This window comes from Ictalurus furcatus, chromosome 22 (genome assembly GCF_023375685.1).
Source record: "Ictalurus furcatus strain D&B chromosome 22, Billie_1.0, whole genome shotgun sequence".
NCBI classification, from domain to species: Eukaryota; Metazoa; Chordata; class Actinopteri; order Siluriformes; family Ictaluridae; genus Ictalurus; species Ictalurus furcatus.
Genome location: NC_071276.1, coordinates 16376728 through 16616906, shown reverse-complemented (window position 1 = coordinate 16616906; position 240179 = coordinate 16376728). Strand labels below are relative to the sequence as shown.

The 240179-nt window shown below is 38.2% G+C and overlaps 14 protein-coding genes across 20 annotated transcripts; 9 read left to right on the top strand and 5 right to left on the bottom strand.

The window, feature by feature from the left end:
• Positions 1-36047: 36047 nt before the first annotated feature.
• On the bottom strand, positions 36048-39913 carry sdf2l1 (stromal cell-derived factor 2-like 1). Its single transcript, XM_053653670.1, has 3 exons — positions 39653-39913; positions 37870-38066; positions 36048-36816 (listed from the first exon to the last, which is right to left on the bottom strand). The coding sequence occupies exons 1-3, from the start codon at positions 39828-39830 to the stop codon at positions 36538-36540; spliced, it is 654 nt and encodes a 217-aa protein (XP_053509645.1). The 5' UTR covers positions 39831-39913; the 3' UTR covers positions 36048-36537.
• Positions 39914-45398: 5485 nt separating this feature from the next.
• Positions 45399-50983, top strand: ydjc (YdjC chitooligosaccharide deacetylase homolog). Its single transcript, XM_053653668.1, has 6 exons — positions 45399-45528; positions 46015-46193; positions 47439-47595; positions 48459-48558; positions 48649-48826; positions 50070-50983. Exons 2-6 carry the CDS (start codon positions 46030-46032, stop codon positions 50404-50406), a joined length of 936 nt encoding a protein of 311 aa, XP_053509643.1. The 5' UTR covers positions 45399-45528; positions 46015-46029; the 3' UTR covers positions 50407-50983.
• Positions 50984-53925: 2942 nt separating this feature from the next.
• ube2l3b (ubiquitin-conjugating enzyme E2L 3b) lies at positions 53926-59603 on the bottom strand. 2 transcript variants are annotated; one of them, XM_053653675.1, is made up of 5 exons: positions 59543-59603; positions 57723-57818; positions 57355-57541; positions 54826-54993; positions 53926-54724 (listed from the first exon to the last, which is right to left on the bottom strand). In XM_053653675.1, exons 1-4 carry the CDS (start codon positions 59567-59569, stop codon positions 54839-54841), a joined length of 465 nt encoding a protein of 154 aa, XP_053509650.1. In that variant the 5' UTR covers positions 59570-59603; the 3' UTR covers positions 53926-54724; positions 54826-54838. The 2 variants fall into 2 exon arrangements, with proteins under 2 accessions (XP_053509650.1, XP_053509649.1); XM_053653674.1 differs by having other exon boundaries at positions 53926-54993.
• An 11619-nt stretch (positions 59604-71222) lies between these two features.
• Positions 71223-72618, top strand: ccl19a.2 (chemokine (C-C motif) ligand 19a, tandem duplicate 2). Its single transcript, XM_053610281.1, has 4 exons — positions 71223-71385; positions 71821-71941; positions 72051-72163; positions 72266-72618. Exons 1-4 carry the CDS (start codon positions 71292-71294, stop codon positions 72274-72276), a joined length of 339 nt encoding a protein of 112 aa, XP_053466256.1. The 5' UTR covers positions 71223-71291; the 3' UTR covers positions 72277-72618.
• Positions 72619-75290: 2672 nt separating this feature from the next.
• On the top strand, positions 75291-77427 carry ccl19a.1 (chemokine (C-C motif) ligand 19a, tandem duplicate 1). Its single transcript, XM_053610282.1, has 4 exons — positions 75291-75515; positions 75704-75827; positions 76225-76327; positions 76690-77427. Exons 1-4 carry the CDS (start codon positions 75440-75442, stop codon positions 76717-76719), a joined length of 333 nt encoding a protein of 110 aa, XP_053466257.1. The 5' UTR covers positions 75291-75439; the 3' UTR covers positions 76720-77427.
• A 1120-nt stretch (positions 77428-78547) lies between these two features.
• tctn2 (tectonic family member 2) lies at positions 78548-91561 on the top strand. 2 transcript variants are annotated; one of them, XM_053610280.1, is made up of 18 exons: positions 78548-79721; positions 81763-81876; positions 83513-83586; positions 83944-84139; positions 84230-84330; positions 84545-84744; positions 84847-84967; positions 85055-85193; positions 85567-85641; positions 85741-85863; positions 86557-86631; positions 86714-86803; positions 87550-87667; positions 88148-88251; positions 88574-88721; positions 88816-88959; positions 90767-90855; positions 91038-91561. In XM_053610280.1, the coding sequence occupies exons 1-18, from the start codon at positions 79625-79627 to the stop codon at positions 91157-91159; spliced, it is 2130 nt and encodes a 709-aa protein (XP_053466255.1). In that variant the 5' UTR covers positions 78548-79624; the 3' UTR covers positions 91160-91561. The 2 variants fall into 2 exon arrangements, with proteins under 2 accessions (XP_053466255.1, XP_053466254.1); XM_053610279.1 differs by having other exon boundaries at positions 78549-79721; positions 85738-85863.
• Positions 91562-93921: 2360 nt separating this feature from the next.
• Positions 93922-115597, top strand: sec14l8 (SEC14-like lipid binding 8). The gene is made up of 12 exons (XM_053610340.1): positions 93922-94057; positions 95383-95458; positions 99365-99408; positions 102312-102374; positions 102524-102712; positions 103624-103719; positions 103905-103965; positions 104522-104605; positions 104770-104876; positions 112373-112512; positions 113047-113216; positions 114145-115597. The coding sequence occupies exons 1-12, from the start codon at positions 94004-94006 to the stop codon at positions 114288-114290; spliced, it is 1230 nt and encodes a 409-aa protein (XP_053466315.1). The 5' UTR covers positions 93922-94003; the 3' UTR covers positions 114291-115597.
• Positions 115598-118166: 2569 nt separating this feature from the next.
• On the top strand, positions 118167-152360 carry LOC128625664 (metal transporter CNNM4). Of its 2 annotated transcripts, XM_053654227.1 has the most exons (8): positions 118167-119558; positions 133777-133920; positions 134159-134293; positions 135754-135923; positions 142853-142946; positions 143446-143508; positions 146601-146776; positions 150125-152360. In XM_053654227.1, the coding sequence occupies exons 1-8, from the start codon at positions 118184-118186 to the stop codon at positions 150356-150358; spliced, it is 2391 nt and encodes a 796-aa protein (XP_053510202.1). In that variant the 5' UTR covers positions 118167-118183; the 3' UTR covers positions 150359-152360. The 2 variants fall into 2 exon arrangements, with proteins under 2 accessions (XP_053510202.1, XP_053510201.1); XM_053654226.1 differs by lacking the exon at positions 143446-143508.
• A 3182-nt stretch (positions 152361-155542) lies between these two features.
• ckap2l (cytoskeleton associated protein 2-like) lies at positions 155543-170103 on the top strand. The gene is made up of 9 exons (XM_053610579.1): positions 155543-155982; positions 157970-158036; positions 158136-158199; positions 160995-162034; positions 162932-163130; positions 165423-165578; positions 168107-168164; positions 168313-168463; positions 168919-170103. Exons 1-9 carry the CDS (start codon positions 155940-155942, stop codon positions 169214-169216), a joined length of 2076 nt encoding a protein of 691 aa, XP_053466554.1. The 5' UTR covers positions 155543-155939; the 3' UTR covers positions 169217-170103.
• A 2364-nt stretch (positions 170104-172467) lies between these two features.
• Positions 172468-175448, top strand: LOC128598981 (uncharacterized). Of its 2 annotated transcripts, XM_053610246.1 has the most exons (4): positions 172468-172747; positions 173983-174116; positions 174279-174403; positions 174496-175448. In XM_053610246.1, exons 2-4 carry the CDS (start codon positions 173987-173989, stop codon positions 174856-174858), a joined length of 618 nt encoding a protein of 205 aa, XP_053466221.1. In that variant the 5' UTR covers positions 172468-172747; positions 173983-173986; the 3' UTR covers positions 174859-175448. The 2 variants fall into 2 exon arrangements, with proteins under 2 accessions (XP_053466221.1, XP_053466220.1); XM_053610245.1 differs by lacking the exon at positions 172468-172747 and having other exon boundaries at positions 172976-174116.
• An 11602-nt stretch (positions 175449-187050) lies between these two features.
• LOC128599243 (uncharacterized) lies at positions 187051-191070 on the bottom strand. Of its 3 annotated transcripts, XM_053610746.1 has the most exons (5): positions 190886-191070; positions 188846-189001; positions 188556-188680; positions 188051-188100; positions 187051-187933 (listed from the first exon to the last, which is right to left on the bottom strand). In XM_053610746.1, exons 2-5 carry the CDS (start codon positions 188988-188990, stop codon positions 187759-187761), a joined length of 495 nt encoding a protein of 164 aa, XP_053466721.1. In that variant the 5' UTR covers positions 188991-189001; positions 190886-191070; the 3' UTR covers positions 187051-187758. The 3 variants fall into 3 exon arrangements, with proteins under 3 accessions (XP_053466721.1, XP_053466719.1, XP_053466720.1); XM_053610744.1 differs by having other exon boundaries at positions 187051-188100; positions 190886-191064; XM_053610745.1 differs by lacking the exon at positions 190886-191070 and adding an exon at positions 190644-190873 and having other exon boundaries at positions 187051-188100.
• Positions 191071-199229: 8159 nt separating this feature from the next.
• Positions 199230-202055, bottom strand: purba (purine-rich element binding protein Ba). Its single transcript, XM_053610685.1, has one exon. It carries the CDS (start codon positions 201946-201948, stop codon positions 201031-201033), a length of 918 nt encoding a protein of 305 aa, XP_053466660.1. The 5' UTR covers positions 201949-202055; the 3' UTR covers positions 199230-201030.
• Positions 202056-202910: 855 nt separating this feature from the next.
• On the top strand, positions 202911-207517 carry LOC128598928 (histone H2A.V). Its single transcript, XM_053610156.1, has 5 exons — positions 202911-203060; positions 205043-205120; positions 205786-205899; positions 206801-206930; positions 207103-207517. Exons 1-5 carry the CDS (start codon positions 203058-203060, stop codon positions 207162-207164), a joined length of 387 nt encoding a protein of 128 aa, XP_053466131.1. The 5' UTR covers positions 202911-203057; the 3' UTR covers positions 207165-207517.
• Positions 207518-208618: 1101 nt separating this feature from the next.
• On the bottom strand, positions 208619-236802 carry hs3st1l2 (heparan sulfate (glucosamine) 3-O-sulfotransferase 1-like 2). Its single transcript, XM_053610155.1, has 2 exons — positions 235613-236802; positions 208619-210368 (listed from the first exon to the last, which is right to left on the bottom strand). The coding sequence occupies exon 2, from the start codon at positions 210216-210218 to the stop codon at positions 209307-209309; it is 912 nt and encodes a 303-aa protein (XP_053466130.1). The 5' UTR covers positions 210219-210368; positions 235613-236802; the 3' UTR covers positions 208619-209306.
• Positions 236803-240179: the final 3377 nt, after the last annotated feature.

The window sequence follows — 240179 nt, the reverse complement described above, 5'->3', positions numbered from 1 at the left end:
ACACACACACACACACACACACACTTACCTAAATCCATATTTTTGGTCAGTGTGAGGAAACCTGAGAACCCTGAGGAAACTCACACAGACACTTGGAGAATTGCAAACATCTGCACAGATAGTAAGGATCAAACCAAGGAACCTGGGAGACAGCAGCGCCACCCACTTCACCACCCAGGGTAGTACTGACTTCTGAATTACAGCATTCTGTCAAGAGAGAGAGAGAGAGAAAAAGAGAGAGAAATATGTCACATATGGTCCCCTCTGAAAGTATTGGAACAGCAAGGCCAATTCTATTGTTTTCATTATACATTGAAGACATCTGAGATCAAAAGATGAATATGAGATGCCAGATCAGAATTTCAGCTTTCATTTCCTTATATTTATACTTAATACATGGCACCTTTTGTTCAAACCCACACATTTTTTTCTTCTTCAAGTGATCAAAAATATTGGAACAGGTGTTTCTTCCTGCCCGGCTGTACCCTGCTAAATTGATTGTTTAAAGAATTAATAGCTCTGAATGTCTACTCTTGGTCTGAGCCCTAGGTTTCACCTGTGAAGACTGCATTTGTTCTTTTAAAAAAGAAAGAAAGGTAAAACAGCATGAAGATCAGAGAGCTGTCTGGCCAAGTCAATCACCAGACCTTAACCCTATTAAACAGCATTTCACTTCCTGAAGAGGAGACTGAAGGGAGAAACCCTGAAACAAACAACAACCGAAAGAAGCTGTAGTACAAGCCTGGAAAAGCATCACAAAAGAAAAACGCAACAGGTTTTTTTTGTTTTGTTTTGTTCCCGGATAAAACCATTTCAGTCTCACTTGGGAAGACGTCGTTTTCATGATCTGCTTTTTTCAGTGCTGTGAAACAGCGCCCTCTAACGATGATTATTTATTAACTCTCCACGATATTTCTACTTGATTGAGAAATTCTGCTCGAATCTTCACTTTCATGCAACTTTCCTAAAATCAGCAAATGAATCAATGTTTTTGACAACCTAAAGTTTTATTATTAATTCCTTTAAGTGGAAGATTTAACTGTTATTTCAATAAAACCAGGAAAAGTGCTGTTATTTTGATTTCTTTGAAAATTCACATTTTCCAGTGTCACTGGTGTGGAGTCTGTGTGTGTAAAAAATCTCACAACTAAAAGTTCTAATGAGTCCATTATTGAAATTTGCTAATTTTTAAATACTGAATTAAATTAATAAAATCGTTCTGTGCTGTGATTTAAAAAAAAGGAGCGTCCTGGAAATGGTATCCTCCTTACCTACAGGTAGACAAAGCTACAACGTCACACATTTATTAATTATTATTAAATAATATTTTAAATGATGTCAAAACGCAAGTATTTTAGGTCTTTTTTTTTTTTTTTAAATCTGGTACATTTTGTTAAGATGTATTGTCTAAAACTACAATCTGCCCTGAATTGTGGAGGGAAAAAACTTGTTTTAATTCAAATACTTATTTCTGGTCATTTTGTTTAAAACTCTTTCAGGACTTCTTTCACTGTCGACTTTTTGTAATAGCTCTTGGATTATTTGGATTGGATTCCGTCTCAAATGTAAAAGTAGAGTTACACTACATGACCGCCAGGTGGCAGCAAATCACAACAAATTAAGAACGGCGCTCCAAAGCAAACCTTAACCGTTCAAACAACAGCTTGAAACCAAATATGGGGCGGGGTAAGCGGCTTAGAAATACAACGAGTTCCTTAGTCAGTACAACTCACCTTCAACTGCTACACTGGCTTTTAATTTTTTTGTAGTCTGATACCTTGCTGTAAGTAAAACTAAAATGGATAGAATATTGATCTGAGATTATTTGGTCAATTAACATGCGCTTTTCTAGCACCCAGAAGAAGAGAAGAGAAGAAAAGAAAAGAAAAAAGAAAAGAAAGGGAAAATCGAGAAGAGAAAAGAAGGGGTGAGAAGAGAAGGGGAGAAGAGAAGACAAGAGAATAAGAGAAAAGAAGAGAAGAGAACAAAAGAAAAGCATAGCAAAGAAAAAATGAGTATATAAGGGGATAAGAGTAGAGAAGAGAAGACAAAAATGAGAAGAGAAGAGAAAAGAAAAGAAGACAAAAATGTGAAGAGAAAAGAGAAGAGAAGAAAAGAGAAGAGAAGAGAAAACCCAGAATATAAAACAAAACGTCTCTTATGAAACACCCTGTTAAAAATAAAAGAGCAATGTTCTATAGAGCAATGGCATGAAAGAACCATTTTGCGTCACTAAAACCTTTCGTTGAAAGCTTATTAATTATTTCTGTGAGTGTCACCATGAACAGTGTTATAACTGTCACCTTTAGAGGACAGTTTACAGGTTAACTCAATTATCTGTTAGTGTCAAGTGAGTTCTCTGGTCCTGGGGTGTGTCCCAAATTTCTGGCAATTTCCTTTTTCAAACTCAGTCTCCATGTGTCCCATTTGCATCCCTTCAAAATACTTTTACTAATACTTAGTTTTTAAAATGAAGTGTCAGTGAAGGTTCTTTAAAGCAATGCCATAGAGGAGCAATGTCTGGCTTTGTAAAATAAATAAATAAATAAAATAAAATAATAATAGAAATGTTGTATTCCTTAAAGAAACTTCCAGTCCACAATTATTTAACCATTTTTATTGACATTACATTGAATGATAATCTTTCCAACACAAAGCTCCTTCCACATAATGATAATATTTATTTTCGCTCTCTGTGTCCACAACAGAATGATTAAAGATCTATCAATTAAAAGTTTATTCAGGAAATTGTTCTTCTGTGGTATCAGTCTAAATAACCTTTTCAGGTGCTTTTGTTTTTAACAGTCTAGATACAGCAGTGATTTCTGTTTCTAGCCTTTTTAGTTACACTTTATTATTAATGAAAGTGCTCAGTTTTTTCCTCACTTCATCATGTGCAACCTTTCTTATAAACATTTACTTCAGATTTATTGTCACATCACAGTTTTCACAGTTTTCAGAGTTTACATGGATAAAACAAAAATATAAAGTATAAAATTCGTAGGTTGTGGTCAAATGAAATGTACTAAATTTTGTTTCTAAGCTTCTGGGATTTCAGAGATGTTCAGTGAAACTGGTTCAACACAGATATCCTTTTTACACTTTTGATATTTCCAGTGTTTTGTCATAAATTCATTATTATCAGACCGCATACTGGGACTTTGTGAAATCCTCAAAATAATGAACAGAAAAAAATGAATAGATTTCATACTCACTGACTAAACATTCAGCATTCTTCGATCTATCTCTATAATAATTGAGATGATTTGTAATTCGTGTTAATGGTGTTAGCACTATTTATGATGCAATTGATCAAATTAGACAAATAATAAATACAAACCACAAAACAGCCACAATGTACTGGACTTTAATGTAATAAAACATAATGTAAAAAAAAAAAATTTCCTTTACTTTTAACCTTTGGTCCTGTTGTGTCCTGTACAAGTCATAAGAGTTATTTACAATTTAAATTCATTTACAGTTTAATTACATCTCATCTAAGCTCTTCATCATGTATCTTCATGAACATGTGTCGAAAAGCTTATTGAACTGTCTCTGAATGCCTGAAACAAGCTATGTAAAATGAAGATAATAATAATTATTATATAACAATTATATCTAATTATAATTATTATAATAGGAAGCAATAGGATTTCGAGCTTTAATACTAAAGCAAGTGAGATGTATTATTTATGTAATCTTTCACATTCTTTTTTACAAGTTGATGTGACTTCTATGAAATCATACTATTTTGATCAATTGTGGAGAGTAACAAAGTATATGGAACTTCTTACTGCACTTACAACTATTCTGCTTTCACTCCATTACTTACTGCAGTATGTCAATTGTTACTTATTACTCTGAAGTACTAGAAAACTGGTTTGGCTAAAATATCTGAATATGAGACAGTTTCAGAGTGAAGCAGACCAATCACAGTGCAGCGCACCTGTTAATTGGCTGGACTTCAACCTAGCTGTAAGATGTCGTGATACAGTCTGATGCTGCATTCGACTTCATTGAGGAGTGGGAAGTCAGATGTCATTTTATACCTCAGTGCATTTGAGCTATGAAGATGGAAAAACACGGATATGGATGCCTCCATGTTCAACTTTTGTTGGCAACAAGCTAGCTACCTGTGAGGAGTGATGTGTATCTTCCTCATCAAAACAGCAAGCTGTATAGCCAGTGTTGCAGATTTAGATAGATAGATAGATAGAGAGAGAGAGAGAAAGAGAGAGAGAGAGAGAGAGAGAGAGAGAGAGAGTACTTTATTGCTCCCCAAGGGGAAATTTGGTGCCACAACAGCCACAACACAGGAGCAAAAGGGAAGACTAAGACTTAACATAACAGTTCACAATAAACTCACAATACACCACATATTAAAGGGAATAAAAATATACAACCCCAATTCGAAAAAAGTTGGGATACTGTGTAAAATGTAAATAAAAACAGAATGCAATGATTTGCAAATCTAATTAACCAATTATCCTACAGCTGTTTCTTTTTAGTAAGACTTACTTCTCCAGCCATTTGTTGCCCCTGTCCCAACTTTTTTGAGACGTGTTGTGGCCATCAAATTCTAAAACATATCAACATTTGATATGTTTTCTGTGTTCTATTGTGAATAACATATGGGTTCATGAGATTTGCAAATCATCGCATTCTGTTTTTATTTACATTTATTTATATTTTACACAGTGTCCCAATGTTTTTGGAACTGGGGTTGTGCATATCAATAGGTCTCCAATATATTTACAGATTAAGATTCCTGTACAGATTAACTGTATGAAATATGTTACAGGTTAGCAGGCTTAAAACTGTACGTTAGACATGTGTGATGAGCGGTAGTGGTAGTGTGTGGACAAAAATGTACATTCTAAAGCAAACATTACATAATATATACAGTATAACTCATTTAAAGGTAAGAGATGCTACTTTGTTTATTGTTGATGCTGTGAGCAGCCATGTTGATTTGAGTTCAGTCACTTGGTGAATTCGGGGTTGAGAAGACCAATCCCAGGTTTTGGAGTTGAAGAGGTGGTTTGTTTGGTTTTTCCTAGTCAGATGCAGGAGCATAACCCGGCCTGGGCATTAGGGGCTTTAGCCCCGAATAATTCTCCACTTGGAGCGGATTGTCACTACGTAACTGAACGTGAGTAAAAGAAGACAGCAGTGTTGTAATTTTGTATCTACAGTGAATGGACTGTTCTATTTTATCTTCAGTGAACGGACTCAGACAGGAAAATATGTGGAAATATATGCTGAGCAGGAAAACAAGGTGCATAAAGGTCTATTTGAGTTCCAGGTTACGTGAATATGATATGAGCAGAGCATAAGGACAGATAACATACTCTGCATGGCTCTGTAGCAGCTAAACCCATAAATTAGTTGTGCCTCCCCTTGGTTAGCGACACCAAACTAGCCTAGTCTCGTGTTAGATAGCCAAAAGTTTGAGATTTTATTGGTCTGGTAGTCCTACAAACAGTGATAACACCCAAAGCAAGTTTTTTTTTAATGATAAAATCCAACTTTTTGTCCAATTTTCACATTTTTTAAGCAACTAGCCCTCATGCAAGAAAACACTGCATGGAAACAGTCTATTTAGAAGTATGTTTTTAAAATGTTTTTTGATGGAGAAAAATCTGGACTCAGCCACAGATGATTAACAGTCCAGCTAACACCCCTGGTCAGAAGTTGGAGGTACATGGTCCAAGTTACGTGGTTTAGTAGAAAAGCGAGAGGTTCAGAAGGTGGGAAAATGTCTAGCAGCTCGAACGTGGCCTGGGTAGTGCAACACTCTTGGCTTTGAGATATGTGCTGCTGTGTCTCAAATTTGAGGAAATTAATGCTTCTAAATTCATAAGCTCTTAAAAGGTCCCTAGAAACTTACCATCCAAATTATAAAACTGAAATAATTCACTACTTTTATTTTTTATGATTAAGTCCAGTTACAGTCATGTGAAAAAATAAGTACACCCCATGGAACTTGTTGGCTTTTTTGATATTTTTGGCAAATTTTTTGATCATCTTTGAAACAGTGCCTATTAATAAAGTTGATATACTTGAACAAAACCACAAGGAAAATTAGCTTTTCAATCATTTATTGAACGGGAATAGCAACAGATGTGATATTCCTCGGTGGAAAAAGTAATTACACCCTTGGCCTCTGAAGCTAGTATTGCCCCCTTAAGCAAAAATAACTTCTTGTAGGTGTTTTGCGTAATTGTCCACCAGTCTCTGACATCGGCTTGCTGGAATTTCTGACCACTCTTCCAGACAGTATTCTTTCAGTTGCAAGATGTTTGAGGGTTTTCTTGCATGTTCTGCCCGTTTCAAATCCCCTCACAACATTTCAATAGGATTCAAATCCAGGCTTTGACTAGGCCATTCCATAACCCTCCATTTCTTCTTTTTGAGACATTCCTTGGTGGATTTGCTCGTCTGCTTAAGATAATTATCCTGTTGAAAGGTCCACTTTTGGTTCAATTTCAACTTTCGAACAGATGGCCTCTCATTATTTTCAGGCACTCTTTGATATGATGCAGAATTCATAGTTGAATCAATGAATGCAAGCTGTCCAGTCCTTGAGGCAGCGAAGCAACTCCAAACCATAACATTTCCACCACCGTGCTTCACAGTTGGTATGAGGTGCTTCTCCTGAAGAGCTGTCTTTAGTCTGCGCCAAACATGTCTGCTGTTACTGTGGGCAAACAACTCTATCTTTGATTCATCTGTCCAGAGCACATTATTCCAAAAGTCATAGTCTTTGCCTATATGCTCATTGGCAAACTGTGGTCTTGCAAAGGCTTTTTCCTGGCACGCCTCCCATGCAGGTCAAATTTGTCTAATGCAGGTCAAATCTCCCATGCAGGTCAAATCTCTTTCTGATTGTAGAAACATGCACTTTGACACCAACAGGTGCAAGACTTACTCGCAGTTCCTGTGATGAACTTTTGTGGTTCTTGAAGACTTCATTTTGCATCAGATGGTCTGCCCTTTGGCTGAATTTGCTTGGACGTCCAGTCCTGGACAAATTGGCAGTACTTTGAAATTTGAAATTTGTAGATTATTTTCCTTACAGTGGAATGATGTATCTCAAATAACTTGGAGATCTTTTTAAATCTCTTGCCAGACTCATAGGCATCTACAATGTTTTTTCTGAAGGCCTTACAGAACTCTTTAGATCTTGGCATGATGACACCACATACTTCTATAGCAAAGGGAACACCAGACACTAGATATGGAGGGGTATAAATAAGACAGGTTCCACCTGCACTCCCTAATCACCGACATCCAATCTTGAACACCTGGGGGTGTATTACAGAAAGATCCTAACTTTAGACTCCTATCTTATCTGTTTGGTAACCATGGCATTTTCAGTAAAGACCTCATTTAGGACAAAAGCTATTACAGAATAACATTTCCTAAGTGCATTATCTTATCTTAACTACAGATAGGAAAAGCGTATTACAGAAGCATCGTAACATGACAAAAAAAAATCTAAAAAGTGTCTTAACTTTAGGACAATCCCACTGGTGTCAGAAGCCAGCGATAACAATCACATTACTATAGCCATGTCCGAGAATGGCGTTACGTTTATTAATGATATAAGATGAAGAACTGTGATGTTTGATGGTGGGAAGACTTTTGGAGTACCCAAATGATGTTCTGTGCTTTGACAACAAAACACTGTTAATAATGAAAGACTTCCTTGAAATATGATAATGCACTTAGCACAAGAATTGCGACCAACATTACAGAAGCCAAGGAACCGTCACAGATTTTACTATTCAACATACTCCATTTTAATCGAAAGTTTACTTCGCAGTTGTTGGTTGTAGTTGGCTGCTTAGTAACAGACCTGAGAGTTGATTATCAAACTTGATGTAGCAGTTTAAGATTTCTTAACTAGGGATAAGCTAAGATTTTGTAAGACAAGATAAGAATCCTAAATCAAGCTAAGATTTGCTTCTGTAATACAAATTTGTGAAAACTCCTAATTTAACTTATCAGATCTTAACTTAAGACTTAAGCTAGAACGTTTCTTTAATACGTCCCTTGATTCTAATTTTATGGACTTGAAGGTGTGATAAATGTAGGCGTGTACTTACTTTTTCCATGTGACTGATCTGTTCTTTTGTTTAATTATATTGTGAAAATTACTACAAAATGTCCATTTTATGTGTCATTTGATAGAGTGTATCACCTTTACAAATAAGCATGGTTTCAAAGAGGATCAAATGTTTGCTTGTCCAAATATGTCAAAAAAGCCAACAATTTCCATGGGGTGTACTTATTTTTTTTCACATGACTGGAAGTACAGCAGGTAAGCTACTTTATGTCCTGAAGTATTACTCACATCATCGTATAGCAGACGTCGTTATCAGACGAATACTCCAGGATGTTGAGCTCGGTCTCTATTTCCTGTGTCTCTAGTGTATGTGTATACCACTATGGACAACTTTCCCCTGTGAGATGAGAGAAAAGATGTACAGAAAAAAGAGAAAAAAATTGTATAAAAACTCACAAATTGTACAGTGTGTCAAAATTCACATACGCTACACATGCAACAAATAAAACGCATTTGTTTATTTTTTATTTTTTTAAATATCAAACTAAAGGACTAAAGAACGGGAAGTTTAATTTAATTAAGTTAAAATTATTATTCAGTTAAAATAAAAAGTAAAAAAAATATTGAAAGATTTTGTTGTGCTTTCAAAACAATGATGTATAAGAAAATGGAATAAGATGTGAGTGTATATGTAAATACACAGGAAAATTCTGGCATGCTATTTTTTGGAAACATTTATCAGATTATTGAATAAGTTAACATAAGAATGGTCAATTAAATGATCAATTAAATGCCCATTGCGGCATCTGTATTGATGTGTGTGTGTGTGTGTGTGTGTGTGTGTGTGTGTGGTGGTTGTAGGGTAATGTGATGAGTCATGGTTGGTGTAACTGGCTGATCTATAGCCTACAGTTCATCAGTATTCCACGCTGATCCACGCCACATCACACAGCACAGCACGAGAGAAGCGTAATCACAGAGCAGCTCCGCTCCTCACAAAACCACAGATGGAGAGGAAAAGCAGGAGAGATGTGCAGGAACACATACTGTATACATTTCTGCCTTTCTGTATTGAGGTGATGTTAAAGCAGAGTGAGGGATTGTGTGTGGAACAATATCTTTGTTTAAAAAAAAAAAGAAGAGATAAGAAAGAACAGCAAATGAGGGGAACAAATTCTCTCTCTCTCTCTCACTCTCTCTCTCGCTCTTTCTCGCTCTCTCTCAAACACACCCACCCATGCCTTGATTCTCTTCACCACTCCTCTCCTCTTCTCTTCTCCTCTATTCTCATTTGGTCTCTTCTCTTTTTTCCTCTTAATTTCTTCTCTTCTCTTTTTATTTTTGTCTTCTTTTCTTCTCTCCTCTAATGTTTTCTTCTCTTGTCTTGTATTGTCTTCTCTTCCCATCTCATTTTTTCTTTTCTTCTCTTCACTTCTCTTCTCCCTTTTCTCCCTTTCTCTTCTTATTTTGGCTTCTCATATCTTGTCTTGTCTTGTCTTCTCTTCTCTCCTTGTCTTCTCTCCTCATTTTTTATTCTTCTCTTCTCTCCTCATCTTTTTTCTCTACTCATTTTTTCTTTTCTTCTCTTCTCTTCACTTGAAAGTGTGCATGACACAGATGAAGGATAAGTTTGTGGTTAAAGGTAGTGATAGTGTTTGCACTTCAACTCTTCTCTTCTCCTTCCTTTTCTTCTCCCTTTCTCCTCTTCTCTTCTCTTCTCATTTTCTCCTCTCCTCTTCTCTTCTCTCCTCTTCTCTTCTCATTTTCTCCTCTTCTCTTCTCCCCTTGTCTTCTCTTCTCTTCTCATTTTTCTCTTCTCTTCTTTTCTCTTCTCTTAAAAATGTGCATGTCTCAGAGGAAGGATACGGTTGGGGTTAAAGGTAGTGATAGTGTTTGCACTTACAGCTTCATCTGTATGAATCTGACCATTTTTCTTTCATTTGTTATTCATGCACATTCTTTTTAGACGTTTAGGTTAATTCTCTCATTTGTTCTTAGTTTCTTTATCTCTTCTGTCTATTTTCACTCTCTCCCCTCTTTTTCTCCTCCTTTCCTGATTGTTTGATTTACAAGAAAACTAATAAACTACTAAGCTAAAAAAAATATATAAGAAATCACCTTTTTTAATGATATCTTTCAGAACAATCACACATTTTTCGCATGCGATTATTTAATTGATCATGTGAAAAAGATTTATGCTCTGAAACTGCACATGTGGAACATGACTGTTAACATGTGAAGCTTATGTGACTTTTCTACAAGGCTACATTGTACAATACAAATGTCAATACAGAGGCTAAATATGCCTTTTTGTGTTTTCAGGTTAGATCAGAAATGTATGTAGAAAGCATGAGAGGAAAAAAAGTGACCAAAGACATAAATGAGAACAGACAGAAGACATGGTACAGAGAGAGAGATAAGATGTTCTGGTACACTGAGGTAATGGAACGACAACCATATTGACACAGAGGAACTAGATGGACTAGTTTTAGCCTTCCATCCTCTCTTCCCCCACCTCTCTCTTTCTTTCTCTCTCTCTCACTGGGTGGCTGTTTTTTCTGATCTTTCTCTTTTTTTCTCTTTAGTGACATCCTGCACTCCGTTTGACCCTGCATTTCACAGAAGAGTGGAAGAATGTGAAGGAGCCTCTGTCTCTGCCTGAAGGCCACAGCACCTTACAGCTCCATGTGAAGAGACTTGAGCGCACACACACACACACACACACACACACACACACACTCACACACACACACAAATATATGCAAATGTCAGCACATGTGTACCTGCAGACCTATGCACAAACGTGCACATGTTTTCAACTTATAACGACATTCTAGTAAGACAGTATGAAAAAAAAAAGTATGAAATATTTAGTGCATTAAATTTTATTCTTTATATCATCATTCTAAATATGATGACCTATATGTTGAAATATGCTACTTTTCTCAGGTGACACCCTTCTTAAGGTGACTCTTTAAGGGTTCTTAGGTCATACACTTTATGTACTTTTCAAAGATACGCAGAATAAAAACCTTTTTCAATAATTAACCATCGTATCTATATTATACTCTAAGATTACAACTTTTTTGCGATGCTTTTGGGAAACTCATTCATACATACATGTATATACACTACCAGTCAAAAGTTTAGACACACTCATTCTTTATTTACTTATTTTCCCCTCCCCACATTTTAGAATAATAATAAAGTCATCAAAACTCTGGAGTAACACAAATGGAACTATGGGAATTATTTTGTGATTAAAAAAAATCAAAAATAAATCAAAATAATTTTATATTTTTTTCACCCGTCGTTTCCTCACCCGATTTCTTGAGGAATTTCCTTGAGATGCTCTTTAAACAGTATTACAGGAGTTCCCACCTACGCTGGACTCTTATTGGCTGCTTTTCTGAATATTTCGCACCGAGTCATCTGTTTAAAAAAGGATTTTTTTGTAAATAATAAAAACCAATAATTAGATTTTTTTTGTTTTCTAATGAAAGAAACAAATACTTCGGCACGATTACATTTTTGTCTACAACACTGATTTCAAACATTTAATCATACACCATCAGATCAAAAGCTTTTTAAGATCATGAGAAACATTTCAGTCGAGTGTCCACAAACTTTTGACTGGTGTGTATATATATATATATATATATATATATATATATATATATATATATATATATATATATATATATATGTGTGTGTGTGTGTGTGTGTGTGTGTGTGTGTGTGTGTGTATATAAAATAAATTCTTCTCTATTGTTCTTACACATACACTACGGATGTGTGTTGTCGATAGAAATTAGGTTGAAAAAAAGCAGAATATTGCTTTGAGTGAATAATATTCGAGAATAGCAATTTAGTGGAAATTATAGAAAAGGAATAGGACACTTGGATATAACTGCCTCTGAATCTTTTATTATACAACACTGATTTCCAATTTGTTTGCACTTTAAAAGGAAAGACGAAATCAATGGATGAACAGCAGGAGTACGTTTTGTCTCTTTAACCACAGCTGTACTCAAAAGATGAACAAAATGAATGAAATTAAAAATTCTCTACATGGAACAAATCTGATATAAAGAGTATGATTATAATTTTGCCTTTAGAAATGTATCAGTAATCTCACGTAGTCCTACATTTTGTGTAGTTTTATAAGGAAACTGAGAACCTGCTACAGTTCTTCTGGAGACTTTGACTGTCACACTTGCGTCTGTTTCTGGATGTAATCCCTGACAAAACTGATGTTTTTTTGTTTTTAGTCTCTTAATTAATATGTTACTTTCTAAATGCTATGAATCCAATAATGTAGAAGGCATCAAATAAACATCTAAGACAAAATGAGTATTAAAAAAACCATTAGGGTGCCTAAAACGTTTGCACAGTAATGTGTGTGTATATTATTTTAACATTTGAAAACATATACAAGTGAAATACAGAGTATGACTATAAACACTCATTCGACCTGAAACCCTTTTTCATAGAGTTCTACACAGAATCTTTAAGGGTTCATAAAGAGACAATGTTTCTGAATTCTAGGTTACACCTTTTTGTTTAAATTTTCAGGTGCATGACTTACATTTGTACTTCTTTATCTCTGCTTTGCATGCTTTTAGAGAAAGGGTTGAAGATATTTCTGATAAAGGAATCTTTATTATTTCATTCTCTCCCCCTCATGCTTACATCTTCATCATCTAAGCAGCAAAAGAGTCAAAGAACAAGTCTAAAATACTAGCAGTCTAAGAATTTTATTTTTATTCTAAAGTGTGAAGATACTTTGAGAACACACTGATGTTTCGCTTAGCAGATTATCTCTACTTCCTGGTGCTTTCCTTTGATTTGCAATAATACATTAAGGGACTACCTCTCTCTCTCTTTCTCTGTCTCTTTCTCTCTCTCCAAGTTTCTCTCTGTTTATTTCTCCTTTTTTTTTTTGGACAGAATTGATGATGTGCTCCGTCTTCCTGAGATGTTTTTTTTTAATTGGAAACAAAAAAATCCATCCTCCATCTCCAACCCTCTCACCTCACCAGACACACCTCTCCTCTCACTGCCTCTCCTCTTTATCCTTTTCCTCCTCTCCATCTTTCTGACCTGGGAACCTGGAATTTCAGGGTTATTTGAACAGTCCTCTTGTCATGGGTGTTCCTTTTGCTTGAGGCTATTGGCCTTTGACCTTTGATGCATGAGGTATGTACACTGAGACCTCAAAGGCCTGGAATTCGTCTGAAGTCTAACCTGGGGATTAACACACACACACACACACACACACACTCTCTCTCTCTCTCTCTCTCTCACACACACACACACACACACACACACTAGAGGGGCAAGTATATAAACACATGAGTGGTGGTTGGGAAAACAACACACTCATGGTAAAGGAACATCTTTCATGTGCTTGGCACTTCGAAATACTCCCTGTCAAATTACCCAAATGTGGCAAATATAAGCTAAAGAATATTCAGCTCACCTAGTCCAACCTGCTCAATCACAACATCCACACGCCACACACAGAGCACACAGCTCCCCCCTCCCCCCAGTGAAACCCAATCAATCACACCATGATCAATAGGAGAAGTAATCAATCACTTAGGACTCTGCCATCATTTCTTTCATTTTGCTGTCAGAGAGGCTCTTCATCATCCTCATCCTCGCTGCCTGAAGAAGCTAATGTTTGAAGACTACAGAAGAAACCATTCAAATCCATATACTTCAGATTACCACACTTGGGCATGATGTAATAACTTTAACACCAGTAAACTGACTAACACGTATTAGGTCTTAAACCTGACACATTAAAAAAAAACAAAAAAACAAACAAACAAAAAAAAAAAAACGAGTTTTCATGGAGGACAGAAAAAAATGAGAACTATTCTTTAGTCATGAATAAGGTGTTTCCAGATGTCCTGAAGGTGTTGTGTTTTCTCAAATTCCAGGGATGCTGGTGTTACATAGTTTGACAGCACACTGTCATTTTAGTGGTTTTTTTAAATTAAATATTCTACCTAGTGTGAAGTGATATGTAATGAAATGTTTTAAGTCGTTGAAAAGGGGCATAAAGGCAATGAAACATAAACTTCGCAATCATTTGTAAAACATGAGATTTTAGTGCAATTCTCTGTATACATTATAACTTTTCTTTTCTTTTCTATTTTAGAAAATTTGGTGCCAAATATTATAAACAACAACAACAAAAAAGTACTGTGCACACTCTAAAACTGAATTTTCAGTAACATTTCCAAGTTCTCAGTTTAACCACTTTGCAGGACAACAATCAACAATCAATTATTTTCTTATTATTTGCTGTATGTAGTTGTCTGAAAAACATCAAACAGCTGACTGTAAATAAAAATGCCAAGCTGCTTGTGCATTAAATTAGTCAATTATTTCAACAATTTCAGACACAATTTCTCATTCCAAGTATATTAAAACAATTTTGTAAATAATTTAGAAATATTTATGAAACACAAACTTTCTGCTTTCCTCCTCATATGCCTGGTTTTATTAGTCTGCAATAAATGTGTCTTTTCATTTGGACTTACAAGCAATAATTCGTTAAAAACGATCATGCCCTACACATTAAACATTATTATCCGTTTTATGTCGGTGTAATTACTAAATTAATGTACAATTAATTAGTCTGGGTAAATAAATGGATACACATACAGCCCAAAGCGTTTGTACAGGATTGTAACTCGACATATATCTAACCCTGGTTTCATCCAAATGAGGTAGCCTAAATATCCTGGCAGGAATTATGGATTGGGTTCACTTGGATGAACTCACATGAGAAATATTCCTACCGCTCAATTCCTTCCCGTCAGGAATTTTATTTATTTATTTATTACATTTAGAAAGCAACTTCTCGCTTAAAATAAGTACAGAAAACAAGAAAATATCTCCGACAAACGAAATATTAAATGACAACGCGGTGTAGCGTGAAATAATGAGCTAAAATGCAGAATAAACACTCTTGGATAGTATGTGAGTGTGTATGTGTGTGTGTGTGTGTGTGTGGTGGGTTTTTTTTTCCCTCTCAGAGGCAGGAAGTCTGACGCCGAGCGCGGCCACGCCCACTTTGGAATGCTGCTCGCGCACCAACTGTGGCGTTCTACTTGTGAAACTAAAAACGTTTACTTTAATTAAAAACAGCACAAATGTTATTTTAATTAGCGTGTGGGTCATTTCGTGAAAAAGAAGCAAGATCCGTGTGGTTCAAAAGGAACTAGAAAGCAAAAAATAAAATAAATAAATAAATAAACAAACAAACAAACAAAAAAAACAAACAATCTGCAGCATTAACAATGAATCAGTTGCATTTACTTTTAATCACTTAAAAAATGTGTGGGTATGGAAACGAATTCTGAATTTCCCAAACAATTAGCTTTGAAAAATTAAACTCGACAAGACGTTTTAATTTTAACAAACAAAACATCAGACTTTCAGACTGTGTGTCTTGTGCATACCTTGTTTATGAAGATATTTTCAGCTTCACTGGCAGTGGAAAGGCGTTTTCAGACGTGATTAGGGCTCTGTGTGTGTGTGTGTGTGTGTGTGTGTGAGACTGGGGGGCCTGTGTGGTGTGGTGTAGTGTGGTGTGCTTGGTTGGTGGTTGGGGGTGATATGCATGATGCTGACTGGTGGGTGGGGGAGGCTAATTTTAATCAAAAGAGCTTTGGATGCTTAGTTGCTCTGTCACTACAAAGTGCTTCTATAATACAAGATATGTATGTATGTGTGTATATATATATATATATATATATATATATATATATATATATATATATATATGATTATTCTGTTATATGTGCTAATTAAATAAATTAAATAAAACATTCATTTGTTCTTACTAGCCTAATTTTGTCTCTGGGACAACATATTTGCTCTTAGGGAAAATTCACACCACATGTGATTATATGATTAATATGTGATCACATGTGGAAAATAAACATGTAAAGGTTTCAGTATTTCGGAACGTTGCCCTCTGAAATTGCACATGAACTCACGTGGAACAGAACAAAAATCACGTGAGAAAATCACATCTGTCACCACATATGAAACAATTTAATCATGTGGAAAAACAAACGAATCACGTGACTGTAAAATAAACACAAAAGAAAATGTGTGAGACAAAACGTGAATTGGGTGTAGATTGCACGTCATTATTTCACGTGTGTAGCTAATCGTGTGATTATTCACGTGTGATGTTCATGCAGGGTTTTTACACTTTGCATAGGATCTGTAAATTGGAGATTCAGAGCTTGTCAGACACCTAAATAATGGCACGAACACACTATCTGACGTGAAAATTTCCAGAGAATTATTACCCAAACACGTTTTTTTTTTGTTTGTTTTTTTGTTTGTTTTTTTTTACAAGACACTGGTGCAAAACTGATTCATCACTTCCATTGTGGTGACATGACTAAACAGCAAGTATCAGATTTTCCACTTCCGGTCGCGTGTTTGTTTTGAAATAAAGGTAACTTGTATGCTCCTTGTCTTTGTTGTTAGGTTGATACAGTCAAGGGAGCATGCTACCTGGAAACATTTACAAATAATTTAAGGTTAATAATAAAGACCTTAAGGACTACTATTTTCGTTAAAAGCTAATTAAAGGTAGAAATCAGTATAGGTGAAAGGTATATAATAAAGGTACAGAAGAGGTAAAGCAGGCTAAGGACAAGTAGGCCTAGCCTACAGTTTGCTACCTTTGTTTATGAAAGGCTAATTGAAATCGTCTTCATCTTGTCCTTATGTCTTTATGTTTTCTGTGAATATTCAAAGTTTTTGAGGTGGGATTTCAAATGTCTAAACCCATACAGGTGATTTCCAAGTGAATACATGGGTGACTAAAATGGCGAGCTTTTGAGCGTAATGGCAGCTCAGGGACTGGAGTGATAGTGACAGGAGACTGAGAGGTCTGGATACGGAGTGGGTGGCAGGTAGGGGCCAAGCTTGGTGTGTGTGTGTGTGTGTGTGTGTGTGGTGTAGAAGCGTCCTGGCGCCACACAGCCCCGCACGTAACGTGAGCCTCTGAACGGCTTCTCTGAACTCTGACATCTGGGAATTCTGTGGATGCTGACCTCACCGGGTCAGAGGTCAGCAGGAGGTCCCGTAGTTTCCTCTTTCGAGGGGGGCGGGGGGGCGAGGGATAGGGGAGAGAGAACCATAATGAGAAAGAAAAAAAAAAAAACGTCGATGACATCCCAACCCACATCTGGCAACGATGGCGAATTTCTATTATTTACATTTCCATTCATGGAAGCATTTCCTGTGCCGAGGTTAAAAGAGATTCAAGGTATACCCGGTGTGTGTGTGTGTGTGTGTGTGTGTGTGTGTGTGAGGCAGAGAGGGAGAGAGAGAGAGAGAGAAAGGGAGTGAAAATCAAAGCGGTTGGTAGGGGGAGGTAGGAGAAGGAAAGGCCCCTATGGAAATGTTTATGTGCTATACTCATTATGAATAGGCTAGCTTAAAGTCCCATGCTAATCTCAGCTATGCGAGGCTCTGAGGAGGAGAACAGAGCTGTTTATAAGGCTCTGTCCCCCTTTTCACACTCGGGCTGATCTCTTTGCTCATTATTAAACATTAAATTGTTTAATAAGGTCCCCAATTTATGATTTATGGCCATCGAACGCCTCTGGCATTAAGAAAATCAGAACTGTGATCAGTTTTGCGTCGATACACACCTTTTTTTCCTTTTAGGTTGTGAGTGTATCTTTTATTTTGTGGGAGGATGATTAAACTGATAATGATTGGCTAAAAATGATCTCAAAAATGAAGGACGATTTAAACTTAATTGTGATTATTTTAGAGAAATCCCAGCAACACTAAATTTAATCATTGTGTAATTTGAGTATAATAGGCTAATTAATGATAAATGATTAAATTATTATTTTTTTTTATGATCGTGGAAATCATTCATTTTAGTTCTATACAGTCATCAAACTGATCAATTGTGTTAAATAGTTTATTGAAAAACAAACTATTCCAGAGATTTAATCATTCATACAAGAAATTTGGTTGTAAAGGTTCTTTAAATATAATTGACACCTAAAAGAACCCAATTTATATTTTAAAAACCCGACAATGTTTGTGTGTGTGTGTGTGTGTGTGTGTGTGTGTGTGTGTGTGTGGTATATTATCCGTATTCTTATGCGTGTGCATACACATCTGATGTTTATGTCTGTAATTGCGCGCGCGCTTGAGTGTGTGTGTGTGTTTGTGTGTGTGTGTGTGTGTGTGTGCACGCGCACTTGTGCGTGAAATAGACAGTATCAATAGCCTAGTTGTGGTTTTTAAGTGTGAATCTGCGCATCTCCACCACTATCGAGCGCCACTGTTTTAGCACTAAGGCTTTTTGCAGTGGGAGGCTTCATGCCACCCACCCAGCTGGAATGTCATGCATGCAATTAGGGGCGATTGCAGCAGGGGGCTGGGTTAGGGCCTGGGGGTGGGGGGTTAGGGGTAGGGAAAACAGGGGGCTGCCGCCTGCTTAAAGAGTCAGGGGAGGTGGGGGGCACTTCGCTATGGGGTGGGGAATGAAAGAAGAGGTAGAGGGTAAAGGATGAATGGGTTTCATCTTAAGGTAAAGAGAGAGAGAGAGAGAGAGAGAGAGAGAGAGAACCAAACACACATACTGCCTCAAGCCTCCCACCTCTTAACGAATTTCCTTACCATCTCAGCCAGTCATCAATACCCATCAATAGCAACTGGCCCGCTGTCAGGCACCCCCCCCCCCCTTCTGAGTGAGAAAAGAGAGCGAGAAAGAGAGAAAAGGGAGAGGGGGTAAAAGGGAAGCCACATGCACCATCTGGGAGCGGAAGGAAACCCATGCATGAGTCAGAAGAGGGAAAAGGCTCATCAAGTAGCTCGAAAGAACCGAAACGATACAGACATCAAGGGCAATGTTTTCACCTGTCACGATTATTTAGGAATGCTAAGTCCACTGAGTAAAGATAACATCTCATGAAACAAATGTGCAACATGAAAAATCATATTCATTATCCCTGGCTATCTTATAGAGTTGTTTGATTAACTTTATGTCCTTTTCAGTCGAAGAATCTGTTAGTGTCACAGATGAAAACACAACAGTACATACAACAACAACCACAACAGCAACAACAACAACACTAATAATAATAATAATAATAATAATAAGCAGAAGAAGAAGAAGAAAAAGAAATGCACCAAAACTTCTAAATAAGATGCATTGCAATCATAGCATGCCATTTTTACCAAATTGGTAAAAAGAAATGTGATTAGTGTAATGCATTAAGTTTGTTTTTCCTTGAGGTTATTTAGATTTGTAGATGGTCATGCGTGCTTAAACTCATTAATATTTAGTGAGTCATTAATACACTAATAAATTAACTGGAACAATTTAATCCCATCCTCATAAATGTAAGATTTGATTATTACCGAAACACACACGTGTTATTGCAAAACAGAAAATCTTTTTACTTAAAAAACAAATCCCATATGAATAATACATACAACACAATCTGCAGAAAAGAATATCGTTAGAGCTCTTTATTAAACATATGATGAATATGTTACTATCTAATAAACACTTTTTATTTCTGTGAAATAAATAATTACTCCCTAAAAACAAATATGTTTCTACATATTTACTGACCATTTTTAATTGTCTAAGGAATTGATCTTTAATGACAATTATTGTTTGTTTTTGTTTTTTTGTAAATAGTTTGGAAGAATTTTACGAATGTGACCATGCATTAAATAGAATATTTGGTCTTTTTTTTTTAACAGTATATAAAAATAGTAACCCAGAAATATGCAAATTTTTATTACACCATATTTTTAGACAAACACCAGTAAAAACACATTTTCGTAGGCAATTTAATACGAAAAAAAAAACAAAAAAACAAAACACCAACAACGCGTCCAAATAGCCAATGAATTATACGCTATAATGACTGAAACTGCTTTAATTAAATTATTCTTCAAATCAGTTGTGATATGGAAGATGGTGTAGCGAAATGATTTCAAAATAATTTTATCCAAATATGTTTTGACACAAATCGCGTAAACCACACAGTTTGAGTGCCAGAGAAAATTCTGATCCTTGTATGTGAGCGGTGGAAAACATGTCCAGCTGGAGTCGTCTGAATGAAAAAGAGCTGCACAAGTTTTTCATGCTGAGACACTAGTTGTGCTACCAGCTGGGGGCGTGGCTAGAAGCAGCGCTCGGGTCACGTGCGTGGAAAGGGGCGGGGACTGAGAGGAGAACATAAGTGCGGATTCTCTTCCTCTTCTGTGTCGTGGTTGGAGGTCGATGAATGATTGAATGTATGGGCCAAGGTAGACTCAATGTACAATGTACACACAATGTGTGTGTGCCTATAAGTAATAATGTATTGGCATCACGTGCCACATTTTGTAATTTTCAACATATTAAAAACACAATTGTTCAACCTTTGCTGTTTAAAGGATATACATTTGTTGGAACTTGTAAATGCAACGATTGATTAAAGGACAATTTTGGGGTAATCAGTAGATAATATGCCTGCAATATGTGTAAGATAATAAATACCTTTCTACACTATCAGGAAAAATGGTACTAAACTAAATTGCCTGAAGCTGAGGTGGTGCGCTTAATAGGTGGTGACCTATTGCACGTTTAATATAGGCTATATATTGGTGCACCTTTAACGTTTTGCTCTACAATTATGTACAATAAACTTTTTTTGTTTTAATCTTGATGATTACAGCTTACAGATCATGGAAATCAAAAATCCAGTATCTCAAAATATTAGAATAAATAATTTATAATACAGAAATGCCGACCTTCTGAAAAGTATGTTAATTTATGCAATCAATTCTTGGTTGGGACTTTAATCCTTTTGCACGAATTACTGCATTAGTGCGGCGTGGCATGGAGGCAATCCGCCTTTGGAACTGCTGAGGTGTTATGGAAGCCCAGGTTGCTTTGATAGTGGCCTTCTGCTTGTCTGTATTGCTGGGTCTGGTGTCTCTCATTTTCCTCTTGACAATCATGTCAATGCAACAGTCAGGCAAGTTGGCTGTAGTAATACCATGGTCAGCAAACCAGTTACTAGTAGCTTTGGCACTGTGTGCAGGTGCGAAGTCCTGCTGGAAAAGGAAATTAGCATCTCCATAAAGCTTGTCAACAGATGGAAGCATGAAGTGCGTAAAATCTCCTGGTAGACGCTGCGTCGACTCTGGACATGAGAAAACACAGTGTACCAACACCAGCAGATGACATGGCACCTCAAATCATCACTGACTGTGGAAACTTCACACTGGATGTCAAGCAGCTTGGATTCTGTTCCTCTTCACTCTTCCTCCAGACTCTGGGACCTTGATTTCCAAATCAAATGCAAAATTTACACAATCGTCCCCATGATTGTGGTTGTGTGTACTGAACCAGACTGAGAGATTAAAGGCTCACAAAACCTTTGCAGGTGTTTTGAGTTAATTAGCTGATTAGAGCTCTTCTCAGGTCGACATTTCTGTATTATAAATTCTTTATTTTAATATTTTGAGATACTGGATTTTTGATTTCCATGAGTTGTAAGCCGTAATCATCAAGATTAAAGCAAAAAAAAAAAGGCTTGAAATATTTCACGTTATGTGTAATGAATCTAGAATATATGAAAGTTCCACTTTTTGAATTAAATTACGGAAAAAAAGAAGTTTTCCACGATATTCTATTTTTTAAATGCTCCTGTATTTACATATTAAACATACACCCCTATTGACATGGAAAGGTCCAGTTAAGTACCCTTTATTACGGTGTACTTTGTGTATAAATGAATACGTCAAGACAAGTGACAAATGAAAAACCAAGGTAGTTGGTGTTGGGCCAGGAAGAGCCGCCAGAAAAGCTGTAATTGGAGTTGTTCTAATAACTTTGTACTGACTTGCTGTGACACTTCAGTGTAAAGGGACCAATCCAGCAAAATGCCTAACAGCATAAACAGAGCCTCCGCTTTGCCACACGTGTGCATACGGTACACATAGGGCCTATTTAGTATAAAATGTAAGCCTGCAGCTTGTTTCACTCGTGTCACGCGTGCATGCAAACGACAACACGTGAATTTCCAAAGCATGAGCTACATGTTGCACAATAACTTAAATATTAACTCATGCGCCAAACACCAGAGGTTACAGTGTTGTTGCGTGTCGAGTTGAAGTACGAAATGTTTGACTTTACTGAACGTAGTATGTTCAATGTGTCATAAATAAATAAATAAATAAAATAAAGCAACCTTTTTAAGTGGAGTCGTTAATGTAAAATATTTATATGGCTGTTTTTTTCATACATACTTACATACATACCTCTGCTGGTGATTTACACTCTGCAGCCCCTCCCTCCCACACACACACACACACACACACACACACACACACACACATTCTTCACATATTCTGCAGTAAACTGAGAGGATATCAATAGCTATTTGTTGGGCAAAAAATGTGCCTGTGTGTGTGTGTGTGTGTGTGTGTGTGCGCGCACGCGCGCGCGCGCGCGGACACGCTCTTTGGAAAGACAGAGAACAGAATGAGAGTGTGCATGAGAGAGAGAATGAGAGCATTTCGGATTGAGAGTTGTCCCCTCTCCATGTGTCCGCAGCACTTACTGAATTCATGCTCTGCTTTAGATCAAACGCTCAGTACCGATTAGGCCGCAGTAAACGGGGGAGAGCGAGGCGGCGAGAGGCGGGCCCTTTTCCGCCGGACAATGCCATTATTTCGGCTCCATTGGTCAGGAATGCCGGATTTTACAGGCCGCTGCCCTCCTCCAGGCGTCAACCAAAGAGCCTCCGGACCCCCCTGCTTCCCTCCTTTCCTCAAACCATGCAGCATATCTATCCCAGCCACCAAGACTGACAAGTTTGCCAGATTGGCCAGTTTCCTGTCGTGTCTATTTTTAATCACCGAGCTGAGAAAATGGCGTTGTGCTGGTAGTACTTAAAGTTGTCCTGGATCTACAGCGATCAGGTTTTAAACTATGACTAAGAGGTGGAAACCCAATCTGCATATATCCAGTCTGGCAAGCCGGACACTATGCTTTCCACCATTTCACCATCTCCTGGATCATTTGAAAGGATCTACAAACTCACTTGGTTTCAATATGTCGTCCGAGACTAGTCTTTACTCTCATAGTGCCACGAGGCAAAGTACTGACAGCAACTGTAGCCAACACCCTTAAAAAAAAGAAGGTCAAACCAAGAACCTTAACATTCCTTATTAGAAATGTCCAAATTAGGATCTTTATAAGAAGACAATAACCCCAGAACCCAACGAAGAATCCCTTTTCTAAAAGTATAGCCTATGTGAGTTAGAAGTGTTTTTGTTGTTGTTGCAATTTTTTCAATAGCAGGATATTTTTATTTATTTTTTTATTGAGAATGACTTGATAGCTTGTAAAAGGCTAGGTCTATATTTTACATAGTCCTACTGTTAAATGCCGGTTTATTGTTTCACTTAGATGCATGTCAAATCAAATTCAGTTTTAAACTGTTGTTTTCTTTAAACATTAAACATAATTTATGAATCGGGTTTATTTACGTGTATTTATTTACAGCTACTTGCATGACTATCATAAAATTAAATCACCAAATTCTCATGTTGCGCGCTAGATATAATGAGAAATTTGTGAATGGAGAATGGAATGTGAGCGTTCATTGTTAAACTAAAACTATATGATGACGTTTCGCGGGAAGCGACCAATCACGACAGTGATGGGACAGTTAAATGCCTCAGAATTCGACCAATGGCTCATCGAGCGGCAAAGACTAGCGCAGAAACGGACCAATCGGAAACGCGCATGCAAATTAAGGAATTCGCTTCAGCAAGAGCTGAATGTCAACTAGTCAAAGATGGAGTCTTGGAGCTGAGAGGCCGACAGGCTGGCCACGGATAAATTACAATTTACATTACCAAGACAATGCGAAGAACGAATGCGCACGGATGACAAGATGGCGTTGGTTAAACTGGATCAATGCGAAGGAGCTGGTTGGAGATTATTGATGCCCCCCTATATTTTTTTGCCTTGCAATCATTTGGTCCAACTTTTCTCTCTCTTTTTTTGTCGTTTCCTCTTCTGCTTTCAAGGATTGTCCCACCTTTTGGCCAGGTACCATTCATGAAATTCGGGAGGGGGGTCCCTGTTTCTGTTTGTGAGTAGCATCATCCGGGTGATTTCTCGGAAATGGCGGGAGCTGAAGGCAAAATCGACAATATCGTGTCGCTTTGGGTGGGTGAAACTGCAAACAGCGGTGGCTGGTCTAGTCTAGTCTAGTTTGAAGCCCCTAAACATGGCTGTAGTTGGAGATGTTGAAGATCACACTAGTTGTAGACCGCATGGAGGGCATTGCGTTGCCTTACACTGGATTTGCTGGTTTCTGCTTGGTTTCGTTCTTACAATAATATTTTTTATTTTTTTAATCTTTTTTTATCTACCATGGGGTCAAGCTTTCATCACTTGGATCACCGTGGACAGATTAGAAATTAGACTTCTGGAGCTACCTGAAATGTTGGTCCAATTCGTCCAGTGTAAACTATTAAACTAGGCCATGGGTTAACCTGCAATCAGCATGCCGATATTAATACATAATTCTTTTTTAAATGACTTATTATTTCCAAAAACATTTAATTGACTTAACGGTTTTTTTCGGGCCCTATTTGAGGCCTGTTGGAGTTTAGATTTACACCAGACGGTGGTTGTATTTTAGAAGAAACTGTTATGTTTCTTTTAACGTGGCTTCACACTGAAGTCCCACATGATTGCATCTGATTTATTTGAATATTATAATTGTAAAATTAAATTCCGTTCATCGTTTATTTGTCTAAGAGAATGAAGTTTTTTTCCCCGAGTTAATTTATTTGTTTATTTATTTCTAAATACAGTAGCAATTATTGAGCAAATTATTGTATAGACTGCTGTGAGAAAAACAATATAATAACAATCATAAATATCATGTATTTAAATGTATAATAGTACTATTATTATTATTGTTATTATTATTATTATTATGTGTGTGTGTGTGTGTGTGTGTGTGTGTGTGTGTGTTTCATAAACATTAGCCTATGCAATTTTCAGTAGATGCATTAATCTTAATACGAAATTAATTTCATTAAATTAAAAAGCAAGCAGACTAACAGGCTTGGGACATATTAATGTCATTTGGCTTTGCATGTGGTCAGAATCTCACAGTAGTGGAGAGTGAAAATGCCAGGCTCGGTTCAGCAGCTCCCGCCCCCTCACTTCACCCCCCGTACAGGAGGAGAGGAGTGGAGGACAGGAGGGGGGTTTCAAATTGCCACTTTGGCAAAAGGGATAAGAATAGTACATATTAAATGAAGGATTCAGGTATTGTATCGCGGAATGTGCTCTTTGCCCCATTTCCCCCCTCTTCCTTCGTTTCCTATTCGAAGGCATCGAGTTAATGTTTTTTTTTCTCTCTCTCTTTCCAATCGCTGTGCTGGTGAAATGTTTATTTTCACACTCATTTCACAAAAGATATTGATCATGTCCCCCCCCCCCTTTTTTTCTTATGGGAAGCAGTGTTATTTGTGTGGCAAAGTGAGTTCAATACTTCATAAAGTTAATTTGCTATTTTTCATGACTTCTTGTAGGAATTCTTATAAGCTATTTTGGAGATGACTAAAATATTTCAGCCAGTCTTACTTTTTATTTCTTGATAGATTATTATTTTTTTTATGGATCATTAGAGAAATTCGAAATTATCCTACACTATGATTTAAAGTCTGCGATTGAACTCTTCTTGGTGGTTTATTTAGCCTACATATTTGAAATAGTCTCTTATACTACTAGTTGTTGTTGTTGTTGTTCTTTTCCCCCTACGATGAAATCCTAATTTCGCCTTCTCTATTTAATGTAAAGCAAAGCCGACATATGGACGATTGCATAGTAATTAACAGCAGTAAGCTGAGCCTGTCAGTTTCTACTTTGCTCCTCGCATATTGTTAACCAGGGCCCTTTTTCTGTTGTACTACTGTGAATCAGATAAGCAGTGCAATATTAAAAGGGCATTGGATGACAAGAAACACTGCAACCTTACCATTCCAGTTAAACGTGTCCAAACCTCTTCTTAGAGATCAATCTCATTCTCAGAAGTAGATTTGGTTACACAGTCTCATTATTGGTTTTCTTTAGATTGTTTTCTTTATTAGAATAAAAAAATAAAGTAGGCTTTATTTGTAACATTTACTCGCTTATTTAAAATCTGTTTTTATCATAATCCTCATTGTTTTATAGGTGCATTATATAATAGTTTACACACAATATTTGTGTTATGCTGGCACCAATTATTTAATTTTAGTAGGCCTACACGTTATTACATACGCATTAATGTATATAAAATGCAGTTATAAACTAAGTGTAAATCACGTGTATTACTATGATCACATGCATTAAGTCATAGCCTAGAAGTTAGGTTTATTTTGATCATGAGTTTTCACTTTATAGTCTGAAAATTTTACAATAAGCTATTTTTGGGCGGAAATAACGTAAAGGTCCTGGAGCACTCTGACTGTAGTCTGAACTAGTCACTAGAAAGTGCTAAAGTCTTTTGCTTTGACGATGTTGCACTACTGAACCATCTAATCAAGCAGTGCAATAGTATTGTCATTGCATTCGGCTTTCGCCAACTCGTATGGCGTTATATACGGACATAAGAACTTGCTTTAGCACCAAGGCAGCAGTAGGCCATGTGCTGTTTAATATGGACACGCTCAGTCAGACCCTTAAGGGGATTTTTTTTTGTAACACGAGAGGGCCATAACAGTAGTCTTTACACTGACTCCAGACCTTCATAGTATAACTCTAGTGTAATAAATATGACCCAGACCGTGCTAAGTGTACTACAGATACACAGTGGCTGACTGGAGCCAATGTAAAGTCCATCTGTATTACTATAAAGGTAAACGTATACTGCGGGTCTGGAGTACGTGAAAAGTCTATTCACGTGTCCCTCACACTAGTGGTGGGCGACTTCATTACCACGATAAATTAGCCCACGTCACGATACGATTTTCTGATCATTACCACCATAAGTTAGCCTGCATCACTATACACTTTTCTGATAACTGGCACGATAAAGTAGCCTACGTCACAATACATTTCTCTGATAATTGCCTAGCTAAATTGGCTTATGTCACGATATGATTTTCTGATCATTACCACAATAAATTAGCCTTACATCACAATACATTTCTCTGATCATTTCCTATGTCACGATACGATTTTCTGATAATTGGCACGATAAATTAGCCTACATCACAATACATTTCTCTGATAAATTGCTAGCTAAATTAGCCTACGTCACAGTATAATTTTTTGATCACAATATATTAGCCTGTATCATGACACACCCACACATATAGTATATATGTATGTATGTATGTATGTGTGTGTGTGTGAGTGTGTGTGTGTGTGTGTGTGTATATATATATATATATATATATATATATATATATATATATATATATATATATATGTATATGTGTATATATATATATATATATATATGTATATATATATATATATATATATGTGTGTGTGTGTGTATATATATATATATATATATATATATATATATATATATATATATATCATATTGTTGATGTAGTTATTAGACTTCTATCGAACTGACCTCTGATAAATCTCTTATTAGTTATCAGTTATTTTTTGTATAACCTCTGACGTCTCATTGTCATCATAAAATACACATATTACCCTTTGTGTTCTATTACTTGGCAAAGTTCTGTCCCATTGCCCAGGCCACAAATTCCGGGACATAAATAGGATTTGGACACAATTATTGATCACGTTTATTAAAGAAACTGAGACTAGCACGTAACATTTATTTTTGCTGTTGCTGCAATTTTAGTTTAAAAACAAAACAACGAGGGGGGAAAAAAAACAAACAAAAAACATGGCTGAATTTTGATCTTAACCGTTAAGCAAAAGCTCACTGTATATAGGGCGTTGTTTACGATTTTGCCATTTTGATTTTTCCGTGTTAAATAGTTTATTTTGGAATCAGTGGTGTTGTTTTTTGTATGCGTATGTGTTTTTTTTTTTTTTTTTTTTTTTTTTTTTTTTTTTTTTTTTGCGCCTGGTGCATTCTGTCCTTTTGGTAAACCTTAATGAAAACCTAATTTATAATTGTCATGTACATTGTGTATTCATGTGTCTCTGTAACACCACACAACTTGGAAGTATTTATCTATTTTAAGTCATACTGCCCACACTGACACCACTTTATGGAGGTCTGGAGTTAGGCTAAAGTCCCATATTCCTGACCGTGTGTGTGTGTATGTGTGTGTGTGTGTGCTATAGGCCATCCATATAGTAGCAATGCTCTTTCCCCTCGTGGTTTAAAAAAGGCCTCGATACCACGCCCCCAGAGAAAGAACATTCTGTTCAGAAGAGCTTCAGAGGTCGTCTTCGTTTGCAACACTTAAACTTACATAGTCTATAAGATTAAATAACGTTAAAATATTATTACATTCACTTTCTTAGATAAGGCGTTTTAAGTCTGTTAAATGCCTCGTCAGTTTTAAGGCTATTTCTTCTTCATCTTGAATATTTTTAAACCCCGAAAGTCTTCTCAATTCACTTTTAAAAGCAGTCCTATCATACCACGTGCAATATTAGGCTATATTTTCTAATTAATCTCATGCCATATTTTTTTTTATTACCTTCTCGCAGTCGGAACAGAATATGAAGCACTTTGGAGAATCATTATTTTTTATTTCATCCCAGTGGGATTTTTTAATCACGCGCTGATAGTGTAAACAGTAAATAAAAAAATAATAAAATTAATCAAAATGAAGAAAAAGCACGCACAACCTGTGCTTTAGGTTAAGTGCAATGGCTATTTCTTATTATTTTTTAATAATCCGTAAAATAAAATAAAGCTCAGACAGCAGTGTCACGCGATAAAGTGAGACGTTATGACAGGATTTTGTACCACGCTTCCTAACAGCCGTGTCTGATAAATATCAAAATTAGAGATTAAGCCATTTAGGCCTATTATAGCACAAGTACGCATGTTTCTGCTTTGTTTTTTTCTTCCCCTAAACATATAGCTAGCTATAAGAGATCAATTAGATGTCAGGAATATGGACTTGTATATCTAATTACTTTGTATGAATAATGGATTGCTGTTATTGTGTGCTTCTGGCAATATATGTGGACACACAGGACTTAAACAAAAGCTGTACATTTTGCAGGGGTATATGGTGAGACTGTGGAACAGAGGAGGAGGAGGAGGAGAAGGAGGGATGAATTTCCTATTTGAGGCAGGTCGGTTGGGGGATGGGACTATTTGTAAGGAATGCGGGAGGGGGGCAGGTCTCGTTCAGTGAGGAAAGGAAGGGAAAGAAGGAGGGAAGGAGGGTACATCCCACCCAGAGTGACATTTTTACTCCTTGGCCGGTGTCTGCAAGGTTATAGGCAAGTTGAACTTTTACTTTCATCTCATCACTTAACAGACTGAGTGAGAAGTTTGGCAAAACGGAATGTTGCATGCATAACGTGCCTTGCAGACGACAGAGTTAGAGGTAGTATAGGCTACAATTGTAACATTTTTTTGGTTTGAATTAAAGTACTCGACGATGGTTTAAATTACAGACTTCATACTTCCCACATAACATCATGCATAGGCGATGTGCACGTTGGCTTCGTTTAGCTACCCATCAAGTGCATGTTTACCCATATCGTCAAAAAATATTATTTATTTCAACTTTGATCTTCACACAGCATGGAACGTTATATGAACATTTCCAATAAACAACCCCCCTGACAAAATAGAGCATGCGTTCTACTATTTCACTGATAACGCGAAAGATTTTTTTTTTATGTCTTTTATGTATCCTGGCAACAGCCACCCCCCCAATCCAACAACCCACTCTTCCTCCTCCTCCCCCATCCGCTTCCTTCCTCACGCGCGGTGGTCTCGGGGTCTCCCATGGCAGCATGTTAGCGCGTGCACATCACAAAAACATAAACCAAAATATAAATAAACAACCTCTCTCGCACCATTCGTCAAGCTAGACAATGTTGATGTGTAGCCTAATTATGGAATATCACCCCTGATGACGTGATCAATTAGGCCCCCTGTCTTTTTCTCAAAATGGTTTTGTAGACTACAGCAATTGAGTTTTTTTAATTTTTATTTTTATCTTTATACACCATAAAAGCTTTTAACTGTGTTTTTTAATCAACATTGCGGTTACTTTCCTGGTAACAATGGTGGCGGATTTTCTGACCATTTTACTTGACGTCACATGAAACCGTAAACGCCTAGAATTAATGAAATTCATGGAAAAATGTTCCTGCGTGGCTCAACGCGCATGCGCAGCACTCTCACATAGGAAACACGGGGCCTTTGCGACACCTTTTCCTGCTCTTCATGATCCAAGGCTCGACTTTCAGGCCAAATGCATTGTTTTCATTGGTGGTAAGTGCAAATGAACATTCTTCCTGTGACTATTGTAATTTATTTTTAAATAATTGCCCCACAAACGAAAACAAGCTTTCTAATTTGGTAACACATTAGGGCCCGACTAGTGTTATTTTCTGGCGGGTTTGTTTAGCAACTGTCGCATTAAAAGATTCACATGATGCTTTTGTCATTATTGTTATTATGAATCATAATATTAATGTCATTATTGCCATTTATTACATGTCTTCAGTGTGAAAGAAACGCTCTCTTAAAAAAAAAAAAAAAAAGTCAGCCATATTGGCATGGGACATGTACGATCATGTATGTCAGTTCAACGTGAAATCCCCAAACTACAGTATTCTGTTGGAGCATGTCATTTGCTCGCAGGCAAAAGCTGGTATGTGAGGAATTAAGAGTTTACCGACGAGAGAGTGAGGCATATGAGATTTAGTTATTTGGCCTGCGTTGTTGCTATGTGTCAAGAAGGTGAATCAGGATCCAGGCATATAGGCATATTGGATTGAGTGCTTGCTGATCTCAAATGCTTTGCATCATTTTTCACCTACACTGAAATGTGTAAATGAGTGGATGTCATAAGTCATATGGGCTAATTGTATTTAAGGGCTGTTTCAGCAAACGTTTTGACATGCCTCTATCACTGCATAGGCAATAAGAAAAATGTTGTATTGTTATTTTTGCCACGTGATTATTTTTTGCTTGTACGTTTCATATAAATGGAAAGGAGTTTATGTATGTTTAGCAGGATAATTTTTTTTTGTTATAGATTTGTTGTTTGTTCTCCACTGAGGCAATTCCTGACTGGGGCCAACACCATGGTTTGTCATCTGCGTTTAATTTTGACACATTCTTTTTTTTTTTTTTTTTCTTTTATACAGGCTGAATCAGAAAAATCATCTTTACAAATTTTGAGAAATGTATGATTCTATAAAGTTTATGAAACACGCAGTCTAATGATGCAGGAGTGTAGAAATACAGGTGAATTAGAATGTTTAATGTGTCATTCATATACAAAACAGGCTTGATATAAATGTATTGTAATTTATGGTGATGGTAAAAAAAAATATGACAGGATGGAGTCAGTGCTGTAGAAGGTTTGATGGTAGGTGGCAGGAAAGGGGGGTGTGGTCACAAGTACAGGTTTAAGGCCCACTAGTAATTCCTTTAAAGAAAAAGTAATATTTTCTGTCTCGTTCATGACTAAAATTATAAAAGCACAGCCATATTTACTTATTTATTTAAAATGCTATAATGCATTTACATTATGAAATCCACCTTGCAGGCGAGACCCTATCAATATTGCCTCTGCTTTTTCAACTGTAACTGTAGTAGTGCAATATTGCTTATAGGGTCTTGACTTTAAGGCATATCTACAATAGCAAATGTTCATCATTTGACTGCGTTTATGTGGTATGATAAATGTAAGAATGCAGTGATGGTGTAAGTGATGTAATGATCTGCTGATATGACTGATGTATGTTATGCTGAGGAAGTCTTACAAGTCAGAAATGAAGAAACGTTCACTTCAATTTATTTAAGAATGATTTGAGTTTACAGAAATGCAGTCCTGTGTTTCCTCACATGAGTGGAGAAAAAAAACTATATAACTATATTAAATGCAAGCTGACTGAATTATATAATTCTTTAATTACAGTGAGAAAATCTGGGATTTATTATTTATTTTTGCCTATATTTAAAGCTTTAAAATTGCAACTATTTACCTTCTAATCCAAACAAAACTACAATATTTATGGTTTGACTATCAGATGTATTTTTTCATTTGTGTAAATTATTGAGATTAAACACCAACATTCAGGAATTAGATCTGGCTCTCATTGTAAATAAATCTAGAACGATTGCCTGTTGGGGTTTGTTTGTATATAACAGTATGATTATGCTTCATTGATCCCTAAAGATTATTGCTGAAACAGTAAACATTCAATTAAAAATAAATGCAAGGTTCTGTTCATTTTTGTTTCGCTTTCAAACACATTGAACTCATTACAGAAAGTGTGTTTTCAAAACACATGACCCTGGAGGCATGTTGGTACACTGATTTTAAGTTTTCCCACCATTTAATCAGGACAATCTAGTGATTTGATTATCTAAGTATTTATTTAGACAAATCCAGACACACAATGGATTGAAGTTTATCTTTCAGAGAAGAATGAAATAAAGCACATATGGGTCATATAGCATATCTTTGTGGTTTTAAACTTATCTCTGACCTCATCTTTGAATGGATGCACAATAATACATAAGGAATGACAGTTCCCGTCATGCAGATTAAGTAACGTATGGCTTTATTAATTAGCTGCTTTGGTTAAGTAGCTTTACAAACTAAGCTGATCTTATGCTAGCAGTTAGTATTAAGTAAAACAAAAGATTAATTTCTTTTGTGTTTGTGTGTGTGTGTGTATGTGTGTGTGAGAGAGAGAGAGAGAGAGAGAGAGAGTGAGTGTATGTATGTCTGGAATAGCTCTTGTATGTCTTCCACTGGCTGTTAGTTGTCTGTTGCCTGACACTCTTTCTCTGTTGCACTACTGTGGGAGATGCAGCTAGCAGTGCAATAATGAAAGGGCATCAGTCCACTAGACTAAAACGCACACATACAAACACATACCTATCTATCTTTTCCTCTGCACTGTGTTTTTCACAAATGCTGGCCAGCACACAGAGCTCCCAGTCACTAATTTACCCACAATTAAGCTTGTACGAATGTGTGTGTTTATTATTTGTTTTTATGCTGTAAAAGTCAGATATATAAATAAAAGCTGAAATTATTAATTGTGATTTTTATTACATCCATGTAGCTTACCGTTGAACATATGAACGTCTTTTATAAATGCGATTAACTTTATCTATTGTGAAAGTTAATAACTAGAGATAAGAAGTCTACTTTACAGGTCAGCCAGGATTTTGTTTACTTGTGTGAAGTGAAAGATGTCAGGAAATAATAAGTGTCCAGTTTAATTCCTACACAAGACCATCTAGAAGAACAACATTATTAAAATTTTATTATGTAGTCATTAACCTGTGGGCCAAAATTCAACAAATGAATGATGGTAGGAATAAATAAATGCAGAATGGCTACATTTAGTGTCATCTGGATTATTTTAGTTCACTATATTCACACAGAGCTCAAATCACACTTGATAGACTGTTTACTTTGTATCCAGTTTTGCTTTATGTTGGTAATGTTTAGCTTTAATGTATTAGCAAAGGCTATTTGTGTGCATGTAAGTGAAGCAGCAAGTTGGCTGTCCTTCTTCAATAAAACTGCATAGTATGTGGACATATAGCTCATACACAGGTTATAGTTTCATTATATAAGCAAAGAAGCACAAAAATAATAATTATGTGCTCATAAATATGGTTTAAACCTCAGGTAATCTGGACTAGAAATATGACACTAGCAAGGTATCAGTCCCCAACTGAACTGAGGCAACATGGAGGACAACACAAGTGAATTCCTGCTAAAATTGATATTTGAGATATATATTCAGAAATAATATATGAATATCAGTTGGTCCATGTAAATATTTTGTATAAACATTTTGTTGTTTTCCATATCCACACTCCATACTAACGTTGGCTAGTATGGCGAAATACTATGCCGTTAGCATACTGGTGACATGCTAAGCTGTTTTAACATTAAGTGTGCTATTAGTTTTATTCGTTTAAATAAGTAGGTTTGAATAAAATTCAGATAAAAGCTAAGTGGTGTAAAGTTTCCTTGCTCTACTTTAGAACTTCGGGCGCCATGATGAAAAGTTCTGTTTAGGAAGAATATAGAAACGAATTCACAGGGAGATCATAAATCAATCATGTTCTTTATATTACTGGATAGGTTATATAGGTTATTAGACGGCATATTTTTCTTTTCGACACCCAAGGTATTAAACTTAATGCATTCAATGACGAGGGTCATAGTGAATCACAACATGGAGGATTTCGTTATTGCAGAAACGGCTGGACTGGGTTGTGGTCACTTATTTTTATGTTAGTGCGCCACCTACTGGTACAAATTATATCATCACATCAGCGGCTTGTACTCGGATATCAATCTTTAATGATGTTGGAAAGCACTTACCCGATTTCTGTTGTCACTGAGGCATAACAAGGTAAATCCTTCACATTTAGAGAATGACATTTATTGGGAAAAAGTGGCTAAATCCTTTTTACCTTTTAAATATTTGAATTCGCTGCGCCACGATTTTAATTGTTTAGTTATTTGCTTTTTTTTGTTTTGTTTTGCCTCGCATTATCCCTGCTGAAAAACAAATCCCCAGCAGAAACCATCACAGAAATTGGAACATGGTTTCCACTACAAATACAAATAAGAATCATCAGCGAACCATTACCATTATTGATCCTTAATGGTATCCACTAGACATAACATGCCACCAATAGAAGGCAACGAATTATCAGTAGAGACCAACAGGTATCAGTACAGTTTCCATTAAAAACCAATACAATTCTCATTATAACCGTTAAAACCATTACAAATTATATGAGGGTTTTTTCAGCAGGGTATAGTTTGGTTTATTTCCATTAGACTACACTTTTTTTAAATTAACCGTTTATAGGGTTAAATAATGTACAAAATACAAAATATTCTATTCCAACTGTTATGAGACTAAAACCTAGAATAATTGGTTTTGTGTATATAGGTTATATTTGAGTATGCCTGTCTTGAGATCGATTTATTCACGTTTACAAAGCTATTTTTCTATTATTATTATTATTATTATTATTATCATCATCATAATCAACAACTCTGGGATAGTTTTGTCCTGAATTGTAGCGTCACCACAAAGTTCCTATCTCTCTGATCACCTTTATCCTGTGATGGGCGTGGTCTCTTCGGATGGCCCCGCCCCCATCCACAAGACACGAGGGCTCACAGAATGTCTCTATGAGGATGAAGATGATGTAAATCATATGTTGTGACCGTCACACTCACCACATATTAACACAATTGAACACCTACGGGGAGAATCTGGAGTGACCTGTTAGACAGCGCTCTTTATCATCATCATCATCACAACACCAATTGAGGAACTATCTTTTTAGAAGAACAGTGTTCATCGCTCCAGTATAATTTCAGAGAAGTGCAGAATCTAATAAAGCTACTCTAACGGCTTACTAACACGATTTATATTTATTATTTAGCCTATTTAATAGTAAATGAATATGCTTTCTTTATATTATAATTGACTGTTTTTATTATTTTCTCATTACTCCTTAGAATGGTAAAAAGGGTTTGGTCATGTGCGTCACTTTAACATATTTAATATTAGACAAATTGTAGCATTTTATATAACAAATTATTCATATAGCAAATTCAAAGGTTGTTTCTTATTTGTCAGGAGACTTGTAAACCACAGATGGTGATGGACGTCACTTTAATATTATTATTGGTAGTGGTATAAAATACAGCTGTACCTACAAGCACAAAGTAAAAATGACATTAGATGGACCACATGTAACCAAAGTTTATTCAGCACAGATACCGTCCTCTAATGTTCTTAGAATGGCCAACACCTGATTTTAAGTTTGTAAAAATGAATTTATTGTTACAGTATAATTCCACCCTTTAAACAGCCAATCAACAGACTCTGCAGTACTACTGATAATAAAATATAACCACTGTAAAACATCAAACCCACAGCTAATAGTCATTTTCACCCTCACACACACACACACACACACACACACACACACGCAAATAAAAACGTAATGTCATTCTTTACCAACTGGGAAATTGAATAAAAGTATAATTTTTATTCTATACATTTTATTGAGTTGTGATTTATAATTACAAAACAGACATAAAGGGTAGAAAATAAACCGGAAATAAAAAATAAACTCCAATCAGATCAGACAGGACATGTACAAATTAAACTAAAACACTAAGTGGAAATGGTGGTACAGTCTTTATTGGCTGAGAGTACAGTGCTTTTTGAGTCATCAGAGCTCATCATGATGTGAAGGGTCAGTACTGGGAAGAATAAAAACCCCCTCCATCACCTTCCAGTAGTTGTTCGGATTGGCCGAGGGCATTCCGTGGACCTCACGCTGGCCCCTGATTGGATGGCCATACTGCTCTCCAGTCACGCTGAGGAAGGCGCTGGTGCCGAGATGTTTGATCCGGACTGCGTCTTCGCGCTCCCAGTAGGTTCCACTGCACTGGACAGTCCACACATCTAAATCATCGCCTTCACCGTTCTCTCCAAACGCACTCACCTCCTGCATTCAAAAAAACATTTTTTTTTGCAAACAAAAAGCACAGTTACTACTGTGAAGGTTAGGAAGCATTCATACAAAGTCAGAGAAAATGCTCCGCAGACAATGTTTGTCAAATATAAGGATGGAACGAGATGTGCGAGTTATTTTACTTTTGCATTTTGAACATGCCAAAATGACAGGATTTGTATAATCCAACCTGAATGACTAAGATATTTTGAAAATACTAATTTACTTATTTGACTTCATGCCTCCCAACAAAGACCCACAATATATCCCTGTTTCTCGAAAGTCTGTGGGAATATTGGAATCTGCTATAAATAATAAAACTGAGGAAAAAAAAAAAAGGAAATGAAAATCTCATCGGGGTTAGTATTGAACACATGAACAATGTTACTGCATCAAAAGATATAAGAGCCAATCATATCCCAATATGCAAATGCAGCATGTAACACTGGTTTACCTGGGAAAGGGGATGGGGCATAAAAAGCTATTTTGGTTGGAGATGAATCCTGCAGCGAGGTAGATCTCAAGGAAGACGGTTGGTGACTACTGATCTAATGTATTAATCTACTCTCGGTCAAGATATTTTCTAATGATAATTAGAAAAAGGCAACGATATCTCCTACTGATAAGGTGTTATTAGTAGGAGATATTTCCCGCAATTTCACCCTGTGCTAAATCCAACGAATAGTGCTAAAAAAATTAAATGGATTTCAATTTCATGTGTATAGAAGGTCATCAAAAATAATAAATAAACCCGAGTTACCTATATGCAAACCACTCTCCTTATATAAACCTACTTATGTGTACTACTGGTCTATGCATCATTTGATAAAATAAACAAGCTTTTGAGTAGGTGTAAACATTTATTTCCCTTTTGAAGACATTCATTTCTGTAGGTATTAGATTGCTAGTGCCTATAAATAGCAAGGAGGAATTAAAACCACATCGCTCTGGTTTAGGTCTTGCTTGGTTTGGGGGAAGAAATGAAACACGTTGAATGTATAGGTGAGAACGTGATGAAGTCAGATTCGAAACAAATAAACAAATTACCTGGTTGCTCGATAGAGGAGAGCTGAAATGGTGGCTGTGGAGGTTGCGTCCTGTCTTCATATGAGTAAAACGGATAGCCTGACCACATTTAATGGGCACTCCACGCTGGCATATTTCATTTGGTTTACCACGGATACGCCAGTAACTGTTTGCATCATCCGCTGTATCCACACCTGTTACCGACTGCTGCCCACTACCTACATTACAAAATAAAAGTCATATGCATAAGCTATAATGCATATTAGGATGTTATAGCAGTCTCAGGGTGGCACAATGGTACAGCAGGTACAGCACTGCTGCTTCACAACTACAGGTCTCCAGTTAGATCCTGACCTCTGGTTACCGTCTGTGTAGAGTTTTGCATGGTCTTAATGTATCCGTGTGGTGGTGCGTCTCAATCAGTTCCCTGGTTCAGTAGTCAGGGCACTGATCAGGGAGTCGGCCATTTTAAGATCTGTCTCAAACTCAAAACCTTTCCAGTGCACTGGAACATTCATTCCCTAAAAAAGTCCCACAATGCACCGCTAAAACCAGGGCGCATCGATGCTCACTGTGGTCCCTTACTGCAAATGACATCATATTTTCGGAAGCCTCTCAGCTCAAAAAAAAAAAAAAAAGAAGCCAGACAAACTCTCAACCAACTTCGTCTACAAATTGCAGCAGCTTATTACTGTCGCTGTAGCTCTCAAATGATTACTTATTTTAGCGTTTTTTAACTTTATTTGATATTCTACATACGGTTTGTTTCAGTGTTTGAATGATTTTCATTTAAAAATCCACTATCTGGCCTACGATCCTGCTTGAAGTACCGTGTCAGAAATACGTGCCATTAAGTGAACAAATTTATATGATATAAAATGTCAGAAAGATATCGGTCCTGCCTGTTGTTGATTAATGCAAGTGACATTTAATGCCAGAAATCGAGTCATCAGTGTCCCGATGTGTAGTGAGCCAGGGTCCTTATCAGTCCCTGAACTCGCATACATGATATACTGATTCACGACCTAGGGAGCTGATTGAGACGCACCCTGGGTTTCCAGCTTCCTCTCACCTTTGACCCTTATGATGGTGTGTTTGTACATGATGCCTAGAATCCCATTCAGGATGTATTCCCACCTCACACCTTATGTTCCCGGGATATCCCCCAGATCCACTGCAATCCTGACCAGGATAAAGCAGTTACTTAAGATGAACAGATGAATGAATAAATGAATTGATGAATGATCATGGTGTCTTGAATGCTGTATAAGGAACCTCTATGCCACATTTTAGTCGAATATTCTTTTACATGCGTCTAATCTTTTATTTACCTTTTAAATAGCAGGTTGGTTGGTTTTGGTAATAAAATAAGTAAAAGTGAAAGAAAAAAAAAAGATTAAACTAAGTAGTGAAACATGGAACAAAACCGGAAGTCTTAGAAAAATTAGCTGCTTAGCAACAAGAATGACCAATTCAATATGCAAGGTGACAGTTTATATTAAACCCTTCTTAAGCTTGGTCTGTATACTGTATGAACCCTGTAGTATTTTATCAGCTCTAACAATCAGCTAACAGTGAATTAAATCTGCAGTGGATACAGATTAGCATAATACATGACTATTATTGTTAGGTGGTATTAGCCTCCTCATGGCTAATAAGCTACACGGTTGTATGAGATATAACATGAGCAAGAAGTAACAACTGTTAACCTAGACTGATAACACTCATTCGTGTTCCAGGTGTTTATCTCGGTTACAGCTGTATTTATAGGATATTAAATTCATTTCCTGTATAGGCAGGTTACCTGAGCCGTATTTCACATCATGCGAGTGGAGTCTAACATTATGCCTCGTGTTTAGCAGTTTCACTAAAGATCCGCACGTAACATAATCCGAGTCTGAGTCGCGACCCTGACATCTCGCGAAGATGAAAAACAATAAAAAGAAATCTAAATAAACCCGTATAGCCTTTACGGGATCCATTGCGCAGATGTAGTAAAGTACCTACATAACACCACGAGCTCGAAAAGCTCCATTCAAAACACCGGAGCTGCTGTTGACCAATCACAGCGTGACAAGTCCGAGAACCAGGAAGTAGTGTGAACACCCGGTAATCAGTGATTGGTCAAGGATGTAATGACGTACGATGCATCGCGTCGCGTAGCTGTAGCTACATTGAATCAGCACGCAATGTAGATTTGCATTTGCATGACTGTTTAATAGTGAAAGTCTGTTAGGCCTTAAAGGAAAACTACACACTAGACATTAAATATGTTTACAATGAAATATATGTGATGTGCTTGCTTTGTGATTCTCGTAATAATTTGTTGCTGTATTTCGTTATTATGTGCTCACTTTATTGCTAGAACAGTTACAACGGTGTTGAATAGGAGGAACTAAAGGGATAAAATCACAAGAGCTTCTTTTTTGACTTACCATTTCCCAGCCACTTTAAATGTAATCCATCCATCCATCCATCCATTTTCTGTACCGCTGATCCTATACAGGGTTGTGGGGAGCCTGGAGCCTATCCCAGGGAACTCAGGGCATGAGGCAGGGGACTCCTTGGACAGGATGCCAATCCATCAATCGTGCATACACATGACAATTTGGAAATGCCAATCAGCCTACAGAGCATGTCTTTGAACTGGGGGAGGAAACAAGAGTACCCAGAGGAAACGCCTGAAACACAGGGAAGTACATGCAAGTGCGGCGAACACTTTGAGCCTCAAACCTCAGAGGTGTGAGGCAAATGTGCTAACCACTAAGCCACCATGTCCTCACTTTCAATGTAATATTAATGAGAAATCAAACACAGAAATAACAGACTCGGCTCGGCTAGTTAGCGATCTACGAGATGACGAGCATGATGCATTTGATGGTAGCATTAGCATGAAGCTTGCAATCTGATCTATTTGGGCAGCGTGTACAGATGAGGAAGTAAGAGTGCTGGAAAGAGTAAAGGACTAAAGTGCTGCTGCATCACTCTCTTTAACCCTCTATGGGACATCGTCATTTAAAAATGACGCAAATAAAATTTCATTTAAAAAACACTAATAATATTCAACCAAAAATAATTTTTTAAATAATATCAAATGACATCCCCTTCGGCCAATGAAATTAAATGTTATTTGCCATGTGCTTCACATGTTTGGCAAAAAGGAAGTGAAGGGGACATTAGCACATGTTAGGTTAGGCACCATGGTGAGTTCAGTTTATACTAGAACATACAAATAAATCCCATCTAAAAATTTTTTTATTGTACATCCAAATGTGTTTTCTAAAGATTTCTGTCATTTTTACCCACATTGTAGATAAATAATAACTCAAGAACACACAAACTCTGTGTGTCATGTATAAATGACAAAGTCCTTTTTTGGGATACATATTTCCTGTGTAGCTGCCAATGTTGTTTAGTACTATCAGGCAGTATAAGAGTCTTCATGTCTGTGTTCTAGGTTAATGTTAGTAGGTTTTATGGAAGACAGAGAGGAAAAGCTGTACCAGTTCCAGAAGGTAGTGATGATAGTGACAGCAGTGCCTCAGACAAAGAGGTTATAGTAAGAAATGATCAAATTGAGGATCAGGAGGATAGCAGCAGTGAGAGTGAGGACAGGGAGGAAGAACGTAATCAGGAGCAGCCAGCAACAAGTCGTAGGTTGTTGTGGAAGTCAGGCATTCAGATTCATTATCGGATGCCAGTTTGGAAGATGCGTCTTGCCTCAGCAGAGAAGGTGCATTCTCCAAGTTTCTTCATTCTCCATTCTTCAAGCAAATGTTTTCCTCTAAGTGTCCAAACATATTGTCCAGCAAACAATCCTTTACTCCGTGCAAAAACAGGTTAACTCACCCCTGAACTGCACAGAGAAAGAAATCAAACAGTTCATTTGGACTGTCCATCTATGGAGTTCCTGCAACACGTATGTGCTGGCAGACCCGCACATGCATTGACAAGATAGCTGATGTAATGCCAATGAAAAGATGGGAACAAATCAAGAGCAACCTCCACTTCAGTGACAATACTTTAGACCTTGGCAGTGATGACTCAAATTGAGATCCTCTCTTCAAAATAAGACCTTTCCTCAACTTTTCTGTAGAACGAATGAGAAGAATTCCAATGGATGAACACCTAAGTGTGGATGAACAAATAATTCCAACCAAAGGAAAAAGTCGACTGAAGCAGTACATCCCCAGCAAGCCCCATAAATGGGGGTACAAGGTGTACATGCTTTGTGACTCAAAAGGCATTGCATACAACTTTGAGTTCCACACAGGCAGGATACTACCAGTCAGTGAAATGCCTGACCTGGAAGCCAGTAGCAACATAGTTCTGTGACTGGCATCCATCATACTCCCACATCAGAATTTCAAGCTGTACCATGACAATTGGTTCACAAGCATAGGCCTTGAAGTTCAAATGGCAAAGAGAAGGATCTACTACCTTGGCACAGTTAGAATCAAAAGGTTGAAAGGGTGCATGTTGAAAACTGAAAAGGAAATGAAAAGGGCTGGACGGGGCACTTTTGACGAGAAGGTAGCCATGTGTGAGGATGTGCAAATAATCACAAGCAAATGGCAAGACAACCGCACTGTCACCCTTCTGAGCACATTCACTGGGGCCTACCCAGCTTCCACTGTGCAACACTGGGACAGGAGGACAAATCAGATCATAAATGTGAAATGTCCATCCTCTGTGATGTATAATAAAAAAATGGGAGGTGTTGATCTGATGGACTCTTTGTTTGCATTGTACCCAACCCAACAAAGATTTGGTCATGGAAATGGTACATTTGTATTTTCTTTCATATCCTGGATGTACTGTGTGTTAATGCATGGCTGCTGTACCGAAGGGACAATGATCCCTCTCCTAAACAAAGTGAGGAACTCAGTCTAAGAGAGTTCAAAACAGCAGTTGCAGATGTCCTCTGTAGGCAAGGCACAGACAAAGTGAAACGTGGCCAACCCAGCTCTGGAGAGTCAGTGTCAAAGAAGAAGCAAAGGAGAGAATCCATAACACAACCAGACATCAGGAAAGATGGTATTGCCCGTTGGCCTCACTATGCTGACAAGCAGGGGCGCTGCAAAAATGATGACTGCACAGGTCAAACTCGAGTTATGTGTGGAAAGTGTGGGATACACTTGTGTTTCACACCTAAAAAGAATGGTCTTTTTGATTTTCACATGTGAGTGAAAATGAAATCACATGAAATCAATTACTGTAGCACAACGTAAAACAGAACTAGAATAGAGTGCTGTTTTTAAAACTCTAAAATGTTGTTACACTACTGTTTTTGATTCACTAATAGATTTTTTTTTACATTATTTTCCAGAGAGTGAAATTGCATTTGAATTTGTCTCAAGTTTCAGACAATTTTACATGAGTTCCAAAAGAAATATCATAGCATAAGATGAAATGGAATGTGAACAAGGGTTTTTTTTTTTTTAATGTTTCTGAAACACCAAGACACTGGCTAACTTCTTTCTAGGCAGTGAAAATGCATTTGAATGTGTGACATTTCAGAAAATTTACCAAAAATCATTTACCCAAATGGGACAAAGTCAGTTATAAATGACAGTACCCTAAATCAGGCTACCATGCATGTCTTTGGACTGGGGGAGAAAACCAGAGTACACCCCCACAGCACAGGGAGAACATGCAAACACCCCACACACAGGACCACAGTGGGAATCGAACCCCCCATCCTGGAGGTGTGAGGCAAACATGCTAACCACTATGCCACCATGCGCCCACTCAGATTTTAATTATAAAATAAATTTTTTGCACCATTGAAGATCACATATTGATTATAAAATCATTTAGGGTATGGTTTCCATTTAAATAGCATGTTTAACAGGTTAACCTACTTACTGTGAGTAAATATTTAAGTACTATATAAATATGAATTAATATGGGTTCATGGTGCCTTGAATGGCATTTAAAGATGCACTCAAGAAATTTTATGACCAATATACAAGATTGTTGTTACATTTCTTAAATGACCATTAGGTCATCAGTGAAACAGGCCTAAGACTTCCTGAGAGGTGCAGCAACTGTAACTATTTAACTAGGCTAAGTAAGTGCATAAAGAAAGTGTAATTATATTGATAAATATTTTTAAAAAGTATAATTATATTGATAAATATTGATAGACAACCAACCCATGTCAAAGTAAAAATGCAGAGCTCTGATGAAAAATGAAGCTTGGTAGGAATACCTGTCAAGTGCCAAACAGGCTGCGCTTGTCAAACTGGTAGATCATCTTTGCCAGCTGGTTTTTATTTTTGTTTTGTTTTCCAGCTTCCTTATTACTTGACTATTTTTTTGGCTGTTGGTAGACGAAGCTATGCTAGTGTCGGTAAAAAGGGTGAACACACACGAAGCTTTTCAGGTTGGTAAGACTCCACGAAGCACAACTCAAAGTTGTTTTCTGCTGGACCTGCAAATAAATCTGTGCCCTTTTTCTTCTTCTTTTTTTGTTGGTGTACTTGTGTGTGACAGAACTGGTACTGTACATGTTTTTTTTTTTTTTTTTTTTGTAGTAGTAGTCTACATATGTGTGCCGACAAATACTGTCCAGACTGGCTATATCAGACATGTTAGGTATTGCCTACATAGCATAATATGCTGAGACACTGAGTGGGCCTTTAATTCTACAGTTTGCTTCAAGTAATGTTGCAAATCTTAATTTCACTCAGTGTATCAGTCGAGATGAACTTTGTGAAGGAATAAGTAATGTGTGAATACTGTGTGTAATAAAAAGAAGTTGATTTCATCTCAGATTGCTGTGATCTAACTTGCCCTTCAGTTTCCTGCCTCTGCTGTGATGTGTTTTTATAAATCATTTTTGAAAGATTATTTTTTAGACTTGTTCTACAGTTTCCTGCCTCTGCTGTGGTGTGTTTTTATAAATCATTTTTGAAAGATTATTTTTTAGACTTTGAGAGAGATTTAGGTCATTTCTAATCAGGCAGTTGAAGCCTGTGTTGCAGGGATTTTTAAACATACATGAATGTATTAACATTAATAATATTATTCATAAATATAAATAATGAACAAATATAAAGTCATATAACGAAATATAATGTAAAGAAAAAGCTGTGGAGGTGTTTCATGTAATACTGAGGATTTTGCTATGATGGTACATCAGTTTTAAGTGTAAACTGTAGCTGCAAATGTTTATATATTATATTTAATCTGTTCTTTTTTGTTGTTCTTAATTTACATATTACTGCTACTGGGTAGTAGATTGCCTATACATGATAGGGAGAATGGAAAATGTTTAAACAGATATAATTAAGGAAATTTAAAAAAAAAAAAAAAAAAAAAGAAAAAGAAAAAAAGAAAAGAAAAAAAAGGGAAAGAAACTGAAAGCTCATTAATCATTGCCATATATGTCCAGTAGAGGGAATCAACCCCCCGGAAAAGGAAGCAGATTCTTAAGTCTTAAATCTAAGGCTAAATTCCAAATATCACTATACTCTCTATATTAGTTCACTACATAGGGCATGATGTCATGACTTCTAAAGACTATGTAACGCACTACATAAGGGAGAAAACAGAGATACATTCGGGATCAAACCCAAATATTTACAGAAGGCTTGTTCAGTTGGAGTAGGAGAAGACAGTATGTAGTTATCAGAGAGAACCGGCATAAATGGCACAGCTCTTCTAATAAAATGGGTAAGTCAATATTTAATCTGTTAAGCTATAATAAATATATTTAATAAATACCACAGTGTATATTAAGACTCTTTGGGTTGGCATCTAGCGTTTTTGGGAATGAACATCTATTAACAGATCCAAAGCAATAATGTGTCTTTTGTAAGGAAATGAAAGGTTAGAGAAGCCTAGGGGTGCGTTCAATGTAACAGGCGTGTTAATTAGTTGTTCACTGCCATTGTAGAGGGATTAGGTTCTCTATAGTCTACTAAAACAGCATCCGCGGTTCCACCTAATCCTGACTCATTTACAGGCTGAGAGCCACGTGAAAATACAGCATGACAGTGTTGCTGACGTTTACCGACATTGTGTAGTTTGCCATAGTCGTGACCCGGTGTTTGAGGAAGCTAATTTAACCTTTGTATCCGCTTAAAGGAAATTAGTCATCCTACAGAGATGTTTAGAAGTTCATGGTTGAAAAACCGCAGTTGATTTATGTGCCGTCAGAGCCCGGCATTGAACATGCCTCAGCCCAGAGTCAAGCTGGTGGTGACCGGAGATGATTTTGGGTACTGTGCTCGGAGGAACCGGGGTATCGCCGAGGCTTTCCTGGCTGGTGGCATCTCCAACGCGTCTGTGCTCGTGAATGGAGCTTCTGCGGATCATGCGGCCCAGCTAGCTAAGAGGTAAGGCTCATCATATTATTCATTTAAATCGATTTATGGAAACTGTACAGTGTATGAAAGAGTCAGTGTCTTAAATGGTTCGGCAATGTTGCCAGCTCTTCAGGGGAAAATAGATAGCACGGTCAAAAAAGTCGCCAGATGACATCATATAGCCTACTCATTTGCATATTCATCGAACCATAATGATTATTTGCATAGCAAAACGTGTTACATAAAGAAAACAGCTTCCCCCATGCGCAAGACACCTAAGAATAGACTAGAATTTTATCAGGTAAAAAAACAAAAAAACATTGTAAATGTTTTCTTGTAGAAAGAAGTCATATTTGGTCATTTCCAAAATACTATACTTTCTATCAAGAACGCAAACAAAAAGAATGTGTTTGTGAGTAGGCAGGAAATAATTCACATTTTTTGCTTGTAAATAGCACCAAAAAGAGAGTTTACAAGGAAGAACAAAGAAGTGTGTGGGTGGGACAAAGAGTAGTGATTGATGATTGGTTGTTGTGAACAATGGTGATCGGTGACTGGTTGTTCAGAGCAATGGTGATCAGTAGCTGGTGGTTGTTGTCATTGGGAGCACTTTTTAAATAAAATATAAATTAAAAAATATGCTTTTGCGCTGATCTGCCAAGTGATTAATAGTGATCATCGATTGGTCATTGAGAACCACGGCGATCAGTGTGGGCTTGTACAAGCGCAACTCGGTTATGCTTTACAATAGTGGTCACCAACCCTGTTCCTGGAGATCTCCCTTGCTGAGGTTTTTAGCTCCAACCATAATCATGCCCACCTGACCATCTAATCATTGCCGTAAGAAGTTCTTGATAAAGCAAAACAGGTTTGTTAGATTTTGGTTGGAGATGAAACCTGCAGGAAGGTAGATCTCAAGGAAGAGCGTTGGTGACCACTGCTTTACACACTAGTCAACTGAATCTTCTCTCTTGGTTTGTGTAATCAGCAGCTGTGATGTGAGCTGGAGAGCTGTATTGAGTGCTAGACAATTGCTAATATATGCTCAAAAATGTACTGCTGTTAGGGTGTCAAAGTCACCAGTGATGTCATCAGTACCTACTCATTAAAAGTGAGTTTTGTGGTCTTTTTTCAGTGCAGGGAAATGTCTTCGCTGTGGTAATCACACACATGCCACAGATATGGTAGATAGAGATTAGGCTGAAAAACACTGATATATATATTTTTAACCTGGTGTGTCCTGTTTCTCCTTTTTTTTCTTTCCTCTCACTTTAGACACTGCATTCCCATTGGACTCCATGCGAACTTGTCTGAAGGTGCTCCAGTGTGTCGGGAACTGAGGAGGTCCACACTCCTTAATAATGATGGCTTCTTTCATGGCAAGATGGGTTTCCGTGAAGTTCTGCGGAGTGGAAAAATGAGTATGACTGATGTATGTATATTCACCGCTAGGCATAAACCTAGGTACCACTGTCGGTTACTGTCTTACAAACAGATAGATTATAGAGTAAAAGTAACAGCAAGTTGTTTACAGGGGGTGGTATTATGGTGAGATATTATGACGAACCATTTAGATGGTGGATATACTTACTTCAGCCTTTTTAACATATTGCATGCATATTTTTACATATTACTGAACTTGTATTGCATAAGTTGTTACTATAGAAACAAAAACTTCTGCCTGGAACTATTGTCAGAGCTGCTGTTAGAAAATTAATCACCACCTGCTGACAGATTCTTCAGCGCCTTGGTATGAAATGACACCAATCCAGGTTGCGTAACGTCGTACAGTAGAAAGGTCAACTATGATGCACTTGGTAAACAAAGTTTTCCATCTGGATAGCAAACAAAAGATCTCTGGCAGAGAGCGCACAGGCAAATTTGCCTTTGTTTCCTGTTCAACTCAAATTGAGTCGCTACGGTGTGATATGCCAAAAACAAACGATCTGAAGCAGGGTTTATGTAAGTGTTGAACTCAAATAAATGCTGCTGATGCAAATTAAAGTTTAAATCAATATTGTTTCAGTGCTATTGCCTGGGGCCGCCTTTAATGGCTATTTCCAGCTCACGCTTTGGACAGTGGACAAAGGAATCATATTAGAGATAATATGAGAGAAGATAATTCCACATATGTACTTATAATATCAAAGTCCATGTGAGGATGCAGATTTTTTGAAGCTCAATTTTGTAATCTAGGCCACTTTTTTTTTTTAAGAAATTCTGATAAACTTCCTGCAACCAAACATTGCATTAAATTTTCGATTTCATGGAAGATTTGTTTTCTCTGATTGACAGGTGGAGGTGGAGCTTAGGGCCCAGGTGAAGCATTTTTGCGAGCTCACTGGTCACCTGCCCAATCACATGGATGGCCATCAGCATGTGCACGTGCTGCCCGGTAACAACTCCGGCTCATGGGTTTTCTGAATAACACCTGCCGCATACTGTTTGGAATGCAACTCAGTAGGTTCGGTGTGTGTGTTTGCAGAGGTGCGAGAAGTGTTTGCGCGGGTTCTCTCTGATTTTGGCATCCCTTACACACGGGTCCCAGTGGAGCTTGGTCTGCACTCCTGTCATTTCCTGCCTCCGAGCCTCAGAGAATTCTACCTGCAGGTTGAGAAAGACGCGCTCCAGTCTGTAGAAGTCTTCCATCGCCATGGTATCAGGTGTGTGGGGCTAAAAGGCTTTAATCAAGGATCAAAAAGCTGGAAATGTACAGTGCTTGTAATTAAGTAAAACAGTGTACTAGCACTATTCATGAGTGCTGTGTATACTTATGGGAAGATATAATTACATGAATAATGTGTGACTGGAATTGTGAGCTGTAGGGGTGGAAAGATTCACAGATTCAGGCTAGGGTAAATATTTAAGATATGACTGCACTGACCACAAATTTGCAATACAGCATGCATTTGTCATTTGATTTCGGGTCATTGTGCAAAGGTTCCAGCTAGGGATGTTTACAGAGGAAGGTTCCTACCCTCTAGGGGATAGAGTTTTTAATCCTCCAGACATATAGCAGGAATACATAAGGTACGCAAACGAGTATGTGAACAATTCTGTTCATGGAAATGTATCTTTCATACATTGGACTTTAATTGTGGATCATGCGGTCTCAGAAGGAGGAATACACACCTTAGCTGAAAAAACTGCATTTCAGCCGTCATACGTTTTTGCTAAAGGAGTCGGTTAATACTGTAGAAGTTGGTTTTGGCCTATAAATAGATTAGAAACATACATATTTAGAAATTAAGTCATTTAAATGAGGCTTATTTAAAGTCCCTATGAAATCAAAATTGAAGTTTTGTGGCTTTTAGTACGAATATGTTCATCTTAAGGTTATCTATAAGCTAGTGTGCTCCACAAAAATGACAAAATTCGCATTTAGAAGATATACACATTCAAATTTACAGTCTCTCTACTACCAATACGGATCAACGATTTTGCTGACGTCATCCTGCACTTCAGCTTCTCATCAGATTTTCTGGCCAATCAAATGCTGTCTAGAATCTAAAGTGTCCCGCCTCGTACATGCTAAAAATCCATGGTACTAACTGTTGAGTACGGCTTAGCCTGGGCTGTGAGGTAAGCTAAACGCTATCGGCTATTTAAATCGGGGGAGGAGCCACTCTATGTCCCCTCCTGACTTCCTGTTTCAGTGGAAATGACATCAACGTGTTGAATAATGCTGTGTGTTTCAAGGCACTTCACTGGGACTTTAATATATAATCATCCTGTATAGCAACAAGGGGTGAAAACATTTACAACTACACAGACTAACAATGCAGAACCCATAGTATATAAATATACAGGAGAATTTAAAAAATCCTGTAATTATACAGCTGGACCTGTATAATTCTTACTGTCACCGCTCACTCTCTTAATCATGATTTGGTGTTTCTGTTTCAGATGGCCAGATGTGTACTTGGGCCTCAGCACGATGGGACAGAACATGTCCTTCTCCAACCTCAAAAGAGCCCTGACCTTTGCTCTGGAGGCACGGACATCTATCACCGCCCAAGCTGACGGCCTTTGCGCACCTGAATCATATCGGCCAATCACAGCAGAGCTCATGGTACACCCTGGATACCCGAGTTTTCCTCTGCAGGGCGGGTGTGGTGAAGGACCAGATGACTTCTCTCAGTCGTCTGATCGTCTGCATGAGCTTAAAACACTCAGAGACCCGGTGCTGCTTAGTTACTATCAACAGCAGGGAATCCTGCTCTGTGCTTTTAACGACTTCTAAACATTAAGGGCCGCTTAACCAGGTCCTCAGGTGCTGCACGTCTCAATGGGATTTCTAAAAGACAACACCTGACTTCACTAATGAGCTTTTCTTCCAGTCCTCATAGGATAAAATAATTACCCAGTCAGGCGTCAAGCAGCTGTGAGTTTTTTTCGGATCACAGTTCTCACCAGGTTTTAAACTGATCCAGGATCACCAAACCATACACTGTGCCAGAGGTCGGGTTCATGCTTCCAATAACCGTTATTATAGTGTTTGTTATTTGCCTTATTTGAAGAAGTGCAAAACACTTCAAAGTGTGGGCTGCTTTCTCAAATCTTATATTTAAAATATTGTACGTTGTTTTAACCAAAAGCAGATGTTTCACAATGTCTGAACTGTGCAATAGTGTTGCATATGAAGTTTTTAGTGTCTGACTGAGCATGTGACAGTGATTATATCTTAAGATTATATAGATATATAGATATATATATATATATAATGTATATTTTTCTTACATCCGCTGTAACAAATGTATGGTATTTTTATGGCATTACTTGAATTAAAACCATAACCATTTTATTCCATATGAACATTCTGATGTCTTTTGGTTTTTAACTTTAAAAAAAAAACCCAACTACATTTAGAAAAAGTAATTGAAGTAATATGAATTGAGAGATTAATAGTGGAAGCCATTAACGAAATGTGTGTGTATCTGTAACGAACAGCACTAATGAACTGTAAAAGATGGATGAGGATAAACAATGTGGGGGTATAGGCTTCTCTACACGGACTGTAATGAGTATCGGTATCATTCCACCCAGCAGATCTGCACTGGCATAAACATTGACCATCACTCACTCATTTACAGTAACCACTTGTAATCAACCATTCTGATCATGGTTGCGGTTTGAACCAGGCTTACACTAGAAACACTGGTGGGAATAAACCCTGGATGGGACACCAGTCTTAACATGGGCCCCCATGTTCACGTTCGCACACAGCGACTCGCAGTGCCGAGACCATTCATTTGTTCGTTCGTTCAATGAGAGCTGGCGACTTCCGGCAACATGAGCAACAGCGACCGTTGAGGACTACATGTGGTTGTGTACTGCGACAGGACAATGCTGATAAAAGTTCAACTTTATACAAAGCTACCAAGCTGCTTGAGAGTCTGAATTGTTTCGTGCACCCAAAGAGCATACACTGGTGAATTTTACATACATATGCTGTCCTACCAGAATGTTACATTGTAGAGGCAAGAAAATTACTGTTGTCAAAAGTGGAATGCTGGTTGCTCCACTCAATGATAAATGTTCTATAGTAACCAGAAGTAGGAACGCCTACCCGATGGTAAACGTTCGGTAGCGGCCAGAAGTAGGAACGCCTACCCGATGGTAAACGTTCGGTAGCGGCCAGAAGTAGGAACGCCTACCCGATGGTAAACGTTCGGTAGCGGCCAGAAGTAGAAACGCCTACCCGATGGTAAACGTTCGGTAGCGGCCAGAAGTAGGAACGCCTACCCGATGGTAAACGTTCGGTAGCGGCCAGAAGTAGGAACGCCTACCCGATGGTAAACGTTCGGTAGCGGCCAGAAGTAGGAACGCCTACCCGATGGTAAACGTTCGGTAGCGGCCAGAAGTAGGAACGCCTACCCGATGGTAAACGTTCGGTAGCGGCCAGAAGTAGGAACGCCTACCCGATGGTAAACGTTCGGTAGCGGCCAGAAGTAGGAACGCCTACCCGATGGTAAACGTTCGGTAGCGGCCAGAAGTAGGAACGCCTACCCGATGGTAAACGTTCGGTAGCGGCCAGAAGTAGGAACGCCTACCCGATGGTAAACGTTCGGTAGCGGCCAGAAGTAGGAACGCCTACTTGCAACTTCATAGTACAGCGACTGGCGACTGTGTGTGAATGTACCTTTTGAGTTACCAATCTACATACTGACAGGTTTTTAGGAGGTGAGTGATAACCGGATAACCTAGAGGAAACCCACAAGGAAACGGAGAGAACAAAACCTCACACAGACCGTAACCTGAGTTCAGGATCAAACAGTACTACCCACAGTGCCATTGTGCACTATTCAGTTGTGACATATAAATTATAAAATAGCCTGCTTCCTTTTAAACACTTCTTTAGCGTGTCTACCTTCTCTACTGCTTTTGTCTTTTTTTTCTTTTACATCCCTCCCCTCATTCTTTCTGTAGGTGCTTTATATTTTATTGTCTCTGATCCTCCACCTACACGCATCCAGTATTTCTGCTCTTCTCCTTGGCATTTTCTTTAAGTTATAATATAATAAATGTTATATACATGCCACTGAGGTGTATATAGTTGAGCGGTTGTTTCTGTTTTTACTTCATTGAGGGTCTAAACAATCACACTGGCAGATGTAGATCCCTACCACAGTTTCCTTTTGTTAAGGTTCCATATATAAATCTTTTAGAAAGCCAGGAACTTAAACATCCAACGAACTCTTAAGGAAAGAGTTCATCAGCTGAGAAATAACTATTTAAAAATATGATCTCAGTTTAATAGCTTACATTCCATGGAGCTAATCCATCCATCTATTTTCCATACTGCATGTATATGTGTGTACACACACCTACACATGGTTGCAGGGAGGCTGAGGGCAGATGTGGGATTCAAACCCCCAGTCCTGGAGGTACAAGGCAACAGTGCTAACCACTAATCCATCAAGCACCCCTAATTTGTCCCTCTGGGGGAACCCTTTAAAAACCCCACATATAACTCCAACAGATGATCTTTAGTGGGTGAGAAAATGGCATTTTAGAGTGGATGGAAAGAAAAAAGATGAAGATTTAGAGATCCCAACCTTTCTGTCAATGCTGCCATCTAATGGGTTTCCATGGAAAGCACATGACACACTTAATCGTAGTTTTAAAAAATTACTCATGCTGTGTAATGACAATAGATTTTCCTACGTGTTTATAAATGTTCCATTTAAAAAAAAAAAAAAAAAAAATTAATAATGGTGGACAATTTTGCACTGGAGAATCCCACACGGTCAGTCTTGTTAGTTAGCTGGATTTATTAGGAAACCATTGACCAATCAGACAGTCAGCACACTCAAGAGTGACCAATCAGTCAGCCGCTACATGAGTATATAACGTCATTCCCATGACTGTGCCAGTTTATTCTATTTCCACACACACAAAATATATAGTGGCTGTAAAAGACTGATTGTATGGATATCGTTTAATATAGCTGATGTTACTTACTGTGTGAAAGGGGATAAGTGACTTAAAGGGACAAGAGATTATATTTCCAAACACATCAACCACCAATATTTTTCCTTAAAAGGCCTCTATGAATAAAAAGGTGCCTAAACACACCTCATCAACATCTATGGAGTGTAATATACAGTTTCTTGGCTAGAAATGTGAAAGGAGAGATGAACCACAACAGAATGATAATGCAAATACGATTCTAAAGAGGTGCCGACTAATCTTTATTCGGAATAAACAAAAATAAACGCTCTCAGTTTGGAGGCACCATTTTCCTTTGTTTTTTTATATATATATATATATATAGAGAGAGAGAGAGAGAGAGAGAGATACCCTAATCCCAAATAATGAACAAACCACAAGGTCTCTCTGTGAAACGTTTAAAATAAAGGGTGTTTTTAAAATTAGACGTCACCATAAAACTTCGATTCACAAGAATTGTATTCCTTCCTTTCTTCAAGTGTGGAAAAGTACATGATGATAATATCAGTGTCTAGGTTTTGTTGTTGTCGACTCGTCAGTGCATCTGCAAATCTATGGTGTGTTAGGAGCGGATAGGACGCCGTCCGACAGAACACAGTGCAACTCAATAAGTGAAAATAAGGGAAGGAAAAAAAAAAAAAAAAAAAGATCAGATGAAATATTACCAGCACACTCCTCACTCCAGGGTCAAGATGTGTAACCTCCATCACCTCATTCACTGGTTTAAACATCAAAAACATTCTGGGAGGTTTTTTTTTTGTGTGGAAATCATAGAACATAAATGTGTGTAATGGGTACGACAAAATATTACAGAAGATAAATTACATTGAACTTTTTTTTATAGAATTATTTTCGAATTAACTGTTAAACCTTATTCCAGATTAAAGAAGTACATATTGATGTGAAGATCATTTCACACAGCACTCAATACTGAGATACCACGTTACAATTTCCTGTATTTTCCTTAACAAAAACAAAAAAAAAAGGACCAAAACCAGAGTTTTCCTAACGGCTTCAAGCTAACACCAGGCAGAGAGACTGGTGACGGATCCACACGGAGTCCCGCTTTACGACGGAGGCTGCAGCGGCGGTGCGATTCTCCAGCTCGACTAGAATGATACGTGTATTGAGAAAGACAAGAAGGAAGAAAGTGAGGAAAGAGGAAGGTGTAAAAGGAGGATTTATGTTTGGGAGAAGTGGAGCTACACACTTGTCAGGTGTCATTAGTCCACTGGCCGCTTTTCACCGTGTTTCTTTGTAAACTCTTCTGCGTTTTTAAAGAATTTTTTACGGTCCTTTGAGTATTCTTCTGCTAAGTCGGCCCTCAGGGGATGTTCTGGCTGTGGGTCATTCACCAGCGCGATGAGTGACTGAATAACTGAAAAACAAAACCAAAATTTAGAAAACAAATTTAGGCAGACATGCCACATGAAAAGGCATCAATTATTCAAAAATCCCTAAGCACCTTATTTATTTAGAAATTTATAAATTATTTAAAATAAAATTGTACTAGAGGAAATACAAGAATGTAAATTTGACAAAATAATATTAAATAATATAAACTGGGAAGTAGCTGTATGTTAAAATATCTGACTTTTCATCATTAAATATTTTTTAAAATTACTTTTCTATAAATAGAAATGTAGTTTTGTTAAATTCTGTGGCTGTTAAAGGATAATTTAACAAGTTTTTCTTTTTAATGCAACTGTATTGTATTGTTGTAAAATTGTTCACAAACCCATCTATCGTGACACACATCATGTATTGTAGAAATGCCTTCGAGAATCTTGATACAGTTTGTCTTATTACAAGACATTCATGACACTTGTTAACAATAACGACACGCACGAGTGTGTCTACTGTATTACTACTACGTTACGAGGTCCATGAGGTTGGTCCAAACAAGTCCAGTATCACTGACTGAGCTGTGTTTGGCCAAATACAGGTAACTTTCTCTGGAATTATTATTTTTCTGAAATGACAAAATCGAGCATCTCATCACTAATCCCTCAGGGTTGGAAAAAGAAATTATGCAGCTTTTTTAAAAGTGGGTTAAATATTAACTCCTGAGAAAATAAGGCTATAAAGCTATTAAACTGGCTCTTCGGTTTCTCATGCTGTAATCTCACGTTAATAACAGGATATAAAGCCTGTTTTTTTTGCCATCACTCAGCAGTTAAATTCTACACTACAGAATGGAAGGTTCAAAGTTCAAGGGCCGTTAATTGTATTCTGCTTCGCTTGTAAAACCCTCCCTGCATCCCAAGTGGCATATTTACATTACGTACTAAAAGTATGTACTCTTTTTGTGAAGAAAAAAGTACATAATTTTGAGTGTGTAGTAATCGTATAAAAGTACTGGGACATACCGAAACGTCATGTAAGGGAGGAGAACGTTGTTACCTAGTTACGCACACGGTCACCGTAAACAAACTCCTCATTGCATTTCAGCTTTTCTCCATTCATTATTCCTTATATTATTTATACTACATCATTTAATTTACCATTCTCTTGATTTATCTAAAATGTATCCTTGAATGCGGTGAAGCAAACCGTCACAAAGCTCCTCCTCCTTTGCGCAAGGAGTTGTGGGCAATATCAGCTGAAAAAGTGTCCACGGCTCCATGCAAGGAGCTCGCAAGACTCGGCAAAAAAACGTGAAATGAACAGGAAGCATAAGCAATGGCTGCTCTGGATTTATGATACCTTAAATTTGATCCATAAACTGAAACCAGTTATTTATTTATGTATGTATTGTTCCTTTAATGCCATGCCAGCATCAGTGGCTATTTTCATGGCAAGATCAAGGTAGGTAAAGCAGGGCATTCCAGAAATTGAAACCAGTTAATGCATTGCTCCGTTCTGTTAACAGAAAAAAAAGAAGAAAAAAAATGTGCGGCATTCAAATGACTTATTTGTCAATATATGGGGGAAATGGAGAAAAGGTTTCTTGGTAAATATTACTAAAAAGGCTGGAGCAAACCGTAATATCACATTTTTAAAAAAGCGCTGACTGGCTCACAAACACAGCACCATGTTCATGAGTCGTACAGGATTTCGCTGAGGTTTTTTGTGATTGCTGCTGCCAAAAATGCTTGATATTGCTGCAGCTTCTTTCAAAATTTGCAGTGCAATTTGTGGAGTACATGAATTGGTGAAATTACAATTGCACGGTATTTTACAGCGCTGTTTGTAGGTAAATGTTGGTGTTTGTGTTCGGCTGTGGATCAGGTGGTAGAGCGGGTTGTCCACTAATCGTAGGGTTGGCGGTTCGATTCCCGGACCACATGACTCCACATGCCGAAGTGTTCTTGGCAAGACACTGAACCCCAAGTTGCTCCTGATGGCAAGTTAGCGCCTTGCATGGCAGCTCTGCTACCATTGGTGTGCGAGTGTGAATGAGACATAGTGTAAAGCGCTTTGGATTAATTTAAAAAACAAACATACAAAAAAAAACAACACAACAAAGAAAACCCTATATAAGTGCACACAGCCTATTAAATGAGGCCTTTTAGCTGTACTCATGCTGGACGACTGTGAATTGAAGAGGGCTTTGGCTGAATGTGCGTTGTGATGACGTCGCATGACGCGTCTTGGCCCAAACCTGAGAAAAATCTGTGGTAACTTTGGAAAATTTAATATTGCAGAGTTTTCTTGATTTTGCGTTCGTTTCTGCGATCGCAAAATCCTAGATGGACCGCATCATGCCTGATGCTCGATGTTGTGTAGCTTCACATACCTTGGTCAGTTTTGGTGGCCGGTTTCCAGTTCTCTGCACTAATTACAGGCAGACAGACCTGCCCTTTCTCGTCAATGTTGGGGTGGTAGATCTTTGTCTTGAACGTGATCTTCGGGGGTTTGAAAGGGTATTCTGCAGGGAAAATGATCTCGATCCTGAATGCCCCTTTGTCATATGGAGGGTTATCCTAAAGAAAAAATTTGCATACGTCACCCGAGAAAGACACAAACTGAAAGTGAAACTTTTAGTAAAGATAACGCCTTTATGAGTCTGTACGCATGCATACAGCAGTAGACAACGACTTTTTCGAATAAAAGACAAAATGAAACAATGTATTTCGTTAAAGCAGAGCAGAAGAGGGGACTTACTGGAACAATGAGGCCTTGCCATGTCAGGATATTCGATTCATCGACCTGAATGTTCCGGAAGTTTCTCATTCCAGATTTGCGAATTTCTTCAAGCTCCTACCAAAATGAACAAACACACATGTTTTCAATATGACATGCACCATGCATAAATGGAGCTACACCTGTTGGATTGAGCATTTCAGAAACAGCTGATGTCCTGGGATTTTCACACACTGCAGTCTCTAGACTGCGGCATTTGCAGGTGGAAATGTCTCATTGATGAGAACAGTCAGAGGAGAATGGCCAGACTGGTTAAAGTTGACAGCCAGTCAAATCAACACTCTTTACAACCAAGGTGAGCAGAAAAGCATCTCAGAACACAACACGCTGAGCTGTGAGTTGGATGGATGATTGTAATTTTTAAAAATAATTTACCAGTGAAAATTTTATACTTACAGTATTGAATTAATTGCCATATTATAGTATTGATAGACGTCTGAAAACTGTTTTTCAATAAACAAACTGAGCTTAATGACACACTGATAACATCTCTATTAGAACCACCAGCACATCCCTTAGTCATACATACTATCAGTAAGCCTATAAATACATCCAAGCACGTTTTAGTATGAACAAGCTGCCCATAAATAGTTACGCTCCCACATGGGAAATCTCATGATTAGAGATTTTCCTGTTTGTTAACAAAGATGTAATCGAGCAGCCAGCATGTTTATCTGATGAGGAAGTATCCTCCTTACAAGTACACTTTATAGCACTGCTCACCATGTGTCAATGTGTGAATCATTAAAACCATAAACATTTACACATGCATACTTTGATAGCCATCTAATCTATAAGGAACCCCTTAAAGGAAAGAAAAAAAAACACCACCACACCACTCATTACTGAGATATATAGTAAATATCCAGGCTGGATCACTTTCAGTCACGTGACTAGCTGACATAGGGAAACTGATCTGTGCTCTTGAAGTGAAGTCTACTTACAGTTTCGTTTTTTCTTCAGGGCCTTGCTAACTAGCTTGCTAAAAGCAAAGTATATACACAAATGTCTAACTAATACTGACTGTCAGATAAGGCACACATTTTCTTAACTTAGCCACCACAGCTAGATCATTTACCTAGCTAGCAATCTACACTGTCGTTTTAGGTTAATAACTAGTTACGTTAATGGCTAGTTTAACGTGATTTCTGCTTATTTTGATTGTTAGTCGCCACATCCCTAATATCTTTATGTTAATAAACCGATGTACAGACACCATTTTATAGAACTAAAAATGTTATGGCTAGATTAAGACATCATGACCTGTTTTTTTTCCCCTTCCACAAAATAGCGCACGGCCAACTAGCACAGCATATCCGAGACATAACTTATTTGACCAGATGATTGTATACACTTATTATTAAGCTTTCTCGCAATTTATTAATAAAACACAACAAAAAGAAGACACTTATTTATTTAACAATGGGGCTGTACTGTCTATTTTCACCACCAAACCCGGCTTCTGAAATAAAGCTAACCGAGACTCGCCGGCTACAGCCTAAACCGCATACTACCGTACTAAATAGTATGTTAAAACCTTACACCGCCGTTGGTTGCGTACTACTTTGTACACACTAATTAGTACGGTAGTATGCTGTTTAGGACATAGCTACCGTCTGAGCGATAGTGTAACTTTGAACGAAACTTAATCACAAACGAACGTGAATGAACTGATTTCTCATTCAGGTCAAGTAATAATCGGCTTAATGAAAATTCATCATTCGGCCGTCGACTACGAAAGCGATATAAAAACAAAAAACAGGGAAATAAAGATATTCTACCTTGTGCAGTCTCCTGCTCGCCGCCATCTTGAATCATTCGACTACTCCCAGAATGCACCGCGGCAACAAGACACAGCAGAAACTAATTAAACTCGTTTAAAAGTAACCTAAGAATACAAGTGATTAAAAATAAACGGGCAGAACAATCGGGTTCTCAGTTATTTATTACACAGTTGACATTTCCATGTTTGTTCTACAAAGGAAATATTATAGAAATGTTTAAATATTGGGTGTAGCCAGAGCTTTTACGATGGGGGGGCCAGGTTAAACCCAATGACCGTATTGGGGTGGCAAAATACTCATCCACTTCCATAGAAAATTACACAATTTGGCTACCCCTACCTGTTTATGGCTGATTAGAATCCACATTGACTCCCCAGCAACAATGTTTATCATCTAGCAAGATACAAAACAGTCTTAGCTAACATAACATTAGACTACATCTCATCAAGTACACCATCATAAGATCTTGTTAGCATTAACAGAAGCATTAAACTTAAGAAATCCAGTGTTATGCATCTAAATAATGAATAAACCTCCAAATAATGTTGTCAGTGAACTAATTTGCTCCTGTGTTAGCTAGCTAAAGTTGTTTGTTCCTACACAACATTACAGTTGTTGACTATAATAACATTTCATTCCATCCATCCATTTTCTGTACCGCTTATCCTACATAGGGTTGCAGGGAGCCTGGAGGATATCCCGGTAAGGTGTGGGACACCCTGGATGGGTGCCAACCCATTGCAGGGCACAACACACAATCACACACACATTTGCACACAACAGACAATTTTAGAGATGCCAATCAGCCAAACGCATGTCTTTGGACTGGGGAAGGAAACCCCCGAATTACAGTGAGAACATTCAAGCTCAAAGTGCAGATAGGACAGAACTGTGCTAACCACTAAGCCACCATTTCCCCTAAACCTATCAAATATAATATAATATAATATAATATAATATAATATAATATCTTACTGGGTTGACCATGCTTCATGATATGACAGTGGCCACCCCTGGCCACCCTTTAGCTATGTCCATGAAAAGCACACCAGTGGTCCATAACATCCCATCTACCTTTAATTATGTTTCTCTTGTTATGTTCATTTAACCAAAGATACAAAAGGCATATAATTGGGCACACCACCTCGATCAAATGTATCTTTAAACCCCAGTTTTGTAGGCTACTTTTTCTATAGTGCTAATTTGTTTGGGTCCAGATTCAAGAACTGACCACTGGTAGGCTTTTCTTTGGACAATTCCATTTGGGTTAAAAAAAAAAAAAAAAAAAAACCCACAAAAATAAAAACAGTATATGTAAAACATTATCTTTTCAGGGTTTTATTGCATTATTTATTCATTCCTTTAATCAGTCAAACCCCATGCCCCCTGACCATACATTTGGCCAATTGGTAATAGCTAAATCATCAAACAAAAATCATTGAATAATCTGAAATATAGCTTATGTGTTGTTCTGACTGTGACCCGCAGGATAGCTTAGATGTTGTTGGAGGTGTCACAGCGGTGCTAAAGTGTTAGTGTGTCTAGCATAAATATGCCTTTGTTCTATTTTTAGCCTGCTAGGTTAGCTAATTTTTATAATGACTCTGAAAATGGTGTGTTGATAACTAAGCTCAGTGTGCTTGGAATCTAGCTTGTTAGGTTTGCTAATGTAACAAAGCAAGAACACTTGTGCTTTTAACAATGTGAGCTAAGCTAATGAAGGCCTTGGCACTCAACAAATTATTGGTATATTGTATTTTGAATTTTGCATTCAAGACTCTTTTACGTAGTGTTTTCCTACAATATTTTTCTACAATATCTACAATATTGTGTAGATTTGGCAAGATATTGTGGTATTAATGTCATAGATTTTAGGGGATGGAGTTGTGTACATTTCTATGGATATTAAAGGACAGGGTTATGAAATGACAGCTGGAGTCAAGTAGTTATTTAATAGATGGAGGGTTAGTTAACTACTAATACGGATGAGCTCTGCTGACTAACATAGATTCTAGGAGGTAGTGGTTTTTTTTGTTTGTTTGTTTGTTTTTGTTTTTTTGTTTTTTTGTTTTGACTGTTCATTCATGGTCTGCGTAAGTCAATGTTCTTTCTAAATGAAAATTTAAAAGTCAGGTGTGTGTCAAGGCTTTGTAATGGAAACTCTACAATATTTAAATTTAAATAAATTTGAAATAAGTCCTAGACATACCATGCATTTGCCACTAGAGTGCCTTATAACAACAGTGATTCTATGTAGGCCACATAATACCTTTTCCTAGCATTAATAACTAAAGAATATTTGAGATCTGAGCTCTAAGTGTGTTTAAGTTCTTCGTGTGACCAAAAGATGTCACTCTAATGTCAGAGATCAGCACTCAGCAGCATGCTGCATTGTGGCGTGTTTAACTTGATGCATGTATGTGTTTGCAATAATAAAATGTCCAACACTAAGATATAATCACTGCATTGCTTTAATTATGACACTGAAGGATAAGCAGTATAGAAAATGGATGGATTTGCATCATTTAGCGATGATACCAAGGAAATCACAGCAGTTGATCTGTGTCATAAATATTTTTGCACAGACCAGACTGTATCTAATTGGAGCTTTATGCATCATAGTTACAGAAGCCATGGATTTTAATAATTAATTAATTAATTAATTAATTAACAAATTAATTAATTAATTGTGTGTGTGTGTGTGTGTGTGTGTGTGTGTGTGTGTGTATTCATGACTTTCCCAGTCTGTTTTGATAAACATGCACGTAAGTGTATAACCAAACAACCAACAATTTTATGTTTCCTATAAACCATGTGACTGAATAGACCTGCCTCTTTTGGTAAGCACTGTTAGTTTGCCAAGGTCAAATGTAGTTGTGTAGTTGGGTGGAAATTGCTCTGGGTTCTGACTGGTGTGGCCACTAAAACGTGCACTGCATACCATGTCAATGACCTATGACAAAATTTTCAAGCTGGGAATTTTGGGGACTTTTACACTAGCGTTATGCTCATACTATATCTCTGCTGGAATGCAGCATTTACACTGCACATAAATATGTCCTTTTATTCACGATTACACTTTCCAAGTCTATTTAATTTGTTAAAATCACCATATTGTGTATGCTCCGAAAGAAATAGTGAGTGAGCATCTTCAAATGTATGTTGGATAGTTTGCTTCACTTTCATTGCACCCTTTCTAATAGGGCAACCCACTGTTGTAGGGTACTACATAAAACTTTCAGTGGTGAAAAAAGAAAGTAAGAAAAAGAAATACTGAGATTAGTCTCTAAACCAAAGATTAATTTCTACCAAAATGATGGAAAGCATCTGCTCATGATCCAACACATACACACTCATCGGTCAAGCATGGGGGCAGTAGTGTTGAGGAGACTGAAAGTAGAAACCCCCCAAATAAAAAACCAACTTAAAGCAGCTGTGGTACAAGCTTGGAAAAGCATCACAAAAGAAAAATGCAACAGTCTGGTGATGTTACTGGGTCAACGGATTGATGCAGTTATTGCAAACAAGAGATATGCAACCAAATATTGTGGGGTTTTTTTTTGTTTGTTTTTTTTAACTTTCATTTACTTTAAGGCTATCTGATCCAATACATCTGCTCACCTAAAAATTGGTGGTCTGCCAGCAAATGTGCCATGTCCTAAGTTGTTCAACACATGTACATGTAAATATTGGGAAATGAAAGCTGATTGTCTCATATTCATCTTTTTATCTCAAACCCAAATGACTTCAGTGTATAGCAAAAACAAAAGAACTGGCCTTGTGGTTCCAATACTTTTGGAGGGGACTGTACATACTGTTTCTTGCAGTAGGTAGAAACTACAATATAAACAGGTAGAACAATAATTACAATATGTGCATATTTCACAGAAGCTCTTAGAAAAAAGTTAACTATAAAGCAATTAAGGAATCTGTGGCTTGTCACTTTTCAAATTGTTGTATTGGCTATGCCCAAGGCATGTGCAACAGCTTTCCCTCTTCTCCCATAGACAGCTCTCTGGTCTTCATGGTGGTTTATAACAACAAATACGTCACTGGCGAAAGCCAGGGCTCAAACCAAAAGTAGACCATCAAAGCTATTAATTGTTTAAACAATCAATTTAACAGGGCACACCTGGATAAGAAGAAACACCTGTTCGTCACATGTTCCAATATTTTTGATTGCTTGAAAAATGTGTGGGTTCAAATAAAAGGTGCCATGAGCTAAGTTGTTTAACACATTTAGCTGTAAATATGAGGAAATTAATGCTGAAATTCGGATGTATCGTCTCATATCCATCTTTTGATCTCAAAACCAAATGCCTTCAGTGTATAGAAAAAAAAACGTCTAATAAAAAATTAGCCTTGATTTTCCAATACTTTCAGAGGAGAGAGTATTTAATACCTGCATATATTTCCTTTTCAATATTTTTTTCTTAGTACAGTCTTTTTAAGATTGTGAAAGTGTCAAAGTGAGCAAATGGCAAGTCAGTTTCCTCATAAATGAATCTTAGCTGTACAATGAAACTGATCCCGATTCATAGCTTATTCACAGTCCTTTCTGACTGAAATGGTGTCATTAATACATTCCAGAATTAATTCATCATTATTACCATTACAAAACAGCACAGGTATTTTTCAGTCTTAAGCTGTTCATTTATTTTATTTCAGTTGAGATGTTTTAGGAATACAAACTGTATATAGTGTGCATAGGCTCTCCTCGGTTCTTTGGTCTCAAAGATAAAGAATTAACCAGATGGCTACATTGAGTGGTTGAAAGACAATAATTTGCCTTATATAGGCCTATAATTCATATAAGCAAATAATGGTGTCTTTAGTGTAGCATATGTCAATGATGAATTGAGTTTTCATGGTACAAAAGAAATGCACCATGCCTTTGTTCTTAAGGATCTCACACCCAAAATCTTATTGAGATTTTATGTGTGTGTGGGATGGCAGGCATGTAGACTGTTACAGTTAACATTGTGTGTAGGACGTCTAATTGTTCCTTTGGTTCCAATTCCAATTCGAATTTCCCATAAGTTTCATTTCATGAGTGCCAACTGAGGTTATTATTATTATTTTTAATGTGGGTGTATAAAGCCTGTGGGGAATCACACAAGACTATGCACAACCTGTTCTTTAAAGATGAAACACATATTACCGACTAATGATAATATTTAACTCCAAACACAGGGTACTATTATGCATGCAGAGATCTGCACACATCTAGGGACACTTATAATAAATCCACAGGGGATTATTCCAGTTAGAATTCTTGTAAAAAAAAAAAAAAAAAAAAAGAACAAAATAAAAAAACGTAAATATGTGTCATAATTGTTTTTTACATAATAAATGTAAAGTTTTATTATGTAGCTGCTGCTGCTGAAGCAGCTGAAGCAGCGAAAGTTTTTTTCAAAAGTGTCAGAAACAATAAAATTGATGTTTTGCAGCATAGTGGAAGTAGACGGTAAATTCAGTGTAAGTAAGCTTATCGAGAAATGTTTCTAAATACTGCATGGGGCAAAAGTACCAACTGTGTCATACACCTCTTGTTTAAATGTTGTTTGTTCAAAGTTGTCATATGACTCATATAAAATTGTGTCATATAAGCTAGAATATATACTTTGCATTGGTTTATGGATTATTTAAACCGTACTGTGTCCTAATCCAGCCAAAGAACCCCTTAATGAGGCCATGCATTGACTCCTGGGTGCTAAAAATGAAACTTCTCTTACAACCGTCTGCTGGAAAAAGGATATGTACTGTTTGAGTAAGAAATACAACATCATAGAGAGGATCTGGCAAATGTCTCTCTCCCACAGACAGAAGTATCACACAGAGGTCAAAGCATGAAAGTATAGGGTCTCAGGTACAGGAATTATATACAAATGGGGTCAAATTACAGGCTGACATTACGGATGAAGGGTAATGTCTGAATGTCTGGTGAGACTGAAGGGACTAACAGAATTTTAAGTGCTATTTACTTTAATTTACTTTAAGTCTATCTGATCCTATACTTTTGCTCAACAAAAAATTGTGTGGTCTGCTACCAAAGGTGCCATGTTCTAAGTTGCTCAACACATCTGACTGTAAATATTCAGAAATAAAAGCTGATTCTCACATTCATCTTTTGATCTAAAAACCCAAATGTATTCAGTGTATAGCAAAAAACAAATGTCAAATGTAATACATTTTCAATTCAGGTTCTCTTTTTGTTTACAAGCACCAAAGGGGTGTATAATCCTTCTATGAGTAGATATGGTCAGGAGCCCAGGAGAGTGTAATTAAAGCTGGTATTGTCTGGTGGGATGGAAGCTGTCATTTGATAAGGGTGAACAACCCAGTGGATGGGGAATGGATGACAGTATAATTAAAAGGAAAAAAAAGATTATCATGCCTCTAGCAGCCAGTGCTAGGCCAACCTGTTCTTTGCTTTTACAGGAGGATTTAGAATGAATGTTTATGCTGCACAAAATAAATGACCTGTGTATATCACCTAACTACTTACCATTGTCTTGAGCTGCATGTCAGGCAGAAATACAGATTACAGCATGACTGCACTCTCATGTGAAGGAATTTATTATCCTTTGTCCTGTGCACAGCTTATGGTCACAACAGTTTTATTATAGTTATTATAATTAAATAAATACAAAATCCCTCACAAACTTTAATAATGCTAACAGTAGAAATATTGCCTCCAAGCTAACTGAAAAGAAATAACAAGCCAATTTAAAAAGTATATAAAATATAAGCTCTTTCCAGACATCTTTATGTTTTGCACAACATTTGAGTGACTTGAATTCTAGTAGTTTTGTGGGAAATTGTGCCGTGTTCCAATGATGATACACAATGTATTATGTACAATTATCTGTTTATCTTTAAAGGTTAGATTACAAAACAACTCCTTTTTTTAATCTGCCTCTAGACCAAGATTAACTGTTTTATGGCTACAAAAAAAAAAGCTAATTAAATATATTAAAAAACATTAAAAAACAACAACCCCAACTGACACACAAACACACAAAAAACAGAGACTGAGATGTTCTTAACTATTGGGTATTTACTTGAATTTAAAATGCAATGAATCTTCACGAACTCAATGTAGTTGCAATTCAGAAAAGCTGCTCCAAAGCTATTCTATTCTATTCTCTTCTATGCTATTCTATTTACTTTGCATTGCATTGCTCTATTCTATTCTATTCCATTATATTACTCTATTCTCCTCTATGCAATTCTATTACTTTTACACTGCATTGTTCTATTCTATTTTGTTCTATTCTATTCAGTTTCTCTGCTCTGTACTGTGCTGTTCTGTGCTATTCTATTCCACCACCTTAAATACACTATATGGCCAAATGTATGTAGACACCCCTCCTAATGATTGAGTTCAGGTGTTCCAGCCATGCCCATTGCTATCAGGTGCATAAAATCAAGCACACAGCCATACCATCTCTATAGACAAACATTGGCGGTGGAATGGGTCATACTGAAGAACTCAGTGACATTAAACATGGCACTGTCATGGGATGCCACCTTTGCTACAAGTCAGGCCATGAAGTTTCTGCCCTGCTTGGTCTGCCCTGTCAAGGTTAAGTGCTATTATTGTGAAATGGAAGCATCTAGAATCAACAACAACTCAGCCACGAAGCAGTAGACCATTCAAACTCACAGAGCAGGACTGTTTAGTGCTGAAGCGTATAATGCATAAAAATTGCCTATACTCTGTTGTATCAGTCACTACAGCCTGATATCACTATGTCCAATGCCAAGAGTCTGCTGGACTCTGGAGTAGTGAAAATGTGTGCTCTGCAGTGATGATTGCACTTCCCTATCTGGCAATCTGATGCCAGGAAACCACTCTTTACCAGAATGTAAATTGCCAACAGTACAGTTTGGTGGAGGAGCGATAATGGTCTGGGGCTATTTTTCAGTGTTTGGGCCCCTTGGGTCCAGTGAAGGGTAATGTTAATGTCAGTGCTACAGCATACAAAGAAATTTTACACAATTGTATGCTTCCAACTTTGTGGCAATGGGAGAAGACCCTTTCCTGTTCCAACATGACAATGTAAATTGTGAGTGCATGATATTGCATGACATTCCAGCATGTTTGATGAGTTTGGCATGGAGGAACTCCAGTGCCTTGAACTCAACCCCGCTGAACATCTTTAGGATTAGCCAGAACTCTGATTGCAAACCAGGGCTTCTCAACCAACATCAGCGCCAGACCTCACTAATGCTCTCTTGACTGAATAAGCACAAATGCCCACAGACACACTCCAAAATCCTGTAGGAAGCCTTCCCACAAGAGTGAAAGCTGTTTTAGCCTTAAAGGGGGGCTATGCTCTATATTAATGGCCACAGATTTGGAATAAGATGTTCGATAACCTCATATGGGTGTGATGGACAGGTTTTGGCCATATAGTGTATCTATAATTGCATTTCATTCACACACACACACACACACACACACACACACACTTTGCACAGTAGTACTTGTTGCACTGCCAGTTTTATTGAGCAACATCTACACACTGCACAGAGTTGCACTTCCTGGAATGTTTGTTTACTGCTGAGGAACCAGTACTAAACTTCATTTACTGCTTCTCAGCTTACCCCCATCATTCCTGATTTACCAGTCAAACCAAGAAATGTGTTCTGTAGTGAAAGTCCCTACACTAAGATTACAGTAAGTTGAGGTCCAGTTTCCTGTTAACACAAGAGATGAAGCATTAAATAAGTCATTCTGGATCACTCACTATATAAATCATTAGGATAAGATAAATCACCTGCACACTGAACTGTTATTCACGTGTCGGCACTATTGTGTCACCACTACTGAACTATGTAAAGATCAGATAAAATAAATAAGTAATGTAAGGTGTAATAAGTGCTATAAGGTTCAGCATAAGGTCAGTAAACATTCGGGTGATTACAGTTCGACTCCCGAGGGGATTTTCTTTTTGGGAATTTTTTTTCTGGTAGTCCTATTATAATTCACTTATGTTGTACAAACCTTTCATTTACAATATGTTGTCCACTGTACACTTATTATATCACATTTCTTAAAGCTTTGGTGGCCTATTCTTTGTCCATATCCTTTTGATTGCTCTATTTAGCTTATGGCAAGGTTCGCTTTTTCTTCCACTTCTGTCTGGAGTTCAAACCAACAACAATTCCAGGTAAAAAAAAAAAAAAAAAAAGAACTGTGAATTAGATGTTGAGCCCTGCGGTATTGTTCACTCAGACCACATTTGGATTAGGTTGCATTTCAGCACTCAGTGCTTTGCTTGTTTGCTTAATGTAGTCAGAGTACTACCTGTACTCTTTTGTAACTGAGCCAGTGACCTCAGAATGGGGTTTTTTTTTTTTTATTATTTCACTAGTTTCTCTTCTCATTTTGTCCTCATGTTTTGGGGCATGACATAAAATGTACTTTCAGAACCTCTTGTCCATTCTGATGTATTTCTCTCTCATCAAACCACACTATGCAATAAACAATGTTGTAACCTTAGAACAATTCTGGTCTGCCAAGATAAGCATCGGTAGATTTTAGTATTGTGCAATTGTGCAGTTTAGAGTAAACAATGGCACCTTGTTTACTACATATTATATACATGCAGCTAAAACACAATCAGTGTGTGTAGATGGTGGTATAATGTGTCAAATGTCACACAACACACATAAAACTACTTGGATAGGTGAAAAATTATGTCTCATGTCTCCACTCCATTTATGATTTATGGCTTTTAAACTTGCTTTCTAATTAGCAGGATTCCCTAGCAAGTTCATGTTTTCTCTTCGCACAACAGCCAAATTGGACTAAAATTACACTTCAAAATAGATTTGTTATGTCAAAACAGCAGAACTGCATTTCTTCCAAGAATTCTTTCATAGAAATAATACCAACTGGTGCATTACAGTAGGCGCATTATTTGCACCTTAGAGTAATATATATATATATATATATATATATATATATATATATATATATATATATATATATATATATATATATTTATATAAGCAAAAACAAGCATTGTAATCATTGGTTGTTCTTTGGCTGGTAATGGGATCAGATATTTTACAACCTTAACATTACAAACAGAATGAACTGCACATCTTTATCGTTTACATCTTCATTTATTTATTCATTTTTAAAATAGTATTCTTTACATTTATGTTCATTTGTTCATACTGTACAGTCTTGTGTTGTTGGCACACGTGTGCATGTACACTTTATGTAGAAATGTGCAGGTCTTATTTAGTTCTGTGTCGTCTAACGTAGTTAGTGTGCTGTTTTATGTAGCACCATGGCCCTGGAGGGATGTTGTTTTGTGATTGAAATAAAATAAAAGCCACTTGACTTAACTCATTTATTCATTCATCCATTCATATATTCATTCATTCAGCTTCAGTACCTGCTTTATCCAGTTCTGGATTATGGTACATTTGGAACCTATCCATCCACACCCAGGGGAAATTTAGAGTAGGCAATCCACCTGTTGTTGGAAGGAACCGGAGAACCCGGTTGTGTGTATTGTGTGGACAATACACTCAACAATTATGAACAAAATGTACAAGAAGCAAACATACTAATACTAATTTGCTACTCAAATGTAACTGTACAGGTTGGTCTACTTAGTCTGCTTCATTTGACCATGCTCTACACTAATCATCTCACCTTATGTTCTCTAAACCTATGTTTACACGTGAAAAAAAAAATGCATGCTTTATCAATCTTCAGTTGAGGAATCCATCTGATCATGTGGATGATGCGAATGAACTTTTCATGTCTTCTACAGGGCTAAGATGGGTAGAAGTCATGGGCATTTCTATTCACAGCTTCACCGGTGGCACTGCTCTGAAGTGCCACTGCTCTGTAACAGTGTTTTGGCTCTGTGGCACAATCTTCTTGGAAACACACACCCTTGTCCTGATGCCAGAAGTGACATGATGTCAGGTACTGGATGTGGGGGCTGATCATAGATCAAGATAATGACAAAGATAATCAAGGCTACCTTGCAACCGTTTGGCCAAAGCAGAGGCTTTAAACTGTCTCCAGATGTTGGCTAAATGGTGCAAATTAAACAGAGAGGAAGCTGGAATTTCTAAAGAATGTAAAGAAAAAGAAGAAATTGCTGCTGAGATTAGCATTAAAGTGCTTGTCAGTGCAAAAAGAAAGGGAAGCAGAAACACTTCTTAGGAATGTATTTCCTTTTTCATATTCTTTTCCTGAGAATCTAACTGTACTTGTTCTCACAGCAATAATTGTGTCTTTCATGCAATGGTGGACATACCAACAATTTATCAACAAACAACAGAGAAGTGAAAACTTCCATGGTTAGAAATAATTGCACAATACAGCCTATTTGAACCGTGCTTGGATTTTGCGCAGAGCTGAAACAAACCATGCCTTCTTGTGCTTGGATCTGAATTCATAAAGCATTTGGAAAGCATTACAAAATGATGCCTCCATTCACATGACCAAAAAAAAGAAGCCTTTATTGAGAGCGTGAGACTTGGTCAAACAGTAAAAGAAAGGGTGGGGGAGATGTGACGGGAAGCATTTGGAAAAGCAGTTGGAGAGGCGGAGAGTGACGGTACCTTCTGAATTGATGAGTTTACGAGATAATGAAAGTGAAAGTTGATGCTGCTTGCAGGCAATAGGTTCTGCAGGTGTATAAATATAGCTGTGTTATGGTACCTGTGCACACACCTTCAGGAAGGTACTACACGTTTCCATCTGATGCTCAGAAAGCTGAAGAACACAGACGCAAGCATGTCGAATGCAGCAGTTGCTCTTCTGGTCTTCACTGCACTTCTGTGGAACAATGCACAAGGTAAGACTCATACACAAGGTAAAACCCATGCACATGCACATGCATGCAGATCTATTGCTGTTTCTGTTACTTCAGAACGAAAAGGATATAGGTCATTCATCCATCTTGTATCACTGTGGCGTAGGATCAGGGTCAATGACCGCCGGAACTAAAGTCTTTTAAAACTGCATGCCTATTGTGTGCAGTCTGAACTTTCTACAGTGTGTGAGCTATGAATGCTATCATTCATTTTTCTACTCACAAGGGGTCTTTCCATTTTCTTCCAAATGACCAGATTTCCTGTAAATGAAAAATATATGCAGCAGAAGCATGCAAAGAAATCCTCTCCAGTTCTTCAGTTCATATCATTATATATGCTGAATTACAGATGATCTATTTTTGCATTGGTTATCTATCACTATCATTGTCACAATGAGTTGTCTCTCTTTCTTCTAGCATTCTCCAATAACGCCGCTGACTGCTGCCTGTCCACCAGCGACACTTTCGTTCCACGCCGCATTGTTGAATCCTACATCATCCAAAACACAGACAGTGGTTGCCCCATTCCAGCTACTGTGTAAGTATTTTATAGAAGAATATAATAGTATAGTCAAATATAGTCTCCATCTTTCAGCAACCTCATTAACACCAAACCTTTTAAATACCTTTCTTTCCCTGTCATTTAGGTTCATCACAAAGAAGAACAGGAAGCTGTGCTCTCCACCTGCAAATGACCTGAGATATCCATGGGTGATGAAGCTTGTTGAATATATGGACAACCGTAATGGCAAGAGCAAAGGTAACGAACTATATAAATATCTACGTAATTATCACAGTTATAGAGCTGTATAGAGGTTCATTTTATCCTGTCTTTACTGATTTACTCTTTCTCTTTGTTTAGGAGCTCAGTGAAAGACCAGGTGAATATGTCCAGGCCTGTCGGCTCATCACGCCTGGATTTTCTGTGACAGCTTTTATGATGTTAATAAGCTACTTCGCCTTTGTATCTGTCTTATTTTTCATCTAGTTTGAACATTTCAGAAATCATGCACATGCTCTTGTGTTATGCTTCTCATACAAAAAAAAGTGCCATGGTGCATGTGTGAATCTGTGTGCATGTGTCAATACTGTTTTATACACATTAAATCTACTGGTGAATTGGTTGTTTTTTGTTTTTTTTTTATGAATATGTACGATGTATGCATGGCTATTTTAAGAAGAGTGAATTCAAATAAAACTCATTTTAGTAAATAATACCTGTGTTTGTTGCATTTCTGATCAGTCTAATATCGATACTGATAGATATTGATATAGGATATATGATATAATATATAATATAATATGGGGTATAAGGATTGATATTGTGATAAATTATTCTTTTAAATGATACTTTTCCTGAGATGTCACATGTATTGTCAGTACATTTATAACATATATATATAATATACTGTCTGACTCTATAGTTACTCACAGCTGGTCGTAAAATATTATTGAACCAAACATTATTTTTCCTTCATGGTAAGTATATTGAGCTCATGTTGGTTTTTACAGGTTTGTAAATGTAATACTGCTGTTTTTCTTGACTGGGGGGAATAGTGGCTTAGTGTTTAGCACATTTGCCTCGCACCCCTGGGGTTGGGGGTTTTATTCCCGCTTCCATCATGTGTACACAGAGATTGCATGTTCTCTCCGGGCTTTGGGGATTTTCTCCAGATCCTCTGGTTTCCTCCCCCAGTCCAAAGACATGTGCATGGGCTGTTTGGCATCTCTAAATTGTCTGTAATGGGTGTGTGAGTGTGTGTGGGATTGTTTTCTGCAATGCGTACACACTCTGTCCAGGTTGTCCTTCATTTCAATGCTTTTTTATGTAAGACTAAGAGTAACAGTAAAAGGTAAAGCTGTAACTCTAATTTTTCCTACATGGGACAGAGAGCTTGCCGGTTTCCCTGTAACTTGACAAGCTGCATTTGTTTTTTGTCTTAATAACGTCAAGTGAGAAAAAAGATTAGTTGGTGAGGCAATGACGGTTTATAGCTGTTATAATGTAAGCAATCATGGAAACTAACTTATTTTTTGGATGGCACACAACTTTTTATAAATGTAATGTAAAAAGTATGACGTGTTAGTCAAAATAATAAATAAAAAATGTTACTGTTGGCAAACTGCTGTGGCATAAAAGGAATAAAACACTTCAAGATGTGCCGTTATTGCAAAATAACCAATTTCCTGGTGCTGACAGTAACTCCACTTTGTGTCAGGCCACATCACAGCACTCTGTCATTGATTATTTTCCTATAACATCATGCTCTGTCCTAGTTTATTCCTTTTATATATGTTATTATAGTATTGTAGTGTTTTAAAAACATTGTCAAGTATTGTGATATAATATTTGCTATATCTCCTACTTTGATTGTATATTAATGTGGACCCAGTAGACTTAACAAGCAATATTTTGCATTTATTATTACTCATGTATTGTGCACATGGTTTTAGCAAGTGTGCGACAATTATATTGCACTCACACACCCTCATGCTCAACACAATAGATAAGCACGTTGGCTCATCTGTGAAATCCCCGAAGTTAACAAAGAATAAGATACAAGTAAAGATTGAGGCCGCTGATTTCATTACCATTACAGTGAAACCAAGATAGTGAGTGATATTTACAGATTCTATCATTGTTTTCCTAAATTCGGCTGGAGCCACTCCAGTGGCAATGCTTTCATTTTTTTCATGTAAGGCTGCTGCTTAAGGTCCAAATAGTCCAGACAGTCAGATAGTCTGGACCTTAAGCAGCAGCCTTGTATGAAATGTAAGGCTGTTGCTTAAGGTCCAAATAGTCCAGACAGTCAGATAGTCTGGACTTTAAGCAGCAGCCTTGTATGAAAAAAACAAAAGCATTGCCACTGGAGTGGCTCCAGCTGAATGTGGGAAAACAGTGATCGTACAAATCCAGACAGGACCACCACTGATGTGAGAAAATGTGAAACTGGCACAGAATTTAGAACATTTATTCTGCAAACAAAAAAAACATTTTATTGTAATGTAACACACTATCTTTTCCAAAGCAAGCATGTCCTCAATAAGTCCTCACTGCAGATGATTAATACAGATCTTTATATTTTATATATTAGATGATAGGATAATTGCATAAAATAGACAAAACACACCCTATTTTATAACTATTTTATGTGAGGCATGGACTCTACAACACTTCTGTAGGTGTGCTGTGGTACCTGACACCAAGACGTTACCAACAGATCCTTTAAGTGCTGTACGTTGCGAGGTGGGGCCTCTGTGGATCGGATTTGTTTGTCCAGCATATCCCACAGATGATCAATGAAATTGAAATTTGGGGAATTTGGAGGCCACGTCAACACCTTCAACTCATTGTCATGTTCCTCAAACCGTTCCTGAACCATTTTTGAAACCACCTTCTTCCATTGGTCCATGTTCTGATGGTTATATGCCCATTGTATGTGCTTTTGACGGTGGACAGGGGTCAGCATGGGCTGTGCACTGTGTGATGTGTGATGCACTGTGTGGTCTGACACCTTTCTATCATTACCAGCATTAACTTCTTCACCAATTTGTGCTACAGACGCTCTTCTGTGGGACTGGACCAGACAGACTAGCCTTTGCTCCTCACGTGCATCAATGAGCCATGTACATGCACAGTATATATGTCTGTTTGTATGGGTAGTTATGTATGTGTGTCTGTGTGTGTGTATGTGTGTGTGTATGAGCCAGAGATAGAGAGACGGGAATTATTCAAAGTTTAGTGTTTGCATGTATGCTTTTTAAAAGGTCAAGGACTGACCTTTACTCTAGGAAGGCCTGGGAATCCCCACATTTGACTGAAAGCAGGTTGGGAGGGAGGAACTGGTCCTAAAAACGAAAGTTAAAGCTTTACTATAAAATGGTTGCAGCAGAAATGCAACAGAAGGAGGAAGATAGAGAGAGAGCGAGTGGGAGAGAGAGTGAGAAGGAGGAGATTTAACATCCTTAAAAGCAACAGCGGCATCTGATATTGGCACAGAAACAGGACGTGTGTAACTCTCATCCTCTGACCACAATGGCTCGCTGTGGCTTTATTAGTCTGTGTGTGGGTGTATGGATCACTGCAGTCATCATGAGCATCAGCGTGGATGGTAAGTTAAGATGAATGAAGTATGTGTGTGTGTGTGTGTGTGTGTGTGTGTGTGTTTTGACTGCATGGCAAACCTAGACTGTAATATGCATATTGCAATTGCCAATTTTGCTAGAGCATTCTGGACATTTCTTTCCCTTCATTCAGACAAATCTTCCTAATCTCTGTATGTTCCTCTCTATCATTTAGTGTCTCTTGGAGAGCAAGCACTGGACTGCTGTTTGAAGGTTAGCCATCATCGCATCCCAAAACGCATTGTCGCCTGCTACCACGAGCAGCGCAAAGGTGATGGCTGCCTCATTGATGCCGTTGTGTGAGTATCCCAGGGACATTGACATTTAAAGTTTTGCTCAGTGATTCTAAAATCAGTACATCTTTGCAAATATTCTAAACATTCTCATGAAACTCCATGCTCTGTGGCTTCCATTGTCATGCTATAAATGGGAGAAAAACAAATGAGTGGACAACCAATGTGCAGCAAGTTAGTACAAAGACTCGTCTCGATTCAGAAAGCTCTGCCTCTTGCGTAATCATTTAGGTCTTTAGTCTAAGCACATGTATTGGAGGGAACAATGATGTATGTGTTTGAATTTTGAGTTGACCAAAATCACTGACTGCACCTTTAATGAGAGTGAATCTTAATGAGTGCTTCTGCCATTCCAGTCATGGAAGCAGGAGTAAATTTTGATAATTTGTGTTTGTACTTTCAGCTTCCGAACTCGAAAAGGCCGGGATCTTTGCGCTCCCTCTGAAGCCGACTGGGTCAGAGAGCTGATGAAAAAAGTGGACGAGAGGCCAGTGAAGAAAAACAAGGTATATAAGTTCATTTGAAGTGATATATGTATAAGAGATTGTAGCTTTTGCTTATCATAGTCATGAATATATATATATATTTTTTTATTGTGTGTAGTTATGGTAACGTTTGTATTTGTTTCATTCTAGGGAAATACAAATATGAATTGTTAGTTTTTATAATTCGTGTTAATATAAAAACACACATTATCATCAGCTCAGAGTGGCAATTCATTTGTTGAATGAATTACATCTTGGGTTTAATTTGCGCTGGTGCTAATCTGACTCAACTACTTGCATTGAGAAACCACTACACTTAAAACCACAAACCACAAACAGATTCTCAGCTATTTCTCTTCTCTTTCTCTGTTTTGATTTTGCAGGATGATATCTGTCAAGGCATAAAACCCTAGACTGCTTGGAAGAACACACACACACACACACACACACACACACACACACACACACACACACGTGATCTGGTGAATAAAGCTGGAAGTTTTAGAGATCATGGCAGCTAAACAGCTAAATTTTAATTCTACAATGTTTCCTGTGATAGCATGCAATTTAAATGACCTTTTTCTCTGCATTGTAATGCATCTGCACCTTTATATTACTTCAAGTGCTTTATTTTACTACCTATAAGCTTTTTAAAAATACTTTGACAACGTTCTATTAAACTGTGATGAAATGGAATCTGTTGCTTTAATTATAAGTCAATCAAGAAATGATTATGTGATTAAAAACAAGATTAGGGCATTTCTCAGCTCTGTGACTTTCACATTAACTTGTTACAAACTAAATGAAATAAAATACAAAGCAGAAGGAAATTAATGTCCATTTTATTTTTTGGTTTTGTTTCTGTCCAACAACTGTGTAACTGTATGAAGAAGATAGTTTTCTTGAAAAAGCTTACTTTTAGCCTTATTGTTAATGATGTCCTGTGTATTTTCGGCTAAAAAATTTATTTAAGTTTTAAAGGTTGTTTATGTATCTTTGTCTAATGGTCATTTGTATTTATTTTTATCATTTAATTAACATCCTTGTCGTACTGAAATATCATGGACTGTTATGAAATCACAGATAATCACAAAATAAACGTTATTTTAGTTACAAACGTATTGTTTGCATAACTGTATGCTCATTTTTTTGGATAAATAAATATTATTAAAAGCACTATTCATATATCGTATACTGTATATTAATATCATGAATCTATATATTAAATATATAATGAATTAAGTGAGTAGCGTTGCAGAACTGTAATAGCGTTCATCCTCCAGGACACCAGGTGGCGAAAGTAGAACAGTGGGCAAATGAATGGGGATCAATTTCAAAATCACAAGTTATATGTTTTTCTAAACGTCATAAAACAGTACCACTTAAATGATATGGGCTAGATCTTGAACAGGTCAAGGCTGTGAGATTTTTAGGAGTGCTTTTTGATGAGAAGCTGACCTGGTGTCCGCATATTGATAAAATTAAGAACAAATGTAAAAAGATGAATAATGTCCTGAGATGTCTGTCAGGGCGAGACTGGGGAGCAAGTAGGGCATCGCTCATAAATATCTATCAGGCTCTTATGAGGGCCGCCTTTGATTATGGTTGCCTAGCATATATGTCGTCATCACAATAAAATCTTAAAAAGCTTGATGTGGAACAAGCACAAACACTCCAGATCTGTACTAGAGCATTTAAATCATCACCAGTGACTGCATAACAGGTTGAGACAGGAGAGATGAGATCAGGAGGGTTAAGATCATGATGGCATATTGGATAAATCTACAAGGGCATAGCAGGTTTCACCCCATGAAAGCCAATATTACAAGAATGCTCAGAGTTTTATAGGACTAACTTTAACAGATTCGGATGGTTAGGAAATGCAAAGGCACAAAATGCAGGTCTCAGTCACCTACAAGTAAGCCCCATTGTGGTGATACCAACTGTACCACCCTGGAGATTCATAAAACCATCTGTAGATACAAGATTACAACAAATATTAAAAGAGAAATCTACAATAGCACCACAGGGGATAATAATTAAAAACTATATGGACCAGTATCAGGATAAATTACTCATATACAGATGGGTCAAAACAGCCTGAGACAGGCCGAACTGGCGCAGCTTTTTTCGTTCCTCATTATGAAGTAGCAGTCCAAAAAAAGAGCAACCAATCATTTATCAGTGTACACTGTAAAAAATATTAGGAGTCCTATTGGCACTGGAGTGGTTGGAAAAAAATAATCAGAACCAAAAGGTCGCTATAGCTTCTGACAGTCTATCTACACTATCAAATATACAGTCTGGGAAAACATCATGGAGACAAGACATTGTTTACCAAATACTTTATCTGCTTCTCATACTCCATGGTAGGGGACTGAACCTGTACATGTAGGTGTAGAAGGAAATGAAACTGTGGATGTACTGGCAAAAAGATCGATAAACATGGAACAGTTGATATACAAGTACCATTAAGTAGAGCAGAGATCAAAAGCATTATAAAGAAACACACACATAAAATATGGCAGGAATACTGGGACACAGCTGACACCGGACAACACCTATATATTATACAAAAATAACTAGGCTTGAGTGTGAGGCAGGGCAGGAACCCAAAGGAAGAGATGATAATTACGCATCTTAGAATAGATTATTCTGGCTTAAACCTAGCATTAACAGAATGGGAAAACACCCCACTGGACTCTGCACACACTTCAGTACACATGAGACGGTAAAACACATTCTGTTAGACTGCAAAAGATATGAGAAGGAAAGAACTGAGCTAGAGATGCAAACTGGAAAGCAAAACATGACACTAGAGAACTTGCTGGGGAAAACATCTGGGAAAATGAGCCGCCCCCTAATAAACTATCTAAAAAATACTGGGATAAGTGAGAGACTATTAATCTAGTATGAATATCTAGTATATAGTTATTTATTTCTTTATTTTTGTTTATTTATGCATTATTGTTATTGTTATTGGTATTATTATTATTATTATTATTATTATTATTATTTATTTATTTATTTATCCATCCATCCATCTTCTATAACACTTATCCTTCCTTCAGGGTCACGGGGAACCTGGACAGGGTGCCAATTTAATTAATTAATTTATTTATTTATTGCCAATCTGCTGCCCACAGTCCAGTCCAGTAGGTGGCGGTAATGCACCTTAAGTTGGTTTGCCAACCGCCAATGAAACAAGAAGAAGAAGAAGAAGACACCAGGTGGCGCTGACGCACACCGCTGTTTGTCTCGCTGCTGGTAATAGTTTCAAAGAAGAACATAAATCTCCAAACCCCTTTTTACTAAACAATGCTGAAAACACGACTGAGACTCTGTTTGGATTTTTTGTCTCAGACGTTGATCTTCTTCGCTTTGCTTTTAAAAGAAGATGCTAGATGTGATGTCGGTAAGCTGCGTTTCATGTAGTGTTATTATTATTATTATTACGGTCAGATTAGTTATGTTAGTGAAGTGGGCGACAAATGTGTCTCGTTGCCAAGGAACCTTGAACGCTTTGGGTTGTGTTTCAAATGGCCCTATTCTTTCTATTTAAGTTCACTACACAAGCATGAACTCTAAAGACTATTCAGTGCATCATGTGTCCTATAGGCAGCCATTTGGGATGGAGCCAGCTATAACACTTTGCTTTAAGATCCTCAGCTACTCTTTGTACTAATTGATTGATATATTAATATGCAGTATCACCTGCTAATTAATCATTATATATGTGTATATTTAACATTTCGTCTTATGCTTTACTTTTAGGTAGCTAAAGATAGCTAGGAAGGTGAATATCTGAGCATTAACTCTAAAGACATGGCTCAATCCCAGAAGGCTCCCTACTTACAAGATAAATGCACTATTTTTTATATATATATATATATATATATATATATATATATATATATATATATATATATATATATATAAATATAATATGGAAGTGTATGAAGAAATGCAACTACAAATGATTTTCACAAAAACTCAACAGTAGAAATGATTAGCAAATACAAGTATGCCTGCACTGCTGATCATTTGATTGAACCTAATTTTAGGGAAAGGAGTAAGATGTAGGCTAAAGTTAATGTACAATGGGACAAAAATAAAAAAAATCACATGCTTGTCCAGAACAAGGGGATTTGCATGATAAAATTGTTAAATAATAACATATAGTAATAGCATACTGATAATACTGGTGGCTTGGTGGTTAAGGCTCTGGGTTACTGAGCAGAAGGTTGGGGGTTTAAACCCCAGCATTGACAAGCTGCCACTGTTGGGCCCTTGAGCAAGGCCCTTAACCCTCTCTGCTCCAGGGGCGCTGTATCATGGTTGACCCTGTGCTCTGACGGTATGCGAAGAAAAGAATTTCACTGTGCATATGTATATGTGATCAATAAAGGCTCATTATCATTAAAATAAACATGACGATACCAGACTAGGTTTAACAACAAACATTTAGCAATAACATGATCATATAAAATAACATTATATATATAATCAAGTCAGCTTTATTTTTAGAGCACATGTTAAAGACAATCAGGGTCCCGCCAAAGCACTGTACATCATCTCAGCTAAATATAAGTAAATCAAAAGAGAAGTAAACCATTAAAATTCAAAAACCACAGATCAAAGACTGGACAAAAACAGAAGATCCAATATTACATATGTTAAGGACCTTCAAATGCCTAGGGAAATAGAAATGTTTTTATATTGGATTTAAAACTGTTTACAGTGGGGAATGCCTTAATGAAATAGGGTAAGTTGTTCTGCAATCTCGGAGCTGTGACACAAAAGGCCTGGTTACTTTTGCACTTCTTCCGAATCTGAGGAAAGGTAAAAAGCAAAACAAAAAAGTTCTTAAAACATGCTGATTATACATTGAAGTAACATCTTGTTAGCTAAAAACTAAAGAGGCAGATGCCTCAAGCTAGCGTAGTTACATCATGATAAACAACCTGTCTCAGAATCTAAGCCCAGAGCACTTAAACACAAACATCCAGCTACATATCAACCCTCAGAACTAATCTTACAGAATTTCTCATTCATTTGTTCATTCATTCAGTCATCTTCAGTTAGAGCTTTATCCTGGTCAGGGTCACGGTGGATCCAGAGCCAGAGCACAGGTCGTGATGTGGAGCTAAACCCTGAATGGGTGTTTCTACACAGAAGAGAACTTTCTGGACCATCTCTACGTCACTAACAGAACAATCTGAATAAAACTTACGTCTGAAATGTTTTAAAGTGGCAGTATAACTGAAATAGTTTGAATTGTTCAATTTTTACACATTAAATAAGGAGGAAATGTCAAACTAGCAAAAAAAAAAGCACACAGTTCTTAGTCTCTGCAGAATAGATTAATTCAGTTTGGGCTTTTCTATTTCAGATTGAGATTCATTTGAATGAGGGAAAGCACACATCTAATATTTTTCTTTGCTTGTCATTTTCAGTGTTTCTTCCTTCAGTCCAGGTTGTATCTGGCCCAAGAGCGTCTGCCTTTCTGGTTGGAAACGTGATGAACGTGTCTCTGACCATCAGCAGCGTCAAACCATCCAATGCTACAGGTACAACCCTAATTCTGAAACAGATGGGACAGTATGGAAAATGCAAAAAAAAACAAAAAACAAGTCATTTGGAAATTCATTTCACTCTGTACTATATTGAAAACACATTATTAAAATTATTAATACATTATTCTATGTTTTACTTTGTGAATTTAATTTATTTTTGAACATATACACTCATTTAAAATCTGATGACTGCAACACACCAAAAAAGTTGTGACAGTCAACTGTTTACCCCGGTGTAACATCACCTTTTCTTTTAATAACACTTATTAAGTGTTTGGGCGTTGAGTGAAGACACCAGTTGGTTAAGTTCAGCAAGTGGAATTTCCCCCCATTCATCCATTATGCATTTCATCAGCTGCGCAACTGTACGGGGTCTTTGTTACCTTATTTTGTGCTTCATAATACACCACATATTCTCAATCGGAGACAGGACAGGACTGCAGGCAGGCCGTGCTAGCACCCACACTCTCTGCTTACACAACCATGCGCTTGTAATCCGGGCAGAGTGTGATTTGGCATTGTCGTGCTCTGGATGGCAGCGTATGTTGCTAGAAAATGTGTACATATCTTTGTGCATTAATGATGTCCTCACAGATGTGCAAGTTACCCCTGCCATGGACACTAACACACCCCCATACCATGACAGACGCTGGATTTTGGACCTGACGCTGATAACAGCCTTTTCCTCTTTGGCCCGGAGAACACGACGGCTGTTCTGTCCAAAAATTTGAAATGTCGACTCGTTGGACCACAAAACACGATTCCACTGTGCTACTGTCCATCTCAGATGAGACCGAGCCCAGAGAAGTTGGTGGAGCTTCTGGACAGTGTTGATGTATGTCTTCTGCTTTGTATAGTAAAGCCTTAACTTGTATCTGTGGATGCAGCGGCGAATGGTGTTGACTGACAAAGGTTTACCAAAGTATTCCTGAGCCCATGTCAGGAGATCCATTACAGACCCATGACGGGTTTTAAGACAGTGACGTCTGAGGGATTGGAGATCCACGCACATTCAGAAGTGGTTTTCGGCCTTGCCCTTTACACACCGAGATTTGACCGGATTCCTTGAATCTTTTAATTATATTGTGCTCTGTAGAAGGTGAAATGTCCCAAATCCTACTGATTTGTCTTTGGGGAATGTTGTTCTCAACAGTGTTGGATTATTCGCTGACTCATCAGTTGGCAGATCGGCGAGCCTCAACCCGTCCTTGATCTTAAAGGACTAGGCCTTTTTTTAGAGGCTCCTTATATACTATGATTAGACAATTACCTCACCTTTTTCACATCATCTTACTTCAACTTGTCACATCGCTATTAGTTCTAAATTGCCCACGTCCCAACTTTTTTGGAACGTGTTGCATGCACCAATTTGAATCTTCCAAAAACTATGCAGTTGATTAGGTAAAACATCAAATACATTGTCTTTATACATTTTTTGTTTAAATACAAGTCATAGTACATTTGATCTTTGTTTTTATTAGCATTTTCCATACTGTCCCAACGTTTTCGGAGTTGGGGTTGTCTGATCATGAGTTATGATCCATACACATATTTTATCACAAACTATAAACCAGACTCCAGCCATAGTTCCACTGCTATATATGTATATTTTGCTTTTTCTGTCTGATAGGACGCCTCCCTCCGGCCTCCTGCGAGCCGTCCAGTCTCAGTCAATGGACTGTGTCACAAGAGATGATGGGAAAGGTGCGTATTTGCTGTTTATGAAGCTTCTTAAATGATGTTCCCAGAGCCACATCACCCTGCAGTTCTCACCTGGTTTCCCACTGAAGTTAAGCAGGGTTGAGCCTGGCCAGTACCTGGATGGGAGACCTCCTGGGGAAAATTAGTACATTTTGGATTGCCATGTGATCTACATATAAAGGATGAAACATGTTAAATATTCTCACACTAAGACACATTCAGTCCGTCTTGCTTCTGAAATTTTCCACCCGATTTAGTGCGGTCGATACAAACCTTTCGTCCTTGCAGCTCGTAAACTAATCCCAACCCTGTATGGCGCGGCGTCTCCATTAAACAGCGGTGTGTCTTCTCCTGTAACAGAGCAGCCTGGTGCGTGTGAGTCTGAACCGGAGTCTACAGCTGTGTGCCAGCGCGAATGAGACAGACTGCTGTGTCCAGCCGCTGTGTGTGAGAGAGACCGTCAGGGTGTGTGCATGTCTGGGCAATGTTCCCCAGGCCACTCTCATCGTGCAGGCTCAGATCTACGCCCAGCTGCTTCCCACTGGCCCTGTGTCAGGTCCGTGAACTCTTCTGGACTGTTTCCTTTTCTGCATTGTGTGATTATAACCATATCAGTGGTGTGTATTTACTCCTCCTGTTCTTGTAGAGAATAAAACTGTGATTCCTAATCAAGTGTTCCAGCCTCTTGGTCAGTGTCCGTGTGACCTGACGGCGAAATCGTGTGACGTGCGATGCTGCTGTGACCCGGTAAATAAACATGTCCAAATTTGATTTCTAATACAGTTTGATACAGTAATGCAGAAGCTTTGATTGTCTGGAACTGGAGTTGGGCATCCATATAAAAAATATGAAAACATTTAAATGCACCAAGCATTTCAATCATGTCTGGTGCAGTGTTTGATAACGTGTTGTCACCTGTGAGCATAAGGTGTGCTTGTCCATGCTTATTTCGTTCCTACAGGATTGTGCCCCAGAGCTGTTGTGGCTTTTTGCGGGTCAGTGTCTACCTGGACCATTTGGAGGAATTGTCTCTCCTCTTCCTGATTATGTCTGCTCCGCTCAGTCGGCTGAAAATACTCCTGATTGGTTCCCTTTTCTCTGCGTCACCTCTCCTTCGGAGAACAACCCGTTCCTTGGGCTTTTCTATGATGGCACTACTGTGTAGGTGATTTTTTTTTTTTTAAATCTCTCTTTGTAATTAGATTTACTCTATTTCTGATTTACTGAATGTGTGCTTATGTGTGTATCTGAACGCTCCTCCAGCACTCCGAAGCCCACTCTGTCTTTCCAGACTCAACAGGTGGCAGCGCCTGTACCTCCTACAAATTACCGCCAGGGGGCGCCAATCTTCACCACAGACAACCAGTACTTCACCATCCCACAGGTGATCTAAACAGAATATGGTTCATATTCACATGCTGTCTGATCAACTACTTAACAAGACTCATGTTTGGTGTACCTCTGTGTGCAGGTGTCCTTGCTGGGGCAGTGCATTGAGAAGGCTCCGGTAGCATTCCTGCAGAACTTTGAGGCCGTGTGTGTGAGAACTCTGCAGTCCTGCCCTGCTACACCAGTTGAGCTCAGCGTAGCAGTGAGAGATGAACAAGGAGGTGAGTTTCTCACTGTTCTGAGTCAGGATTGTCAAGTTCAAATTCTGCCCATTCTTTTTTTTTTTTTTTTTTTTTTTTTTTTTTAAACATGTTACTGTTAAAATGATTATCACCGATAAAAAGTAGACAGTTCTAGAAGAAAGAAGACCTCTTCAATTAGGATGGTGGGTGGGAATTAGAGAAAAAATGTGGGGAAAATCCAAAAAGAAAAAAAACCCATTTGAGATGGGCAGAAAAATGTAAGCTTAATCATTGGTTACAAATGTCTTCTTAGTGTTAAAATCATATTTTTATGGAGTGTTTGAAAGTCTTAGAACTTCATTTTGAAGCATCTGAAACATATATTAAGTTTCATGTGTGTTCATATGTGTAGGAGTAGTCACAGTAGCCATCGTGGATGAAGTGATCACAGACCTCAGCCTTTTCTTATCAAGTCCTGCTAATCCCGGTCAGTTATTTAGAATCTCCACTCCATCATGTGCTCTTTGCCTGTATTTGGTCCTCGTCTTTGTATGAACTCTCCTTCTCCTCTGTCTCTTTTTAGCAGCTGAGACACAGTTGTGTGTGAATGTGGTTCTATCTTTAAGTTATACGTTTCAGTGGAAGGGGAACGGCATTACAGCCATCAGTGTGATCCGCCGCATTGGAAACATCACCTTCAGTTCTGGAGGTGAGAGTGTGTTTGCACGTCTAACTATATTTATGCTGAGTAACATGACAGCAGTGAAGCCAAACTGTTTGACACCTTCTACTGGCCGGCTGTTTTCAAAATTTTAACCACAGCCATCAGAGGATATAAACAAGGTTAGAGGTAATTATATATTACAGTTATAAGAGAATGTTTTTCACACTCATAAGCCCAGATACAAATGTTGAACTGAAATTTTGTTGACGTTTTTATTATTATTATTTTTTTTTTCCACTGCAAATTGTTTAAAATAGTCTGCCCATTTCTCTTACTTAGGATAATTAATAAAATACAGTAAATGCCTCATTGCGTTTTACTATAAGTGAAATATAATTGGTTTCTTCATTTTGTCCTAATGTTGTATAAAACATTCCAGCTGTACTACAGTTTCCAACTGTCCTAATGTTGTGCAAACATTCACAACCAACTGTAGTTTTCGTAAACCTCAAGAATTGAAGTATTATAAGATTATAAAATATAATAATGACCGTTTTAGTGTTCTACAGCACAGTGGGAATCAGTTCAGCCATGTTGTACACTTTGATAAATTTATCAATTTAAAATTTAGATCCAAAATGTATATATTTCTGTAAAGCTTCTTTGTGACAATGTCCATTGTAAAAAGCACTATACAAATAAACTGAATTGAATAAACTTGAACCTTCTCATTCTCAGTGATGCTGACGACCCGATACTCTGCAGTGTTTGTGAATGGAAATATCACAGCTCAGCCTAACTCAGGCAACCCAGGTCGAACTACATTTTCAGCTCTTAAATGGTCCAGGAAGGAGTATAAGTAGGTCTGGCTTACTTTTGATTTGTTTTTTTTTAGGTTATCAGGTGGGAAGGCCTGTGATCGGTGGAGTTTCGGATGATGCTACAGGAGCTGTAGGGAGAACACCAATCAGACTCTGGCAAGGAGGTAACATCACAAGTGTTACATAAAACCTTTCCTGAAAACAGCTATAGTATGTACAGGATCTGCTCCAACTCTTTATTACAACACATGGTTATTCATAAAATAATAAGTAAAGAAACTTTACCCTCACAACTTTCAAAAATTTTAGTTGCTTGCCCACCAAGAAGGAGAAACACCAGTGTGCTATTTCGGTTGCCTAAGCTGAAAAGTGATGGCTCGCATAGTGTAATGACATATGGCAAGCTAGTTCGTTCGGTTGTTAAGTGCAGACTAATAGAAACGAAATTGTTGGCCAACGTGTCGATTAGGAGATGTGATGTTTTGTCCTCACGGCCCGAGTCAGGTGCATATTGTGTGCACTGCATGGCATGGCTCTCAGCTTTGTTTTGCTTGGTTTCCTCAGTGTGCACACTAATTCATCTCTGTAGTAAAAAAATGTTCTCCCAACTGTCATGCTGTAGGCAGTTCGTGTTGTGTTTCAGATGGTGATATTTGGAACAAGTAGTGTTAAACTGTTATAGCTAATCTGTTGAGGTGTGTCCCACCACCACAAGGCACGTTAAGTTTAAACGTAGCTACATTTTGCTCAATTCAATAAGGAGTAGTCTTTCCTTTTCTTGTTGTTGAATCTACTTGTTCGCTGGGCAACTATGAATATAAAACTAAAATCCCGGACACAAAATCTGCTTGTCCCACCCAGGTGTCCAGGCTATTCATTTGTCCAACTCTGACTTCTGTCTTACATGCAGTGAGAGATGGCCTGTGCTCCTCTGCTGACCTGAGACCAGTTCTCTATGGAATAAACTCAACGTCTGGGTGTCTGATGCCTGTAAGTTTGCTTAATCTCAACCAGTGCAGCAAGCTCAGGTGAGTGCTATAATCCACATACTGTCCTACAAAGAATAGTCTGGTGATCTAACCCTAACCCTCTGCTGAATGTATTTGATCAGCTAAAGAGTTTTATCGTAGGATTTCACACAGGATTGCTAACACTTGATTTTGGACAGTGTACCGTTTTGTAAACATGATCAAACCTTCAGTGTGTAGCTGACAACGGCACCATTATGGAGGCAGCCATCTTGGACAGCCAGACACCTTCACTTGGTGCTCATTTTACAAAATATCTCCCAAAGTTTGAAGGTGGAAATTGTATTTACTGCAAGAATTTTTGGTGCGATAGACTTCCATTGCACATTAGCCTTATAGCAAAACTAAAGAGAATCCTGGACACCAAACATGTCTTGAATTATTGATTACATTTAATAAAAACTGTACAAATCTCATTTAATCTGCTTTGACATGTTAGTAAGTTACAGCATTGTGTCTCAACCTTGTTTCTTATTTCAGAGAAACTGTCCGCTCCACGTTGGCTGCTTTAGTCCCTGCTACATTGGTTTCCAGAACAGGAAAGCCAGATTTCTCCACAGTGACCAGCTGGACCCGCATCACTAGTGAGTAACTGAAAAACCTGTTGATTGATACAATTTACTGTGAGAAAATGCTCGAATGACTTTGCAAACGATCTGGATTTCTAATGAAATCTTTCCTGTGAGCTATACCATTTAGTATATATTTCAATTGTGAATTAATTGCCATTAAAAAACATATTAATGAGTCAGTGTTTGTTTTATTTGCTATTGCATTTTAAAGTATTAGTTCAATACGGTTTTATAGAGTTTGACTCAAAATCAAGGTATGTATGAACTTGCCAGCAAGATGTTTTACTATTTGAAATAGGTTGTTATGTTGTAAAATGTCTCCCATGTCTTCAAGCTGTAGTACAGAACACTAATCAGACAGCGGGGGGCTCCGGGGGCGTGTGCTCTGGCGTTCCAGCTCACCTACACATTCACATTCGAAGCGTTGTCATGGGAACCATAGGCGGGGTACCACAAAAAACGATCCAGGCTGTGGAGTTAAAGTAGGTCAATGCTTCTTCATCTTTACTGTTCCTGTTCCTACTTCACCGCTATGTTTAAGATGAATCCACTGAATCAGATTTCTTCTTCGTTTAGTTTTAAGGCGTCTACGTGGAGTTTAGAGTGTGATGCAGGTCAGGGAACCATCTGCGTGACCCCAGACCTGACACAGACTTTCCCTGTGACCTCTTCTGTGACCTTTACCGAGGCTCCCATCGGTACACAATCCCCCATGTCCAGGTGAGTCAGAAACATTCACAGGTTAAGAGAATGCACTGAACTCTGCAACTTGAATGCTTGAAAGATTTTTTTCTCCTTTAGCTAACTGAAAATATCAAGTATTGGAATTTATACCGTGGAGAATGATTTAAAGTATAGGAAGACTCCGGATCCATCGTGTCTCTGACCACCTATATATCCCATCTTGGCTTGCTTTGTATATGGACTAGAAGGATAACTTAATTTAGCACTTTTTTATAGTGACAAAATGCGGGATCATGGGTAATTTAGTGAGGTGAGATGTACTGTATGGTGGAAAAGAGTTGCTTTTTATTTTTTTAAACAGATACCTTCATAGTACCTGTTAAAAAAAAGTTCAGTGCCTGATGAGACAGCATTAGGCAACAAGACATCACACTGCAACTCCCATTTGTTTCAAACACACCTTTTAGTCTATTTAGATATCTGTCCACTCAGTGTGTAGGTTTTGAGATGTAATTGATTACCCCAGGGCTGGTTGCTCTTCACTGTCTTTGGATTATCTCTCTGCCTTTGTCCGTCTGAGCCTTTTGGAGTAGCAGCTGTGGAACGTTTCTCGATTACTGTATTGGACTTTGTTTGCTTGGAACTTGATCGCTGTAATTACTTCGGTGCACACTCCTGCACATGGAGCCTCACAGCACTGCTGAGTCAGCTTCCTCTCTTCCTGGAATTTCAGACCTAATCCAGTTCTCCAAAGCTGTCTTACATAATCATACAAATATATATATATATTTTGTTTTAAACCATAGTGCTATTGAATTCCTAATGCTGGTAGGTCAGAAGGTGTCAGTTAGTTTCCTATAATTGTAATGCTGACTGAAAGGCAAATCAGGGGTATATAATCATTAGTATTAATGTATTTGTTCTAATACATTATCGTTTCTATAGTAACAAGTAATTCAGGTTGATGTGTATTGTTCTCTTTGTATGATTAAGATTTATGATCAAGATTTCTGTAAGAAGAATGTTTGTTTAAATCAATGATGGCAAGCCGTCCTGGACCGATTACAGCAAAACAGGCCCAAACCACGGTACTACCACCACCACGTTTCACAGACGGGATAAGGTTCTCATGCTGGAATGCAGTGTTTTCCTTTCTCCAAACATAACGCTTCTCATTTAAACCACAAAGTTCTATTTTGGTCTCATACATCCACAAAACATTTTCCCAATAGCCTCCTGGCTTGCCAGTGTGATCTTTTTGAAGAGCAGTAATAAACTGCTAACCCTAGATGTTCACATACTTTTGCCACTCACAGATATGTAATATTGGATCATTTTCCTCAATAAATAAATGACCAAGTATACTATTTTGTCTCATTTGTTTAATTGGGTTCTCTTTGTCTACTTTTAGGACTGATTATGTTCTAGGTCATATTTATGCACATATATAGAACTACCCGTGCATTCAACGGTTTGAATGCCCACCTTCCAGCCGATCCGAATCAAGTATTCAGACAGACCATGGTGTAATCATATTCCACAGCATTAAATGTGACCTATAAATGTATTTTTTTAAGAGTATGTTTTTTTTTTTCTAACAAGTTTAAATATGAATGTTTGTATGGCATAAGCAGAATAAAGCATTCCACAATGTGCACTTCTAATAAAATAATCACCTCTGGAGTCCTTACGTGACATCTGGAATGGTTTAAGTCATTTTGTGCCTTAGTTCCTCACTTTGTGGATGAGTCTAAGGTAAATGTCAACTATTGAATATTCATTATAATATACAGAGTAAACAAATAATCTGCAGTCATTTTCTTCTGTTATTTCTCCACTTCAGGTTTCGCATTAACTTTACAGAGTTTGACTGTGACAGGAATGATGTGTGCTGGCCTGAGCTTGCCTTCCCCCTCACACCTTATTACACTGGTGAGACCTCATACAGTGGCATACAGAGTCTAATACATGTCATATAATGTTTATTTCATGTGTTTGGTGGTTAAATATTATCAGAAATATATATTTTAAATATTGTTACTAATATTATTATTATTAATAATATTGTGTGTGTGTGTGTGTGTGTGTGCGCGCATGTGTGTTTTTGCTGGCAGGTGAGCCATATTCTCAGGCTCTGGCTAAAGGACTCCTCCTTGTCTTCTTTTTTATCGCCGCATCTGTCTTAGGAACACCTTGGAGACAAATCAGACAGGCATGGAACAATAGCTCACTCTAGAGAGAGAGTGTGAGAGAGAGAGTGTGAGAGAGAGAGTGTGAGAGAGAATGAGAGAGAGAGTGAGTGAGTGATCACTGATAAAGTACGTTTATGGTGGGGGCAAAAGACGATTATTAATCAACTGATTTAGTATGGAGTCATACTGCAGTCATGAGGGTTTTTCTCAGGAATGTAATTTTGCTATTTTTGATTAACTACACCAACATCATTGTTTTGCACATGTTTTTATTTTGCAAGCTTTCTTTTTAAGTCTATTTGAAAAGCCACTGTAAGATAATACATATTTGTTATTAATATTTATTGTGCTATGTTGTACAGATTTTATTGTGGAGTAGATTTGTATAGAATTTTTTTTGTACTTGTCTTTTTTCTAAATAAAATTGACACACTTTTACTTGTTCAGTCTAATTGATTAGCCAATACATGTTTGGTATCTGATGTTTACGTCTTCTGCAATGAACTGGCATCCCATCCAGTGTGTATTCCCGCCTGGTGACCAGTGTTCCCAGGATAGGCCGCTGGATGAGGTAAAGTGGTTAGGAAAGATGAATGAATGAAGGGGGAAAAAGTTTACTCTAATTTTACACTGTAGCTCAACAACTAATATAGCAAACAAGTAATTGAAGTATGCGTACCCATGGTTTCCATGTATTCATATACAAACATTGTAAGAGCTTTGAAATGTCATCTTTTAAATAATTAATGTAAAATATTTACACAGTTAAAGGTCAAAGTGGAACTTTGTTATCGACTGCACCACTTCGTCTAAATACTTCCACCTTCAATCCTTGGGATTGCACTGCGGGGGAACAATGGGTTCTCTTTGTCCAAGATGGCTGCTCTCATAATGTTAGTGTTCAGTTACAGGGTGCAAAGATACATTTGTTGTTTGTTTGTTTGTTACTGTAGCATGTTATTTACAGTGCAATAGTACAAAAGCAAACACTGGACACAATTCATGTAGACTGACTGTATTTGGGGTAAGTGGGAAATCCTGTAAATATAAATTTTAACAAAACATTTGAAGAGCGTGTCCATTTGTGGTCAAAATACTCATTTTTGATATGACTTGTTATTTGGTGTCATGTAAATATAAAAAAAACAGTTATCATCTGCATGCTTTAGTATTCATCAAAGAACCCCATCTTAGAAACACTTAGCTTGGTCTGGATATGACATACATCGGCTCCACGTGATTGAACTGAGTTACATTAACCCAATTTGTTTACGTACATCAAACATGATTTGATCATGTATTTTCAAAACCCTGAATAAAATCTAAGAGTTTTTGTTCAGTGGAGGTTGCTGACATTCTGTAACAGTCCCATCAGGATTTTGCGATTCTGCAAAAATCAAGTAAACTCCGCAATATTTGGAGGAGCTGGCAGTTTTTAAAAATTACTGCAGATTTGGGCCAAGACGCATCGTGACATGTCATCACAATGCGCATTCAGCCAAAGCCCTCTTCGATTCACATGCGTCAGACATAAGTACAGCTAAACACTCTCGTTTACCAAGTCGAGTAGTTTTCCACATAAAAAGCACAAAAACCTCTCCAAGTTGCATCGCAAATTTTTTTAAAAGCCACAGCAAAATCAAGCATTTTTGGCTGCAACAATCACAATAAAAAACCCTGCGAAATGCTGTAAAGTGATGATGCTATTTATTGAAGCAAAAGAAATCATCCCATATCACCTGGGCCTGTGTGAAAATGTATTTGCCCCCATAGTTACTAATTCCCCAACTCTATGCAACTGCATTCATAATGGGGTTCAGCTGGACTAGACGCAACCAGGCCTGATTACTGCAAACCCTGTTCAATAAAATCAACACTTAAATAGAACTTTTTCAACAGCAGTTGGTTAAACGGTGTTACTCAGTAACACACTATGCCAAAGTTGAAAGAAATTCCAGAAATGATGAAGAAGAAGGTGATTGAAATACATCAGTCTGGGAAGGGTTACAAAGCTATTTCAAGGCTCTGGGACTCCAAAGAATCACAGTAAGAGCCGTTATCTACAAATGGAAAAACTCAGCATAGTAGTGAACCTTCCCCAAAGTGGCCGACCTTCCAAAATTCCTCCATGAGCACAGCGACGACTCATCCAGGAAGTCACAAAAGAGAAAAGGACAACATCAAAGGAACTACAGACCTCTCTTGCATGAATAAAGGTCACGGTTCATGACCCCACTATCAGAAAGACACTGGGGAAAATGGAAGAGTGGCAAAGTGAAAACCACTGCTGAGGAGCGTGTGACCGCATCATTCTGCGCTCTCACTGCCTGTGTGTGAGTCTGCAGCAAGTGTGTGAGTGAGCAGCCAAACTGCATAATAAATAAAAACAGCTTAAAATGTTTAAACAGTAAACTGTGTGGATCACTCCCCCAAGTCCTAGTGCCCACCCATGAACAGGTTTAAGATGCGATGGAATCGAACTGTTGATTTAAAAAAAGAGAAGTCAAAAAGAAAATATATTGGTTGATATAGGCCTATTGATTTGTTTGGGGGCGGGGTGTAATAAATATTTTTTTTTGGGGGGGTGGGGGTGAAAAATAGACATGGCGATGTCCCTGCTGAGTACATATTCCATTTTTTTCAGTGCACCTATTATTAAGCCTTGATGATCGATGTGATATCGATATAATACCGCGCAGTAATATCGCCATTAACTCACGGTATACCGTGCGGCCGCTGCTCAGCTCTGCTGCTGCTGGGAGGGAAGAGGAAACTGAATCTGACTGCGCGCGCATGTGTGTGTGTGTGTGTGTGTGTGTGTGTGTGTGTGTGAAACCGTCTCGCAGTGCCGTTCATTTCGGCTTATTCAGTCCGTGTATTAAGGAGAGATGAGCGGCAGGGTTGGAGATCTGAGCGTGAAACAGGCCGAGGCTCTGGCGCAGGTGAGTATTTTACTCCTGCTTCATGACTTTGGATTTCCATCAGGTTTTTTTTTCTTCCCGGAAACGTGGTGCGCTTCTTCCTTACCATAGCGAAGCTGGCTGAGAGATACATGTCGCACCGAGAGCCTATTATTCTGCCATCAAATCCATTTCACTGTTGCTCCAGAGATCTTTAGATCCATACATGGACACAGTCATAGCACGCCGCAGCTCTACAGATGATTTTGCACACAAAAAAAGGCGTGTATGTTGTAGATCATCATAGCATTTATTTAGCTGAATCATCTCTAGATCTTCACGGCAGCTGTGGATATTCTCAGATATTGATCGCATGATGTATTTCCTCTTTGTTTTCTCCGGGATGTCAGTACCAATTTACACAAGAGATCACACCACCAGGGTTGCCAGATTGAACCCTCCTTCCAATGACAGTGAAACAAAAACAACATTGCACTGTTTTCGAAGGTTCTTCTGTTTGTTCCTCTTGAAGAACCCTTACAGGCTCTGAAGAACCCTACAGCAGGTTAATCCACTTTCAGAAAGTGTAGAACTGCTTTAGAAGGGGAAGGGGAAGGGGAGTGGGGGTGGGGGGTGGGGGGTGGGGGGTGGTTTGGTCACATTAGTGTTACATTAAAAATTCAATTCAAGGATACTTTTATTTAATGACTATAAAATTTAAGGATTTAACACTGAAGGGGGGGGTGTGATCTGTAAGTATTTTACAATTTGAAAACATCAGATCAGCTGTATACTAACAGAATTAGTCATATATATTTAAAAAAAACATAATAAAAAGATACACATGATATTTCTGGAAAGTATATCATGTATAAGTATAATAAATATAACATCATTTATCATGATATTTAATATTTACTTAAACGTGCAATTATTTGTTTTCAACATATTGATATTGAGCTTAATATACTGGTTGCAGGTATTGTACTTTTGTTAATAATGTTCACACAGAAGTAACTCCATGTTTTAAACCTGCCATGTACTTCTTCTTGTTCTTCTTGTTCTTCCGCTTCTTCTTCTTCTTATTAGTATGTTGTAGACTCTGCGAGAGAGAAAATGAACATATCTAGAACACGTTATTGCCCGATGGATCGCTCTGTGATCCCCCTACTACAGAAGGTTTTCCTTTCACGCAGGGTTCCGAGTAGACTAAGGACCGATAACTACTTCGAATGAATATCATTTAAATAGAAATGTAATTCAATTTAAATTAGCATAATTGAGCAGATAACTGCACAGACAGTCTGGCAACACTGTAATTCCACACAATTAACTTATTGTTTGTTTCCCCTTTCTAATTATGACAGTTTCGGGAAAGGGTCCAAGATGTCTTGCCACAGTGTCCGTCTCAGAGCGACCATTTCTTACTGCGCTGGCTTCGAGGTGAGAACAGATCTCAACAAGTCTGTCGATAAATGGCCCAGCGCCATTAGATGAGAGATTCTTTTATTAAGCTGCTGCAACAGTGATATTGCAAAACAGAGTTTCAGTTTTATTATATAACTAAATCCTCTTTTTCACACATTTGCTCATACAGTTAGAGCTAGAGGCAAGTGAAAGGGATCTATTGTTTGGTCCTGACTCAGCAGCGTGCACAATGAGCTAGATTAATCTCAGCTATAATCTGATTAGAGCTCTAAAACAAAATGCAGCATGTCTGTGCAGTCAGCTTTGGTCAACCAGCTATCCTATATGGCTATTTGAACAGTACTACCTGCACACTAACAGTTTGGCAATAACAGAAACAGGCGTTTGAGGGTCAGTAGACATTCTTCAGTAGTAGAAGAAAAAGCCTTTATTTGTCACATGTACATTACAGCGAAATTATTTTCTTTGCATACCCCAGCTTATTAGGAAGTTGGGGTCAGAGATGATACAGTGTCCCTGGAGTAGAGAGGGTTAAGGGCCTTGCTCAAGGGCCCATCAGTAGCAGCTTATCAGTGGGGCTTGAACCCCTGACCCTCTGATTAGTAACCTAGAGCCTTAACCGTTGAGCCACTGATTTGAACAGGGTCAGGGAACTTTTTAAAGCAGTGTTTACTGAAGCTTAGCTGAAGCATGGACTTAGCTTTGTGATAAAGAATGTCGGTTTTTAGAGACACTGGCCCTGATATCACCAGCAAGTGATATGTTAACATTATCACTGCTCATTTACTGTTATTATACACAGTAAACCATTTACACTGGGTGTGTGCTGTTACATTTATCAGATAATGTTGGTGTTAAAATGTTAAGGTTGTTTTTTACGCCGGTCGAAGAGTGGACCAGCACTGGGGCAGTTTTCTCTTCATATTGAGCATGTTAAAATATGGCCTATGTTTAAGAGGTATTATACCACAGCGCTCGAATCTGATTGATCAGAAGGTCTTAATTAATTAATTACATTTCTATAACAGCAGCGCTGACTGTAGTGCCGACTCTAATCCAAACCACAGGTTTATACTATATTAATGCGCTCATTCTTATTCTAATACGTTATTGTTTCTATAGTAACAGCTCATTCACACAGACTTGAACGGTGGACGCTTCATATAATCAAAGCCTAATGATAAACACAGTTTTTGAAAATGTTTTTTCTTTTGTTTTGTTTTTTTTACAAATAAAAGTGTACAATTTATTAACATGATGAAATTTTCGATAAGGGGCTGTATATTTAGCATTTTTAGAAGGAGTCTCTAGTGTCAGTGCTTTGTAACAAGCTGTAGCTTTAGAATGGAGGAGTCTGCGCATTCTTGGTAACAACACGCTCCATTTTTTTTTCTCTTATTAACTTCAAGAAAGAGGAAAAAATAGAAGCTAGAGAGAGAACAACGGTTTATAAGTGTTATAGCCTGTAGAACTGTTATATTAAGTGATAACTTGTTTTGTGAATATTCTATAACATTAAATGTAACTATAAGCAGAGGAAAAGTATGACTTGTCGTAAATAAAAAAGTTGTGATTTGTCAAAAAGTTGACAAACTACTGCATTATAAGAATGTTAAACCACTTTGGGACATGCTGCTATAGGAAAATAATCAACTTTGGGGTGATAACAGTAACTCCGCTTTGTGTTGGGTCACACTGCATCACCCCTTCATTGATTATTTTCCTCTAACAGCATGACTCTTCATGGTTTATTCTTAGCTTCTTGCATTCTAAATGTACTCGACGTAGCCCATCAGGCTTGTAAATAATTTTTCTTCAGTAATATAATATCATGCAGAAGAGATTATATAAGGCATAAAACATTTTCAGCAGTGGTTACAAAATCGTTGATAAGCCCGTGTGGCTCCACTGCTTTGAATATATCTGTTTAATGGTTCTGAATTGTAAATTTATCAGATAATATTTGAATATGGAAATTTTCAGCTACTGTCTCTTATGGTTGAAAAGCAAGTTTTACCTGTATGGTCCTGTCATATTTTAAGAGACATGTTTTTTTTCTTCTTCTCCTTGTTGTGAATGCCCGATGTTAACACCTCCACACGTGACTGACAGTGCCAGTGGTGTTTCTCAAGGGTTGCCTCATCGCTTTAGGGAAGATAAGATAAAACCAGTGTATATGAACAGAGTTGAGATCCAGGAGTATGCTAAAGTTTGAGAGCGAGTATTGCTTTGGGCATTTTTAACAGTCAAGGTTATGATATCATCCTTTTTCACTTCTACTCTAATAGTTTGTTGTCTTGTATAATAAAGTAAAAATCAAGACATGCATTAACAGCAAAAGAACACATCATTATCGCTCAAAAAAATGGACGTTCACACTCCCACCCAATGGAGTGACATGTTTGAGATGATCTGTGTGGCAGGTGTCAGATCCGCTGCTGTCAGCTGTAATGTACGTTATAATCCCCTTTATGAGCATTAAATACTTTAGTGTCTATGTGACCGGAAGACAGTCAGGTGCAGGCGAGTGTCACAAAATGACATTAATCTGCTGGAAAGAACACTCCGATCTAATAAAAAAGTCTTTTTAAAGACTTTTAGAGCTTTTACTAGGGTCAAAATATATTACTATGGTATTACATTTACTATTACATTTTATGGACCAGTGACATATATCAGGAATAAAACACGAGGGGACAGGCTGTTATAGGAAATTAATCAATAACAGGGTGGTGTGATGTGGGTCGACACGAAGTAGAGTAACCATCCAAAACAGGAGTTTGCCAATGCTAAGAATACATTTTTGTTTATAAACAAAATGCCATACGTTTTGTGGAATGTCCATGGAAACAAGTTAGTTCCTTTTATTACTTAGAAACAGAACAAAACAACAACAACAACAAAAAAACACAGCTTGTCATGTTGCTCAGAAACCAACCCTTGGTCCTGAAGACTTTCTTGTGGTAGAAAACTTACTGAAGACTTCTTTCATAAATTTTAATTAAACATCTCTTTCACCATATCAACGATATATCTTTGTTACATAACTTTTTATTTATTTATTTATTTATGTTATTTAATAATTTTTAGCCTTTGATTATTGTGGAGCATCTTCTGTGCAATTCCCTTTGAATGAGCTGTTACTATAGAAACGATAACGTATTAGAAAAAAAGCTTTTAATGTAAACCTGTGAATAAATAATATACGGTATAAAGGATTTTTAAAAAGACATGTTTTCAGTTATTCGTCACAGTTTTCTGATCCGAACTGAATTAAATGAGGCGTCATACATCATGATGGGCGTCTTGATTTAAAGTATTTATACCATATATGTAAAACTGTTATATTCAGAATAAGATTTTGGTTAGAGTACCACAGATTACCAGAGTTATGTTGTACAAGGCCACCATGCTTACTCTTTCATGTCTATTCAAGCACATAATTAATGTGTTACCAAAAGTAAATGGCCAGTTTTCCATATAGGTCATGGGGTTTGCAAACCTTTCAGGCTAGGGACAATATAGTGTAAAAACAATCATAATATATAAGTTACAATAATGTATAATATATATTACAATCATAATATATAATAATTATTACTACGTAACTATTAGACACATTAGGTAAATACAACCCCAATTCCAAAAAAGTTTAAGATTAAAAAATATGCCAAAAGTCATCCAGCGTTTTTAAGCTAGTATTGGCTTGATACAAATATTATCGAATTTGTTCATCTCTATATTAAATTTAAATGATACAGTTACAGTTATGTCTGAAATAATCTACAATTTTGTCACATTTTACTTTTGTTACATTTTAATGTTAATTTTAACAGCTTTGTCCTTTGGGTTTCACATTGTGACCTCTGCTCGTCATTTCACTCTGCTCACTCCTGTTCTTTTTTGTTGTCTATTTTTCAGCCAGAAATTTCAACCTGCAAAAAGCTGAAGCAATGCTTCGTAAGGTATCACATTTTGTCTCTTTGTTTCAATTTCAATCAACTATGCTTAAAGTATGGCCTAAACTTTCAAGGCATTGTTCTATTAGAGATATATTAAAATGGTTAAACTGGTCCTCGCAATGTCAAAAAGGAAGCTCATAACATTTTACTCCCAATCATTAAAACCATGCTTTATATTTTTATAGCAGTGTAAAACGATGATTATTTGGAGTGGTGTAGTAGGCTGTTCTGAAGCATGAGCTTAAGCATGTACATCCATTGCAACCTCTGCTGAAGAATCCTACAATATCTATGCTGGTTAAGGTGGTAGATGTAAACGGTTTATAAATCACCACTGCGACGGCAATATTTATAGTTTTCAAGAAAATTAAACAATTACCAAAGAAGTCCATTAGAAATTCTCAAATGTTAATTAATACACTTTAGTCAAATAATTAGGATGCAGGCAGAATCAGTAGACCTAGTGTATGTGTCCAGTTATTCAAGTGAGTATAATCACGCCATGCTTGTCCAGTTCTACTTGTGTTTAGTATTTAGTGATCAAGCTGGATTATTCAGCAGAGGTGGATATTCCAGCAGTGTAGTGTTACTGGGGAAACGGATTACTGATTTTTTGGCACACACTTTTTCCTGAGACAAAAGATTTCTACCAGTTTCTTAAAACTCAATCTTTGTCTTTGTCTGCTTTGCCATAGTAGAGTCATGTTCTGTCATGTCACGTTCCCTTTGTGAACACATAGATAAATGCTTTATGAAGAACATGTACTTATTCCCCATGATTGCTGGGGCAGGTTTCTTAGCCTAACCTAGGCACAATTTCTGCAAATATGGACATTGCTACCACTAATGGATTTATATTCTGAGTATATTTAATCCAAGTTGTTTTTTTCTTCCATTATTAATCTACGCAATATATGCAACTTAGAGTAGAGTCATTTTGTAGTGTCGTAGTACAGTGTAACGTTTTATATTTCAATAAAAATCCATTAAGGGGTGTAACTAGCTCCTGTCAGACACCCACTTTGACATTCGTCCCTACTGTTTCAGTATGGTAACTAAATTTTGTGTCATTTTAATTTGAACAGGTTTCAAGATTAGGAAATCGATTATTTAGCAAAAAGAGGTTTAAAAAAAACAGTATACACAAATCTTTCTCTTTTAACCCCCTAAAGTCTCAGGTTAGTATTCAGTTATTCGTGTTAAAGTGTATTATTCAGTAACCACAGTAAAAACAAATATGTAACTAAGAAGAGTGAGGAATGTAAGTCTAAACCAGGAGCTGGATCCTCATAGTTGTAGTTGATATCTTCAACGATGATAATCAGACGTGCTGCTTTCTGCTTTGGTACAATCTCAGAAAATGTCAGACATTACTAAGGTAAAAAGCAAATTTGTGGTTAAAGGCCAGGCGAGAATCAGATTCTGACTTGTTAGATGATTCACTCATCTGTGTCTGAATTATGGGATTCAGTATTGGGGTGTGGTGAGAATTAAAATTAATACAACAATACAGTTGATCCAAGCAGTCACTCAGTCTGATGAGTCACAATTTTAGCAGCTCTTGTTACTTTGTAATAAATTTGTAACATGGATTGCATAATCACAGCTTTCTCTTCCCCATTCTTACAGCGCTACTGGCAAAGGTCACTCACCCTAAAATATTCTCACGAGTTTATTAAAGTTCTTCGAATTAAAACTGTAGGATTGTATAGGCAGACGTTACAAGATTGACTATCTTCCATATATTATTAACGGAAAAATAGAACAACTTGGATTAAATTGTCTTGGAATATAAAGTGTATGGTTCGGTGTATATGCACAAATCATGCCTAGATGAGGCACAGAAACCTGCCCTAGCAATCACAAGGTATACAGACAGTATCCATAAAGCTACTTCCCATGCGTTCAAAGGGATGGTAATTACATCTTGATGTGAAGCACCCCAGGAGATCAGGTGTGTCAGATTTTCCACTGCTCTTCACACAGAGATTATTAAAATGTCCCCCACTGAATTTGGATACAGGGCTTTGTGTTTCCAGTAATAAAAATGAGAACTTCAGTTTGTAGGGAAATTATGCTCTGGGGATGCTTTTAGGTCACTACTGAAAGGAATACTTCAAAGAAAAATCACATTGACGCTGTTTCCCTCAAATGTAACCAGGGAGACAAAAGATGTTTTGTGTTATAAGACTAAAAAGTCAGCAAGGAATGCTGTTTAGTTTATCTAACCCAACAACCTTTCTGTAAAATGTGTGCCTAAATCTTCATATACTTGCTTTAAACAATATCAGTAACCTAAATTGTAAATTAAGAATTTTGTAAAATGGCATGCATGGTCTATAGATACAAATTTAAGTCAAAAGTAGAAATTTGTACATTATGATCTGCACATCATAACAAGTGTAACTGTGAACACCAAACACCCTGTTGTCATCTTACAGATGCACTTGGAGGGTAAACACATAAAGCCTACAGATAAAAGACTGATAGACAGCACTAACAGAATTAACTGCATAACAGATATAAATATCTGTTATGCTTAATTAGAGTGATAAAGATTTTGGCCTTTTCTAATTTAGATTAATAAACAAAGTCATTTCCATCATTTCTTAATTCACTGAACATGTAATGCGTTCTCAATTCAGTGTTCCTTGGTCACATTTTCAAAGATCGTTTAAACACAAACTGCTAAAATATAGGGTGTTCAGAAGTTAATGACTGGCAATGTGTTTAGCTTTAGAGCAAAATTGGACACCAAACACGTGTTGGCTGATCATTAGGATCATTAGTAACTGGAAACTTATTTTAAACAAATTCGTTTTTCTCCAAATGATTCATTAACCCTTTACTGCCATGGTGTTTTGTGGGCTTTAACTTTGACGCGTTATACATCTTTCACTTTTTAGCATTTGGAGTTCCGAAAACAGATGAAGGCCGACACGATCACTACTGACTGGAAGCCTCCAGAGGTATGATCTACACACAGTTATGAGAGCAGAACGCAATTCTTCAGAGACGCGTTCAGAGTAACATTTCCAATCAAAACACTGTTGTTCTTGTTGAATTCCATTGGAGCTTATGCCATACCTTCTGTTCTCATATTGCCACTAATTATTAGGTTTTAGAGAAGTTTTTCTCAGGAGGAATGTGTGGCTACGACCGAGAGGGCAGCCCTGTGTGGTACGACGTTATCGGGCCGGTGGATCCCAAAGGTCTCCTTCTCTCTGCCTCTAAGCAGGACTTCATGAAGACAAAAGTACGAGATTGTGAGATGCTGCAGAAGGAATGCAGCTTACAGAGCGAAAGGGTAAGTGGGTGAACGATATTGTGCAATTTAAACGGGCAGTTTATAACTTTTTTTTTTTTTTTTGCAATGAAAACATTAACAAAACAAAGGGAATCTGGAGGTATGTTCTGGGCTGGAAAAATGCCAACAGAAGTCTGAAAGGAAAAAGGCAGATCTATTGCAAGATATTATTGCGAATCTTAGTTATTTTTAACATAGCTTTAAAATGATATGATTATTACGGGTCTATAAACACATTTAAACTTCAGGTTTAAGTAATAATCGCTCCTTTATATTTTATTAATGCTTGGTATCACAAAGAAAATTTTTAAAAATAATAATAATACAAAGCAGGGTTTATATTACAATTTAAGCATGGACTAGTTGACTTAGCTAGAAAAATATAGAACAGAAGTTTATCAGTCCGTACAGGATTTCGTAGAGTTTTTTGTGATTATTGCGGCCAAAAATGCTTGATTTTGTCACAGGGTTTTTTTTTTTCAAAATTCATTTTTCATGCTTTTTTCTGAGGAAAACTACTTGAATTGGCATAATTGCAATTTCTTGAAATTGTTTTGCACAGTCTTTCACAGTGATGTTTGTTGGTTTACCTGTACTCATGTTTGACGCACGTGAATTGACGAGAGCTTCGACCGAATGCCCGTTGCGATGACGTTACATAACGCGTCTTGGCCCAAATCTGCGGAAAATATGCGGTCATTTTGAAAACTTGCACGCTCCTCCGAATATTGCAGCGTTTGCTTGATTTTGCGTTAATTTCTGCGGTCGCAAAAGTCCGACATCCTGTAGGTACTGATTTATATGCATTGATTTGTTTGGTGGAAAGAAACAGCTCCCAGAACTTAATTACTGCTTCCCCCTCCTCTCCACCTCCATCTCTGTGTCTGTCTCTCTCTTTTTATTTATATCAGTTGGGTAAAAATGTGGAGTCCATCACTATGATCTATGATTGTGAAGGTTTGGGCCTGAAGCATCTATGGAAGCCTGCTATAGAAACATATGGAGAGGTAGGATCTCATTTAGTTTTCTGTGTATGGTGTGTACAACCATGCTTTATCACTGTCCGCAGTTCACTCCTCAAATGTGTAAATATTTATATGCCTTGACCCCTTGTTGAACATGGCTTATTAAAAAAAGGCTTTTAGGAACCAGATGTTTCTTGAGTAATCAGCAGGCTTTTTTTCTTTTGTAGGTTTTGACCATGTTTGAAGACAACTATCCTGAAGGACTCAAGAGATTATTAATTATAAAAGGTAAGTTGCGAAGTAGTATACAAATGAATATTATCAGCATGTATGGGTACTTATAATCATTTATACGGCACTGTTGAATCGTCAAATCTGATTGGTAAAAAAAGGTGTTGAATATTTTCTATAACAGCAGCTCTGAGAGTAGTGCCGACTGCAAGGCAAAACACTATAATAATCGTTTGTGTTGACAAATTGAGGTATAAGTTGAAGAGAACATTTTGGGATGTGCTATTATAAGGAAATAAATTCGTGGAGCAGTGGTGGCACACTGGTTAAAGGCTCTGGGTTACTTGTCAGAAGGTCAGGAGTTCAAGCCCCAGAATTTCCAAGCTATCACTGTTGGGCCCTTGAGCAAGGCCCTTAACCTTCAACTGCTCAGATGTATAAATGAGATAAATGTAAGTCGCTCTGGATAAGGGCGTCTGCCAAAATGCCGTAAATGTAATCATGGTGGTAACAGGCCTCCCGTCACTTCGGTTTTGATTGTTTTTCTATAACAGAACGACCCCTGGTGTTTTATTCCTTACTTAAAGATTTGCTAACTAACTTTTTTTTGCAGCACCCAAACTGTTTCCTGTGGCGTATAATCTGGTGAAGCACTTTCTGAGTGAAGACACTCGCCACAAGATCATGGTTCTGGGGTGTAAGTTAATCTCACTTATTAGACCTCCTCAAAATCTTAGACCTTCTCAAAATCTCTTTCCTGTTGCATTCATAGACTTGACTAAGAATCACCCAAATGTACTCATAACACACTGACACAGTTAATGTTTGTGATGTAAATTTTGTCCTTTTTTGTTTACCCAGCCAACTGGCAGGAGGTGCTAAAGAAACTCATTGACCCTGAGGAGCTCCCAGCCATCTATGGGGGAAAACTGATGGATCCTGATGGTGACCCGCGCTGCAGGACCAGGGTGAGTAAAGGTCAAAAGTCACACAGGGTCACAGCTCTACCTAGGTGGCATATGCTTGATAGTAAGCTAGTGCATAGTATTGTCAGACTGCTAAATAGTTCAAGCTACTCAAAATGGAAAAGGTGTTATGGAGGTTTCAATTGCACTTTCATTTTCTATATTATAACAATATTAAACCCAGTACTGACCAAGCCACTGGTACAGGTAATGACGTAGTGATTGTGAAACGGTAATGGCATTGGAAGGAAACCGTTATCAAGAGTTGTGGTTAGATGGTGTCAAATCAGTCAACTTCTCTCATTTCCTTTATAAACTAAGTCTGGGCCAGTGATGTGCAGTGACATTTTCACAAAATTTTGCAAAATAATATATGATTAGAGTTTGTGGCTGTTTATTGTAGCACATACAATTTATATCAGCTAATTCATTGTATCTGTGATAGCAAGACATTTAGCATCTTTCATATTTATTTAGTTTTGTTGTGCATAATAACATCAGCTCTCTGAATCACATTCAGTAGCTAACTCTGAATCATTTCTTCTTATTTATTACGGATTAAACAATAACGTGTGAACAGTCAGTTCTGTGTAGTTCGTAGTTGTGTGAAATAGCTCGTTTATATTGAAGTAGGCCACAGGAAGCAATTTTGCAACAAAACCTTGACAAAACATAAATAGTGGCCAAAAGTATGCGGACACCTGACCATCACACTCCTCATAGGTGCTTTTTGAACATCCCATTCCAGATTTGTTGTTATAATAACCTCCAGTATTCTGCGAAAGCTTTCCACTATATTTTGGAGCGTGGCTGTGGTGATTTGTGTTCATTCAGATACAAGAGCATTAGTAAGGTCAGGAACTGATGTTGTGTGAGGAGCCCTGGGGTGCATTCGGTGTTCCAGTTCATCCCAAAGGTGTTCAGTGGGGTTGAGGTCAGGGCTCCATGCAGGTCATTCAAGTTATTCCACTTGACAAACCATGTCTTCATGGAGTTCGCTGTGTGCACAGGAGCACTGTCATGCTGGAACAGGTTTGGGCCTCTTAGCTCCAGTGAAGGGAAATTATAAAGCTATAGCATACAAAGACATTCTATACAATTGTGTGTTTCCAACTTTGTAGAAACAATTTGGGGAAGGGCCACATATGGCTGTGATGGTCAGGTGTCCATAAACTTTTGGCCATATAGTGTACATTCACAAAAACAGGTTGGGAACAGTCTTTTAAGTTTTTGCCTAAAGTCAGGAAAATATCACATTAGTGTCTGAGCTAAGGACTTTGAAAGGTATACAGTTAGTGGAAAATGGGTTGGAAAATACCACAGCACCATCATATCTTGATTGTCACATGTAGGTCAGCGCAGGTTTATGTCTGTCATGAAAAAAAGCAACTGGGCAAAAAAAGTGGAAACTGTTTTATTCCAGGCAGTGTGTCTTGTGTTAATTTGCATGACCTGGGTCATGTCAGATCAGTGTCACACATGCTTATAGTAGAAATCAAATCAGTGGATCGGGTCAGAAAATAAGTCAAATCCAATCCTGTAGCAATCCAGTGTCTGGGGTCAATATCAGCTCAAATACTGATATAAGTATCTGATAATCACAGGTTGAAGGAATGTTTTCTTAGTGTTCTAAATTGGTTGTTTTAGTAATAAAAAAAGACCTCCAACTGTCCTCTATTCAGGTAATACAATATTTTCTGTTTACCCAGTACAAGAAAATTCTGCAGTGTCAAGCCTTTACTGTAACGTTAGTCATCACTGGCTTTAGCTTTAGTCTTTAGGCTTGGAAACTCAATGTCAGAGAGCAGCATTGTTTGGAAAGTGAAAATGTATACATTCTCTGAAATGGCATGACATCAATGGCAATGACATAAGCAGCTGTCATCTCCTTTCATTGGAGTTTGCCAGATTTTAAGTCTGAATCATTGGAGTACAATTAAATTATTGCATAAGGTTTTATATCTTCAGACATAAACATTTATATAAAGACAGTGCTATTTAAGGCATTGTAATGCTGTATGGAGCAGAGATGAAATTGCTTTGTTGCACATTTTGGCTTGCGTTACATTGATTCAGCATTTTGTCAGTTATCAGTTTATCAGTTTATAAATTTTATCAGGCAGAGTGAAAGCTGGAGCATATGCGGTGTACCTGTCGTTCCCCTGCACTCTGTGACACCACTGTGTACTATCAGACTGGTGTTAGAAGATGAAAACGTAGTTCATGAGTATGATTTTAAAATCTCTCAGAAATCCTGTCAGTTAGCCTCTATTAGCTAGCTGGCCAGTATGAATGTAATATTATAAACATTTGACTTATAAATATGCCTTGAAAATCTCTCAGAAATCCTGTAAGGTTAGCTCATGTTAGTTAGCTGCGAAGATGACGAATATGACATGAACTCAGAAATCCTGTCAGTTTACCTCATGTTAGCTAGCTGACTAGCTTTATCAGTGAAGATTATACACATTTTATGAATATGTCTTATGAATCCCCAGAGAAATCCTGTCAGGTTAGCTTATGCTATTTAGCTGCCTGGTATATCAGTGACGGTTATGAACATTTGTAAGTATAACTTTAAAACCCTTTTAGAAATCCTGTCAGGATCACTCACATTAGCTAGCTGGCTAACGTTTGCAGTGAAGATTATGAACATTGATGAATCTGCTTCTCAAAAAGTTGCAAAAAATTAGCTTATGTTAGCTTGCTGGCTAACAGAATTTCTATATAGTGTATATATAGTGACTTCTTGCCTTCTACTTGAAGACCTCCATATATGGACTCAAAGACACAGCCATATTCCAATCTATAGCCTTAAAGGAAAAGGCAACCCTGTAACAACTCTGTTTATATTGAAATATTTGTGATCTGCTTATCGATTCTGGTGCTAATCTATTGGTAGGTGCTGCATTTTTTATTCTTGTTAGAAATTATTGTACCACTGTGTCGTCACAGGGGGATACTGCTTGGACAGATACAATGATATTTAATAGAAGGGTTTTTAATAATCTCATACATGAGTGATAACAGCCAGGTTTTGCTGTTAACTTTTAAAGACAAAAATTAAATTTTAGTGACGTTCGACATCTAACAAGAATATACAGCTATACAATGCAGTGGTGTTGAATTAGCGTGTATAGTCAGCAACAAACAAGACAAACAAAGAGCCCATTTTGTTTCAGCAGCGTGTACAGAGGAGGTGCTGAAAGATGAAGCAAGGGCTAATTCCCACTGGTGCCACTATCACTACTAAATGCATTGTGGGTAATGTTGGAAACATGTTGATGAAGGAAGTTCAAACCAAAAAGTCAGCTAAGAAGCTAATTATAAAATCTTGAATGCCATTATAATATTGAAGTCTTTCAGGGTGGATTTTTTTCTACAGTGCCACTCTCATTTCCATATATGTGGTCTGTCTCTGTTTTCTGGACGCATTAAATATTTGTCTATATAACAGCAAAATAAATATACACTATTTAGAAATTGAGTTCTTTTAAGGTTTTAGGATTCTTGGGATTCTTGTCTAATCTCTCCACTCACTATATGTATAAATACATTGCTCATAGACACTGAGCGTCTTAAACGTGTTGCTTATTTGTCTCATGGAGACACATGAAGCTTTCGTATAATCCAGCCTAAAGGCTTATTCAGCGTTTGTGAATTAAATCACCCATGTTGTCTTTGTGCTTGGTGCTGACTCAGCAAGATCTCACAATTGCTGATGCATTCATAGGTATGTGCCAAAGCAAATATGAAAAATTGCATAGATTACAGATATGAGCAGGGTTAATTTGAGTACTTATTATGGTTTCACTTGTATGAAGTTCAATGAAATCATTCTTGATTAGTATAATCCCTACAAATTAGTTGTGAGATCTTGTCGTCCGTGTTTAGTGAGTTTCCAGACTGTGTGATTTTTAAAGCTTTTCTGCTGTAGGCAAGTAGTGCAGCTTATTAGACATCCCGCATCTCCCTTAGGAAAGATACCATCATGCCTATACTGGGACGGCTATTGTCTGATCTTTCCTGACATGTTGTCTGCCCATAGATGCATAGGTAAAGGTGCTGCCCTCTGCAGGACTGGAGGAGTGGTCCTTATGAAGCCCAACTGGATTCCGGTTTATTGTTATTATTATTTTTTGGAATTACACATTTACATGGGCCTGCGATCTCTCAGATGTGATCCAGTTTTTTTATTTTCATGTTCTTCTTTTTTTCTTTCTTTCCTTTTTTTTTTATTTATTTATTTATTTATTTTTTTTTTATTTTTTTTTTTTTAGAAATACAGCTCTTTTTTTCATTGGTGTCCCACATAGTATAGGATAGTATGACTCTAAATAGACCCTGTTTTGTGTAGCTGTTGTTGTTTGTACAAAATCCAAAATGTTTCTTTGGCTGCCAGCAGTTAATCCATGTCTGACACATGATAAGAGCGTGCTATGGTTTGTCTTTGTGACTAAAGACGGCTGGGCCTTGTAGATAACATGTTGAAACTTTATATTGACTAAGTAAAAAAAATCTGTGTGCATAGGTTTTGTGGATTTTGTGTATTTGTTTTTCCTAGAATTGAAAAACGAATTGAAGAATTGAACATTTATTTTGGTCAAATCATCAGACTAGTCAGTGTTTTGTATTTCGCATGTTAAAAACTCACTAACCAACCAGAAGGAGCTGTTTTAGGCATCTGTAAATGTATATATGTGACTTCAGTATTGACTGATTGACCTCATCTTTTATCAGCAACATTCTAAATACCTTTTTTTCATTCACTTTACCTACACTACTTTCTAATGTTTTTTCCCCTAATTTCATTTTATATTGTTAAAGTCAGCTGTACACTTTAGAAAAAAAGTGTTTAGAAATTCCATTCAGGGAATTTAATTTCAGTGCGTTGACTGGTAAGAGTGTGAAAATGGTCATTGCAGCGGTTTTAAGAAACAGAGAGCTGAAGGTTTTGCCTGAAAATCTGAGCTAGTATAGAACATGACATACTGGTGTTATTTTGTCATAAATTATAAGAGCCTATAAGGTAACAGTATGCAAATGAAGCCCCTGCCACATATATTTACAAGGAAAAGGGGGTGGGTGCATGTGGGGTTGGGGGAGGTTCTCGTTTGCATATTCATAAAATTGTGATGAGGGTGTAAAAGTGTAAGCACTTTTACGACTTGTTCTGTTGGCATTTTCTAAGTGAAACTGTCAACACAATCAATTTATTAATTAATAGAGAAAAAAAATCAAGTATTTAAAGTAGGCTTTATATTGTTTAGGCTGACTATCTTTTCACCAGATAAAATTAATGAAAGTTCAGACTGCTAATTTCACATTTTCTAGGGATGTGAGGATGTATATGTTACACAATCACCGAATAACAGGGATTTATTATATTACTTTATCTGGTGGCAATTATTTTATCTACTCTTTTGTCTGCTCACAATTAATCATTACATACCACAGTCATTTACTTCTACATGTCAGTAGTTAGTCAACAAACACAAGATTCCATTTTGGTATGTAGCATAGTAATTAGTTTATTTTCTTTATTATTTATATTAGGTTTTATATATTTAAGTTAATAGGAGTAATAAATATTGTCGCTTTTCTATTTTTACAGTTTAAAAAGCAGACAGAAGTATGAAGTATTGTTTAGTGTCATATTCAGTGTTCATAAATTGCTGTGTGTGCCATGTATACTGGCATTACATAATTAAAAAATAATTGTTTATCAGAGTTGGGTATAACGCGTTACAAAATAATGCGCTACTGTATTCTAATTACTTTTCTGATGACGCAGTAATGTAATGCATTACGTTTTAAATGTATGTAATTTATTTACAGTTACTGATGTCAATAAAATTACGTTACTTGTGTTAGAAATTTATTGTTAAGAAAACAATATTAAGTAAAATTAATTTTTAAAATAAAACACGTTTTCGCTGCTGCCAGGGGTGTAACCCGGCCTGGGCATTCGGGGCTGTAACGCCAAAGATTTTTTCTTCAGCCCTGAATAATTCTCCACTTGGAGCAGTTTGTCACTATGTAACTGAACGTCAGTAAAAGACGATGGCGGTGTTGTAATTTTATATCTTCAGTGAACGGAGGCGAAATCAATCAGACAGGGTTTACAGGAAAATACGTGGAAATATTTGTGTCTTATTGGCTGACAGTCTCTCGATTTTGCCAAACGCTAGCTCACAGTCAGTGTGAGTAAAAATGGATATACGGCGATTTTTATTTTAAAACCAGTAAAGGGTTGAAAAATTAACATCCTCTGATGCTGAGCAAGATAACAAGGTGTGTAAATGTCTGAGTTCCAGTTTACGTGAATATGATATGAGCAGAGCATAAGGAAAGATAATGTACTTTGCATGGCACTGTAGCAGCTAAACCCATACAATGATAGCTTAGTTTTGCCTCCACTTGGCTAACGACACCAAACTAGCCTAGTTAGAAAAGTTTTATATTATATTGGTCTGGTAGTCCTACTAACAGTGACAACACCCGAGGCAAGTTTTATGATCAATCCAACTTTTTCTGATCAAGTCCTACATTGATGCGTGCTAAAATTACTGAAAGAACTATGAGTTTCACTTTGTAGTGTATTTTTGTAGGTTTGATAGGTTTTGAAAGTAACTTGAAAGTAAAGTAATTACAACCCCAATTCCGAAAAAGTTGGGACAGTATGGAAAATGCAAAAAGAAAAAAAAAACAAGAGTCATTTGAAAATTTTATTCACCCTGTACTATATTGAAAACACATTATTAACACATTATTCGATGTTTTACTTTGTGAATTTAATTTATTTTTGAAAATTTACACTCATGTCAAATCTGATGACTCCAACACACTCCAAAAATGTTGGGACAGTCGACTGTTTACCACTGTGTAACATCACCTTTTCTTTTAATAACACTTGTTAAGTGTTTGGGCGCTGAAGACACCAGTTGGTTAAATTTAGCAAGTGGAATTTTTCTGAAATGTTCTTATCTCTTCCAAACATCCAACCCTATTGAAATGTAAACATATTTAAACATATTAATATAAAGTCAAAGGTCAGCAAAAGAATAACAGTAAAGGATTTATTTGAAACATCTCAGAGTAAAATACCTCCACACTGGTGGTACTGTGAGACTCTAGGAGACATCAGAGGACAACATTATAAAAAAAAAAAAAACTTTTATCACCATATTTCTTTACCTTTTATAGCTGAATTACTAGTCAAAGTTTAAATTGTAAAAGTGTAATGCCTATGTTTAAATTTAGCAGGTATCTATATTCTGCTGCTTAAAAACAGAATCTCCTAATAAAAATATAATTTTATTAAATGTCTATGTATTTGTGCCCATACTTCTGTAAACATCATATTAACAACACCAGCCAGTTTTAACACTAACCATCCTGTCATCTGTGTAAGTTTCATCCTTCTATCCTTCATGTCATCCTATTATTAAATTAATGTTTTGCCTGAGCTGAGCCATGACTAGTTTGTCTCTTCACAGATTAAGCAGGGTGGCCTGGTGCCCCAGTCCTACTACGCACGGGATTTTATTAAGATGGAGTACGACCAGTGTGTGTCTATCAGCCGCGGCTCCTCCCATCAGCTCGAGTACGAGGTCCTCGCTCCAGGCTGTGTGCTTAGGTAACATGCAGCACTTTCTATGGTCTAGGAAAAATCATTATTCCCTGATGAAATGTCTAATTTTTTAAGTCATATCAGAGAAAGCAGTGTTTCCATGTTGCTTTAATATACAACCAAATGTTTACTGTATTCTAGCAGTTTCCCTAACCCAATAATTTTGAAAGATCTGAACAGTTGAAAATTGGAAAAAGACCACACAATATTGTTGTATACAGTATTAGCGAGTCTGTGCCTAGAATCCTGGGTAAATCTTGGCTAAACATGACTGGAACCTGATGTGGTGTTATGCTTCTGCCTTTGTAGACCATCTGCCCCAAGTTTGCGTGTTCTAAGATGCTTTTCTGATCATCACGGTTGTAAAGAGTGCTTATTTCTTATCATGTCCTGTTTCTGCATGATTGCGCTGCTGTCACATGATTGGCTGATTGGAAATGAATGAGCAGGGGTACAGTTGTTCCTATTGAAATGTGGTTGTCAACTCATTTGTTTTGTTTTTTTTATATCCCCCCGTCTCTGCTCTGTCTCTGTCCTCAGGTGGCAGTTCTGCTGTGATGGTGGGGATGTAGGTTTTGGGGTCTTTATGAAGAAGAAACTGGGGGAATGGATGAAGGCAGGCCAGATGCAGGAGGTCTTGACCAGTCAGCGCTACAACGCACACCTCGTACCTGAGGACGGATCTCTCACCTGCACTGAGCCTGGAGTGTGTAAGTGCACAATAAGAGAGGATAACAAAAGCTTTTTCACTGCGCAATATTATGTTAAATTTTACCTCAGACTAACCTTGTAGAAATAAGTGGATATTGAAATATTCTCTTCTCATATTTGTGCTCGGAAGATGTAGGTTGTTACTATATTACAGTTTTAACCTTTATTTAAAATCAAGTTATAGCAGTGTGTCCAGCCTGGGATTGTCAGCAGTAACAAGACACACGTAATTTTATATACTGATTATTTCTCGCTCACCTTTCATCTTTATAGTAGCAAGTGGAAAGGGTATGTTGAAATGAGGGATGCTGGGTTTTTGTCATTGAAACATCATAAACAACCACAAACAACCACACTTTTTATTTATTTATTATTTAATACAGTTGTAAAGTAATCTGAGACATGAGCTTAACACTCAAATAATAATAAGCGCTAGTAAACAAGAATGAGAGAACTGTGCTATCAACACAAGGGAGAAGTGACACAAAGAAATGTGTTTTGTCCCTATTGTATACATTCATAGAAAGGATGAAAACTCTGGTATAAGTGTGAAGTCCAGTTTTGGAGTCAGTTGTTTAATTAATATTACAATTAATATTAATTACAATTGATATTAATATTAATTTTTTTTATTTCTAATTAATATTACAACTGTACTTTATAACAATGTTAACAATGATAACAATTTTTTAAAAATCTTCAGATATAAATACTTTTGTAATGACATTTGTGTAACTTTTTTCTTTCATTTTAGGCTGCTCAGATTTATAGCTGTGTTTCTGCAGAATGGTTTTTTTTTAAGGTTAAGGGGGAAAAACGAATGTTTAGCAGATGATACAATCAATCTAGAATTTAAACAGTTCATTCTGTTGCTAATGTAATTGAATTAAACATGTATTTATCAATTTTAATATATTTTCTTTACAGACGTGCTACGATTTGACAACACCTACAGCATCTTCCAGTCCAAAAAAGTCAGCTTCTCTGTGGAAGTCCTCTTACTCAGCAACGACAGCCAATCACAGCCTGAGACGAGCAGGACGCCCGGACGGGATGTCCCGAATGATCAGTGAGGTGTGATTCTCTACCTGCCTGTTTAGAGACTGTCCGGCAGAGCAACCAGTACTTGAAATGGCCTGTCTCATGCACAGTATTTTCCAGAAAAAAAGGTTTTGGAACTGTAATTATTTGTTCTGTAAAAATGCTGCTCGTGGGAAGAGAACAATGAGGTCTTTGCTGAAGACTTGACGTCAATTCGTTGGAACCTAGTTTAAGGGAATAGCTGCACAACCCATAGTATTAATACATAGTATTAAGTTTCCTTCAACATTTACCTTTTCCAACAGAATCTAGCTCATGTCAGTTTGGTGTTTGGTGTCTAAATGCTTTGCTTTGGTACTTTACCAAGAGCCAGTTAACTTAAGACTTACACGAATATATGTAAGGAAGCGCAAGCACTTAGTGTTATTACTTATGGATGATACAGTATTGTGCAAAAGCTAATTTCCTTATAAAACTGCACAAATTGTACCTGAGACTACCAGTATTTTTTTTAAAGCAAAGAGTTATCATGCCAAATATTGACTTAGTTTATTACTGTGTACTGTGCTTTATAGTATTTTTTTAATGTAGTAATGTTTAGTTTCATTATTTTTAAAGGCATATTTGCTATAGAGCATTTCTTTGCAGACTTTTGCACAGTACTTTATATGTAGCTATCTATTTTGATAGAGATGATAATCATATACTTCCATTGTATTTTTGTTAATAATAAATAATAATCATATATATCCTGTTAAAAAGAAAAAATCATTCATCTTCAGTAAGTGCTTTACCCAGGTCAGGGTTGCGGTGTATTCAGAGCCTGTCATGGGAATCTTGGGCGAAGTACACACACATGCTCATACTAGGAGCAGTTTAGTGTTTAACCAATGCAAATACTGGCATGTTTTTGGGAGGTGGGTGGAAACCCGTAGAACCTGGCGAAAAATACCTTAGGTGGACACGGGAAGAACATGGGAAACTCTACACAGATAGCAACCTGAGCTACAGTAAGGATCGAGCTAAGAGCCTAGAGCCGTGAGGCGATAACACTACCCGCTGAACTACCATGCCGCCCAAGCTTGAAAATGTTTATTTAAAAAGACGCTGAAATAATAAAAATAAGAAAATAATTAAATAAAATAAAAAGAAGAGTCTAAATAACATGGATTCAGAGAAAACTTTATACTTATTGTCAATCACTAGATTTAGATTTTAATTAATTTTTTTTATTTTGGTCTGATTATTTATAATTTTACAGCTTTAGACGATTCGTTCCTTAACAGTGTGCAGCTTTAATTGTTTTGTTTCTAACCTCTCCAAAAAGAATCTTAATTAATGCTGTTGAAAACATTTTATTGTAAATTTGTTTGTATAAACTAATTTAATAATACTTTACTGAAGATTTATTATATCATAATCACCTATACAAAGTATATAGTTGAGTGCAAAAGTTTGCATATTCTTACGACAAAATGAAGACAATTGAATGCTGATTATAACTGCAAGGCATTTAGCCAGTTAGGTTTTAGAGATTCCTTCATCATTCCAGGTAACAAAAATTGTAAACTAGTGCATGTGAATAGGAAAATAAAAAAAGATGTCAGTTTAAAGGTCTGCATCCTATTAAAAATAAAATAAAATTATATATATATATATATATATATATATATATATATATATATATATATATATATATATAAATACATACATATACACACACATCCACATATATCCCCCAATAGTTTGTAATTTGTATGTATTTTCATTTAAAAATTTGTTACAATTTTTCCTTTTGTTTTATATGTTGCCATTGTTTTAGGACAGAGACATTTTATTTAGTTTTGGAGTTGGGTTTTTTTTGGGAGAAAAAACACAAAAGAGTGGTCCGTATTCCTTTTTTATCTAGAAACCATGGATGATGCAAACTTTTGCACTCAGCTGTCGTTTAAGAAAAATTAATTTATTGCATGTTTAATTAATTAATGAATGTTCTCTGTATATGGCTGTTCTAATTTGTAATTAAATTATTTGTAGAAGTGATGTTTTGTTTGATCTCAGGTGTCAGTTATTGTCATTACCTGCATATAATGAGAATGCTTATTTGTAAACGAGTTTTTGTTAATAGACTTTAACTGGATGAATTGCTTGAGTAATGGGACCAGTAAACTTAGATCAGTGCCTTTTCGTCTGTTTCATTGTTGTTCACTCATAAACTGCCTTAATTATGTTTGAGTAATTAGCTGATTAAAGTGATAGATCAGTTATGGCAATGTGAGTCTCTGTGTTTCCCTTTTGAATCACAAAAAAGGTTATAGTCACAATATAAAGTAGCTGAGCTGACTGACTGTTTGGATGGGAATTTGTAAAAGGATGACTAGACATAGACCCATAATTGATGATGATGATGAGAAGAGGAGGAAGAAAAGTGATCCCAAAAATATTTTTGTACCAACTTGCTTGTGACAATACATAATTTGTATACACATATAACAATGATTTACTTAAAATATATAGATAGGAAGAAGAAGAATAAGAAGGAGGAGATGTTAAGATAAAAACAGATATAATAGTATAAAATAAAATAATTTTTAAAAAACGATTACAAAAACTTTATTGTTCCGAAAGGAATATTTTTGCACCAACTTTCTCAAAACAATACAAATAACAGTGAGTAGATAGATAGATAGATAGATAGCAGTACAAAGTACTTTATAGTGTGGCGCAGGGATGACGTCATTCGTACCGGAACCCGGAAGTTAGCATAACACTGGTTCCTTCGACAAAAACCCAATAGGATTTTCCCATAGGCTTTTGAGTTATCGTATAAAATAAAGGCCTGTGACTAACAAAAGTTTACAATACTAACATGTTTTGTCCATTAAAATAATTTTTGATTACGGGGCGATGGAACTGAAAGGGATAAAAGCTGCTTCTTCTTCTTTTTGTTTTAATGGCGGTTGGCAAACCAACTTAAGGCGCATTACCGCCACCTACTGGACTGGAGTGTGGGCAGCGGATTGGCAGTATTTTCAAAAAAAAATTAATAATAATAAAAAAAAATAATAATACCAACAATAATACATAAATAAACAAAAATAAATAACTATGTAGTCATACTAAATTACTAAAGTCTCTCACTTATCCAGGTATTTTTTTTTAGATACTTTATTAGAGACGGTGCATTTTCCCAAATATTTTTCCCAGCAAGTTCTTTGGTGTCATGTTTTGCTTTCCAATTTGCATCTCTAGCTCAGTTCTTTCCTTCTCATATCTTTTGCAGTCTAACAGAATGTGTTTTACCATCTCTTGTGTATTGCAGCTGGTGCAGAGTCCAGGAAGGGCTAAAATGCTACCTCGTCTCCGGTTTTGGCACTTCGAAATGACGTCATCCCTGCGCCATTCTATAGTGTAACGGTTACACTAGGTTACACTGTAACCTAAAGCACAAGATGATGAGCAGATGAATGAATAAGCAGCTGGCGCCCTCTGGCGAATATTCATTGCAACTACATGAAGATTTTCTTTATGCAGAGTTCCCCGTTGCCAAACACAAGAGGGAGCCAATATTATGATAAAAGAGAACATTCAAGCAAATTCATACATCATGTGTTAAATAAAGGACTGAAAACATCCAAACATGTAGTAAATGCATTATGTCAAAAAAAAGTAAACATTTAAGGTATTTTAAAATGACTTGCAAACTGAACCGATTAATCTAAATTAAATATAATCTTCAAGTCTACCTTAAAAGCAGAGCAACCATCCAGTCCACCTTAAAAAAACAAGCCGAAGAGAGGCTCGTCCTGTTCTACGGGGTGACGTAGCAAACGCTGATTGGTGTTATGATAATTACGGGGCGGGGAGTGGCGAAATGAGTAGGTGACGTCAAAGCGTGAGCTCCCAGAGAGAGCGCATAACAAACATGGCGACAGGATGGTACGGAGGAAAGGGGATTACGCTGAGTTTTATTCTGTTGCTGTGGCCCGGAGTGAGCGAGACCGAGAACGAGAGCAGTATCTTCGGCATGCGCTTGGAGAGAAGCGACAAGCCCGCGGCGACCACCGATGACGGCATCGTCCAGGTGACGGAGAACAGCAGAATCCTGCTCAGGTTGTACGGGCTGCACATCACCAATGACACCTGGTCGCAGGTGAGGTTCGTGGAGGTCGGGGACGACAGCGATGATTCTCAGAGCAGTGAGAGGTTTAACAGGACTTGCGTTGATTTCACCAAAGACATCATTATTGAAAGCGGCGTGACTGTGAACAGTCAGGGGACCTCGGGGGTATTGAAGATGAAGACCAAGCTGTTGAGGAAAAGTGAGGTGCAGAAGGATTACGCGCTGTGCATCAGGAACGACCACGACGCCAAGTGGTATCTGCTGGGAGAGAATGATGGTAGGATCCGTGTGGTGGAGGAGAAGAAGTCCCTGCTTCCTCTGTGGCTTCAGGTGATCGTGATCTGCTGCCTTCTGGTGCTGTCTGGCATGTTCAGCGGTCTCAATCTGGGTCTGATGGCTCTGGATCCCATGGAGTTGCGCATCGTCCAGAGCTGTGGCACGGACAAGGAGAAGAAGTATGCACGTAAGATCGAGCCTATTCGAAGGAAAGGTAACTACCTGTTGTGCTCGCTCCTTCTTGGGAACGTGTTGGTCAACACGACTCTCACCATCCTTCTGGACGATCTCATAGGTTCAGGCATCGGAGCTGTAATCGCTTCCACCGTCGGCATTGTCATATTCGGTGAGATCGTTCCTCAAGCGCTGTGTTCTCGCCATGGCCTGGCGGTCGGTGCCAACACCATCCTGGTCACCAAATTCTTCATGCTGATCACCTTCCCGCTCTCCTATCCCATCAGCAAGCTCCTGGACTTCGTTTTAGGTCAGGAGATCGGCACCGTGTACAACCGGGAGAAGTTTTTAGGGATGTTGAAGGTCACTGAGCCGTATAACGACCTGGTCAAAGAGGAGCTGAATATGATCCAGGGTGCACTGGAGCTCAGGACCAAAACGGTCGAGGATGTCATGACGCCGCTTTCGAACTGTTTCATGATTCACAGCGATGCCGTGTTGGACTTCAACACCATGTTGGAGATCATGGAGAGCGGGTACACGCGCATCCCGGTGTACGAGGAAGAGCGCACTAATATCGTGGACGTCCTGTATGTGAAGGACTTGGCCTTTGTGGATCCAGACGACTGCACGACTCTGAAGACTATCACCAAGTTTTATAACCACCCCGTCCACTTTGTGTTCCACGACACCAAGTTGGATTCCATGCTGGAGGAGTTTAAGAAAGGTGTGTTCGCATTGCCGGGTTTGCGTTAGCTCCTTTTGTGCTTTGTTTACACTCTGTCATGCTTTTCAGGGTATGCTTGGGAAAATTACAGGTAGGTGACCTTTCATGTTCCCCTTTTCCCCTCATAGCACTCTTCTCTAAGTGCCTATCACAAACCCTAAAACATATTCAATAGTACCTTCCAGGAGTACGACTTTTATTCTGCGAAAGTTTGCAGTGAACTAGAAGCCTTCAGATGTTGAAACAATTTTTACCATTCTTGTTTATCGCTTCTTCAAAAAGGGCGGTTGGTAGAGCGGGTTGTCCACTAATTGCAGGGTTGGTGGTTCGATTCCCGGCCCACATGACTCCACATGCCGAAGTATCCTTGGGGAAGACACTGAACCCCAAGTTGCTCCCAATGGCAGGCTAGTCATTGGTGTGTGTGTGAATGGGTGAATGAGACCATTAACCATTTACCATCTCCATGCTTCTGAAACACACACACACACACACACACACACACGCTCACCCAACCTACTGTCTCACTTAATAGTTACTGTAAGTATTATTACCCTCACCTCTCTCTAATTATAATCCATGTTCCACAACATCTCCCAAACTCTGTATATCATATAGCGCTATAAATAAACTGTTTTCCTTTTGTTTTGTTTTTTTCTTCTTGCCCAGTCATGTGTGGCTCAGTAAAGAAGGACATCGCCTACATTTAACCAACGCCTCAGGTTTACAGTCTGTAACCCTTTCCTTTGTACGTAACACATACACTTACATTATTAGGAACACCTGTACACCTGCTTGTTCATGCAGTCGTCCAATCAGCCAATTATATGGACTGCTGAATATTGGAAAAGCATTGCCGGGTCTCTTTTCCAGTTTGGGTAAGCCTGTACCCCCTGTAGCCTCAGATTCTTGTTTTTGAGTGACGGGAATGGAACCCGATACGGTGTTCACATTTTACATTTACGGCACGTTTGTAAAGAGTGGTTATTCGAGCTACCATAGCCTTCCTGTCAGCTCAAACCATGTAAGCGTGGCCTCCTCTGACCTCTCTCATCAACAGGGGGGTTTCTGTACACAAAACCACTGCTCACTGGGTGTTTTGTTTTTTTGTTTTCGTACCATTCAGTGTAAACTCTAGAGACTGTTACGTGTGAAAATCTCAGGAGATCGGCCGTTCTGAAATACTCAAACCAGACCACCTGATACCAACGACTATGCCACGAAGTCACAGAGATCACACTTTTCCCCCATGAATATTAACTGAAGCTCTTGACCACGTGTTCCTATAAAACGGTCAGTGAGTGTATGTTACGTGTTACGTGTTACGTGATATTTTTGCATTATATCCCAATATACTGTAAAGAGCCTTGTGAGCTCATTCACTCTGTTCTGTTTTATAGTCTTGGATGAAATATCGTATGTTTAAGGCCTAAGTTCAATATTCACCTTCATGCCTCAGTGAATGTTCTCACCTGGTTTCCCCTGAGACCTAGACATCCCTGGAACTGCACTCGAGATTAAAAGTCGTTGCATGTTATGTTGCTCCTGTCACTGAATAATATACATGCGCGCATATATATATATATATATATATATATATATATATATATATATATATATATATATATATATATATATATATATATATATATATATTATAATATATATATATATATATATATATATATATATATATATATATATATATATAATATGAATGAGTGAATGAGATGTGGCCATGGTTAGAACAGTCTTTACTAAGTGGATTAACTACCATGTACGAAGGCCACTATTCTTTCTGAATCAGAAACATAGGAATGTGGAACCAACTAGACAACTAGCTCTCCATACGCATACGTTGTTACACTATATTAGCTATTATGTTTCTGTCTAGTCAATTAAACCAACACATGGCACCAGGTAGGTTCCCTGTTGGCTAGTTAATAAATTTTTGATATGTCCTCCCCTGTTTAGTGATCATTAGAAATTGGCTTAAACGTAAAGCACTCTTTTCTACATCAAATGTCAAGGTAGAACAAGGTCTGAAACACCAGAGACAACAAGACCTGATACAGCAATGGAGAAGGTTTAAAAAAAAAAAGTTTTCATTGTGATGGTTGGAGTGAATGTGTAGAACACTTTACAGCGTGTTTTGGTAATCCACAGGTTCTCGGACTTGGGGTGGTCTGAGATTTTTTGGACTCTTAAAATGAGTTCTGTGACCAAAAAAAACATTGGGACCCCTGGTTTAATTAGTATAGGAGTAGAGTTAATGCAAAGGTATTATTTAAACAGCCTTGTGTTCTTCCATCTAAAACTGCTGCTTGTCGGATATCCGAGGTCTGGACCTGGATTTCTGATTTCTGTAAAGCTATTTTGAGACAGTGTGTGTTGGTAAAGATGATATATAAATAATATTGAAGTGTTTAACATGTTATCCCCGTGCTTTGGGGGTTTCCTCCGGGTACTCCGGTTTCCTCCCCCAGTCGTGCGTTGTAGGCTGATTGGCATGTCTAAATTGTCCGGTGTGTGTCTGTGTCTGTGATTGTGCTCTGCGATGGGTTGGCACCCCGTCCAGGGTGTCCCCTGCCTTGTGCCCCGAGTTCCCTGAGATTTTTAGGCTCCCCGCAACCCTGTATAGGATAAGCGGTACAGAAAATGGATGGATGGATGAAGTGTTTACACACTTCTGAGTCAAGCAAAGCTCCATCTGAATCTTGGTGGAAACGTTTAAAACAATTTTCAGCACTTGTATCGCTGTCAGCTCCTGTAACAGCTCTTATGCTTGAACTGGATTCTGCCCGACTTGTAAGTCTCTTTGGATAAAAGTAATTGGCAAACGAATAAATGTAATGTAATATAGATTTTACTGAAAAGACAGTCACGCTACTGACAGAAGTAGAGCGAAACGAGGCAGAAATGCTGCAGGAGCTTTGCAGGGGCTGAGCTGAATGTTCTTGTTGTTATGCTCCTAGGCGACAGTACACTTGCTCGTGTCAGGTCCTTCTGACTCTTGTTTTGGGAAGCCTTTTTAGACTGAAAATCGCTACACTAGGAAAACTTTGACTGTTAGAACAGTTTTAATAATTTCCACAAGTCTGTTGGTGTAATTGCAACCTTTGTGTCATGGCATCATTAGCTTGTGTGTTTTTGGTCTTATAGAACAGCATGTCCATTTGGCCCAAATTGCTGCATTGACAGTTTTCTCATTCTCTGCGTCTCGCTCTGCTTCTCTTATGCAAGAGCTTGCCTTTTCCTGCTTGGCCATTGGCCAAGTAATGTGCAGTGACAAGCGAAATTGAAGCATTCGAAAGCGTTGTTGCCAAACACTTCTTCTAGCAGCCGTCATGTGACAGATGCCTTTAGCCGTTGTTTGGCTGACGAAAGGGCTGCACCTTTACTTTTAATTACCTTTCCCAGGGATCTGACTGATCTCGTCTTAAGTAGTGCATGAGGAAGTGACCTTCCACCATGGAACGAATTCAGAAAGCATCGTGGTGCTGTTTCCGGGTCAGTTCTAGTGTCTTTAGCGTGTGCTGATTAAGATCTTGGTGTGGTGAGGGAGAAATCTGAATCTAGATCAGATACTTTATGGGTTATTACTCGTTTCTTGCAGGCACTATACTTGCAGATTTAAGATTGTATAGTGCATCCTCGCTTGGTGTGCTTTAAACTTCGCCTTGTTTCACCTGACAACGTTTTGTCCAGAGCCTGGAATGCACCGGTCACCATCCCGTCCCAATCATAACAAGTGTAATAGAGCACGTGTTCGTTTCATTCTGTCGTCAAGTCTAATGACAAGATAAGAGCGATCCTTTAACCTTTTCTAAGCGTGTGTGTGTGGTGTCTCTTGGCAAGGTGTGTCTTAGAGTTCAACAGGAAAAACATTCTTGAAATACAGTGTTTACAATGCCTCAGTTTCCTGTCTGCACCTTATCAGCTTACTATTACAAACCGATTCATTAGTACATTTTTGAGCTTTCTCTCCTTTTTCCTCATCTCATTCCACTGTCCATTTATCATCTGAGCAGACAGAGTTGAATCTTTATTTCATCATAACTCCCTCAAAGTTGGCCAACAGCCATGATCCAGTACAGACATTTGTTGTTTCAACTCTGCTAAGTGGATTCCTTTTGCTCCATGTTTAGGCCCGTCATGTCATAAGCCTCTCAGTTTGTAATAGGATCAGTCTCTCTCTCTCTCTCTCTCTCTCTCTCTGTCTGTCTTTGTGTTTGTGTTTGTGTGCGTGTGTGTGTGTGTGTGGGCTTGGGTGTCTGTCTGATAGCAGTGTTTTCTCAATCACGTGCTTACTTTTTCTGCTTTCCTGTGCTTACTGTGCCTTGAGCGTGAGCTTGATCGTGTACAAACTGTGTAAGAGGAGAGATAAAGAGATGGAAAAAATCGGAAAGATTGACAGCTGTCTAACAAATAAGTGCTGGAAAAATGTGGACATGACCTCTGCCTGTCCTCTCAGCTCTTTTGCTCATGGATCTCGAATCGCATCCATACACACACACACACACACACAGAGACAGCGTCATTTGTCAGCATGCTGTCAGGAGACACGCATGTGATTTGTGGCGTGCTGCTAATCCTTGAACTGTGTCAAATGCATACATAAGGGCTGGATGAACCAATGTACACAAACAAAAATAGCACAATGATTGTGTTAATATCTCCAGGAATTGAATATTTTTCATGAAAAAATTCAGGCTTCTGTATAATTAGTACTTTAATTATATAAGAATTTAAGCAATAGTTTAACGCAATAGTAGAGCAACAAAATAATGTATTTTTCTGTTCTAGCATTTATGTAGCAGATACAGCATGATACAGTAACAAATCCATAATCCAACACTTTGTCCTTGCTTCTAAAGTTGATGGAGCTTGAAATAATGCAGCTCATTGATTGGTTAAACTCGGTCATTGCAGAATTATCCCATGGAGGCAGTATTGTAGAATTACTAGTTCATTTACTTATTTATTAGGTCCATCTTTCTTTATTTATTTCCCACAGTAATGGTTTCTTGTTGTTGATATGTACCTCACATTTCCATTTCTTGCCCAAACCGTGATCAGTGTAAAATCCTACATAGGGTATAACATTAAAGCTGTTCTTGATCCTACCTCGTGCCTTGTAATGCCTTGTATTTTAGTTATGTTTTAATATCGTCTGACAAAGTTCACACTTAAAAGTACCACCCTTGGCTTTGTTTCGATTGCTCACCAGGATTAAAAAAGGATTCCAGAAGCAGCCATGCAAGCCCAGGCCTTGACACTACCTCCGCCGTGTTTCACAGATGAGCTTGCGGGTTTTGGATCATAAGCAGATCCTTTCTTTCTCCACACTTTGGCCTTTCCGTCACTTTGGTAGAGGTTCATCGCCGTTCCAGAACTTTTGTAGCTCATCTCTGTATTTCTTTGCGAATTCCAATCTGGTTTTTCCGATTCTTACTGCTGATGAGAGGTTTGCATCTAGTGGTATGGTCTCTATATTTCTGTTCTCGGAGTCATCTTCGAACAGTGGTTTGTGATACCTTTTCCCCTACCCTGTGGAGTTTGTTGGTGATCTCACTGACTGTTGTTTTTGGGTTTTTCTTCACAGCTCTCACAATGTTTCTGTCATCAGCTGCTGCGGTTTTCCTTGGCCGACCCATTCGGTATCTGTTGCTCAGTGCACCAGTGGTTTCATTCTTTTTCAGGACATTCCAAATTGTTATATTGGCTATGCCCAACGTTTGTGCAGTGCCTCTGAAGGATTTTTCCCTCTTTTCTCAGCCTCAAAATGGTTTGCTTTTCTCTCATAAACAGCTCTCTGATCTTCACGTTGGTTTTTCCTTTTTAACAGCAAATGCAGTCTTTACAGGTAAAACCGAAGGCTAAAACCAAAAGTAATTGTTCAGAGCTATGTGTTGTTTAAACAATCAGTCTAACCGGACACACCTGGATAACAAGAAACACCTGTCAGTCACAGGTTCAAATATTTATGCTCACCTACAAATGGGGTGGACAGCTTACAAAATGTGCTACGTTCTATCTGGTTTAACACGTCTACATATAAATACCAGGAAATAAAAGCAGAAATTCTAAACTTTCTTCTCATATTCATCTTTTGAGCTCAAACCAAAATGTCTTCAATCTACAGGAAAAAAAAAATCTGAATTGGCCTTGCTGTTCCAATAATTTCAGAGAGGAATGTAAGTTGAAATCCTTTCAGCTTGAGCTACTCTGGCCATTCTTTTCTGTCCTCTCTCAACAGCAAGGTATTTCCACTCGCAGATCTGCCACTCACTGGATGTTTTTGATTTTTCGCACCGTTCTGTGTAAAGTCTAGAGAAGTGACTATTCTTCCACACACAAGTCTCACAAGTCATGGTATTGCACAAATCGCTATTGCACATTGCCTTGTGGTCATAGTAAGTCGCAAATTGTTATTGCACATTGTTACCGAACACATTGCTTGCACCTGAATGACAAAAAAAAACTGTAGTATCTGTAGAAAGTATGTGTATAAAGTGTACACATATGCTAGATGTAAGTTATTGCACATAACTGTGGCCTACAGCTATAATACCATACAAGTTTCATTATGGAGTATTGTTGAGTGTGGTGTTCATAAAGATGGACAGTGATTCATTAATGCATTCATGCTGCTATTATGAATGGGTGCTCATAAGTCCTCAAAAAAAGATCTTACTCGTTCAATAAGTGGTCATGGTCACGGTGAATCCGAAGCCTAGATCGAGAACCCTAGGCAGTTGAGGCAGGAGTCTATTCCAGGTCACCATCCACACACGCATTCACACCGTATCAGCGTGTCTTTGGGAGGAAGGACGACACCGGAGAACCCGGTGGAAACCCAGACAGACATGGGGAGATCATGAGAAACTCGACACGTCGAGTAACCTGAGCTCACAGGGAGCTGTGAGGTGGCCCATAACGTACATTATATTTCTTAAAATTTCTCTGCATGGCTAGTCACATCACTTGTTAAGACATTCCTTTTCTGTAAAAAAAAAAAAAAAAAAAAAAAAAAAAAAAATTCAGCATATTTAGACGTTTTTATATTATGTTGAATTATGGAGGTTTTTTTATACGGTCGAAATGCAGCCACGTGTTCCGATATTAAATTATAATACGTGACCTTTCAATGGAACATCATTTAAAGATCACTGGAAAGTAATATGAGTAGCCTGGTGAGTTTCTCAAACTTTTATTTATTTATTTAATTTTATTTTATTTATTTATTTTCAAACCATTCTGTTTGGATTGGAATCGTTTCGATTTTTCATTTCTCCATCCTGCGTTCTGCTTTTTGCAGCACGACCATGTGCTGCTTTCAAAACAGTCAGATTTTTCATTCGTTATGAAAATCACTAGGCTTAGTCTGTTTCCATAACATTAATTTTTCATCAGAAATGTTTGGTCCTCTTGACTTTTTTTTCTTTTTTCTTTTTTCTACTATGCGTCAGCTTCTGTTTATGCGAATCGTGACTCATCTTAAAAAATTGATTGTTTTTTCCCTCCACACATTGTTTAAATGGATACAAAAGTGTGTGTTGTGCCTTTTTAAGAAATTGCTTCTTTCATTTACTGACTCTAAAATACAGTCATTTATTACACCTCAGCTAACAGGTTCAGCCAGTTTACCAGTTGACCTTTTCACTGCTTTTTAGCGAGTGTGAACAGGCTTTTACAAAACATTAACTATATTTTAACAGTGCAGTTTTGTGCTGCATATTTTTGTTTGTTTGATCTGCTTCGGTGAGATAACCCATCTAATCCTGATAAATAACCAACTGTATGCATACGTGCCAAAGTGCTGAAAAGGGTGTCTGTGATTCCTCGTTTCTCTTATACAGCTTGTACATGTAGAAGACATGTTCTGTACACTTCATAAAAGCAGCCTGCCATTGAAAATATTAATTTATATGATGTTTGAGCTTACTGTTGTTTTTTGTGTCTGTGTGTATGTATGTGTGAGAAGTTAGATTTTAGTATGTGATGTAATTCAGACGGAAGCACTGAACATGCAGTGATTTAGCGTGATTGGGTTTCTCCTGCTATATAAAGACTTTTTGGGTTCATTATGAACAGTGGATTTATCGAGCGCTGGTGCAGGGGAAGTGTGCAAGCTCTGTTGCAGGGGAAGTGTGTAAAAGAGCTTTTATTCACTTCCCCTGTCGTAGAGCATGCTCAATTTTCCGTTCTACGGCGTGCACACTCTTCCAAACTACGACATGCACACTCTTCTAGTCTTTAGCATGCATACTTATTAAAGTATTCAAACTACAGATTACCAGAGCATGCACACTTCTCCTTGTACCAGAGCATGCACTCTTCTCCTGTAACGGCATTAGCTTTTTCTACCCTGGAGTATGCGCTCTTCTCTCCTTCAGAACATTTGCACTTCTCATTCCAGTACATGAGAAGTGTGCATGCTGTCATACAGGAAAAAGTGTACATACTCTTGTACAGGTCAAGTTTGCATGCTGGTACCAATTCTGAAGATGTGGCCATTCTTTAGTATGGGGAAAGTGTGCATGCTTCAGCATGGGGAAACTGTGCATGCTTCAGCATGGGGAAACTGTGCATGTTCTAGTGCAGAGAAAGTGTGCATGCTCTGGTAGAAGGGAAATATGCATTCTCTGGTACGAGGGAAGCTGTCCTGCTCTGCTGCAAGGAAGGATGTAGATAGAAAGTCCAGCATTGCCCCACAGGGTAATGAGTGAGTCAGTGAGTACGTGCTTGAAACGTGCGTGTGCGCACGTGTATGCCATGTCCTCACGTCAGTTGTTCCTAAATGGCTGACTCATCCGATTTTACAAAAGAGTGAGTGTGTGTAGATGAAGTAATGGCTTTGGAATGAGTTATTCAGTGGCTGATAATCTGCATGAGCCCACAGCAATGCAGTCATGACGTTACTTCATCTTTTGTAACGTGGCATTAAGTAGGCCTATTGCTACAACTCCAGTGTAAGCCCTCTTCACCGCAGACACTATTAAGAAATGTTTTAGTCACCCAAAACTCAAAGCAGCTCAAATTTTATGAATTCGCAAATTGGAAACACTCCCAACCCTACACTAGCCTGGCCCTTGTGGGTTTTTTTTTTTTTCTATTCTCACACCCACATATTCAGATGATGTCTGTGTCACTAGCTGCTGATCTACCTGCCGTTATTACTGGTGAGGGCTTTGTGTTATTTCTTTGCCGGTAGAAGCTACATAGAGATGTTTGTTTCTAGATTTACATTTATTCATTTAGCTTTTATCCAAAGCGACAGAGCTCGGGCAGTTTCATGGCTGAAAGTCGTCGGCTTTTCTTTAGCACAGGTTGTGGTGTCTCTCTCGCAGCTTTGATTTCACTCTGCATGTGTTTAAATGTTAATCAGAGGAGCTCTGAATACAAGTTAAATGTTAAAAGCACGTTGAAGCTCTCTAACCAGCGCCACTTTGATAAACACTGCTTTGCACACACTAATTTTCTTTTGTTAGGTTAATACGCTTGACTGATGCTTCAGGCTCAGTGACGTCCCAGTTTGAACTGAATGAATGAATTTCAATTCAGGTATGATTTTGAAAAGATTGGTCTGAGCAATAAATAAAGATTACATCTCAATTTCTTAATTTTTTTTGTTGTTCGGCACTGAGCTTTGGTCGAAGTTAAACTCATGTTTACTCAGCACTTGATGCTGAAGTATTTTTCTGGTATACTTCTATGCACCACATTCAGGAAAACAAAATAAACTTGGAAAACTGAAAGCCTTTAGCCAACTGGTAAACCTTCAACCACTGCCAGCCCTCTGACTACTCTGGCTAAATAAAGGTTTAAAAAAAAATAGATAGACCAGCACAAAGATGTGTTTATACAGCGTGGGATGAATAAGCTCTGGCCCCGAATGAGCTAACGTCACTGTCCTTGACTCACATCTATGGACAACCCCCAACTTTTTTTTTGTTTGTTTATTGTAAAATATGCACATTTGTTTTGTTTAAAGTCAGCAGTGATCAAGAAATTCACTTCCACACTCAATTGGTGGTTCTGGAACTTTCCTAACTCTTCTAATCAGCAATGTTTAATACAGCAAATTCCAAGAGTTCCCTGTCTTTAGAGAAGTACCTAATCTGCAACAGGAACTAAAAAAGTTCAGCAAACCTGGTAACACAGGTAAAGGTTCCTGTGTTGTTCATGACGCAATAACATTTGCCTGTGATCTGCTCAATCCTAACGCAGATCGTCCAACACGAATGCAAGATGTCGGTTTAAAATTTCCGTGTTTTTATAAAGGTGCGAGTGACTAAGAAACCTAGAATAGCCAAAATGTTGAATCATCACAGTAAATATTATCCTGCAAGCTTGTAAAAGCATGAGCCAGTCGTTGCAAAAGTGCAGTGAAGGCTGATCAACTGAATCACTTTGTCAAAGTTTTTATATACGCTACCGGTCAAAAGTTTGTGGACACTCGACTGACATGTTTCTCATGATGTTAAAAAGCTTTTGGTCTGAAGGTGTGCGATTAAATGTTTGAAATCGGAGTTGTAGACAAAAATTATAATCGTGCGGACATATTCGTTTCTTTCATTAGAAAAGAACATTTTATTTATCTGTTCAAACGGATGATTTGGAGTGAAATCTTCCGAAAAGCAGCTGATAAGAGTCCGGCGTCGGTGTGAACTCCTTTAATACTGTTTAAAAAGCATCTCAGGGAAATTCCTCAAGAAATCGGGTGAGAATGCCAAGAATACATTTCTGGAAATTCTAGACACAAAGCGTGTCTACTTTGAAGATGCTAAAATATGAAATTATTTAGATTTATTTTGGACTTTTTATTACAACATAATTCTCATAGTTCTATTACTCCAGAGTTTTGATGACTTTATTATTATTCTAAAATGTGGTTGTTCACTAATTGCTGGGTTGCCAGTTCAATCCCCGACTCTCCACATGCCGAAGTGTCCTTGGGCAAGGCACTAAACCCTAAGTTGCTCCTGATGGCAGACCAGTACCTTGCGTGTGTGTGTGTGTGTGTGTGTGTGCGTGTGTGTGTGTGTGTGTGTGTGTGTGTGTGTGTGTGTGTGTGAGAATGGGTGAACGAGAAACAGTGTAAAGTGCTTTGTAGAAGGTTAAAGTGAACATTTAAACGTCAGTCATAAAATGTGCCATTGAAATAATTCTCCACCTTCTGGCTACATCTGCATTGCCTGTCTGTTTGGTAACCACTGGCTTGCGCACGCACACACACACACTCACACAGATCCACATTTTTATGTGGGTTTTGGGATATTACATTAAAAAAACCCCACTGGTTGGGAACACCAGATGCGACTAAAAACTCATGCGCTCAATTGAAATTCAATTCAAATTTTTTTCGATAAGAAGACAAGTGCGTAAACTACGATGGAAACACATTTATCAAATAAAATCCTCCATGCGCATCAAAAGTGTCATGTGAATTTGCCTCAACAAATCATGTGATTGGATAATTGGCTGATTGTGATTGGATATTCAGCGCATGTCGCCAGCTTATACAGCGCAAAGGCGATGCTTTTTTCTGTCGGACCCGGGACGCAGTGGGTCGACATAACTGGACTAACCAGCGGTCCAGTCTCGCTGCACAGAATCTCAAATGTTCTTTTTGTCATTCAGAGTCTGTCATCGATATGATTTGGTATATTTTCCTCCCAGAACTGTCTCACACGATTCCCTTCCCAAATATCAGGCACAAATGGCTTGCGATTCAGAATGCGCAGATGAAATGCAATCACAAACCTCATGTTATGTTGCGATGTGAGGTGGATGCCTGATATTTGCCAGACTTCAGCAAAAACAACATTTGAGATGCTGTGCAGCAAGTATAGTATTATTTTTTTTGTCTCATTTTGTTTAATTGGGTTCTCTTCAACTATGTTTAGGACTTGATGAGGATTTTGAGAACCTGATGAGGTTTTAGGTCATTTATGCAGATTTATAGAAAATTCTAAAGGGTTCACAAACTTTCAAGCACCACTGTATTTGTTTGTTTGTCCTAATTTGTATCTCACTGCTCTCTTGTGCATGCATGTAAAAATCTCTTACTTTGCATGAATGTTTTTTTACTTTGCCCTGTGGTCATTTCTGCCAAGCTTACTAGAAAAAAAATGAATAATGCACTGTTTGTATATGGATTCATATCTGTTTAGAACTGTTCATTTCTGCTGCTTTCCTTCCTTCCTTCTCTTGCGTATTAGTTATGTGAGTGCCTGTCCCAGAGATGGACATGGCCAGTGGGATTTTTATGTTGAATGTCAGTTTATTCCACTGTTTATTAGTAGTACCACAGTAATGGGTGCCATCATTGGTAGCCATTATGTTGGTTCTCTTGGTTATCTCCTATAAGCTCTGACATTTCCATTCCAGTTCATCAGTTAATATAGTCTATAATCCATCATCCCAATCTTTTTTACTGTCCTAACCTGCTTGATATTTCTCAGTATGAACCCTTTGACACTTATGGATAGTCAAATCCTCAGCAGTAGTAAATAAGTATGCTATTTTGATACTGGCAAACCAGCCTTGTCTAGTCTTGTGAAGAATCTGTTTTTTTTTTTTGTGAGCTCAGTCAACACAGATGTGGCTGAAGCCTGATCCTGTCTAAACTCTCTTCCTCTCCGATGGTGTGTTCGGAGCGTCTGAGGTCTCTGTGCGTATATCACGTTACACCAGGACTCATTTATTCCTAATAAGCTGAATGCATGCATATTCAGTTTGATTTAGCATTTCTGGGGGCTGCTTTGTCAGGTGCTCACGGTTTATTAAAGTGATCAAAGCAGCCTGAATAATGACTTTAATAACATGATTTAATGAGCGTGTGAAAAGATGGAAAAACAGGAAATTTGAGATGCTTGTTGATAATTGTTACCAGCAGACCACATGCTGCTTTAATACCTGCTATTGTAGCCTACTGCAGCAACATCAGTACTCTCTGTACTTCTGTAATGGTGTCTTGATGGGTTTCGACTGGGAGGGTTGCAGAATACTGAATATTTAAGCAGATATAAATATCCTTGTGTCGAACTTGCTGGGTTAATGGCTACTTTCCATACAGCACGTCTTACGCTTAAACTTGGTGTCGTGATAAACAATAAACGTGATGGTTAAAGAGAATTTTACAAATTTCCTGTCATATTTTTTATTTTTTAAAAAAAAAAGGTAATATAATGGTATTCTTACATAGGTATCAACCAACCAATCAATTTAAAAACAGGTGATTAGCTAGTAAACTATTAGTTAATCAATTACAGCACTTTTTTGTGTCATGATATACTGTAGTAAATGCATGAGCCACCATTTTGCCAAGTCAGCAATACGGTTCCTCTTCTAGGGATATATAATGTGTGTATATAATGTGTGTGTGTGTATAATCGTATGATTGAAGCATCCAGCTAACAGCTTTTCTACCAGGCATTATGACCCCTTCTTACAGTTTAATTATGATACAATATAATGTTGCTGATCATTTTTATTTCTTTCCCACAATATTTTCATGTTGCTGATATTTAGCTTGATTTAGCAATTCGTATCTGTGACCAAAAGAAAATCTGCCATCTTCTCTTGTTAGGCCAAATCCCAAACTATGTATTTACTACATATACTTCTAATAACATCATTGTCTTATAGAACTTATGTAGTACACTTTATGATTAGGTAACAGAAAATGAGCACCCTTATGTGGATTGTTGTTGTTGATTTTTTTTTTTTTTTGTATTTTAACATAATCCTTTTTCTGTTATCTCAATATCGGCACCTTTGGCTTCAAAGTGCCCACCACACATCACTAGATAAGTAGACAAACGTGTCTGTTGCTGTTGGTCGGCGTCTTTGTGTGCAGTGTGACCAGGCTTTTATTTTAGTCTTCAGTTTACGTTTTCAGGCCCGTAAATTGTCTCCAGTTGAAGTAGAGCTGCTTAGCCCTGTGTCTTTTTTTATTTTAAAAGGCGACCCATGAAGGGCATGCAGTTTCAGCTGAGGCAGTGCGGTTGTTTGTGGGGAATAGGAAGGCTTGCCATTGCAGTTCATCTCACAGAGAGTAGAGGGCTATGAACATTGCAACCCCATACTTTAAGTTTAACCTGCATACACACCTGGGACTTTCACTAGACTCTGAGTAGACTGAATAAGTTTCTTAATTTGCTCAATTTGTGTAATTGTTGTTTTTTTTTGTTTGTTTTTATTTCCCCAGGTAAGTCCCACTTGGCCATCGTCCAGAAGGTGAATAATGAAGGAGAAGGTGATCCGTTTTACGAGGTGTTGGGATTAGTGACCTTGGAGGACGTTATTGAAGAGATCATCAAATCAGAGATTCTGGATGAGTCTGACCTTTACAGTAAGTAACCATATTGAGAGGAAAATGAAATCTGTTATATTATGCACACAGACACACAGTCTGTTCTGCTTGTATGATGACTTGCAACACCTTCGACACACCCTTTTTTTTTCTTTTTTTTTTGGATTAGTCATGATGAACATGCCTTCGCATTTGCATTTTCCTGACGTTTACTCCATGTATATAAGGAAATTTGTGGTAATCGCTTACAGAAGTGTTTCTTTGTATGTCATTCTAGCTGACAATCGGAACAGAAAAAAGGTGGCGCCCAATAAAAACAAGCGAGACTTCTCTGCCTTCAAGCACGAGAGTGAATCTCAAGTTAAAATCTCTCCTCAACTGCTATTGGCTGCCCACCGATTCCTTGCCACAGGTAACCACTTAACATACATCTAATTATTGCAGGCAAACAAATGGACAAAAATGGCAGAGGGTTGTATTTTTTTTTTTTTCTTCCTTATTTCTAATTCGAATAATGGTGTGGGGAAATGGTATAGCTTAACATGGACAATAATATTGCTTAGATTTAACTACAAATTGCATTGTGTTTCAGTATATTTTTAAAAACACAAACACAGCGGGTTTGTGATAACAGTTAAAGATCGGTATCTATTTGACCAAGATGTTTTTGTTTTTTTTTTTGCTGGTATTACAGCAACACCATAATTTATTCGCTCATTTGCATGTTGTAAGTTTCTGCAATGTCACTGTTGCAAAGGCTAAAATTACAGACCTAATACCTGACCTCAAGCACAAATAAACACCCTGAGCTTGTTATTACGGCCACGGCGACTCAGAAAATAGTTTCCAGGAGGCGCCTGAACTCAGCAGCGCTGTGGTATTTGTGGTCATCCCTTATGAGATCCTCCCATGCAGCGACATCCTGCTGAGGTTCAGATGGTTAGTGGGTTGCTGGTGGTAACAATCCCCCTATTAGATGGAGTCATAGTGCTGAGAAAAGTGGATGAGCGCAGGGAGGTGGGAGTCAGCGTGGGCAAGAGACCGTTTCTGTGGTCAGTAGGTGGGTGAGGAGTGTGAGGTCACCATCCTGATTTAGTGAGGAGCAGGTATTAAATAAATAAATAAATAAATAAAAAAGATTCATCATATAAATGAACGAACAGCACATGACATTAAGCATGTGTGTATGTGTATATATATATGTGTGTGTGTGTGTGTGTGTATATATATATATATATATATATATATATATATATATATATATATATATATATATATATATATATATATATATATGTGTGTGTGTGTATATGTGTATATATATATATATATATATATATGTGTGTGTGTATATTTATATATATATATATATATATATATATATATATATATATATATATATATATATATATATATATATATATATATAAATATACACACACACATATATACACACACACATATATATATATATATATATATATATATATACACACACACATATATATATATATATATATATATATATATATATATATATATATATATATATATATATATATAATAATATCTTTCTCTGTGGGGAAGCCGGTTAAGATTCTGTGGGGAAGCTGGTTAAGATTCTGTGCTAGTGGACCAGAAGTTTGTGATGGGGGGGAAATCCCTGCTGTGCACTTGAGCAAAACACTTTAGTGTAGCTACACTACTGAATTGAAATGGGTTCTGTTATAATAGATTTCAGCTAAGGTTAATAGCTGAAATCTATTATAACAGAACCCATTATTATAACATTATTATAACATATCTATTATAACAGAAGCCCCCCCCCCCCCCCAACACTCTTTCTTTGTCTCTTCCACCATGTCTTTCCAGAAGTGAATTTATTCAGCCAATCTCAGATCTCCGAGAAGGTCCTGTTGAGGATCTTAAGGCACCCTGATGTTATTGAGGAGATCAAATTCAACGAGAATGACAAACGCTCACCTCATCATTATGTCTACCAGCGTGGCAAAGCTGTCGACTACTTCATCCTCATACTGCAGGTATTTTGACCCTTGTTTACTAAACTACTCAATCCTCAGTGGGGACTCTATGAACAGGTCTGAGCTTCTGGCAGAGACCGTATTAAAGGGGAGGTTAACGGTTTCTGAGTTCTCAGTGGTTAAGCCATTGGACTAGTGATCGGAAGGTCCTGAGTTCATATCCCAACATTGCAAAGCTGCTGCTGCTCGGCCCTTGAGCAAAGCCCTTAACCCTCAACTGCTCGGTTGTATAAATGAGATTAATGTAAGTCAGTCTGTATAAGGGCGTCTGCCAAATGCCGTAAATGTAAATATTGTCCTCAGGTTGCAGCAACTATCAGTGAAATCTGCTCCGAGGCAAAAATCCGGTTTCTGTGGCACTAGTGGCATTTTAGATCGGCGGGAAAAAGTGTGGTATAGATTTCCAACATTCAAACAATCTGAACAATGAGAGGTGTCTACTTTCATGCCAGCTTAGTTACCATTCCCACTCTGTTGTTTAGTTTCCCACTAAGCCCACTAAGCGTGTGTGCATGTGTTTCATGGACATGAACGCCAAATAGAGCGACTGTATCTGTTTTAGTTTCAAAACAAGTAGCTACCTGCCAAGTTCACTGACTCTATCTTTTTTTTGAAGCATATTGATTTGGCTGGACCACCTTTTATAAGCTTGTTCAAAAATAATTTGAATTGCTGATCCGATGCCTGCAGTAGTTTATAGGAAGCTCTGATCGGATTAGAATCAGACAAACGTTAGTTATTTAGTCGTCAGTTATGAAGAGTTACAGTTGGTAGCTCACGCTGTCAGACTTCACATTAGTTACAAGCTGACAGGGACATGAAGAGCTTTCAGAGCCTGTTAGGAGTGTATACAGGGCCGCAAACAGTAGGATTCAGTAAGCAGATAGATGGGTTTATGTTACACTTTGGCTCAGCAGTCAGAAGGAAACACACTGATATCTCTCTTAATCAGCAGATGGAGCTAGCAGATGGACCACGGGAGCTTCAAATTCTTTGCTGCAATAATTGAGACCTATAATGATTTTTCACTCCTTTACTTAGTTTAATGATGTAAGGAATGATTTGGAGATCTATAGTACAGTGTCCATTTTGTTTTGTCGGTTGTTTTGTAGAACTGCAGTGTATGCAAGTGGAATGTGTAATTGGGTGAATTGTACATGTTGTGGCATCCCTTCGATGCAGGTTATTAAAGTTAAATGCATTTAAATGAACCGCAGGCAAAATGATTAATGTGCATAAGCAGCGAGGATCAGATGGTGCAGCCATTAGGAGTCTGTAGGGAGCGTTTGCCCTCTCTTCCTGAGTCCCAGACTACATGGGCAGAGGACAGTTGGGCATTTCCTCTATGAAATGAACCCCTCTAGGCACAGAACAGCTGTGGTTTAGCTGGGTCCGCTGTTGAGCCGTGCTGACATTGCCTATAGGCACGGCTGCTTTCTAAGCGATCCCACTTACGGACTCAGAGGAACGAGTGGCGCTCGGAGCTATCAGTCAGCACCCAACACTTTATCCAATGATTATACAATGTGGCATATTTGGTGGAGTTACTTTGAACGAGCAAATTATAGATGATTATTACACAAGCTGGAAATCTAATTAGAATTCGGATAGTATTGAAGGTGATATGGAGTGCTGCAAAAATTAGCATCCTCTGGTTTCCTCGGCAAAAAAAAACAGTAGAATTTTTCCATGAGCTTTTGGATTATCGCAAAAAATAAGCTCTGTGACCCACAAATGTTCAGGATTTTTACGCGTTTTGTTCATCTTCCCAAAGTAACACAACTTTAATGTTTTTTTGAAGAATACAATCGCCAGAAGTAAAAAGCATAGGTTCAACGAACTCCACCACGGTCACATGACTTCGTCACCGCCACTAAGCTTCCGATAGAATTTATAGCGCTACAATTGGAAAACAATATAAATTGATAAATCTACAAGTTGGAATAGTTTGAAGAGTGCGAGTATAAACACAACAAAGTTATAGTAGATGAGATTTCCAGTTTGGCGTGATGACGTTTAATGTCCCCGATAACCTCTGTAAGCTCATTTAGCCACTTGTTAGGAACCGTCTTTTTCAAGACGCATAAGAGCTTAACAAAATCACAAGTGTGGTATTACTGATGAACTGTATCTTATGTCATAGAATAGAGCTTGTGTTCACAACAGACCATACTTCAGGCATTTAATCAAAAACCCATTCAAAAATCCCAGTAACTTTGGGACGATGGAACCAGAAGTGCAAAAATTCATGCCAAAAAACCCCCTAATTTCTGGGTTTTAGGACTCATTTTTGAAGCCCTCTTTTGCATCATAAAATATAAGAGCCAATCAGGTTGCAGTATGCAAATCTAGGACGTTGAACATTTGCATGTAGGGTTGGGAACTATTCCAGTTTGCATACTAATAGAGTCTGGACTTCTTAAGTAATTTATTTAATTCAGGTATTTATGTAATGAAAATGTCAAGTCATGTGTTAAAAGTGGCCTCTTGAAGCAGTAATACAGGTCTTTGCTGTGCGTTTATGTTTGTGTGTGTCCTTTGTATCATTAGCTTTAAAGTAAATCTCTATCTCTCTCTCTGTCTGTCTCTCTCTCTCTCTCTCTCTCTCTCTCTCTCTCTCTCTCTCTCTCTCACTCACTCACTCACACACACACACACACACACACACACACACACACACCTTTGTTGTGTCAATACTATAAATACTCATTAGCCCCCAAGCTCCATCCCCCATAAGTGGTCATAGTGGTCTGCTCTTGGCAGAAAATTACAGGCCTCACAGATGGAGCGATCCATTTAGGAGGGGGGCTGAGTTGTTTACATGTAAACATTCCAAACCCAGGCAGCCCACAAAGAAGCACTGAAATCCCACCGCTACAGCGTTTAGTTAAAATCTCAACCAGAGTTAAAAAATGAATGAAGATGTGTGTGTATGAAGGATCTGGCTGCTCATTGGTGTGTGAAGTGATCTTCATACTACGTGACATATTTACACCGTACCGTTCCAAACGTTCCTCTTGACTCTCTCTCTGTTGATCATTTCCCTTCCTGAGTAAGTGTGTATGTTATTACAGACCGAGTTAATAGACGTGCTGGGTGATGTGCACAAGGCTTATTTGAGTCGTTTTCTAAAGACAGAATCTAGTTATTATTTTAATGAGTATAATTCCTGTTTTGTATCCCTGCTCTAATTGACTCTGTTTTGTCAAGGGAGTTTTAAGAAGCACAATTAGTTTCCTCGCTTGGTGTTTTCTCACCGAGAGCTGAGAGCGTGTGACCTTTATGAAAGATTAATGGCTTTGTTTTGTAGGCGCGTTGACGCTGTGTGACTGAAGGACACGCTGCAGTTGTTTCCCTTCCCTTCAAGTCATCAAACGGCAACGCTCTCATCTTGCCTATCTGGTGTCTATTAAACTTATGACAAAGTGTACCACGGTTGTGCACCTCTTCAGAAATGAATCTGGTCGCAGCAGTAGAAAAGTGATCCAAGCAGCATCTATTTTTGGCTACGCAGGGTTTAATACTTCCTCTGACCTCTTCCTGTGACATGCTGAATGAGAGAATGAGCATAAATAAAGCATAGAAAATGGACAGGACTGTAATCACCTGCGCCAAGACGCGTATCTGCGTGATTCTTTTCCTGTATGTTCCTGTATATTTAGGCTGGAGTGAGGGGAAAAGGAGCATTGAGGAGGCGGAGTGAAAAGGGGGCAAAATGAACCAGTTTGAGGAGAAATGAATGATTTCTTGTTGGAAGATGAAAGATGGATCAGGAGGAGGATGAATGCAGGGCTGAGGAGCCTAGCAGCAGCAGTTCACAGCGGTGCATCTTAGGAGATTTAATAAGCTGCTTTAGTGACCTTTAATGGCATTCAGAGAGACCGTGAGAGACTGACTAACGCTATGCATCTTGCCCTAATAGGATAATTGCCTCATTAATACTTTTATGGCAGTAATATGGTGCTCATATAAAGGCTAAGAACAATTCTCAAACGCACACACATTCAGGTTGTCCCCGTGTGTCACTCTTGCCAGCTTGGCTTCCTGTTTGTATGAATAATGGGCAGTTGACATGCAGTTATTTTCAGGAACACTGCTGACTCGAGGTGACATACCACCACACACACACACACACACACACACACACACACACACACACACACACACACACACACACATACACACACATACTGTATTATTCATACAGTTAGAATGTCAAAGTCTATACGTGAAGATTTCCTGAGAGGTTTTAGCATAGTGTTTGACCTTTGGTGTGTGTGTGTGTGTGAGTGAGAGAGAGAGAAAAAGAGGTCAAAAGCGTTACATCTGTCTTTGTACACTAATCCTTTACCAAACTAATCACACAAATGATTACATGATTTTTTTTAAAAATACCTTTTAATTAAAATTTGTACTCCTTTTGAAACAAATTACACAATAATATACCTATGCCCAGCAACCCCCCCCCCCCCCCACCCCCAATCAGATTACTTTCAATCAAGTAACATTAATCCCAGTGCTTATGGGATCAGTAATTCATCCCTCATAAAACTTATTAAATACATGGTCTTATAGTATTGGTCTGTCATACTAATTTCATCACCTTATCACAAGTATTTGACTCTATCGAGATTATTCCATTAGATTGCTCATTATATGTAGTTGATTTTTATTTTACAGCTAGTTTCATATTATAATAAAATTCATGAAATCGCTGCACTATCCTGATTTGGTCATTATTTTTCATTGAAAGCATAAGAGTTTTGTTTTGTAACAGTAATACTTAAGAGGTATAACCTCACTGCTTTTCTACAGAACTATACGTTAAATACATTAAATATGTGCAGAGTTGACAAATATTGTGTATATACTATACTGTATAATTATTATAGTAATTATTGATTTATATAATGTGTACCTTTTTATAAACGTCTCATCAAATCAACAGAAAAGGGAAAACGATAAATCAGCTTGTCTTACCTGCGGTCCTGACCTGTCTCTGATTGAGAGTGTGTGGCACATTATGAAGTGCAATATAAAGCAACGAAGGCCCCGTACAGTTGCACAGCTGAAGGAATGCATAATGGATGAATGGGGGAAAATTCCGCTTGCTAAACTTAACCAGCTGATCTCTTCAGCACCCAAAAGCTTAATAAGTGTTATTAAAAGAAAAAGTGATGTTACACCGGGGTAAACAATCGACTGTCCCAACTTTTTTTGGACTGTGTAGCAGTCATCGGATTTGAAATGAGTGTATAGTTTCATAAATAAATTAAATTCACAAAGTAAAACATCAAATAATGTGTTTAATAATGTGTTTTCAATATACTACAGGGTGAATTGAAATGACTCTTTTTGCTTATTTTTTTGCATTTTCTATACTGTCCCAACTTTTTCGGAATTAGGGTTGTAAATGATATCCTGAAAGGTCTGTGACGAAATACCTTTGGAACCAATACCTGTGGAAAAAGTGGACTCACTATTGGTCCTGGTCTCGTATTGCTCTGTTGCTTATTATTGACAGGAACGATCTTTGGCCTTTACTGCTACATTTAATGTGTGTCAATGTGAGGAAAAAGTGAGAGGAATGTTTTCGTAATACCTTCTCACAAGTTCAGTGCTCGTCAATGCTACTCCTGTTAGTTGTTCCTAGAATGTCCTACTGACTCTGACCAAGATCAACTTTCTGATAAATTATTACCACACATAAAACTGAGGACTCGATACGTTACCCATTAAAACTGACGCATGCCAGAGGGCATTCCCAAGGTGGGGTCAATCTGCTTGTTCATGTCAGTGGAATAGAAGGATGATTTATGTGTAATAAACAAGCCACGGGTGGGCAGGGTTATATTATACAGAATGCCTCTGGTCTGAAACACTGGGCCAGTGTTTATTCTGTCTGTCTCTGCACATTAGATAGTTAGATAGATAGATAGATAGATCGAGAGAGAGAGAGAGAAAGAGAGAGGGAGAGAGAGCGCACGAGCGAGCGCAGTGTTGTCTCAGTAAGGATTAATTTTGGTATGATGATGCTGCATTTCTCACATTCCCAGCTAAAGCTCCCTTCTCACTGAATCAAACACACACACACACACACACACACACACACACACACACACACACACACACACACACACAAATAAACTGTTTTTAGCCATAGGCCTGTTTCTGTCCTTGTCCATCCACCCATCTTTCTCTTCTATCCACTAATCTATCTATCTTTAGCAATCACTTAATGCTGCCTTCACATGCTCATCAGATTGTCCTGTTTCCCACTAGTACACTTCAGTGCAAACTCTGGTGCACTTCAGTGCTAAGATTTCATGTCAGTAAGCTAACCTGACCAATTTTGGTAATATTATCAGATGTGCAGTCAGGAACTGCTGGCTGGCAGTGGCAATCATGAATATTCAACTGGATAATGGATTTTTTTACATGGTTCAACAGGAATGTACAGTGAATAGTAAATAACAACAAAAAAATACAGTACATTTTCACAGTACAGTACAGTACATTTTCAATATAGTTTTTTCACATATAGGCAGTGTATTGTCCACATGGCTGATGTTTTCAATGTTGATATTCTGAGTGTTTGAATGCGTCTGAGCACTGACTGGTACAGGGGGAAAAAAGTTCTAATTATCATCACTATTAGAATTATTTTATAATTATTGATGTGTTAGATTTGACACTTCTTTGTATTTAATTGTTCAGGTCAAAATCTTCATCCTTTTTTCTTTATCGGTCAAACAAAAAAGTCATTTTGGACCACAATCATATCATATCTCATATCTTGCAGGTTTGTTATTGTATGTAAAATTTATGTAATATGAAAAATATGCATAATTTCTAGATGTCTTGTATGTTAATATATGTTCTGTTATATATCACCACAAACCCGTATCTGTGTGTGTGTCTGTCCACAGGGTCGTGTGGAGGTGGAAGCTGGTAATGAGAATATGAAGTTTGAGACGGGGCCCTTCTCCTACTACGGTGTTATGGCACTTAATGCCACATTAGGTAAGACAGACTGATCGAGACACACACACACAAGTACTTTTCTTTCTTGTTCTCTTATGGACTATGTGCCTCACATAATGCTGCGTGATTCCCACTGAATAGTCCGATCTCTGGAGATAACTGAACATTAGGAGATTTTATCATGTAGACACATGACGATATTACCAAGTTCAACCTAAAACAGTCATTTTGTGTCATAATCCATGTTTAATCCACCCAAAGGGCCACCCATCATGATCAGACCATGAGAAGCTCCTATATGGCTCTGAATCATCTGTGATATTTGACTGCCACCTAGTGGTTCAAGTTAACCTTATCACTCCATCCTCTACTACACTACAAAACAAACGCAGTGCCTTTTTGTTCCATTGCTTTTGTTTGTCTATTTGTAATCATCCTGTCTGTTTCCTCACATTCTGTTTTCCATCTTCCCATGGAAACTTTCTCTCTCTGAAAGCTCCATCATGTCTTACAGCTCCTTCTTTCCTCACTCCCTCAGGGAAAGTTACTCGTCCTTGCCACCTCTCTCTAATGAGGTGTCCTATCTTCTCCCGTATTCCAGGTAACCTCCAGTGTGTGGGTTCTCTAACTGTACCCAGGGATTATTAACGGTAGTGTTGGTAGCCATGGCTGCTGCATCCATTTGGCCTTTTTAATCCCTAATCCTTAAGATTACTAAACAAAGCGATGGAGATGATCCTGGATCAGCATGAACCATGTTAACAATGGCAACTAATTTTGAAGTTAAATGCACATATACATCTTTATGTCCTTCTCCCAGTGGTTTAACTCACTTTGTGCTCATTGAGACAATAATTAGTTCTTTAAGAGTTTCTTAAAATATCTGAAATGTCTCTCTCTGTGTGTGTGTGTGTGTGTGTGTGTGTGTGTGTGTATATATATATATATATATATATATATATATATATATATATATATATATATATATATATATATATAAATATGTATGTGTGTGTATATATGTGTATGTGTGTGTGTGTATATATATATATATATATATATATATATATATATATATATATATATATATATATATATATATATATAATATGTATATATGTATATGTGTTAAAATATCACTGCGAAGACATCTGAAATGTGTCATGCATTATATCTGGACGTTGTTGGCCAAACATAACATAAATAGCTAGAACTACATTTAAAGTGGGATTTAAATAGATTATGATCAAAATAATTGGGAATTTTCCTTATGACTCCACTGTTGGTAGTCCTACAATGCAAAATACTTTAGATTAGATTACTCGCCGTACAAGTGTTGTTACTATAGAAACTATAATATAGTCATTTTTATTTTCTTTTAATTAAGCCAGCACTATTGTCAAAGCTGCTGTTATAGAAATGTAACCAACACCTTCTGACCAATCAGATTCGAGAATTCAACTGCACTGCAGTATAAGGAAAGATGGCAAACAGCAATACACGGTTCATATCATCAAAGGTCATATTCATGGAATTCCATTAACTCACACTCTCATACTGAAACATTAAAGCATCCACAGTGGGACTAAAATTGTATTCATCATAACTCATTAGTCTCATTTTTGCTGATCAGTGTGTGCAGAGTTAATAAGACTGTGGTGAAGTCCATGGCATTTGTTTGTGACAGGATTCTGCCAGTAAGGGGAGCCATCTGACTTTTCTGAAGATATCCTCACTGTAATGAAGTGTTCATGGTGCTTTGTAAGTGCTCATTTGTACATTGTAATAGTGTCATGACTCACCTCGGGTCTTGCCGGGGATGGGGTGGGAGGGATTGGGATGACGGCATGGTCGCCTCCACGAAAGCATGTCTTCTGTTTACTCTGTCAGAGCACATAAAGTTCATAAAAAGCTACTTTAACGTGCTTTTACAGTTACAGGCCTGAGTGGCTATTGGTTCTTTTCTATTGTGAACTTCAAACATTCATTTTGGACTGAAATTGTATCTGTATATTAATTGATCTAAAACCAATACTGCTATAACTCTGTTAAAAGCAGAGAAAGAGTGTTTTACATTGTTCACAGTGTGTGCGGCCATCTTGATTTGATGTTACTCCTTAAATGGGGAAGGAACCAGTAGTTGAGAAGACTACCTCAAGTTGATGAGATGAACTTTCAAGCTGAGGGGGTGTTAATTGCACTAAATTGCCTCAGGGTGTGAATGCGTGTGTCCATGGGGCCCTATGATGGACTGGCATCCCATACAGGGTGCATTCCCATTTCGTGCCCCGTGTTACAAGGTTTGGCTCCGGATCCACGGCAACCCTGAGCAGGATAAAGCGATAACTGAATTGAACGGAATGAACGAACACACCATCGGCTTCACACTTACGTTGGGCATCGTTTATCAAGCTGGATACAAACGGAATTATTCGTAAAGCAATCATGGGTACATTTTTGCAAGAAATTCGGTATTCGGAAAAACATCCTACTTGTGCTCCTGAGTGTGGCTAAATTTACAGATAAGAAGACCGACTAATGTAAACCTTGATTGATTGGTTTCAAATGTAGCACTTCATTAGAGCCAGCGCTAAGTGACCGACAAGTGACCCGTCTGGTATGTTTCAAGCTGCAAAGTCTTGTGAATATACAGCACACTAGGGAGTACTCATCAACTTCCTTTGAAACATACCCTACTTTTTTTTTTTTTCCCAACACATTGGTGTGTGAGACATTTCTATCCAAGGGTCACAGACACACTTTGCTTTAAAATAATAATAATAATAATAAAGCAGTTTCCCTGTGTGATGTGCTTGGTGTTCGTGATCACATGGGCACCATAATTCGGTTCCAGAGTTTACACTGTAAAATAATATACATTTTCATTGGTATGGATGTGAGTCAAAATAGCTTCCGTTACTACCTTTGAGAAAGTAATATTTTTGGTGTTTTAATTGTCATGTTAGCACAGTGAGCTTTGCCTTTCATAGTCATTTGCACCAAATGCAAATATGGCGTGCACATGCGTGGTAATTTAAAGCTAACTGACCAACATACGCATGCAAAGACAAAGAAATTCAGCATTTTCAAAACTTTTTGTAAATCCGGTGGAAAGGTTTTAATTTAGTTCGGCTTACACAAACTTTTACATACAACTTGACTAAAACCTTGGGGAACATTTTAATGTACGCTTCTTTCATCCTTAGCAGTGCACTGGTACAAACCTAACATTGGTTTGTAATTGTCATTACCCAGCATGCAGGTGTGTTTGAAGCTTTGGCCTGAGCTTCCTTTTCTGCTTACTATTTTTATTTTATATATAGTTTATAGTGCTGGTTCAATTTTGGCTTTTATTTAATTTTACTGTTATGTAATTATTGTTATTACTTTTATTACCCTAAACTGATCTTTCTGCCCTTCTAGGATTTCAGGTGTCTTTGTATGTGTTTACTTTCCTTTTTCTCTGTCTCTGAGTACACATGTACATCTTACACACTTCTATCTATCTATCTGTCTGTGTCCCTCTGTGTGTGTCTCTCGCTCCCTCCCTCTGTCTATCTGTCTATATATCTATCTATATATCTCTCTCTGTCTTTCTCTCTCTCTCTGTCTCTCTCTCGCTCCCTCCCTCCCTCTGTCTGTCTGTCTGTCTGTCTGTCTGTCTGTCTCATTTTGGTTGTATGTGTGTTTCAGAGTTCCGTTCACCATCTCACATCAGCGGTCTGAACCGTTCAACATCTCTTAACTGCACGGATCGCTCAGAGTCTCAGTCCATTAGTGGCAGCAACACGCAGCTGAACAGTTCCCCCTCCATGCAGTACATCCCCGACTTCAACGTGCGTGCACTGACGGACCTGCAGATCGTCAAGGTGAGAACGGACACAGCTATTATGATTCGAATTCTTCTCATCACTACATATGCCAGCAACAGCTCAGGACCGGATTTTGCAGGGACAGGATGATGTGCGTAATGACATAGCCTCAAACAAAATTAAGTATCAAATATGATTTCTGTTATAGGCTGTTATTTAATGAATTTGTAGAGTAAAGGTCACGCATACAGCGATTTTATCACCGCAAGTCGTCTGTTGTTGTACTCTTGCCACTAAAATGAAACATTCTGGAGGGAGAGTGTTTGTATATAAAATCCACCAGTGTGTATATATGCATCATATCGTATGAGATGAAGGAGAAGCAGTGTGTGTGAGCTCTTTCTTCATCTATTTCCGGCAAAAGCACATGAATAAGTGCCGGACTGCCTGGGTCCACAAAACAGTTCAGACAGATCATGTGCGCTCTACTGTCTTCACTCCCATTGGTAGTTGCTGCACCAAGTCACTACAAATGTGCATAAAGTTAAACTTTTCTCACCTTTGTTGCGTCACTGGACACACCTACATCTAGTCTCCAATGGTCGTCGTTGTTCACGTTGCCACAAGTTGCTGACTCTCTTTGAAAATGAGCGGTCTCCGGTTGCTTTGTTGCTGCGAAGCGCTGTATGTGTGAACGTACCTTAACCCTCAAATAGTACTTTCAGGGTTCGCACTAGTTGCAGTTCACATTTTTGACCACTAGGTGAAATAATTACTCTACTGCGGCAGTGTGCACATGTAGAAATCTAAAAAGGGGAGTAAATCTTGTCACTCAAAAGAGGTAGGTAATATATCAGCTGAATGTAAAATGCATGGACGGAGTTGTGAATGAGCACTTTACGAAGATTAACATTTGTTGAACGATCGATATATATGCTGAAGCTCTGCACCGCCTGCTCCTAGGAACGAGCCTCCACTGGTATATGCATAACAATCATACCAGAAGAACAAACCAGTCATTAGGTAAAATTATTAGCCACCCTAAAGTTGAAAGTTTTTGTATAACTAAATCCTTTTGGGAATTAGAGTTTACATTCTACTCATATTGTTTAAAAAAAAAAAAAAAAAAAAAAGTGTCATACAGCCTGTGTACTGGAACCTGATTATTTATGAAAGATATGTAGAGTTACTTACTGAGGGTGAACCTTTAGGCACTTCTGTGGCTTTATCTGTTGTCTGACACATTATACTGAAAGTATAGATGTGTCAAATATTTGACAGTTTTTCCAATGATAAGTTTTTATTAATTTTTTTTAATTAATTAAATTCTATTTTATTTTTATAGCACTTTTGACAATGGACAATGTCACAAAGCAACTTTACAGAAATAAATACATTCAGGATATGAATTGATTGATGAAATTCGAAGTTAATGTCATGTTTTCATATGAGAAGTCACTTTTATTACTTATCTAAAACTGTTCGAGGATTATTTCATTTTCTATGCCGTTTTGCCTGAAAACATGATTCGATCTTTGTAATTTTGCTGGTCATGTGCATGACTAATGCAAATGCGTTAATCAGAAGGAAAATATCATATACTGTTTTATTGTCATTCCTCTATATAACTTGTATACATTGGAACAAAATGTAATTTCTCCAAAACCGTGGTGCAACACAGAACAGTACGCAAGACTACATAACGTGCAAATACACAGCAGTGTGAAACGAGTGCAAAACAATGAATAGACAGAATAGAACAGCAGCTACACAGGACAGTAAATATACAGGACAGTAAATATACAGGACAGTAAATAGCTGGAGTGTGGAGGGCGTTCTGGCGCACTATGGGTGCCGTCGCATCATTCATGTGGATGCTACACCTGAATGATGCAACGGCACCCATAGTGCACCAGAACCTCCCCATACTACGTAAAGCGCTTTGAGTTTGCAGGGGGAAAAAAGCGCAATATAAATGTAAGGATGTAGTAGTATTATTATTATTATTATTATTATTATTATTATTAAATACACAGGACATGAGCTGTATGTAAACTATTTTGTAGTCTAGCAGCAATATTGGTGCAAAAATGAGTTCCATAATGAAAACTGACCAATGCAGCTTTATAAAATGCAGTGGTGTAATGTTTTTCCGTCATACTGGCTTAGGTGTTTCGATTACTCCCAGATGAGTATTGGGAGGCAGTCAGGTGTTGAGTAATCTGACTGCCGCGGGGAAGAAACTGTTGCGGAGTCTGATGATGTTGGCAGATGATGATGTTGGCAGATAACGCTGATGGGGTGGGGGGCATTTTATCTGGAATTGCAGATTAATGATGTTGCTCAGAATGAACAAACTGTGTTGTTTACTCTCCCACTGTCTCATGTCATATTACTAAGTGAGGTGAATCAGATGTGCGTCACCTTCTCCAAAATGCAAGTATCGAATTGCTTTTCTCAGCCCAGCTGCTTGGCTGGATTTAAGGTTGCTATCCTTATGCAGATGTGTTTTTGTGTGTGTGTTACGTTCAGTGTAAATACATGGCAAGTCTCTTTGATGGAATTTGGGTGTCAGTGAGAAAATTAATACTAGTATATTCATGCACATTTGTAACTTTCCACTGAGAAGGTGTCTGTGCTGGTGCCTGTGTGTAGGCTGCTGCAGGAAACCAGTCGATTTTTATGAACCAACTGCTTTCCGCTGGTTTAGGAGCACAGTGTAAAAGTTATAACAGCTGTGAAAGATTTTCTAAGTTTTATTTCTAGCTTCGAGAATAGATTTCATTAAAGGCTGTAAATCTCAGGCCTCCATGATTTTGATTTATAATGATTTAGTTTTTGACAATACCACTGAATCTGATCCGATACAATATGAGTTTGATTCAGAAGGCAATGATTTGATATATGATGATACGATGCACAACAGTATCATTGACATATGGACATATTTTATAGACAACAATTGCACACAAGGCGACAGATATCTGAAATTTTATTTCATTTGATTCGTTTTGGCCATATCCTTTCAATTGATTCATTTTAGCAGTTTCATTTGAATCATTTTAGCTGTTTCGTTTTATTTGAATCATTTTAGCTGTTTCGTTTCATTTGAATCATTTTAGCTTTTTAGGAGTATGTAGATGTTCAAAGGAAGTCTACCTCATTGTAATTATAAAAGGGTTGTTTAGCCTACACACCACTGATTCACACACATTTCTTCAGTGAAAATCTGTAAAACTACCCCTCAGTAAATGTCTTATTTTAATTTTGTTCATGAAGAAAAACTGAGTTTCTGAAGTTTTTGTCATGACAACAAAATAATGCCACCCTTGCCCCCCCCCCCCCCCCCCGTCTCTCTCTCTCGCCCTCTCGCGCCCTCTCGCGCCCTCTATCCCGCTCTCTCAGATCACTCGGTCGCAGTATCAGAACGGTCTGATGGCGTCTCAGTTGGACAATTCCCCCCAGTCTCCAGACAGCGGACAGATGCGTGTGGAGAACATCATGCCTGCAGTGTCTCAGTCTCCATCCGACAACACGCTCACACTCCCCATGACGGACACGCTGCCAGACGAACACACGTCACTCCTAAACGAGCAGAACTGCTTGCCCACTCGCCAGTCCAATCACAGCGAGATCTGATGCTCATGCACAACCTTCTAACAGCATGCTTAGAGACTACCATCAAACACACTACTTTATATACACACCCTTTCCATCCTGATTAATAAAACCGGCAGATGACTGAATTACAGACACATACACCCATATAAATTATTTAACATTTTGACATTCTTCAGTCATACAAATTTAAGCTGCCAAAAGGAAGGGCATGAACTGGAGGGAGGAAAAAAAACTGTGTGATTGCACTGAGAAGTTAAGTCTGGATCATAGAATGCCTGGACTGAGTAGATTTTGAGCTAACCATCCATCTGGGCATTTTAAAGACTGATTTTTTTTTTTTTTTTTAAGGAGGAATAATTGTTTAGAAACCAAATGCTTTATTTTCTGGTTTTCAATGGAAAAGTGTAGTTCATGGGGAAAGCAGTTGAATTCGAGTTTGCTTGACATCAAATTTACGGTCAAGTTAAATAAAAGGTCAAATAAAACCATAGATTAAAGGAATACTTCAGTGCTTTTCAGACTAATCTCTATCCACTGCACATGTAGTGTATGTCTGATGAACACAAATAAGAATTTCAATGCGAGGAAAAACTTAATAAAAGAGCAGTTGTTGGAATGTCAAGAAACAGTTATATGAAACTTACTTTTTGATCAAGTGTACTTGTAAATTAAGCTCTAAATATGTATAATTTATTGTTTTATAGTTGAGACTATGTTTTTGACATTGAAGAATGGGTTATACACCACCGGTCAAAAGTTTAGACACTCATTCTTTATTTACTCCAACCCCACCCTCTATTATAATAATAATAATAAAGTCATCAAAACTTTATTGAAACTTTATGAAAAAAAAGGTTTCTTAGTCACTCGCAACTTTATAAAAACACGGAAATTTAGTCAATGCCGTTTAACAATGGCCCTTAAACTTCCATATTTAAAGTCATCACTTTCTCTGATCCTTTCTTAGTATGGGGAAATGTGTCACAATTATTGTCTGTAGTAATCATGACTACACTACAGGTGTGGTAAGAAGAGATTAAGATGAAAGCACTGAACTGTTCCTTTAAGAAACTTGTGTGTTCATCATCAGCTGTTTTAAAGAATCAACTTCTTTAATCCTAATCGCACCAAAATCCAAGATGTATCTCAGGGAGACTAAGCACCACGTATATAATCTATATGTTAAACAATTCTGTTTTTCACGATACAACTATAGAACAAGTGACCGAAAAAACTAAAGCATGTTGAAATTTCATCTCGTATCGAGTCCATGTATTCGCCTACTGTAAGTGAACTTTCTAATGGTCTGTGGACATCTCTTCATGTTTAAGTGAATCACTGTCAAGTGAAACACTGTATACGTGTGACCTTGACTCTAGTCATTGTTTTGCAATGACTCCATAATTGACTTGTTTTTTTTGTTTTGTTTTTTTCACTCCAAAGTGAGCAAGGCTATATCAGAGAAAGTGGAATGCTTTCCTGTTTCAGAGGAAGATGTCTTGCATAAACGAGCTTTAAGACTTTGTGGTTCAACTATTGAACTTGAAGGTAACCCACCAGAAATATATATATATATATATATATATATATATATATAAATATATACATACTGTATTTATTTGACATATAAAGTCAAAGTTGTATATTTTCTTGTGAAATGTACTTTTTTTTCTAGTTGTGTTTTATTGTTCTTGCCTTCAGAACATGTATTTCAGATCAACAGCATATCTTGGTACTGAATCATCTGTTTCACATTTCTGGTCCACTTAAAAGACAATCCGTAGTCACATCCAAGCCAAAAATATCTTTATTTATATGAAATTGGATCCGAAGAATCCCGGAAATGATATTATAGGTTTTTGATGATGTAAAATGTTCTTGTTTCATTTGTTTTTAGGTTCTGGTTCTTTTTTTTCCACTGTGAGGATTTTATTTTGCTTTATACCAAATCATCCTAAACAACCTGTATGCAGGACAACAGTGTTAGCCAAATAAATATCAGAAAGCCTCTTCTTCATAATATGTGACCTCTGTTTATCAGAAAACTGAGAGCAGTTTTATTTTCACTACTTCATCTGTGGGTTTAGCTGTAATTGTAAGGTAGGGACAGATGCTACTAGATTTCCAGGTTTGCGTTTTGCTTATTTATTAAATTAGTTGTTTTTTTAAAAAAAATATGAAATACTTCATTAAACTTCTAAACACTCAGGATTTTGTTATTACAGGAACTACATACTAAAAGATTCGGCTAATATTAGAGTTGTGAAAGGGATTCTTTACAGTTTAGAACAGAAGTGTCTCTTTAGTTAACGGGCAACTGTACACTTAGTTTAATGTCAAGTGGGCTGGACCACTTGATATTAATATTAACATATTAATAATTCATCTCATTTATAGACAAAACAGATAAACAGCCTGCAATTCCTTAGCAAACAATCCCACCAAATTTTCCAAATTATGGTTTTACCATAATTGTGCCTTACATAAGTTTTCACCCGTTGAGGTTTTCAACAGTGCATAGGCTTAAAAGCTGAATTTACGGTTTCTGAACTGGCATTGTGTCGTAAATACCCAGTAAATTTGAAGTGTGGGTGGGTAGGGGTGCAATATAATGTACAAAATTATTTACAGATCAAATAACATGCACACACCTTCCTGTGAAACCACTAAATTAATTCTTTTGGAAAGAGACATGGTTACAGGATTGCAATTAGTTTGATAATGAAGAAGTAAATATCCTTTCAACATTTTGTCAGCTCTATTTTGCCCCTAGTTAAATATTAGAAAGTAGTTATTTTGATCTCTTTGTGTTCTGTGTTATGATGCATTTTTGTTGTGAAATAGTGATCACCTCACATTCCCTGCAGCATTGTTTACGTTTGTCAGTTCACTGAGGCAGGTTTCTACTATTATTCAACTATTATCTCTATATATGTGCATTTCAAAAAATTAGAATATCATTGAAAAGTTAATATTTTCCCCGTAATTTAATTGAAAAAGTGGAACTTCCATATATTCTAAATTAATTACACATAAACTGAAATATTTCAAGCCCTTTTTTGTTTTAATCTCGATGATTATGGTTTACAGCTCACGGAAATCAAAAATCCAGTATCTCAAAATATTAGAATAAATCATTTATAATACAGAAATGTCGACCTTCTGAAAAGTATGTTAATTTATGCACTCAATACCTGGTCGGGGCTCCTTTTGCATGAATTACTGCATCAATGTGGCAAGGCAATCAGCCTGTGGCACTGCTGAGGTGTTCTGGAAGCCCAGGTTGCTTTGATAGTGGCTTTCAGATTGTCTGTATCGTTGGGTCTGGTGTCTCTAATACATTCTCTATGGGGTTCAAGTCAGGCGAGTTGCCTGGCCAGTCAAGTACAGTAATACCACGGTCAGCAAACCAGTTACTAATAGTTACTAGCCCTGCTGGGAAAGGAAATCAGCATCTCCATAAAGCTTGTCAGCTGATGGAAGCATGGAAGCAGAAGTACTCTATAATCTCCTGGTAGATGCTGCATTGACTCTCGACTTGAGAAAACACAGTGGACCAACACCAGCAGATGACATGGCACTTCAAATCATCAATGACTGTGGAAACTTCACACTGGACTTCAAACAACTTGGATTCTGTTCCTCTCCACTCTTCCTCCAGACTCTGGGACCTTGATTTTCAAATGAAATGCAAAATTTACTTTCATCTGAAAAGAGGACTTTGGACCACTGAGCAACGGTCCAGTTCTTTTTCTTCTTAGCCCATGTAAGACGCTGCTGACGTTGTCTCTGGTTCAGGAGTAGCTTGACATTTCTGTATTATAAATTCTTTATTCTAATATTTTTAGATACTGGAATTTTGATTTCCATGTAAGCTGTAATCATCAAGTTTAAAACAAAAAAAAAAAGGCTTGAAATATTTCACTTTTTATGTAATGAATCTAGAATACATGAAAGTTCCACTTTTTGAATTAAATTAAGGGGAAAAAATAAACTTTTCCATGATATTCTATTTTTTTGAGATGCACCTGTATTTATATTATATATAAAGTGTTTATAAGTTATATGTAAAATAGGTATTCTCTTACTTTTGTAGTTGTGTATGTATGCCAAAGCATACAGTTTGAAATCTCTTTCAGCTTGCAAGTACTCTTACATACACCGATCAGCCAAAACCACCTGTCTAATATTATGTTGGTCCCCCTTGTGCTGCCAAAAACAGCTCTGACCCATCGAGGCATGGACTCCACAAGACCTCTGAAGGTGTGCTGTGGTATCTGGCACCATGATGTTAGCAGCAGATCCTTTAAGTCCTGTAAGTTGTGAGGTGGGGCCACCATGAATCTGACTTATTTGTCCAGTACATCCCACAGCTTACCTTCTTCCCCTAGTGCATCTCTTCCGCAGTTAAGCGAAACACACTCGCCCAGCCGTCCACATCATATAAAAGAAAATATGATACATCAGACCAGGCCACCTTCTTCTATTACTCCATGGTCCAGTTCTGATGCTCGCCTGCCCTTTGTACTTCATGATAAATCATTGTATGTCATCATGGAGCTCGTTTTGTGCACTGGGGCACTGCCATGCTGGAATGTGTTTGGGCCCCTTAGTTCCAGTAAGGGAAATAATCCTACAGCATCCATTGACATCCAGTACAATTGTTTGCTTTATAACTTTGTGGCAACAGTTTGGGGAAGAACCACATATGGGTGTTATGGTCAGGTGTACCTTTCAATGATGATCATTTTTACAGTAGTGATTCGCAAACGTGTCCCGCATACGAATCTTTAGTCTTGCAGTCCATTTTATTCAAAATGGATCCAAGTTTTTATTAAAACCATTTCAGCCATTGTTAGGTGAAGGATCTCGGGTCATAATATTGCATATTTAGGGGGGAAATAGCAATAAGTTGTTTGGGAGCCGAAAGAGTCGGCTCTTATTGCTGAACTGATCCAAATGACTCACTGAAAAGATTCGGAATTCGCATCGTTAGATCACAGGATAACATACTAGGCTCATTGAACGTCTCTGAATTATTATAAATGTACATCTCATCTCTAAATACATATTAAGAAAATTAACTATGTGTACAGATCTTTGAAGTTGATTTTGGTTTACATAAAAGACGTGATGGCATATAGTAAAGTTCATGAATTTATAAATCGTGTGTAAATAGAATACGCATAACCGAAAGATTCTTGTTTATGTATTTAAAGAATTAATGTATTTTAATTTTTATTATTTACTTATTATTTCGAGAAGGCGAGCCGTTGTTTATCTACCCATATTCAGACTAATTCACTCTATTGCTCTAGGATTGGCTAGGCGTGTCGCGCGTATTGCGCTGGGATTGGTCAGTAGATTCATACGCACGCGCAGAATTCTACACTTCACCAATCAGCGGGCGGTTTGAGAAGTCGCTGTTTAGTCGCTATACAGGTGGAGTAAAAAATAACGCCGTTTCAAATCTTTGAACTGACCAATAGGGTTGAAGTGGGCGTTAACCCCGCAAGATTCAACTGTCGGTGTTTTGGTCGGTGGCGTGCAGGCGATACGCTGCTGATAAACAATAGATAAACGAATTTAATCAAAGAGCATGGAAATAACGGATAAAGACGCGTCAGAACTTTCCCGAACAGGTAGATTTAGATTTTTTTTTTAAACTAGATTAATTGTTTGTAACTAACGTTACTTTTTCCTCTATCTTGCTTTGGTCACAGCATGGTACCCATTATTCAATACATAATATTCCATTTCCGGTCAACACCCTTCGTGGTTTTGTGTGGTATTGGTAAATTAAAACTTATTATTATTGTAATAAATGCTTTATAACATCCCAGTTAACTAGCTAACAAGCAAAATGGTAGGCTGGTAGACTGAGTGAGCTCTCTGGCTTGCTTCAGGCTCCAGCCAACAACTGTTTTCCTGAATCATAGCTACATTAAAAACATCTTTTATGCAGATGAGCTAGGTGTGTGGAATGTAATGAGAAATATAGTCTAAATTTCAAACTAACACATCATCCACTTTTATTTTGTACCCTATGTAGTGTGTTTTTATAGTATAGTACAGGGCCTCTCTTTTGCATCCATGAACCGCTTTAATGCAAGAAGCAAGAGTTTGAATGTTGTTAGAATTAAAATGTTTATTTCACTATGTCTCAAGAGAATTACCTGTACAGTGCAGTTTGATGGAAAATAATCTCCCTCTTAATGCTAGTCAAATGCATTGTATTTTGCTGCTCATGATGTGTCACAGGGCAACATGACCCACTCAGAAGAAAGTGCTATCTGCCCTCTTCCACATACATGCGCTCCCAAGCCACCACGATTGGCCAGTGTCGCTGTGATTGACAGGACAGACAGTATGCCGTCACTCGCAGCCACAGAGCATGGCCAGTTTTACTCCCATGATTCCCAGCCACGGATGTCTGTGGTTTCGATGGGGCAAACCACTTTTCTGTTGCGCCACTCGGGAGCCTGCCTGTGATTTATTAATTTTTTTCTTAATTATTAAACGATAAAGAAATGATTTTCCAACAATCTGCACCGTAAAGCTCATTTTCTTGTCTTCACAGTGAAATAAACATTATATATAAATAAACAAATTATAATATAGGAAGATACTTGCAAGAATATCAGCAATCGAGTGGATAAGACTCATTGTTCGTCGCTGGTATTTTTTCCTTATCTGTAGTGTGTTGTATTAACGGTCAAATCGGATCCATTGATTTGTGCTGTTAATATGATGCAATAAATTTTTTTTACTCATTTTATTAATACAGTTTAAGAAAAGACATGTTAGACAGGATCAAAACATTTTTCTTCATGTACTGTCTTGCCTTAAATGGTTAAAAAGCAGACCCACTTATGGTTAATTATTTTCTCTGTAATCCAATTACTAAGTACATCTTATGTTTAAGTACTACATTCTAAGTACATCTTATGTAAACCATTATATTTATTTATGTAGGGGTATTATTATGATGATGATGATGATTATTATTATTATTCCTAAACTTTCTACCCACCAAACCATTCCAAACATTTTGTATTACATTTGACAGTGTGTATTTTATATTTTTCAATTAAAGTCAAGTTGGGAACGGTAACCTTAAGATAATAACTACAACAATACTAGTCGATCATGATCTAGACAGTTGTCATAATCTTAAATTAGGATGTACCTGATTTAGAGTGAATTAGGGTCATGTTATCCCAAACAAAAAGAGGCCATAAATTTTCTGCCTTTACTATGGGTTGTAGTTATATATTTATCAACCAGTTTATCAGGTAAAGCAATGGCCTACTTATTATTCTCTTAAACAGGCAAAAACCTTTAGACATTTAGGGCGGGGCACAACTAGGAATTTGTATGCTCAAAGGCTTGAATTAATTGGAAAATTCATTCTGTTTGTTAATAATAAAACTGTAATCTGCTATAGCCCTTAGACATGCACAGAGGTGCATATCATTTATACAGTTGCCATCCTTTTTCTCTTTGCCTGTGCATGTTAGTCTTGCATCACTTGTTATGAGTATATAGTTGGTCAGCACACTGGCTGAGTAAACCTGAGATGCCAAATATAAAGCATTTTAGGAGATCAAATGGTTTGTCAATTCGCAGAGATACGCAAGCAGAAACTTGCAGAATATCTGGCGGCGAAAGGCAGGTTAAAAGCACCCAATCCAAAGTAAGTCATTATGGTTTTAAAGATTTTAATCCTGAATTTGGGACAGTTGGAAGGAAACGTGACAAGCCACTGATTTTGTTTTCTTGATTTTCTTTAAAGGCCTTATCTAAAGAACAATGCTATCCTGACGAAGCCCCCAGGAGCTGAGCAGAAATTTCACACTGTAAGTTTATACACCACAATCATAAAGGAACAGGGTTCCCACACATCCTAAAAAAAAACTTGGGGTGTAAACCCCAGGCTTCCACACAATAGGATATGATTTAAATTCATAAGGCAATGATTCATTATTTGACGATAACTGCAATACGATGCAGTAGCCTCTGATGGATATGTGAGCAGCTTGGTTCAGAATCAGGCATAGGCCTACCGTTAATTCGTGAATGATCATGACGTAGAGAAGAACTGTTTTAAGAGTATCAGTATTGCAGGTAAATCAGCTTGAATAATTTTTTTACACTCCAATTGTTTCTTGTTTTTCAATAATAATGGCTTTATGATTGTTGCATCGATTAATTTCAGTTGTTGCCCTTTAAATCAATGCATTGATCCAAATCATTGGAATATTATGTCCCAACCAAGGTACAGGTATAGATAGATAGCCAAATTTTTATTTGTTACCACACTCTACTGCGTTGTGCTGCAGTGTAGAAAAGCCAGTGATGGTAAAGATGATAAAATGGATCCAGTGTCCGGTAAATATTAGGGGTGATTCCATGTCAAATCAACCAGTGGCAGAGAACTTTTCCACCACTTCGTATCAGGTGTTTTTCTCTCCATTTGTTAGTACTCGCATTTCGTGGAATTAAGGTATGATTTAGATTCTGATGCTATTCATGGATTTCCATCGCCTTCCATCGTGCACTTGAATTGAACTTGGAAAGATACTATTGCATCATCAGTCGAGTGGGGTCACTGAGTACTTTTGGCTTAAAACAAACTCTGGAATTCAGAGCACTGTAAAATAGTTGGTCACTAATGTCTCTTTACAATGACCAAAGCAGGGTCAAGTTTCTGCAGAGACAATATTTCAGGTATTGAGTTCATATTTTTTAGCGATGGCACAACTGAAGAACACGGCCGCTCCATCAGTGAAAGACTGGGAATTGGAAGGACTGTTGAAACATCCACCATCATTACACTGTCTGTTACTGCAGTCACTGTTTCTGGATCTGCTGTAGTCTTGTAGTATTGTTTGTGCATTGAAAATCAAGACATTTTTGTCAAATCAATGCACCATGGTAAACCAGGCCACAACTTGTTCTGGTCAGAGAGGAAGAAAGAAGCCTGGGTGCTATTTATTAATGTTCTGACACTGATTTTAGTTTTATTTGTCTTAATTTATGTGTTTTGTGTTGGCTTTGCTTTCAATGCTTTTTTTTTTTTTGTATATTCTTATAATTAAATTGCTGGCAGCTTTGAGTCATTCTAGCAGCATCTATATACACAGTGCTGTGAAAAGGTATTTGCTGATTTCTTCTGCTTTTGTGTATATCTCATACTAAATGGGGTTAAATCTTTAAACGAAATACAACATAAAACAAAGTCAAGCTGCATAAACACGCTATATACTTTTTATTTATTAATTTTTTTAATGAAGCAAAAAAAGTTATCCAACACCTGTCACACACATAAAAAACTAATTGCCCCCAAACTTAAAATCTGGTTGTGCCACCTTTAGCATCAATAACTGCAACCAAATGTTTCTGATAACTGGAGATCAGTCTTTCACTTTTACTTCTAGGACCAGGATTTACTCCTATGCTTTGGATCATTGTCTTGCTGCCTAATCCAGTTGCGCTTGAGTTTCAGCTTAGGGACTGAAGAGCAGACATTCTCCTTTAGGATTTTCTGGTAGAGAACAGAATTCATGTTTCCCTTAATTATTGCAAGTTGCCCAGGCCCTGAAGCAGCAAAGCATCCCCACACCATCACACTTCCACCACCATGCTTGTCCGTAGGTATGATGTTCTTTTTGTGGAGTTCTGTGTTTGGATTACGCCAGATGTAATGGGACCCCTGTCTTCCAAACAGTTCCACTTTCGACTCCTCAATCCATAGAACATTCTCCCAAAAGGTTTGAGGATCATCAAGGTGTGTTTTGGCAAAATTCAGATGAGCCTTAATGTTCTTCTGGGTCAGCAGTGGTTTTCACCTCGCCACTCTTCCATGGATGCCATTTTTGCCCAGTGTCTTTCTGATAGTGGAGTCAGGAACAGTGACCTATATTGATGTAAGATGCAAGAGAGGCCTGTAGGTCCTTTGATGTTGTCAATGTCTCTTTTGTGACTTGCTGGATGAGTCGTTCCTCTCTGAGGAACTTTGGAAGGTCAGACACTTCTGGGATGGTTCACTATTGTGCTGAGTTTTTCCATTTGGAGATAATGGCTCTCACTGTAGTTCTTTGGAGTCCCAGAGCCTTTGAAATCGATTTGTAACCCTTCCCAGACTGATGTATTTCAATCACCTTCTTCGTCATCATTTCTGGAATTTCTTTTCATTTTGGCATAGTGTGTTACTGAGTAAGTAACCAACTTAATTCTGTTGAAAAAGTTCTCTTTAAGTGTTGATTTGATTGAACAGGGTTTGCAGTAATCAGGCCTGGTTGCATCTAGTCCAGCTGAACCCCATTATGAATGCAGTTTGGTAGATAACTACAGGGGCAAAAACATTTTCACACAGGCCCAGTTTGTATTGCATAACCTTTTTGCTTCAATAAATAACATTATCATTTCAAACCTGTATTTTGTGTCTACTCAGATTGCCTTTGTTTTATCTTAGATTTTGTTTTCATTTCTGAAATAATTTAGTATGAGAGACACAAAAACAGAAGAAATCAAAAATACTTTTTCACAGCATTCTATAAGTTTAGAAAAATGTTGATTTTTCTATTAAGAGTAGAAACCTTGAAGAAGCTTTTTGGTCATTTGACTTTTTTCCACATTTTTCCCCCCATAGTCTGGACAAGGAAAGGAGAACTCAGCCCCGAGTGCCATGGGTGTCAAAAAAGACATACCAAAAGGAAATGCACTGGCAGAGAAGAACAAAAATGTAAGAACCCTCCCCAAAGCCCCTTCTGCTGCTGTTCCACGCTTACCTAGCAAATCCACTGTTTCCCAAACAGCCTCTCAGCAGGCAAGAACATACTGCAAAGACACAGCTCGTACAGTTAGAAATCCTTCTGTCAAACACCAGCAAACCAGACCAGCTCTACACACAAATGTCACGGCTCACAAGCAAGACAAGACTGTTAAGAAGGGTCCAGCATCTGTGTCTATCCAAGCACAACCTCTGTACAGGTCTTCAATGAATGCACATACGAGCATTGCCAAGAGAGACCTTCAAAAAAAGCCTTTGATCACTGGTTCAGAAAAGGTAGTGCACAAATCTCAGGTCAAATATCCCACAATGAAAAAACCCCTAACCAACACTGTTCCAAGTTGTACAGACACAAAATCTTTCATTAGTAAACAGGCCACAGTGACGCTGAAGACATCTAAGGAAACTAACAATTTCAATAAAACACACACTAATCTGAAGAAACCACTGAATAGGTATCCATTAGCAAAGCCAGACAGGCCAGGAAAGACACAAACTGGTTCCCAAGATACACAATTATCAAACAAAGTTGGAAATAAACCAGGGTTCACTCACACACAAAGAAGTGTTCCAGTCACATCCAAGCAACGATCATCTCTCTTGCCGACTATTTCTAAAAACGAAAACGCTTCGAAACCAACCAGTATTCCTGTGGCAGGTGTTAAAATAGCAGCTCCACATCAACAGCAACGGCGCACCACATTTAAACTTCCCTCCAAGCCAACTGTTCAAGCATCAGTGCCACAGACTCTTCCACGCCCAACCAAGACATCCAGCCTGGCCAGGGGGCCTGTGCAGCTGAAGACTCCCAAATCAACATTTAGTCCTGGGACAGATGGTGTCAGGACTGTCCCCCTGGATGAAAGAAACAAACCAACAACTGCTCAAGAAGAGAGACTGTGAGTTGGTGTCATTATAAACTGAATAAATTAAGTCTGGGCAATATGGTTGTAATAAGTTACTTTCACAATATACCATTTATATCACAGCATTAAAGTTTGATAATAGTGATGGCTAACCAAGAAAAAGATCAAAGCTGCCTTTATTTGTCCCCTGCAGAGTATATTGATGGGGTGGGGGTGGCGGTGGGGCTGGGGGGGGGACGAAACGTTTTATTAACTATTTATCACAATGAGCGAAGGCTAATTTACACTTTAATGTAGTTGCATGCAAGGTTATCTGCCTCGTGGCACACAGAAAGGGATTGTGGGTAGGTGTACCGTGTGGAAGAGGAGGCAATTACATGGAGGAGGCGATTTCCTTCCTTTGAATTGAACACAGGAAATCACAGGATTTTTCTCAGGTTTCTCGGAGCCAGGAGCTTGGTCAGAAAGAATGCGAAAAATAATACCACAGTTTATCCCCAAGATCTGTGCAGACAAGCCTTTATTACATTCGGTCCTGTACTTCTTTTCTTCTCATTACAGTAAAAGGTGAAATTTCCTTTTTTGGACTTCCTTTGCTGTACATATTGGTCTCTTCCATGTGCTGCATATTAGTCAATACGAAGACACAGAAGTATAAACGAAGCCTAACAGTGGTGTCAGACCATGTTAGAAAAGTACTAAAAAAATACCCACAAAACCTCTAATGAGAATAGCACTACATTATTTATCATTATGTCAGTATTATATTGCCATATTGCCCAGTCCTGGACCAAAGTCAGATTATTATATTTATATTTTCTGTTTTTGCATTTAAAGTCCAATTAATATATTCAAGTTCTTACATGAATTAAGCTGTCTTGAGGAACAACAGGAGTGACGGTATATTTCCTAACTGCGTGTCTTGAACAGGCGTAAACTTAAAGAGTGGCGAGAGGCAAAAGGCATCACATATAAACGTCCGCCGATGCCTGTGCAGCCAGCGAGGAGGAAGACGACCGCTCTTCCTCCTCAGGGATACTGGAGTACAATAGAACAGGAGGATGAGGTCCACGGCTTTGTCTGCGCCGTCGACCAGTCTCTGAGCGATTGCATCAAACTTCTTCAGCAGGTAACCTGATCACGCTGCTGCTCATAGAGGAAATTTCTCTGACTAGTTAAAAAAAAAGAAACATAATTACATGAGATATATATATAAACCCTTTCAAAGCAGCAGAAGCCCAGTCGTTTAATCTTTGTGCTAACTCAGTGTCACATTTAAGATTATGAGGGAATTACACAGTTCAATTTCGCTGTTTCCTTTTCAAGTAATCATGGGAAAATAAACGATGATAGGGTGGTCATTGAAGTTGTTGCTGAATTATTTTCCTTTTCCAGCCATTTGGCAACAATTGCACTTTTTAACTTAGTTATATTTAATGTTGTGTAATGTCCATGAAACAAGTTCCTTTTATCACTTACACTGTAACTTTTTTCCTCTCTTGAACTTATTAAAACAAACAAAAACACAGCTTGTCATGTTACCAAAAAAACACTAACTGTTAGAAAGCACTGACATTGGAGACTCCTTTCTTAAGTGTTAAATGTCTCCTTCCAAAAAAAAAAAAAAAACCCTAACCATATCAACAATTTTCACAAACCTTTTATTATTCGGTTTAGATAATGTGGAGTATCTGCCATAAACATCCTTGTGAATGAGATGTTTTACTTCGTGAACGGGGAAGGAACTGGAAGTTGAGACAACTACCCCAATTTGACAAATCAAAATACTCTGAATCACATCAGTGTGATGTGGGAATCACTATGCGTGTGTTATGTCTAGCTGATTAATGGATTACACATGAGAGGTGTAGCTTGTGTATTTTGGTAAACAACCCAGATCTTGTCTGTTGAAAGACCTCCATCTCAACAGCAAACACCGTGAAAGACAAAAAGAGAAGATGAACAGGTATAAATAAGACCGGTTCCACCTGCACTCCCTAAGCACGTTCTAATCACTGGCACCCAATCTTATAAATGTAGGGGTGTACTTACTTTTTTCATGTGACTGAAAATGTCGATTTTATGTGTCCTTTGATAGTGTATCACCTTTATCAATAGGCACTGTTTCAAAGAGGGTCAAATGTTTGCTTGTCTAAATATGTATAAAAAAAAAAGCCAACAGTTTCCATGGGGTGTGCTTATTTTTTCACATGACTGTGTGTGTGTGTGTGTGTACATTTCTGTGTGAGTTTGTGCGTGTGTGTGTGTATATGTGTGTGTGTGTGTGTGTGTGTGTGTATATGTGTATATATATATATATATATATATATATATATATATATATATATATATATATATATATATATGCATACTAAGAAACACTATGCTATGGCCCGACACTGTGAAATGCACATGGTTCATAATGCGTTGTTGTAAAATGAAGAAACGTTCATCTCGTAATCTTAGTATTCATCATCGAGATGTTGTACAAACTACTGCCCAGAGTACAAGAAGATAATGTTTTCTGAATGTTTTCACAAACGAATGACTGCAAAATTGAAATATTACTCGAATGAAAACACAAGTTATGTCATGAGGCCAGCAACATACTGTAATGTAGAGTATTGTTTTCACTGTTAAAACAAGTCTTAGTGAAGTGACATAGCATGCTATGGTGTGCTTTGTAATACAGTCCAAATAATTGATAGTGGAGTTCTGTGTCAGCTGTATTTATTTATCTATAAACGCTACCGATTTTGTTGAGTACTTGTTGCAGTCCAACTTTTTTCCGTACTTACAGTTGCAATCAACATTATTCAACCCCCATTGCAAATCAGGTTTTTGTCAAAATGTACAGACTTTCAGATGTTTGCAGTGAACAAATCAAAAAAAAGCAATTGAAATAGTTCAACACAACGAATGTTTCAAGTGGTTTCCCCAAATTCAACTGAAAATACAACTTGTAATGAATCCCTCACAACAGCACAAATATGCAAAACAGGCGTTGTCTCAAGCACACCTGATGTGACTAATGAAGGGCTTCATTATTTGCACCAGGTGTGTTTGAGCTGGAACACATGAAATATTTGAACCGGCTTGAGGTAGAAATACTTGAACAGGGCAGAAAAAGGAAGCTGTCAACGGCCACAGAGAGATTTGTGAGAAGGCGGGTTGTGAAAAACCCTCGAGTGACTGCAAAAGACATGTAGCAAGACCTGGTGGCAACAGGCACTTCGTTGTGTTGAACTATTTCAATTACTTTTGTTTGATTTGTTCATTTCAAACAGCTGAAAGTCTGTACATTTTGACAATAAACCTGATTTGAACTGGGGGTTGAATAATTTTGATTGCAACTGTATTTAACAGTTTTTAGAGATTAACTGTCCTATTCTAACCCTATTCTTTATGTGCGTCCTGACAGGGGTGTCCTGTAGACCAGGTACGAGATGTTCTGTCTCGGGTGCCAATGGCACATAAATTTGCTAAATACTGGATCTGCCAGGTGCGCTTGATGGAACAAGAAGGAGATCTTGATGTGCTGTCGACGTTTGAGGAGGCTGTTCGTATAGTCCGCGAGGTGTGCGTTTTCTTTTATTCCCATGTGCTCTTTCATAATCATGCATTCTTTCTCCCCCCCGACACACACCCCTTTCCTTCACTGATTATTGTGCAATTTTATCTATCTTCCTGTTTTAACACAAGCCCAAAGGAATGTCACCAACTGAACAACTTTCACCCTGTTGCTAAAGATATGGTGGTGTTTGCTTTTTTTTTTGTTTTACATCCATGTCTTAGATAAGCAAGGAAAATTTCACAAAAGATAACAGTGCAGTCTGATATTTGAGACTTATTACTGTTGCCAGATCACAGCCTGTAGTTCATGATTATAGCAGTATATTTAATCATGAACTGTGTGTAACAAGAAGCTTGAGCAAGTTGTGGAGCAATAAACAGGAAGACGCACCTCAATCATTTTCCTCGCTCCAGCAGTTTAGTTTGGTTTGGTTTGGTTTGGTAAATTGGACTACTATGTGGACTACTACTACACTCTGTAAAGGTGGTTTTTTAAAAAAGGTTAAAAAAAAAACAAAAAAAACAACAACAAATCTTTCCTTGTCTTTCTTGTTAATTTGCACAAGTTCATACTAAAGAAATGGAAGAAATCTTAATTTTAATTGAATTACATTTATTCAAAGAGATGAGAAATTCCTACAACAAAAAACAACAAATTCATACCACGTGGGTCAATATTGGCAAGTTCCCTTTGTCATTCATCATCAGTAGAGAGTAAGCAAATGAGATGAGAGTGTGTTGAATGTCATAAATCAGGGAAGGGCTATAAAAAATACACAAATTAATCTACCCATAGCCATAATAGAGCTGTAATAAACCTGCCTGCTGATAAAATAAGTCAATTTTATATCCTCAGACAATGAGAAGGAAGGTCAGAGAGGCAAATAGTTCAAACCAAAGGATTTTTGGTTTGCAGAAGATCACCAAGTCTCCACAAACGGTTTCTCTTTCATCCAATCACAAACATATAAGCATCTAGGGTTTGTTAGACGCTACCAGAAGTTTGACTGGAGCCGGGTTCTACGGGTGCAAGAAAAGTTATACAGAAAAGCACATAATCCGCACTATTACGTCTCTGGGGAGCCATGTTAAGGCAGGTGGTATCATGGACATGTTGTACCAGGAGATTTTAAATGAAGACCTGGCTACCAGAAGTTACAACTGGATTGTGATCGGCTCTTCCAACTTGTGTCCAAATGTACGCCAGAATAGTATAATGACCACAAGCTTTTGACATGGTCATCTCTGTTCCCTTAACTAAACCCAATTGAAAACCTGTGGGGTGAGCTGATGAGAGTCCACATGAGACGGTAGTACCCTGGAGTATGTCGAAAGATTCTGTATAGAGGAGTGGTCTTTGATTAATTCCCCAATCTCATCAAGCATTAAAGGAAGGTTGCACAAAATACCAATAACTGGCACATTTGCTTATAGTAAAATACATTACGACAAGAGTTTATTTACTTGGTTTCTTGCTTACTTCAATTAAAGATTAGATTTCTAAGCTAATTAGGAAATTTGTTTCACCTCTCTTTACAGAGGATACCAATCATTCAGGAGCTAACTGCATATATGTATAAGTTGTTAGAGGTTTTAAAGTAAACTTATTTAAATTCAAATAATCAGTCAGTTTGATATATAACTAAACACAAACTATAAACATGAACTTTGATAGTCAGTAGTAATCTTCCCCACTGTAATGTCATTAGAAATAGAATTAATAGCATAATCTCCAGTTTGCTGAGATAGTCAGTGTCACCGGTGTTACACGGTGTTTGGCCACACACTGATTACATCACTTGCCCACTGCGGCACCGCACCCACGTTTAGCTTTTTTATAGTAATAACAATCATTCAGTTCAGTAACAGAACGGACGCTATTAAAAACCGAACGCATCTGCTCAATTCCGCATATGCCGAATGAGTCAGAGTCGCAGCACAGATCAGCAGGATTCAGGTTTCGTTTGACGGAGGTGAGGCGAGCTGACTGACAAGATGATGGCGGAAGATTTAGTTTAATAGAAGCGAGTTTGTCACTGTACTGTTTCGTTGTTGTGGTTGTGTTTTTCATTAATAATAAGAATGAACCCACCATTCAAGCAATTGCCGTCCCGAATTACCGCTAATTCGAGAGCGAAAGTGAAATGCGCACGGCTGCTTTTAAATCGCTTAAGAATGCCTATTATCTCCCCCCTCCCCCCACATAAATGTGGTATACGTGTAATAAAAAAGTTTATTTTCAAGGAAATACTCAATGCAGCTACATCAGCTCATTTTTAAAATTTATTTTAATAGCTAGTATTATTAGATATTTTGCATCATATAGAATTGTCAGAGAAGCAAAATAATGTAGTGACCGCTGAAAACCTTTTTGTTAAGTTAGAGGCTTTAAAAACCCTTATGTTACTATTACAAATCTTGTTTTGATTATATAACCTTACACTTACATTTTTTTACCGATCAAATCTAAACAAATGTTTCTTATCTAGATAGTTAATGCTAACTTTTTATGGCCTTTTTTTTTTTTTACAGCCTGTTGATGAACTCCGCTCTGTGGTTTTTGAGATCCTTAAGAAGAAAGAAGCAAAAGGTAAAACAAGAAATGGTCTCTTCCTTTTCTAGATTGTTCTTTTCCAATTTATACATGTTAGAATACCACAAAGTAATCACAGTGTGTTAAACGAGGTGATTTTAATACACCAATAGAGAGAGGTTAATCATCTTGCCAACATTTTTAGGTTCATGTTCAGAGAGAGAGAATGATGTATGCAGCGGTGAAGATGGGGAACACAGTTTCAACGCGTGCACTCCTAAACCTGTCGGCGCACTGATCCGTGGAGAGAAAAGAGACTCGTCTGTAATAAAATACAAGATCACGGCTACTCCTGGGTATATTATCATTCTCCATTGACATGGGTGTAACTTTGCTTTGAAACATGCTTTGGACAAAAAATGAAAATTAAATGCTGTATTTTACATCATCAGCTTTAGTTCGGTTTCTGCCACGAGCTATTATATAAATAAGGAATGAAACACTTGGGGGTATGCTGTTTTCCCATCACAGCACGCCCTGAAGTGTTTTATTCTGCGAATACCATTAACTTTCCAATTTGTACCCTTTTTTTTATTTTTTATTAATTGGCTAAATTAATCAGCCCTGTCTTGCCAGTCAGAATCGAGCATTCAATAGCACTGTTGTAAGATTTCTTAACAAACTACACTTTGAAACAGTTGTGTCCAGCATAAGTTACGCCTATTTTTATGTATAACAATACCTAGTGTGTGATCAAGCATGCAAAACTACCAGGAAATAAGAGGTGCTTAAATGTATCCCTTTTGTCTAGTGGGAAAAGGAGCCAGCAGAGGCCAGGGCGTGTTAATGGCCACGAAATCCGTTTCTTCACACCAGTACGCCGTTCCGTACGTATTGAGAAAACGGCCTCCCATTACCCATCAGTCCTGCAGGAGCACGACCCCTGTGTGACTTCTCTTCATGAACTCTTGGCTAAGGGTGAAGGCCAAAGTGAGATCACACGTACAGCAGACACAACAATCTCTCCACTCTACGTGTACCGAGAGAATGAAGCCCTGAATGAGCATGTGCAGATTCAACTGGTTTATGATGAGGTTGATGCATCATGAAGCCCTGAAGGAGCATGTGTGGATGTGCAGCCGGTTTATAATGATGATATATGATGATGAAAATAAGATTCCATGAAACCTAAGGGAAACTCTTCTTCCATTTTTTTTTTCATTAACCATGCATGTCATCAGTTTCACTGTTGTGAAAGTGGAACATGCTTTTTCAGTCTGGAGAAAAAAGTATGAAAGATGTGACTCATAAATATTTGTTCAGACTGGTAGTGCGCCAAACAGTGATAAAGAAGACGTTCCTAATATATTTTAATGTTTCATAAAAGACTATGTGACTACGGCTTAAATTGTAGCAAAGAGAAAAGGAGTCAGGTTCTTTCTTTTTTTTTTTTTTTTTGCAAGTTCCTGAGTATAGCTCAGACGTTCTTACTCATTTCGTTTCTATTCATTGACACAGGTTAGTCTTTTTTCTGTTTTTTATTTTAATATTCAAATGAATTTTAAGTAACAGTAACATGGCGATATTACTCCAGTGACTGTAAACATTGTATTTGGCAGTACTTACAGAATTTTAAAAGATCATAAAATGATTTATCAGAACATAAAAGACCACACACACCACCCAGAGATAAGAGTAACCGGTGTCACACACCCATATGGGACAAACCTGAAGCAACATTAGTCACTTGTTAATTCCTGATGGCTTGAGTCTGTCCTGAAGATAAAACAGAGAACAGGATGTTAGATGTTTGTGTAGGTGGCTCTGGTAGGCTCCATTTGATTGACCTTTTAGTGATGTATATTTATAATGTACACTTCCAGAATAAAATGAATATTTTTTTTTGTGGTAATCAGACTGGATTGATTCATTATATAAGTATATATTTTTATTTTATAATCTTAATATTTATTTTGCTTATTTGAACTGTTCATGCATTCATGCTGTTGATCTGTATTATTAGCAGAAATTGAGATTCATCAGACCAGGCTACATTTTCCCAATCTTCAACTGGCCACTTTCACTGAGTTTGTTCCCATATAGGTTCAGGTTCCTGTTCTTGGCTGACTGGAGTGGAACCTGGTGTGGTATTTTGCTGTTGGATTCTGCCTCAATGTTTGACATGTTGTGCATCCTGAGATGCTTTTCTGCTCACCATGGTTGTAAAGAGTTATTTGATTACTATAGTGTTCCTTTTTTTTGTAAACTCTAGAGACGGTTCTTGATGATAATCCCAGGTGATCAGCAGTTTCTGAAATGCTAAACCCAGCCTGCAAACTGCACTACTGCCACATGTTATCAATGGCCAGTGTAAACATTCCAATCACTTTGCTACAGCATTCACATGAAACATGGGAGCATGTGATATGACAGGATTTCTGTGGAATTTATGGGTCAAATTTTGGTCAAGGGCCAAATTGTGACAGCTAGACCATTGAGTCAGAGCATCTCCAGCAGCAGGGCTTGTGGGGTGTTCCTAGTATGCAGTGGTTAGTACCTACCAAAAGTGGTCCAAGGAAAGACAACCGGTGAACCGCCGACAGGGTCATGGGCTCCCAAGGCTCATTGATGCACGTGGTGAATGAAGGCTAGTCCGTCTGGTCCGATCCCACAGAAGAGCTACTGTAGCACAAATTGCTGAAAAGGTTCATGCTGACTATGATAGAAATGTGTCAGAGCACACAATGCATCACAGCTTGCTGCGTAGCCACAGACCGGTCAGAGTGCCCATGCTGAACCTTGTCCACCACTGAAAGCACCTGCAATTTGCATGTGAGCATCAAAACTGGACCATGGAGTAATGGAAGAAGGAGGCCTGGTGTGATGAACCACGTTTTCTTTTTGTTAGGAATTGGGAATCTTCGAGTTACGATTTTTAAGAAGGGGAACAGCGAAAGTACACAAAAAGACGGTGCCCTTGCCCTGCCACACATTTCCCACACCAAGGTCTTGGAAGATTTCTCTCATTTATTCAAAGAAAGGCAGAGTATATATCATGCTTGACACACAACAGAGACAATGGGTTAACTATTAATTGGCTAGATAGACGGGTGTATTTGCTTAAAACAGGAAGCATATAAATGAAGACAGGAACAACTCCATATATGGTTTTCAGGAAGTCATAGAAATACGAGCAAATGTTATTTGGGAAGGTATGTAAAACGGTGAGGTGCTTTATCTGTCTGTGCCTGGTTGGGAAAACTTATTACTTTTACATCATGTGGACGGCCGGGTGCGTGCACGTCGTTTTCCTGGGGAACGGCACCAGGATGCACTATGGGAAGAAGGCAAGCCAGCGGAGGCAGTATGATACTCTGGGCAATGTTCTGCTGGGAAAATTTGGGTCCTGGCATTCATGTGGATGTTACTTTGTCACGTACCACCTACCTAAACATTGTTGCAGACCAAGTACACCCCTTCATGGCAATGTATTTCCTAATCACAGTGGCCTCTTTCAGCAGGATAATGCCCCCTGCCACACTACAAAAATTGTTCAGGAATGGTTGACGAACATGACAAAGAGTTCAAGGTGTTGACTCGGCCTCCAAATTCCTTTGATCTCAATCCGATCGAGCGTCTGCGGGAAGTGCTGGATAAACAAGTCTCATCCATGGAGACTCCACCTCAAAACTTACAGGGCTTTGTCTTGGTGCCAGATACCACAGCACACCTTCAGAGGTCTTCTGGAGTCCATGCCTCGATGGATCAGAGCTGTTTTGTTGGCACAAGTGGAACCTAACTATATTAGGCAGAATATTAGGTTTTAATTGGCACCCTGTCCAGGGTGTCCCCCGCCTTGTGCTTCATACCCACAAGGTACCACACAGGTTCCCCATGACCCAGTAAGGATAAGCGGTACAGAAAATGGATGGATATTAGGTTGTAATGTAATGGTTGTTCAGTATATATATATATATAGGGTGTCACAAAAGTCTGCATACATAAGGGAAATAAACACTTTTTAGCAAATCATCTTACAAATGTTTTCATACTTTTTATATTTTATATATATATATATATATATATATATATATATATATATATATATATATATATATATAATTTATATGATGTATATATATATATATATATATATATATATATATATATATATATATATATATATATATATATAATTTATATGATGTATATATATATTTGTTCAGAAAATGCCTTTAAGAACGTCTTTGACAAAAGAAGAACGTGTTGAAATCAGTCTCATGGCTGGATCGGGAAGCGGTTGTGATGGACATGGTGAGCTCATCACACACGACACTGCTGCCGAACTTATTAACGAATTCAAAAAGACCGGAAGTGTCGCGGAGCGGCTGAGAATTGGACGTCCACGAGCATCCACTGATGAAGGCACAACCCACGTGGTGCTGAGACTTTTTTGGACACCCGACTTTATTAAACGTCTCTTGCTGCAGATGAGGTGTTGGTGGTAGGCTGACTGGGGCGGGAGCGCGTGGGCTGCGTGCACTTTTTAAACCACGAAGCACGCGCTGTTCTGCAAGTCACCTGAACGGCTGAAGCTGCGCGTGCTCTTCTTCACTGAGAGAAACTTCCACATAAGCCAGGTCAGTGTTCTCTTGCACGCTATTAACACACGTTAATAACGTCTTATCGTTGATTAAGGCTTTGAGCAGCAACTATCTCTGCTTAAAAAATCAACAACCCAATAGAAACCATAGAATTTGAATAGATTTCAATTTCAAATTCATAGAATTTGTAATGGTTTTAATGGTTATAATGGGAATTGTATTGGTTTTAATGGAAACTGTAATGGCCCCTGTTGGTCTCTACTGTTAATTTGTTGCCTTCTATTGGTGGCATGTTATGTCTAGTGGATACCATTAAAGACCAATAATGATAACGGTAATGGTTTTAATGGTTAGCTGATGGTTTGCAATGGTATTTGTAGTGAAGCCATTACAATTTATGTGATAGTTTCTATAGCTTTTTTCAGCAAGTGTGTGTGTGTGTGTGTGTGTGTGTGTGAGAGAGAGAGAGAGAGAGAGAGAGAGAGAGAGATATGTATTTCAAGCCAACTGTCACTTGGCATCACTTAAAAAGACTGGATAGCTCAGATCTCTGATTGCTGTACAATTGACGTACTGTTCACACTATCAAAAAAAAAAAGTGTCTGGAGAGCGGCTTTTGATTTTAACTCGGTGTAGCTTTAAAGTTAAAATGTTACCATGGGTCATAAAAAAAGGATTGCATGCATAATTATACACACCTAGACTATGTTTCTGAAGGTATTTTATGAATGTCATAAATATACAACCTTCCATCTGACATTTGAAGCAATACAAATAACACTGACATTATTTTTAAATGATTGTACAAGTACACATAAAATCTTCCAACACAAAGGTTTGAAAGGTCAGGGCAAGAGAGTCGTTACATAGAACTAAATGATGCTACATTGAATGTCTTTGGATCTTTGGATTTGGATTAAAAGTTATAGGTTCCTAAAGAGATTGTATTTCCTCCCAGAAGATGATCTACCTGGCGTGAGTCATTTGAGCAGATTATCATCTTCCAATCATGGCTGCTTTTGTCTAGACCTTCCTGGTGAACATATGCTTTAGGTATTTTATGAGTGCAGGTCTTGGTAGTGCTGTGGCCACTGACTGAGGTGCTGAGCTTCGGTTCTTCAGCTGCAGTGGTACCCTTATCTGAGGCACAAAGTGAAGATTGATGTTTTAGGCATTGAGAATTGATCTGGGACATTGTTACTTGTCTTGTTACTTAACTTATGTTGACTTATGTAAATGTGTGTGTACGTGTGTCCAATTCTAACCTACAGAAACATGGTAACTCCTGAGCAAGTCACAGCATATTTAGAGGTCAGTGGTGGGAAATACGCCAAGATTGAGTCAAAGAGGCGCACCGGGACTCACCAGTTAGTTGTTAAAAGTTCACAGAAATCTGCACCTGGCTGTAAGCAAAGAAATTCTTAGTCATAAAATCATTAATACCAATAATATTTATTATTTAGTTGTGTCATAACACCTCAGTAATATCTATTGTCATTACTATTTGGTATCTACAGCATTATTTACAATTAGAAATTGTTCTTTGTAATGTCTCTTAATGATGCAGTGACTGTGTACAAGGTGACAAGGCAAGACAAAAGTGTCGTGATGGCATTCTGTTTCAAGCTGAAAGAAAATATGTATTATCCGGTAGTGGAGCGGGACCCAGACACCGAAAAAGCCATCGTGAAGGTAATTCTGTGCATTTAGACAAACATGCATACTGTATTATTCAAAAGTTATGTAAATTGAGTTTAAATGCAAACTTTTCCCTACCTTTCCAGGTTGTGGGGCCAATAAACCAGCCATTTGAGGGATTCCCTGAGAAGTATCTTTTTAAAAGTGGAACAAATACTGAGTATGGAAGCCTGTGCTCAGTGGCAGAACCTAACCAATATCTTTCTGTTTCTGAAGAGGTCATCACCCTCAGCTCCAAACCATACCTTAAATTCAGAATCAGTCCAAACAATCAGGCAAATAGGATGGCTTCAACAAACTTTGGTTTGCCTCAGTGTAGGCCATTCTGCTCAGATCCCTGCACATTGATGAGGAATCACAGAAGAAGAAAGACAGGAAAATACCAGCAATCCTGTAGCAATACCAGCATCCATACCCCTGTACCAAGTAGCTCTGGTCACCTATTATAACCTATGATTCAGAATCTATTCATAAAAAGCAAATATAGCAAATATATTTAGCAAATCAATACAGGAACATTTAACATATATGCATCAACATACAACATTCAATCAAATTCACTGTCCAAACATTTTTATTGGGGGTCAAATGGAGTAAAAATCAGGCCATAGTTCTGCTTGCTGCTGTAACATTGCATTTTAATTTGAATTAATAGGTGAACTTTAATAGGTGAACAATTTCTTATGAATACCTGAGAAATATTTCGCAGAATTCACTCACAAGTTATATTACTTTATCACAACAACGGATTCCTGACAAATGAAACATACACAATTCTTTCAGAACTCAGAAAAAAACCCATATTGACAGCTCTGAGATCCCAGATTTCGAGTCTGAGCTTGGGTGGAATTTTGTATGTTTTCCTGATGTCCACGTGGGTTTCTTCTGGGTTCACTTGTTTCTTCCCACCTTCCCAAAACGATGCAGTAGATGGACTGGCTAGTTTAAATTGCCGCTAGGTGTGAATGTTTGTCCTGAAATGGACTGGTGTCCCATCCAGGGTGTGCTTCTGCCTTGCATCCAGTGTTCCCTGGATAGGCTCCTGTCATCCTCCATGAGCAGGATCAGGATAAAGTGATCTCTGAAGATGTATGTTTGCATGTATGAATGAATGAATAAATGAATGAATGAGTGAATGTTGCCACCATGTCCACCCAAAGGTTTTGTAATTTAATATACGCTTGTACAGAGGTTTGCAGGGGAGTGCAGCGAATCTTTGGTTTTTGGCAAGCGTAGCTTAGCTTTTCTATTATACTTTAATGGAAATGTTAATCATACTGTAGAATAGTACGTTGGAATAATAATACTCATGATGTAAAACACTATCACATGGCTTTATAAAGAAATATTTTACATGTACAGTTTACATTTATTCATTTAGCAGATGCTTTTATCCAAAGCAACTTACAATTGAGGAAATACAAGCAAAGTGACAGGTATACCAAGCGGAGAACAATACAAGTAGTGCTACCATGCATTATTATATGATGAACACACTGAAGACTTTGCTGCCAGGAAACACAGGAGTGTGCGTTTGTACATTTTGAAATTTGAAATGCTCCAGCAGAAGACATATGTCTGTGTTAATTTTTGATTTGATCTATTGTTTTATTTTTATAATATTTATTGTTTTAAAATGTTTTTATTTAATATGTCTAATTTTAGTTTGTATTTTATGCTGTAGAGCTACAATTGTTAATAATTACAATCATTTTTTTTCTACTTTATTAAAGTTCTTTTCTGAGCATTAATGTAGATGTGTGTTGGTGTTTAAAAAAAAAAAAAAAAGTAACTTTAATAACATTTGGAGGGGAGGGGAGGAGGGAGGGGGTGGAGTGGAGGGGAGGGGAGGGGAGGGAGGGAGGGGGTGGAGTGGAGGGGAGGGGAGGGGAGGGAGGGAGGGGGTGGAGGAGGGCACAACAATACATTTCTGCTTAGGGCACCCATTTGGCCAGCAGCAGGCCTGATTTTATTATACATTTTTAATATGGTGTGTGTGTGTGTGTGTGTGTGTGTGTGCATGAGCGTGATTATTAACAGGTAAAACAAAATAGTTACTTTCACTAGATTTATGAATCGTGTATGTTTTTATTAGAAAAGAATCAGAATATCCATCCATCCATCCATCTTCTACCGCTTACTCCTTTTTTCAGGGTCACAGGGAACCTAGAGCCTATCCCAGGAAGCATCAGTCACAAGGCGGGGTACACCCTGGACAGGGTGCCAATCCATCGCAGGGCACAATAAGAATCAGAATAGTCAGGCATTTTAATATACATGTTTAATATGCTAAAACTGACAAACAAGGAATGCTTAAGGTCTGTAGTGTTTTAAATTAAGCACTTAAACACAGAAGCAGACATATCTCACAGAAAGCCTCCCTTCACTGTTTATTTTCTGGAAAAAAAAATTAATTCAGTTTTTAAACCAATTTTTAATGTGAACACAAACACACCATACTAAATCTAATAGCCCCATGCACAAACGAAACATTACAATATTGGTGTGTTCACACCTGACACTAGCTAGATAAAAAAAAAAGTATAGCAGCTGATATAATAGTAGGCTATTAAATTAATTAAATTATTAGAGATGCACCGATACTAAATTTCTCAGGCGATACCGATAACCGATTATTCAGGGCGATATCGGCCGATACCGATACTGATAGTTCTGCCTTTTATGCCTTCTTTTAAATTAATAATAATTAATTCCACAATACTGAAAGAACTGCAAATAAATACTTTATTCTCTATCGCAACGGACTCGTTTCACTGCTGCAGCATCCGGTGTAAAAATTTTTTTAGCAGGCCTTCTTTTTATTGACAGGATATAATCGGCCCTGGACATCGGATGTTTTTAAACTATCGGCCCATAGCCGATAGCGGGAAAGATAGCCTTTATCGGCAGATACCGATTATCGGCGCATCTCAATAAATGACAAATTAGGTAATACATTTCAGTCCTGCAAGATGTAGAACACACAACAAACAAGTTTCTGCATAATAACAGCAATAAACTGGGTCCAAACACTTACAGTTGTGCATGAAGGTGTATGTGATTGTGCCCTGTGATGGGTTGGCACACCATCCAGGGTGTCCCCGACCAAGTTCCCGGGGATAGGCTCCAGGCTCACGTGTGACACTGTGTAGGATAAGTGGTCAGTGGACAATGGATGGATGGATGGATGTGTGGATAAATATTGCATAAACTTCCCATACACACATGCATACCACAGAATTCTCATGCACTCTCACGTGGATTTGTCTCAACTGGATGATTGTCGCATTTGACAAAATCCTGACACAGGTACACAGTTGACTCAGGGCACTCAGTTCATTCGCTGATTCAATTATTTTAAATCAAATGTAAATTGGAATGTTTAGAAAAATGTTTGGGCAGCACAGCGGTGCAGTGAGAAGCATTTCCACCTCACAGTTCCTGAGTCCCCAGTTCGATTCTAAGCTTGGAGTTTTCTCAGTGTCCGCGTGGGTTTCCTCTGTGTCCTCTGGTTTCCTCCCACCTCCCCAAAAACTTGCTGTTACATGAATTGCTGACTAGGTGTGAAAAAATTTATGATTTATACCCTGACATCTAAATCAGTTTTGAAATATCACAGCTTTAGTTCTTTGGGTTTACTTCCAGGTCCCAGGTCTCGCAGCGTGACTCCAGATGGTCCAGACTCCATGTAGTCATCCCAAAATTCCTTGATTGCTCAATGCAACCTCTTTCAGCCCATGACTGGAAAATCAATTGATATCTGCAATTTTTAAGGATCAGTCCTTAAAATCAGTCTCAAGACTAAAACATTAATACGTGAAGCATATGTTTAAATGTGTGTGTGTGTTTGTGTGTTATTCCTTTTTTCAGTCTCCTTATGACTTCTGATTAATTTCTGGTAAGGCTTTGTGTATAATAAATTCTGCAAGACTGTTCCCACAGGACAGAGCATTTCTGATAAGTATACACAGAGTCATGGTTGGCTTTTGGCTTATTAGGAACCTATGAAAACCCTTTCTTGAGTTGTTACACCAATGGTAGAAATGCTGAGTTCTCCAGGTCTCCAGGCCAAAACCCACACAGCTATTGATGATGAACCAAAAGGCAGGATAACCAAAATGGGCTGATTTTACTGAGCTGAGTTGGGCTGTTAGCTCTTCTTTATCCTAGAAACATTCTATTCTAAGTTCAGAGCCTAGGTTATTGATTGAAAGAATATGTTAAATAAGATTTTTTTTTTTTTTTTAATTAACCGCCATAGAGTACGGCCTCTCACAGAAATGATGATGTGGCTTAGGCTGAATTCGAGTTTTACACCCCTGGCTTAGCTGTGTATGGCCAAAATAGATTTATATAATAATTGCAGGCAGACAGACAGACAGACACAACACATGTTTATCAAAAAAACTTTGTTAAATATAGGTGTGCAACAATTATTGACACCCCTATAAATGTATATGAGAAAACTATATTTGAAGTATATTCCAATTGATATTTTACATTTTTTTAGTACACCTGGGTGACTACGAACAGGAAATTGTTCAACCATGACTTCCTGTTTCACAGGGGTATAAATATGAGGTAACACAAAGGCCAAATTGCCTTAGCCATTCATAACAATGGGTAAGACCGAGGAATATAGCTGTGATGTGCGACAAAAGGTTGTTGAGTTTCACAAAATGGGAAGTGGCTATAAGAAAATAGCACAAGCATTGAAAATGCTTTTTGGCAATAAGCACCAGAGGTGGTTTTGGCGCAAACAGAGAGGTAGTGTCACGATTTCCCCTCGAGCTTGCACTGTAGCAGGCAGCGTGCTCGGAAACCCAAAGCGCGAGCTCGATGCACGAGCCCTAAGCGTGAACCCTAAGTGAGCGCATGCTTTTGGGTTTTCAGTGTTACATTTTCCCCTCGAGCTAGCGCTGTAGCAAGCAGCTTGCTCACGTGAACCCTAAGAGAGTGCACGCTTTGGGTTTTCAGTGACACTGACTTTGTTTACTTTCGACACGTGCATTTGTTATGGTTTATGTCCTGTCTCCGCCCCTGTATTGTCATTGGTTATTGTCATTGGTTTCCCGTATGTGTGTCATCATTGTTCTCAGTTGTCTTGTTTCACCCCTGATTACGTTTGTCATTTAAACCCCTCTGTCTCTTTGCACCTTGCAAAGTATTACGCGAGTTTTCCGTATACCAAGCATTTGTTCTCGGTTCATGTGTTAATGTTTTGATCTTGCCCTCGGTCTCGATTCTGGTTTTGTCTAGTTTATGCCTGTTTGCCAATCACCTGACCCATTGCCTGTTTTTTGACCACGCTATTGTCTCATGATTTGGATTGTGCCTCTCTTTAATAAAAGCTCTTATCTGCAATTGCGTCCGGCCTAACGTCCATTACGTTAATTACATGGCAGGTAGCCATATGGAAAAGTACCTCATGTCCACGGTTAAATATGGTGGTGGCTCTTTAATGTTTTGGGGCTGTTTTTCTGCCAGAGGACCTGGACATTTGTTAGGATACATGTCACCATGGACTCTATCAAATATCAACAGATATTAAATGAAAACCTGACTGCCTCTGCCAGAAAGCTTCAAATGGGCCGTGGTTGGATCTTCCAGCAGGACAGTGATCCAAAACATACATCAAAATCAACACAAAAAGGGTTTACTGACCACAAAATCAAGGTCCTGCCATGACCATCCCAGTCCCATGACTTCAAACCCATAGAAAACCTGTGGGGTGAACTGAAGAGGCCAGTCCACCATTATATATATATATATATATATATATATATATATATATATATATATATATATATATATATATATAATGAGAAGTTTGTATATTCTCCCTGTGCTTCGGGAGTTTCCTCTGGGTACTTCAGTTTCCTCTCCCAGTCCAAAGACATGCGTTATTGGCTGATTGGCATTTCCAAATTGTCCAAAGTGTGTGATTGTGCCCTGCGATGGGTTGGCACCCCATCCAGGGTGTCCCCTCACCGTGTGTCCCAAGTTCCCGGGGATAGGCTCCAGGCTCCCCTGTGACACTGTGTAGGATAAATGGACAATGAATGGATGGATGTGTGGATAAATATTGCATGAACTTTCCATACACACATGCATATCACAGAATTCTCATGCACTCTCACGTGAATTTGTCTCAACTGGATGATTGTCGCAGTTGACAAAATCCTGACACAGGGAACACAGTTGACTCAGGGCACTCAGTTCATTCGCTGATTCAATTATTTTAAATCAAATGTAAATTGGAATGTTTAGAAAAATGTTTGGGCAGCACAGCGGTGCAGTGGGAAGCATTGCCACCTCACAGTTCCTGAGTCCCCAGTTCGATTCTAAGCTTGGAGTTTTCTCAGTGTCCGCGTGGGTTTCCTCTGTGTCCTCTGGTTTCCTCCCACCTCCCCAAAAACTTGCTGTTACATGAATTGCTGACTAGGTGTGAAAAAATTTATGATTTATACCCTGACATCTAAATCAGTTTTGAAATATCACAGCTTTAGTTCTTTGGGTTTACTTCCAGGTCCCACGTCTTTCAGCGTGACTCCGGATGGTCCAGACTCCACGTGGTCATCCCAAAATTCCTTGATTGCTCAATGCAACCTCCTTCATTCCATGACTGGAAAAGCAATTTTTAAGGATCAGTTCTTAAAATCAGTCTCAAGACTAAAACAGTAATATGTGAAGCATATGTTTAAATGTGTGTGTATGTGTGTGTGTGTTATTTTCTGATTAATTTCTGGTAAGGCTTTGTGTATAATAAATTCTGCAAGACTGTTCCCACAGGACAGAGCATTTCTGATAAGTAAACACAGAGTCATGGTTGGCTTTTGGCTTTTGGCTTATTAGGAACCTATAAAACCCTTAGGGTTTATAAGTCAATAATAGTATTTTATAATCAATGGGTGATTTCACTGGGAGCCAGTGCAGTGTTGATAAGATCGGGGTGATGTGGTCGTATCTTCTGTTTCTAGTTAGGACTCTAGCAGCTGCATTCTGTACTAACTGGAGTTTGTTTATGCTCCTGCAGGAACATCCAGACAGTAAGGGATTACAATAATTTAGTCTAGAGGTGACGAAAGCATGAACTAAAATTTCTGCATCATGTAGTGACGTTATATTTCTTATCTTATCTACGAACTGATAATGATCGGTCAAATAAGACCTGAGCCAGGAGAGGACCGTTCCCTTAACGCCAACAACATTTTCTAGTCTATAAAGGAGAATAGTATGATCTATAGTATCAAAAGCTGCACTAAGTTCAAGTATCACAAGCAACGAGACGCAACCCTGATCAGAGGCCAGTAGTAGGTTGTTGACTACTTTATCTAGCGCTGTCTCTGTGCTATGATGAGGTCTTAATCCTGACTGATACATTTCATGCATGTTGTTCCTATGTAAGTATGAGCATAGCTGCTGTGCTACAACCTTTTCTAATATCTTGGAGAAAAAGGGGAGTTTGGATATAGGTCTATGGCTGGACATTTGAGAGAGGTAAAGGTCAGGTTTTTTATTAAGGGGTTTAATAACTGCTAATTTAAATGATTTTGGTACATAGTCAGTGCTAAGGGAAGAATTTATTATATTTAGAAGCGGTTCAATTACTCCAGGATAAATCTATTTAAAGAAACATGTAGGTAAAGGATCTAGTATACAAGTTGATGATTTCGTTGAAGAGATTTATGAAGCTAGTTTGATCTCTCCAAGGGGAGTAAGACATTCTAATTGTTGATCTGATATTGCTATATTATCATCAGCAGGGTTAGTTATAAAACTGTCTGGTTTTAATTTAATAGCCTGAATTTCACATCTAATATTTTCAACTTTACCAATGAAAAAATACATGAAATCTTCACTGCTATGTAATGATTGTGTGCTTCTTTCTGTAGTGGTTGTAGGAAATTATGTAAAAATTTGGGTAAAAGTGAATAGAAATGTAGAATAAAAACATTATCCTATGGCTGTGACAAAGCAACCTAGAAAAGACGTGTCTGTGCAGCACATACACACACACACTTAAGGCCTCACGCAAGATGCGCTATTGCACATCTGCGACAGTAAATTTTGTAAGGAAAACATGTCAAATGGCCTCGGACAAAGACACAAACTGAGGAAAAAGCAGCCCAGGAACTCACACACACATAGTTACAAAATCTAATGAGCCTTTATTGGCAAACGCTACTTCTTTGCAGAGTATGGTTTCACGTGGGCTTTTGGGGGGAGAAGTGTCCGTTTATTAACTAAATAAAGACACTGTGTAGATTGAGAACACTTAGACACATTATGGAAAGTGAGGGTCTGGGAACCCCGAGACACGGTAAAAACGCGTCTGTGTTGAGACCTCGGGTGGTATTCCCTCAGAAATGGGCCGGTTAGTAGAGTCTGGGATGAAGCGTTAGCTCTCTTTCTAGAATGTGTCTGGGTAGAGGCATCGGCCCTCTTCTTAGGCTTAGAAGAACCCGTGAAGCGCGTCCCTACAGACATGTCAACAGCCACTCTCTTCAAGGAAGACGAAGTCAGTGAGAGTTCAGAGCTCTTCTTGGAAAGGCCAGGTTTGATGTCCAGCTGGACATCTGGCCATGCAAAAACACATAGAAAGGGTGAAACTGTCAGAAAACATAAGTCATGAAATATGAAGGACAGAGCAGTTGCATAAAACATAGGAAAGTCCCACTTACACATCGCATAAGATGCGGGCAGAAAAATGGACTGTCCAGACAGTTCGGCACCAAGAAGCGAACAGATGGGGAAGCACCTGGTGCCGAGATATATAGACCTACCGTACGGTGACAAGCAATGATGTGACTTTTACTAAGAAAACTGTTGGCCCTGGACTTAATAGGAAAATTTACAACCACACTAATGAAGAAAATAGAGGGCCGATAGAAGATAATGGGAAAATTTATGACCAAAAAAGTACAGACAGTATGGAGCCATCTTTAAATAATGGGAAAATTACGTAATCAGGATACGTGTGGAAGATTGTGATTGGATGTACAGACAGGGGGACCATGTATGATGGATGGGTTTAAGCTAAGGAGACATGATCAAGGTGTATAAAAGACAGAGTTCTGCCCCTGAACTTCAGTGCAAGTTTCTTCCCGTGAAATTTGTACTCCTGGTACCAGAAAAGGTCGATTGCAATCCAGTCGTCCTGAGTTTGGCTACTTTATTTCTTCTAAGTACAAGTCAGATAGCGTAGTTAGTTTTATAGTTTAAGTTTGTGAGCTAGCAGGGTCAGTGTAAGTATAGGGGTAAATTATCCTACATGGTTTTATTCCTAGTTAAATTCCACCATTTCCACCATCAGGGAAATAATTAAGAAGTTCCAGTCAACTGGAAATGTTATAAATCAACCTGTTATTGGACATGTGTCTATATCGTCTCAACGGACTGTGAAGAGGAAGGTTTGAGTGGCCAAAAATCTCCAAGGATCACAGCTGGAGAATTGCAGAAGTCAGTTGTGTCTTGGGGTCAGAAAGTCTCCAGAACTACAATCCGAAGTCACCTACATCACCACAAGATGTTTGGAAGGGTTTCAAGAAAAAACTCTACTCTCATCCAAAAACAAACTCGAGCGTCTTCAGTTTGCCAGAAACTACTGGAACTTCAAATGGGATCGGGTTCTATGGTCAGATGAAACCAAAATAGAGCTTTTTGGCAATAAACACCAGTGGTGGTTTTGGCACACCTAGAGAGGTAGCCATATGGAAAAGTACCTCATGTCCACGGTTAAATATGGTGGTGGCTCTTTAATGTTTTGGGGCTGTTTTTCAGCCAGAGGACCTGGACATTTGTTAGGATACATGGCACCATGGACTCTATCAAATATCAACAGATATTAAATGAAAACCTGACTGCCTCTGCCAGAAAGCTTAATATGGGACGTGGTTAGATCTTCCAGCAGGACAATGATCCAAAACATACATCAAAATCAACACAAAAATGGTTTACTGACCACAAAATCAAGGTCCTGCCATGACCATCCTAGCAAACCCATAGAAAACCTGTGGGGTGAATTGAAGAGGCCAGTCCACCATTTTATATATATATATATATATATATATATATATATAATGAGCCTACATCATATTTCACAAATAAATACAATCCACTCTACAAATCTTTGAATTACAGCCATCGAAATGAATGGCAAACAAGTGAGTTTCTTTGTAAGTTTTTAAACAGTCAGAATGAAACTTTTTCCGTTTTTTTTTTTTTTTTTTTGCAAAAATGTGAATTCCTCATCTGGACAGCCTCCACATTACCACTTGTTATCCACCATCATTAGCCTGGATGATATGTAGGGGAATCTAGTGTTATTATTAGAGCAAGGCTGTGTTTTAATTCACTGTAATAGTCTTAATGCGCTGCTGTTTGCAGTGTCTTCTTAAATAATACACATCTGAGCATGCACAAATTTTATTATAATATTTTAATCCCAGAGCAGGTTTGTGCTGGAATTCTCTGATGTGGGAAACAGCTGTGCTGAGTTGAATTCGGTTTACTTACTTTATATTTGAAGCTTTCAGATTCTCTTGCATAATTCACTTAACACTTGCATAATTCCAAGCTGGCTACAAGCTACTGCACAAATCACAACTTGACGACAAACATCTTTTTGTGGACAGAAGGGAAATATGAAAATATTGTCAACTCAACTATAAACCAAAAACTCAGCGGGTCAGTGTCACTGGTCTTACAGTTTTTTTGGAAGCATGTGTGATTTGCTGCACAATAAATGATTAATCCATTTTAAAATGTTCTGCATCTGTTTAGGAACTGTACTTTCAGGAGCTTGACTGGGAGGATTGTGGGCTACCCACTGACCCAAATGAAAAAGAAAAGAGTCTGTGACTGCACATGTCAAAACAGAAAGCAAAAACTGAAATTATATCAACAGATCCATCACAATATACATTAACTTGAAATTCAGTGCTACAGGGATGACATATTTTTGTAGGCCAACCGTGAAGTTTTCACCCTGGTCAACTTGACAAAAAGCCAATAGGATTTTCCCATTGGCTTTTTGATTATTGCAGAAAATAAGCTCTGTGACCAACAAAAGTTTATGATTTTTACATGTTTTGTTCAAGATAATCTTCACAAATGAACACAACTTTTATGTAGTTTATAGCCGAAATACAATCGCCAGAAGTGAAAAGCTAAAGTTTGGCTATAAACAAACTAGACCACGGTCATGACTTCAACCTCACCGCCACTAAGCTTTGTAGCAGTACAATTTGAAAAGAAAAAACAAAAAACACTACAATTGGAAAATATTATAAATTGATAAATCTGGATTTATAAATTGATAAATACTACACATTGATAAATTTGGAAAGTTTGAGTAGGAATAGTTTGCAAGAGCGTGATTATAAATAAAACAAGGCTGTAGTATATGAGTTTTCCTGTTCACGTCGCGATGACTTCTATATAGCCAACTGTTAGCAACCGTATTTTTCAAGACACATAAAAGTTTAACAAAATCACCAGTGGGGTATTACTGATGTATTTTATGTCATAGAATAGAGAAGAACACGCACAGTAAAAGAGCAGCTCCTTTCTTATTTTCAGATGAACAAATTTAACTTGGATGGATCTGACGGTAGAGGTTTTGTGGAGAAAGGAAAGCTCGTCTTCCCCAAAATCCCATCAAAATGTGGCACTTAAATGTTTACCAAAGTGTCTACATTATTCATTCATCTTGATGGTATACGATATTTCTGTGAATCAAATGATCAAATATCTCACTGCAATATCATTCCTTTAACTCAAACTCTTTCCAGTGAACAGCCCAGACTGCACAAAAATCTCATTTGAAGCCCAACAAAGAGCTTCAAATGGAGTCTGTTAAGTCCCTCCACCATGGTCCCTCTGACAAACCTGTTACTGTAGAAATGATAAACACATTAGAACTAGCACATTAATATAAACCTATTATTCATGTTAAATGTGTAGAACTTTATAGTATATAAATATATACTACAAAGCATGAAGGTGGTTGGGGCTGTTTTTATGGTGTTGGGGAGGTGCTGATGAACTTGTGTTCACTGATACCATCATGATGGTGTACAGAGGCATTGTGAATGTAAGTTTCTTAAAATCAGCGAAGAAATTATTCAAGCAACAGAATTGGATTTTACAGCAGAATAATGATCCAAAGCATACCCCACTGACTTTTGAAAGAATACTTCACCAAAAATAAAATGAAAGTCTTAGAATGCACAGCCCTGACCAAAACCCTATAGAGCAGAGGGGATCACAACATTTTGAAAATCTATTTTTTTGGAAATGTTTTGCTTGAAAATTGTGCTTGCTGTATCTTTCTTCAAAATAAATACCACTTGGATTGATATGTTTTGCAATGCAGTGAAAGTCACACATTTGTAAGTGTGGCACAAGTGTCAAATTAACTTTGTTGGTGCTACTGTAGTTAGATAGATTAATTCATTAATTGATTATTAGCAAGCATGACTTTAAAAGATGCCCACCTGCACCCCCAGTCAAAACAGGCTAAATCTTACCCTGAATCCAAGGTGTGTTTTCCAATAAAACATCAATGCAAAATTAACAGAAAAATACTTGGAAATACTTGTGTCATGTGACTCTGATATTACGAAAAGGACAATGAATACAATTTTATAACTGCTTTATTATTGTTGTTATAATGATAAAAGGGAAAAAAAACCCTAACAAATTTGCTAAACACAAACCCTTCCTTTATACCTGGTACATATATAATTCATGATCATATAAATCATATTCCATATAATTGATCATACATGTGGTTCAGTATCAGCATAGACATTGAATACACAAGAATATAAAGACAGCAGTGAACTACAGTATAGTAATATTGATATGAATGCATAATGACAAGGCCAAAGAGGTGGTTAAGAGACTTATTTATCCATTATTTTCAGACAATCCATTTCATAAAACAAGCAGGAAATTGAGTACACTAATGTAGTATAATCATATCTATACATGTGTACTAATGTAGTCTAATGTATATACAATGTCATACTGTGAGTATACATTACAAATCCAATATAAGTTCTTTATATTGACCTGTAAAAAGGACCTGTAATAAACATCAAAAAGGTCAAGTGACCTTGCTGACTACAAGTGAACCAAGAAAGCATGAACTCTACCTTCCTGCACCAGTGGCTTAATGCAAACCCACTTCTGTGTTTAGTGATTGCGAACTGCATTTGCTGCCATTGTTCCTTTTCACACTGGTAGTTTTAAAACTCTGCTACTTATGCGTCCACATTTGTAAATATGAAAGTGTTTTAAAAGGTCTACAGAATACAAAATACTCTTGAATTTGACTGTGATCACAACATGCATTTCTTCTTCTCGCTTGTTTTCCGTCCTTTCCCCGTGGCCCGTGCACTGCAGGGCCTTCCTCCGCACAGCATTCCTTGCGTGCCCTTTGTGCCCTCCCCTTTCTCCACTATTCTGCACACTGAGCGTTTCGATTTACATCTGTTAGAGTCAAGAAACTGGACTCTGAAACCACAGTATGGTTTGGGCATAAGGATGACATCTTTGTCAAGCACATGCAGATACTGGCTAGGATCTACCACTGAGCACAGGCTTCCATATTCTTTGTTATGCTGAGCCCACCTGAACAGGAATCTGTCGCTGAACATTTTGGGCTCACTCTGTGCCTGTATCTGCAAAGATGGGAGGGAAAATAGCATTCAAAACCAAACATTAACTATAAACATAAACAAAAAGTAATTTCTTCTTAATAAAACCATGAGATATGACTAGAGAGTTCCAGCAGCATACATAAAAGACGAGGCACAAATACACATAAGATAAAAAAATAAAAAATACTGAATATATTGAAAAATTGTATTAAATTTAAAGATAGAAATATAAAAATGTATGCATAGCATAGATATAATATAAACAGTAAACATAAATAGTATGTATCATATACATCTATAGCTATACTAAGGTGCAAGAAGAACATTATATTGTGTTGCAGTTCTGTGTTGCAGATAATGCATACATGTACAATAATGCATAACAATAACAAAATCAATCTGGCCTATTCAACATTTGAGTAAAACAAGACATGGGCAAGCTTTTATAGAAAAATAAGTTCATGTGGAGAAATTACCTTTAACTTAAGTTTTTTCTCCGAGTCCTCCTCCACTACAGGAAAATACTTCTTCTTTTGCAGCTCAAAGCAGAACGCCATGTGAAAGGTTTTGTCTCGTTTATTCGGCACCTTGTATACAGTCACTGAACCATGGAGAGAAGTGCAAGTTCAAATTTGAAATCACATTACAGATACCAGATATCATTGATGCCAAATATTAATGACATTTTATAACTATAAATGTGTCAGAACTCCTATAAACACAAACAAGCCAAAAAAGGGGAAATTTAGGATCTTTCTTTACTTACAGTTTGATGTTTTTCTCTGCGAATGCTCAACAATGATTTGATGAAATCTTCCTTGAGATGTCTTGCGTGGCTTGATGTTGGCGGATTTCCCACCGCTGATCTCCAAGCGTGCGCACTTGCACTCTGGTGCAGGAGTGGGTCCCATTATTTAGTGAACTAGGAACAACATTACATGCCTTTTGAGTGTCAAGACTTGGCTCTGGCTTGCACACTTAAAACCAGTGGTAGACGAAGTACATAGACCGTTCCTGTACAAATACCCTGCTTTTGAATGTACTTATGTATCAAAAGGAAAAGAAGGCTACTGATCTGTGAGAACTATATTTTAATAATTAATGCAATCAAATGTTACATTTTCCTGATCATCATACCTTTTTAAGAAGAGATTTTTTTTTTTTTTGTTACAGGCACACAATGAGAGTCATTAGGGGGTTAACATTACTCTGTTCCTGTCCTGATTATAAAACAAAACGTGATTGGTTGGCGCAAGACCGTGCTACGATTGTCAGTGCAATGTCGCCGTTAGCCGATTGGCTTGCGTAGGCTGTGGGCAGAGTTCAACTATTTTTGCATTTGTGTGCACTCTTGACACTAGAAATGTTTCAAAAGCCACAAATACCTGCAGCAATCCACAAATGCACAAGGCAGAGTTGTGTTTGTGACATAAAAACATATTTGTAAAAAAAATTAAATGATTTGCAAATCTCATTTTATTTATTTGTCAATTGAATGTATTTTTGTGAAACTACTAACATATATTTGTGGCTTTCATTCAATGCATTTGTGAATTTGTTACATTTTTTGTAAAACCGGGGGTCTGTGATCTCATTTGCTTTGAGGTCAAACATGCATAAAATGTTCCACTATAATTTAATTGTAAAATTAATACATTTTAAAATGTTATTAAAAATCATATGCTTGCAATGCCAAGGCCAATCAAATAATAATAATAATAATAATGGCAGAGAAACGTAAAAGCGGTAATTCCCCGAAAAACAATCTGTGCAACCGCGCTCAATCAGTTTCACCTAGCAGCTCGTTTTTTCTGCAGTCAGAAAATCACTATTTATGAATGAATCAATATGTCTAAGAGGTGTAAAAGTGCTGATGACTCTTCATCAAAAAAGAAAGTAAAGCTATATTTCAAGAGTTATTTTAACTTCAGTTTTATTGAAGAACAGGACAGGACTTGGCAGTTAAGGCTCTGGGTTTTTGATCAGAAGATCGCAGGTTCAAGCCCCAGCACTGCCAAGCTGCCATTGTTGGGCACTTGAGCAAGATCCTTAACCCTCTCTGCTCCAGGGGCACTGACCCTGTGCTCTGTCAGCTTCCTGACATGCAAAGAAAAAACAATTTCACTGTAATGTATATGTGACCAATAAAGACTAATTATTATCATTGTCCAATGGACGTGTTTCTCTAAGACATGATACATCTTTTATTTACAGCAGTGGTTTCCAATCTTTTTTACCTTGGAGCCCCCCCCCCCCCCCCCCCCCCGGTTCTTTGGGTTCTTTGGGTTCTTTGGTATTTAAGGTATTACTCTAAAAGCTAGAGTAAAAAGGTCCAGTTATGAACTTTAAATAATTACTAAAGGTCTAGGCTGATCGATGCACCCATAAAGAGTACCACGCCAGCGACAAGAAAATGTACAGTTCAGTTGCGTTTTTGAGAGTGTACTTTGTACCACACAGGCTATTTTTAGTTTTAAAAGAAAATTTTTCAGGCTGGACCAATTGTATTTTATTCAATTTGTTCCTAAAAAAAATAAAATAAAAATAAAAGTACCACGTCGTACATGGACTGTACAATATACAAAATCGCATATTTGCTGCATCCCTCATTCCTCTTCTCTCCATGTTGCGCACCTCAAAATTTACCCAACGGGGCACCAAACCTCAGGTTATTCCGCAAATGCACTTTCGCTAATCCAACAAAGCATTAATAGCCATAATACAATTATTAGCAATTGTTTGTTTCCAAAATGGAGTTTATGTTGATACTAAGTTGATGGTATACTATTAATGACACAAGACTGACCTGATTTGAAGAAGAGCACGGCGTAGATTCTGTTGCGGCGGGAAGGGATGCCAGGTCTGTAATATTTATACTCCAAAAACCATTCCCGGGTTTAATAAAACCAACCCAATATCAAATCTCAACAAATGCCCCTCCCAGACATATTCACTGCTTTATCTCTGCTCTTAACCCCAACAATATTATTTCAACCTGTATTGTAGCTCAAAGGTTACAAAGACAATACATTTTAAACAAGTCAGAATAAAAAAAAAAAGAGGTTGAAGGCATGGGGCGTCAGCCTGTCAGTGCTCAGACCATACGCCGCACACTGCATCAAATTGGTCTGCATGGCTGTCGTCCCAGAAGGAAGCCTCTTCTAAAGATGATGCACAAGAAAGACCGCAAACAGTTTGCTGAAGACAAGCAGACTAAGGACATGGATTACTGGAATCATGTCCTGTGGTCTGAGGAGACCAAGATAAACTTAGTTGGTTCAGATGGTGTCAAGCATGTGTGGCGGCAACCAGGTGAGGAGTACAAAGACAAGTTTGTCTTGCCTACAGTCAAGCATGGTGGTGGGAGTGTCACGGTCTAGGGCTGCATGAGTGCTGCCGGCACTGGGGAGCTACAGTTCACTGAGGGAACCATGAATGCCAGCATGTACTGTGACATACTGAAGCAGAGCATGATCCCATCTCTTCGGAGACTGGCCAGCAGGGCAGTATTCCAGCATGATAACGACCCCAAACACACCTCCAAGACGACCACTGCCTTGCTAAAGAAGCTGAGGGTGAAGGTGATGGACTGGCCAAGAATGTCTCCAAACCTAAATCCTATTGAGCATCTGTGGGGCATCCTCAAACAGAAGGTGAAGGAGCACAAGTTCTCTAACACCCACCAGCTCCGTGATGTCATCATGGAGGAGTGGAAGAGGACTCCAGTGGCAACCTGTGAAGCTCTGGTGAACTCCATGCCCAAGAGGGTTAAGGCAGTGCTGGAAAATAATGGTGGCCACACAAAATATTGACACTTTGGGCCCAATTTGGACATTTTCACTTAGGGGTGTACTCACTTTTGTTGCCAGAGGTTTAGACATTAATGGCTGTGTGTTGAGTTATTTTGAGGGGACAGCAAATTTACACTGTTATACAAGCTGTACACTCACTACTTTACATTGTAGCAAAGTGCCATTTCTTCAGTGTTGTCACATGAAAAGATATAATCAAATATTTACAAAAATGTGAGGGGTGTACTCACTTTTGTGAGATACTGTATATATACAATAGTATTAAAAGCATATGGAGTACAAAAGTGAAGTGCACATGCACAGAAATTTAATTAATCAATTAATTATGGTTCTTCATTCATTAATTGCTTTTCAGTCCTCTTCAGTCCTCTTCTCCTGGCAATTGTGGTAGTTATCTGGTTGATCATCTAGTCTGAATGACTTTGGTCCAGTGGCACTCACTCCGGTGATTATGAAGTGATTCGAGAGGCTGGTTTTGCATCACATTAAAGCCAGTCTCCCTCTCACTACTGACCAGCATCAGTTTGCCTAAAGAGCGAATAGGTCTACTGAAGATGCCATAGCGCTAGATCTTCACACTGCTTTGAGTCATCTAGAACACCCGGAGAGCTACGTCAGGATGCTGTTCATTGATTACAGTTCAACATTTAATACTATAATCCTCGACATTCTAGTCAACAAACTGGTCAACTTAGGACTCCCCACACTTACCTGTTACTGGATAAAGGATTTCCTCACCAGTCGCTCTCAGACTCTGAAAATGGGCACTCATGTGTCATCTGCACACTTAGCACCGGTTCTCCACAAGGGTGTGTGCTGAGCCCTTTACTGTACTCCCTCTACACCTATGACTTCAGTCCAGCCCATCACAGTAACACCATCATTAAATTTGTGGATGACACGACGATGATCGCAGGGGGTGATGAGACAGCTTATAGAGATGAGGTTCAGAAAATAAAATCATGGAGTTCAGTCAATAACCTGACTCTGAACACCTCTAAAATGAAGGAGCTCATCATAGACTTCAAGAAGCATAAGGTGGATTTGTTTCCCCTTATCGTCAACGAGGACTGTGTTGAGATGGTCCAAAATTTTTCATTTCTGGGCACTCTCATCTCCGCTGACCTCTCCTGGACTCCTCTGCTGACCTCTCCTGGACTATAGTGTGGTATGCTTGCTGCTCTGAGGCAGATAAGAGGGAGCTTCAGAGGAACATTAACACCGCACAGAGGATCATTGGTTGCTCCCTCCCATCACTGAAGGACATGTACAACTCCCGCTGCCTGAGTAGGGTTAAAAACATTCTAAAGGACTCCTCACACCCCGGCTTTAATTTGTTTGACCTGCTGCCATCAGGCAGGTGTTACATGTCCATCAAAACAAGGACAAAGAGATTCAAGGAAAGCTTCTTCCCCAGAGCCATAACCATTATGAACGCTAATATGCACTGATTCCACTCTGCTACACACATACAAACACACATACAGTTTCAGGGTGCTATTTTTCACTTTGCAGTGAACAGGTTTAGTGCAATATATCTCTTATATGTGCAATATGTATAAATATTTTACTACACAATTGTTTACTTTTGTACTTTTTGTTTAATATTTGTGTCGTATGTAATATTGCTTGTGTTTGTTGTATAATTTTTCCAGAACCAAGGGAAGCACTTCCTAATTTCATTGTACGTGAGAATAATGACAATAAAGGCTTTCTATTCTATTCTATCTTTTTTCTATTCGATTTTTTTGAAAGTGAATTTATAATCTATAGGTTATGTAGGAAGCCAGGATTTTTAGGTCTATTAGCTATAGCGTTTATTCAAGATGTTTGGGTTCTGTATTAGTGCTTCAATAAAAAATAAAATGCATTCACTAAGGATGAATATTAATAATACACACTATAAGGCTAAAAGTGTGTGGACACCAGACCATCACACCCATATGTGGACGTTCCACAAATGGGTGTTGCTACAATGTTGGAAGCACAAAACTGTACAGAATGACTTTTTATGCTTTAACATTACAGCTTCCCTTCACTGGAGCTAAGGGGTCTAGCCCTAAGATATTCGAGCATACCAATTCCGCTGGGCACGAAACAAGCTCCATGAAGACATGGTTTGCCAAGATTAGATTGGAAGATCTTGAATGTTCTGCAAAGAACCTTGACCTCAACCCCACTTAAAACCTTTGGGATAAACTGCAGTGACTGTACCCCAGGCCTCCTCGCTCAACATCATTGCCTGACCTCACGAATGATTTTGTGGCTAAATTGGCAAATCCCTACAGCCATGCTCTCAATGGAGGATATTATAACAGCAAAGGGGGTGGGAGAAAACCTGGAAGATAATGTTCAAAAAGCACATGTGTGATGTGATGATCAGGTGTCCACAAACCTTTGGCCATATAATGTATATTGTGATATATTTTCAAATTTCCACCTTTTTCTAGGCTTTCTCGCCATAAAACAAAAATCTCCAAGACAGGTCCTGGAACGTGTCATTAGTGATGTCAAGATTTTTGGTAAGCATGACTTTAATTACCAGGGTGATTAACATGAGACTGCCTATTCTTTAGAAGACCTAACATTAGATCATGAAATTAAAAAAAAAAAAAAATTACTACTGCTGCTGATACTACGATGCCTGCCTGCAAGGACATGTCAATCAATACATTTAAAAGAGTAAAAAGCTGTATGAAAGTGGACATAAAGGAAGAGGACGATGTTGTGACTTTGCTGTCCAATGCAATGGTAAACAAAATCTCTTTATGCAACAAAACATTGCTGAAGAATGTTAAGGGAGCTGGAATGTATTCAGTACAAATGTATACAAACTAATAGCAGTAATTGGTTGTGAGTACCGTGGATGGACGGATGAGAACAAAATAATACCTCTAGAACCTAGAGCTGCTCTGTCCTTTTGCCAGTCATGCCCATGAGGGACTCTAATTCATCAAGCATGATGGGAAAATATATTATGGAACTTTTCAGAATTAAAAGAAGAAGAGAATATCATCAGCCAGTTTGTGCTCAGTCCTTTCCCACATCTCTTTCTTGTCCCGAATCATGTGCAACTCTATACACTTAGCATCACTGTGAATGCTCTTCAGTCACATTACCATTACCCAAATCTGATCATTTCCTCAGTTACAGGAAACACTCTTCCATCACCTCTCAGTGATTTTAGCCTTCACACAATCTTTTTGTGTGCTGGTTTTGTTTTGGTTACCTTTCCCTGATTGCTCAGAAGTCTTTGGACTTGCCGACCTGCAGTGAATCCTCTCCAATAAACTGAAGGTACAGCCATGGGAGATTCACTCAATGGTTTTGCATCTGAAGTCACTTGTTTTGTCTGGTAACCAAATTATCTGTATTCCACCTGAGCTTGACCTTTTTTAAACAGGTTTTAGTCACATCCTCACTATCTGGACTGAAATTTGTGTTGTCATAGTTTATCAACTTTAGCAATGTCTCTCTCTCTCTCTCTCTCTCTCTCTCTCTCTCTCTCTCTCTCATACTCATTATGAGTCATACAATGTCCTGCACCTTTTGGGGCATCTGAGACCCACAGCAGTGCAGGCAGATGGAAAAGTGAAGACTGGAGATCAGCTCAATAGGAGCTCTTCAGGTACTACTCTGATTAGGCTCCAGTCAAACCCAAGTAAGAAATCTTGTGCCAACCTGACTGTGGGAGTATGGGGTGTAAATTTAGAGCGGGTTTGCACCAGACACAGTGACACATGTAAAGTTAAGAGTGTCTATTTATTGAAGAGGGCTTCCGTGTGGTGCAACAGAATCGTCGCTCTGTCATCAGGAGATTTCACGTTTGAATGCAAACAGACCAGACACACCAGACAAATACAGACCAGCACCACCCCTTATCATAATACATATAAAGCATACACCTCATATTTTGTAGCTCCACTGTTCAACACATTCCTGTGGCTTCATACATATTTTTATACATTCACTGCTGGGTTCATAGGTGGTCCTGGTCTAGTTGGCTCAGACATTACTACTTCTTTCTGCAGCTGAATGCCACAGAGGAGAAGAATTGTGCACTCCGGGAAGCACTGATGGCATGCAAGGCACGAATTCAGGAAGCTGAAAGAGAGAAAGAGTGGGAGATTGAAAACAAAGAAGAGTGCTTACAATCTTTTGATTGTAAAATAGAAATTTGGGTTACAGGTAATTATAGAAAAGATAACTAAGTGCTCATTGGCTCTATTTTATGAATGAATGAATGAATGAATGAATGAATGGATATATGGATGGATGAATGGATGAATGAATGAATGAATGAATGTTTTTTCAGTTATGGCCCTGAAAAGAAATCTGGTGGACAAGCACACCATCATGGCCAGAGAGAGAAAGAACTCAATGTAAATGAAGTGGAGCTTGAGGAACTAATCAAGAACCTCAGATATGAGATGTGTCCTGTTTTTCCATTCACTCATTTCAATATTAGGAAAAAGAATTCATTTTGTCACTGATTTCAATCTTTTTAAACTCTTTGAAACATTACCATTCATTTCCATTGTGTTGTCATTTAAGATAAAGTACAATCACGTTGAATGTACAACAGGCGTCAACTGTGGATGCAAGAAAGGACAACACCTGGTTCTGGATTGATTTAAGGGACAGCAGAATATAACGGAGGTACGACACCACCTGGAGGCTGACCTTTTCCAGTGCAGCCAGACCTCAGAAGGGAAGAACTCTTTGGAATTTCCAATTAAGAAAGCCTCCAGGTATGTAACACAAGCTGAAGCACAGAATGAACGACATACAGCTCAGTGAGACAGAAATAAACAGGGATTGATTGAAGAGAGCAATCAATCAGGTGCTGAGAGACTGTTAAGGATGAGATTAATGAAAATAATGAATGAAATGAAATCAAAGGGCCTTAGTGGTTAGCATGTTTGCCGCTCACCTCCAGGGTTGGGGGTTCAAATCCTGTTTCCGCCCTGCGTGTGCAGAGTTTGCATATTTTCCCTGTGCTTCAGGGGTTTCTTCCAGGTACTCCGGTTCATTCCCCAAGTCCAAAGACATGCGCTGTAGACTGATTGGCATTTCCAAACTGTCCGTAGTGTGTGACTGAACCCTGCAGTTGTCCAGACCTTTTGCCTCGAGTTCCCTAGGATAGTCTCCAGGCTCCCCGTGACACTGTGTAGGATAAGCGGTATGGAAAATGGATGGATGAGTGGATGGAAGCAAAGGTCCATGCAACTCTCCTTTTAATCCCAGTATATAACATACAAAGGCACAATGTTGTGGAACATGTAGATGCTTATGATTTCAACTTGAAAGAAATTATGAAAACCCCTGTCAGTGCTCTAGTAGTGGTGTCTCATGCATTAATTCTGATGACCCCACATTGTTTTTCATATTCTTTATCTCTGCCTCTTTTTCAGCCTCTCACTCACCTCTTCTCATCACTATTGCTAGTTGTCCTATGTGTCAAAGGTTTTTCTGTTTACACTGTAAAGAGTTCTGCATCACACACTGCATTATCACAGCTATATAATGTTTATTACAATGGCTGCTTTGGTTACAGGTGAAGAGCTTTGAGCTTTTTCCACATTTGCCTTGCTTTGAAGAGGAATGTATTATCTGCTAGATCTGAAATATCTGAATATCTCTTGAGTTACTCAGCTAAAAGATTCATTCAGATGTTAATCCTGTTAGCGCAAATAATGTGCACATTTGTGTCTATGACTAATGTTTAGGACAAGCATACTGATTTGTTCAGACAAGAAGCAAATTGAGCAATGTATAAAATATATACTAACATATGTTACTATTTTGTGTTATTTTATGTTTGTCCATGTTCAAGATGGTACAATGTTGTATGGCCTTGTACAACCTGCTTTCATTTCAATTCGAGCAAGTTTTTAAAAAATACTGACAGGTATATTACCAGACAAGAAGAACACTTGTCAGCAGTGAACAAAACAGATGTATCCCAATATAGATTTGTTCATCTTAGTGACTTGTGACAATGTTTGATTTATTAATAAACGTCACATCACACATTTTAATAGTTTATTGTTAGATTTAATGTCGTGGAACGTCCAATAGACAAGTTATTTCTTGTTATCACTTATGTTATAGTCGTTTCTCTCTAATGACTCCTAACAAAAAAAATCATCACCACATCAAGGTTTTACTTTGTTAAACACATAAAAAAAAATCTATTTATTATTAGTCTTAGATTATGTGAAGAGTCTGCCGTACAAGTTCCTGTGAATGAGTTGTTTCTATAAAAACCAATATGTATTAGAACGAGATATAAACCTATTGTTCAGGTTAAATCCTGAACTACTATCTAAGACATCAGATTTGAGATATATTTAATGTTGTTCATGTCATATAAGCATAACAACTTTGCCTACTTATTTTGGAAGAATTTACTTAAAGTGTGGTTTTATTTATGATTCACTTTTATTGGCACAGAGTCTTGGTTTTAAGGGATTAAGATAAAATCATTCATAGGTAGTAAATTGTTGCTGTTTTGCCATTTTCACTCTTTTCTCCAATTCAGAAAACTGGAATCAGCAAATCTCAAATTCCTTACCAGCTGAGACTGGTTAATTGTGCAGTGTAACTTCATTGCCTGTGATAAGGACATTAATGTATGTTGTTGTCTTACAATGATCTGCTTTTTACTCCAGTAAACTTTGGGCCAGTTTTATCAGAGCAACTCCAGTGAATTTTACAAAAAGTTGTTGTTTGGGCTTAGATGTGAGTAAAGGACCATGACGTCAAGTTGTCAAGAGTTCATCCTGATTCAGTGGTAGCTCAGTGGACTCATTGGATTACTGAACTGAAAGGTTCTGAGTTCAAATCCAAGTACCAAGCTGTCACTGTTGGGCGCTTGAGCATGGCCCTTACACCTCAACTGCTCAGTTGTATAAATAAGATAAACGTAGGTTGCTCTGGATAAGGGTGTCTGCCAAATGCTGTAAATATTGGGTAGTTTATTTATTCCCATGCTGACAAAAAAAAAATCATCTTTGTACTCATCTGTCTGTCACAAACATGCTCATTTATCCAACACTAGTGAGACAGCACTAAAAATCAGACCTAGTTAATGTATAGTTTTAACGGTCAGGTAATGGTAGTCTGTTCAGCAAGTTATTAATGTGGTGAAAGCAGACTCAACAGTAGCGTTGAACACAGCAGAGACCATGAGAGAACTGTAATTCACAGAATCTTTCAGACATGCAGTCTTGTATTTGTTGCCAGGTTCTTGTTGCATATTGGGTCCTTTGTGGGTCCAGAATATGGCTCTTACTGAACATAAATGAACACACACACACACAGACAAGTATCATTTCATCAGCAAAGAATTTTTATTTGTCATTGAAAGGAAGTTGTTGGGAGTGTTACAGCAGAATGATGTTGACTGAACAGCTGCCTTTTTCATGGGACATGGTACAGAAAGATCTCAACTGAAGGCAAAACCAAAACTGATATTAAAAGTAGTATAAAACTGCTATTGCTCCCAGGTGGTGTATATGACAAGAGTTTTAAACCAAAACCTGAAGAAAGAGTTCACACATCGAGGCTATGTGCGACAAATGTCACAGTTTGTAAATTCTCCTTGTTTTTCTCTAGACAAAATGAAATGTTTAACGATACAGCATACAGTGATCAAAACAGGTACAAAAAGATCAGACGGAGTGGTTGTCAACTGTAACAGATATAACATGCTTTAAAATCTCATGGAAAAGTGATGTAGATTGATGAGAATGGGCTGTTCTGGGAAATTCATGATGTCTTATGCATATTCAGATAATACAAATAATATAAAAGGCTAAAAGAAACATTTCTCTAGAGGAGGGATTTTTTTTTCCAAGTCAAATTGTAGAGAGAAAGGTTACAAAGCATCTTAAATATTTTTTCTATGTTCTTATGGCCTTAGTGTCAATAAAGACCATGTGGAAAAATTAAGGAGGAAAAAAACTAAACAAAACAGAAGAAATATCCCACTGGATAATTGCATCCAAGATTTGTTTAAATAAGCCTGTTATAACTGAATCAATTCTATATTCCTATATATAAATATATTTCTATATATATTTCTAATTTCATGTTTAAAAATAAGTATTTAACCCCTATTGGGTGAGTTTTATGTTGAATATAATGCATTTTCCAGTTACACTCTTTTTTCTTCTTCTTCTTCAATTCACTAACTTCTAACACGAACAGATACTGAATCTCCACCTCAAGCGCTGGTCTAAAACAGGTTAATATAGTATCCTTTAAAAAATAATGAAGTTTCTGCATTAACTTTCAGAGTATTTAGGAGCAAAGTGTCAAAGTATCAGTATCTTTTAGGATAATAGTGGCTGTGTGCTTTGTCAACCTTCGACCATCTCTGTAGGACAGATTTATAATAATTTAGTATGTACATTGAACTGGTTTTGTATTTTACATGTTTGTAATAATAATAATAATAATAATACATATAAGTAATGTTTAAGGGGCATGGTGAAATATTTCATAGCACCTTTTTTGTGTCAATGGTCCACGTAATGTGTCTGTATATACTGCAAAATGTCCAAGTTTCTGCTTGAACTTTTTGAAATGAAATCTTAGCCCAGAAACTGGAGCCAAAAGTAAATAAATCTATTAACAGAGACCTGAAACACAGGTGAAAAAAAATCCATGAACCAAACTTCCTGATTATTAAGTTTGTTGTTGTGAACTTGCTGGTCTTCTGTCTAATTATGGCAATGCAATACTGTAAATAACCTCAATAAGTAACACTGTATATGCTTACATTTTGTTCATAAGCACATTAAGAACAGGTTTTTTGGTTGGTTTAATTATGCCTTTTTTCTTACATGCCATTTAAAAACAGGTCTGCACCCCAAAAAAAGTAGCTTTCACTAACTAGGCCTAGTACAGCTAGCTTAGCTAACTAGCTAGAGAAAAGTCGCTTAGCTTAGCTAAGCTAGCTCTGTGTATGCTTTACAGATTCTTTTATTTTATTTACGCCATGTTTGTCAGTCACACAACTTTATTCGCGATGGGTGTTTTAGTAATAAAGTTCGTCATGCACATCCTTTCGAGGTTGTCCAACGCGGGGGTGGTGGACACAAAAGCCCGGTCCTGTGGGGGGGATAAGAAATCAGTCGTCGTCCACGTCGTCTCCCTCGGACTCTTCGTCCGCTCTCCGCTCGTACATTTTATCTCTCTGCCTCTCCTGGATCTCCTTCATCTCCTCGGCGTAGCGACAGAAAGCTCCCCCGAACTTGCTCCAGGCTTTAAACGGCACCGTGATCGAGTTCCGGTAGCTGGGCTTCACCTCGCTGACCCGCAGAAACACGCCGTATTTGTTGGCGCCAACGTCGAAGAAGAAGCGCTTCGAGTCCACGGTGATTGACGTGCCCTCGGGCAGCTCGCTGTAGCCGCCGGCGCCGCATCCAGGCCCGGCTAGCTCGTCATCATCGCCGCCGTAGTCGTCTATCAGCTTGGCCAAGGCGTCGCGGAACTCGATTAGTCCCTGAGCTGGGAGGGCGATGGTTTGTCCCGACTGCATGGCCGCCCCAGGGGCCACTCCCCCTCCTATCCCGAACCCTGCGCCGCGGTTAACGGTCTGACGGATCCTCAGGAACCTCCCGCGCTGGTTCTCCTTCAGATCGAGGTAGTATTTGCGGTTTTCCCTCACCAAGAACTCGCTCTTTAAGGCCCGTCTTGGACCGCCGTCCTCCCCGCCCGAGGACTGTGCGATCTGCTCCGGGGTGCTAGGCCCGAGCTGGGCGTAGTGCTCGATGAAGTCGCCCAAGTAGTCGCGGAATTCCGCTGCCACCGACATAGACAACGTCAGCCGACTTTTGGAGCCGCCGGCGCCGACCTCGGCGATCTTCACGAACCGGCCCTTCGAGTTCTGCTTCACGTCCAAGTAGAAACGCTTGTTCTGGATGTCCAGGCGTTTGGAGGCCAGCTCCTGGGTCTCTTCTTGATCCCGATGGAAATGGGGGAATCCGCTGCCTCCTCCACCACCGCTGCTACCACCGCGCTCACTCCCACTATCCCCATCCGCCATCTTCACCAGCAGCGGCTTCTCTGCGTTCTAGCACTTTGATGCTGTCATTTTTCCCCACCCGTATACCGACAAAACCCGCTTCCTACACTAAGATTGACGTGTTTAAGATAATAAATTTGGTGATAAAATAATAAAAAGACAAACAGTGCGCAAAACAACAATATTATTACTTGTGATTTGGCGAAACACGCTTGTAATATTTTGTTATTAGCGCCACGATGCTTCTGAGATGCGCTCGAAGTTCCTAAGGTTGCTACGGTGACGTGAACGACTTCTAAATTATCCAATCGATGAGCGTTTCCATAAAATACTAACCAATCCCAGAATAGGAGGCAGGGTTTGTTGGAATACGAGTGGGAAAAAGAAATCTGACCTGACCTCAACTGAGTATGGCTTCCCTATAACCCGATTGGACTAGGCGCTTGTCTGTTAAGGCAGCGCTACCAAACCTAGCTTTCTTATTAGTCTATTTGTCAATCGTACCCTTAGTCCCGCCTCACTCTGTTGTCAGTTGTGTTTAGTGGCGGATTCGGTTTTACTGTTTTCTCAAACGTGATTAATATTTTGTCAAAGAACACTGTAAAAAATAAATAAATAAAACTACCCGTGAAATAAAGATTGTACAGTAGTAAAAATTCTATGAATAAATATTTAAAACTATTAGGACTCGAACAATAGTTAAATGTACCACACAATTATAATATATATAAGTGCACATAATATATAACCTCCACAGAAAATACAAACTATTATCTTAACTGCAAAACTAAGAGATTTTATAGATAGATAGATAGATCTTCATACAGTTGAAGAGGGAGTAAAAGTTTTGAGTACATTTCATAGTTGTAGTAAGTCCCGCCTTCACTCTGTATGTGCAAAATACCGTTCATCGGTGGGGGATGGGGGGAAAGCGTTTAGCAACCTGTAATGTCATTGGCTAGTCGTAAAATTCGAATCAACAACGGCGTACGTGATTGGTCATTGCCTCTGCTAGTTTACCTTGAAGTGTTTCTCTTCTAAACGGAGGTTTATTGTTCCTCTCTGTTTGAGGCCAAATTGATTTAGCGTAGTCCTCCCGGAATTCGTTCCCCGAACAACCAACCTTTACAATGGTATGTTTTTTTCTTATTTAGTTTGTCGTTATTGCATCTTATATACATGTTTTGCGATTTGTTGAATGTAGCGCGTGTTTGACGTTATTAACTGTTTGAATGAGCAAACGGCGATTTGTGCTAATCCGCTAGCTTAGCTTCATCGTTGTCCCCGCGCGCTAACAGTTTCGGAAAACGGCGTGTTGTTTGTTTTATGATAATTTGCAACTTTTCCCCCCTCCACCGTTGATGTTATTTCGTTTTCTAGCGGTGGTTATTTACACTGATCGGAAATGACATCTTGTTGATTACGAACTGATATTTTTGTTTAAGATGAGTGATCTTTAACTAGGAAGCTACTGGCGTAATACACCGCTGGTTTGGATTGTTTACCTTTCGTGGCTGCTGATACAACTCGCCTGGTTAGCTAGCTGACATTACAGTGAATTTGATATCCAGAAAAGCTGTAAAATTTTGTTTTTATGGTCACAATGTTTTTTGTTTAAACGAGCGAGATGAGGTTTATTTTTCAACACCAAACCAGTCAGTGTAGATTTGGTTTTGCGGCTTGTTTTGGATCTTGTGTGCTAACTAGGTTTATTTTACCAGCTGGTAAAATTAACTGAGATCCAGGAAGCTATTTGTGGAACCGAGCTATTATTATTATTATTATTATTATTATTATTATTATTAGCATGTTATTTTATAATATAGTATACTTTTATTGCCACCTGTGATGCGTTTAGGTAACACTTAAATCAATTTTCAATATCTAAACTCGCTAACTACCAAACAGTAACGTCTTAATATTAACGCAAAAACATATTAATGCCAGTGTTGAGTATATGATTATTATCTAAAATCTCTTGATTTGTCTGTCTATGGACTACAAACTCTACAGTCAAACTTCACGTAGACTAAAAACGCCATTGATTGAAATGGCACAGCATGTTACGTATTTAATTTGAATCGTATAAACAGTGTAATAAATCGTGTGACAAGTCGGCACCGTGGTTTCGGTTCACATCGGAGTCGATTCCAAGGTCGGTTCAATGATTGCACGGGTTTCGAATTAAGAGTCAACTTCAGGACATTGGAGTCGATTCCGCACTCCGCAAACGATTCACCGCGCGCGAGCACACACACGCCAAGCAATATTTATTTAGCATCGAGACATGCAGGTGATATGTTTTGCCTTTACTTTTAATTTATCTGAGTTTATAGATATATATGTGCAAAAAAGTGTGCAGAACCAATAAAAAAATTCAGAACATATTGCCTTGATTTAAGTTTCGGTTTCATTTGATCTGAGCTGCTATTAAAAAAAGAGCATTTTTAAAAATAAATTACCCAGTAATTTAGAGCTGTAACAGTTGTTTAAGTATGTCATATATACATAATGACCTAGTGATAAGTGAAAGTGAGAGAGCATGCACAACTCCTTAAAGTTTCAGTCCCTCCAGGATTTTGTGATCACAAAATGAAGCAGATTCCACAAAAGTTTAGCAATTTTTCGAAATTACCACAGATTTCCCACAGTTTTGGTCATGTGACGTCATCACAACGTGTACCCAGCCAATACGCTCTTTGATTCACGTGTGTCGAATACGAGTACACCTGAAAGGTCTCCTTTGCCAACAAACATCACCGTGAAAGGCCGTGCAATTTTTTTTGCCAATTCCAAGTAGTTTTCCACAAAAAAGTAAGTTACATCGCAAATAAAAAGAACAACTGCAGCAAATTCAAGCATTTTGTGCCACAACAATCTAAAAAAATTCAGCGAAATCCTGTATGGACTGAAGTTTAGGGTCATGTCATTTATGCCAACTTTCCTTATGATGGTTTTATAGAAGTATGAGCATAGTGAAATTTTATGCTTAACCATTTTCACAGGTTTAGAAATGTTGCATGTTTAAAAAAATAAATAAAAAATGTCTGAATAAAATTGCATGTTTGCTCACTCTGGAGTTAAAGCTAAGCTTCTGTGTTTCATTAAATCCTAGGCTGGTGGCAAGGCAGGAAAGGACAGTGGAAAGGCCAAGGCAAAAGCGGTGTCTCGCTCCCAAAGGGCTGGACTTCAGGTAAAAGCCAATATTAATACTAATGTTTATTATGTCAGCAGTGTTGATCTGTGTGTTCTTGGTTTAGACTAAATTGGGCATGCGCAATAATTGCTGAATGATTGATTAAAACAAAAAATTTCACTCAAAATTAAGGAACTGGATTATGTATTATTCATACATTGGTTCTGAAGCAAAACAGTTTTCATACTTCGCACTAATTTTAAATCATGAAAAAATATCTTAATCCTATTTAAACCTTTAATAAAAATCAGTAAGCACAGTAACTGAGCTGGTCTTTTAAATACTGAACAGTATTGTAGTGCTATATATTGTACATGAGTAAATAAACATTTGAATAGTTCATATTTGAATACTACTGAAATATGCTTTATTGCGAATCTGTAAATGAATAGGCCATAAATGTTAATTGCTGTTTCAGAGTTGGGCTGGATCATGTTGCAGTCATTTCTCAGTTTTGTTTGGACTCATGATTGCGCTTCACAGACTCCATGTTCATCCTGCTAAAAGCATACTGTTCTTCAATCGATGTTTTTTTTTTTTTTTTTTTTTTTTTTTGTACTGTAGCAATAAACAATGGGTTGGCAGCTAAATTTTGAATGGTTTCATTAGTGAAATCTGTCTGAATATGCTTTAAATAATGGCTCTTTTTCACGGTTTCGTAGTTCCCTGTGGGTCGTATCCACAGGCATCTGAAGACCCGCACTACCAGTCATGGGCGAGTGGGAGCTACAGCAGCCGTGTACAGCGCTGCCATTCTGGAATATCTCACAGCCGAGGTAAAGGAAGTAACTCATCAGGGTCCGGTGTAACTTTTTGTGTTATCGTTCCTTTACAGCTCGATGACTACCGAGTGTCAGGTTTATCGGAAACAGCGGCGACTCATCCATATAACCCCGCCGTATATACCAGCCATTCAACAAACACTAATCTTAATAAAGTCCTCATTCTCAACATCATGTATTTTATATTCTGTTGTAGTACTGATCAGCTATTATAAATGACAAATGATTTTTTAAAAATGTTGCTATTTGACAAATATGAGCTGATGTTCCATTGATTTGCTTGTCTTTCTAGATGTTGTGCACTTAGCTTCTGTAGAAGAATTGTAAAGGGTTTTTTTTTCCCATTTTGAATTTAAAAAAAAAAACTGCAGTATTGTTGTTGCACCTAATGGTCAAACGGGAGAACTGCACCAAGCATTAATAAAGGCCTTTCGGGAATAGGAATTATGCTGCCCCATGCTCCTTCTCAGCACATTTTCACTGAAGGAGGAGCAGGACATGACACTTAGTGACAGGGTTGCCAGACTGGGCTAGTTTAAAAGATATTCTGCAGCCACTAAATCTTGTTTTATAGCAAATATCAGAATGAAGTCTGATTGTGTCTGATTTACAGAACCATTTCTACTGTAAGATATATTGCAAAGATCAAGAGAGGGAAAGGACGATTATGGAGTGGATAATGTCTGTGCATCAGAAATGTGCATTACAGTGGATGTGTTTCTAGGCATTTGTTTGTAGGGCTAGTTTCAAGTCTTCTGTCTGGATTTTAAGATGCAGTTGGATTACATAGAGTAGATGCAGATGTTTTGTGTAATATTGCTTCACCAATAGGATAAATCTTCATTTTCATATGTATTAAATGGAAATCATTGACAGTGGTTAGGTCTCATCTTAGGTGTTGGAGTTGGCAGGAAATGCCTCCAAAGATCTGAAGGTGAAGCGTATCACTCCCCGCCATCTACAGTTGGCCATTCGTGGAGACGAGGAGTTGGACTCCCTCATTAAGGCTACCATCGCTGGTGGTGGTGAGTTGGGACACTTTCAGTATTCTGTTGCATGGCGATGCTTAAAATGTGTTAAGTGGTTTGCTTACTAGGAAAAGTGAAGGATGTAGATTAAATGATGTATAGGCACATTTTCTGTCAGTTTCACTACTCAAGTCTGGGCTCAATTGACACTAGCTCTGTGTTTTTGCAGGTGTGATCCCTCACATCCACAAGTCCCTGATTGGCAAGAAGGGCCAGCAGAAGACTGCATAAAACACCATCATCGTGGTGTGCTGGACTCAAGGACTTGTGTTCGGACTGTGATCAGATAAACTTGCATTTGTTTGTTCATCCGTTCTTTTTCTATTTTTTTTTTTTTTTTAAATTAATGTTCATGTTGTATTAGCTAACCCTGAGTAATTTGTTAGTTTATCACTTACAAAATTAGTTTAAAACCAGATCCCTGTGTTCAAAGCTATTTTAGAGAGACATGCAGGAATTGTGATTTTTGTCCTATTAAGTGAATTTGTTTGATTGGCCAGAGTTATGGAAGTGTTTTATACTGAAAATGGAACTGATAAAAACACATTTTTTACAAAACAAAAAATGTTTGTCTTTTTTTTCCCCCCACCCTTTCATGGTATACTATCCTGTATAATCAGTCCCGTATGTGGATTTTTGACATTTACTTCGCACCTCCGGGGTTGGGGGTTCGAATCCCGCCTCCACCCTGTGCGTGAAGAATTTGCATGTTCTCCCCCAATTCCCAGAATTTGCATGGTTTCCTCCCCAGTCCAAAGTGCGTGTGTCTGTGTGTATGCGCGTGCATGCCCGTGTCCTGCAGTGGGTTGGCACCTTGTCTAGGGTGTTCCCTGCCTTGTGTCTTGAGTTCCCTGGGATAGGCTCCAGGCTCGCCCACAGCCCTCTGTAGTAGAAGCAGTACAGAAAATTGATGGATGGATTTTTGTAATGCTTTTGGACAACATCCATTGTTAAGTGTTATATAATTAAAAGTGCAGTGAACGTGTGATACCCTATGATGAAATGCACCCACTGTCCTTGGGATAGGTTCTGGACCCACCGCAGCCCTGACCAAGACAAATTGGTTACTGAAGATGGATGAATGAAGATTGCTGACAGTAAATAAGACCTGGACTAAGCGATGGCACTCTCATCAGTTGTCAGGATATTTTGAGACAATTCCAATCATTTCCTGGTGATATGACATTACATATCAATTTTACAATAATTCACTGTAATATTTAGTATGACTGATAGCACTCCTCACTGTTCTGCTAAAGCCCCTGGAGAGAACTTATTCAAACACACTCTTCAGCACAGTTTTTGACAATATTATTAGTACAGATTAGATTATGATCATGCAGTTATCAAGTTTTCAAATGTTTGTATGTTTAAAATGTATTTCTGAAGGGCCAAAATATAGTTAAGTATCTTTATTTCTTACTTGAAGTTAAAACAAAATGAGCACTGGGTATTTTCTATCAACTGGTCTTCTTTGCTGTGGTGGCAGTGGAGGAAACTGAATTTCTCTTCTCACTTGGAAAGAAATCATGGCCATTTGGTTTGGAAAAACAATTATCTTTCAAGAGGAACTGAGTTATATTAAATGATATTACTGAGTATGAGTGTGTATGGCATTCATTTTGATCCTAAACCATGATTTTGCACGTTTGTACATTCACGTATTGAGCAAAAACTGCATACACACAGAACTTTCTTTTTAAAGAGCCTTTAAAAATAGAAACTTATTCAAAATGGCAGACAAAACATTCAAGTATAGATTAATTTAACAAATGTCAAGGATGAAAATCCAACTAATTACTAGAATGATTACAGTGCTCAATCATACACTTGTACAAACCTTTGTAAAGTACACAAAATGCACAGAAAGTATAAGCTACATAATGTTTGTCTTACTGGTAATGTGAGTACTTCCATATTACCCATATGTCTCAGCAGCTGTTTTTTATGTACACGTATTAACATTTTAAACATACGATTAGTCTACAGCAGGGCTCACCAATCATATCTACAAAGTGCCGGTGCAGCTGCAGGGTTCATTAAAACCAAGCAGATAATCCGTGGATAAGATTAGTAATCCCTTATCTACAGCCGGAGTCCATTAATCCATACCCCTGAATTTCAAGATCAGGTTTGTTGCAGTTCTGCATAACCAACACCAGGAGGAACCTTTGCGCCAGAGATACCGTCTGTTTTCCACATTTGTGCTCTTGTTATTTTACTTTTTCAGCTCAGTTCTTGGACTTGGTTGGAATAAACCCAGATGTTAATCAAATCTCAGTCAAATATCAAATAATGTGTAGAGTTCTGACTAGACAGGATATTTCATGGCAGATTTAGTCTACAGTCTTAAAATCTAGTGTAAACTTTTTATCAGCACCAGTGAAAAGTCTGGCCCGTCATCCTAAAAAAGATCTGATTGGGCAATCTGAGGAATCGACAGAGCTTTTGGAAAGCCTCGTTGCTGAGGGGTGCATGTGGTCTTCCTTTTGATTCATCCAGGCACTTGTCATGTCCTGCAGAAAGCAGGCAGTAAAACCCTTTAGTGGTGTTGAAGTAGAAGTTATCTGGCATTATCCGCGGTGGAAGTTCCAGGAATTTTTCTGCTTTTTGAAGTTCTGGGAATGGGTCCCGGATTAACGCCTCTCCATCAACAATATGGATCTGCTCCCTGGGGAAAAGCGCCAGCCACCTGGCCAGGTGTTGGTGGTAAAGGCTTCTCTGGAGGGCCTTGTAGTTGGGGTTGATGTGTCCTCGGCGTAGGAGCAGTTCCTCCAGAGGTTGGTATGGTTTGTTCTGCTGGATGCGGTTGTGCAGGACCTGTGTGTAGTCTGACACGAGCCTCTCAGCTGGGTCTCGGACGATCAGAAGAAGCTTCACTGCTGGATTCATTGACCACATTCTGGCTGGAACCATAGGTGCTGTGAAATAACCTGGAGTCTTTTCCACGGTCACCTGCGCAGCAAGAGTGAGAGGCATCTGAGCACGATACCAGTCCATACCCTTGTGGAAGTTTTCATCCAAGTTGAAGTAGTGCACTTCAGCCTTGGCCACCTCCACATCTGGATGAAGGTTGAGCATCTCCAGCAGGGCTCTGGTGCCTCCCTTGCGTACTCCGATGATGATGGCACCTGGTAAGCGTCGTGAGGTGCTGCTGTTGGTGGTCTCATTCGGGTTCACTGTGATCACAGAGACAGTGGAGGATCTGAGCTCCCGCAGGCAAACATATAACTGGGCCTGGAGCACCAGCAATAGGATCAGTGCCAGGAGAAGCGTCCAGAACATGGTGACACTTCAGTCAGGTCAAGGGTAGCAAGTAGACACAAACACAAACACACAGCAGTGGGAAGGAGGACACACACGGCAGGTGGGCACACACACGCTGATACACAACAGCTGTCGATTGCCACTGCTTCAGATCTTTACTCCAGTTTTCTGTAGAGAAAAATATACAGGAAAATATTTGAGGTCTCGAGGCTTGCATGGAGATTAATCGTAGTTTAATAGGATGCTATTTTGTTGTTCAATGCAATATCAAATCTGTGTTTTAAATAAATAAAATTCTTTAAATATTTAAAAAAAAGGTGATTTCAAAGAAATAAAAATATATAATTTTGTTATAAGAAATTAATAGAATTATAAAATGTTATTAAAAAAGCAACAAATTAAACATTCATGTTGAAACAATACTTATAACTGTATACAGTAGATACACAAAATCTTTCTTTGCATTATTTTGTAATAATAATAATAATAATAATAATTATTATTATTATTGTATAGAGCCGTTTAACAGTTTCCAACACTATAAAAATGAGTTAAACAAATGGGCAATAAAAGAAAAAAAGTGAAATAGTCAATTTAAAGGAAATAGCATTTAAAAAAATATTTTTATACCTATTTATTGAGGAAGAGGTTCTCAAACATCGTGAATGTTCCACAATATTAAATGTAACTATTAACAGTTAAAAAGCTCAACATGGTGTTAGTTATACATTCAATTTGTAATCATTATCAAATTGCTATGGTATAAGTGGAATAACATCCTTCAGACCATAGTTTCTCAATGAATAGGTATAAAAATATTTTTTTAAACAATGTGATTTCCTTTAAATTAAACTTTTTTTTTTTCCTTTTATAGCTAATTTGGTTTTACTCTGTTCAAACTGTTAAAAAGCTCTACACAAATAAAACATCATTATTTCAAAACAATGCAAAGAAAGGTTAATTTTGGTGAAGGCTATTTTAGGTAACCAAAAGTAATTTTATAGTAGACAATGACAAGACCACACAGATAATTCAAGAGCCATAAAGGAAAACATTTCAAAACAAACATTTTCAGGCAACAAGTGAGGTACAACCCCGATTCCAAAAAAGTTGGGACACTGTGTAAAATGTAAATAAATGTAAGCAAAACCGAATGCGATGATTTGCAAATCTCATAAACCCAGATGCTATTCACAATAGAACACAGAAAACATATCAAATGTTAAACTGAGGAAATGTACAACTTTTTTTTTTTTTTTTTAAAAAAAGGTAATTTTGAATTTCATGGCTGCAACACATCTCAAAAAAGTTGGGACTGGATCAACAAAAGGCTAGAAAAGTAAGTGTTACTAAAAAGAAACAGTTGGAGGAACATTTTTCAACTAATTAGGTTCATTGGCAACAGATCAATAACATGATTGGGTATAAAAAGAGTATCTTAGAGAGGCAGAGTCTCTCAGAAGTAAAGATGGGATGGAATCTGGATGGAAGCATATGTTGCTCTAAAACCTGTTTATACATTTCAGCATTGATGGTGCCTTTCCAGATGTGCAAGCTGCCCATTCTATAGGCACTAATGCACACCCATACCATCAGAGACGCAGGCAGTATTTGTCTGACCAAAGAACAGTTTTCCAATTTGCCTCGGTCCATTTTAAATGAGCTTTGGCTCAGAGAAGACGGTGGGGTTTCTGGATCATGTTCACATATGGCTTCTTCTTTGCATGAAAGAGCTTTAACCAGCATTTGTGGATGGCACGGAGAGCTGTGTTCACAGACAATAAGTTCTGGAGGTGTTTCTGAGCCCATGCAGTGATTTCCATTACAGAATCCTACCTGTTTTTAATGCAGTGCCGCCTGAGGGCCCGAAGATCACCGGCATGCAATATTGATGTTCACCCTTGTCCCTGGTGCACAGAGATTTCTCCAGATTCTCTGAATTTTCTGATGATATTATGTACTGTAGATGATGAACATCATTACGATGAACAACATTATTCTGAAATTGTTCCACAAATTGTAGACGCAGTGTTTTGCAGATTGATGAACCTCTTCCCATCTTTACTTCTGAAAGACTCTGCCTCTCTAACATTCTCTTTTTATACCCAATCATGTTACTAACCTGTTGCCAATTAACCTCCAGCTGTTTCTTTTTAGTAACACTTACTTTTCCAGGCTTTTGTTGCCCTGTCCCAACTTTTCTGAGAAGTGTTGCGGCCATTGAATTCAAAATTACCTTATTTCCCCCCTTAAAACGGTACATTTACTCAGTTTAAACATTTGATATGTTTTCTATGTTCTATTATGAGTAGCATATGGGTTTATGAGATTTGCAAATCACTGCATTCTGTTTTTATTTACATTTTACACAGCATCCCAAATTTTTTGAAATTGGGGTTGTATTTTATGTGATATTTTGTTGCTTCATCATTTACCACTCATCATCAATCAACAACTTGAGCTTAACTGTAGTCCTATATGTGTAGTAGAGCTGAGTGATTTAGAGGTCTAACAATCTAATAAATTCAACGCGTGGTCATTAATCTTCTTCTCAAGGTGGTGGATTGCAGGCGCTTTAGTGAAATGTTGTGCGTATGTCGCCGTCTAGCGGACGCTCACAGAACTACATCTAACTCCTGTAACCATGCTCTTATATTAATCAGTCACCGACCTGTACATGCCATTTGTATTAATACACAGCGCGGTTGAATTCTTGATTCTGATTGGTCAGAAGTTGTGCATTCATTTGACAACAAATGGCTTGGAAAGTAGTTCCAGCAGTAACATAAACAATAGGGTTATGTTAATGCACTGTTCTAAGAAGTTACTGTTTTAATATTAAAAGATCATACACAGGGATTTGTATGGGCCTTTGATCATTTATGTCGTTAAGTTGTTTTGATTCTGTTCAGGGGTTGAATAATTTTGAAACTGGAGAAAGGAAGTTGCATTTTCAGTTGAATTTGGGGAAACCATGTGAAGCATTTGTTGTGTTGAACTATTTCAACTGCTTTTGTTTGATTTGTTCATTGTGAACAGCTGAAAGTCTGTACATTTTGACAATGTAGGGGTTTGCACTGGGGGTTGAATAATTTTGATTGTTCTTTTACATATTCACCTGCACTTTGTTAACTTTGCACAATGCTACTAATTGCGCTCTCTCTCTCTCTCTCTCTCTCTCTCTCTCTCTCCTTGGCAGCACAAGACCATCCGCAGGCAAATAAGCCAGGCTTCAGTCTGAGGACTCTCTCATATTTGGCAAACATCAAATGTGCATGAATATTACTGCAGGATATATTGCATCACTCTCAATAAGTCACGAGTTGTAAAACCAGTATGTAATTAACACATAAATAGATCTGAGCACAGGTTCCTATCACTGGTCCTGGAGTACCCCTTATCTTACAGATTCTAGTGTTTTCCCTGCTCTCAACACAACAACAGCCCTTCCTGAATTGAAATGGGTGTGTCTGAGCAGAGAAACCACTAATGTGTACAGGACAGTGGGTTCTCTAAGAACAGGGTATGGGAACCTGTGGGCTGGAGCTAGGCACGTCCCTCTCCACATCTGAAATAGGTCTAGTTATGATAAAGTGGAAACATTTAGGAGCTGCAAAATATTTATAATATATAAAAAGGTAATCAAGCTGAAGGAAAAACTAATGTTTAATACTGCTAAGATTGCTGAAGGCTATGATTAAGCATGTTGTTCAAGCTGTATGATTTTCAGTGAATTTCTTGTCTCTTTCTGGACTCAGGTTTAGGCTGGCCACGTCGCTGAAGGCCTGATGGGGTTGGTCTTAGTGTACACTTGCCTCCCTGTTGAGTTGTGGTTATTAATTTGCTCGCTCTCTGGTCTGGAGCAGTAAGGCCTTGTAAACAAGCGCTGCTGTTCCTGACTTAATTGCTCCGCTGGGAGCTGGTGTGTAGGCCTCTTGGCCTCCCGCGCGCCACTCTGTCAGCCAATCATGTAGCACTCGAGTATGAAGCCTCTTCCCCATCATCATTTAGCGCTACAAGCGTCATCAACTCCGCCATTATGGACAGAGTGTCCATAATGTCTCTCACTTCATTCCCCGGAGACAAAGTGGTTCTTAGGATGACAATTTGACAGCTGTTATACTGAAATATCACACTCTAGTCTGCCATACGTAGTCACAGTTTGGGATATTAACGTCCATTTGCACTCCTGAGCAGTTTTTCCCAAAGAGTTTTGTAGACTTCAGTGGTTTAATAACAGCTTTTAATGATAGCAGCGACGGGTAATTGCGGAACGAATCGTTAGTTTTTGAGCACTTCTTTTAAAGTGAGAGGCAAATCGATCCACAAGCATGAATAACGAACCAAAAGTTTTCACAAAGTTGCTTTGTTTATTTTAATTGTCCCTTTTCCTACTGTTCTCATACTTGACTCGTATACTGCTGTGACACAGGCCTTTCATTATTAGTACTTAAAGGTGCTATATCTTAATATTTTCAGGCATTTTTATATTATTCCTGAGTGGATATGAAACATTATTAGGTTTATTTTGAATATCTTGCTTAATGCCAAAATATTTACTACATTTTTGTATGGTGCCTCTCCAACAACGCCTATTTTGCCTGACACTGCCCGCTATACATTACTATTCATACAAAGTTCATCAAAATTCATTCATATTTATTACTTGATTACATAAAGTCCAAAATACAGCTGGCCTGAGTGACAAAATATGAGAACGAGAAATAAAATGTCCAACACGGAGGGAGGCAAGATGTGTCATTGTGGTGAGCTTACTAAAGTTTTTCAAGAGAAGAAAATAAAAAGTAGAAATCAACAGTAGAAACAAAAAGTAGTGGTAAATTAACCCACTACACAGGAATACACTGATTCATTATTTAATGTAATGACATACTGAGTCAAATCCGAAGCTTATAATTATACTGTTTGTAAATGTGCTGTGCTGTGAGTATAAAAAGCTGGAACAGCAGAAGTGAAACTTAACCCACTGCATATGGATTTGTTTTCTTTGGGGGAAATGACTTATGAAAAGAACCATTTAATAAGTCTCTTTTTTTTAACTTGTCATGTTGCATAATTGTGTTTTTAGCTAGTGTTGATTCACTGGTGTCACTGGTAAACCCCACATTGAAAATTAGTGCACCCTCACCCTCACTACTGACTCATTTCATAATTTCTAATCATTTCCTTACAAAATTCAAAGGACATCATGGATGCCTTATATTAGTGTTGAAGGCCTAATTTGTTCATTCAATCCCACAATGCAATGCAATACGTACTGTGAGTGCCCAAATGATGTGGTGCTCTGCTTCATCTAAATGCATATTAGAACTGACTGTGGTGCAGTTCATTGCTTTTGGTTCTGTGTCGACCTGTTGTTCCTGCTGCTTTCAGGTCGTCCTGCAACTCCTTTCGAGTGACTGCTGGCTTCTCTCTTACCTTCCTTATCATGAGTCTGAGTATGTTGTGAAATCCTGCATGGTGCACCTGTCCAGGGTTGATTAGTTGTCGTTCCATGAACTTTCCACCTGCATATTATCTGACTACTTGTACTGACAGGGATGTTTAAGGTCTTAACGGCTCTGTAGCTTTTTTCCATTCGATTGTTGCTTAATAATATCGTCCCTGATTACATTAGGAAGCTCCTTCACCAATTTTTCTTTCAGATATATACTGTTGGAATACTTTCATCCCTGTCAATTTCCTTAAAAAAAAAAAAAGAAGCTATATTTGTTTATGGTTATGAATACATACTTTTTAGCTCATATTTAAGTATAAAGTCAAAAGACATTACATATGTAAATGTGAAGTGGATATAGAGTATGCACTGAAGGTATATTAAATAAACACCTGGAAAAGTGCCTGAATACTTATTTCCTATCACTGTACTTATCATCTTGAAACTAGCCTACTGCATTGCATTGTAGGGTTTCGTGAATACACTGGATATTCTACACTGTTCTGATAAAAAACAAAAGGACAAAACCTTCAAAATTAGTGCACTAAAAAATTAGTGAAGAGGCTGTCGTCTTCAAGACTGCATTTTGGAACCACTGGCTTGTACAATATTTCTACACTAAAGCTCTATTCAGACTGCAGTAGTTTTACGTGGGGAGGTGGGGTAATGTAATAATTATTGATGACTCTGGGATTTTAGTTTCATCCAAACCCTTACATCAGTATGTGGAAAAATTACACCATGTTTCCTATTCCTTCTCTAAAAGTACCAGTAGAAATAGCCCCATGTAATGTAGAGTACATGTCGTACAGTATATTGACATATTATATCCTGTGGGTAAAGAGTTTTCACGCTTCGTCTTCAGTATGCAGAGACATTCTTTTCTATCATCTGCTGCAGAGAGCAAACCCGAAAACAAGCATTGAGAAATTTTAAAACACAAAACAACAAAATATAGATGATATTTCAAAGGATTTGAGTTCCTAGCACAGGTAGCCTACATTTTATGTGCATATAATGATCAAGCACAACATGATATGAGGCACATGTAGTATGCTTCAAAGAACATTTGGTGTGATGACCCTGCATAAGTGCAAGTGAGGATACTCAAATCTTGTTCTGTCCAAATACTACTACTTCTACTTCTACTACTACTACTACTACTACTACTAATAATAATAATAAAGGTTACATCAGGCATCATAATAGGTTCCTTGGTTTGTCTCTCAGGGTGTTTGTCTCTCTTTAGAAGTTCTAAATTGGTTTTGCTTTTAAAGAAAACCCTTTTTAGGAAGCTACAGTTAGAATCCTTCTGCAGATGTCATTCTGGGGAATGGGTTAAAGTAATGAAATGAATGAAAACCCCTGTAGTCTGAAAGAATTGAATCTATAAAATACCTACATTTTGGACATCTACTAATAGATTTCTTCTCTGGTGGTGGGCGAGAACTGGAGACGGATAGTGATATAGTTTTGAAAGTCTGAATGTTTCTGATCTGCTGCTGTTAAGCACTTGAGCGTACCTCGACCCCCATGTTCTCCATTTTATGGCAGGTCTGGAAAACAGGTGGCTTACTTACTGCTTAACTGCCATTATAAAAGATAGCAGGTAATAAGAAAAGGGGAATATAAACAGTCTACAGTAATGTGTTTTTGCCTTCGCATTGGCACATGGAAAGTTGTACCTGTACCTGTGTACTGTGATCGCTTCTTTCATTCTCTTTTTGTCTCTAGCACACAGACACATTCACATAATGCCTCCTCCAGCTCTTCATCGAAAAACTCTTTCTATTACCTTCACTCAGGTCGTGAGATTGTCTCCAAACAACAGAAACATCACATCTCCACTGTGACAAAACAATTACCCAGACTTCATTACACACTGCTGACTCTGTAATTGTATTTAAAGCCTTAATTATGCTGAATGAGTTCCATGGGTTACAGATGGAAGTGAGCTCAGCTTCTTTGGTAAATGACCCTTGAAAAGAAATGTGGCAGATAAGTTTTTTTTTTCTTTCTCCACTCAAGTCACTTTTAGCACTTCAATTCACCAAGGAGTTTGAAAAGAAAAACAATGTGTCTTACAAAGTTAAGGGTATCACTGGTGCATGCAGTCACCATACTGTCCCTGATGCTGCACAGAAGGCAGAATCTGTCAGAAACACAAGTGTGCTCATTTAGAGAGGGTTGATCAATTTGTCTTATCGAGGTTCTTGTGAGTTTGTTTAGGCTAGACCATCTCAAGATGGTGTTGGAGTCCTTGTTTGGACTAAATGCTCTGTTACAAGGTTTGTTTGGCTAAACAGGTCAAATATCATGTGCAAGAAAACTGTGGGAACTGGTCGCTATTTTGTCTATAATGGCATACAATGAACTATATACTTGAAACCCTTTTTTTTAATGGCATTTTGGCACACGCCCTTATCCAGAACAACTTACATTTGTCTCATTTATACAACTGAGCAATTGAGGGTTAAGGGCCTTGCCCAAGGGCCCAACAGTGGCAGTGCTGGGGCTTGACCTCCTGACCTTCTGATCAGTAACCCAGAGCCTTTAAGCACTGATCCACCACTGCCCCCACTTAAATGCACTTAAATGTGTAGTACTGATAGCACATATCCTTACACCACAGCCAACACAGGAACAATTTCAAATCCAAAATATCTGGTTTAAGCTTTTATTTTTACATCAACAGGGTGCTGTTCCTGCTATTTGCATTGATAATGTGTGAGTACAGTAGTTATTTTGAACTCCACTTGTGTTATTAACACGTAATTCATTTCACACTCAGCATACTAATGAACCACAGCAGTCTTCACCTACACATCTAGGAACACAGTAGGAGCTCAGTAAGAAAGCAATCAGCGTAGTGTTACATATACAATGTTGTATGAAAAGATGCAAGAGTTAGGGTCCCTATGACGCATCCCTATGATGACACTGCCATCCGGGCCCAGTAGTGGTCACTGGAGGGGTGTCATTAATCTCTCTGTCCTGTCAATCAGAGCAAAACTAGCCAATCGTGGGTGTCTGTGAGCTCAAGTATGTGGAAGAGGGCGGATAGCACTTTCCTCTACCCTGTGAAGCAGCGTGAGCAGCAGTTTGACAAAATGCACTTGGCTGACTTCATGTGTTTCAGAGAAAGTATGTGTTACATTACATAAATCCAGATAAATCTGAAAACGCATCTTTGGCCTTCTTATGTTTGGCCTTCTGTCCACACTGAGACGGTGTTTTTGTCCAGTGAAAACAGAGCTTTTTTCAAAAACGCTCTCCCAACAGGATAAATTTGAGAAAGCGGAGATATTCAAAAATGATGTATTTTTAATCATGTGATGCAGTCATGTGACCCATTCAGCTCAAAACAAATAAGACGGTGTACGACGTTGTACTGCAGTTGTTGTGCCTGGTATCCAGGATGATAGCGTTGTAAAGATTAATGCCACTTTTTATAAAGCTTCTTGCATTTTTACACATGCGTGGTTTAGGGATGTAAGCGTTTTCAGATGTTTCAGTCTGGCCGAGCAAGTTTTGGAAAATGTTTGAGAAAGGCAGTGTAGAGAGAGAGCATTTTAAAAGGAAAATGCAGTTTTCAGATCTCTCCAGATTAATGTGGATGCAGCCATAGTCTTTACCCTTCCCAAACTGGGGAGGGGGTGGGGGACAAACTCAGCTAATTATTGCATAATGTAATCGTCCATAAAATGAATTGTACTCAGGCATTAGGACATAAACTGGGAGTCGGACTGGGATCCCTCAGGACAGATACAGATACACACGTGACTATTTGGAGCACTGAACAGATGCACATAACGACACACACACACTTCCATGTTCAGAAGCTCAGAGTAAATGTGTTCTCACTGTTGCACTGCCTGTCCTCTCATCACTCCTCCCTCCTTTTCTCACAAACCCCCCCCCCCCCCCAAAAAAAACAACAACTGACGGACCTAAGGCTGTATTGAACCTCTGCATGCACCTAATACTAAATAAAGATCCAAAAACTCCAGTGCAGATCATGCTGATGCTGAATTTATTTCATATCTTAAAGCTGTATGCAGATTTTTCAGGTTTTGTTTGGTGAATTTATTGATTTTCTAAATGGACTCCCAATTTAAATAAACCTATATTATTGTAAATGTAGCTTTTATTGTACAAAGTGTAGGTGATTTGAAAAAGCTTAGCGATGAGCGATGTGGGTGTCTTTATCAGACACCAACAGACGTGTTATGACACATACACACCCTCTCCCCGCACCGAGAACACAGAGTGTATCTCTGATACACACTCTACCATCTCACACTGTGTAGTTTAATCCTCTTCCCTAAATACCACTACTCACTGCAAAAGAAGCTCACTGACTGCTCTCTTGCTGACACACACACACACACACACACACACACACTTACTTTTGCTTTTCTTCCTTAACCACACTTCTGCTGACTTCTCTGCTTTTGGAGTGACTCCGTTCTGATTTCAGGGTTCAGTGACCTTAACAGTATGTTACATGGTCACGGACACACACACACACATTTTTACTACATTTATTTATTTCTCCTCTTGTAATGGACAACATCCATTAAACCAAAGGCAAGCAGTTAGCTGAGAGCCTGGATTCGTTGGTATAAAGTATCTATTGTTCATGTAATTGTTTGCTGTATTTTTATGATTGTCAAGTTATCTAGCTTGCTCTGAAACAGAATTCGAGCTAATGCTAGACTACTCTTTTCTGACGTTTTCTCATTCTCATCTTCTGGCTGAGAGATTCGAACTGCATATTACAAATGTGACTGTGGCTTATGATGCTACAGCGCCTATGATGGACTAGTGGAAATGTGTTTCGTAATGGATAAATAAGTTTGTGTGGTTGGTGTAAACAGCGCAGAATTAAAAGCTAAGGAGTATGAAAATGTCTGAGGCAAACACAACTGCACTGATAGGGCTTGTAATGGAATGTAATTGTGGATTAAATACAAAGTGGCTCACATTATAAAGCCTTTTTATCTGCCTAGAAGGCAGGAACATAGTATGTGTGAGCACATACACACACACACACACACACACACACACACGTTTGCCTATGCTTATGAGGACCTTCCACTGACATAATCATCATCCTAACCTTAACTTTAATAACCAATAGTAAACCTTTTGGCTCTTTTTTTTTTTTAAAGCTAAAATAAAAGCTACAGAATTTGTACTTGACCTTGTTTATCCCCACAAGGTCAAAACTGTCAGACATTCCTCTCCTATCCACCAAGATATAAAAATTTGCCCACAGAAGCAGTTAAGGTGCCTTTGGTGGTGCCTTTGGTGGTGCCTTCGGTGTTTCCAGTAAGCCTCAAAGACATTTTAAGGCCAAGTTCTCCTCTCCTCACACAATAAAAGGAGGATTACAGTGCATGTGTGGGACCTACGAGACGGACGGTAGGCAGGAAGAGGACAGAAAAAGGGAGATAATGGAAGAGGTAAGAGTGGAAGAGAGCGAGGTAGTCTGTAGATAAGACTGTTCTTTCCTTTGGAGCCTATGAAAGGCCTGTCTCAGTGTACACTCGACACGCTGACCCGCACCGAATCTACATGGCCTTTTGCACACAGACACCCAGCTGTGTTTCAAATTACTCTCTTTATGAAGCTCCTCACTATCCTCCCTATGCCGTCTCTCGCCCCCTTTATCAGTCCCTCTCTGTCAGACGCGCTCTCCGTTCTCTCTATCTCTCCCTCTCTCATTCATTCACTCACGCATGAAGATCTGGGTCAATCGCATCAAACACTCAAAAGTCCCCATTGCACGTTTCTTGAATCAGTAATGAGAAATTTGGCTCTTTGTGTGTGTGTGTGTGTGTGTGTGGTGGGTTCTCTGTGTGTTTAGGCTGGGGGATGGTTAACTCTGGGTTGGCTGGGTATCTGGTGCCAGGGGATGGTGTGTGTGTGTGTGTGTGTGTGTGTGTGTGTGTGTGTGTGTGAGCATGTTGGGGGTATGCTCTAATTAATGGAGTTGTTGAGTATGGCAGCAGTGCCGCTGAAGCTTCCTGCATGTTGCACACATGTCCGTCTGTTATCACTTGCTCAGTTTTCACACTACTGTACGTGCTGCTTCGGTTGAGAGAGACAGCGTGAAGACGGATTTGGAAAGTGACAGACAAAAAAAATCCCTACTCTAGAACACAAAGAAGGAGATAGAAGATAAAACGTTACTCCGCCTTTCTGTGATCACATCAGGGGTTCCAGGTGTTTGTTTTCTTTCCAGGCTTATTCCTTCACTCCAGCTTTATTCCTGCTCATTCAGCTTATTCGAGTACACGCTATATTTCAAATGATATTTGTAAACAATGTTAGATTATTCTTCACTAATAAAAACTAATCATTAAAACCCTTGAGCTATTGTTTTAATGAAGGAAGTCGCGATAGAGCGCAGCGTTGTATGCAAAAGTCAGCATACACATGAGAACTGCATTCATACCAAGGAGACGTTACTTTTTTTTTTTTTTTATCATGTGACTTTTAACAATAATTTCAAGTAAGTAATTCTGTCATTTTTGTGCAACATATGTGCAAAGTCAAATTTGGAATGTTTCATTTGAATCACAATGAATCACAATCATGTAAAGATTAGAGATGGCACCAATCCAATATCCAGGATCAATGTCGGGCTGATACTGACAAAAAATTATGGATCTTGAAAATATTCAAGAACTTTATACTTGGGTACAGTTTAACTTCATACATGGATTTCCTACACTATATGGCCAAAAGTTCGCGGCCACCTGAGCATCACACCCACACTTGCTTTGTGCACAGGGGCATTGTCATGCTGGAGCAGGGTTGGGCCTCTTAGTTCCAGTGAAGGGAAATTGTAATGCTACAGTATACAAAGACATCCTATACAATTGTGTGCTTCCAACTTTGCGGCAACAGTTTGGGGAAGACCCACATATAGTTATGATGGTCGAGTGTTCACAAACATTTGGCCATATAGTGTAGCAACTGAGTCAGAATTTTGTATTAGATTTAATAACATCTGAAATGAAGACAATTTTTTGTTTAACAGTAGACTTTTGAACCCTACCGGACATAATAATCCATGATACCATCACATATTTCACCCTGCATTAGGATAACTGACAACCAAAGACCCGAAAGCTGTCAAACTGCAGCTACAGAGGGGTGAAGGATTTAATCTGTGGCTTGTAGGTTGCCTGAGTTTTGTATTCTCTCTCTCTCACTCTCTCTCACTCTCTCGCTCTCTCTCGCTCTCGCTCACTCACTCACTCTCTCTCTCTGTGTAAGCAAGAGATAAAGAGGAAGAAGGAAAGCGAATGTAACATAGTGCGTAATAGGGAGAGTAGTACACAGTATATATATATATATATATCTTTGGTATATTTGTGTGCGTAACAGAATGGTGTGTGCACATGAGTGGGTTGAATATATGGCACTGTGATAGCAACATCAATATGGTCTGGACAGGAGTGAGGGTCCACTGTTAATCTGTCACACAGTAGGGGTAGTGGGTAAAGATGTGAGAATGGCAGATGGAGGTTAGATGGAACTGGTCAATATGACCAAACACCACTGAGCCCTGGAGCCTCAGTGCTTCTTTAAGGTCAGCGTGGCGTGACGGATGACCTGTTATATGCTTTCCTTTAGGGAATAGCTGCATGTTTGGATATGAAAATGTGGCAGATAGGACAGAATTGTCATTAGGACTTGTTGCTACACCACTGCCTGGATTCTAGTGATATGAGTGCAAATACAAACTAAATATGGCAGGGGTCAAATCCATTTTTTCCAATGCAAGAGTCAACATCTGCTTTTAAAAACACATCAACATCAATCTGGAGTCCATCTCTTCATTATTAAACTGGTACAGTATACTAGCTCTCTTTAACTTCAGTATCAGTTATTGTGTGAGAATAAAACAATGGCTTTGGCTTTATAAAATGATGTTCCAGTGTGTTGTTCCATTACTTTCAACCTGTCTCACCTTAGTCAATCACATCTGTCCTGTGCATCACTCAATTTATATTAACTTCCATAGCTCAGAACCTCCTATATTTTAAAATAGCTGATGCAAGGTGGGAGTAGTGAGCATACTCAGATTAAAAAATAAATAAGGAATAAGTAACAAAATACTCATGCTAAATGATAGCCAAGACAGAAGTAACAACAATACACAATACTCACTCTAAACTATAAACAAGTCAGACATACCAAAAATACTCACACTAAATCAGGTACATATACTCAATTAATAAACGAGGCAGAAGTACCTGAAATACTCACTAAACCATAAATGAGGCAGAAATAACAAAAAATACTCACACGAAACAAACGAGACAGAAGAACAAAAATACTCACACTAAACAAACGAGGCAGAAGAACAAAAATACTCACACTAAACAAACGAGGCAGAAGAACAAAAATACTCACACTAAACAAACGAGGCAGAAGAACAAAAATACTCACATTAAACAAACGAGGCAGAAGAACAAAAATACTCACACTAAACAAATGAGGCAGAAGTAACAATAATACTCTCTAAACAATAAACAAGAATTAACAAAAATACTCGCTCTACCAGATAAACAAGGCAGACATACCAAAAATACTCACACTAAATGAGGCAGAAGTAACAAAAATACTCACTCTAACGGAAAAAAACACAAGTCAGACATACCAAAAATACTCACACTAAATGATAAATCAAGCAGATATACTCAATTAATAAAAGAAGTAGAAGTACCTGAAATACTCACTGAATGAGGCAGAAGCAACAAAAAATACTCACACTAAACAAACAAGGCGGAAGTACCAATAATACTCTCTAAACAATACACAAGAAAGCAGAAGTAACAAAAATGCTCACACCAAACGATAAACAAGGCAAAAGTAACAGTAAAATACTCTCTAAGCAATAAACTGGAAGGTAGGAGTAACAAAAATGCTCACACTAAATAATAAACAAGGCAGTAATAACAACAATACTCACACTAAGGAAAAAAGGTGGAAGTAAGAAAAATACTCACACTAAAGCATAAATACCACACTTATATAGCACTTTACACTGTGTCTCATTCACCCATTCGGTAGCAGAGCTGCCATGCGAGGCGTTAACTTGCCATCGGGAGCAACTTGGGGTTCAGTGTCTTGCCCAAGGACACTTCAGCATGTGGAGTCATGGGCTGGGAATCGAACCGCCAACCCTATGATTAGTAGACAATCTGCACTACCACCTGAGCAACAGCCGCCCTATGAGGGTGAATAAACTATAAGGCAGAAGTAACAAAAATGCTCACACTAAACAATAAACAAGGATTAAACAATAAGCAAGGCGGAAGTACCAGCACCGGCCGAACCTTAAACACCGGCATGGTTCAGCTACACACCACATTGAATAAGAAGTGAAACACCAAAGCACATTTCTACCATTTCTTTTATCATTCAATGTGGTGTTCAGGATGTGTCTTGTTTTAACGAGCGTTCATTAGAAGTTGCTCAGCTGAGGTCATTTTCCTCAGGGAAGGAGACAGAACACACGTGTAGATCTCCTCTGAACACCATATCCACAGCTGATGCCACAGTTGGTGCCTTGTTACAGCCAAATGAAGCCCATGGTGACGATAATGGAACAGTCTGACAGTTCAGCACTAAACACACGCATGAAAGCACATCACAATATGTCCATGTTTTTATAAGATAGGATGTGCTTTTTCTGGTTTCATCAGTATGGACTGTGTGGTTCAGTTTGGAAGATTTGATTAGCCTTGATGGATTGAGACCCTGATGTTGAATTAGATATACAGAGTAACACTGTAGCTTCTTGAAAGACAGATGCATGAAACCCGGGATGCGGAATTGCAGAATTACTTTGGCTCACCGAGTATATGCGACTTCAGTCAATAATCCTGATATCACAACGAACACAATAGACTGATTTGTGTCTACTGCTGCTAGCTACGGTTCACGTCCTGCTGATGGGCTTTGATGGCTAACTCTGAGAATAAACAGATAGCGGTAAAACTGGTTTGATGAAGCGAACAGTTGGAGGGTGAGAAACGGGTGGTGCCAAAGAAGCATTTCCCAGTCTCGTCTTGCAATGCCAATTAGTGTTGCAGGGAGAGAGTTGTCTAGAAGATGGATGAATAGTGCTGTCAAACTGGAAGCAGATGCCAGGCATTGTGTGTGTGTGTGTGTGTGTGTGTGTGTGTGTGTGTGTGTTTGCACCCTTGCGTCTGTGAGTCTCTCAGCAACTTTGCCATCTTGAAGTAATTTGTTTGGTTCCACTTTTTAGCTCCTTTTGTGTCTTTTGTGCGTTTTCGATGCCAGGTCCTTACTATTGATACATCCTCAAATCTCCTTCACCACTAGACATAAGAAACACAAATTTTGGTTCTCCAAAACAAGGATTTGGTGGTTATCAATTTTATTTCCTGTTGTTTTCTTCTTCCTTATTTTATTTATTTATTTATTGCTAATTGTTCTGGTAACTTTCTTGTTTGGTGCGCCTCCGCTTTGTTTTCCTGTACTCTTAAACAGTTCTTTCTAAAACAGTTCCTCGTGGAACCTTTAGAAACCCTCTGTTGTAGTGTTGTAGAGTGCTACATAGAACCTTTAAGGTTTCCTCCAAAGACTGTTGCTGTCAAATGTGTGAAACTACCAGGCAGCTAACAATTTGAGGTTATCAGAAAGTTTTCTGAACAGTCCATTTCTAAGAACCTGAACTTTTGGTTCCTAGAACATTCAACCTGTCAAGTTTTATGGTTGGAATTTATAAATGTTCCCATACCAGTGCTGCAACCAGTTTGTCATCTCTATACTTCTGTAAAACTGTCTGACTTGGGGCATTTTTACACTTTGACACTGCACCCAGGATTGATCCATTGTCATTGTCATCTGATTGGTTACAAAAGTGTTGATTGATATTCTGTAACAGCGGCTTTGACGGTAGTTCTGCCTGCAAGGTTTATATTAATGAGCTTGTTCTAATATGTAATCCTTTCTATAGTGACAACTAATTCACAGGGACCTGTACAGTACACATAAGCTTCGTCTCAATTCGTCTACTTGCTGTACGCTATGCGCTAAAGATATGCACTCTTTTTGTGAAGAAAAAGGACATACATTTGAGTGTGTAGTAAAAGAGTATCAAAATACTGGGACATTTTGACACACCATGTAACGTTGTTGTCTAGTTATGCACACTGTCACTGTAAACAAACTCCTCTGTGCATTACTGCTTTTCACCATTTATTATTCCTTATATAATTTATACTACATATTTTAATTTACCATTCCCTTGATTTATTTTTCCACATTTCATTTACATCTCTCTAAAATGTAAAACTCCTCCACCCTTGCGCATGGATTTGTGGGCAATATTAGCTGAAAAAGTGTCCATGGACTCACACTTGGAAAATCTACCAGAAATAGTAGACCGGTTCCATCGGGATACTCGTTTCAACATACTATAATTTGGGGCACACTAATTCTAATCTCAGATACTATTTACGAAGGATAGTAGACGAATTGGGATGCAGCAGTAATCTAAGAATAATAAAAAAAAATGTAAAAACTTTGATATGATTATGGTTTCTCTGTGGAAATGTTTATTTAGCATTTCTGGAAGGAATCGCTAGTGTCAGCATTCATAACAATCAGTTGTACAACTATAGCTTTAAGCTTTCCTACAACAGCACACCCTCAAGTGTTGTATTCTTTAGTTATTGTCCCATAAATTTTTTTCATGTATTTTTTGTGCATTTACACTTCTTTATGGTACCCTTGGACCTCCGGGGTTGAGGGTTCGAATAATGTGTGGAGTTTGCATGTTTTCCCCGTGCATCAGAGGTTTCCTCTGGGTACTCTGGTTTCCTCCCCCAGTCCAAAGACATGCGCTGTAGGCTGACTGGCATTTCCAAATTGTCCGTAGTGTGTGAAGGTATATGATTGTACCCAGTGATGGGTTGTCCCCTACCTTGTGCCCAGAGTTCCATGGATTAGGCTCCAGGCTATCCCCCATGTCCCTGTGTAGGATAAGGAGTATGGAAAATGGATGGATGGATGGATGGATGGATGGACACTTCTTTATTTTGCTTGACACTAAATCACAGTTATGTTACAGCTTTTTTTGTTGTTGTTGTTGAAGATTCTCATCTATACAATAATAATTCAGTTCAAAAATTAAGTTCAAACTTACTTAAGGCCTTCACACGGTGTGGTTGCACATGGAATCACTTAAAGTCAACACCATACTGCTTCTAAAAGTGCCATAAATTGGCTCCCTGGACCACAGTCAGGTTGGAGAACAGCTTTCACACTCAGCAGTTTTGGGTTGTTAAGAGTGTGCGATTTTGCAGCATGGCATATGGGAGTAGACCCGCTAGTGTAGAACAAGTACAAAACAAAACAAAAAGTATGCATACTGGCACACATACTCCCTCACATTCCCTTTCTGCCGTTGTCTCTCACTCAAATACAATCAAAACGGATACAAAACCCAAACTGTAGCAAGGAACCATATCGCCTGTCTGTGTGTTTTGTTTCAACAAGATAAGAGAAGTTGTGTTAGCGTGTGTGTAGTCGTTCTGCCACTGAGGTCTGATCTGTGGGGGTCTGGATGGAGAACAGGAGGCTATTATGCTGTTGTGATATGCTGCTATGGTTTTGTGTAGTCCTGCTGTGTTGTGCTGTGTCACACTGAGTTGTGTTGTGTTGTTTTGTGATGCACTCGGTCGTATCAGATTGTGCTGTATAAGCTTGGGACATGCTGTGCTGCTCAATGTTGTGTAATACTCCAATGTTTTATGACTTTATGCACCACATCTGTGCAAGAACTTTCACGTTTCTCTGTACTGGGAAAAGAACAGAAATGCAGTTGACTTGAAAACGTACTTATTATACAAGTCAACAGGTAGTTGTCGAATTTAGTCCAAAAACCTGTTTTGCTGTCAAAGTTTGTTGTGTTTTGTTAAAAAAAAATATTTGTTGATGCACACAGATAAGAATTTCCCTCCTCTTTTTTCCTTTTTTAGATTTTTATTTGATCTTTTTGTTTCTCTTTTTCTCCTCCCTCACTTGGGAGTCACTTTAACAGCCCATAAAAATGTAATTTTATATATTGTTAACAAAGTCCTTACTGTGCTCCAAATACAGGCTTAAAAAAAAAAATCTGTGCTCCAAATACAGGCTTAAAAAATATCTCCACAAGGACAAACTACACAGATTTAGAGTTATTTTTTTTTTTACAAATATCTTAGACTGAAGAATTCATAAAAAAGTGTTTTGCTTAGTGGTTAGCAAGATTGCTTTGCACCTACGGGGTTGGGGGTTCGAATCCCGCTTCCGCCCTGTGTGTGCAGAGTTTGCACGTTCTCCCCGTGCTTTGGGGGTTTCTTCCAGGTACTCTATCTTCCTCCCCCAGTCTAAAGACATGCGTTGTAGGCTGATTGGCATTTCCAAATTCCAAACCCTGCCCAGGATGTTTCCCGCCTCCAGGCTTCCCCGTGACCCTGTGTAGGATAAACAGTATGGAAAATGGATAGATGGAGGTTTTCTGGTCTGTTCACATTACTGGGAAATGTGTGGAAATTCTTGTCAGGGTTAATCACACAGATTGGGTTTAAAAGAAAATCACTAGCATATCACTTTAAGCCCAGTTGTAGGGGTGTAACGATGTGTCGTTTGTTTAATTAATGCATCGATTCAAAAGATAAGGATGGAAAAGAAACAAGGCAACAACCAATCAGTCATAATCATAATCAATTAATCAAATTATATGTAAATAATTTAATAGTTTAGCAAGGTGCCTGTAACTCTGGCACTTTAAAAAGAGGTAGGTCATCATCATTCATGATTTATCAGCAGGCCTACCTGAGATTCTGCACGAAGTTGGTCACATATAGATCGTAGGCTACTAAAAGACGTATCATACGAACCAGATTCAGTGGTTCCATCAAATATTGAATCATTGCCTTAAGAATTGTAAAATCGTATCATATCGTGGTGAAGCCTGAGGTTTAAACCCCTTCCCAGCTCTCCCATGGCTCTGTACTGTGCTATTTTGCTAGTTTGCCTCTAACTGTGCTCCTATATTTGGCCGCAACTGGCCACTTTCAGATCTAATGACCCAAAAAACAACTTAAATCTATCTCTCTCTAGCACCCACACACTCACGCATACACACATACACGTTCTATCCAGCCACATGGTCCTAAAGCAATTTCCATTAAAAAAAAATTTTTTTAAGACGTATGTTTCCCTTTTTCTACACATTTGTTAATTTTCTGAGGCCAAAGTTTGTCAGAAATAGCACAAGAATGTGCATAATGACCACCCTTCCTCCCTCAGCTAGCTACACACACCCCGAAACTTCTCACTTTACCATCAGAAGAGCTGTGTCAGGACATTAAACTCATAGCAGGGGTCATGATTGCGACTGAGAGTTTATGGCTCTGAAATGACTTTGTCGCCTCCCCCCACCCCTTGAGTCCTCAAGCTCGGTATTGTACAGCTAACGAGGGAATGTGCTCACACAACTGCGACAAGAAAAAACCTCAACAAGATGCCTTCTTGTTGCTCACCAAGGTCAGACAGAAGGTCTGGTTCAGTCAATGCTCAGTGCCATGGCGCTGCTCCATCTGCCCTAATTTAGCTCAAAATATGAGCAGAGTGAGCTAGACAAATGAAACAGATCAGTCTGTGGTGCTGTTCTGAAACATATGGATCATTCTCATCATACTATGTTCATGTTCAGTGTCTAGTCAAAGCCAATGAGGAACACCAGGTCAGTCCATCTGTCAGCCAGTGGGGAATCTGAGTACTCCAGCTCCCCAACAGCTTCAGGTGTGTGTGTGTGTGTGTGTGTGTGTGTGTGTGTGTGTGTGTGTGTCCTTGTTAATGGAAAAAAAAGTTTTGTAAAAAATAAAGTTGTTGGATGTTTATATACATGACTTTCAAGCAAGTCCTATTTGCAAAAATACTGAATACAGGTTGATGGATTGAATGCTTTTCACATTTAGATGAGCTTAATTACATTTGGGAGACACATTAACTCAGGGTCATTATGCATTCTATGTTTAATTGATAATTAATTTGAATGCTTTCCCACCCTAATTACTTCATTATGGCAGAAAAATAATGCAACATGTAAAAACCAGTGTTTGAATCTGACAAGAAATATTAAAAATGTTTATTAACTTCTTATCAGATTTCAACATTAGTTTGTTGATCCGCTGTGTTTAAAAGTATTTCTAGACTTTTAATAATCATAGAATTTCAAAGATACTCCAATCAGTTATAACATTAAAACAGGTCAGAGCTGTTTTGGCGGCACAAGGGGGACCTACACAATATTAGGCAGGTCCTTTTGGTAGGTACTAACCACTGCATACCAGGAACACCCCACAAGACCTGCTGTTATGGAGATGCTCTGACCCAGTCATCTAGCCATCACAATTTGGCCCTTGTCAAAGTCACTCAGATCCTTACGCTTGCCCATTTTTCCTGCTTCCAACACATCAACTTTGAGAACTGACCGTTCACTTGCTGCTTAATATATCATCCCACCCCTTGTGAGCTGTCACTGACTATGTTTAGATGGACAACAATTATCTCATTATTGACCTTATTCTGAATAAAATAGAAGATATAGAAGATAGTTCGGTTAATGGCACACGTCAGGCCACGCCGTCTGACGTTCCCTCCAGAATTTCACGCGTCAACATACAGTTCGTCTTCGTTATGGTACCATATAGAGTTTTGGGTGTTTCATTTTTAATTTTACGAAAGCTTCAAGTGCAGTTATTTATTTGTCATGCTATACGTGCTAATAGACGACTGCTTGAAGCCATGGGCTGCATTCGAAAGGGCAATACTAATCTACTATATAGTAGCTGAAATACATGCATTTCACCTACTATATACTGTAGTAGGTAAGTATGCGGTTTCGGACGCAGCCGTGCTCCCGTGGTTGCTGTGAAACAGTTGAGCACTGCCGTGTGTGTACTTGTCCTGTCGCAAAATGCGGTGAAAACTCTTACACGACGTTAACAGTGTGATTAAAGTGTTTACACGTCAGTAACGCACTTAAATAATGCAACTGAAATAGGAATTCTCCGCATGTCTCAATTCGACTTCTGTTTACTTCGAGTATGACTTTAGTCGGATTAAGGTCATCAATAATCAATATTTACATTCTAGTTTCTTAATCAGAGTATCGTCTTAATTAGGTTAATATCAAAAGATTGTTGTCCGTGTAAACGTACTGACTGTAACGAGATAATCAATGTTATTCACGGCACCTGTTGGTGGTTTTAATGTTATGACTGATGGGTGTACTTAACCTTTCACACCTTGTCTGTTTGCCAAGTCCAAATCAGAGCCAAGTTTATATGTTTGGTTCATTCGCATTTTGTTTTGGTTTGATTTTACACAGCACATACTGTATGATAATGAACCAAACAGCAACAAAAGGATGGCTGAAGGGCAAGTAGGGCTGAAAATGTGCTCATAAAGTATGCATAAATCGCTCAAAAATGGAGAAAACCGAGCTGGCTGAATAAATGATTAGATAATTATAGAACTAGTTAAAAATATTTTGTATGCATCACATTCAGCTTTCTCTTTTTTGTCAGTTCAATTATCCACAACAATGGCCTTTCTGCAGTGCTACAGCTCAACCCAAAATACATGGCATTGTGTGTTCACTTCTTGTAGTTGGTTTGGTTTTAGGGTCAAATCACTTTCTCACCACAATCGAAGTTCAGACTAGCTCAGACCGGTTGTTTTAGTCTGCACCTGAGTTCGATTCTAAGGACTACGCACTGCATATGCAAAAGCACACGTAGAAATTATTTGGCATTACGTATATCTCTCTAGTTTGCTAATTTCAGGCTTCTGCTGCCTTTTTCCCCCCAGAAACAAGCTATTCAGTTCTGATTATTTTCCTTTAAAAGCAATTTATGAAGCATAAGTTAAAAAAGGGGTGGCAGTTAAGGTTTACGAATATTTTCACTGCAGTTAACCTTACAGACAGCAGAGGGCGCTCAAAATACAAACTGCTTCTTTAAATCCACCCATCCATTTTCCATACCACTTATCCTACACAGAGTTGCAAGGAGCCTTGAGCCTAGGAAATTCGGGGCGCAAGGCAGGGGACACCCTGGACGGGGTGCCAACCCATTGCAGGGCACAATCGTACACATATTCACACACTACAGACAATTTGGAAATGCCAATCAGCCTACAACACATGTCTTTGGACTGAGGGAGGAAGCCGGAGTACCTGGAGGAAAACCCTGGAAGAAGGTGGAGAACATGCAAACTCCATGCACACAAGGTGGAGTCGGGATTCGAGCCCCCAACCCCAGAGGTGCGAAACACGCTAACCACTAAACCACTGCGCCCCCCCGCAACCCAGTTCTGACTCCCCACACCCTGCTTCTTTAAATAATTACTGATAATTATATTATGACTTCAGATTTATAAGTACATTTTTTAAAATAACAATTTTTATGCTTTTAAATCCAGGAAATAATATTCTGTAATAAATTACATACTGTAGAGCCTCACTATCATTTAACTTGACAAATCTCTGCCTCAGAAGTTCAGTAAGTATTACATGTGAATTTGGTGCACTTTTTTAATGCCTTGTAATGCATTGCACATTAACAATTCACCTTCAATAATAATAATAATAAAAATCATTATAGCACATCAGCAGGTTGTTTTAACTTGTTTTTCCTTGTAAGTAGGTGCTGTTGAAATCAGCGGGGTCCAGAGAAAGTTCTGTAATGCAACACATAAATCCTCAGGCTGATGGCTGAGTGTCAGGTGACTCAGTTAATCCCAACTCCGTGTGCTGGATCTTAATGAGCGTCTCCTGCTATGACTCTCTGAACCAACAATTTACAATTTACTTAGACAAACTCTCTCTCTCTCTCTCTCTCTCTCTCTCTCTCTTTCTTTTTTTGGTTAAGTACATATAATTCGTTGCACTCCTACAGATCTTCCCTGCTCATAAAGTATGATATTTATTATTTACATCTACCTCTTATTAAAGCCTCAAAGTACACTGATGCGCCACAAGTGAAGTGAAGCACTGAAGTGACCCTGAAAGAAGTCGACGACCCAGAAAATCCCCCCAGCCATGTCTGAATGTCAGTTTACTTGTTCACTAATGTACTCTGAGGCACACAGATAAAACTGAAACCTTACAGTATGGTTGAGTGAGGAATTTACCCCTCTCTCCCTCGCTCTCTCTCTCTCACTCACTTTTATTTCTTTCTTGCACTCTCTCTTCCTTTAAACTGACCTGATTCTGATAATTCAAACCAACTGTTCATCTGTTTTACATTATCAGTAGAAGAGTAGAAAGCAGCTACACTACAAAAATCGAAGCCTAGGAGTTACATCACAGCTAACACATTATATGTTAGAAAAACATTTCTGAGACCACAGTAGTAACTTTAAATTCCTCTGACATTTAATCTGTCAAGTTTTCGGTGTAATCTGAAAGCATTACAGTCGAGATATTAACAGTCGAGTGATATTTTTGAATTTTGTGAGGACAGAACATTATAATAGACAAATCACACACAGACAAGTATATTTCAACATGCAACCCCCGTCTTCAAACCTCCCATGCATCCCAATTCCTCCCCGACATGCGGGTAAGTTACTGAGCAATGACTAAATAACTAATCAAATAACTAATAATAATAATAATAATAATAATAATAATAATAATAATAATAATTCTCATTATCTAAAAGCCTCCCATTAGACATCTTCAGGTGAAACAGTAACATAATTAATACAATCTAGGACACTTTTAGAATACTAGTTTTGTTGTTTTTGCCTTTTGGTTGGGATTCCTGTTCTTGTTGCACCATACACCCACATTTGTAATTCATTTTATTTAAAGAAAAAATAGAAGTAGAATTTTTTTTTTACTTCATTAAAAAACATGGGGGATGCAAACTTTTGCACTCTTCGTACCTAGGTACATTGTGTAAGAATATTATATAAAACAAATGAGCGCTTTCATCCATCAATTATTAATAAAAACATTCAGATTCTTCAGATTAGATCCTAAAATTGCTCTTCATACAATTTTTTTTTCTCTAAAAAGGTTAAAGGGTTGCCAATGTGTAGAGATGTTCAAGAGTAAAAAAATTCCACAAATATTACACCTGAAATATATATTAAAAAATCTTCCAATGTGTTTATTAAAAAAAAAATCATGTTTTAAATATGTAATGTATTTAATTTAATTTATTAAATTTAATTAAATTTATTTTTAAAATCATTTTTAAATATAGCAATGTGACACATTTAACAAACGTTACAGACCAACCTTATACCTGCCAAATTTGTTGTTAGTTATAATCATACGTAATGTAATCTTCATAAGTCTACACAGTTGGACATGTTCCATAATTTTCTTTTTTTTAACGAGAGCTTTTTATTACTGGCACACTTGTGTTGGTATTTCAAACAAAACCTACACACACTCTGAAGGGAAACCTGTACAGTGATCACTTTCATACTGAGTGTGTTTATTTATTTGTTCTCACTTTCAAAATGATTAAAAATTCCAAACTTCCTGAACATATACATTTGAATGATTTTGCCTCAAATACTAGAAATCCAGAATTAAGAAATATTTTCTAAGAATCTATCTGAGAAATATCTCAATTCAACATGATTTGTTTGTCTCCTTTAAAAATGCACACAATTTCATTTACACCTGCCTTTTTTCTTTTACAAAGCACTTCTAAAAGTGAATCCTAACCATGTCTAATAACCAACAACTCACTTCTCACACTGCTCACTTTGGAGATATTTAGTACCTAAATACATAAATAGAAATGACCTGCATAAGGGTTAAGAGATGTCACATTAGAGGAATGAGAGAGTGACATGTTGAGGTGAAATGAGAGCGAGAGCATACCTGAGTGTTTTCAGACGTGAGGTATGTCCCCGCTGTAGCCTCTTCGTGATTGCAAAGGCGATGTCTCTCGTGTCTAGATTTATGTCTTCCTTCTGTATTCCATCCCTCACTTTCCTCTCTCTTTGTGCTCAAACATTTACTTTCTCTTCCTCGTGCAACACCACTTCATGTGGCTCTGTATCAGGCTGTGTGATTGGGTATGTGTGATTGGGTATGTGTGACAAAGTGTGAATAAGTGTTAGAGAGAGAGAGAGCGAGAGAGAGAGAAAGCAGACTGCTGGTCGAATGCTCACCAGCGAAGTGTGTGTGTGTATGTGAGTGTGTGCAGCACACCGTATGAGTGTGAGCATGTGACTGAGTGAATGAGACAGAGCAAGAAGGAAGCAGCACAAACATGACGTCTCTGTGGGAAAGCCTCCCTCTCTCCCTCCCAGCCTCCCTTCCTTGCTACTTCTTTCCTCTCTCTCTCTCTCTCTTATCCCATACTCTCTTCCTCAACCCCTTTCCCTCTCCATATCTTTTATGTATTTTCTTGACTTTTGTCATCCTAACATAGGAAATCATTCCTCTTTTTGTATGCTTGTTATCTGCTGCTCCATTTTTGGAATGCAGATAGCAGTGTTGTGTTTTTTGGATGGGGGGACGCTAAAAATATTTGCCTAAAAAAAAAAACCTACAATCATGAATAACTTAAATGTGGCTGACACAAAGCAATGTGCATATTTGAGTCTATTGTCTGTTAATCTCTGAACACAGCGCTGATTCGCTGAAGGTTACTTATATTGTGAATATATACTCTGGATTTCGAGCATAGAAAATTGCATTCTACAGAAAAGCTGACTGCTTTATTTTTAGATTTAAGGAGTAAAAAAAAAAAAACTTTGTTGTGGAATACATTTTTGTGCTGTTTAATCTTTTGCAAATCAAATATAACATTATTATTTCCAATCATTAAATGAACTGAAAAAACTCATAACAAACAATCAAACAAAGAATCATAAGCATAAGCTTATTCATATTATTATATTCATTATTCATATTAACATTCGTGCAATTATCCAATCAGCCAATCACGGGTCAGCAGCGCAATACATGAAATCATGCAGATACAGGTCAAGAGCTTTGGTTCACATCAAACATCAGAATGGGGAAAAAAAGTGGCATGGGCTGGTTTGAGTATTTCAGAAACTGCTGATCTTCAATTTTCTCTAGAGTTTACACAGAATGGTGCGAAAAACAAAACAAAAAATCCCGTGTGGGTGGAAATGCCTTTTTGATGAAAGAGCTCAAAGGAGAATGGACAGACTGATTAGCCAAGAACAGGAATCTGAGGCTACAGTGCGCAAAGGCTCACACAAACATTATCTGGAAACTGCTAAAAATGCCATAGAAACTTCTCTACACTTTAAACCATGCCAGGATCTATGAATATTCACAATATGCAAATTGGAAATACCCTCATGTCCTCCTGTCAGCTCTAATAGATAGCTAACTAGTCAGCTAGCTAAATGCTAGTAAACGCACTCGCATTTATTGCAAGTTCATACAAGCTGTATTTCAGTATCTCAATCTTGATTTGCGTCATCATCGCCTCAGTGATTTAATTAACAGCAGTCAAATGTAACGTTGATAAAATGTCAAAATGACAAATTATAATGACAACCATGATTTTGTCGATCACTAACATTAATAATTAGCTATCCAGGTATATGTGTGACTACATGTGTCAATGTAGCAGCAATGAGAGTGGTATTGTTCGCATCTTTGCCTGCATACTTTCTGAACACTTGGTGGATGAAAAAAAATATCCACTAGAGGACATGTCAGGTCTGACACATCCATATTGATCTGGAAAATGTTTAGTGATTTCATGACAACTGTTCTGGGATGCATAACTGTCAGATGTTGGAGATTACTAAGAGCACTGTTAGGTTCTCTTGTCTGCCGTCATTGTGATTGTTGTCATGAACTGTGACTCTAATCAAAAACTACACACTTAGATGTAGGAGACTCAGAATACTGGCACAACTTTTTGATAGGTTTGTAGGCTGTTTTTTGTTTTTTTATATTGAAACAATCATTGGAATTTTGTTAGTCTCAAAAATACTCACTATTCAAAAATACTAAAAATGATTTTGAGACACGGTTCTAGTTTGGGGATGCCATGTGACAACTTACTATACTGCCTCCACGGTTTACACTGCTATTGTACCACGTGCATGTGTCACTTAAATTTTTTCGGACCTGGATAACTGACTCACCGAATGAACATAAGATACGTGTGGCAGCCATCTTGCATATTTATGCACATAATTAAAAGCTGAGCTGTTTTTTTTTTTTTTTTTTTTTTTTATAAATGGAAGTACTGACAATGTTTTGAATAGGAATTTTTGTTGTTGTTTTGTTTTTGTTTTTTCAAAAGACCATCTTAAGAAATTTAACAGAAACATTAAACGGTTCATAACAGAAATTCCCTGCAATATTTTGTCTAAATGGCAGTAGCTTCTGGGTGACATTGGATCTAAAAAACGGTTTGTTCCATAATAATCAACACAATCTTTCATTCAAACCTTCCACTCATGCCACTGCATCAGCAGCTTTCCCTATCCAAGACTTCAACCAGATTATACCATCACAGCCATGACAATGGACCGTTTGAGAGCGGTAATCTTCCTCAGTCATATGAGCCGTAACAGAGGGAGCGTATGAGCTGAGCAGAGGGGAGGGGTGCAGACAAACGAAGCTCCCAGCTGGGCCAAAATTCGAAGATGTACCCCAGCAACCACGCCCTTCTCGCTTCCACACATTTGGATGGCTCCATTTGTAGGGTAGGTACAGTGTGGAAAGGCTCCACAGGGGGGTGAACTTGTCTCGAACTGCTCCTCTCTGTCTTTGACACCCTGGGGAGCTGCTCAAACCCCCAGCCTTGTTTGAGAGCTAGTCTGATTTGCCTCTCTCCATCTTGTTCTCTCTTTATTTCTATTTCACTGTCTCCCGCTGTTTGATCTTGAGCACAAAACCCCAGCAGTAAGCATAGTCTCTCATGGAGGCTTGCAAACTTGTGTGCTATTTCAGTATTTTACTTTCCTCCTCTTCCCTTGTGGTGTTTACATGTTGAAGTGTAGCTCCACACTTGAACATGTGAAACCAGGCTTTTTTCCCCTTCTTTTTCCTTTCTCATTTCTTCATTAAAGCATCTTTTTGTTTCTCGCTTAGAAAGTGGGAGGAGGGCAGACCCCAAACCCGCAGAGGGTGGGCTGCTTCTAGGCTTTAGATCCTGAAAAAAGGCCGTCAAGTGTCAGAATAGATAGAAAGGCTCTTGTGAATTCTTGAAAAAAAAAAAATATCTTGGCTGGAGCATCAAGACATTGAGGTAGCATTAACTGAGTTTCATAATAGCATTCTGCGCTTGTCATTTCAGTTTTCACCCTGTTATATCACCTGATGCAGAATTAACCTTCTCATTTAGAGCTTTCTTTCTTTGCAAAGTCACCCACAGAGCCTCTTTCATTTGTCTCTACGATAAACATGTGAGTGGAATTTACTGTTGGGTTTCGATACCGTTCTTTGTAGCTCGAAAACTATTCTCTATGAATTTTGAATCTGCATAATATGGACATACGAATTGCCAGATGAAATTGCCATGAAATTACCTGATTGAACCAGCCCAGATCAAGAGAATTTTTCTTCACAAGTATTGATGAAAATTAAAAATGGATAAAAATAACCCAACCTTTTAGGAAGTCATAAATTATTCATTGATGCAATAACCAACAGTCACTCAAAACTGGGAGCCATTATAAGAGATTTGACACATGGACATGCGCGCGCACACACACACACACACACACACACACACACAGCCAGATTGTGAGGACATTAAAGCACCCCTGGACATGTCATTTTGCATAATCATATTCTCTGTGATTTAGCTAATAGTAGACAAACCTGTTAAACTATAGCATATAGTCCCAAATTGTTTTGTTAAATTCTCCATGACTTTTTTAAAGAGTACCCAAACCAAGTCAAAATCACCATGAGTACCAAAACTGCACTGAATTCCAAAGGTTAGTGGACACCTGACCATCAAACCAATATGTATTTGTTGAACATCCCATTCCAGATTTAGTCCCCTTTTGCTGTTAAAATAACTTCCACTCTTCTGGAGCGTGGCTGTGGGGATTTGTCTTCATTCAGCCACAACTTAAGTGATGTCAGGCACTGATGGTAGGTGAGGAGGCCTGGTGCATGTCAGCGTTCCAGTTCACCCCGAAGGTGTACAGTGGGGTTGAGGTCAGGGCTCTGTTCAGGACAGTCGAGTTCTTCCACTCCAACCATGGCAAACCATGTCTTCACAGAGCTCACTTTGTGCACATGGGCATTGTCATGCTGGAACACGTTTGGGCCCCTTGGTTCCAGCGAAGGGAAATTGTAAAGCTACAGCATGCAAAGACATTCTGTACAATTGTGTGCTTCCAACTTATAGCTGTGATGGTCAGGTGTCCACATACTTTTGGCCATGTAGTGTATTTCGTTCAACACTATCACGTTGTTAGCTAGCTGGCTA

Bases quoted from the DNA above. Each gene is read 5' to 3' on its own strand.
- sdf2l1 (XM_053653670.1), bottom strand. From the start codon at position 39,830: ATGGATCCCGTAAAGGCTATACGGGTTTATTTAGATTTCTTTTTATTG. The intron at 38,067-39,652 runs GTAACCTGCCTA...TTTGTAATGTAG, and splicing joins TGATGTGAAATACGGCTCAG to GTAGTGGGCAGCAGTCGGTA. The intron at 36,817-37,869 runs GTAATTTGTTTA...TTTTGAATGCAG, and splicing joins CTCCTCTATCGAGCAACCAG to GAGGTGAGTGCGTTTGGAGA.
- ydjc (XM_053653668.1), top strand. From the start codon at position 46,030: ATGCCTCAGCCCAGAGTCAAGCTGGTGGTGACCGGAGATGATTTTGGG. The intron at 48,559-48,648 runs GTAACAACTCCG...GTGTGTTTGCAG, and splicing joins GCATGTGCACGTGCTGCCCG to AGGTGCGAGAAGTGTTTGCG. The intron at 48,827-50,069 runs GTGTGTGGGGCT...TTTCTGTTTCAG, and splicing joins TTCCATCGCCATGGTATCAG to ATGGCCAGATGTGTACTTGG.
- ube2l3b (XM_053653674.1), bottom strand. From the start codon at position 59,569: ATGGCGGCGAGCAGGAGACTGCACAAG. The intron at 57,819-59,542 runs GTAGAATATCTT...TCATTTTGGTAG, and splicing joins CGAGCAGGAGACTGCACAAG to GAGCTTGAAGAAATTCGCAA. The intron at 54,994-57,354 runs GTATGTGAAGCT...TTTGTTTTTCAG, and splicing joins GGCCACCAAAACTGACCAAG to TTATTCAGTCACTCATCGCG.
- ccl19a.2 (XM_053610281.1), top strand. From the start codon at position 71,292: ATGCTCAGAAAGCTGAAGAACACAGACGCAAGCATGTCGAATGCAGCA. The intron at 71,386-71,820 runs GTAAGACTCATA...TCTTTCTTCTAG, and splicing joins TCTGTGGAACAATGCACAAG to CATTCTCCAATAACGCCGCT. The intron at 71,942-72,050 runs GTAAGTATTTTA...CCTGTCATTTAG, and splicing joins TGCCCCATTCCAGCTACTGT to GTTCATCACAAAGAAGAACA.
- ccl19a.1 (XM_053610282.1), top strand. From the start codon at position 75,440: ATGGCTCGCTGTGGCTTTATTAGTCTGTGTGTGGGTGTATGGATCACT. The intron at 75,828-76,224 runs GTGAGTATCCCA...TTGTACTTTCAG, and splicing joins TGCCTCATTGATGCCGTTGT to CTTCCGAACTCGAAAAGGCC. The intron at 76,328-76,689 runs GTATATAAGTTC...TTGATTTTGCAG, and splicing joins GGCCAGTGAAGAAAAACAAG to GATGATATCTGTCAAGGCAT.
- tctn2 (XM_053610279.1), top strand. From the start codon at position 79,625: ATGCTGAAAACACGACTGAGACTCTGTTTGGATTTTTTGTCTCAGACG. The intron at 88,252-88,573 runs GTGAGTAACTGA...CATGTCTTCAAG, and splicing joins CAGCTGGACCCGCATCACTA to CTGTAGTACAGAACACTAAT. The intron at 88,722-88,815 runs GTAGGTCAATGC...TTCTTCGTTTAG, and splicing joins ATCCAGGCTGTGGAGTTAAA to TTTTAAGGCGTCTACGTGGA.
- sec14l8 (XM_053610340.1), top strand. From the start codon at position 94,004: ATGAGCGGCAGGGTTGGAGATCTGAGCGTGAAACAGGCCGAGGCTCTG. The intron at 102,375-102,523 runs GTATGATCTACA...ACTAATTATTAG, and splicing joins CTGACTGGAAGCCTCCAGAG to GTTTTAGAGAAGTTTTTCTC. The intron at 112,513-113,046 runs GTAACATGCAGC...CTCTGTCCTCAG, and splicing joins GCTCCAGGCTGTGTGCTTAG to GTGGCAGTTCTGCTGTGATG.
- LOC128625664 (XM_053654227.1), top strand. From the start codon at position 118,184: ATGGCGACAGGATGGTACGGAGGAAAGGGGATTACGCTGAGTTTTATT. The intron at 119,559-133,776 runs GTGTGTTCGCAT...TTATTTCCCCAG, and splicing joins GCTGGAGGAGTTTAAGAAAG to GTAAGTCCCACTTGGCCATC. The intron at 146,777-150,124 runs GTGAGAACGGAC...CCGCTCTCTCAG, and splicing joins CGGACCTGCAGATCGTCAAG to ATCACTCGGTCGCAGTATCA.
- ckap2l (XM_053610579.1), top strand. From the start codon at position 155,940: ATGGAAATAACGGATAAAGACGCGTCAGAACTTTCCCGAACAG. The intron at 163,131-165,422 runs GTAACCTGATCA...GCGTCCTGACAG, and splicing joins GCATCAAACTTCTTCAGCAG to GGGTGTCCTGTAGACCAGGT. The intron at 168,464-168,918 runs GTATATTATCAT...CCTTTTGTCTAG, and splicing joins AAGATCACGGCTACTCCTGG to TGGGAAAAGGAGCCAGCAGA.
- LOC128598981 (XM_053610245.1), top strand. From the start codon at position 173,948: ATGTGTGTGTACGTGTGTCCAATTCTAACCTACAGAAACATGGTAACT. The intron at 174,117-174,278 runs GTAAGCAAAGAA...TTAATGATGCAG, and splicing joins ACAGAAATCTGCACCTGGCT to TGACTGTGTACAAGGTGACA. The intron at 174,404-174,495 runs GTAATTCTGTGC...CTACCTTTCCAG, and splicing joins CCGAAAAAGCCATCGTGAAG to GTTGTGGGGCCAATAAACCA.
- LOC128599243 (XM_053610744.1), bottom strand. From the start codon at position 188,990: ATGGGACCCACTCCTGCACCAGAGTGCAAGTGCGCACGCTTGGAGATC. The intron at 188,681-188,845 runs GTAAGTAAAGAA...TCCATGGTTCAG, and splicing joins GCAGAGAAAAACATCAAACT to TGACTGTATACAAGGTGCCG. The intron at 188,101-188,555 runs GTAATTTCTCCA...CCATCTTTGCAG, and splicing joins AGAAAAAACTTAAGTTAAAG to ATACAGGCACAGAGTGAGCC.
- purba (XM_053610685.1), bottom strand. From the start codon at position 201,948: ATGGCGGATGGGGATAGTGGGAGTGAGCGCGGTGGTAGCAGCGGTGGT.
- LOC128598928 (XM_053610156.1), top strand. The intron at 205,121-205,785 runs GTAAAAGCCAAT...ACGGTTTCGTAG, and splicing joins CCCAAAGGGCTGGACTTCAG to TTCCCTGTGGGTCGTATCCA. The intron at 205,900-206,800 runs GTAAAGGAAGTA...GTCTCATCTTAG, and splicing joins TGGAATATCTCACAGCCGAG to GTGTTGGAGTTGGCAGGAAA.
- hs3st1l2 (XM_053610155.1), bottom strand. From the start codon at position 210,218: ATGTTCTGGACGCTTCTCCTGGCACTGATCCTATTGCTGGTGCTCCAG.